This window comes from Thermobia domestica, chromosome 3 (assembly GCF_964235325.1).
Source record: "Thermobia domestica chromosome 3, izTheDome1.hap1.1, whole genome shotgun sequence".
Lineage (NCBI taxonomy): Eukaryota > Metazoa > Arthropoda > Insecta > Zygentoma > Lepismatidae > Thermobia > Thermobia domestica.
Genome location: NC_137456.1, coordinates 201,602,695 through 201,891,052, shown reverse-complemented (window position 1 = coordinate 201,891,052; position 288,358 = coordinate 201,602,695). Strand labels below are relative to the sequence as shown.

The 288,358-nt window shown below is 36.0% G+C and overlaps 1 protein-coding gene across 1 annotated transcript; it reads right to left on the bottom strand.

Moving 5' to 3' along the window:
• Positions 1 to 54,348: 54,348 nt before the first annotated feature.
• Positions 54,349 to 277,131, bottom strand: LOC145681565 (uncharacterized). Its single transcript, XM_081753203.1, has 6 exons — positions 277,000 to 277,131; positions 272,642 to 272,752; positions 243,286 to 243,378; positions 237,280 to 237,393; positions 84,584 to 84,697; positions 54,349 to 55,200 (listed from the first exon to the last, which is right to left on the bottom strand). Exons 2-6 carry the CDS (start codon positions 272,747 to 272,749, stop codon positions 55,096 to 55,098), a joined length of 534 nt encoding a protein of 177 aa, XP_081609329.1. The 5' UTR covers positions 272,750 to 272,752; positions 277,000 to 277,131; the 3' UTR covers positions 54,349 to 55,095.
• Positions 277,132 to 288,358: the final 11,227 nt, after the last annotated feature.

Genomic DNA, 288,358 nt, shown 5'->3' with positions numbered 1-288,358 from the left:
TCTAGTTGTGTTCGCTGTAACTCAGTGCCTGAGCGATACTTACCGAAATTTTCCAGTGTTGCCAACACTATCAGAATGAATCGATTCATTTAGTCGGAGCAGTTTCGTGACGAAAACTGATTTTTGTTTTGCACACAAAATTTTTTCTGAAACAGAATTTTGTTTGTACATAAAAATTTTTTCTGAAACAGAATTTTATTTGTACATAAATTTTTTTCTGAAAGTTTTTGTTTTGTACACACAAAAAAAATTTCTGAAACAGAATTTTGTTTTCGTACACAAAATTTTTTTCTGAAAACATTTTTTTTTTCGTACACAAAAATTTTCTGAATCAGTTTTTTTTTCGTACATAAATTTTTTTTCTGAAACAGAATTTTATTTTGTACACAATTTTTTTTATTTCGTACATGAAAAAAAGTTCTGAAACAAAAATTTAGTTTGATTTTTTTCCGTTAAACATTGATTTATTTTACCGGTAAACTGATTGAGAAAAAAGAAATTGAAATCGCAGTACAGGAAAAGAATTTGATTTTAGGATGTGAAATAAAACACAAAATCATGTTTCTGTACATTTATTTTAGCATGTGAAATAGAATACAGAATTTCTTTTTCTTCAAAGGAAGACGTGTTCGTGACGGGTACAAATTCTGTAAAGAGAAAATAAAACATATGAATATACATGGTAATATTTATTTTGTTTCCTGTGAAAGAAGAAAAAACAGATTATTAACATAAACTAACTGATCAAGAGAGTAATGTGAGAAAAAGAAAAGCAAATGTGACGTACCTGAATTCCTTTTTTTTCTCCACTGGTATCTGCAAGGTGATGTCATCTGAGTTTGTCTCCTCTCGTGCATCGTTGAAGCATGTCCCGGTCCCGTGTTGCGGTTGATTCTTTGCCCCGTCTTTGGGAAGTGATGTTGGTGGAATTAGGGAAAAATATGGCTGTTATTCTGTTCTGGCTTTTTTATACCCATAGGGCAATGTCTCGTATGTGTCTGGTATTAATCGGCGTTTTTTTATAGTTGAAACTGTACTTCTTTTCTTCAGGTTTTGTGACAAGATGATGATCGTGGGTTCTGTAAATTTTGTGCGGCGTGCTAATGGAGATTTTTTCACTCGATTGATTTATGATCATTTGCTCCAGACTATTGAAATTTAACTTTTGACTTGCAGTATAATTGAGTGTAAACCCACGAATTTTGCATACATAACTGGTTGATTTCGTGTCGGGGTTGTAGATTTCCAAGGCGTACTGTTTTGGGCCACCAGAGACGAATTTTTTAATGTATGCTTTTGGTCCAATTGATTCCAGTTCATTTGACATTGAACCAAGAAATACTTCTGGTTCTATTGTGGGCTGTGATGGTCGTTGCGTGAATATCACTGAATCTGTATCGAAATATAGTACTCTTTCTTGCAGCAATTCTAAATATTTGTAGAGTTCCAGACGAGCTTGACACGTTGTAAATGCTCCAAGGACAACATTAGCATTGTTATTTTGTACTGGAACATCGTCTTCATACTGCCAATAAAGGTATAACAACGAATCATTAACAGGTAAAATTTGGTCGACTTTTAAATCTGGAGCAGTTAATTTCTGATACAGTTCTTTGGGGTCGTTAATGATGGTCGTTTGGCTGAAATTCTCTTATAGCGAGTCGTCCCCAGAAGGCATTCAAACAGAGTTTTGCAAGACTACGACGTGCTGAATTTGAAATTATATTTGCTGCATCCAAAGTTATGCCCTCACGTTGTTGTACCACTTGAATATACTGCTGCTTTTCTTCTTCGGTGACGCAATTGGCAGGCCAACCAGAAGCTTCCAGCTTAGATTTCAAAAATGTGTTAATGTATTCGCTGAATAATCCGCCAGTCTTGGTTTCTGGATCATATACGGTGATGTCGTAATCCCAAATTTCGTAAATTTCAATGACTTGATACCCAAGTTCAATGGCTTTTTGAATTTCATAGGACCCCACGTTCCTGTTAGACTTCGTTCAGTGTCGGTATGTCTACATTCAGAATCTTGATTCAATGCTGTGGCACAGGCAGCACAAAGTGGAAACAACAACTTCTTATTTGAGCGAAATGGCAGCACTGGATGAAACACATTTCTGCTAGGCAAAATCTTCAACTTGACCAATCCGTTGACATCTTGAATGTCGGGCATTTCTGGATCTCCCTGTAGATATATTCGTGGATGTCCTATTGGATACCGTCCACATTTATTCACATAAGGATACAGGGAAACGATATCCAAGAATTTTATTTCTTCGCCTTCATTTTCATTTGCGACGTGGTACAATTTAATGGCATTAACACGGCCACCATAGAAACTGTCTCTTGGATTTAATGGTGTCTTATTCATATAAGGATGTGTGCTTAAAGAAGAGGCCAATGCTGGATTGGATTTTAACACTTGACGAAATTCACATTCCCACATTTCATGTACTTCATATCCCATGGATCGTAATAATTTGATTTTACGCTGTGTTCTCTCGTAGCGATAGTTCATCGTTTCTTCGGAGTTCTCATAAATGGGCTGATTACGGCCTGTACGGACACATAGAGTACAGCCATGAATTCTGCAACCTTGAAACTCATACGCGTGTTCCTCTTTAGTGTCAGGATCTTTGTAGTAGCCGTCCAGATGAAAACCAGCAACATAAACTTCTTTTCCTCTCGCAGCATGCAGAATTGAATGACCCTCTTTTTCCTCCATGTAGGCAAGCCGCTGCAAAGCAATCCGTGACTGATTGTTTGTGTGACGGTATCCTCGTGCAGGAAGAATGCTAATAGTATGGGGTTTTAAGAAATTTCGTCGAAATACTAAATTGCACGCACTCGCCAAAGTAATAGTCTCCAGGAAAGGATTGACGTGAGTTTCTTGTTCAAAAGTGGTCATGAAAGATATACAAGCCATTCGAAGTACATTGACGTCCTGGACACAATAGTTCACCAATTCTTCTTGGAAAATAAACGTATCGTTCTGGTGTTCGTTGTACCATGTCATGAATTTTTCTCGTTCATCCACTTTCATTTCATCTGCACCATAATAATGGATGTCCGGTAATTTTCCCACATACGCTTGATTTGCAGCAGTATTAAAAAAGTGTGGAAAATATCCTTTGGTCGCTGGTAAATGAAATGCCTTGGATAATTTACTTAAAGCAATTGGCATGAAATTTAAGGAATCAATAAACGATAAGTGATTCACTTTCATGCTTAAAATTTTTGCTCCATTCAAGATCAAAGTAGGTTTCAATTCATGTTTTTCCACTAAAGATTTAAGAATAAAATGACCATCATATCCCTTAGAGTTATGTGCCAAAGATACAATAAGTTTGATGTTGGGTCGTGGTTGACGTAAATACGCAAGAAAGGCATTGATCGGATCATCTTGAAAAATAGGTTCCCGCTGTCCACAAACTTCACACGGATGATGTATATCTTCATCTTGCACACAGTTGTAACATACTTGTTGGGCCACCAGTAAATTGGGATTATGAATGAATGTTTCTTCATCAAAGAAAGTATCCTGTGTGGCTTCGATATCATAGAAGACAATCATAGCCTTCTTGGCATGTAACACTGATGGAACTCCAGGTTTTAATTGAATCGTATCAGGCTTCATGTAGCATTGGTGAGTAGACGTAACGTGTTTATGGCACACATTACAAAAATAATCTGTACAATCATGTTTTCTTTCCCCTGTATGGACAAACGAATAAATGCGTAGACATTTGGCACACTGTTTCACCATCTTGCATATTGGTTGGCCCTTATGATATGGTACAGTCAGATGATTTGTATAGCATGTTTCACCATAAAATTCACGACTGCATTCTGAACACTGCTTCTCCGTATTGGTCTTACTGCATGGCGGTTTCTGCAAACATTTCTCACACATGGCCGAACAGTTCTTAACGTGTCTATTAAGATGATCATATTTTTTGCGGCATGCAGCACAATAGTATTTAGTAGAAAAAACAGACGTTAATGATGTGATGATGTCATAATGAGAATTGATGCACATTAAATTGATTGGAATTTTGTCTTCGCCACCTGCCCTTCATACAGAATATCTTCTCCGGAAAAGCTGGTGTATATGGTAAGTTTATAATCGGTCAAGTAGCGTTGCAATTGTCGCAATTCTTCCACGGATCCCCCATGGTCTAAATTCACTGATGATCGAGACAAAAGTTCATGTACGGCTGGGAGAACGACACACTTGCTCTGGTTGTGATATTGTCTGTACAGTTTCTTGTTCGTATCCTTATATTTCTTTAGGCCAATAGCAATCACAATTGCATAAGCCAAACATTTCTTGTCGGTGTGTTTCACTCGTAAAATGCCAGTCTTGCGTTTTAGTAACTCGTCGTTTAATAAAAGACCTCGACTCATTCTCCCAAATCCACGGGGCACATCCACATGATGAAAATGGACAATGAACGGTTCGTTCATGAGAAAACTATCGTTACTTTGAAGGATGCGATCAAAGGAAGCCCATAAAGTTTCCAGTGTCAGATTACTTGCACGCCGAAAAGATAAATAAAACGGTTTGTTCTTCTCATCGTGAGATAAAATCGATAATCCAACCATCGATAATTCGTCGACATTTTCCAATAAGTAATCCAACATCTGTTGAAAGGAGGCCTGAACCCACTCAACAATATCGGTGTCACTGGTCGGAGCATTAATTTGAATTTCCAGCATTCGTCCTTCAAGATTAAAACGCCGATAATGTCTATTGATTTCTCGCAAGACAGTAAAGCCAGAAGTAGCCATATTCAAATAGGAAAAAGGTAAGGTAAGCAAAAAAGGAATAGGCAAAGAAAACAAGTATCTAAAACGAGAAGAAGAAAAAACACGAATTAAAATTGAATTCAGAAAATCGCTAACACGTTTAACTGTATCAAAATGACTACACGATCAATCCTAAAAGAATTATCATATCTCAAACAGTTCTACTGTTAAAAATTTTTATTGTCGTCATACTGGAAATCAAACCTGGGACCAATATGTAACTGACCTAACTTTCTGTAGTGATAAAAAGAATGAATGAAATTGTTTTTTCTAACTATGCTGAGAGAATCATTGTAGTAAGCATTTTCCTCTGACACTGAATTTTAAACGTATAACGAATATGAAACGAAAACAAAATCTCATGCGCTTGCTTTTCTCGAGCTAAGGCAAGAAAGACTCGAATTCGTTTCTCGGCGGGAGATAAACTGTAGGTCCACGTCTCACATTGTAGGGAACAAATTCGTGCGTAGTTTCTTTGTTTACGTTCATGGTAACTTTCAGAAACTGAGCTAAGTGGTTAGCGTTACGCACCTCTGGCCCGGGTTCAACACCCAGTATGCACTCAGATTCAACATTATGCTGTATTCCTAGCCCCCCACTACTGAAGGGACGCTAAACCAAAATCAACAAATTTCTCGTGCTTACTTCTAATGTGTGGGATTTCCGGTCAAGTAAGTGAGGGTTATTCTTCCATTTGCTAAATATTTCATGCTAAATAAAACAGTGATAACAATGTTATCCTCATGCAAAAGCACTCCATTGATATTAAGAAACGCGGTTGATACTTACCTCAAATTCAAGGAACGGAGTCAAGTCACGCTGTCACTAGAGGTACACCTTCGTTCATTCAAGATCTTCGTGGAAGTAGGACTTGAAAATGAAATTAAGAATTTTATTTAGGTCTGAAACGGATTCAACTATAAAGTGACAACACTATCAGCCAATCAGAAACGAGGAAAATAATAAATGACATCACGGAAAACCAATGAAAACACAGCTTTCATCATGTATCATGAGCCGAAACGTGATGTAAGAAACAATCTGATTGGTTGTGACATTATTCACGTTTTTCTCCTTACACATCAATCGTTACGACATCTAGTATCGCAATTTTGATCATGACATCATACCGTTGACTCGTTAGTTTCTTACGACATTTCAAATTACCACATCTAAAATGTGATTCATTTTCCTCAAACTTGATTGAAAATGTAACACTCATCGATATGTTACGAAACTGTCTTTGACATGAATCTAAAGTTGAGCTTTAAAAGTCCGTCAGCTGAGAAAAAAAATGCTGATGTAGTATAAGCAGATTCTGCAATTTCACAATAACAAACTTCTATGTTTAACAACGAGCAGAAATGTGTAGTAATGTAACATAATCTGTTCATGTTCTTTTTCATACGTGAAATTGCTCGCACCAAAAGTGCATGGTGACTCAGCTCTTATTTCTGATGTGTGAGGTCTCTGCTTCAATCCGCAAGCAAGTAAGTTTATGGTGTTTTCTCATTTCATCATTTCTCATCATCGGCGGGGACATTAAATTCAACATTTCCTAAACTAGCACCAAGAATTGAACTCGGGACGATTGCAAGGTATCCATGTTCACACCTGAAGCGGAACAAAATGGATCACAAAGTACTTATCAAATTTAATGGAATAATTTTAAATATGCCTCCATATAACGTAATAAGGCTCCAAAGGGAACGATAACTCCCAAAAAGTAAACCATTGCACTCTATTATATAACAAAAATGTCTCGTGAAAGATAATAGGATAAGTTAAAACGTCCAAATTTTAATATTTTTTATACTCATCAAAGAGTACAAGGTCCTATATGCCCACCCCCTTCCCCAACTCCTGATGTAAATCAATGTGATCTTATGTGTCCTGAGTAATCCCTGCCATTCATTCCTTTCTCATCGTCACCGTCTCCTTTAGCATAATCGTGGGACGTAAAACTAAAGATTTCATTTGCACCAGTGTTAGCCCATCTCATCAAAGGGATAACAATCCGAACCACATGAGCTCCTGCCGGAAATCGAACCCTGGTCTCCCACGTTAAAGACGCATACGCTAACCGGTTAGCCACGGAGGAACTCCAAAGTTTTCGAGTTTCATATTAATACTAATACTAATTTATACTATTACTGAGGTCTACTAATTCATAATGTAATAGGTCATCAAGAAAGAGATCAAACCTTGTTTTGGTAATTTTATACCCATAAAAGGGAACGAAACAAGCCATCATAAGTTCCAAGCTAAAAATCCCAGTTCAGTGACGTCAAACAAACATATTAGCTCGAACCAACCACCTCTAATTCATTCATACCAGTAGAGGTGCGGTGGCTCAGTGGTAGAGCGTTCACCTCTGCTGTATGGAGTCCCTAGTTCAAACATCACGAAAATAGTTTTGTGGTGAGCAACATTATGCTCCAATTTTCTCCCACAGTTTCATTCCTTTCTTATCGTCACCGTCTCCTTTAGCTTAAACGGCATAAGCGTGGGACGTAAAACTAAAAGATTTCATTTGCATCCGTGTTAGTCCATGGATAACAATCTCCAAATTTTATCCCATAAAAGGGAGCGAAAGCATTCGTAAACCTGTACTATTTCATAACGTAATGAATCATCAAGACCATATTTTTAGTAATTTTAAAGAATCATCATGACCACTGATCCAATACTCCCAATTCTATTACGTCATAGCATGGCCAAGGTACCTCTGACTCATTCGTACCATCGTGCGGCCCCTGAATAAGCATAAGCAAAATTTCAATAGGTGACGCAATGCCGGGCCAAAGCATCCCTGGTTCATTCACTATGGTCCATGGGAACCCAAATTGGATAATCGAGAGTTAGGCAGAGTGGGGCCATTACTACTTGCGCGAGGGCGAGAAAAAGTTTTGAGCACGAAGGCGAGGGCGAGCCAGGATAATGGACAACTCCTATCGCGAGGGCGAGGGTGCGCGAGGATGAGGACGCTTCGATGGCGAGGGTGAGGGTGCGTGAGAGCGAGGAAAAGCTTCGACGAAAAGGGCGAGGGTGTGCGAGGGCGAGGAGAAGCTTCGACAGCGAGGGTGAGGGTGCGCGAGGGCGAGGACAAGCTTCGATGGCGAGGGTGAGTGTGCGAGAGGGTGAGGAAAAGCTTCGACGGCGAGGGCGAGGGTGCGCGAGGGCGAGGACAAGTTTCGGCAGCGACGGCGAGGGTGCGCCAGGACGAGGACAAGCTTCGATGGCGAGGGTGAGGGTGCGCGAGGGCGAGGACAAGTTTTTGCCGCGAGGGCAAGGGTGCGCGAGGGCGAGGACAAGCTTCGACGGCGAGGGCGAGGGTGCGCGAGGGCGAGGACAAGTTTCGACAGCGAGGGTGAGGGCGCGCGAGGGCGATGGACGATTCCATTCGCGAGGGCGAGGGTGAACGAGGGCGAGGGTCAACTGCTACTGCGAGGGCGAGGGTGAGTGTGGTCGAAGTAAAATGAACATCTATGGGTAGGACTAGCACAGATTGAGATAGGAAACGAAAGATAGGGAAGATCTTTCGATCTTTCCATATGATCTCTGATGTCAGCAGACTTGAGTTCTTTAAAATGTACAGTTCTTGCATTATTTGAAATAGAGCGCCTACATCCCATTTCTCGCATCAGAGTTACAGACGAAAAATTTGTTTTACGATTGTTAAAGTAAATACACCTTTCTTTAACTAAAAATAAAGGGTGAGATTCAGAGGACGTTATTTAGAGGGATCAGGGAGGAACAGTTATCCCTCCTGGGTTAGAGATTTATATAGAATTTATCAATATAATAGTAGTAGGCCTATATAAGTGAAAGATTGCTATTGAAGGTGACGAAGATCCTGCTCAGTGCCGTGCCATGGGGGAGGAGCAAGCGGGGCAACGACCCCGGACGCCGAAGAAAGGGGCGATAAATTCGGGAGGGAAAAAGAAAAGAAAAAAAGAGAGGAATGAAACACATGTGCACATGTGGGCATGTGCACATATATAAAATGAAAGGAAAAAAAGTAATAAAAAGTGCTCAAAATCAAGGAAAAGTAGGATTTACTTTTTAAAATTTTCTCACCTTTCGCGGCTGGTCTGTCGACCTCACTCATATGTATGGGGGTGCCGTAGTATACTCTCGCCCCAAGCGCTGATTTTCCACGACACGGCACTAATCCTACTCAAGATTTCGTAAACTAAACTATTGATGTGTATGCAGTAAAGAAACAAGGCTTAATATGCTTGATTTAGAATCAGAAGTGTGAGAAAGAATGATAACTTTTTGTTAAGATATTCCTATGTATGTTTGTTTTAGGACAAAAAATATTTGAGCTAATTTAATCTTTTTAAAAACTTCTACATTAGTAATAAACAGTATCTACTGAATATAGGAAATAATAACAAAAATAAAAATGTTAGCTACTGTAAATAGCAGTTTAGTCTAAAATATTTTTGCCAGTCTTTATTTAATTTTTTGATAAAATTAAACGATTGTTTTTTTTTAAAATTATAATCTCACATTGAATATTTATCAGCAATTAGTCTTAATATTAGGTAAGATGTGCATGTGAATGGAATTGTTAAATATGCTGCTTTCTTGCAAAAATACAGAAAAACAACCCTCCCTCCGAGGAGTTCACATTCCCCCTAGGTGAAAATGTCTGAATTCAACACTGCTGGGGGACAGAACTTACAAAATACCTGCTTGGGAATACAAGTTACAAAACACCATGCTTGAAGGAACTAAGCCTGTCTGGTTGAAAACATCGGATTTGTGTTAATGGTTTTGTATTTGTATACTTATTCCTAATCTGCATCGTAGAGGTATCTAGTTATAAATAAAGTATAAAGTTTCACTGATATTTTCTGAGGAACTATTGCCATAAAAATTATGTAATTTTACCGTAAATGCAAATTGAGTTGCATTTTGACCAGAAAATGCTGGAATTTTAACCATGATAATTAAGCCTCTAAAGTAAAGCTACACCAAGGATTGCAACTACGCTTATAAAATATCATTTTTGAGCGTACTGAGAGTCTGTTTTGTCCAAAAGGTTAAATTTATGTAATGATTTTGTATTAGTATACCTATTCTTAACTGTGGCGGCCGGTGGGTTGTGGTTTCGGGTGTTGCAGTACGAACGATCGGAGACAGAAGATATAAAATGGACTCATTGACTAATAAGCATAACTTTAGATGCAAATCCTATGTGACATGTTAAATTAAATAAAATTCTGTTTTTAAAAAATAAAAAATGCATAACGTTTAATCAGATTAATCACCTTAATTAATTAGTAAGTTCATTCTTCTCTCTTTGATTGGAGCAAATCTGCCTAATACATGCTGGTTGAACTCTAGTATTCTTATTGTCAGGTCTTTTTCGATGGAAAGCATAACCAATGGTAATAACCTTTCTTGGGACATTCAATTTCTTGAAAGTGTCAATTCTTCTTGGTGCGAGAAAATTTTTTTTTCTTTTACTGACGCCATAGGTACAGGTAATATTAATTTCAGAAGCTTTGTAGATTCACTAAATATTTTTCCTAGATTATTGTGAACAATTCATTCTAGCAAACTCAGTCCCTGATAGTGATCCGAATTCCTCTTCAGTGTAGACTGAAGAGAGTTCGTAGCAGAGATTAATGTTATAAAAATCTGTACATTGAACACGCTTTATTCACAATTTATCTAGGAAAATTTAAAATAAATTGTGGAAATGTATTTAGTGCATACAACATTACTGCCATAAGATGTCCTGTAAATTTAAACCTTTTTTTTTTTTCGAACACTCTCCTGAATTGCACTTTGCTTGGTTTGTCTAAGCCTTAGTTGTAAGTTTTTCCTCGGTTGAAAGCTGGGCAATTTTTTTGTAAGTTATTTACAGAAGTCATGGTATACAATTCATTCAGAATTTGTAGGTTATGTACAGAATTAAAGCACACACAATAAAATTAAACCTAATAACTAATAACCAAAACAGCTGATACAAAAGAGATACTGGTATATGAATTGCGAATGTTACATATTCATACATAGGGCTGTCAACTGGCCGGCTTTTCATTGGCCTGGCCGGAAAAATTGCTGTTATTTTGATTAATGCCGGTGACGGGTACAAACTTCTCACCAGTCTCTTTATAACCGTTTTTTTTCAAATTTGTATCTAGTTCGAATTATAGATAATGAAAAGTAGCTGTCATTCTGTAAACTCAAAACTATTACCTTTCACCATCTATCAACGATTAATATATTTTGTTCACCTGTTTAGAAAATTTTAGAGAGATGACAGGAACTGTATCAGGGAAAATTTGAAATTTACTTTCAAGGAATTTTATACATTTATTAAGAGTGGAAAAGGACTTCTTAAAGCAAATTCCCATAGTTGAAGTAGAGACTATATGTTTAAAGAGTGAATTTCATTTTCCAAATCCAAAATTGTCACTTAAAGATTATTATACTTTTGTTCATCTGCTTCGAAAATTTTAAAGAAATGGTAGTTACTGGTAAATACAATAAATTGATCAATGCCAATTGATCAATTTCAGTTTCTCATAGCACAATGTATCTATTAAGCTTATTAGTGAATGTTCTAAGGACATACAGAATATAAGTGTTAATGCACTTTTGTTCACGATAGTACATTTCCTTTCAATGGATAGGTCCGAACAGAGATACTTCACGCTGAGACCTATATCATATAGAATTTTGAGGAAGTACCGTTTTCTTTTTATTTTACAGAGTTGGCAACCCTATTCATATATCAACACACACACACACACACACACACACACACACACACACACACACACACACACACACACACACACACACACATGTGCGTAAAAGAAAAAAACTACATTCCAAATCACCCGTCTTGGTTGTAACGCAATGCACGATGAACACAATATACTTCCACATGAGACGAAATAATGTTTATAAATGTCATACGTTCTGGAAAGCAACCTTGAAACCCGCCAGATATAGGAACAACATGTTAGCTGGGAGGGGTTCAAAGTATTTGAGGAAGCTCCAATACGTCTACGTAATAACGAACCTGTCTTATACTGTACCCGAAAAGATAAGTAATTCTTAATTACTGTCACCTATATTTTTAGAAAAAATGATAGAACGATTATTTCTACAAGAAAAGAAAGAGTATATGATGAAGCGTAAAATAAAATATTTAGCGTACATCAATCATTTCTCTGTTAAACAAGTATAGTTCGTTAGGAAAGTCTACAAATGTTAATCAAGTTTCGAAATTTTTGGGAGGTCCGGACCCTGTGGACCCCCTCGTGCATTGCTGACTAGTCCCAAATTCAATGTGGTGTTCCCCACCATAAAGTTTTATCAAGAATACCGTATAAAATATACTTATTTTATAAAAGAAATATGTATATACTAAAATACTATCCACAGAGGGGGGGAGAGGGATTCTGCATGTTGACTTATTAATATTTGGTTTACAAATTACTGTAGAAGAAACCTTCATTATCTATATAAGCTAAGAATTAACTTGTAAATGGGGATCTACTTTCATTTGATTTCTGCTTTACTACATATTTTCTTTCTTATTTTCTAATTCTGCTATCACTTTTTTTTGTCATTATAATCATTTGCTTCAGTATAAGTACCGTAATTTAAAAATATGAATGCATAAAAACAAATTCCATTTGTTAATTGCTAGTGAAATAAAATTCAGAAAACTTATTTAGCGCGAAAAACCTTCTCATTCACTGGAAACCATGCTGTGTTGCAGAAGCACTGCAACGACCAGACCCTTTAACTTCTGAGATAGGGGAAAGAGACTTAACATTCGCTCCAATTCCCGCGCTGAAGGAATCTGGTCGTTGTATGCTTGCTGCAACACAATATAAATTAGAGACTCTCTGACGGATTATTTTTCACTTTTTAAAACGGATTAACGAAACGAACAGTTACAGAAGTAAAAAAAAATGTTATTTAAAGTATATATGGGAGTATTAGAAAGTATTTTTTCTGTTCTTTATTACTATTGCTAGTAATATTTTTTTTCTAGAAATACTTTGGTTGTTGCGCAACGCTTCAACACTAACATTAGCCGCCACTGATTCTTAATCTGCACAGTAAAGACATCTAGTTTGAGAGAAATATACGCATAACGTTTCGAGAGTTGAAAAAATCACTTTTGATCAAAGAATATAGTTAACTCATATTTTAAAGAGACAGTATTGAGTAAAATGGAAATAAAACTCTCATTTCTCTTCGTTGTAAATCATGTATAAAATGTGATCGTGTCTAACAACTTTTCTATCCGTAACTCATGTGGCAACATCGTATGTGTCGCAATGTGCTCTGCCATCTAGTGAGAAAGTTTTATCCTAAAGGTGGATAGCGATCCAGCTTAATACATAAATATATAAAAATGTAAATACGCTTAAATATAATATTAAACTAAGATAGAAATAAATAATATTAACCAGATCTGACCAATTTTCCCCACATATATATAAATTTTACATACTAATACAGTTATACAATTCTATCATTTTACACAATATAATCCATCAAGTGACCCAAAGTGAAACTTGCATATCCGGCATCTTTGAAAAAAAAAAGTGTGAAAGGGCACACTTTTCATATTAAGTTCAATCGTCTCTCTCTATCTTTTCCTTAACTATACAAGAAAGGAAACTACATACCCTTCCCACCACATAAAGACAATTCACATAAACTTCCTGTAAACACGAAATTCACTTTTTAAAAATATTTTTTTATTATTTTAGGCAATCAGATGCTTCACTTTAAGCGTCTAAAGTCCTGATAAGTTCAGATATTCCAATAACTTCTACCACATAACACTATATATTTTCACACTTAATTAACACAATACTTTAATGTGGATAAGAAAAGAAAATTAATACAATGTAATTATGGGTGGGTCGAGTTTTGTGAGTTCATTGTCTTTTAGGGCGGCTATACACTATAAGATAGATCCTAGGAGATCTCTATACGATTTGTCCTAGATTCAAAATCTCAACGTGTATGGTATCAGATCGCATGTCACTTAATGTGTCTGAACGATCTTATGAGATTTCTCTTGTTTAGAGCACGCTCTATTTAGGAAAGAAAATTCGTAAGATTTCGATTTAAGCGACATCAGGTGAGAGAAAGTGAAAACAAAACAAGTAAAAACACAACTGATGAGGTATCTTCTGATCATGCAGGTTTACTTTAGGTGTACCACTCGAAATAATTGTTGAAAAATTATAATTTGTCACTGTTTCTTAAATGATTTGCGTTGACCGACATGAAAATATCTAACATAGCATAGATAAAATCCCTCAAGGGGACTATCAAAAGCAATTGTTGATAAACTACAATTCTTTTACGATTTGCGTACAAATACGGGGTCCAGATATATAGTATAAAAACTATAGTGCAAAAAACGCAAACCAAGTTGCGCTAGGTGGTTTTTAGAAAGTACGAATGCTATCGAGTCAGAGCAGGACGAAGCGGGGGCCGAGCGTCAGCTAGGGGTTGCGAGCGAAGGAAAGTGCGTGCGAGCAGGCGCGTCAGTGAATGTAGTGTAAACGACCCCCGTGAAGTTAGCGACCAAAAGTTTAATAAATCGATATTTTTTTAGAGTTCTGAGTAGCACTCAAAGAGTTCTAGAGTTCTTGCTAGGTTAGACCAATAGTTCTGGGTAAATAAATATTTTATAGCGATTTTAAAGTTTTGGTGCTAACTTCACGCAACACCAAAAATCTTAAAATGTCTATATTTTTTAGACTTCTGAGTAACACTCAAAGAGTTCTAGAGTTCCTGCTAGGTTACACCAATAGTTCTGGGTAAATAAAGATTTTATAGCGATTTTAAAGTTTCGCTGCTAACTTCACGGAAAACCGAAAATCTTAAAATGTCTATATATGAGAGTTTAATGAGTTAACTTACTGATTTCATTTTGTTCGAATAAAAAATAATTAAATTTTCATTTGGCTTAATTGAACCATTCTTCAGTGTACTATGTAAAAATATTATTTTTTAGATAACACTACTTGCATTTAATATGCGATAATTTTGTATAAAAATAATAATTGTACCTTTTACTAGAATGAGATAATTTCTAAGGCGGAACTATGTGGACTACTCGATGGTCTCCTTAAGCTACTACTTCCGCTACGTATACAATTTCAGCTGAAAACAATTTATTTTATTATATTGTCAATACAAATTTCATTTTGTTTTTTTCTTTATACAAGGAATAAACAATAAACGGAAACAATATATATAGTATTTTTATGGTATTTGCTGCAGAGTTCTTGTTGACATTGTTAAACTCAAGGATTGTTGTTCACATTGTTAACAAAAAAGTCGGGCGACAAAATTACTTTCTTAAAATTATAAACAGGTCACAAAATATACGATAATGCCCATTAGTCAATACATGAAGGTTATGCTGTTTCCTATCCGATAATGGTTAACTTTTTATTTTATAGCAACTTAAATCAACAACTGAGGAGCTTGTTTCCAAAATGTACTATATCACAGTTAGGAATTTTTAAAGGAAATAGAAAAAACAAATATTATCATTAAATTTTGCTGTAGAATGGTGATTCAGTTTCATGTAGGTAGAATATTTTACAATTTATTTTTATGATGCATAATTCTTTGAATACATGTAATTAGTAATTTTTAATAAAATATTTAAAATTTTAGAAATTATGGATATGGTACCTTCTGGTTTTATATGTGGATGTAGTACATTTTGGTATTTTACATTTTGGTGCTGGTTAAGAGTTCCGAGTAGCACTGGTAATGTTCTACAGGGTTCTGTTGGTACAATGGTTAAATATTTATTTCTAACAATTTATGCGCCACTCGCGAACAGATTCTGAACAAGGTGATAGAACTCTTTTATTTCGCAATGAAATAGAGTTCTGAGTAGCGCTATAAAAATTTAGATTAACAATTTATGGGACGCTCGCAAGCCGACTATGAGCAAGGTGTTAGAACTCTTTTATTTCGCAATGAAATAGAGTTCTGATGAGAGTCTTGAGTAGCACTTGTCGATTTCTATGTTTTGGGTAACATTGTTTGAATTTTATTAGGCACGTGTTATATACTTGTTAATGATTTGCACCTATTGCATGTGTGGTCAGTACATTATGACGAAACATTTATTTCCCATTTATTCCCTTATTTTGCGAGAATTGTTCTAAATTTTAATGAGAAACTTTAGAACTCTTCAAGTGCTACTGACAATTGTAAATACATAAAGACTTTTAAGATTTTTGGTTTTGAATGAAGTTAGCAGCGACAATTTGAAATCGCTATACAATCTTTATTTACCCAGAACTATTGGTCTAACCTAGCAAGAACTCTAGAACTCTTTGAGTGCTACTCAGAACTCTAAAAAACACAGACATTTTAAGATTTTTAGTTTTGCGAGGTTAGCAGCGAAACTTTAAAATCGCTATAAAATCTTTATTTACCAAGAACTATTGGTCTAACCTAGCAAGAACTCTAGAACTCTTTGAGCGCTACTCAGAACTCAAAGAAATATAGACATTTTATGATTTTTGGTTTTGCGTGAAGGTAGCACCAAAACTTTAAAATCGCTATAAAATCTTTATTTACCCAGAACTATTGGTGTAACCTAGCAAGAACTCTAGAACTCTTTGAGTGCTACTCAGAACTGTAAAAGAATATAGACATTTTAAGATTTTTGGTGTTGCGTGAAGTTAGCACCGAACTTTTAAAATCGCTATAAAATATTTATTTACCCCCAACTATTCGTCTAACCTAGCAAGAACTCTAGAACTCTTTGAGTGCTACTCAGAACTCTAAAAAATATAGAGATTTTAAGATTTTTAGTGTTGCGTGAAGTTAGCACCAAAACTTTAAAATTGCTATAAAATCTTTATTTACCCAGAACTATTGATCTAACCTAGCAAGAACTCTAGAACTCTTTGAGTGCTACTCAGAACTCTAAAAAAAAAATGTAGAGATGTTAAGATTTTCGGTTTTCAGTGAAGTTATTAGCGAAACTTTAAAATCGCTATAAAATCTTCATTTACCCAGAACTATTGGTCTAACCTAGCAAGAACTCTAGAACTCTTTGAGTGCTACTCAGAACTCTAAAAAATATGGACGTTTTAAGATTTTTGGTGTTGCGTGAAGTTAGCAGCGAAAGTTTAAAATCAATATAAAATCTTTATTTACCCAGAACTATTGGTCTAACCTAGCAAGAACTCTAGAACCATTTGAGTGCTACTCAGAAGTCTAAAAAAATATAGAGATTTTAAGATTTTTGGTGTTGCGTGAAGTTAGCACCAAAACTTTAAAATCGCTATAAAATCTTTATTTACCCAGAACTATTGGTCTAACCTAGCAAGAACTCTAGAACTCTTTGAGTGCTACTTAGAACTCTAAAAAAATATAGAGATTTTAAGATTTTTGGTTTTCCGTGAAGTTAGCAGCGAAACTTTAAAATCGGTATAAAATCTTTATTTACCTAGAACTATTGGTCTAACCTAGCAAGAACTCTAGAACTCTTTGAGTGCTACTCAGAACTCTAAAAAAATATAGAGATTTTAAGATTTTTGGTTTTCCGTGATATTAGTAGCGAAACTTTAAAATCGCTATAAAATCTTTATTTACCCAGAACTATTGGTCTAACCTAGCAAGAACTCTAGAACTCTTTGAGTGCTACTCAGAACTCTAAAAGAATATCGATTTATTAAACTTTTGGTCGCTAACTTCACGGAGGTGTGAAAACGAGTGGGTTTTGGCAATGATACGAGTTTGAATAGCACATGTCATGGTATCGTGGTAGTAGCGCTCCACTTGTAAACATAAATTATAGCTTCTGTAAACTATGCAGAAATACACCGGTGGTGGAAAATACTCCACCGGTCATCTTTCATATACACTCACTTAGGTAAATGTTTCGCAGAAGGGGTCCAGAAGTAAGCAGAACATACAAAATTTACAGGAGAAATGGAAGATGGAAGTACTTAGACCTAACACAACCTAACCAAACCTAACCTAATGAAATTAACTAACTTAAACTAACCTAATATTAATAGAAGTAAGCGAAATTCTATCACTTTTTGAAAATTGTGTTAGACCCAACGTAACATAACCATAACTAACCTGAACCAACCTAAACTAAACTAATGTGAATAGAAACTACCGAAATTGTAACATTTCTTAGAAAAAAATAGCTACACCCTTTCTGCTAAACATTGTCTCTCAAATGATTTTACAGTAGTAACCCTGCAGTTGTAAACATAAAATACAGGTGTACTACTTTGTATTTAATTATGTTGCTTGCAAAAAAATAAATAAATAAATAAATAAATAAATAAAATAAAGTTCCTTATAAATGTCTTTTCATGCAAAGCATTAAATTTTACTTGTAAATCTTCTGAAATGTGGTTTGCGAAAAGTGTACTAGCACCCTTCTAACTTTTATGTTTTGTTTCCTTTCTTTTTTTTTTTTTTTGAGGTATCCAATTTAACAATATAGCGCCTGATATTATCAGTGGGATGTGCAGTGTAATTAGCATAGTAATTCTTCAACTTTGTACTTTTATTAAATAGAACTATTTCACAATGTTGATAAACGTCATTCGGTCAGGCAGGAAAACTCTTCACGTGTATGGCACAAAAAGGGTAAGATTTCCTACAAGATATATCATAACATTTTTCCGAAGATAAATCCTAAGATATTTCCTAGGATTGATCTCGTAGTGTATAGCCCGCCTTACAGTCTTTTCCCTTAACTGTTAGAGCAAGGGAAAAATCTGACCACATTCCTCTTTTGCAATACACTATAATAATATGTACACCATTCAAGACACTGATTAAATCACTTTCACATACAAAACAATAAATAAAAGCATTCCCTGGGCAAGCTTCACACTTTCCGAATTTCAGTTTAATGTCTCGATCAGTATTTTAATGATAATTTAATTAATTAATAACACTAGTCGACAAAAGAGAATACTTTTTCTCTGGCACACAGAAGAAAATACCTGATTCTAATACTTTTCACGTAGAATTCGCATCTGCAATCAGTTTTTCTCCATCACCCTCAGTTTCCCCGTGACAGAGAAATTTTCGGGAAATTTCCCTCAAATTTCCTTTTTAAAACAATTTTTATACCTGTAGCTCGGGTACCCTTAGTCTGTGTAAGAAAAGGAGATCGTTCAACGTCCGTCTTTGTTCAAGTGTCTGAAGTGTAAAGTTATCAAGTAAATTATCGTACGGTTCGTATTTTGGGTAAAGTCCTGTCCTCTTGTACCTGAGAAAACGCATGAATTTGCTTTGTATCTGCTCTACTTTTTGGCTACGTGTTTTCACAGAAGTGTTCCAATTAACCATAGGGATGGTACCGAGACCGAGACGGACTTTTATATACCGAGACGAGACCGAGATCGAGACGGACTTTTACATACCGAGACGAGACCGAGACAGACCTCTATAAATCGAGACGAGACCGAGACGACACCATGGTCAGTCTCGAAAGTCTCGGTCTCGTCTCGAATATTGATAGTTATTTTGCCTTTACTCAAAATTTGTTTCGTTGCTGTATAAGATGATATGGGAACGGTTGACTGATGTACCTGCAAGTGGCGTATTTAGGGGGTAGGTATCGGGCTCAAGCCCCTCCCGAAACAAAATTCCTCTCTATCTATCTATCTATCTATCTATCTATCTATCTATCTATCTATCTATCTATCTATCTATCTATCTATATATATATATATATATATATATATATATATATATATATATATATATATATATAGGGTAGGCCATTTTAATCAATCCACGGAAATATCTGAAAAATGATAAAACATAGAAGAAATTTTTGAAGTACACGTTATACTATATTACTAAGGGGGAAAACCAGTTCCGCCAAAGTACCCCTCTCCGCCCCCCATAAATGGGGGTAACGGGGGGTAACTTTGAAATGTCAAATGGGAACATGGGTCGAGTAATACCTCGTTCGAAAGGTCTTGGAAAACTAGGTAACGCTGTACCAAAAGATGTTTCATATGGAGCACCAGTTTCAAAATGACCGCCATGATATAGTTCAGAAACTCCAGTAACCGCAGTATGAAAACCATGGAAGGTAAATGAATGGAACAAAATTGAAATACGTAAATATCATAGGGCATATCGAATGATGTAATCCCTGTGATCCCAGTGGCCTCTCTGAAGGGGTCTTGGGGGCTAACTTCAAAATTTCAATGTCCGACCGGACAACGGTTCGGGCGTACGCTTGACCTACCCAATGTTGTTTGGAAGGCAGACTTCATGGATAGAGAATTGGTGCACTGAGTTAATGCGGATGGCCACAGTTACATTTTGATTAACTATTAGCACTCATGTCATATTGTGAGCTTGAGGGATGAAACGGTGTGTACGTATATCCCAGAAATGCTTTCTGAATAACCAGCACGCATTGCATAAAAGTTTCTGTGGCGACGGAGATTAGCAAATTCACACGTTTGTAAGTTCCAGCAACTGCATTATTCGACAACTTCTTTCGTATAACGTTCGTTCTGTTTTCGCATCAAATCATACTCAGCCACACAGATATGCGTTACCATTCAAATAAAATTTCACCTTTTTTAAGTCACTACAGCGTCATCCTTACAAACAAATGTTTCAACCACACCATACCTATTTGTAAGGTAACCTTAATTTGCGAATTAAAGTAGAGTTCTCATTTGAGCTTTCACTGTTACTTTCCACCCTACTCACAAACAGAGCGCAGGGAGAGATTATTTTGCAGGATTTGGATTTCTCTCTATACATTATGGCAATTTTACTGTAATATTTTTATCTCTGTTGTATTATTCTCGAGCCTTGGAACGCCTCCGTGGTTTTCCTATTTAATTTTCGTTATTTTCATTTATGTCTAACCGTATTCATACTATGGGCACTAGATGTTTTCTTAGACACAGTCACCATGTCTTGGTGATCATTTTGAAAACGGTGTCTCATGTCGAAAATTTTCTTACAGAAGCTGTTTGATATTAATTTGTCTATGTAACGTGATGTTACTCGCTTCAAGTTGCTATTTGAAATTTTCAAGTTGGCCTCGGATACTTTTCAGTTGGCCCTAGGAGCCACCCCGACAACACCTCTCGATGTACCTTACATCAGTTAGTTACTCCAGTTTTTCTTCTGTTGATTTATCTCCAATCGCTTTCATACTACGGGTACTAAACCTTTTCTCTGACACGGATACTATGTTTCGGCGGCCTTTTGAGAACACTGCCATTTCACCTCAATCGTCTTCTCCTGCAATATCTTTGATTTTGCAAGATTTATCGAACGAGGTACCACTCGACTCATGTTACTATTAGAAATTTTGAACTTAGTCCCCAAGACCCCTTCAGGGAGGCCACTGGGATAACAGGGATCACACCATTCGATATGTCCTATGATATTTACGTATTTCAATTTTGTTCCATTCATTTACCTTCCATGGTTTTCATACTACGGGTACTGGAGTTTCCGAACCATATCATGGCGGCCATTTTGAAACTGGTGCACAATATGAAACATCTTTTGGTACAGCGTTACTTAGTTTTCCAAGACCTCTCGAACGAGGTATTACTCGACCCATGTTCCCATTTGATATTTCAAAGTTACCCCCCGTTACCCCCATTTACGGGGGGCGAGGAGGGGCACTTTTGTCGGAGTTGGTTTTGCCTCTTAGTAATATATAACGTGTACTTCAAAAATTTCTTCTATGTTTTATCATTTTTCAGATATTTCCGTGGATTGATTAAAATGGCCCACCCTGTATATATATAGGGTGGCCCATTTTAATCTTTCAACGGAAATATCTCGAAAACGGTTGAACATAAATGAACTGAACAAAAACTAAAATAAGAAATACCAAGAGGCAGATCGAACGGCGATGTCATGGTGCCCCCCAGGGCCGTCCTTCAAGGGAGACCGGGGCGCAACTTTAAAATCTTAAACGGAAACGTGGGTCGAGTGACACCTCGTTCGATAAATCTTTAAAAACTAAAAAGCTATGTGGCAAAAGATTTTTCATATCGGTCACCGTATTCAAAATAGCCCCCAAACCTGCATCAGATGAATTTCCAGTAGCACTAATATGAAAACGGTTGAACATTAATGAACCAAACAAAAATTCAAATATTATAAATCCACGAGGAAAATCGAATGATGTTGTCCTGGTGCCCCCCAGGGCCGGCTTTCATGGGAGCCCAGGCCCAACTTAGAAATTTTAAACGAAAATATGGGTGGAGTGATACCTCGTTCGATAGATCTTCATACACTAATCAGCGATTTGGCAAAAGATTGTTCATATGGGTCACCATTTTCAAAATGGCCGCCAAGACATGGACCATGTCTTGGCGGCCATTTGAAAACGGTGACCCATATGAACAATCTTTTGCCAAATCGCTGATTAGTGTATGAAGATCTATCGAACGAGGTATGCCTGTATCAGATAAAACGTCCAGTACCACTAATATGAAAACTTTTGCAGATAATAACGGATGAACTGAATAAAACTCCTATAGAAATAACAGAGTGTATTTATCATTCAAGGACTCGAAAATGTTGCAACGGAGAAGATTCCTAGAGTAAAAGTGCCATAATGCAAAGGAGGAAATCTAATTCCTAGAAAATCATAGTTCCAACGTCCTCTGTAAGTGGGTGAAGCGGGACAGGGAGAAACGGTGAAATTGCAAATGAGAACCTTAGTTTTTGCAAATTATATCTATACAACAAAATTATCTGAAATGTGATTTTATAACAGATAGGTCTTTTTTTTAAAAAAAAAAAAAGTGGTAAAATTCTTGTTAAATATTACTTTCCATTTTGATTGCAGGCAATGATTTGTGCAAAAATGAATCAACTGAAATGCGAAACCAATTTGTCGAACAATGCAATTTTAGAACAACGTGTACAAATGTTGGTTTTGCTCAAAAGTCGTCTGCACAATATTGGTTCATTACTTCATTACAGTACCAGTCACTTGTACACCCATGTGTTTCAGACAAACCATAGTATACCTATTGCAAGTAAAAGTGGGGTTCTCATTTGAGATTTTACAATTCATTTCCGCTTCACCCACTTACGGAGGGAGATCGGAAAGATAAATTTCTAAGAATTAGATTTCCTCTTTAGCATTATCTCACTTATACTTTAACCCTTTCACAGAGGAAGTCGACTTTTGTCGACAGAAACAAAATTTCCTTAACATGCGAATGTCGACTATAGTCGACGTGTTAAAATTTGTTTGTCCGTATCTTGGCTTTGTCGAGAGTAGTCGCCAAAGTTGTACCGTTCATTTTTTTTTGTGTGTTCTATTGTTTTCGATAAACAATAGAAATCTCACAGAAAACCTTTGGCGACTACAATCGACAAAACCAAGATACAGACAAATTTTAACACGTCGACTATAATCGACATTCGCAGGTTAGGGAACTTTTTTTCCGTCGCCTTCCACAGTGAAAGGGTTAATAATCTTTTTCTTCGTTGGAATGATAAATACTTTCTGTGATTTCCTATACGAGTTTTATCCTGTTCATTTGTCTCCAACCGTTTTCATATTAGTGGTACTGGACGTTTTATCTAATACAGGCACCACGTCTTGGCTACCATTTTGAACACGGTAACCGATATGAAAAATCTTTTACCACAACACTTTTTTAGCTTTTGAAGATCTATCGAACGAGATATCACTTGACCTATGTTTTTCCCATGGACAATTTTGAAGTTGGGCCCTGGGCCCCCATGAAAGGCGGCCCTGTGGTCACCACGACACCATCTGATGTGTTTTATGTAATTTCCCTGTTTCACGTTTTGTTCTGTTCATTGTCACAACTCTGTTTTGGTATTTGAAGGTCTATCGAACGAGGTATCACTTGCCCCATGTTTCCATTTAAAATTTTAAAGTTGGCCCCTGGGCCCCCATGAAGGGCGGACCTTGGGGACACCACGACAACACCATTCGATGTGCCCCCATGGCTTTCCTATTTGAACTTTTGTTTGATTCATTTATGTTCAACCGTTTTCGAGATATATATAGGCGCGGATCCAGGGTATGATCAAGGGAGGGGCTAAACCATACTTTGCCTCTTTATCCAGTGTAAAGCAGGATTGAAGCTCATTTTATTCAGTGTATACCTGAACGTTAAGGGGGGATATAGCTCCTATAGCCCTTCCCTTGGATCCACGCCTATATATAAACAAGCAGTGTTGCCAACTCAAAATAAAGTTATATTTTCTCAAATTGCACTATGTAAGGTATTACCTATTTCTAATTTAGATATTAAATAAAACCACAATACCACATATATTATGCAGTGTAACAAAGGACAATACAGTATCACTAACATCGACATTTTGGAGATCTCTGATAACTCAAATAGCATACACGGTGCAATGCGCATCATTTGTATCTTAGCGTCAAATACTATGATCATGGTATAATATATTTCGAATGAATGAAGAAACAAAGTTACAAGAAATGAAAAATTTAACTTTTTCTAAAGACTTTACTTCGAAAACATGCTAACATATCGCGTCTCATCATGTAGATGCTTCCAAAAGATTTTGATCTTAATATCATTAAAAGAATTGTTATTTCAAACCGTTTCAGAGATACCAAACACATGGATAGTGATTGTTTTATTGCTTAAAATAACGCATTTTGGTAAGTTTTTATAATGATTATTGTTTTAGTTTGCTTCTATAACATTGCAACAATAGTTTTTCGTTGTTTCAATTGAAACAAGTTGCAGTTCCATTATTTTAAACAGTGTTGCCACTTAAATTGCTAAATATTATTCTAAATATAGTGCAAACAACGTAACTAAGCTGCAAAATATTTTAATAACACGTAATTTGCTTTATGGTGCAAGAATGGTTTCAAAAGACGACGTTTTTCATAGTCTTTGGGCTATTTAGTTTTCGTTCCAGTAATACATGTAAATGCAAATTGTAACTGAAATTAAATGTAACTGATAACTTTTCAGTAACACTAGTTGTTGTTCTAAGCCTTAGACCTGATGTACACAAAACCATGCGTAATTAAAAGTTCTAAATACACCCTAGTTACATTTCACTTGTTTTAGTTTGACCACCGATCACCTCAAACTCGATCCATACCATTAGCAATATGCAATTATTCAAGGACTTACAGTTAGTAACACACATTGTGTTGATTTTTGGTTTGTTTTGTTTTAGTTTAACGTCCCATGATTATGCTAGGGCGTCTAAAAAAGACGTGGAGCTAATGATTATAGTGGAAACCGAACCACTTCGGTCGTTCAACTGTACTCCCACCGGAAATCGAATTCGGGACTACGCGAAACGAAGTCAAGCGTGCTAGCCACTAGACCAAATGGAGGTCCTCACATTGTGCTGATTTAGATCATTGAGTCAGTGTTGCCAGTTGCCTAGATAAAAATTACCGTATCTGTGCTCCAAAAGTAGCGGATTTGAACTATTTGTAGGCCAAATATATACAGTAGAAATAAATTATTTGGCAACTAATGACTGGTACTAATTGAATAATTTTTAACATGGGCTGGAAAATGTGCTGGACATATTGCAAGAAATTATTATCGATGAACAAAAACAATTCTACACAGGATACCATGAGATAAAAACAGCCTAGGAAACGTCCTTATACAAGAAGGTTTGACAAGATCAAGAACAACTGGGGAGTAACCTGAAAAAGAATTGCTCAAGATAGATAGTTGTGGAGAAGACCTGGAATGACCTTCATCCAGCAGTGGATTGACAATGGTTGATTATGATTTATTATATCTGGACCTCAGAGGTAAACTAAACCAAGTCGTAATTTCGTAATTTTACAAGAGAAGCGAAAAACCAGTTCCCTAAGTAAGACCTATAGTACTGTTTTCAAACTATACTAACTAGTTACAAAGTAATAGGATGTTTTTAGACTTACATTTTTACACCACTAGAAAGAACATAGTCTATTTTTTAAAAAAAAGTATTCTTAACTCAATTTCGACCGAAAAATGACTTAGCATAGTCTACCTCTAAAGTTCATGTATATATATAACTTTTACTAGGTAAGGTAGGGTAAAAACAGATCCAAAATTTAACGAAATTCGTACAGCGAAAAACAAATTTGATCCTTCATATTGCAGCAAAACTACGAAAATTAATACTAAAGAAAACTAGAAATTTAAGAATCACTTGTTTTGCCGGGACAGAGAAAATAGATACATATAGCTCGAATTACCTATATACATACATTATATGTATGTCTATGTTTCGCAGATTTCACCGTAATGAACGCATGATGAGTTTTCTCGAATCAAGATCACATGCACCGCTGAGAAAAATGAAATGAAATCTTTGAGTTTTACGTCCCACGGTTATGCCGGTTAGGCTAAAGGATACGGTGATGATGAGTAATGAATGAAATAGTGGAATGAAGAAAGTGGGAGGAAACGGGAGAACCCCGAGGAAACCCACGCACACGGTGTTTGTCCGTGGTGAACGCTCTACTACTGAGCCACCGCGGCCCCATGCACCGCTGAGAACTCAGGAATAAGCTCAGGGGAACTCAGGAATATGTTACGGCACTGGATACATGCTTCTATAATACATTACGACCTTATAAACTTGTACAAGAAACATAATGTACTTAAAGTGAGATGCGAACTATATGAAACATAAAACTTTGAATCTAACTTGTTTGGTGATCCAACCCGAGACCACACATAGCAAAGATGAGTGCCGTAGCTCCCACTATAAGATTAAGGAAGCGCCTGTTTTAAAGTGTCAATTAAACACTGAGATGTGAAACGGTAATAAAGCAATTGATCAATTTGAAACAAAATATTTGGTAGTAATTATTTATTCTATTTGTTAAGATAATGAACGTTATATTCTGCTTTTAAAATGACGATCAAAGCAGAGTGTTTTGGATAATAACTGAGAAATTGTAAAATTTCAATTTCGGTACGATTAAATACATTTGTGCTGCTATGTGTTGCGTTATCCGTTAGGAGGTATCGAACAATTCTGATTCAAAGGAAGTAAATAAACTATTGTATAGTACTGATAGGCAGTACTGAGACTATTTGAGACAAAGTCTATTGCTGAAAGTGAAATATGGGTTACTATTAGTGTTTTATAACAGGTATGTTATACCCACTGATGATTGATCCCGGAACACACACATGGAAAGCATTAGCGCTAGCAAATTAGCTACGAAGAAGTACATCATGTCATAATTCTGTCAAAAATGAAGGCAAAAAGTAAGAACCGGAAACGACAGACTGTACGATAATAATACTTTCACAATTTTAATTTCATACTATTTATTTCGAGACTTTCGAGAGGAGACCCGAGACGAGACCGAGACTTGGCCTTCGATACCGAGACCGAGATCGAGACAAGCATCTGTTGACCGAGACGAGACCGAGACTGCGATTTTTGACTCGAGACGAGATCGAGACCGAGACCGCTAATTATCAACCGAGACTGTACAAAGTCTCGTCTCGTCTCGTCTCGATACCATCCCTAATTAACCATTATGTCAGCAACTATGAGCTTTATGTGAGCAACTATGAAACATACGTCGGATACAGTGAACACTCTAACGGTAATTGTGATCACCGATCGCGGCTAGTAGCCTTTAGACGTCAAGTGTGAAACATTTTCCCCAATGAACACATGTCCGCTCACATGTCAACAATCTCATAGCTGCTGTGAAAATATTCATAACTGCCGTCAGGAGGTTCACAGTTGCCTTCAAAACGTTCATAGATGCCATCAATAGAATCAAAGTTGCCGTCAATTCTCGCAGTTGCCGTCAACATGTTTATATGTGTCATCAATGCATTTGAAGTTGCCGCCAACTTATTTATAACGGCCATTAATCCCCACACCTACCGTTAATATGTTGGGAGCGAAAGACCACAGTCGCCACAATAACTTTCACACTTTCCGTAAAAAGGTTAATAGATGCCGTAAAACGTTTCACACTGGCTATAAAGAGGTTCATAGTTGCGGTCAGTGCTCAACATGGCCATCTGTGTTTTCATTGTTGCCGACGTACACTCTTTAAAATTCAGGTGGTTTCATATAAAATTCTCCCTAAAGTTTACAGATCCTTTACTAGAATGTATTTTTCAGGTGAAATTTCGGTATTTTAGCGCAGTGTATGCAGCATTTGGCAAACGATCTTTTGTGCTGTTTAAAGTTGTTACCATATTTTGAAAAATAGAATGGATATAAAGCTACGCAAAAGAAAATAACTTAAAAAATGTGTTTTTATTATTTCTTCTGGTTTAGTCGAAAATAATTTGAGGAATTATTAAATATTTTTAGTCTTACATTTCGTGGTTGTAGGCACTGTCAAGATACTGTTATTAGATATGACAAATAAAGGCGTTTCCGCAAATGAAAGCGTGTTGCTGATTTGGTCAAAGAAAAATATTTGTCAAGCACGTCATGCGATTGTAGTCTGTTTTTATAAGAAGAAATACGAGACTACGTGAACATTATAGGTAAGTACATTTCTTATTATAATTTTAAGTAAACTTATAAGGTGCGTATTGCTTATAATTGTGGATTGAAGTTTCTTTATTATTTCATTATCATCTTTTGTGTAAAACGTTAGCCGGCGAAACACCTCGATTTCCGCATCAGAAGTTTGATCCCCTGTTCCGTGTACAAATAATGCAGAGATGTTCAAGTCATATGTTACGCAACACCACATAAGAAAAGTATGTTCGGAAAATATTCTAGTGCAAGTAGTAGTGTTTATTGTCAATTTTTGGGCAAGGAAGACAATTGTGCTTTTGTGACGTAGAGTCAGGGGTGTAGCCAAGGGTGGGGCCATCGGGGCCAGGCTCCCCAAATGGTTTCCTGGCCCCCCAAATGACCAGCTTTTAAAACATCATAGTAAAATTATCTCGCTTCATTCATTTAAAAGTAACAAAGTTTATTGACAATTAATAATTTACGGTAAAATAGTATGGAGAAATATTGTTTTTCCATACCGATCGAAAAATAGTATAGTATCTCTTCCTTATACCGATCGAAAAATAAGATACATTTTTGTGACAGCAGATTACACAATTTACTGCGATTTATATTTGACTGTTTGAAGACAAAGGTACAGCCATAAAACAAAGGTACTAAACTGATTTGTAAGTACAGTATATTTTTATATGCTTTAACAAGTGTTTTAAAAGACATAGAGGATGGAAAATTTGTTGAGAAACAATGTTTTTATTCAATTTGGATTTCATTCGCTCTCTCTTTTATTTCTACGCAGTGTAACAAAATAATAATTTTTTAAAGTCACGAATAATAAATAAATATTTTGTCAGGAAACCGTAAAGAAATTAAGTGAAATTTCAAAGAAAATCAATCTTGTGTAGATAGGTTCTGTATAGAAGGTCTTAAATTTAAATATAAAGTTAACCAAGAAAAGTTTTGTTGATTTTTCACTCACCACCTTCGAACATCGATATGTCGCCTAACCTGTAAGATCAAAAATAGTCCCCATCAGCATCGACGATCTCCTGAAAACATTCTAGAAGGCCATGGAATCCATCGTGGTAGAGCTTGGAGGGCCGTGAAACGAAGAAGGTATCAGGTGCATTTTGGACTTTCACTAGGGATTTGAACTGACCGTCTCTAAGGTGATTGTTCGAAGAATGGAACAGGTGATAATCGGACGGTGCAATTCCCGGGGAATATAGCGGTTGCAATATTGTTTCCCATCCAAGGCGGAGAATGGTGTCCTGAGTCATCCTAGCCACGTGGGATTTTGCGTTGTCCCGTAAACGAGGACCCATTTGCAATTCAGAAGTGATGACTCCAGAGTTTTGAGTGATGACTCCAGAGTTTTTGTTGAGCACAGCTCAACTGCTGACACTACACAGTTGCATTGATACTCTGACCAGCTGGTAGCAGTTCCCGATGCACGATGCACCAAACACACAGAAGGACCTTCTTCTGGTACAGTGCTGGTTTCGGCTGTTTTGAAATCGGTTCATGGGATGCTAACCAATGATGACGGCGCCGTGGAGCTTCGTATAGAACCCAGTTTATATCACACATCAACGCCCTGTCCAGAAATGGCTCCGAAACAGTAAATAAACACAGGCGACTGCCGCGTTGCCTTCTGACCCGGAGTCAAAACATGAGACCCATCGACCCAACTTATAGTGTTTCCCAAGTTGATGGGTGTGCTGCCGAATGGTTTCTCCACATACTAAATTGTAGTTCCAATTCCTCTTTGTACATGTGTTGGTGTTTGGCACGTGGTGTTTTCGAGTGTTTCGTCATCGTCCTTAAACTTGTTAAACCAACGCCGTGTCGTCACGACACCCTCACCAAAGGCCTGGCATATCTTCTGTCCCGCTACAGCGGCGTTTGACCTCCATTTGAACTCGTTCAGCATACATGCTCTTATAACACTCTGTGGATTTCCCATGTTCCCTCTGTCTTTACGCAAGTTCACGGTGTATCTGAATTGCCACAACCAGGTAGTATGTTGGATATAGTCATACCAACAACTGACGTTCGCCTATCTCCACTCGCATTCAACTCACGGTGTGAGGTCCAATTGAACACAGACCTCCACGAAAAGGGACAGAGCTTCCTTGGTTATCTTTATAGTTATACACAAAAGTATAGCGTTTGGTTCCGGGCAGAAGTTCTTGACTAAGCGTAATAAAAACTATCTTGAATATAATTTATGGATAATAATAATAACAACAATAATAATAATAATAAGAAGAAGAAGAAGCTAAAATAGTGTTTTTAGTTTTCCAGAAGGAAACCAAAATTTTCCTTTCTTTCAGGCCTCAAAAACACTAGCAGCAACATATTTTTTGTCTTTGTACATTGTAGCTGCCCCCCCTAAAAAACGACGGGCCCCTCCTACACAAACCTGCTGGCTAAACCCCTGCGTAGAGTAAGTGTTAAAATGTTGCCATTTACTACGAAATTCTCTGTCACTACCATAGAAATTGTTTCTTAACAATTCCTAGGTGCACTCACCGTTCTTTGTGTAAATACTGCGTCGGGAAATATGCCACAAAACACAAACCAACCTGTATTACGTTCCCACAAAAACACGAATGCTATTTAGGCGTGTCAGGATAGAAGAGCCTGAACGATAGCGAGTGGTGCGTCCGTAGGGAGCAGGCGCGTCAGCGATGATAGGTATGAGCGAAAACGAGGATGTTGCTGAAAACACTACGTTAAATTACATTAATTTCTTTACATCATTCACTGCGATGACTTAGGTTTACGGTTTGTACAATTCAGACACTGCATTTAGGAAACTATAAACAACAAACTGGTTTGGGTTAGCTTATAGTTTCTCTTCCAGTCTTGCACATATAAGATCCTCAGTGTTACTTAATTCACAAAATATAGCCGAGTGAGCGAAGGTGCTTAGAAGCTCAGCAAGGCTCGTTGTTTTCTACCTTTATCACAATTTAGACCAAAACAAGGTACTCAATTCTGAATTAAAACACTTCATTACAGTCTGTACGCTGTAAGTTGAAATCATTCCTAATTGAGAGCTGTAGTGACACTTTTTAATTTTTTTTTTAAATTTTGCTCACTAAACTTTACATACCATCTACCATATGTTAATGATTTACTTATTTATGCACTTCGTCAACTTAAGTTGAATAAACTTATTTTTGCTTTCGTTTTTAATGCATTTTTGTTATAGATTTTGACGACGTATATGAGCATTTTGAGAGCATCTGTGAACACTTTGACGGCAACTATGAGCATTGTAACCATAACTATGAACCATTATGTCGGCAACTATGATCGATGTGTCGGTAATTATGAACCATATGTCAGCAACGGTGAACACTCTGATGGTAATTTTGAGCAGTGACAGCAACCATGAGCTTTTTAATGCAAGTGTGAAAGTTTTGACGGGAACTGTGAAGTTTTGACGAGAAGTGTGAGCTTTCCGGATCCTGGCTTTTTGGGCTATTTTTTAGACTTTCAGTCAAGCAGCTACTGTATGGTCACTATTTATCCTAGGATCATGGTTCATACCTCATTCTCTTCAGAATAGAGCTGGCTTTCAAATGATACCACTTGCATGCTTATACCATATACCAGAATCGGTAAAAAAATGTCAAAGTGAAAGTTTCGGAGGGAATTTTTTTCTCGGACTTTGGCTCCCCCTGCCCCCCCCTGTGTGAACGTAGCCATCTAAAAAAATCTTAGAAATAATACTTGGTATACTGAATGTTAGTGCCAAATTTCAAGTTTCTATCTTGAATAGTAAGGGAGGGAGAAATTTTATCAAAATTTCCCACCATGCCCCAAATTACCACAAAACACTATGATCTCAGGGAAAAAATTCCTGAGACATCCCTAATTACCCTAGGGTCATGTGTCGCCCATATTCTCTTCTGAATACAACTGCCTTTCAGGCGGCACCATTCACATGTCTCCATCGTGTATCTAAGGCGGGAAATTGCAAAAAAAAAAAAGGATTTTTTGGTCTAAATTTCCCTTTTTTCAAATTTAGCCCCTCTGGACCCCCCTGTTTTAACGCAGAAATCTGAAAGAAAATCTGTTAAATACTACTCGGTGGACTGAATGTTTGTGCACAATTTCAATCTTCTAGGTGCAAAAATAAGCCCGCCAGAAAAAATTCAGAAATTTCCCCATGTTACCCTATACAGAAGTATATTTTGAAAAAAAATCACTGAGACGTCCCTAATTACCCTAGAATAATAATTCGACCGTCATTTTCTTCAGAATGGAACTGCCTTTCAGACGGTATGACTCACGTGTCTCCATCATGTATGTGAGGCGGGAAAATCCTGAAAAACGGGATTTTTTGGTCTAAAAATCCCTTTTTTCAGTTTTTTCCCCCTCTGGACCCTCCTGTTTTAACGCAGAGATCTGAAAAAATCTGATAAATACTACTAGCTAGGCTGAATGTTTGCCGTGTAACGTGGGTTCCTGTCACCACGTCATGGCGCGTCCTCAGGTTGCGGATCGAGGAGAAGGCCTCTAGATATAGAGGTTAGCTGCGAATATACTGAATAAGCAGTCGCGGACAGCCGACTAGGAGTGGTCCTCCAGCTTGGGGGTTTGGGTAAGGCTAACACCCTCATCCTGTAAAAAAAGGTATTTGTTCAGAAACATTCACAAAAGCCTCGGACAAGGACTGATAACTTGGCACGACCTCGGCAAAAGAAAATGGACATGAGATTTGGAACATGGAATATTAGAAGTCTTTATAGGGCAGGCGCGTTAAAATCTGTTACGAGTGAGTTAGAGAAATACAGGATGGACTTAGTAGGAGTTCAGGAAGTTAGGTGGGAAGGAAATGGATCTGAGAATTCCGGAAATTTTACGTTCTTTTACGGGGAAGGAAATAAAAATCACCAGTTAGGAACAGGGTTTTTCGTTCACAAACGAATATTACCAGCAATTAAACGGGTTGAATTTGTTACTGACAGGCTTTCTTTTATTACTCTCAAGGGACGGTGGTGTGATATTATTGTTTTAAATGTACATGCTCCAACTGAAGATAAGGGTGACGATATAAAGGATAGTTTTTACGAAGAAGTGGAACGGATATTTGACCAACTCCCGCGATACCATATGAAGATTCTATTAGGGGATTTCAATGCGAAGGTAGGACGAGAGGATATTTTCAAACCGATTATAGGGAACGAAAGTTTGCATAAGGAAAGTAATGACAACGGTGTTAGACTCGTGAACTTTGCAACATCCAAAAACCTAATCGTGAAGAGTACAAAATTCCCACATCGCGACGTTCATAAATACACTTGGACATCACCAGACGGAAAAACGCATAATCAAATTGATCACGTTTTAGTAGATAGAAGAAGACAATCTAGCATAATTGACGTCCAGTCGTTTAGAGGGGCTGATTGTGACACTGATCACTACCTGGTAGTAGCGATAATACGGGAGAGATTATCGCTCAATAATATCGTTCAATATTCAATGTCCGAAAACGAAGAGATTTAATTTAAAGAAATTAGAAGAGAGCCATGTAAGAAAGGAATACCAGATTGAAGTTTCGAATAGATTCTCGGTTTTAGAAGACTCGGAAAGCACTAGTGTTGAGGATACTTGGATTGAAATTAGAGATAGCATTAAAAGTTCAGCAATAGAAAAATTGGGACACGCGGAAATACGTAGGAACAAACCATGGTTCGACCAAGAATGCATTAAACTAGCAGAGAAGAGAAAACAGGCAAAATTACGGTGGCTACAAAATCCGAATGAAATAACTACACAAAATTTCGCAGATATCAGGCGGGAAACTTCCAAAACTTTTAGAACAAAGAAACGCGATTTTTTGAAAGCTAAAATTAAGGAACTTGAAGATAATAGTAAAAATAAAAATATTCGGGACATGTATAAGGGGATCAGCGAATTTAAGAAAGGCTATCAACCTCGTGCTTATATATTAAAGAAAGCTGACGGAACAGTTCTCACTGATACGGATAGCCTCTTAAATAGATGGAAAGATTTCTTTGACGATTTGCTGAACACGCAGCCAAAAACTAATACGCGTGGAGAAAAGGAGATACACACCGCAGAACCGTATATTCCAGAACCCAATCGAATAGAAGTAGAAGCCGCTATAAAGAAATTAAAGAAACACAAATCTCCGGGTGTGGATGAAATTCCGGCTGAGTTAATTTTAGCTGGAGGCGAAAAATTGTGGAACAAGATACACAAACTCATTCTCCTTATCTGGAACAAGGAAGAATTGCCACAAGAGTGGAAAGAATCAATCATTGTTCCAATTCACAAGAAAGGCGACAAAACTGACTGTAATAATTATCGAGGCATTTCTCTTCTGTCAACATCCTATAAAATCCTTTCAAATATTCTATTAGCAAGACTGACCCCATACGCAGATGAAATTATTGGAGATTATCAGTGCGGATTTAGACGAAATCGATCAACTATCGACCAAATATTTACCATTCGCCAAATACTCGAAAAAAAGTGGGAATACAATATCCCGGTACATCAACTATTTATTGATTTTAGAAAGGCTTACGACTCGGTTAGAAGAGAAACATTGTACAACGTTCTCACAGAACTTTGAATACCGAGAAAGCTAATTAGATTAATTAAGATATGCTTAAGTGAATCCCAAAGTAAAGTCCGGGTAGGAAAATTTTTGTCCACGAGCTTTCACGTCCAAAATGGCCTGAAACAAGGAGATGCGTTGTCGCCATTGTTATTTAACTTTGTTCTGGAGTACGCTATAAGGAAAATCAAAGATAGCAACCAGGGCCTACAGTTGAACGGTATTCACCAGGTGATGGCATATGCTGATGATGTAAATTTAATAGGGGATGATAGGAGAACAGTAGAAATAAATGCAGAGATCTTATTAAATGCTTGCAGGGACATGGGTTTAGAAGTAAATGCAGAGAAAACTAAATACATGGAAGTGCGTCGGGACCGTAATACGGCAAATTGTGGGGGCGTTAAAATATTAAATAATACTTTTGATAAAGTGGATACTTTCAAATATTTAGGATCAATATTAACAGATGAAAATCATATTCACGAAGAAATTAAATGTCGACTAAAAGCAGGGAATTCGTGTTACTATTCGGTTCAAAATCTCTTGTCGTCGCGAATTCTGTCGAAGAATTTGAAGCTTAAAATATATAAAACGATAATCATGCCTGTTGTTCTGTATGGTTGCGAAACATGGTCACTTACTCTGAGGGAAGAACATAGACTGAAAGTATTTGAGAACAGGATCCTGAGAAAAATATTCGGACCCAAGAGGAACGAGAATGGGGAATGGCGGAAACTTCATAACGAGGAACTACATAGTTTATACGGCTTACCCAACATTGTTAGGGTCGTCAAGTCTAGGAGGCTTAGGTGGGCAGGTCATGTAGCTAGAATGGAAGAAAGTAGAAACGCTTTCAAAGTCTTGACTGGAAGACCCATAGGAAAACGACCATTAGGAAGACCTAGGCGCAGATGGGAGGATAATATTAAGATGGATCTCGCAGAGATAGGAATACAAAGTAGAAACTGGATGCAATTAGCTAAGGATAGAAGTCAGTGGAGAGCTTTTGTGAACGCGGCACTGAACCTGCGGGTTCCATAGGCCATAGAGTTAGTTTTAGTTTTTTTTAGGCTGAATGTTTGTGCACAATTTCAATCTTCTAGGTGCAAAAGTAAGCCCGCCAAAAAAAATATATATATATATACCCACCATGTCCCATTTTTCCGTATATAGAAGTATATTTTTCAAAAAATCCCTGAGACGTCCCTAATTACCCTAGGACAATGATTTTACCGTCATTCTCTTCAGAATGGAACTGCCTTTCAGACGGTATGACTCACGTGTCCCCATCATTTATGTGAGGCGGGAAAATGACGAGAAGCGGGATTTTGGGGGTAAAAATATCCCTTTTTTCACCCCTTTACCCCTCTGGTTCCCCCCATGTTTTAGCACTGACATCGGAACAAAAATCTGGTAAATACTACTCGGTGGATTGAATGTTTGTGCAAAATTTCAATCTTCTACGTGGAAAAATAAGCCCGCCAAAAAATATTGAACCTAGGCTTAGTAAATGAGAAAATAAATTTTTGACTTATGACGTTATCACCTCCTATGTCTGGACGCAGGAAGGTCTGAAACCATACGTAATGTCTTCTACAAGGCCTCTGGATTTGGAAAACAAACAAACAAACAAAAAAAGAACGGACGAAAAAGCTCAAATAGAAGAGAAATAACACAATGTACCATGAAAAATGCGTATGGTACAAATTGTACCATAGGATCCCCAAAGGGATATGAGCATTTTTAGAGCAACTGTGAACACTTTGACGGCAACTATGAGCATTGTAACCATAACTATGAACCATTATGTCGGCAACTATGATCGATGTGTCGGTAATTATGAACCATATGTCAGCAACGGTGAACACTCTGACGGTAATTTTGAGCAGTGACAGCAACCATGAGCTTTTTAATGCATGTGTGAAAGTTTTGACGGGAAGTGTGAGCAGTCTAGCGACAATTATGTGCATTGTGACGGCCACAATGAACGGCCACGGACACTATGAACCTTATGGTGGCAACTATGAACAATATGTTCGCAACTATGAACCAGATGTCGCCGCATTGACATTTTGCCGCCATCAATGGCGGACCGCCTCCTAGTTGAGCGGCCAGGCCGCCAACACAGGCGGTGCCAAGGCGGGATGTGGGCGTTGTCACATATGCCGTTTAGCAGCTCTTTCTGCTGGCGGCCAGCCAGCTACAACATCTTTGCCACTAAAAAACCTGATTGGAGAAATCGTCGTCTGGTCGCCCTGCCTGTATGTTCGGTTTGCGTTCTTCATTTGTTACATGGTGATGTAATGTGAGTGGACTCCTTCGAAGGTTTATAAAGAGAGCTTACACATACAAGTGAGAAAAGACGTTTTGTGAGCGATAGAAATGTGCATACATTATACCGTGGTGGTTTTCCAAGTGAACAATAGTCTGACAACTGTAGCAAGTTGCTGGTTAAGCGAAAATGACAAAAGCATGATGTGTAAGTGGCCTCTGGTGGGGAAGACGACGAATAAAGCAATTGTTAAATTGTATCCCTTCACTGGTATCTTCCCAATGACTATAGTTAGCGTAATACATGTGTTGTTGTGTGTTAGGAGCCTCATAAATCAAATTGAAGTACCGCTAATTTTATCATTTTTCTGTAATCAAACTAAAAAAATTGAAACATTGTTTTGTAGGAATAGCAGTGTGCATGAGATACAGTTATCACGAGTCGGCTAACTGCTTTCGTTAAACAGAAATGTGTGGAATACGCATTAACGAAATCAGCTAGCCAACTCGTGATAACTGTCTCATGGTCACTACTATTCGTACTGTAATGATAACCTAGAATCAGGACAATATACACTGGAAGAATGAAAAAGGACATTCTGTGCCATTTATCATCAAAATTGGCCAAAGTAGTATTGTTTGGAAGAGGAATGCAATGATTACCTAGGATCAGGACAATATACACTGGAAGAATGAAAAAAATATAAAAAACTTTACTTCTAATATTAAACAAAATAAACCTGTGTTTTCCTACAAGTCAACAAGAAACCGTTGGAAAAGTTTCAGTGGCTGCATTAAGACACGGAACACAAGCTAAAGATTAACTTCCTAAGTAAAATTTAGTTACAGAACGTATTTATAGCTCGTGACCTGAAAACCAAGAACAGCAAGCAGTATTTAAATTTCGGGTTTTGAGGTCACAGAGGTCGTTCTCGAATGATAGGCAAAAGTGCTGCACGTTCGCCGACGAGTTCTTGATTGACAGGCTGCCTCGATTTCGGAAAAGAGAGGACCTGAGTTCAATCCAGTTCCATCCAGCTCCATAAGCCACGCAAAGAGGTTTGCTGTGGGCTACCACTGATGCTATCCTTGGAGGTCCAAAGTTCGATCTCGACTCCGTAGCTACACAAAGAAGATTGTTGTGGGCTTACAATCTGATCGCTGCTCTAGGCTTGGAAGAGGAAGAAGTGATGCATCTAGTGATCTATAGTGCCCATAATTAGTAAGTGATTATCGTGTAGTATGAATGTAAGACCAGAAGCTGACTTCCAAGACAAGGGCGAAATATGTAAGTAGCCAGTAATGAAATTCAATACATAAATGATAGATTCACTCTTAAGACAGTTCTACGCGATATAGCCCAAGGCTTATCTTATGCCTGACGTATTATTTCAAATCATTTTGCTGATATAATGATTTTCTTTATAGGTCAGACAGAATCTATATTCTTTAATTAAACTCTATTAAACTAACTTTTATGACACACAGAGTTTGACCCTGGTTTAGCAGATAAGCAGTAGTGATCAACAGATTCCCTTTTGTTGTATGTATAGCTTATGTAAATAAATGATCATCATCATTATATGTTTTCTCTCTTATTCCATTTTGTAATTCTTAAATAAGATTAACGAAAGGTTGTAAGAACTAGTAGCATTATATTAGCGAAGGTTCCCCAAGTAGTTTGTAAAATAATTACGTCCTTGTTTATGATGGAGTTGCAGGGGCTTATCGCCCAGCCTTGTTAGGAAGAAGCATATACGGTTTATTGCATTGCAGATAGCATACCCTACAGGGGAATCGATTATAGGTCACACTCTATCACTGTACTACCACACCGACACAAATAAGAATAGTAATATTCTAAGACAAGAGCCCTTATCTTGTTCTAGTACAAAACAATTTTTCGGCTTTTTTTTTCAGTTTTCACAATGGTCATAGTTACCATCAGAATATTCAGACTTGCAGTCAAAAGGTTCACATTTGCCGTCAAAAGCTTCACACTTACAGTGAAAGAGCTCATGATTTTTGTCAGTGTTCAATATTGCCGTTAAAGTGTTCATAGCTGATTAAGTATGGTTCATAGTTACCGACATATCGTTCATAATTGCCGCCGTAATGGTTCAGAGTTGTGGTCAGAATGCTAATAGATGCCCTCAGAGTGACCACTTTTTCAAACATGGTTCATAATTGCTGACATTATATTCATTGTGGTATCAGACATAATGGTTCATAGTTGCCACCGTAATGCCCATAGTTGCTGACAAAATGTTTACAGTTGCCGTCAAAATGCTCACTCATGCCCTCATAATTTATAATAACAAAAAATGTATTAAAAACGTAAGCAATATTAAGTTTACTTAACAATTTATATTCCTTACACTCAGTCAGGGGAACTCAAAAATCACGGCAAACGCTGCCCTTATAACAGCTAAAAAGAGTATTTCCCTCAGCCAACGAAACTATCAGTCGTGCGTGTGAAACTTCAATACACCTTATACCGCAGCAGTCGCAAGTATACTAACATAGCTTTTCACATATAAATAACTTGAACGTCGAAAACACATCCAATATTTTTAACAAAAGCTTAAAGATGAAGTAAATGCTCGCATGTCAACAAGTTCAGACTTAGCGTAAAAATATTGCTGCATTTGCAAAGTTCACAGTTGACTTTAAAATGCTCAGAGATGCCGTCTATAGATTCACACTTGCCGTCAATGCTCACAGTTGCCATGAAATTAGCCAGCATAACTTTCACACTTGCAGTCAAAATGTTCACAGTTGCCCTCAAAAGTTTCACCTTTGATGTCAAAAGTTCATAGTTGCGATCAGCGCTTACAGTTGCCGACATAGTAGCCGATATATCATAGCTGGCGTCACAATACTCATAATTGACGTCAGTATGTTCCAAGTTGTCGGCATATGGTTCATATTGATCGACATAAGATTCATAGTTGCCGACATAATGGTTCATATTTGCGGTCACAATGCTCTTAGTTGACGTCAGAGTGTTCACAGGTGCCGACATATTGTTCATATTTGCAAACACTACGTTCAAAAATCCCCACATTAGTTGCCGTCAATATGTCCATACTTGACGACAAAATGCCCAAGGTTGCTGTCAAAATCCTCAAGCTTTCCGTTGAAATGTTCTACGTGCCGTTACAATTTATAACATCAAAAAATGTAGCGAAAACGAAAACAAACTTAAGTTTACTCAACAATGTATCGTCGGCGGCAATTCAAAACCTGCTATGTGCATTTTGCAGGAGAAGCGAAAAACAGTATCCTGGTTAGCTTTTTGGCTTTATAAAAGTGATGTTATAAGTAATATTTGATGCTGCACGTAACTTGATACCTTTTCAAGTAACTTGAGAAGGTACCAGTTACGTGCAGCATCAAATATTACTTATAACATCACTTTTATAAAGCCAAAAAGCTAACCAGGATACTGTTTTTCGCTTCTCCTGCAAAATGCACATAGCAGGTTTTGAATTGCCGCCGACGGTATATTTCTCAGTCTCAGTCATGGTTAACTTAAAAATCACGGAAAACGCTGCCCTGATAACAGCCAAAAGCAGTATCTTTTTCCTACAAAGCTATCAGCCGTGCGTGCGGAATGTCAACACGGGCAATAGCACAGCAGGCGCAAATATATTGTTCATAGTTACCGACATTAGGGTAGGGTAAAGTTGTCGATATTAGTTCATAGTTCATATTAGGTTCATAGCACAGCAGCCACAAGTACACTGACATAGCCATTCATATTTAAACAACTTGCACATCAAAAACACACTTATATTTTTTTTAAACAAAAACTGAAACATACCGTAAGTGCTCACAAGTCTGTTCAGAGTTGCTGTAAAAATATTCATAACTGCCGTCACAACGTTCAGAATTGCTTTCAAAATGTTCATCGATGCCGTCATATATACACAGTTGCATCAGTCCTCATAGTAGAAGTGATGTTTGAGTTCCTTGGGACTGAGACTGAGAAATATACATTGTTGAGTGAACTTTATGTCACCTTTGTTTTCACTACATTTTGTGATGTTATAAATTGTCACGGCATATATCAGCATATTGACAGCAAGTGTAAATATTTTGACAGCAACTATAAACCTAATATGAGCACTATGAACCTAATGCTGGAAACTATGAACAATATATCGGCAATGTGACGGGAAGTATGTGCATTGTGACTGCAAACATGAACAATTATGTCGGCAGCTATGGTTCTTACTTTGGCAACTATGAAACACATGCCGACAACTGTGAGCACAGAGACGGCAAGTACGAGCATTGTAACGGTAACTATAAACCATTATGTCCCCTCCTGTGAACCTTATATCGGCAACTGTGAAAAGTGATGATGGCAATTGTTACCACTGATCGCAACGATGAACCTTTTATGGAAAGTGTGAAACTTTATACTGTATCTGTGAACATTTTAACGCCAAATATGAAAGTTATTATGATGACTTTGAACTCTTTGATAGCAAGTTTGAACATTCTGACGGCAAGTGTGAGGATTAATTTGCGTTTAAATGTTGGCTTCAAATGTGAATGCATTGGTGACACCTATAAACGTGTCGACGGGAACTGTGAGGATTGACTAACAATAATTTGACGGCTACTTTGAACATTGAAGGCAACTGTCAATATGTAGACGGCATCTATGAATATTTTAAAGGAACTGTGACAGCAGTTAGTAATATTTTTACAGCAACTGTAAACTCGTTGACCTGTGAGCATTTAGGACATGTTTCAACTTTTGTTAAACATTTTGGATGTGTTTATAATGTGAAAGTTATTTGTATATCAATGCCTAGGTTAGTATACTTGTATCTGCTGTGGTATTAACTGCATTTCTAATTCCATCCAAAAGACTGATAGTTTTGTAGGCTGAGGGGAGATACTCGTTTTGGCTGTTATCATGGCAGCATTTGCCGTGATTTTTGAGTTCCCCCTGAGTGAGACTAACCCTAGAACGCAGAACATGGGTCAAAAATGACCCGGTAGTAATTTATGTATATTTTTAGCCTGTAATATTTGTAATATTGAGTAGTTTTTCTCCGTGACATCTTCTGGTTTGTTTACTACATAAAAATAATGTATTTAAGTTTTTGGTTTCCATATTTATTTTTTTTTTACATTTTATTATATATATTTATATACGTTGTATACATATCATGGGTCATTTCTGACCCGTGGTATATTTTAGTATTAGATTGGTATTATATATTAGTATTAGTATATAATAGTGATACTAATCCTTATATTAGTATTAGATTAGTCCTTTACTATGACAAATTAGTGTTTGTTTTACTAAAATTTAATTATATTAGTAGTAGTATTACTACTACTAGCCTTGCATTTTGAATTGGATTTCTTTTTTAGAAATATGTATCCTGAACAGACTAATCTTTTTGATGCATTAGTTACAATTGCTTCCTGTGAGTTTTCTAAACTGTCTACAAAAAAGTCGTGTATTAAAATACAATGATTTGTTTGTATTTTAAATATTTCCCTACTTTTTATTCATTGCAAAATAAACTTTCAGCTATTTTACGCGATATTTACAATCTGTAATACATTCTCAATATGTTCTATGAAGTATTTTTTTTGGTATTTTTGTACTTTTTTCCTTGGCAACTATAAGCATCTCTCAACATGGACTAATTTAGACTGATGTATTGTGCAGTTCTTTTGCCGGCAACTGGTGGATAAACCTGAAACTTGTGTCGTGGTGGTGAAAAGAACAAGTTTGATGTTTTAATGCTGTAGGATTGAATAAAGTTGAAGTGTAAGACAATGGCTTATTTAGGAGAGAAAGAGATTCAAGCTGTTCTTGATGAATGTGATTGGGTTTTAGACAGTGATGAAGAAAGTTATGTGTCAGATGATGCAGGAGAAGACGAAAACCATAGTGACGAAAGTGTTGGAATATGTGGTAGTAGCGTGACGTCTGAAGAAACATTAGAAGATGAAGATTCTGGTATTGTTCACAACCGGAAAGACTGGACAGACAAAAGAGGAACTACATGCAGTAATGTGGAACAATTTTGTCAAAAAACGACCTCAACCAACAACGGGAAACAAGAAGAGGAAGGGCTGACATTGCATGAAGTGTGAAAACTGTGTGTGTGTTGAGCATTCAGTTAGATTTAGTGTTTGTGAAGACTGCAATGGCAAGTAAGAAGAGGAAGAGGTGCCAGAAATGTCACACAAAGACAGAAAATCTTCAAAAACAGAAAGCATGAAGTGTGAAAAGTGTGTGTGCGTGTAGTGAATATTCAGTTTCATTTGTTGCTTGTGTAGAATGGAATTTTTGTCCTGTAACTTAATACAATACTTGCTAGTGTATAGTCAACACAACGCATTTTCATTTTGTAATATATTATAATATAACTTGGAATAAAAGAATAAAATGTATTATGCACAAAGAACTCAATCAAAAAACATTGAATTAATGAGAAAATATGAGTAAAATGTCTTAAACATACCAAATACACCTATACCAATGAAATTGAGTATGGGTCAAGAAAGATCCATGTTATGGGAATTATGGTACAATTCATGTCATGCATTCAAGGGCTAAGAAATATACATTGTTTAGTAAACTTAATATTGCTTTCGTTTCTAATAATTTTTTGTTATAAATTGTGACGGCATGTATGAGCATTTTGACGTCAACTATAAACACTCCGACGACAGCTATGAGCATTGTGGTCGCAGCTATGAACCATTATCTCGGCAAATATGAACCTTATGTCGGTTACTATGAACCATATGTCGAAAACTGTGAGCACTGTGATGGTAACTATGGCCATTGTTACCGCAACTATGAACCATTGTGTCGGCAACTATGAACGATATGTTGGTAACTATGAACCATACGTCGGCAACTGTGAACACTCTGACGGCAATTGTTAGCATTGACCGCATCTGTGAACCTTTTGAAGACAAGTGTTAAGCATTTTACGCAACTGTGAAACATTTTACGACAAGTGTGAAAGTTATTCTTGCGACTGTAAACTCTTTGATGACAAGCTTAAACATTTTGATCGCAAATGTGATTCTTAATGGCCGTTGGAAATATATTAGTGGTAATTGTGAATGCATTGATTACACCCATAAGAGTGTCGAGGGCAATTGTGAAGATTGACTAACAAATATTTGACGCCCACTTTGAAAATTGAGCGCACCTGTCAATATATGGACTGCATGTTTGAACATTTTGAAGGCAACTGTGAACTTCGTGACGGCAGTTATTAATAGCGTCCGGAATTAATGGCGAAATAAAAGCCTGAAAATGACTGACAAATGTACAAAATAAACACCCAAAAATGGCAGGTAAAATGGCAAAATAAATTGAACAAGCAATTACGAACTTTGGGGAAATACGTAAAAGTTATAATAGGCTATAATTCGTTTACTAATCGAATAAAATGTTTTATTTTGCACTTTATACTTACTACTTAAAATTCTGAAAACTTGCGCAACCCGTGAAGGGACGACATCTAACAATTCATTCGCCATTCTTCAGTAGTAACAATGACACAACAACTTAAAAATATTATCACATTTTATTCATACGCGGTTACATTAGCAATCAACATTCAAAGCACAAGAAATACTAAAGCGAAGTCATTTTACACTACACTAACAGTTTATTTTCACTTACGAAAGGTTTTTCATATTTTTGATATTAACATCTTTTTAAGATTTTCAAAGGAAAACTCTGTCTCCTGTCAGAAAGAATTCGCTTTAGAATGAAAATGATCTTTCCACATGTACAGATGTCACTGGAGCAATCTTGAAGCATGTAATTTGGGTAGGATCCATGTCACTGTCAACAGTTGTATCAGCATCACCTTCCATAACACTACCGATGTCCTTCAATTTTCCAAAATCTGGATTAGCACTTACAACACGATCACACTTACGCCGAATGTACTCGCCCTTGTCACCAGGTACAACACTCAGATCGTTGAGAGTATCATTGAAGATTTTCAGAGAACCAGCGAGAGTCTGTTCTTTTCTTTTTCAAGCTTGGCAATAGCATCTGGTAACTTTGAAAATGTGTTGCAATGAAGACTAAGTCCTTTTTCAATGAATTCTTCTTAAGCAAACTTTGAGCAACCTTAATTGAAGACGCATCATCCTCATCAAAAGTATCAATGGTTCTTTTGATGGGTTCAAAGTTGTTAGCATAATAGAGAACAGCTGTAATCCATATACCCCATCTCGTTAAGACAGGTTGTGCTGGAAGCGGAAGTTCACGGGCTAATTCGCGAAACACACTTGTTCGCGAGGGAGCTTTCAGAAACACCTTTTTTCACATTTGATACAAGAATGTCAACGTCAGGAAAATAAGAACGAACTTCCTCTGCAATTCTATGTAGCGCGTATGCCAGACAGGTGACATGCAGCATATGTGGGAATAGAATCTTACGGGCTTTTGCTGCACTTTTAATGTATGCAGATCCGTCTGTGAGAAAAAGAAGGACCTTATCGTGTTTTACACTTTCTGGCCACAGAATATTCAGCAATTTTGTAAAAACCTGTGCAATTGCCGTGCCATTTACTTTTTCCAGAACTTCTGATGCAATCAAAAATGTTTGTGTGCCTTCTTCCCCTCCCAAAGTTCCAATTACAACGTTGGCAATTAAAGTCCTAGAATATCGCGTTTCATAAATTGAAATCCATATATTTTTGTCAGCAACACTTTTACGGATATCGTCAATAGTTCTGCTCTACGCGCTATCAACGTAAGTCTTTTTCAAAGATGAACTTTTTGTTTTGTGTATTTCTCGAGAAAGTTTCTAAAGGAAACATTTTCTAACTCCCATAAAAGAATGTCCGCGTTAATTAGAGCTTCATACAGATCATTCGCAAAACTCTTAGTACGCGAAGCGGGATTCATGACTGTTCCATGAAGATTTTGAACCTTTTCACCAGCTGATTTGCGTGTCCTTGCAGAATTGTGTTTTGCAGTACTTATATGGTGTGTTACAAAATAACGCTTTTAAGCGGAAACCACAGTTTCACATAACTTACAAAACAGTACAGAACCCTCTGTTGAAAACACAGTACGTCCGAACTCACTCACAAATTTTTCCAACTTCTGTTGCCTAGAAAGACCAACTTTCGGCATCTTGAAATACTGAAACGCACATAAATACCAGTTTTGTATCACGCACGCCTAAGTTTCACAATAACTGCCCTCCTGGTTACTTCTTGAAAGTAAGCATCTTCGTTTGTCATTCCAAGAACCGAACACTGCTTCAAAATTCCAAGAACTGAATACGCACTAGCATTCCCGCCGCTCCACTTATCACATTCCAACGGGAATAGACCAGTTATTATCAGAACCGAGATCACTTGGCCAGATAAGAGTGACTCAGATCTGTGGTATGCTGTCATTCATGAGTAAATAAAGAGTAGTGGAAGAGAAAACCTGTGACAATGGCAACAAATTGCTTCTAAATTGTGAAATTGCACTTTTCCTGAAAATATCATGAAAATTGCAATAATGGCACTTATGGTATTTTGCCATTAATTCCGGGCTTTAGTTATTAATGTTCTTACAGCAACTCTGTACTTGCTGACGTGTGAGCACTTACGGCATGTTTCAGCTTTTGTTAAAAATTTTAATGTGTTTGTGACGTATAAGTTATTTATATATGAATGGTTATTTTAGTATAGTTGTGGCTGCTGTGGTATAGCCTGTATTGAAATTTCAGTCCCACGAGAGATAGTTGTTTTAGGCTGAAGGAGATACTGTTCTTGGCTGTTATCGGGGCAGCGTTTGCCCTGATTTTTGAGTTTCCCCTGACTGAGCAATATTGAGTAAACTTTCGGTTTTAATGCATTTTTTGTTATAAATTATGACGGCGTGTATGAGTATTTTGAGAGCAACTGTGAACACTATGGCGGCAACTATGAGCATTTTGAAGGCAAACGTGAACTTTGTGATGGCAGTTATTAATAGTTTTACAGCAAGTTTGAACTTGTTGACGTGGGAGCACTTACAACACGTTTCAGCTTTTGTTAGAAAATTTGGATGTGTTTTTGACGTGCAAGTTATTTGTATATGTTTGGAGATGTTAGTATACTTGTGGCTCCTGCGGTATAACCTGTATCGAAATTTCACACTAAAGACTGATAATTTTGTAGGCTGAAGGAGATACTCTCTTTGGCTGCTGTCAGGATAGCATTTGAGGTGATTTTTGAATTCGCCCTGACTGAGACTGAGAATTATACATTGTTGAGTAAACTTAATATTGCTTTCCTTTTTAATACATTTTATGTTGTTATTAAGTCTGGCAGCATGTATGAGCATTTTGACGGCAACTGTAAACACTCTGACGGCAACCATGAGCGTTCTGACACCAACTACAGTAGAGCGTCGATTATCCGAAGTAATTGAGGGACATGGGTGTTCGGAAAACTGGTTTGTTCGGATAATCGAACTGTACATGTATATTTGCCAAAAAGAAGTACTGTACAGTAAATTTATTCATAAAAAGAAGTGTGCTGATTGTTGAAACACAGCGACTGGCGGCTTGGCCGGTCAGCAGCGCCTTATGAAGGCCCCATTAGAAGCAATGTTCCGCCAGCGGTGGCTCAGTGCGGCGACTACTGTGGGAAACTTGGTTTGGGAGTGAGGGGGATGATGGACGGTAGGGTGGGAGAGTAACAGGTGCGAGCGAGTACACAGTTCGGTTAAGCGGTCGTTCGGTTGACCGACGTTCGGATAATCGACGCTCTACTGTATAGACATTATGTCGACAAATATGAACTTTATGTAGGTTACTACTATGAACCATTTGTTGGCAACTGTGAACGTCCTGACGGCAACTATGAGCATTTTGACGCCAACTATGAACAATTATGACGGCCATATGAACCTTTTGTGGGCAACAATGAACCATACATCGGCAACTGTGAACACTCTTGATAGTAATTGTGAGCACTGACCGAAACTATGAAATTCTTGACGGTAAGTGTGAAACTTTTGACGGAAACTGTAAACATTTTGAATGTAGGTGTGAACTATGGGCGTTGTAATGGCAACTACGAAACATATCTGCATCTATAAAGTATTTGATGGCAACTCTGAATCAGATGTCGGCAGCTATGAACGCTCTGACGAGAATTCTGAGTACTTACCGCAACTATTCTGACTTTGCTCTGAAACCTGATTCCCATTGTTCTGACTTCCATTGCTATTTGCTTATGAAGCTTGTAACTCGTTTAGCTTGTTTTCTAATTTTGCTACTTGTGACATACTGGTTCTTGCTTAATTTCTTTTTCTTCTTTCTGCTTACTATCTTTCTTACATAACAATTTCTCTAGTTCTAGTTCACTATCTTCAATATCTCGATCCTTTAATTTCTTTATCCAGTCTCCAACTGTAACCTTCTGTTTTACTACTTCTTGTTTCTGTATTTTCTCTATTTTGCGTTTGTTTTTCTCTATTTTCTGTAAATCTTCTAGAAAATAATCTAATTAGCGTACGTTTGTGTACTTCCTTTTCCCATATAGTAAGGCAATAAACCTGACGCAATCAAACCTATTTTCTTCTCTTACATCTTGTCATCCAACCTTTCTGCTAGTGAAAATAGTATAGGCAAAATTAATATAGGTTTGTCTTTTTTCTGTAATCTGTCACGAATCCTATAATCTAAATCCAAATTAAAATTTGAGTTTGTAAACTCATCAATCAGCTACTCAATTTAAGGAGGTTTTTCTAATTCATCCATGTTGTGTTCTAATGATTTACTAATTTCGTCTATTTGGCTATTCGATCTTTCCATTTTCTTCTGTTTTCTTACCAAATTTCAAAATTTCTTAACAAATTTGAATTATCTTTCAAAAATTTGAACTTTTGCTTTTATAAATACAATATTTACTATGTATGTAGTAAGCTTTACTGTAGGCGTAAGCCACATTTAACATCTCCACCATGTGAACCTGGGTTGTTATTCTTTTACAATTTAATTTGGAATGTAGCATTCTCTAAACTAGAGCACTTGAAATAGACCCACATTGGTAGCATTAGCTCAAGGCACATCCTACATTACCTGTATTGCTAATGTTCAAAGAACGCACCTATATCGTGGTATGAGGTACTGTGGTGATGTCCATCACTGGTTTGAGATGACAAAATATAACCGATTTAACACAATTTAACCTAGTATTTAACATGTGTTTTGTCTCATTCTTAATGTCTGTATCTAAGTGCGTGTTCGTATAGCGAATGTCTGTTATGATACTCAAAAGTATTTGACAATTCTTAGGCCAGAAAGAGGAGAACTTAACTACATCATACCTGACGTAGTTGATGATGTCGATCAAAATCGGAAAGTCCGCTAAATGAGTGCAATTGCCTTTGTTGCACACACTGTCAAACTATCAGATTAACTAACGTTGTTAAATATTTAATTCTCAACTTGAGGATTTAACTATGAGATACTAGCCCAATTACTCTCCAATTACTTCAATTCTTATTTACCTGACCGACCACGACTGCTACCAAGACCAATCCAAACTGACTCTGACGAAATAAACTGAAGCATTTATACAACAAAAGATGCTTACACTGCAGCTCGTGGCTCCCAAAATTCAGGCTGAAATCATTATACAGTACATAAGTGTGAGATTTCTCTGAAGAAATCTTAGTTAACCAATACTTTTTAAATATTGAGAATCATGTCAACACTTGGAATTTTACATAACTTACAACACGTTGTCCAATGCAATGTGTTTTTGTTAACAACAAAACACAATTATAAAATGCTTACATTAACAGAAAACTTGATACGGCTTACAACATTAATAACATTCCCAGACTGCTTTTTATGAAACCGAAATATCGAAACCAAAACCAAAACAAACTTTGATAATCTTCCAATACTTAGAATTAACATACACAATATTTTCAATATTAAGTTTCTCAGATATTAAATTATGAAGACTGTTTGGCACTATATATGCTTGTTTGTATGTATGTATGCATGAAAATGTAATTCCTTATGTACTACAAATAAATAAAGTTTGATTTGAGTTTTTAAGATTTAATTATATCTACTTGCTGATCATTTAGCACAAAGAAGCTTTCAGTGAAACATATTTGTAAACAGTGGTGGCGGAGATATAGGGGGCTAGGCCACTCTGTTTGAAAATTTGTCTTCCTCGTGACAATTTCAGTCTCACTAGTGACCATGTTGTTACTAACTAAAATATCAGAAACCTAGTTCTTGACGATAAATACTTTGTCCTATCAAACGTTTAAAACTATCCAATAACATACACTGATAATTCGTAAGATACCACAAAACTTTAAGTTGTCCACCAGAAAAAATCGTTCACTATAGTGAATCTGGAGTGCAATTTTTGTTATGAAACTACATTGTGATTCTTTTGTGTATACATTTTTTCTTCGGTGTTGAAAATATGTGTTTACTTCGTAAGAGGAAGCAAAGGTAACGATCGTTTTAGATTTTACATTTCAAGAAAGCAAAATAACTCACTATATATTTAATATATTGATAAACTTCCACACTTAAATATAAAATCCTAATCTAAATTAACGCTGTACCAACATCAGATGATTCTCCCCCTCTCTCTTTATATATATATATATATATATATATATATATATATATATATATATATATATATATATATATATATATATATATATATATATATATATATATACATGCAACACATGTAACTGCAGTTTTCTTTTGACCTGCAGACCCTTATGGGTTCCTGAGATTCTTCACATCTCAGAATCTATAAGCGATGTATATATTTATTCTATATTTATTGAATGTTGTATATACTACTCAGATACCAACATTTTAATGTATAGTACCTTGCATTAAAAGCAAAATTGGTTCCACAACTCTGAAGTTTTGGGAATCATTGGTTTGGCCTATAGAACATAATCTTTGGGGCGTGTAACGCAAAACTATATAAAGAAGTTAAATACCTAAGAACATGTATACCTACATCCAGTGAAAGAAAATGGTATGTCTACCAGGTCTTATCTTTATGTCTGTTATTTCTCTAACAATTTTCATGAAGAGATAAAAACTGAATATCAATATAAAGATTAAAACAGAAATGCATCAAATTTTTTACGCATTTCAGTGGGTTAATATTCAATACCTAAAGAGAATGTCCATGAGTGCTTTTAGCGTACATTTCTCTTCGTATCTTTGTGTCCATTCATTACAAATGGTAAATTAGTAATATATTTAGTTCCGAAGGAGTTAATTTTCTGTCACACGTTGTTAAAATTTATTTAATGCATTTCTTGTTATGAGCACATAAACTAAAAAAATATTATTGTGAAGTATCTGTCTATTGGAAATGAAGTGACTGTGTATTTGATATAAAGAAGCATGAACTTTTGAAAACTTATGAAAGAAAACTTTGACTAGAAGTGTACATTCTCAGACACTTGTTGTAAATGCACATTTGTTAAATAAACTCGACTAGCTTCCTTCTTTCCTTTCCGCATACCTTCGAGCACAGCCTGATACTTCCCGATTAGGTCATCATTCTTGAATTGATCAAAACCACGAAGAACAGAACAACAAGGGGTATTCGACACGCGATCTAGAGAGGTGCAGGATCATCGGAGAGAAGCGGATCCCACCATTGGAGGACCACCGACTCCACAAGACAAAGAGTACCATTCTGACGGTTCATCGCCGCAGACACCTTTAAGTTTGTCACCAGAGTAGTAGAATGAAGATGTAGAAGGACATTATCGTAAGACGCTTATCGACGCCCCTTGCAGACCAAAAGGATTAAGATTCAGATGTTGACTGTCTTCAGCTAATCCAGACTTCTCCAGATATTCATCATTCCAGATGACCAGGACGACGCCAGTCTCGATGGATCTATCAGGCTAGTGCTCATTCCTATTCTTTAATTACAACCTTTCTCTTTCTCACCCTTTTCCCCAACTAGTCATTTTCTAAATTAAAAACATTTGAATTTTATTTAAATTCAACCACAATTTTACAGTTAAGTACCGTGTTGTGCATCAGTTCCATCCCCATTTGATTGCATTTATTTATTTCATATTCTGAGCCATAACTGATGACACAGCACCGGCACATGATGGAGATGCTGTGAGGCTTACGCCTTTGTTACGATCCTAAAATTTCGATAAATTACGATTCTAAATATTCGGTAGATGCTTTAAGATCCCAAATTTTGAGTAATTTGTACTGTGTAATTTTAGTTTGTCGAGAGAAATTAAGTAGATTTATTTTTAACCCACCCGCCCACCCTCGCTACTTTATTCATTTGCTCTGTTAGAGTAATTTTTTGTTTTTGTTGTATTTTAATTGAATGATAAGTGGGTGAGAAGAGAAAATTTTGCTAAGTTATTATATTTTGTTTTTCTTTGTGTTATTTATATTTTGGTGTTGGATATATATACATAGTAGTGTAAGATATTTATCTCAAGTGTGATTTTGAAAATAGATATAATGGAGAATACTAGTGTTATGTCTTCTGCTATAGATCGTTTAGTAGAACCCCCCAAATTTTCCGGCAAATTGAACGAGTCAGTTCAATCATTTTTTAGTCATTTTGAGGATTTTTCTGTCCTTCATAACCTACGTGATGTACAGAAACGTCATTTGTTGCCGTATTGTTTAGAAAATGGGGCTCGTGCTTATCTGCTAGCTTTACAATCAACCGCAGAATATAATAATCTCATGTATGTACAGATTAAGAAGAAACTAATAGAGGCTTATGAAGATAATATAGTTTTGCAAGTTTTAGAGCAAGACATGAGAAATAGAGAGCAGTTAGATTCTGAATCTGTTTTAGATTACAATTTTCATAAATGGAAATTAATACTTGAGTACGATCCGAAGATGCCAGTGACCGAACAAATTAACTTGATAATCGATGGGTTATTGCCTTCATTTTATTCTGTAGTTGTAAGAAAATCGTATAAGACTGTTATTGAGTTAGCAAAGTCCTTAGGTCTAGAGGAAAGAGTTAATTTTCTTGTCAGCATGCGTAGTTAGCAATCGAAGTCCTTGGCAATAACAAACGAATACAATATACATCCTGTTAGTAAGAATGCTATACAGCAAAAAGAAAATACTTTAGATGTTAATATTCAGAACGAAAATGAAATTGTAAGTCAGCCTGAAGAAAAAAATACATTGATAGCTCAGTTAGACGGTATCAAAGTCCAGTTAGAAGATCTTGTGCAACGAACTGCGCTCGCAAAAGTTTCTCACGCACACAAAGGGAAATCTGTGTGTATACAATCTTATGAGCATTCGCGTTTGGAGCGAAGAAATCCCATTCATGCATCAAACGCATCCTTTTTTCATTCGTTGCCTCCTGCTTCTGTCGATGTAGTCAATGTAAATGAGAATGTTAAATCGAATAATAGGAATAAAGTAGACAATAATATGTGTAATAATGTTAGAAATAGTAAGCGATATTATGTTCCTATTCAATATGAAGCTGATTTGCCTCATGTTAAAGCATATATTGATAATAAGCCGCATTTATTTCTATTGGATTCAGGCGGCACTGTTAGCTTAATTTCTGGTAATAGTTTAAGTAAGAAGCACAAAATACTTAAAGGAACGACTTTTATTCGTGGTATCACTGGATGTTAGTGACCATGTTGTTACTAACTAAAATATCAGAAACCTAGTTCTTGACGATAAATACTTTGTCCTATCAAACGTTTAAAACTATCCAATAACATACACTGATAATTCGTAAGATACCACAAAACTTTAAGTTGTCCACCAGAAAAAATCGTTCACTATAGTGAATCTGGAGTGCAATTTTTGTTATGAAACTACATTGTGATTCTTTTGTGTATACATTTTTTCTTCGGTGTTGAAAATATGTGTTTACTTCGTAAGAGGAAGCAAAGGTAACGATCGTTTTAGATTTTACATTTCAAGAAAGCAAAATAACTCACTATATATTTAATATATTGATAAACTTCCACACTTAAATATAAAATCCTAATCTAAATTAACGCTGTACCAACATCAGATGATTCTCCCTCTCTCTCTTTATATATATATATATATATATATATATATATATATATATATATATATATATATATATATATATATGCAACACATGTAACTGCAGTTTTCTTTTGACCTGCAGACCCTTATGGGTTCCTGAGATTCTTCACATCTCAGAATCTATAAGCGATGTATATATTTATTCTATATTTATTGAATGTTGTATATACTACTCAGATACCAACATTTTAATGTGGTTAGGGTCCGTACCTTGCATTAAAAGCAAAATTGGTTCCACAACTCTGAAGTTTTGGGAATCATTGGTTTGGCCTATAGAACATAATCTTTGGGGCGTGTAACGCAAAACTATATAAAGAAGTTAAATACCTAAGAACATGTATACCTACATCCAGTGAAAGAAAATGGTATGTCTACCAGGTCTTATCTTTATGTCTGTTATTTCTCTAACAATTTTCATGAAGAGATAAAAACTGAATATCAATATAAAGATTAAAACAGAAATGCATCAAATTTTTTACGCATTTCAGTGGGTTAATATTCAATACCTAAAGAGAATGTCCATGAGTGCTTTTAGCGTACATTTCTCTTCGTATCTTTGTGTCCATTCATTACAAATGGTAAATTAGTAATATATTTAGTTCCGAAGGAGTTAATTTTCTGTCACACGTTGTTAAAATTTATTTAATGCATTTCTTGTTATGAGCACATAAACTAAAAAAATATTATTTATCTCGTATCTTCATAATTTATTTTGTGTCTTTGCATTAGGAAGTTGAATTTTACAGTTATTAAGCTATAGGTTTATTGAGCTTTGATCGATGTTCAAGGATGTTGCCCATTTGCCCGTTGCATTAGATTGAGGCCACCAAATTTTGCGAAATAGCTAGCAAACTCTGTCATGAATGATCCAACCGACGATAATGGTATCTGAAATGAAACAAAGAAAATTTAATTTGTTACTGCATTTTTCTTTCAGTTATGAAAGGTATATTATGTTCCATACAATGAATATTTTACAGATCTTGATGTTATTTCAAAAATACAAACTTTGTATTTTAATAGAAACAACGTCTCCCAGAAGTCATGACGAAACTTTCTTATGCAACACAACAAAATAGAAAATGTACTTCTTTGGTAGGCGATGGAGCCTGTGAAGATAGTTCTGTCTTAAATAAATGGAGATTTATTACATTGAGTTTCCAGAGGGGATAATTTACTAAGCTCGTATGGTAAGGAACATATGAACTTCAGTTATCTTGATATGTGATGAAATATTTTTTTTTCGGTGTTTAAGAATTCTTACACTGCAGGGGTTGTGAGAGATATGTGAGAGATATTCGAACTCCAAGAGAGCTCTCACCTCGACCCAATCTAAGTTTTTCATACTAACCATTTATTCAGAAGGAAATGTTGAAATGTAAGAAGTTCAAAAAGATGTGTATGCGAAAGCTAAGAAATAGAAGAGAATACGCCTAAGAAGTGTATGCGAAAGCTAAGAAAAATAAGAGAATACGCCTCTCTTCCATACGTCAATAGGTGATCCCTTTTCAGTTTCTTCTAAGAGTTATGAATTTCTCTTATATCCATATCGTTCAAGTTACTATCAAGTTGGAAATTGTGGAAATTTACGCGTAGATGTACCATTATGACAATTTTTTCATAGCTAGAAACTACTTAGTGGAAGAAAGTATGTTACATTACGCTTATATGAACATAGTTAACTAATAACTACAAAACGAGATCTAATATCTATTGCAACATTTTAAAGCATTATTTTATTTAAACACTTAATTACTATTAATAATGGCATACGAAAGGAAGGGTTTCGTTCGGGGTTTAAACACTTTCTTGAACTAAGCAGGCACGTAGCCAAGGGTGGGTCCGGGGAGGGGTGGACCCCTTCGGAACCATAAATGAAAAAAATAAAGGAAGGATAGAACAAAAAGAGACGAGAAAAAGAAGAATTAGCGTTCAAAATATAAAGCTACAGCAAGCATTTGGTTACTTTTTCTTGCGACTATCTCTTGTGGAGGAACCGGGTGTGGGTGGGGTGGGAACGGTCAAGTTGAAAATGGATATTATTGTAACGGAGCATTCCGAAGTCCATCTAGCTCCATGCTAATCCTATGGACTACAAATGATCGATAAACCGATTCGATCAGAGAAACTCTCAGGTTGAACTTAAGAAATGCCCATGATCACCAATATGAGCTTGGCAACATAGATTCTAGTTACACTTAGTAAGGAGATTTTCAATTTCGCGGCAATACTAATCATTTTTACAGGATATCTTTACTGCCAAAAGAGATTTCGTTATTATCCTTGACGGCATTAAACGAAAATAAGAGAAAGAAGAAGAAAGAAGAAGAAAGAAGACAAGAAGAACCGAGTTCGAATGACCTCGGAACACTATATCTTTTCAATACTTTTCTTTTTTTATATTCTTCTACTCGAGATTTCTTCATAGCTTATTAAAATACTAACATATCCTCATTTTCTTGTCCTAACAAATCAATATGGGTATGTTGTCAGTAAAATATTTAGATTGATCGAGTCCCTGGTGTGTAACCACAGTATTTCATATCATGCCCCCCCCCCCATTAGAAATCTTGGTTAAACAAACCAATATATGTTGCCAGTAAAATAGTTTAGAATGATCGAGCCCCTGGTATAATAACCACAGTAATTTGTCATAGATCCCCCTATTACCAAATTCTGGCTAGTACCTGAACTAAGTACATATATAAAATCAAGTTTGTTCTGAAAGAAAACGACATTGAATGTTTGAACCCCACTTTATGAAATTCTGCGTACGCCACTGACCATCAAGCTCTTATTTTTAACCTTACACATTAGTAACTTACTAATGTATAAATTAGTAAGCTCATAAAAGTAAGTAACAAGACTGTACAACGTTAAATGCGTTGTATATTATGAATACACGGTACGAGAAAATTAACCAAATGCTGCAACTTGTATACAAGGAAATAATGTTGATAAGTATAGTATCTGCACGGATAACTAGATTTGAGCAAAAAATTTGCTATACGCATTATTAACGGCAAAATAGGCCATAGTTCTATGAGTGAGGCCATAGAACATGTGTAAAATACGAGGAGAAGTCAAAAAGTAAAGGGACGTGAAAAGGCACATTTGTTCTAATGATAGAAAACTGAAACGTACATTATTTTTCTACATAATCTCCCTCTACTTCAACGCACTTTTCCCAACGTTTCACAAGTTTTTTGATTCCGTCGAAAAACAATCGGTTGTACCTGTAACCAATTTTGCACAGCATCAATGACTTCTGCATCGGTTGCAAATCTTCTTCCCCTGAGCGCTTCCTTCAATGGTCTAAACATGTGAAAACGCTTGGAGCCAGATCTGGACTCTATGGTGGATGTTCCAGCAATTCGAATCCCAACTCCTTTATTGTTTCGACCATCCATTTGGCAGAATGTGGCTGAGCATTATCTTGCTGCAGGATGACGTCTTTTTACAGTTTCCCACGACATTTGGATCTGATTACAGGTTTTAGGTTAGCTCGCAACACATTACAATCAAATATAAACTAATTATTTGCTGAGCAAAACTATATATTTTAGTTAAAATTCAACACGTGTTACAGTTTCTCCAACTAACTCTTTGGCTTCATCAGATACTATGTGATACAGGATAACTGTACAAACGTACATATATAGTTTTGCTCAGCAAATAATTAGTTTATATTTAATTATAACAAAGCAAAGCTTCTACTTATGGAAAACATTACAATCGTTATCACTGTTCACAGTTTCGCCAGTCGGGTGAAATGAACAACTACCACACCTTCCATGTCCCAGAATAGTGTTAGTATAATGTTACCAGCTGATGGTTGGCGTTTAAATTTCTTAACTTCTTGTGATGATAAGTGTTTTCAAACCATGCTCGCATCCTTACTTTCCGCTTCGTGATGACGTACCTAAGTTTCATCTACAGTAACGATTTGCTGTACAAATCCATCTCCCTCGTTACGATAACGAGCGAAATTTTTACGAGAGATGTCCAACATTTGTGCCTTACGCTGTGCTCACAAGTTTTCGGGACCCACCTTGCACACACTTTCCGAAATTTTAGCCTGTCGTGTAAGATGGAATACATTGAACCATGACTGATGTGTGAAGTATTGACAATTTCGTCCATTGTGATTCATCTGTTTTCCATCAACATAACCGCAACGACTATCGATTTGTCCGCAGTCGTTGACTTCGATGGCCTGCCCGATCTTTCCTCGTTGCATAAAGAAGTGCCTCCCTGATTGAAACGCTCTATTCATTCGTAGATCTTGCTTCGCGATAAACAGCTGTCATCATACTGCGCTTGCATTCGACGAAAACTTCAGCAGGTTTAACACCTTCCGCAAACAAACAGCGAATCACTACCCTCATTTCCTCCTTGGTGCATATCGATAATAGAGTTGCTATGTTTAACGGTCTGTTACACTCCAACGACTAATACGGGAATAAGAGAGACACATTGCATAGAAGTGTTGCAGACGATACGAATTCAGCGTTGGATACTAGCAGTGTTACCATACCCTAGTGCGGGAAATTGCGTCCTTTTACTTTTTGACTTCCCCTCTTAATTCGATTCATTTGTCAACCATTAAGAAAATAGACGCTAAATCATGAAGATTGCCTAGATAACATAATTTGAGCTTATAAATACACAACATACGTTAAGTAGTATTCAATAATAATTTTTCTTTTTAATAGTAAACTTTACGATCATGTGATATTTACGATAATTGAATAAAATCATGGGGGCATGGTGGCTAAGTGGTAGAACCCAGCTGCGTGAATTCACGCGCAAATGAGCATTGTGGTGGACGAATAACATGTTCGTGGGTTTTCTCAAGAGTTTCTTGTTTTCTTCCATTTCTTTCATTCCATCTTTCATTCATTTCTCATCATCATCGTTTCCTTTACCCTAGCCGGCTTAATTGTGGTATATAAAACTAACAGACTGTTTCTGAATTACACTAAGAATAGAAAATTTTAAAAAATGACAGGCTTAAGATAAAATTAATAATTTTAGGCGAGCATTTGAATTGTTACATAATAATATTTACACATATAAATGTTTTTATTGTCTAGTTATTATGTAGCAGATTTAGTAGTATCGGAAAAGCTTTATAAAGTAATACAAATTTAAGAAAACTACACAATATGATTACTACTGCTTTTTCATTATTCGTCTGGAGTTTAGAATCTTTGAGAAGTGGACCTACAGTTTAACCTGGAATGTAAACCACATGAACTCCCACCGGTTATCGATATCAGGTCTCCCTGCAAATTTCTTATCATTATTATTACATTTCTCGACATTAGTAATACAACATTAAGATGCAGACAAGATAGCCGCGCCAAAATTGACAGGCAGAGAACTGATGATACACTTCTGTCCACCAAAACCTTGATTGGCTTCCAGAGACTAGATCCAAAAAATGAACCTATATTCTTACGTCTCTCAGGTCTGTGCTTACAGGGAAATCTATTTTCCTCCATTCTGTCACAGAGTAACATGCATAAATACCTAGAAGACTTTACAACATAACAAACCTTGTGGACATTGCCACCAAATAAACGTGTAGCTCGGGTGAACATAATGGCGTGCCAAATTTTCTAACTTTCGAGTAAACTGAAAAAAAAAATACCATTTGCATGCAATTGAATGCAATGACATGTAAGCTTTCTCTGCCTTGTACAGGTATACTTTCGAAAATAAAACTATCTACATACTCTTCCCCAAATTTGATTACAACCAATGCTGCCTAATAATTAAACCAGTGATTTATCTACACCTCCCTAACACCCCTCAACACCCCCTAAAATTTTCGGACACCCCCGAAAATAAATTCCTACACCCTCCCAATTAGGGGGATCCAATATTAAAAAGATCCATTCTCGTTCTGCTTAAAGGCACTCCAGGACTTTGTAGAAAATATTTTAAATGATCTTATCTTTAGGCAGAATGGGAATTCCCGTTCTGCCTAATCTTTGGAGACAGGGAATTCTACGCGAGGAGGAAATATTTAGGGAAATGCAGCACCGAAAAGCTTGACTCCTAGCATGTTTGTATGCAGATCGGAACTCATGTATAAAATGGCTGTAGTAAGGAGGGCGGGAACTAAATCCAAGCGGTCAAAATGCAAGGAAAATTCTGACGAGGACAAAATCCATGGAACAAAATCACAGGAGTATATATTGAATGTGGCAGTGCACATCCTCTATGATTATTTCTTCAACTGAAATAACTTTTTCTTTCTTTTAAAATGCTGAAAACTGAATAACACGTAAAAATGTTATAATAAAAGGGCAGATTAGCTTTAATTACTTTCACACACACCCATATGAATAGTTCTGGGTATTCCTGTTTATTATACCTTTAATACATTTGAAATACGTTTAGCATATTACAGTAAGACTATTCATTTTAATTGTGAAAAGTAACTGTGATGCTATTTGACTTTAAAAAAAAGTCGTCCTTGTGTGGTAGCATATAGTTAGCAGTCTTTCATTCTGAGTAATGTAAGACTTTTTTTTCAAAGATCAAAATATGAAATATATACATACTATAAAAGTCTTACGTCTTTTATTGGGTTTCCAGCACTTTAAAAAATGTTATTTCCGTAAAATGAAGAATTTCATGTAACATATTACATGCATAACAGTTGAAGAAAAAATATTTTATTAATCTGCGCCTATGATTCTGCCGCTTGTATTTAGTCCGTTTTGTCTGAATTTTCCTTGGGGTTTGTCTTCTTGAATTTTGTCCTGCATTCGTAATAATCTGTTTGGTAATTCTAACAGAGGCTGTAAGAACAATAACTATTTCTTCAAGTTTCATAGTAAATTTTAGATGTTATTCTTGTTCTTTTTGGAAAAATGACGAGGATACAATTCTTTATCAGCAGTGTTATTCACATTTACTTTGGTAAAGATGAATGTGATTTCTTTATCATAAAATAATAACTTCGGGAAAATGGAAAATTGATTGACTCAGTTGCAAGAAAAACGTTTGACATTGTAACTGAAACGAACATAAAATACACTTAATTCGGTATAATATCAAATTATTTCACATCAAGATTTTATTCACTTTTCAGTAGTTCATCTCTAACATGCTAAGAGTCGCAATACATAAAAGGTGCCACAGTTTACATCCTCAAGATATGTTTGGTCATATATAAAGTAAACAATGCAAGAGGATGCATCATAAGGCGACTCTTAACCCTTTTAGGATTTCCACTTTTTGAGGTAAATTTTAGACTCACTCAAACACCTACTGCTTCCTTACTATTTATCGTAGGATCATGGCTCGTACCTCATTTTTTTCAGAATAGAGCATACTTTCCAACGGTACCTCTAGCTTGTCCGTATTATGTACCAGAAATGGGAAAATCGGGAAAAACCGGGAGATTTTTCGAAATTTTTCGCCCCTCTGGCCCGGGCCTGAGTTCACGTAGGAATGTGAATTTTAAAAAAACATATGTTATTATGTACGTAAGACGTGGGCAAAATTTCAATCTTGTATTTTGAAAACTAAGTTCGAGGGAAATTATTGAAAGTCTGAAGGTGATCAATTTTTTCGTGTATTATTGAACCACCCTCGAACACGAGGGTGGTTCAATAATTATTGTCCCTGACCTATAAGGAGTATTACTTTTCTAAAAAGTCTCCTTTCATAGTAATGCACTTCTTCCACCTATGCTGTAAAGCCACTATGCCAGCTTCAAAGAAAGTCTCTGGCTGAGCCGTGCACCATTCCTCCACAGCTTCAATAACAGGTGCATTTGAGTGACACTTCTTCCCCTTGAGGTGCTCCTTCAACTTTGGGAACAAATGAAAGTCACTAGGGGCGAGGTCGAGTGAGTAGGGAGGATGTTCCAACACATCAAAACCAGCAGCATGGATTGCGGCACCAGTAAGATGGCTTTTGTGGGCCGGAGCATTATCTTGGTGGAACAGCACTGTTCGCTGCAACATCCCTCGCCGTTTTTCCTTGATTGCTTCGTGTAACTTAGGGATTAGGGCTGCATAATAAGCCCCCGTGATAGTGTGTCCAACCTTCAGGTAGTCAATAAGGAGCACACCCTTCGCATCCAAAAAAATTGTGGCCATAACCTTGTGTGCTGATACTTGCAACTTGAACTTGCGTGGGAGAGGTGAACTGCTGTGCCGCCACTCCATGCTCTGTTGTTTGGACTCGGAATCATAGCGGTGGAGCCACGTCTCATCCACTGTCCCAAATCTATCACAGAACTGTTTCAGGTCTGCCCCCATAACCTCCAAACAATCCCTTGAACATCGAACTCTGTCTTTCTGACTTTCACGAGATAACATTTTGGGTACCCATCGTGCTGACACATTTCTGAATCCCAAGGGTTCATGCACAATGGTTTCCACTGAGCCTACAAAGATGTGCATGATGTCTGCTAACTGTTACATCGTGATTCATCTGTCTGTTATAATCGTATCATGCACAGCATCAATGTTTTCTGGGGTGCATGCTGTTATTGGAAGACCAGCACCAGGGGCCTGTTGACAAGTTTTCCTGCCGCAACGGAAGTCGCGGCACCAGTTCTTTACCACCTGGAACGAAGGAGCCCCATCGCCCAACACACTGATCATATCCTCATGAATCTCCTTTAGGCTTAACCCCTTTTTCTGGAAGTACTTGATAACAGCTCGTTGTTCGGTTTTCTCCATTTTTTAAGCTCTCACACCTGAAACGACAAAAAAAAAAAAAAAGAATATTAATATAGCAGCTATGGTTCTGAAATTTAGCATATAGACATCTAAGACATTAGGCTACAATATTCCCCATCAGCCATCCCAACTCAAGTATTTTAAATATGCCGGGGACAATAATTATTGAACCTCCTTCGTATATATATATACACTTCAAAAATGTACTGCGTCATTTCTATAGAGTCATGGTTCAAACGCCATTTTCTTCAGTATAACAAGTTCTTTACAACGGTACCACTCACATGTCCATATCATACACCTGAACCGCACAGAGAAAAATCTATTCTCCGGACAGCGGTATATTGTACAAATATACGGTATCCTCTTGCTTACTATAGAAATCAGTACGGAGCATACGTTATCCGTATGCTACATAGGCATTGCCCTTAGATGTTACATCATGCCCTTGCAGGATGTCTGATATCTAACAGTTTTCCGTATATCACATGCATATACTTATGTTACCTTCGTCAACTATATGTTATATACGTCCATTTGTATCTGAGATCCTGGCCGCCTACATTGTTTCATTCAGAAAGTACGTATAGATGGAACACTTCTACAAAAAGTATTATAAAATTTGCGTTTTCATTTATACGTCTGCTGTACGTTAAGTCCAAAAACTATAGGAATTACGTATGTAACCTATCTTTTTAAGTACGCCACCTACAATTTTTTCTCAGTGCGGATAATTCGGGAAAAACCAGGATTTTTTGAAAAATCTCGTCAAAACACTATGCCCCTCGGGCCCGGTCCTGGTTTCACGTAGGAATCTGATTTTTAAAAAAAATCGCTGTTATGTACATAATACGTGTGCAAAATTTCAATCTTGCATCTTGAAAACAAAGGGTGGAAAAAATTATTGAAAGTCTGAATTTAGGCCCTACACACACACACACACACACACACACACATATATATATATATATATATATATATATATATTACAAAAATGTACTGCGTCATTACTAGGATCATGTTTCAAACGCCGTTTTCTTCAGTATAACGAGCCCTTTCCAACGGTATCACTCAAATGTCCATATCATCCACCTGTATTGGAAAAATCGAAGAAAAAACGAAAATATTTCTGAAAAACCACCCCCTCGGAACATTTGCGCCCCTCGGCCCCGGCCCCGGTTTCACGTAAGAACCCCAATAATTTGAGAAGTACCCAAAGGTACCCACAATCCGTATGCAAAGTTTCAACTTGATATCTTGAAAACTAAAGGCATGAAAAATTGTTGAAATTTGCCTTAAGAAAAGCAAGTCACGCCCCTCCGCTCCCAACTTAGCGCCCCAAGTTGAATATCCGGTTTTAAAACTCATCTAGGGTGTTCTTTGGTCCATCCCTGACTTGACCAATAAAAAGAACCATGCTTAAATGTTTTTTATAGAACCTGCATAAGCGATCAAAGACGATACTACGCCATGGTATAAAAATATACCATAGATCCTAAAAAGGGTTAAGAAAGAATGTTAGTGTTCTATACCACAACTCCTTTTTCGATATCACCTTATCAGCTGGTTTGTCTTATATACATAATTCTATACTATATGCAATAGTCTTTTCTATATACTTTAATTTTCACATTTATATTGTCAATGTAAATAGTAGCAATACAAAATATCAATATCAACATTAAAATACGTGCATGTTTTTCGTAGATACTTTCAATCAAATCAGAAGGTCAGATAATCGGGGATAAGGGCCGTCTTACGCATCCGTTTGTATTGTTTGCTTAATATATGACCAAACGTCTTGAGGATGTGAACTGTGGCACCTTTTACGTACTGCGAGCAGTGGCGGTTTTAGCAGGTAGGCCGGATAGGCAGGGGCCTACCCAAAAAATTTGAATAATATATAAATACTAAAAGATACAATAAAGAATAAATATATTTTCCACTATTTATAGTAATGGTAGATAATTATTTAATAAATAACATCAACCACTACTGTAAAAGTAATTTCTTATTGTCATTAATCAATCAAATGTTCATATGTACACTGAGAAAAAATTTTAGGTAACGTACTTAAAAAGATAAGTTACATGCGTAATTCCTGTAGTTTTTGGACTTAACGTACAGCAGACGTATAACTGAAAACGCATGTTTTATAATACTTACTGTATAATTGTTCTATCTATACTTACTTTCCGTATGAAACAATGTAGGCGGTCAGGATCTCAGATACAAATGGACGTATATAACATAAAGCCGACGAAGGTAACATAAGCATATGCATGTGAAATACGGAAAACTGTTAGATGTCAGACATCCTGCAACGGCATTATGTAACACTTAAGGGCAGTGCCTATGTAGCATACGGATAACGTATGCTCCGTACTGATTTCTATAGCAAGCAAGAGGATACCGTATATTTGTACAATATACCGCTGTCCGGAGAACGGATTTTTCTTTGTGTATCCATACATGAAGGAGCGGGCCTACCCAAAATTAAAATCATAAAGCCGCCCTTGACTACGAGCCTTAGCATGTTGGAGGCGAACTACTGGAAAACTGAATAAAATTTTGTTGTGAAATGACTTGATACTAGACCGAAATAAGTTTGTTTTATCTTCGTTTCAGCTACAATATCAAACGGTTTTCTTACAACTGAGTCAATCAATTTTCCATTTCTCTGCAGCAGGCCCGTATCCAGGGGGGTCTAGGGGGAGGCCCCCTAAATTTTGGCTGCCCCCCTAAAATTTTCACGGTAGACTGGCAAATGAACTATAATATGGTTGCATGGGGCCCCCCTAACTTCTTCCGGGTCCCCTCTACATTTTTGAGCTGGCTACAGGCCTGCTCTGCAGGTAGCTTTTTTTTTTTTTTTAAATCACATTCATCTTTACTGAATAGATGTGAATAACACTGTTAATAACAGAACTGTGTCTAGTCATTTTTCTGAGAAGAACAAGTAGAATACATCTAAAATTTATAATAAAACTTAAATAAATGGTTATTCTACTTACAGAATCTGTTACAATTACTAAAGAAAAATTCTCTTGAAGAAATCACTCCCTGGACAGAATTCCTCGTCTCGAAAGATTAGGTTGAACGGGAATTCCCGTTCTGCCTGAAAATAAGATCATTTAAAATATTTTCTACAAAGTTCTGGAGGGCCTTTAGGCAGAACGGGAAGACACCATTATAAATGTTACTATTTTGGTTTCTAAAATATTTTGAATTCTTGCTTTCAAGTGCCAATAGAGTAAAACAACTTACTTTCGACAAGATAAATTTTCAAGCAAAGCATCCAACGCATGATTGAATGAAAATCAACCTTTATACGGTTGTGATCGTCACAACAATGTTTGATCAATCGATTGCCAACGATTTCATCTCGACGTCACACCAAGCATGAGAAAGTCGACGCTAATTGGCTTTGGCTGAGGAAGGAAATCCAATGCAATCGTTCGTTGCATCAACGAATTTTAAAGTTTGAAAAAAAAAAAAGCTAATTAAAAAGACGATAATAGTATGCGACCTTAATGCAAGAATGCACCCCCCCAGATTTTTTGAACACCCCCCTAAGTTCAAAATTCTGGACAAATCACTGAATTCAACCTCAGCGGAAGTGGCGCTTACAATTATGTTCGTCCGAGTTAGTCAAATGGTTGGCATATAGAAATAGGCCATAATTATGTCAATAAAAGATAAAGTTAAAAGCTGCTATAGTGGTAATACATTATTCAAGCTTGTTGTGAAGACAGGATCTCACCATAAGTTACTAAGATATACTGGTGGAACCCTATCGTGCCTTTGTGGTTTATTAGCTAGTGTTACGAATCTGTGTGTAAGTCTTCATGGTTTCTAATATGACTACCATATGTTTTTTTTTTAAATAGAACTCCTTTCTATTGTAAAGAATAGTCTGGTATAGATGTAAAAAATCATATATATTGTAAGGATCCCCAACTTACAGCGTGAGGATATGTTATTCAAACAATACATGCTATTAATCCAATGTTCTCGGGATTGCTGCCAGAGTAAGTGTTGCTGTGCTGAGCTTTCGTTACCATACAGCGGCAACATCTTCAGAGCTATGTCTCTGAAGCTCTGAAGATGTTGCCGCTCTTCACATAGCTCTGAAGATGTTGCCGCTGTATGCTAACGAAAGCTCAGCACAGCAACACTTACTCTGGCAGCAATCCCGAGAACATTGGATTAATAGTAGACGCCAGCAAAGCTTCAAGATCATAATACATGCTATTGTTTGTAAGCAGCAGACGATACACAAAACCAGGAAGACACGAAGAACAGCACGACGGGAACCGAAGAGGAACGCGCCAGCCAGAAATGGCCTATAAAAGTGGACCCAAAGAAGACGGAGGCATCAGTTGACCACTGATCACTTAACTTACACCTGCACTAGAGGTCTCCTTGGACGAAGGAGTACTACCCTGCATAAAATCCCTGAAGGCTGCCTTGAGCGAAGAGGTTTCCGTATATAGCATTTCCTTCCTTCACCTCTCTGGTCATAAGGAAGATCTAAGATATCAACTTTGTAGACATAAAGACTATTTTGTAATATTTTGTAAAATAAATTAGTGAAGGGCTAGAATTCAGGACTGACATTGTCTCTACGGTCATAAAATATTACTATATATATATATATATATATAGGTACACAGACTTGATTCGTCAAGTCCTAAGGCCGGACTCAAGACGTGGGGTGAGTCGCCCTGTGCTTTTCTGTTCATGTGGGAGTGGAGAGAAGGAACCGGGTCAAGAGAGGCATTAATTGTGTTAATAATCGAATGTCTCCCTGACGCCGAACCACACGCATGTATTAATGGCATGACCCTAGCTTTGATTTACCCAAATCACAGAGCTGGGCTAGTGCTTTTATACTACTAGGCATCACTTAGGTCACATAAGCTGCTTGAATGAATAAAAACATTATTTATTTGAACAAAAACTTAAAATAAAACTGTATTGATCACAATAAAGAAAACGCATCCTCACCAGCGTGATGGGGAAATTCATAGAAAACTGGAAGTCTAGGCCACTATTGGGCATGCGCATCGAAAACCTTCTAAGGTTCGTGCAAGCTCGTTACGTCAGCTCTAGAGCTGTGACAGAAAGTAGAAGAAATGCGTGGGACGAACTCGGTATATAAGCGACGAATCTTCCTGAGCTCGGGTCTTTCTACGTCATCCATCGGAGTGTCTAGTGAACTCTCTGTCACCTGTGGCTGTAAGCTTAAGGTATGTAACTTAAACTTCTGCACTTCGATTTGCAAGAATGATCGAAGCAGGTAGGAGTTTGATTCACACGAGGGATTCAGCCGTAATATCGATATGGAAGTAGACACACTAATTGGGATAGTCCTTCCCTCTCCCCCAATGCAAGTTATTGGACCAAAGATTGGAAGCTATTGGGTTTTCTTAAGTATGGGATAACTTTCGCGTTCTTCTAGCAGCACATAGACTGAATGCGGGTTATAGCTCACAAGCTAACAGTTAAGTTGTAACATCCTGAATTCGTACGATTTGTAATGGATCAATGTATATTTCCTTTGGTATTCTTGTTTTTACTTCATTTTTAATAAAACTGAAAATGAAAATGGATTCTTTAATTTAGCAATGCAATCCCTCTGTATTTTAACTCAGATTGCAGTATTACCTGGTATTTAATTATCGGTACATGCTCTTTCTCTGAGATACAACGTTTCCCCATTACCGAGACTATTTGTGTAATTTCTCATCATCTTCCAACCAGTAAAGCTAAAGACGTATTCAATACCGAGGCTTAGATGAAGCTGGTCCATTAGTACCAGCTTTGACATACTGGGTAAACGAGAAAGGCAATAGTCACAAAAACACGAAACCAAAATCACACATTTATGCACACATGTCTATCAATATATATATATATCACAGATTTGTAATATAGTATCGATATATTAAATCACGCATATTACATTAAATTATCCTCTTGTCTCTAATATTCATCTTAGTTCAATATAAAAAGATGTCCATCGTAGGACAGTATTTTGCGCAAGGAGAATAAGAACATATGAGGTGTGATTGGAAAGTTTTAAGATAGTTGGCAACCTGCACAGGAGGAGAATATATAATCGCCCGTTAGCATGGAAGCGGTGGCTTGATGTGTCCTTGAGAACATGTTGAAACATGCACCGAGATACATTTATTCAGTATGGCGTAGCAACCAGTTGAGAGCGGGCGTGTATGTATGTCTTGGCGGATTTTTAAGTACGCAGAATGGATGAAAAATTGGAACAACACGTTTGTATGAAATTTTGTTTTAAAACTGGGACATCTGCTTCGGAGACTTACGGACTCTTAGAAACAGCTTTTGGAGACAAATGTCTGAGCCGGTCAAACGTGTTTACCTGGTTTCACAGATTGAAAGATGACCGCAAGTCAGTAGAGGATGATCCCCGGTCTGGCCGGCCTTCAATATGAAAAACTAACTCAAACATTGCGAAAGTTGGCGATTTAGAACCTTAGACTTACAATTAGGGAGATGGCTGAAGACCTGAATTTAAGTTTCTATACGGTTCAGTCAATTTTAACTGATGATTTGAACATGCGTCGAGTGTCCGCGATATTCATTCAAAAAGTGTTGTCTCACGAGTGAAACAACACAGACTTGAAGTGTCCCAAGAACTGTTTAATCGAACTGAAATGGACTCAGATTTCTTGAATAGGGTAATAACAGGTGATGAATCATGGGTTTATGGGTGTGACTCAAAAAGAAGAGCCCAATCGTCTCAGTGGAAGAGCCCAGATTCACCAAGACCAAAGAAAGCGAGACAAAGTCGGTCGAATGTGAAGACAATGTTGGTGTTTGTTTCGATTCTAAGGGTATCGTGCATCATGAATTTGCCCTTAGGGGGCAGATAGTCAACCAGGAATACTACAAAAGTGTCCTTCAGAGACTGCGCGAAAATATGCGGCGGAAAAGGCCTGTCCTCTTGAAAGAAAAGAATTGGATTCTCCACCATGACAATGCACCAGCACATTGTGAGTTCTAGGAATTTTTAGCCAAATTCAACATTCTTGTGCTTCCGCAACCCCTGTATTCCCCAGATTTAGTCCCGGCCGACTTCTACCTCTTTCCTAAGTTAAAATTGTCATTGAAAGGGAAGAGATTTTACTCAATTGAGGACATTCAAGCAAGGAAAATGATTTTCAGGAATGCTTGCAGAAGTGGAAACACCGTTGTAATCGGTGTGTTCATTCAGCAGGGGACTACTTTGCAGGGTGATCCATCACAGTGGCCTGTAACTACTGACATTTTTAAATTACAAGCTCAGTCTTAAAACTTTGCAATCACTCCACGTAAATGATCACTAAATTAAATCTACAATTTTTCAATTTGCAGAAGCTGCATTTCTTGCACTTGGCAAAATCATACAGCAAATAAACAGAAATCTTCAGGCACCTATCGATCTATTCTCGTCCTGGTGCCTCAAATGGCGGTTTAAGATCAACGCCGAAATAACTCAAGTAGTTGTTTTTTGCCTCCTGGTGAACTATAGGAGTTCACCGCATTCATCTTACATCTCACCTGGATACCCCATTTAAAATCTCTTTTGATCAAAGCCCATAATCGAATAAACTTATTCCTTAGCTTGACTGACACCAACTGGGTCTCAAACCCTCTACAGTTGTCAGTACATATAAAGTATTTCTTCAACTAGAGGTGAAATGATCTATGGATTCATTGCGTAGATATCTACAGCGCATTACACGTGGGTCGTTCGATATATAAATTTCCCTAGGCCATAAAAAGTATTTCTAAGATACATTTGTAAATTATATATACACATCTGTAGGTGGTACCTTCCTCTTCTCCACATAATCCCCATTGATATTCAGGCATTTCTCTCACAGTTGCACCGATTTGTCCAATCCCTTTGCAAAACATTAACGCTCTGGTTATTTAGCACTCCCGTCACATTCCGTTTCACTTCTTCATCACCAGTTGACAGCACACTAGGTCATTTATGTCGAACCTGAACCCTTCTTCAGAAAAAAACGCAATTCGACATAAGCGATCTGGTGTCTTCTTCTTCCTAATATCTTCTTGACCTATCTCCACTCAGCACGCAAACAAGATACAAAATTGATGAATTAGGGTGGGAATGGCTACTCTACTCTCCATACAATTTCAATTTAGCACCGAGTTTTCCATTTTATTCCGGTGTTAAAGTCTACATTGCAAAGTGAGCATTTCAAACATAAAGTGAAGAGGAATGTGAGAAGAGTGCTAAACAGCCAGATCCTTGATTTTTGCAAAGGGTCTGGACAAATTGGTGCAATGGTGAAACTAACGCCTGAATCTTAATGAAGATTTATGTGGAGAGGTGAGGGAGGACTCACCTACACATATATGTATAGTTTATAAATGTATCTTTAAAAAATAAATATTTTACAGCTTAGGGAAACAGAACGACCCACGTACAAAAAACTACAAATTGTAGAACATCATGCCTTCAGAATCGCTTATCGCATATCCTTGCCCACCCCCACTGCCAATCTCTATAGTCCCATTACTTTTCCTACACCTATTTCCCACATAGAATCTCTTCGTCTGAAATATATCACTCAGCGCCTGACAGTGAACAACTCTTTACTCATAGATTCAGTACATACTTCAGCCGACTTTGTGTCTCTCTCACCATTATGGCATACTTCTCTCTCTGTGCTCTTTACTTTACACGTATATCGCTATGTAATACTCCCTGACTACCGACATCCCACTTCTCGATGTATTCCATCTCGAGATCCATTCATATTTCATACTTCCATTATATCATCCACAGTAACCTAACGTACTTACAGGGCTTCCACTCTCTTACATCAACGCTCCGCGTTACCCCGGGACGCGAAGATCATCTCACTCGTCATTCTAACATTACATACATGTTGTAACGTGTGTTGCACATATTCATTACTTTCATACTTCATATACAGTCCGCCCCTACTTTATGTTTATAACCTGAAGATTACAAAATCCAGTTATAAATAATTTTAAAAAATTGAAAAATATATAAGTAATACTTATTCCAACAAAAGTACCTCACAATTTATTTCCCTTGCAACCTCTTCTCGAATCAAGGACGTAACTCTTGGGCTAACAAAACATCTATAGGCATACTGAAATTATAGCTAGCCTATCTTCTATTTAGTTATTAAATATCTAAGGTCAATCGTAGCATACACACTTGTGAGAACAGTGTAAATACACCAGTAAAGGGTCTGACGAACTATTTTCATCTTCTAGAATGCTATATGTAAGTTATTGTTTGTTAAAGTGATATTGCTTGCATCTTGTAACTCTGGTCATGGTATACTCCATCTACTAATTTGGGTTGTCATTGTAGTCAAAGTGGCAAAGAAACAGCACTTTGGTGCTTAGCACTATCCAAAACAGTAATTAACATAAATAGCAAACAACAGTATTTTAGTATCTAGCGCGCTAGCGAAGACAGTAACTAACGTAATCTAAATGGCCAAACAGCAACACTTCTGTGTTTAGAGTGTAAAGCTGTCCTTCTACGCTATATGTTGTAGGTACGAAGACAAATCGGTATTTTGTACTCAGGTTAATAATTAGACGTACAAGTCAGAAAAAATATCAGTTTTGTTTTGTGAGGCTGCTAGTGGGTCCCAGGGACCTGGCATCACTTGTTGCCAGCGTGCAATTGAGGAGTATTAGACCTGGCATCAAGTGATGCCAATCCCTGGAAAAACTGAAATAATGTTTAATGTTCCTCAGAAATGATGATGATGATGTGATGTTCTGGCCTACGGCCAGTCTTAGATCCGGTGGTCCTTGAGCAAGGTGAATCCATAATGGTTTGTCATTTCCTTCCATGGGATGAAGATGATAAAGTCCTTAGGATGTGACCACATAAGGAATAAAGTTATTTACATTGACAAAAACAATACATTTACTAGGGGTATTACATTTACATTTTTTTAAAAATCTTTGCTACATAACGTTAATGCAGAACACAATACATTTCTATAGAAAATTGACTTCACTGAGAAGGAACACAAGACTACTACATAACCGATACTCATGCATAGTCTTTTTTCACTGTGAGAATAATGCGCAATCATTCTGTACATTAGATCTACGACCCCCGTAAATCTGTTGTACTCAGCAAGAGCGAATGATCTAGGTATTTGTATTAGAGACTTTTTCTTCCGGCCCCTCTTTGTACCTCATCTTCTGGCTGGGCACCAGCGTAAGACGATAGGGTATGCACTTCTCTCTTGTCCTTGGTCGATCTAGGAGTCACTCACTTCAGAGACATTAGGGTCGCTGTCATCTTCACGTGAATGAAAAAACCTTCCTCTCAAGTGGGATGAGTCTCATCGTTGGGCGGATAGTCATCTTCATCATTACTGCAGAAGCTGGAATCGGAGTCTGGTGGAAATTCTGAATACAGAAGGCTGTTAATTTCATCCTGCCTAAAAACTTGAGCCATGGAGATGCTGTAATAAATAATAAATATTCAAGTACAAGTAGGAAAACATACGATTATTTCATCTACTAATACATGTGTAGCAAATTTCATTGGCGGATCTAGAAGCCCAAAACTTGGAGGGAGGGGGTTATTGCAAACGATTCGAGAATATAACGCATCATCACCTATATCCTATTTTCTAATATAGTATTTCAAAACATATATGGATAATAATGTGATTTAATTTTTAGCTCAGAAAAGAGAGGAAGCTAGATCCGCCACTGAGCAATTTACTACCAAAACTTGTGTAGAATTTAACATGTCAAAAATAAATATTTTATTTCTTGTAATCTGTGCTATGATGATCTAATTTTGCAGTGTGATGAACTACCGTGAACCAAGTACTGCATCCGCAAAGTAATTTCAATATGAGGGTAAAGTACGGTATATATAAAATTATCCCTAAAATCAGACTTTCAAATAAAGTTTAGGTTTCAGGAGTTTGAACCCACGGAACATCCCTCCCATCCGTATTTCCCTCATTCTCATGTTTCAATGTGATTATTGTGAAGAAATATCGTCAGCACATATGACTAATGCTTATTGTGATTCATAGGCGACCACCGTGTTACAAGCTCAGAACACGACGTTTTTTGTAGGTGCATTTCGCCAGCCTCCCATCTTGGAGTTTCGAAACAAAACCTATGCCAATCGTTTGTGGTACGCTTGTGCCGGAATGTACCATAAAAATTTTTGTTTGTACCACTTCCGGTACGAAGATATAACCGTTTTAAAGTGGGGGATGGGGAAACGGCAGCCCCCCACCTTGTAATTGTCGAAACAAAACCTATGCCAGTCGTTTGTGCTACGTTTGTGCTGGAATATACCGTAAAATGTTTCGTTTGTACCCCTTCCGGTACGAAGTTATAAGAGTTTTAAAGTGGGGGGCCTGGGGAAACGGCAGCCTCCAACCTTGGAATTTCGAAACAAAACCTATGCCAATCGCTTGTGCTACGTTTGTGCCGGAATGTACCGCAAAAAATTTCGTTTGTACCACTTTCGGCACGAAGTTATAAGAGTTTTAAAATGGGGGGCCTGGGGAAACGGCAGCCTCCAACCTTGGAATTTCGAAACAAAACCTATGCCAATCGTTTGTGCTACGTTTGTGCCGGAATGTACCGCAAAACGTTTCGTTTGTACCAATTTCGGTACGAAGTTATAAGAGTTTTAAATTGGGGGGGGCTGGGGAAACGGCAGCCCCCACCTTGGAATTTCGAAACAAAACCTATGCCAATCGTTTGAGCTACGTTTGTGCCGGAATGTACCGCAAAAAGTTTCGATTGTACCACCTTCGGTACAAGGATAAAAGGGTTTAAAAATGGAGGGCTGTGGAAAAGGCAGCATCCCCACCTTGGAATATCGAAAAGAAACCTATGCAAATCGTTTGTGCTACGTTTGTGCAGGAATGTAAAGGAAAAATTTTCGTTTGTACCACTTCCGGTATAAAGTTATATGAGTTTTCAAGAGGGGCTGTGGGAACGGCAGCCCCGCACCCAGTAATTTTGAAATGAAACCTATGCCAACTGTTTGCACTACTTTTGAACAGGAACGTAGCGCAAAACTTTTTTTGTACCACTTCCGGTGCAAAGATACGAGAGTTTCAAACTACGGGGCTGCCGTTTTCACAGCCCCCTCGGAATTTCGAAACAAAATCTATGCCAATCGTTTGCACAACGTTTGTATCGGAATGTATCGCAAACATTTTTGTATGTATCACTTCCAGTACAAAAGTATGACAATTTTAACTAGGAGGCCGTTTCCAGAACCCCCCACCTTGGAATTTCGAGATAAGACTATGTCAATCGTTTGTGCTACGTTTTTACCGGAATGTACCGCAAAAAAAAAAAAAAAAAAATGTTTGCACCAGCTCCGTTACACAAGTATAAGAGTTTAAAAGTCTGGGCTGTAGAAACGGAAACTCCCCCTTCCAATTTCCAAAATTGTAAATTTTCCCAATCGTTTGTATTACCCTTGTAACGGAATGTACTGCAAAACCTTTGCTTGTTGCTTGCAAAAGCTTTGCCACTTCTGTTAAAAAGACATAGAAGTTTTAACTAGGGAGCTGTCGTTTCCACAGTCCGCCATCTTGGAATTTTGAAACAAACCTATGACAATCGTTTGTACTGCGTTATTTCTGGAATGTACCGTAAAAATCTTCGTTTGTACCACTTCCGGTACAAAGATATAAAAGTTTTAAACTAGGAAGCTGCCGTTTCCACAGCCCTCCCCCCATTAAGTTTCCAAACAAAACTTATGTCAATCCCATTTACTATGTTAGTACCGGAACGTACAGCAAAAAAATTCGTTTGTGTCCCTTCCGGTGCAAAGATAAGGGAGTTTTAATCTATGGGGCTGGCGATTTCACAGGCTCCCACCATTGAATTTCGAAATAAAACATATGCCATAACTAGAAGGATGAAGTTTCCACAGCTCGATACTTTAAAACATCTATACCTTTTTAACGGAAGTGGTACAAACGAAAATTTTTGCGGTACTTTCCGGCACAAACGTAGCACAAACGATTGGCATAGGTTTTGTTTCGAAATTCCAAGGTGGGGGACAGCCGTTTCCCCAGCCCCCCACTTATAAACTCTTACATCTTCGTACCGGAAGTGGCACAAACGAATATTTTTGCGGTACATTCCGGCACAAATGTAGCACAAACGATTGGAATAGGTTTTGTTTCGAAATTCCAAGGTTGGAGGATGCCGTTTTCCCAGGCCCCCACTTTAAAACTTCTATAACTTAATACCGGAAGTGGTACAAACGAAAATTTTTGCGGTAAATTTCGGCACAAACGTAGCACTAATGATTAGCATAGGTTTTCTTTAGAAATTCCAAAGTTGGGAGATGCCGTATCCCCAGCCTAACAATTTAAAATTCTTATAACGTTGTACCGGAAGTGATACAAACGAAAACTTTTGCGGTACATTCCGGGTCAAACGTAGCACAAACGATTGGCATAGGTTTTGTTTCGAAATTCCAAGGTTGGAGGCTGCCGTTTCCCCAGCCCCCACTTTAAAACTTATAACTTCGTACCGGAAGTGGTACAAACGAAAATTTTCGCTGTACGTTCCGGCACAAACGATTGGCATAGGTTTTGTTTCGAAATTCTAAGGTGGGAGGCTGCCGTTTCCCGGAACCACCCCACTTTAAAACTCTCATAACTTTGTACCGGAAGTGGTACAAACGAAAATTTTTGCTGTACATTCCGGCACAAACGTAGCACTAATGATTAGCATAGATTTTGTTTCGAAATTCCAAAGTTGGGAGATGCCGTATCCCCAGCCTAACACTTTAAAATTCATATAACGTTGCATCGGAAGTGGTACAAACGAAAATTTTTGTGGTACATTCCGGGTCAAACGTAGCACAAAAGATTGACATAAGATTTGTTCCGAAATTCCACGGTGGGGAGCTGCCGTTTCTCCAGCTCCCACTTTAAAAATGTTATAACTCCGTACCGGAAGTTGTAGAAACGAAAATTTTTACGGTACATACCGGCACAAACGTAGCACAAACAATTGGCATAGGATTTGTTTCAAAATTCCACGGTGGGGAGCTGTAGTTTCCCCAGCCCCCACTTTAAAACTCTTATAACTCCGTACCGGAAGTGGTATAATCGAAAATTTTTGCCGTACGTTCCGACACAAAGAATTGGCATAGGTTTTGTTTCGAAATTACAAGGTTGGAGGCTGCCGTTTCTCCAGCCCTTCCAATTTAAAACTCTTATAACTTCGTGCCGGAAGTGGTACAAACGAAAATTTTTGCGGTACATTGCGGCACAAACGTACCATAAACGATTGGCATAGGTTTTGTTTCAAAATTCCAAGGTTGGAGGCTGCCGTTTCTCCAAAGCCCCCCCACTTTAAAACCGTTATAACTTCGTACCGGAAGTGGTACAATCGAAAATTTTTGCGGTACCTTCCGGCACAAACGTAGCACAAACAATTGGCATAGGTTATGTTTCGAAACTGCAAGGTGGGGGGCTGGCGAAATGCACCTGTTTTTTGTACCTCTGCGATTGCTTCAAATATATATTGTTACATAAACTGCGCAAGAAATTATTGTTAGATATTATTTTCAGTTTCAAAATAATTATTATGTAAATGCGATTAGTTACAACCATATCTGCACAGAGGCATCATTTGATGCCATCATTTAATAGGCTCATAATTTTCGAAAGGATCGACATAACGACATACATGCACAATAATTTGAAAATGAAGATACCAATACTTCAGAACATAATTTTTACTTACCTTCAGTTCTCATTCTTCGTAAAAAAAAAAAAAAAAAAAAAAAAAATCGTTGTGACACACAGCGTGATTAAACAAACAGCTCTGTAAACCGCGCCAAAATTTTATACACGTTGTGATTGCTCCAGGCATCAAGTGGGGCGTCAAGAATTCACTCTGGCAACAAGCACTGTCAGCGTGTACTAAAGTACATTATTTTCCCGATAAATATGTGGCATCATTGGATGCCATATCCGTGAAGTGGCTAACCAAAAGAGTAACTAACATAATTTAAGTTGCTAAGCAACAGTATTTCGTTGTTTACCGCGCTAGCCAAGACAATAAAAACACTCTAAGTGGCAAAGAAGCAACACTTCGTTGCTGAGTGAGCTTGCAGAACAATCACTAACTTTTTAGAACTATAAGATAACCAGTATCATCGACGTTACTATCTAAACAGTCACGCCAATATCGTGTCGTCCCGATGCCATAGAGCACTCAATTGAACGGCATAAACTTCCGCCAACTATTATGCCTCCGCCCACTCCGAACTGATCATCACTCATAGGCGTGTCCTCATTCATTTTGTAACGCATCATCTAACTCTAGACTCTTATTACCTTGAGAAGCAAATAGAGACAGCTCATGCTCACCTAAATAAATATATATATATATATATATATATATATATATATATATATATATATATATATATATATATATATATATATATATATGAAGTATACTGATGCTTGGGTAAGTCCTAGAAATCGTACGGCCAGTATCCAATCTCAATTTAAACCATTTGTTTTTGGAAATGCTATGGACATTACTCATACTCTTGCTATTTTTGTTATTTTCTTTATCAATCTTCCTGATGCGCTTATGGACATTAAAAAATTTCATCTAAAACTAATCCAATACTACTCCAGCCTAGATCTCCCTCAATTAACTCAGACTTCTAATGGGCTCATTTAAAAATATAAGAATCCTAGTCTTTACAAACATGTTGTCTCAATGATGGCCGGTGAATTGCAGTTTCAGGTGTTGCAGTACGAACGATCGGAGACAGAAGATATAAACTGAACTCATTGACTAATCAGCATAACTGTAGGTGCAAATGCTATGTGACATGTGAAATGAAATACAATTCTATTTTTTTTAACGTAAAAAAATATGCAGAACATTTTATCCTAATAGTCACCTTATTTAATTAGTAAGTCCATTCTAGTCTCTTTCATTGGAATAAATCTGTCTAATACATGCTGGTTGAACTCTGATATTCTTATTATTAGGTCTATTTCGATGGAAAGCAAAATCAATGGTGATAACCTTTCTTGGGACATTTAAATTCCTTGAAAGTGACTATTATTTTCGATGTGGAAAAGCGCCTTTCTCCTTCTGCTGACATCATAAGTACAGTTAATATTAATTTCAGAAGCTTTGTAGATTCACTAAATATTTTCTCTAGATTATTGCGAACAATTCATTCTAGCAAACCCAGTCCCTGAAAGTGATCCAAATTCCTCTGCAGCGTAGACTGAAGACAGTGGTAGAAATTAGTGTTATAAAAATGTAAATTGAACACACTTTTATTAACAGTTTATCTGGGAAAATTTAAAACAAATTGTGGAACTATATCTAGTGCAAACAACACTGCTGCCATAGGATATCCTGTGAATTTAAATAGGATTTTTTCGAACACTTTCCTGAATTGCCCTTTGCTAATTTTGTCTAAGTCTTAATTGCAAGGTTTTCCTCAGTGGAGAGCTAGGCAAATTGGTTCTTTTTGTAAGTTATTTACGGAAGTTATGGTATGGAATTCATTAAGAATTTGTAGGTTATTTACAGAATTACAGCACACACAATAAAAGTATATCTAATAGCTAAAAATCAAAACAGCTGACTAAGAAAACACAGCTAATACAAAAGAGGTATATGAAGCACGAATGACATAATACACCAGCACCAACATACGCTCACGTGCGTAAAAGAATAACTGCATTCCAAATCATCTGTCTTGGGTGTAAGCAATGCACGTTGAACACAATATATTTCCACATGAGACAAAACAATGCTTATCAATGTCATAGTTCTGAAAAGCAAACTTTGAAACCCGCCAGATGTAGGATCAGCATGTAACAGAGGCCAAAAGCAAAATGAAAACAAACAGCATTACTAATTCTACACCCAGAATTGTTTGCTGGAAGGGGTCCAGAGGATTTGAGGGAGTCCAATAAGTCTATGTAATATCGAACCTGTCTTATTCTGCACCAGAAAAGACGATAAATAATTGAAGGGGTTAGCGCAACAGTGGTCTATCCAACATTTTTAAAAATTGATAAAAATCAAGTTCAACACATGCGGTCTTTTGTACAATATATGTATGTAGTACAATGTATGACACATTCAACCACTTGTACTTGTTTTTGGTATATTGCACTAAAAACCACATGTGTTTAAGTTTAGCTTCATTTCCCTCCGTTTTTAAAAATGTGGGTTAGACCACTGTTGCGCTAACTCCCTTAATTCTTAATTACTGTCACCTATATTTTAGAAAAAAATGATAGAACGATTTATTTTTATAAGAAAAGAAAGAGTACATGATGATGCGTAAAATAAAATATTTAGCCTACATCAATCATTTCTCTGCTAAACAAGTATAGTTCATTAAGCAAGTCTATCAATGTTAGCCGAATTTCGAAATTTTGGGGAATTCCGGACTCGGTGCATCCCCCTCGTGGGTGCGCCCCTGAGCATTGCTAACTAGTCCCAAAGTCAATATGGCGTTTCCCATCATACAGTTTTATGTGGAAAGTTGTGAAGAGTATAAAACACATTCATTTTATAAAAGAAATATGCATATACTAAGAAATATGCATACACTATACACAGAGGGAGGATTCTATATATTGACTTATTTAATATTTGATTCAGAAATCACTGTACATGAAGCCTTGTAAATGCGTGTTTACTTTCATTTATTTTCTGCTCTACTACATATTTTCTTTCTTAATTTGTAATTCTGCAATTATTGTTTAAAAAATATTCATTATATTGATTTACTTCAGTATAGTCATGTAATCTAAAAATATGAATGCAAAAAATGAATTCCATTTGATAACTGATACTGAAATAAAATTCAGAAATCTTATTTACCACGAAAAAGTTCGTTCACTGGAAACCGTGCCGCGTTGCAGAAACACTGCAACGACCGGAGCCTTTAACTTCTGAGATAGGGAAAAGGAAACTTAACATTCTTTCCAATTTCCGCGCTGTAGAAATCTGGTCGTTGTATGCTGGCTGCAACGCGATATAAATTAGAGACTCTGTGACGGATTGTTTTTCGCATTTTTAAAACGGATTAATGTATTGTACAAGAATAGAAGTAAAAAAAGTTATTTAAAAAATATATGGTAGTATTAGAAGGTAGTTTTCTTCTATTCTTTACTATTATTGCTAATAATATTTTTTTCTTGTAATACTTTGATCGTTGTACAACGCTGCAATACTACATTAGCCGCCACTGTCTTGTTTATAAAGCCGAACCAGCAATGCTTGGTGTTAAAAGAAAACACAGCTCCTTTGAGCTCCAAGTGATTTGAAATGAAATTTCCTTTTCTTACAAAATTCTTGATGATTGTAACGTTTTTTAAAACACGTAATTCCGAATTATTTGGAAATATTCGAATAAACTAGATCGAAGAGGATAATACTAGAAAACATTATTGGAACAAAACATTATTGTTTAACGAATTGACAGAATCACTATCTCTTAAAAAGTTACTGCAGGGTATGGGATTTAAACTGGTGATCGTGTAAAAAAATAAAATACTTAATGAGCCTATGCTAACCAACTACTCTACGAACGTAATTTAAAACTCGGCGATTTAGTAGACGTATATAAGGAAATCACTAACAAAAATGCCTGATTGCGTCTCATATTTAATGGGCTAATTTCTACTTAATTCTTTGTTTACGTGTAAAATGCTTACTACCTATGATTGTTAGAGACGTGTAATATGTATAGTAACTAAGACTGTGATAGATTTATGATATTAATAAAGGATAAAATTCCCTTTCCCTTTGTAAATTTCACTGCACGTTTGCCACGTTTCTGAAAATGGAACTTACAATTTGGCGATGAAAGTTTCGGAGATTTATTTCCTTAATTACAACTTGCTTATTATTTAATTTTTATTGAAATATATATATATTTTTTGAAAATACGTGTTTTCTTTTTCTGCATATATCTAAAAAAGCTTTTGATGTTTTCTATTACCTTTGGTGTTTGGGATTCTTGGTTAGACTTCGCGCCAAGTGAGCTTTGTAGTGGACAAACACCGTGCGCGTAGGTTTTCTCGGGGTTTTTCCGTTTCCTCCCACTTTCTTTACTCCACCATTTCATTCCTTATTTCATCATCACCGTCTCCTTTAGCCTAACCGACATAACCGAGGGACGTAAAACTTAATGATTACATTTTCTATCATAATAAAGAATTATTTATATTTATGTAATTTCTAAAGACATGCGACAAAAATTTTGGACAGAGGTGTACGGGTAGTTGGAAATATATCATGTACTTTTCCGATAAACGTACTAGCATTATTAATTTTATGAACTAATATTAGTTTTACTTACATATTTTTTTAAAATCAAAGTATTTATTTTAAACCAGGGTGGAAAAAATCATGATTTTTTAAATAAAAATCATTTTTGTTGATTTTTTTATTTAAATCGATTTTTTTGATTTAAATCAAATCTTTCTCCTTGTATAATACAAGTCGGGAACTGGAGAAAAAACATTAGGAATTAATATTAAATAACAATTATGCCTTTTAAGTGAAGGTATTTTGGTTTAATTTCGAATTAATCCTCAATTGTTAATCTATTTCAATCCGAAACAATATTTCTTAAGCATTAAGGAAAAAACGTACAGCAACGTTTATCAACATGACACTTTTCTTTTCACGAAAGTTCCTGATATTTGGCAGGAGTATAATTTTTTTAAAACAATCGAAACTAGCCAGCGGCACGAAATACATGTAAAGTACATAAATTTCGCCCAAAATTAACTAATTAACTTTATGGCCTATGGAACCCGGAGGTTCAATGCCGCGTTCACCTAGATCTTCCTAATGGTCGTTTTCCGATTGGACTTCCAGTTAAGAATTTGAAAGTGTTCCTATTTTTTTCCATTCTGGCATCCTGCCCACCTGAGTCTCCTAAACTTGATGACCCTAGCAATGTTTGGTAAACCGTATAAATTATGTAGTTCCTCGTTATGAAGTTTTCGCCATTTCCCATTCCGGTTCTTCTTGGGTCCGAATATTCGTCTCAGGATCTTGTTCTCGAATACTTTCAGTCTACGTTCTTCCCTCAGAGTAAGCGACCATGTTTCGCAACCATATAGAAGCAGGGTGTCTACCAGTCAGGGAAAGTCAGGGAATTTGCAGGGTCAGGGAAAATGTCAGGGAATTTCATTGTGTGTCAGGGAAAAATCTTTCCCAGGCTGTGAGGGGTAAAGGAATGCTACTAAAATAGTCATAAATTACAGGTAAATGAATTGGTTCGTTTGTACGTTTGTAGAATATTTTATAAGCATATAAACAATGGTGAAAACTTACAGTTCACTTTAAATATAAGTTGGGGGCACGGTGGCTCACTGGTAGAGCGTTCACCTCCGGTGCTTGGGTCCCCTGGTTCGATCCCAGCTCGCGCCGTGTGGACTTTGTGGTGGACAAAGGCCGTGGTCGTGGGTTTTCTCGGGGTTCTCCCGTTTCCTCCCACTTTCTTCATTTCATTCATTACTCATCATCACCGTCTCCAATAGCCTAACCGGCATAACGGTGGGACGTAAAACTGAAAGATTTCATTTTCATGATTTAAATATAAATTACTTTTCACGAGTTACTAAGAAAAAAAGAATGACAGAGTCAGAGAAAATTATAATTTTGTCAGGGAAAGTCAGAAAATTTGATTATGCTTGTTTGCTAGACACCCTGAGAACAACAGGCATATATATTTTAATCTTCAAATTCTAAACAGAATTCGTGACGACAAGAGATTTTGAACTGAATAATAACACGAATTCCCTGCTTTTAGTCGACATTTAATTTCTTCGTAAATATCGTTTTCGTCTGTTAATATTGATCCTAGATATTTGAAAGAATCCACTTTATCAAAAGTATTATTCGATATTTTAACCCATCCAAAATTTGCCGTATTACGATCCCGAAGAACTTCTATGTATTTAGTATATAAATTTCGCCTAAGTTTTATTATTATTATTATTATTATTATTTTGTTTCGGAAAGGGGATTGGGCCCCTCTAAATACGCCCGTATTATCTGGAAACAAATAGACATGGACATAAAATAATTTTTGTCTTAAATGTCGATGGTGATTTCTCCGTTGGAATAGTTAACGATTTAAAAACCCTATGTTACGAAGAGAAGAAAGCAGGATTCTCCCGTTACCCGTTCAAAATGGGATTTTCCCTAATCATCCTCTGCATGATACTCGTTTTCATACTGTGCTGTACATACATTTGAGTCTCATTGTATTATGATTATTATCTTCCATAATCGAAATAACAGAACAGAAACGGGATTTTACTTATTTTCACTTTAAATTAATTTATTTAGGAATTTGATTTAAATCAACGATTTTTATTTAAAAAATCAAGTGATTTAAATCTTGATTAAAATCGTGATTTAAATCAGACTGATTTAAATCAATCCACCCTGTTTTAAACTAAATTACTTACGTCCAAGATTGCTTTGACAAGTTTCATCAGTGCTCTGCCAATCTCTGCGGCTGTAGTTTGCAAATCTCCTAAAACATTTACAATAGGTTCCTTTGGTTTGATCCCTGACATATACTGAAAAGAAAGCAAAATTACATATGTTAGTTTTTGTTTCGTCATATGATTATTATTGTTCATGTTTCATTTACGAACTAGATCACAAGGATTGTGTAGTGTTACAGAAAATTAGAAGTAATCATTGAAGTAGTAAGATGTAGTCAGTTAATATTGCCTTAATGCATTAAACATAATTATTTAATGTTTCTAATCTTCTGTACGTTTTCATACAACACCACGAAGACAAAGCCAACCATTATACGAGTGGATCCAAACACAGCTCGTGAACACGTATTCGACAATTTATGGATACCGATAGAGGATGCTAACTGCAATGGATGTAAAGTCTTCCTAGATTAGTATTTGATGCACTTCATTTGATGACAGGTTTTATGTAGAAAGTTGAAATGTAGGATATTTATAACACTATTTATTAAGAGTTTCCGACGGAAACAGACAAGGGACACACAATCTTACTGAAGTTAACTTCGAATATTGGAGGTGTCGCTTTTTACACTGAAAGCAGCAATTTCCTGTTGCTATACATGCACAGACATGTTAGATCTACGTGAACGTGAATCAAATTACTATTAAGTTTACGATAAACAAATTTCTAGCCTAATTAATACTAATATTATATTATGATTACTGACCTACACACACACATACACACACACACACATATATATATATATATATATATATATATATAGTAACAAAAGAAACACTGACCAAAGCTTCAACACACTGTATTTTAAACTATAATGTGCTACGGTTTCGGATATCTAACATATCCTTCATCAGACACTATAGAACATAAATGAAGATACAGACATATACAAAGTGTTAATGAACTAGACCGGTTGTAGGTAGTAATAAGAAATAGGACACATGGTATTTCCAGGCAGTCACAATGATGAAAGTGTCACTGAATGGATCAGGAGCACACGGACATGTCTGGGAACAATGTAGAATAAAAGTAATCCCTTCACTTCTCCTCCCCTTTCCTCTTTGATGTATGAATGAATGATATTATCTCAGGGACAGCGAAAACAAATTGCAAGTTAATTGAAAATCAGTCTTTTTAAAAATAAGTTACCTTGGGGTATCATCCAGGTGAAGATATCGACATCCGACGTTTCGAGTGCAGATGTCGCATTCACCTTCAGGGATTGTAATGTTACGGGTAACGACGGATGCCAATATCTTCACTTGGCCGATAGCCCGAGAGGACTTACAAAAAAAAAAAAAAAAAAAAAAAAAAAAAAAAAAAAAAAAAACACTGTGACTGCGTGGCCATGTGTTCTATTTCTTATTACTACCTACAACCTGACTCACGTGGCCAAGAAATTTCCCGTATTAGTTATCGCAATGATCAGGCGTCTTTGCAGAAGTGTCCATGGGTTTCCTCGCCGTTCTCCAATGGTATAGCATATTTTTGTTCCCTTAACTCTTTCCATATTTCTTTAATTATACGCCTCGTTGAGCCTAAGAGGCATCACTTTGGAATGTTAATTTCTTTCAAACAAATCTGAAAGGATAAGTTCTAACTCTTCTCGATATATCTTCCTTCTTAACAGGGCTTTTACCTCTTTTTATTTACATAACCAGTATTGTTCCTTTTGTACTTCATTAGCTCCCATACGTTGCAAACAAACTTGTGTTCGCTACGTAGGAGAGCAAAGGGGTACAAGGTAACTCAGTGTTAGGTGCACCTATATGGCAAGGGGTTTCACTTTAGATCTACGGCCAAGCGAGTTTGTAGTGAAGAACATTGTATATATTGTTCTTATTTTCGTTTTTTTCGAGGGATACTTCCATTTTCTCGGAAATCCTCATAGGATCAATTCTTCCAAAATGAATACGTATTATTAATGTCTGTATCCTTTAGCATATAGATGATGACTGTGGGTCATGAACCTGCAGATGTAATGATTTTATTTAATTTTCTTTTAACAACTACATTCAAGAATTATAGTTATGCAAACACGCACAACACATAAGAAACCCTTCGCCATCTTGATTTTGTTCAAAATATTGATGGTCTTTCAAGGACTTTTTGTTACCTGGTGATACGTTGTTGTATCTGTCATGAATCGGACCCATTTGTTCTAACAGAGAATCCGGGACCCCCATTTCCTGTGGGGACTCCCTTGCGCCACCACTGAACAATTCAGAATCATACATTTTCGGATAGAGTAGATTACAAGTCTAAGACAATAACATGCCGCCTCAGCTCAATAGCTAATAGTTTTGGGGATATTCACCCCCAAAGTTCATTTTCCCACGGTTTTGGACAGTCCTAGCTGTGAAACTATGCACTTTTGACCACGGGACAAGATGAACTTTTTCCCTGATTTTGATGTCAGGAATGGCCTGTTTCAGTTTGTCGGTCTAGTTCATTGACACCCTGTATATAGTCATTCTTATAAAGAAGTCTAAATTCTGTTCGCTGAAACGTTCAGCCAATCCCGTAGGTTCCCATGTCCATTTTCCAACCAATCACGTTTTGCCATTTTTGGTCCTTATAAGGGACTTTTTCAATTGAAAATTGAATAATCGAAATTATAAATTGCTAGTATGTCTACATGAAATATCTTAAGATACACGTTAGGAACTTAACATTAACTATGGTAAACTTGTCAATAATTGGTTGCCACAATTATGGTAATGAAAAAAAAGTTAAGGTAAGATATCGTAGATTTAAATAAATACGATAGTTTATGATACATTTTCCTTTAACAGTCTATTTTTAAATAATATTGCAAAATCAAAAGTGACTACAAAAAATGGGATATTTAAACCCTTACTATTACACAAGTAAAAACCTTGACTTCAAGCTAAATTTGCGAATGTAAGAGAAACCATATTTTTTCGATGATGACTGAAAAAGAATATTTTTGTAAATACGGTATATTTGTGTAGTAACCGCTCAAGCCCTCAAGGGGAACTGGGCCCGGAGTGGTACCACCAGAAGGAATTCTTATTGTTGATATTAATAACACTACTTCTGTCACTTGCTGGAAGGTAAAAGCTCGTCGAATAGTCGCTTTCTCAATTACACAATTGTCTGCGAAATTCATAAGTGAACACAAATATGGCAAACACATTAAAAATGATTTAGATGTTTTCTCTAAGAGTCACAACGATAGCATTGGCCTGAACAAAGAGTGGTGTGATTTATGATTCTAAGGTTAGAGGCTAAGACCTAAACAATAAGTCAGTCGTTCAATCTGAGAGTGGCGCAAAAAAGCATCGAACCCCGGCGGAAGTTATAACACAAGATGACGAAAAGGATACTTAGATATTGCTCGTCATATTATCACATTATATACATTTATAGTAAATTAAACACATAATAAATTTACAGAAATAAATTGGGCCACTCAGGTGTCGATAGGAGACACATCCAGGTCTCGTACAACAAAGGAAGGGAGTTGAAACACATCCCAATATCACCAGTTACAACAAAAGGAAGCGGACGAAACAACAATGTATGAGTCCGCATTCGCCATAAGTGAGAGGGTTCAAGCAAATGGGCAATTAAGGATGTAAGATAATTAAACGACCAAACAGTTAGGACAAAAGAGCATTATTGGGAGCTCCTCCGTGGCTAAGCGGTTAGCGTACGCGCCTTTGGCGCGGGAGACCCGGGTTCGATTCCCGGCGGGAGCTCATGTGGTTCGGATCCCACGTTAATCAGTAGGTCCACGTCTCATATAGCCTCGCTGCTGAACGGGACGATAAACTCAAAAAATCAATCAATCAATCAAAAGAGCATTATCAATGTAATTAAGTAAATTAAAAGGCTTGAGAATTATTCATTCACACATCAAATAATAGGCCAATTGAGGAAGCGACTCCTCTTAATCATTTGCAAAAATTAGATCACAACCGCAAGATTGATGAACGCAAGGATAGGAAGACGGTAACGTTGAGATAAAAATCAGTATTACGAACACATAATCTACATTAAGAGGCACTTCCCTACCAAAGCCCTCCTAAACTATTCACTGGTGACACTACACAAACTGCAAATCGAATCACAACACTTTATCATCGTAGACGAAATTACCTCACATACTAACAGTCGATTCTTGAAGAAGGAGTCTGGCAGTGATTATTAGTAGCACGAGCGTTTTGGCTAAAGGATGTTTAGTTCTTACCTGTAGGTAGATGCGGAGGAGACATCAACTTCATGCGTCTTAGTTGAGACAGAATATCGGTGTTACGTCCCTCGACGACGAAGGATTCCCGGAAGTCAACCGGACTCTGAAACACCAGACAACTTGCAGAAACAACTCGCATGGCGGCCCACCAGGAGATGGCTTATCACTTAATTCGCAGCGTGCAACACCAGGTGGAGGCGTTACCCATTTAAGTAATTACGTTGAGGTTTGGGATTTTGACATCGGTCTGTCGAATCAATGAAGATATTAACAACAGAGCGGATGTGTTGCAGATTTATTAAAGAGTCCAATTTCTTTACAGACCGTAGTTACAGGAGTGTTTTAAAATAGCTATTAAATCACAGAATAAAGGTCACAGTTCATAGGTTTCCAAAGATCAGTTAATTTAGGCGTAGGTGTGATATTCTGGTAGAAATCAAAGTCTACATAGAGAAGATTGTTAGATGTGCACAAAGAATCGGTGCGGAGATAACTCACTTAATTTGCGAAATAGTTCAGAACAGTGGCGGCTAATGTTAGTGTTGCAGCGTTGCGCAACGACCAAAGTATTTCAAGAAAAAAAATATTATTAGCAATAGTAGTAAAGAACAGAAAAAATACTTTCTAACACTCCCATATATACTTTAAATAACATATTTTTTTTACTTCTCTAACTGTCCGTTTCGTTAATCCGTTTTAAAAAGCGGAAAATAATCCGTCGCAGAGTCTCTAATTTATATTGTGTTGCAGCGAGCATGCAACGACCAGATTCCTTCAGCGCGGCAATTGGAGCAAATGTTAAATCTCCTTTCCCCTATCTCAGAAGTTAAAGGGACTGGTCGTTGCAGTGCTTCTGCAACACAGCACGGTTTCCAGTAAACGAGAAGTTTTTTCACGCTAAATAAGATTTCTGAATTTTCTTTCACTAGCAATTAACAGATCGAATTTCTCTTTATGCATTCATATTTTTAAATTACGGGACCATACTGAAGCAAATCAATATAATGACAATTAAAAAAAGTGATTGCAGAATTACAAAATAAGAAAGAAAATATCTAGTAGAGGAGAAAACAAATGAAAGTAGATCCGCATTTACAAGTTAATTCTTAGCTTATATAGATAATGAAGGTTTCTTCTACAGTAATTTGTGAACCAAATATTAATAATTTAATATGCAGAATCCCCCCCTCTGTGGATAGTACTTTAGTATATTCATTTTTCTTTTATAAAATAAGTATATTTTATACTCTTGATAGAACTGTATGGTGGGGAACGCCACATTGAATTTGGGACTAGTTAGCAATGCTCAGAGGCGTAGCCACGAGGGGGGCCACCGGGTCCGGACCTACCCAAAATTTCGAAACTCGACTAGCATTTGTAGACTTTCTTAACGAACTATGCTTGTTTAACAGAGAAATGATTGATGTAAGCTAAATATTTTATTTTACGCCTCATCATGTACTCTTTCTTTTCTTATAGAAATAATCGTTCTATCATTTTTTCTAAAAATATAGGTGACAGTAATTAAGAATTACTTATCTTTCCGGGTACAGTAAAAGACAGTTCGTTATTACGTAGACGTATTGGACCTTCCTCAAATACTTTGGACCCCTCCCAGCTAACATGTTGTTCCTATATCTGGCGGGTTTCAAGGTTGCTTTCCAGAACGTTGATAAACATTGTTTCGCCTCATGTGGAAGTATATTGTGTTCATCGTGCATTGCGTAACAACCAAGACGGATGATTTGGAATGTAGTTCTTTTTTTCTTTTACGCACAAGTATGTGGGGGTGTGTGTGTGTGTTGATATATGAATAGGGTTGCCAACTCTGTAAAATATAAAGAACCGACACTGACTCAAAATTCTCTGTGATTTAGGTCTCAGCGTGAAGTATCTCTGTACGGACCTATCCATGGAAAGGAAATGTACTATCGTGAACGAAAGTGCATTAACACATATATTCTGTATGTCCTTAGAACATTCACTAATAACCTTAATAGATACATTGTGCTATAAATGAGAAACTGAAATTGATCAATCGGCATTGATGAATTTATTGTATTTACCATTAACTACCATTCCTTTAAAATTATCGAAACAGATGAACAAAAGTATAATAATCTTTACGTGACAATTTTGGATTTGGAAAATAAAATTCACTCTTTAAACATATAGTCTCTATTTCAACTATAGGAAATTGCTTTAAGAAGTCCTTTTCTACTCTTAATAAATGTATAAAATTGTCCTTGAAAGTAAATTTCAAATTTTCCCTGATACAGTCCCTGTCATCTCTCTAAAATTTTCTAAGCAGGTGAACAAAATATATTAATCGTTGATACATGGTGAAAGGTAACAGTTTTGAGTTTACAGAATGACAGCTACTTTTCAATATCTATACTTCGAACTAGATACAAATTTGAAAAAAAAACGGTTATAAAGGGGCTGGTGAGAATGTTCTGCATTTTTTATTTTTTAAAAACAGATTTTTATTTAATTTAATATGTCACATAGCATTTGCATCTAAATTTATGCTGATTAGTCAATGAGTCCACTTTATATCTTCTGTCTCCGATCGTTCGTACTGCAACACCCGAAACCACAAACCACCGTTCGCCACTGGTTCAGAATGCTTAGGGCGATAGTTAACAAAAACGGTCGTCTGAGTGGAACAGAAGGAATTCAGTACTTACGGCCCAAACGAAGACAAACGTCCACTTCTCAGAGATGGACATGGTAGCTGCCATCTCACACTTATAGAGTTGACACAATACAATTTACAGTTTTACGTATTTAACTAAACAAAGCCGTAGATGTTTAGGACTTTAAACAAACACACAATTACAAACTTCTTGTATAAATAAAAGTACAAAGTATCTTAATTCTGCAAGAATAGCAGACCTGCGTCCCATGAAGGGAGGGACTAGAGCACGAGTTACATGGTCGTAACGGATTTCGTTGGTAATGAGCTGGAGAGATTTTAGTGCCTAGATTTTATGTGGATTGAATTTAGGTGTGTCAGTATTGCATCAGATGGTGCAATAGTTAGGGATGATTCTATACAATTTGGTTGGCTACCGATGACGTAATGGTTTGGACTACTTGGTGAATTTAATTGGCTGGGGATGATCTCATAAGACTTAGGATAGGCTCGCGTGTTTTCTAGTGACTTTGATGATTTTTCCAATGCTCACGCCCTTACAAAGATAACGCATAGAAAAATAAAGGAAAGAATACAGACATGGGTTCCAACTACAACCAGTTAATATTGCACAACATTATACCAGAAGGGATGACGCATATTCACCACCAGTGTTTAGTTCAAGGGTCAGTTTAGCATCTATAAAAGCGTATTAAGTCAGCGCTAAATATATAGTCTTATTTAATACTTGGAGTAATATTCTAAGAGGGATTTGTAACATTAGTATCAGATATGGTGAATAATAGCGACACATAGGGGATGAACTAACCCAAGTCTTAAGGTCAGGAGGTCGGACCTACTGTTGTACATGGCAAGATGATTCACAGTAAACAGGGGAGTTATTTTAAAAGAGAAAAAAGAATTTTATCATGTCATAGTTGGTTGTAAGGGTTGGAAAGAATGTTTGAAACGGAAGGGAACTAGACACTCTTAACATCTTTCTTCTTTCTAAGTCTTTTTGAGAAATAGAATTATTCCACAGAATTCGTAAAAGGAGAGAAATTAGGAATAAGTCTTGGTGAAATTCGTATAACAACTGATTTATTTACATTTTAGAACCGTATGCAGGTGAGGACTTGTCGTGAATATACAGGGTGTTTGCAAAAATACCGCAAAAACCTGGTCGAAAATTTAGGCCACGACACTAGTATATACCTTTTTACGTAACTCTGCAAATTAGACCAGGTGCATTTAATTTTTCGTTTGCATTGCGTTTGTTTTGTATCGTAAGCTGCGATGCAATACCGCTTTTCTCAAAAACGCTGATATATATACTATCGGCAGGGAGGTAGTGATCTCATGATCAATAGGCTCGCATAATCGTGGTCTCGTTTTCTTTAGCAGATATCCAGCTTTCTGAGGATATGTTGCTTCAAAGATGTTTCTAGTGGTTTTCTAAAGATAAAATGTTTCGTTACTTTTCCGGCATACTGTGTATGTATTTGCATTTGTTCAGGACGACACTGGCATTTTAATCTGGTGCGAGAGTTGAATTGAAAGACAACAGTGAGAAGTACATCGCATAGAAGAGCGTTTCTCCAATTTACACTAATTTGTATCCAAGGGAACTGGATTACAGGACCACTTAAAGGCCTTGGATAACGATGAGAGTCGTTTTCAATAGTACGTTTCTTAAGGCAACTGTCCCACTTGCCAAAGCATACACATATTTCACCCCAGCATGTATTGCAAAAATCCTGGTCCTCCAACAAACAACAGTGCCTCCATTTCCGGCTTCTCAATCAATTAGGTCACACAAATTAAGAATAATATGGCTAGAAGTGGTATCGCTTATCAAGAATGAAGCTCTCATCATTTGGACTGCACACCAGGCAGCGCAGAAAAGAAGTTAGTCATTTAAAGTAAGCGTTACTTCATTGATGCCGTTAATTCGAGATCACGCATACTCTATTGCAACCATAAAACATGTCATGGAGAAAGTTCGAGATTCAGTGAGTTTTCTAAATTCAGGTCAGATTCTAGCCGTAGCTGCTGACCAATCGTTCTGTGCTCTGGCAAAATAGATTCAGTGGAAATGGCCGAAACTTGGAGAGAATAAGTATGTGAGTATATTTGGGGGAACTCATATAGAAATGGTTGCGCTGAGGTCTGTTGGAACACCACTAAATGGCAGTTGGACCGCAACATGCAAAGTGTTTCAGCAACAAAAAAAAAAAAAAAAAAGGAAGATTCAAGTGCTTCAGCACAAGGCTTCCCTGTGCAATACTCTGTAGTTTTGTGTCTGACTACCATTATTTTCTCTGAAAGCTCACAGAGACAAAATTGTTCTTATAATATATTCCTTACGTGAATATTATTTCGCCCAATTACATACGGACTAGTTGTAGATTATTGTTTCATGTAAGATTACTTGTATAATGTAAGATTTGTAAGACTTCTACTTACTACTGTAAGAATGTAAGATTGTTTACTTTTTATTAAATTTGTATATAGTTGGCTATTTTACCAACATGGAACTGAAGAATGAAATAAAAACAATATTTTAATGTCCCATGTGGTATACAAACAACTTCACGCTTATGTTTACAAACACCACTCCATGATTTTACAAGAGGATTCTACACACCAGATGGATCCACTATCAACTGCAGATGACGGACTTCTTTCTTCCCACGAAGCAGAAGACGACAACGGAGCAGCAACGCCACCGTCGTCCAAGGACCCCTATGTTTGATGGCCAACAGTGGACCTGTACCAGTTCTCTGGTGCCCCATCTTGTGTTTACAACGGAACATTAGGAGTAGTCTAACCCCAGGCCTCTAGTCTCCAACGGGACTCTGGACTTTTCCTGTCTCCTGTTCTAGCCTGCCTAAGGGACCCTGTCGGGAATCCTAACCTCCGGCGTTTAGCCTGCTACGGGGCTCTGTGGTCATCTAACCAACCCTCTGCATTGGGATCCCTAACGTCACGCTGCTTAGCCTGCTTCGGGGCTCTGTGGAGATCCTGTCTGCGACCTTGCGATCAAAGACTACCTATATCTAACCTTTGCAAACTTAGAGAAATTATCTTTATAGTACTTTTGTAAAATACTGTTTATAATGGAATTTTATAATAAAAGCCGGTAGTGGGAGTCGATTCCGGACGCTCGTTTAATTAACGCTCTACCTACAACCTGCATGGGACAGAGTTTTACAATATAAATTGCCTGAATATTTTAATTAGTATAGAAATAGGCATTAAGACGGAAGGAATCAAGCATATAGTTCAAATTTTACTATGACACAAATTAACTTTTTCAGGTCAATTTGGCAGCCATCTTGAAAAATAGACGCCATCTTTAATTTTTAGGTGACCAATCTGACAGATGTGACCAATAACCTTAAGAGAATTAGCACATCCAATTTTATGCTTGTTATCAGCATTTGTACGTTTCTGCTAAAAATTGCTTTTTAACTGCTACACTACTGGAACATCAACTGATTTTCACACAAGGTAAATTTAAACCCTTGTGAACCTGGCCCGCCCGCCTCTCGGTACAAACTATTTCCGCATATCAATAAAAAGTACTTCGTTTGTACCGGTTTGTACCGCAAATATTTTTGTTTGTACTGTACTGCAGTATGAGAAATTAAGAAAACAAAGTGGGGGGGCCAAGTTCACGCAGCCCCCCCACATTGTCCTAGGATCGATTTAATTGGCTCATTTGAAAGATTTTCGTTTGTACCAGATTGTACCGTAGTTTGTTTCGTTTGTACCGTTCTGGATTATGACAAATTAACGAAAGAAAATGGGGGCCCAGATCAAACAGGCCCCCAAATCACGACTTAATACACCGGGTACACATGATTTTTGTATGTCATATGAAAATACTTGGTTAGTACCGGATTGTACCACAAAGGGTTTTATTTTAGCCATAATAGATTATGAAAAAATTAAGAAAACAAAATTGGGGGGACTATGTGAACCTAGCCCCCCCACGTTGTACAAACGATTTAGTTGGCTCATTTGAAAGATTTTCGTTTGTACCGGATTGTACCGTAGTTTGTTTCGTTTGTACCGTTCTGAATTATGAAAAATTAACGAAACAAAATGGGGAACCAGATCAAACAGGCCCCCAAATTACGACTTAATACACCGGGTACACATGATTTTTGTATGCCATGTGAAGGTACTTGGTTAGTACCAGATTGTACCACCAAGAGTTTTATTTTAGCCATAATAGATTGTGAAAAATTAAGAAAACAAAATTGAGGGGGCTGTGTGAACCTGGCCCCCCCACCACGTTGTACAAACGATTTAGTTGGCTCATTTGAAAGATTTTCGTTTGTACCGGATTGTACTGTAGTTTGTTTCGTTTTTACCGCCCTAGATTATGTTAAATTAACGGAACAAACTGGGGTCCCAATTCAAGCAAAACATTCTAATCAAGTTTTAAAACACAGGATACATATGATTTTTGTATGTCATATGAAAGTACTTGGTTAGTACCGGATTGTACCACAAAGCGTTTTATTTTAGCCATAATAGATTATGAAAAATTAAGAAAACAAAATTGGGGGCTGTGTTAACCTGGCCACCCAACCACGTTGTATACACGACTCCAAAAGTGCATTACCACCTGCAATTCTGGTTTTCCTGCAATAGCAGGCAACCCAAAAAGCTCGGCGGTTGGGTTGGTTCCGAATTCGAAAGGCGTTGGACCAAACCTTAATTTTGTTAAAAATATATCAGTGTGGCAAACTGAAAAATAAGAAAATAAAACCAATTGTTAAGAATGACAATTTTATTATCGTGACGGAGTTGGATGACATCAAAAGTTACAAAATGATCTTACTTAAGCAGTTCAAGAAAGATGAATGGCAAAAGACACATATCAGAAAAAACATTTCTCTCCTTCTCCCCCCCAAAAAAAGAATTTTAAAAAAGAAAAAGTTACATAAAGTAAAGGTTTAATATAAAAGACTCACCCAAAATTTTGAAAATTGACACGCGAAAGACAAGAATAACTGAGCCCAAGTGAATAAAATTGTGCACAGATATTGCAGACGTAAAAAGTGGGAATACGAGTTTCGTATTTTCCTGGAAAAAACGGTTGGGTGGGGCACGGACCCCTCCAAATCCTTGATCACGAGATATCAAAAATGCTTGTAACAGTATGTCAGATGTGTGTAAAGGACATGAAGAATTGTAACGAAACTTTTTCTATGGACAACACGTAAAAAATAAAGGAATACGAGGTTTTAATGTTCTGCGGAAAACAGTTTTAGGGGGCAAAAGCCCCCACGAAAAATTTTGAAATTTGACGTCCGAAAGGTAAGAAGAAGTGAACCGAACTGAATGAAATTCTGCACAGATATTATAAACATAAAATGAGGGAATACGGGTTTCTTATTTTCCTTTAAAAAAGGCTGGGTAGGGCGCGGACTCCTCCAAACATTTGATCATGAAATATCAAAAGTACTAGTAACAAATGTCCGATGGGTGTAAAGGACATGAAGAATTACAACGAAACTTTTTGTATGGACAATACGCAGAAAATAAACGAATACGTTTTTTTATTATTATTTTCTGCTGAAAGACAGTTTTATAGGGTAAAAGAACCCACCCCAAAATTTTAAAGTTGACGCGAGAAAGAGAAGAAGAAGTGAACCGAAGTGAGTGAAATATTGCAAAGATGTCGTAGGTTTAAAATGAGGAAATACGGGTTTCGTATTTTCCTGCAAAAAAAGGTTCGGTGAGGCACGGACCCCTCCAAACATTTGATCACGAAATATCAAAAGTGCTAGTAACAGTATGTAAGATGTGTCTAAAGAACATGAAGAATTGCAACGAAAGTTAATGTATGGATAATATGCGAAAAACATACGAATACTGCTTTTTTATTTTCTGCGTAAAAATGGTTTTACGGGGAAAAGCACCCACCCAAAATTTTGAAAGTTGACGAACGAAAAGCAAGGACAAGTGAATCGAAATGAATGAACTTGTGCACACATATTGTAGACGTAAAATGAGTGAATACGGGTTTCGTATTTTCCTGGAAAAAACTGTTGGAAAGGGCACGAATCCTTCCAAAGTTTTGATCACGAAATATCAAAAGTACTAGTAACAGTGAGGTGTGTGTAAAGGAAATGAAGAATTGCAACGAAACATTTTGTATGGAAAATAACCATAAAATAAATCAATACGAGTTTCTTATTTCCTGCGGAAAAACTGTTTTAGGAGTCGAAGGCTCCCATCCAAAATTTTGAAAGTTGACACCCGAAAGACAAGAAGAAATGAGCCGAAGTGAATGAAATTTGCACAAGTACTGCAGACGTAAAATGAGGATAAGGGTTTTATATTTTCTTAGAGAAAACAGTTAGGTGGGGCGCCGACCCTCCCAAACGTTTGATAACGAAAAATCAAAAATAATATTAATAGTATGTGAGATGTGTGTAAAGGAAATGAAGACCTTCAACGAAACTTTTTGTGTGGGAAATGTGCTGAAAACAAAAAAATACGGGTTTTTCATTTTTGCGGAAAAATGGTTTTATGGGGCAAAAGGCCCCACCCCAAAATTTTGAAATTTGGCACCGAAAGGGAAGAAAAAGTGAACCGAAGTGAATAAAATTTTGCGCAGATATTGTAGACATAAAATGAGGGTATACGGGTTTCGCATTTACCTAAAAAAAACGGTTAAGTGTGGCACGGACTCCTCCGAATCTTTGATCACGAAATTTCATAAGCGCTAGTAACAGTATGTCAGATGTCTGTAAAGGACATGAAGAATTGCAACGAAACTGTGTATGGAGAATACGCAAAAAGAAAATGAATACTTGTTTCTTATTTTATGCGGAAAAATTATTTTGTGGGCAAAAGAACCCATCCCAAAATTTTGAAAGTTGATGCCCGAAAGATAAGAAGAATTGAGCCGAAGTGAACGAAATTGTGCACAGATATTGTAGACATAAAATGGGGGAGTATTGGTTTCGTATTTACCTTGAGAAAACGGAAGCGTGGTGTGCCGACCCCTCCAAACCTTTGATCACGAAATATCGAAAGTACTATTAATAGTATGTCAGATGTGTGTAAAGGACATGAAGAATTCCAAAGAAACATTTCGTATCGACAATACGCAAAAAATAAAGGAATACGGTTTTTTTATGTTCTGCGGGAAAACGGTTTTAAAGGCTATAGCCCCACCCAAACTTTTGAAAGTTGAAGCCCGAAAGGCAAGAAGAAGTGAGCCGAAGTGAATTAAATTGTGCACAGATACTGCAGACGTAAAATGAGGATACGGGTTTCGTATTGTCCTCGGGAAAACGGTTCCGTAGTGCGCCAACCTCTCCAAACCTTTGATCACCAAATATCAAAAGTACTAGTAACAGTATCTGAGATGTGTGTAAAGGACATGAAGAATTGCAACATATCTTTTTGTATGGACAATACGCAAAAAATAAAGGAATACGGGTTTATTATTTTCTGCGGAAAGACTGTTTTATGAGGCAAAACAACCCACCTGAAAATTTTAAATTTGAAGCTGGAAAGGTCAGAACAAGTGAACCGAAATGAGTGAAATATTGCACAGATATTGAAGGCTTAAAACGAGGAAATACGGGTTTCGTATTTTCCTGGAAAAAAAGGTTGGGTGAGGCACGGACTCCTTCAAACATTTTGATCACGAAATATCAAAAGTACTAGTAACAGTATTTGAGATATGTGTAAAGGACACGAAGAATTGCAACATAACTTTTTGTATGGACAATACGCAAAAAATAAAGGAATATGAGTTTCTAATGTTCTGCGAGAAACGGTTTTAGGGGGCAAAAGACCCCATCCAAAATTTTAAAAGTTGACGCCCGAAAGGTAAAAAGACATTAGCCGAGGTAAATGAAATTCTGCACAGATATTACAGACGTAAAATGAGGATATGAGTTTCGTATTTTGCTGAAGAAAAAGGTTGGGTGAGGCACCGACCCCTCCAAACCTTTGATCACGAAATATCAAAAGCGCTAGTAACAGTATGTCAGATGTGTGTAAAGAACATGAAGAATTGCGACGAAACATTGTGTATGCAAAATAACCAAAAAAATAAATGAATACTGGTTTCTTATTTTCTGCGGAAAACTGTTTTAGGGGTCAAAATCTCTCACCCAAAATTTTGAAGTTGACACCCGAAAGAAAAGAAGAAATGAGCCGAAGTAAATGTAATTTGCACAGATATTGCAGACAGAAAATGAGGTTACGGGTTTCGTATTTTTCTAGAGAAAACAGTCGGGTGGAGCGCCGACCCCTCCAAACGTTTGATAACGAAAAATCAAAAGAGCTAACAGTATGTCAAATGTGTGTATAGGACATGAAGAATTGCACCGAAACTTTTGTATGGACAATGCACTGAAAACAAAGGAATACGGGTTTTTTATTTTTGCGGAAAAACGGTTTTATGGCGCAAAAGACCCCATCCCAAAATTTTGAAATTTGACGCCAAAAAGTAAGAAAAAGTAAACGGAAGTGAATGAAATTTTGCACAAATATTGTAGACATAAAACGAGGGAATACGAGTTTCGTATTTACCTAAAAAAACGGTTAGTTGGGGCCCGGACTCTTCTGAACCTTTGATCACGAAATATCAAAAGTGCTAGTAACAGATTGTCAGGTGTGTGTGAAGCCCACCAAGAATTCCAAAGAAACTTTCTGTATGGACAATACGCAAAAAATAAAGGAATACGTTTTTTTTATTTTCTACGGAGAAACAGTTGTAGGGGGCAAAAGAACCCACCCAAAGTTTTGAAAGTTGATGCCCGAAAGGCAAGAAGAAGTGAGGCGAAGTGAATTAAATTGTGCACAGATATTGTAGACAAAATGAGGGAATACGAGTTTCGTATTTTCCTGGGGAAAACGGAAGCGTGGGGTGCCGACCCCTCCAAACCTTTGATCACGAAATATGAAAAGTGCTAGTATGTCAGATGTGTGTAAAGGACATGAAGAATTGCAACACAACCTTTTGTATGGACAATACGCAAAAATTAAAGGAATACGGGTTTTTTATGATCTGCGGGAAAACGGTTTTAGGCGGCAAGAGACCTACCCAAAATTTTAAAAGTTGACGCCCGAAAGACGCGAAGAAGTGAACCAAATTGAATCAAATATTGCACAGATATTGTAGGTTTAAATTGAGGGCAAACGGGTTTCGTATTTTCCTGAGGAAAACGGTTAGGGGGCTCGGATCCTTCCAAACCTTTGATCACGAAATATAAAAAATGCTGGTAACAGTATGTCATATGTGTGTAAAGGCCACGAAGAATTCCAACGAAACTTTTTGTATGGACAAATACGCAAAAAAATAAAGGAATGCTTTTTTTATTTTCTGCAGAAAAACAGTTTTATGGGGCAAAATAACCCAAACCAAACTTTTGAAAGTTGACTCCCGAAAGGTACATGTTGTCTCAAAGGTCGAGGGCATTCTTTATTGCTATTTTAAGGAAAAAATTTTCTAAGTCTAGCTTCGGGTATCTTCGGGAAAAAGTAAACCAGGTTCGAACCTCGAAGTCAACCTTTGCAATCGGGAGTAATTTTGCAGATGTGTTTTTCTTCTTTTAAATATAATAAGACTTGTTAATAATTGTATAAAAAAGCAACATTGATTGAAATACTTAATAATTCAATATTTCGTATTGAATTTAATATTCAGTATTAATATAAGCACATGCCTGTTTGTCATTGAGCTCTCCATACGTAATGAAACATTTAGATACGTAAACGAATCTTTCCATATGTGAAAGAATGCAGAAAATTAAGACATAGAACACAATTCTCGTCTGAATACTAAAATAAAAGTCAAAATGGAACAAAAACAGCGTTTGCAGTGGATATGAATCAGAGCCCTGCACGGGCTGGGCGTGTCCTGTTCGGCCCGGACACAAATGCTATAGGGCCGAACCGGGCGCACGTATTTCCGGGTTGGAACCGGGCACTCAAGGACGGATTGGAAACTAATGTTGTCTTTTTTTCCCTTAAATGTCCTCCACTACCCCTGCCTTTGCCGTGTTCGTACGGTCTTACTGTCAGTCTATGTTAATCGTAGTGTGTTTGGGAAACTGACTCTTTATTCAAGACTGCAAAGTACTGTAATACTACTAATATTACTACTACTTCTATTATTACTACTAGTACCACAGTTAATACTACTATAACTGCTACGATTTCGCGTCAGAGTTGACATGTCTGGTGGTGCAGAATTTACCTTCTAAGTACAGTATTTTATAACAAGACTTGTCAAACAGGGTGAAATATCCCTATTTTCATTTTCCAACCATTTTTGACCATAAATCGACTTTTGCGAGGTGAGAAAGGAAGATATGACAGAAGGAAAACAAAGTTATTGTGACGCATTATCATCAATATTTTGCATTCCAAAATACGGAATGTTACTTAAAAAACATAACTTTAAAAGAAATATCTACTAAAATGAAAGAACAATCATGGCATTTTAGGCGTGTGTGCGTAACAGTAATATACAAAATAAATAAATAAATATTACAATACTTTTGAGGGTCTAGATCATTTAGATTAGATATTGATATTCCAAAGGTAAACAAATGAAATGTTTTTTTTCTTTTGACTGAAAACGTGATTTTGAATTATATATATATATATATATATATATATATATATATATATATATATATATATATAGACTGTTATACAATTCGTGTAATTTTCTACAGCACTGGAAGAAGATGAAGTTTTCACACCATTAATATAAAATTTGGCACTCTTATTGAGAAATATCTGAATTTTGAAATTTTTAAAGGAAATAGAAGAAAATTAATGTTTAGCCACCCTTTTGGAAGTGTAAACTCAGAAGTTCATTTTCCTTATGGGAGGTTCAATGTTAAATTTTGGAAGCAGTTTTCTCCAATAATTATTCGTAAAGATTTTGGGGCAAATGAGTTGTATTTGTTACGAAATGCAAAAACACTCATTCACAAAGCTAGTAAAGCCGTCTCAAACATTATTTTGGGAAGGCCCCCCTTCGGGGGGCAAGGGCCGTAAAATGCTGGTGGGTGATGTGTTACCAAATCCCAAAATTTATTTTCGGAGTGCCAGTAAACGTCAGATTAATCACGAATGTCACATAATTAATGCTCCAATGCTCCTTACATGTAAGAGTGACTGATAATGGGGCTACAGCCCCCTTTCAAAAGTAAGAAAATCACCAGAAATGTCCTTAGTAGGGACATACGAGAAGAAGGTGTTTTTGTTAATTAGTGTGAAATTTGGCGTCATTGTAGCAAAAGAGTATGCATTTTTGAAATATGGAATGCTATTTTGCTATTTGGTTACGGCTGTTTTGGGCATTTTTCGGACTGGTTTTTGGCTGGTCATAGCGCCAAAAGGAAGCATTGTGCACCCAGGTTGTCTTATCATGGTGTCAGGAATGAGCTCTCAAACGTTGTAAGTGTTGTTTTGAAACACGCTCTATATTTCTATCCTGTTTCTGATTAGCTTCTCTTTGCCAATCACTCTATATTTCTATCCTGTTTCTGATTAGCTTCTCTTTGCCAATCAATTTCCAGTATTCCCAAAATAAACCAAAAGTGAACTAAATTCACTAAATCGCCTTCCCCCTATGCTTTCTTCTTGTATAGTACTTATTATATATTTATATTGTAATTGACAGGGATTGCCAATATTGATTGAAATATCTGGTTAAAATTCTATTAGAGGAATTCCCTCTTCAGTACAGAAATTCCCTCCTTGCATCCTACCGCCATTTTAGGCGAGATGGGATTAAGTAAGATGGAAATTCCCATCTCGCCTAAAATGGTAGACTTTCTTATTTCGGAGATATAAGTGGCTGATAAATCGTTAGGTGAGGTGGGATTAGGCTAAATAGGATGGAATCATCTGAAAATGTAGGGGTACGGTAGGTAGCGGCATGACGTCACGCCGTCCCCCATGCCTATCTTTGCCCATTGTAATTGCTTAGACGTGGGAGGACGCCGTACACAGTTTTTTGGAAGTGGGGATAGGGTCCCCCGCGTTCCCACGCACTTTAATCCCTGCTGCTAAGTATTAATTGCTGTGAGGACTAACGAAAAATATTATGTGATAATAATAATAATAATAATAATAATAATAATAATAATAATAATAATAATAATAATAATAATAATAAAGTATCTGAATGATACAGATATTTTTTTCAACTTTTATTACAATTGCTGTGGGTTCCCATGAATCTGGTTATATTGTTTTTGTAAGGAATAAAGATGCTTCAAACAACAATATGATTTGTGTAAAAGAAAAAAAGCCTTATCAGTTGCAAGAACTGACAAGTGGCCTTGTGTCTGTTTTTTTTAAACACAATGTTACGAGGCACAGAAGCCACCACGCTTGCGGTGTGCTTGCTTTTTTGCCTCAGGCAGCTTCAGTACTAAAGTTAAGACTTTGCTTCAGGCAGACAGTACTAAAATTCTGTCAATTTATGTGTAGCTCAGTGAAGCCATATCTAGCATCTTGGGGCTAGATCTAGCATAATTCACATGCATTTAGCATCTAGCATCTTGACTTTAGCATCTTGGCCATATCTAGCATAATTTCATTCTTAACCTCTGATGACTAGAAAAAGTACGAAAATTTAGATGGTTCAAGGACCGTCGAGAATTATTCTTCTTAGTTGAAGCGATGGTTGGAACAATGAGACCAGTCAGTATTTCCGCGGTTGTAATTTATTGTTGAATTCAGAGAGATGTTCAAAAACAGCAAAACGTTACTACAAATCATATTTACTTACCCATAGCTTTATTACTGTCAATTGAAACCTGAATGTTTGGTTATCTGGAATGTTTCTGTCCCTTTCAATTTACAACTTGAGAGGGGAGGGATATGAACATCGGGGGATAGCTAGTAATACACTAAAAGAAATGCTTCAGGCCTGTGTCGGAAGCGGCATGTTGTGTATATATTTCTTAAAATGTTATCCATTCATAAAAAATAAATTCGACCTTCCTCTCCTATAATGTGCCATTTACCAATTTATTTCATTATGATTCCTGACAGCGTCATATTAGCTTTGTACATGAATACGGTTGAAACACTTCATTGAAATAATGAAGATAAGTACGGGCGGGTCTTTAAAATTAGTTAGGAAAGATAATTTGAAAATCTGGGATAATTTACAAAAATCTAGCATAATTCAGACCCGTGTTTGGCATCATCGCGAGTCTCGAGTATGGCAACCCTGGTGTAGCTATCAGCAACCACATAGGTTCTTTGAAATGCTGAATTTTACAAGAAAGGTTTTGTCCATCGGATAGGAAGCGAACGAACCCCATCGTACGTTGTAATCCCTTCCCCTCTTTTGCACACTGTGTGAAATTTAACTTGTATACTGTAGTAAGTTACAGAAAAGAGAATCCTATTTTTTAAAAAATGACATTATCGAATAAGATTGACCATTATTACAATATATTCAAGATGAAAAATATTCTTTTAACAGTCGTCGTACTTAGTTGTCTGCACTGAAATTCCCATAATGTACTTTTTTCTTTTCTAATATGAGCTCCGAGCTTCTTCGTGGCTAAGTGGTTAGCGTACGTGCCTTTGGCGTGAGAGACCCGGGTTCGATTCCGGTGAGAGCTCATTTAGTTCGGGTTTGTCAATTAATCAGTAGGTCCCGTCTTATATAGCCTCGCTGCTGAAAGGGACGACAAAATCAACTCAACTCATATTGAGCACCATAGGAGATATAACTCCGAGGTGAATTTTGTCCCTGGAAAACCTCCCAAAATCATCAACGATACGAAATATGTCTGCAATGCAACATGTCCATCATTTCCAACTCTATGGTCTGTGATCTAGTTTGCTTTTCATGTTTTCAGTAAACTAGAGAGACAAAAGGAAGAATAGAGGCTTTCTTCCAGAAAATTGTGTTCGAGGGTGGGGGGTCACACAGGCTCGTATCCACGGGGAGTCTAGGGGGCCGGGCTCACCAAAATTTTTTACATTAGAATAATTTATGAGCATTAAAGTAGTCAGCCATTAGGATTTTTTTGTTTTAGGATGATACCAGATTCGACTCCTGGTGTAGGCTCAACTTTCAGTATTGTGTCATTTGCAGGTCTCGTCTCATACAGATTCGTTGAAAAACCTCTAAACATGTGCTATGACTAGTATGCGAACTAAAGTTTTTTTTAGCAAAAGAGAGAGAAATTTCTTGCTTTAGACTCTGCCCTGTAATCCAGTTTTTCTGGAGGCGAGATAGTATGGTTGGGAACGACCTATCAGATTCAAGTTCCGAACCCACATATAAAAGACCTTCCTTTATAACCTTGGTGTACTATAAAGACGAAAAACAAAAATATACTGATAGCTCCAGTAATAGATATTATAGCAAAGAGATTTAAAAAATAGGTGGTTTTGAAATAGAGAAAGGACAGTACCTGAGCTTTATTAGTATTACTAGCATATATTACCCGCTTTGCTAAGTTAAAATGAAAATTTTAAAGCACATCTCCGTATTTCATGTGTTTAGTACCCGTGAAATATGCTGTTTTCGTTTTTAATGGCATCGATTTAAACAGCATCGGAAAGATCATTGATCGTCTCGGCGACCCCAAAAATCATGGATTCGACACCAATAATGGTCATTTTCGGTCATTTATATATATATTTCCTCCTCCCCTATGTTGCGGGCCATGGCAACGAAAGTGTCACTGTTCATCTCAGCGACCCCCCACAAATGTGGATTCAGCACTAATTAACGGTCATTTTCCATTATCTTTAAATATCTCTTCCCCCCTTTCCCCCAAGTTGTGGGGTTGAATTTGAATTTAAACATGATCGAAAGTACCACTGCTCATCTAAGCGACCCAGAAAACTATAAATTTGACACTGATAGTGGCCATTATCGATCATTTTATATATCACTTTCTCCCCTTCCCGCAAGTGGCGGAGCTGATTTTGCATTTAAACCGGATCGAAGATGTCACAGTTCATCAGAATGATCCCGAAACCTATGGATTAGGCACTAATATTGGTTATTTTCGATTATTATTATTATATATAGCTCCCCCGCCCCCGTGCTGCGGCACACGAAATCAGAATTGTCACTGTTAATCTCAGCTACTCCTAAAACTATTGATTCGACACTAATATTACTCAGTTTTGATCATTTTTAAACGTTTATCCCCCTCTTCTCCATTGTACCCTCCACCTTCCCAACTATCAGGGCTGAACTTGGATTGAAACAGCATCAGAAGTGTTACTGTTTGTCTCATCGGGCCCGAAAACTATGGATTCAACATTAATATCGGTCATTTTTGATCATTTTTAAATTTCTCTCCCTCTCGCCCTCCCCTACGTTGTTTCGTCAAAGTAAATAGCCTAAAGTAATCCCTGCCTCTATACTCATGTATATTGAAAATTTGATTTAGATCGGTCGGGTGGTTCAAGAGTGATGAAGTCACAGAGACAGACATTTTTATTTTTATTTTTTTTACATATATCTGCCCCCTCTCCCTCCCCTACGTTGGCTCGTCAAAGTGAAATGATAAAAAAACACCCAAGGCCCGACCCTCATATTTGTTGAAAATTAGATCGAGATTGGTTGGGTGGTTCAAAAGTTATTAGGTTTTATTAGTTTCTATTTATACGTTCCCCCCTCCCCCCCTAGGATGTACCGTTAAAGTAAAATTACAAAAATGTTTCCAGATCCAAACCTCATATATCTTGAAAATTTGATTGCGATCGGTCGGATATTCAAGATATAGTTCAAGAGTTATTAAGTTACAAAAATAGTGGCTTTCAGTCTTATATAAATTGATTTTTATATATATCTCTCCTCCTTCTCCACCCCCAAGTTACTTCGTCAAATTTAAATAACACGATCCCAAGCCTGAGCCTCATCTATGTTGAAAATTTGATCAAGATTGGCCGAGTGGTTCAGGAATTATTAAATTTTATTTATTTTTACACCCCCCCCCAAAGTTGTACCATCAAAGTGAATAGCCTAAAACCAGCCCAGCCGTAAAACTCATCCATGTTTCAAATTTGATTAAGATCAGTGGGGCGGTTCGGGAGATTTATAGTCACAAACATAGTGTTTCTAAATTATATATATATTGTGGCAGGACTCGATTTTCGAGGAAAATAATTTGTATATTTTGATTTTATTTTTATGTTTATGTCACGAAATCATTAATTAAGGTTATGGGATTAAATGTAGTATATGTGAGTAAATGCAAGCTGCACAATCTTGCTAATGTTTGTGTCAGCAGTTTATTGTAAACACATGTGTATAAGAATGTCATCGTTGAGTGTCTGGCAATGTAGGAAGGAAATGTTGACAATGTGTCTTTCCTCACATTAGCCAGATTCTAGAAATTGTATAAAGTGAATCTGTAAGATTTCACGAATTTCATGAGATTACGGATGTACGGAGAATTGCTTAGAATCGGGAAATCAGAACGTGTCGAGGATTGCAATTTTGAGTTTTGACACATGGAAGGAATTTGTCTCTCCATGTGAAAACGGTGTTACACGTGCCGCAGCAGACGAAAAAGCAGACGATGGTAGTTGGACAACGCCAAACAAAACCGGAGGACGATAAGGTTTTAGGACAGTTCTCAGAGAGTTCAAGGAGAGTTCTCAGAGAGTTCTAAGACAGTTCACCGAGATTCTACGGTGTACAATTCTTCGAGAATCTATGATCAAGTTACTGTGATCAGACTTGGGTTCGAGGTTGGAGAACCAAGTTCTATTGGAGACTTAGCCAGATGATAGGAGGAGACAATACTTTGTATTCCAAAACATCATAACGACGCAGAACTTCGGCAGAGTGTTGCATTGAGAGGAGCCATACCTCAATGCTCATTTTCGTCTTCCACCAACAAGGAGTTTCAGCTTAAAAGGAGCAGAGTTCGACGCCAGAACGACGTGGGAGTACACCAGTTTTATCCAGGTATGTGTGGCACCGAGTCAGAATTCAAAAGCTCAATACTTGATCGTTCTGTACCTGTCTGGCAAATGAATCTTAATATCCGTTATAACTAATACTCTGAGATCTTACAGTTCACTCATAAGCTTAACGAAATACAGTGTTTTATTTTAAATGAAGTGGACGTATCGTTATTTAACTAATCCCCAAATGAGAAACCTCTCGCAAGTTAATCTTATGGTTTGTCCCACTCATTCTAGATGGTGAGTGGAAGGCGCCTAGTAGCACTCATCTTTGCATCCCCAATTAGGCACAGAGTGGCTAGGTTGTCATGGTCGAGATGCTTTGGGTTTCAATCTCAGTAGTAATTCACTCAGTAATAATACAGTATTATATTTTAATGAAGTGTACGGTTTCTTATATTTAAATTATCCCCATGTTGAGGTTCCCATGGTGGAGTATGCTTAGGGTTCGATGCCTAGCGGAGGTTATTTGTAAAGATCTTAGTAAATTTAATTCCCTCCCATCCCTCCCATGGTGGTGAGATGCTGGTCTTAAGATCTTTTAGATCAAAGGTACGATTCCAGTAGTTATTTAGAACATGGTGTAGAGCTGGGATCAGATCTCAGTAAGTAAAATTTAATTCCCTCCCATCCCACCCATGGCAGAAATGATCTGGGTATTTTTCAGAAAATAAGTTTAAGCAGTCGTAAATTTAAACAATAGTAAATTTAAAAACCCTCCCTACCCACCCATTCATGGTGAAATATGTAAAATTAGTATCTTATATAGTTGTAAATGAAACCCACCCATCCCACCCTCGCTTCGATTCAGTATAAGAGTATAACAAGTGCGACGACTGAGTTCGATTCTCGTCTATATAACAGAAATGTGCATTAGTGATATTTTTATATTTAATAACGTATTACGTTCACCAAATATAGTAATTTAATGGTAGTTTGTGTTATAATCTTGAGGTTAATAATAATAACACATGTAGTGATAATATATTACAAGTTTACAATAAGAATAATAAGAGAAAAGAAAAATAGTAAAATAATTTTGTTGTTATGTGTATTCAGAACGTATAGAACGTACATAGCACACAGAACGGGATGCATGTATCAGACAGGATCTGATGAGCGGACGATGATTGTCGCTCAAGCGATCAACACGAGTGTAGGCGAGTAGACACGACGGCACACGATTACGTCAAGAGCCGCACGAATTATTCGCTCCGTTTCGAAGTTACGAGCAGAGCAGGCAGAATAACAAAGACAAAACAGTTGTTGTATAATAGATTAAATATAACCTACATTAATCTTAGAAGTAAACTATTTAGTATTTAATTAGTAGTAAATAGTAATAGGTTATTGCAATGTTGTCCTTAAAGAACAATCACAGGGTGCATTATCCTGTTCTTAAAGACAATGGAAAACCTGCGACGATGTTCAGTAAGTCAAGGTACTATTCCTTAGATTTAGGAGTTTTAAAATACTTTGCGGAATATTATCCGACATACGACGAAACGAAGGAACAGACGTTTAGAGATAACGTTCTGGGTAGAAGATATAAGAATTATTATATGATTGAATTCTCAGAGAAGAATTTCAGCGTTGATGATTTGGTAGAATTAGGATTCAGGAGACACTTTTTGTCTATAATTACTGGTATTTCAGAGACAAATACGTTGATACGCAACGCTATATTTTTCGCGATCAAAGAAGATCAACTAAAATACAAAGTATGTGCGTTATTCACTAGTGGTGCTAGTCAAGAACTAGTGAATCAATGGCTTGATCGTTTTAGGAATAGATTTGTCTGCACTCAGGCAGTAAAAATCTCAGATTTTATTAGTACCATAGCGTTATATGAGAAACAAGCAAAAATCGTAGTGGCGAGCGATAAATCGTTGCTAGATTTAGTAGCTTTTGCGTTGTTCTTTAAACAACGGACACCTTGGTTATTAGCCTAGAGATGACCAAGAAAGTAGAAGAGTTTTGTGTATTATTATTATTATTATTAGTTAGATATATGTATAGGATAAGGATATATTATTAGTAATTATTAATGTTTTAAATATTTAGCAAGGATAATAATTTGATTATAAGATATTTTGTTTTAGTAATATAGGACAGAAATATATGGTTAGTTATAGTAGTATTATTAATATTGGAAGAGGAAAATCTGAATATCAATTGGTTTTATTGCAGTATGTCTTTATGGCATATAGTTTTAATGTAATTTTAATAGTGACGTAATAAAGAGAATAATAGTAGGGAAGACTATGGAGAAAAGAAAAGCAAAACTAAGGAAATGAAATATGAATGTTTTTGTGATTAGTTTTTGCATTAGGATTTTAGATGTAAGAAAAGGCAAGAATGAAAAAAAAATGAATGATGCAATTGAAGTAGATTTAGTCTAGACATAAGTTAAAATTAAGAAACCCTGATAATTAGGCAAACCTTTCATTAGGGGAAACTCTAATCAGGAAGGAAATCCCATTCTCTTCGAGTTAAAATTGGGCGATTACCGAACGTCGATGAGAATATTTTATTTATTATGCAACATAAGTCTTCCGTGATTGTTGAAAAGAGACACAGGAGTTGACTCGTACATCACGTGAAAGCCGTGCAAATTTTTTTTTGGTGGAGATATCCTTCATTTTTAGCTAGTCCCTTAGCGTAAGATTAAAATTAAGATAGAAATAATTAGTGAGTAAATCATTTGATATTCTAGGGAATACTAGGATAGTCAGAACAGAGAGAGATGTTAGTGGTACATCTAAATGTAGTAGAAATAGAAGATAGTTATATTCTTCTTGTTATAATATAAAATAGTCTAGATTAATCGGTTCATTTGTGTTAGTAGGAAAGAAAGAGGAAAAGAGTTGGATTTAGGAATGTGAGTATTGAGAAGAAGGAAATTTTAGTGAAGATAGATTTAGAATGTAAACAATCATAGACGGTAGACGTAAAGAAATAACCACCAGTAGATCTATAACATAGACTATAATTAATAATAAATGTGGATAGAGAGAAGAAGAGAGAAATAATAAATAATAAATAATGTTTAATAAGTAAATAATAGTAATAAGATAGAAGTAAATAATGAGTTTATAGATTTAAGCATGCATCGACGAATAGATATATAGATGAATACGTATGCATATATTAGCGCTAGGAGTACTCCATGAGAATATAAGAAGTAGATATAGATATATATATGAATAAAGCGCAAGAAAAGAAGAAAATGGAGAAATGTTATCGGGGACATGCAGAGGATTTTTCCTGCAGACGAGAAGCCCTGAACAGATTTAGTACTGATTCGAGTTGGAAATATGAAGTAGTTTTAGACTTTCTTCGAAAGTAGTCCTTCTCACACGCTATAGGCCCTGTCGGCAAATGTTAAAATAAGGTAATAATTTAATATGTTAATGTAGAGATAAGTATAGTATAATAAGTTAAGAAGATTAATAGTAAATAATAATAAGATGAAGTGTTAACCTAGTGTATTTGTTATGGAATGGCCATCCTAGACAATGCAAGTAGGCAAATAAGTAAATGAGTAAATAATAAATAAATAAATAGTCTATGGTTATGATCTAAGAGAATAAATAGTCACGTCTTCGATATTGATGGAAAAAAAAAGAGGAATCATGTCACGATAATTCTATTAAAGTTAGGTATGGAGAAGAATTAAGTTTTAAAATTTTTGAAAACCGGTCAGATTTTGTAAAACCATGTATATAGATAGTTATAAATATGCTAACTGTAGCCAATTGTTGATTGAGATGATACGGCAAGTCAGGCTGCCGTATTTAACAACCAAAGCCTTCAGGATTTTTAGGAAATGGAAAATCCATCATTTCTCTGAATCACAATCAATTTTTGTATGCAGTTAACAAGTGTTAGGGATAATAATAATTATAGGTTAAGAACAAATAAATAGTCATAGTATTTAAATAAATATATATATTCGCGAGTAAAAATTTTTTTTGGTACTTACCCATATAGATAATCCAGTAAATAGTTCATTGTGTAATCCTGTGTAATGTCCATTTAAGTATATCACATATTAATCAATAACATTTTCACTTTTAAACATTTTATCACTTTATAATATTTTTAATTTTTAATATATCACATTTTGAATATTTTAATCACCAACGGATATGCCAGATTGGTAGAGTAATGATCGAGTACTAATATGAATTTTGAATATCGGTAACACTACTACAGTGCAAGAGATCCCGCACGCAATCCCACGAATAGATGTTAAAGAATTGGAACATTTTAGTGAATCCCAATAAACATTCGACGTAGATAAGAACATTCACGTACATCATGTGAAATAGTGGTTTTGTAAAATAAAGTGTTTTAAAACGAATAATGTAATAATTGCGACGGAATATTAGCACTTGATGTTATCCAGTCAACGGTGACGCGTGAACAGAAGGCAGGAAGTTAAGTTAACCTTGACAAGCTTGATTGAAAACTGTTGATCTTGCAGTTACCATCCTGGAAATAGATTCAGGATATCCAATGCCCTGTGGCAGGATTTTCTTTCCGTTCATGTTAAAATGTCAGTGAATAAAATTTTCATGAAAATAAAACAATAATATTTTCAAGTTTTTACAGTGCAAATGTGAATAATTTAACTAACTATGTTCTAAAAACTATGTTACAAGTTTTTGTTTTAGATTTCCATTCACATAGCGGTGGAAGTTGAACCATTACTGATACGGCCAATAAATTCATTGGTTGGCACGTATGGACAGTCAGAGTAATGGAAGTTTTTGGTAATATGACACTCTAAAAGCGTTGTCGCTAAGAGGAGATAACTCAAGAGTACTTGCAAACTAACATATATGTATTTATGCACAATCACTCTTGACAAAATGTGATGTGCAAGTATTTCAGCAAAAACTCGCTAGATGTCGTGAGGATATACTTTGCTACATTACATTTGAAATATTGTATTTTATAATTTTAGGAATTAAGAGAAAGATTGAAAATTCAAATATATATATATTTTTGAATAATTTTAGGTGAAGGAATATTGATTACTATTTATATAATTATTTTGCATAATAATACATATTTTATTTCATTTCAAGTTTATATTTATTTTTCAATATGGTTTCAGTATGTATCATGTACAGGGTGTTTATAGAAAATCGCCCTCTTACGATGTCGAATTTGGTTTGCGGAGCAACCAAAGTTTTAAGGGGAGGCCATGTGGCAGGACTCGATTTTCGAGGAAAATAATTTGTATATTTTGATTTTATTTTTATGTTTATGTCACGAAATCATTAATTAAGGTTATGGGATTAAATGTAGTATATGTGAGTAAATGCAAGCTGCACAATCTTGCTAATGTTTGTGTCAGCAGTTTATTGTAAACACATGTGTATAAGAATGTCATCGTTGAGTGTCTGGCAATGTAGGAAGGAAATGTTGACAATGTGTCTTTCCTCACATTAGCCAGATTCTAGAAATTGTATAAAGTGAATCTGTAAGATTTCACGAATTTCATGAGATTACGGATGTACGGAGAATTGCTTAGAATCGGGAAATCAGAACGTGTCGAGGATTGCAATTTTGAGTTTTGACACATGGAAGGAATTTGTCTCTCCATGTGAAAACGGTGTTACACGTGCCGCAGCAGACGAAAAAGCAGACGATGGTAGTTGGACAACGCCAAACAAAACCGGAGGACGATAAGGTTTTAGGACAGTTCTCAGAGAGTTCAAGGAGAGTTCTCAGAGAGTTCTAAGACAGTTCACCGAGATTCTACGGTGTACAATTCTTCGAGAATCTATGATCAAGTTACTGTGATCAGACTTGGGTTCGAGGTTGGAGAACCAAGTTCTATTGGAGACTTAGCCAGATGATAGGAGGAGACAATACTTTGTATTCCAAAACATCATAACGACGCAGAACTTCGGCAGAGTGTTGCATTGAGAGGAGCCATACCTCAATGCTCATTTTCGTCTTCCACCAACAAGGAGTTTCAGCTTAAAAGGAGCAGAGTTCGACGCCAGAACGACGTGGGAGTACACCAGTTTTATCCAGGTATGTGTGGCACCGAGTCAGAATTCAAAAGCTCAATACTTGATCGTTCTGTACCTGTCTGGCAAATGAATCTTAATATCCGTTATAACTAATACTCTGAGATCTTACAGTTCACTCATAAGCTTAACGAAATACAGTGTTTTATTTTAAATGAAGTGGACGTATCGTTATTTAACTAATCCCCAAATGAGAAACCTCTCGCAAGTTAATCTTATGGTTTGTCCCACTCATTCTAGATGGTGAGTGGAAGGCGCCTAGTAGCACTCATCTTTGCATCCCCAATTAGGCACAGAGTGGCTAGGTTGTCAATATATATATATATATATATATATATATATATATATATATATATATATATATATTAGTAGTGTCGAATCCAGATTTTTCCTATGGGGGCAACGTAAAATTTTACGGCACATTCCACCAGCCCCCCTTCCAAAGAACGGCGAATATGCATAATTTTTACCACTACCACTCTACATTGAGACTTTTCCCAAATAGGCAATACTGGCTTCGATAGAAGGAAAAAAAAGTTTGAAGGGCCGGATCGGGACAGTGAAGAGAAGAGTGGCAGTGTTGGACAAATTTCAATTGAATTGACAATTAACAATTAATCTGTAAATTTAATTGTTAATTGCAATTGACAACGGAAGTAAGTAATGGTTAATTGTTAATTGCAGTTGCCCAGTAATAAAGGAGAATCAATTGCCCCAATTAATCAATCGACTGAAAGTAATTGCAGTGGCAAGTAATTGCAATTCAATTCAGTCATTCAATTGCAATTGAAATTAATTAGCAAATAATTCATTTGCAATTTTTGATTTCCACAGCAATTACTTTCAATTGATTGATCAATTGCAATTGATTTTCACTGATTAATTTTCAACACTGTAGTTCAGAGAGAGTGTGGGGCAATGAAAACTTTAGCCACGACCAACTGACCCACCACCCGTCGTGACCCATGACCCACCGTGACCCACTCTGTCCCACCACCCACCATGAACCACTGTCACACACTGTGACCCAAGACCCACCGAAACCCATTGTCATCAACTCTGACCCATGAATCATGCCCTCTTCTCTACTGACTAAAGAGTTTAAACTTGTAATAAAACAAGGCTATGAAATTATCACTCATTGGATTTTGAATTTCTACGATCAATCACTCAAGCACCGCTCTATTACAATAACGGTGGATCTGACCTTTCTAATATAAATAAAATAGAGTTTGCTTGAGTGTCTGTCTCTCTCTCTGTGTGTGGCCCGTGGACCAGACGAGTGGACAAAAGTTTTCAAAATTTTGTCGCGGGTAGCTTGGTCTAGGCCACAGATCAAGAGAGTTTTTTTTTCAACCGGGACCGGCCTGGGAACCAGACAAGTTGGCCGAGAGTTACCAAATTTTGGACACGGACACCTTGGTTCAGGTCCCAGACCAAGGTGAAGCGTTTTTGACTAATTTCGAACCAGCAGGGACTCAGGAGGGCGTTAACCCAGACATTTAAAAGTAGTAGAAAATGACCGATATTAGTGTCGATTTCATAGTTTTCGCGGTCGCTGAGATCAATGGTGATAATTTCATTAGCGATGATTTTCTAATTCAGCCACTATTGTATGTGGGCCGGGAGTCACCGGGGTGGAGAATTGCGAGACATGTAAAAATAATGGAAAATGACCGATATTAGTCTCAAATCAATAGTTTTCACTGTCGCTGAGATGAATGGTGATACTCACACAGGCGTTGACTTCCAAATACTGCCCCCATCGGCTGCTGGCCAGAGGCATGTTTTTTTTAATTGGAACCAGAGGATCATAGGGGCTTTTATCGGAATATGTAAAAGTAGTAGAAAATGGCAGATTTTAGTGTCACATTCATAGTTTTCGCGGTATCGGCTGGAGGCCAGAGGCGATTTTTTTTACAATTCGAACCAAGGGGGTCTCAGGGGGCGTTTACCGGGACATGTAAATGTAGTAGAAAATGACCAATATTTGTGTCGAATCCATATTTATCGGGATTGCTCAGATGTATAGTGACAACCCCGATAGTGTTTACGATCAAATTCAGCCCCCATCGGCCTTCCCAATGAAAACACATGTATATATATATTATTTTGTTTTCCATGTAGTTAACATTAATGTCATAGTAGATTAAATGATAAAATTCGAATTAGTAATTCTGTTTTCCATCGCTCCATACATACACTGGAGCAAATCCCGGGGGGATGAAGGGGACATGTCCCCTCCAATCTTGGAACTGGGGAGATTGTCCTCCCCAATAATCCGATTTGAAATGTGTTTTTTGGGAGAGAAATTTGATTATTTGTGTCCGATCGCTAGAAAGGAAAGTGAGATGAAATTAATGCCCACTCAGAATAAGCCTCAAATCTGCCCGCCTCCCAATGTTGAAGACAATTCTGCTCACCTGATCCTCTACAGCATTGTTTCTCGGCTACAGAAATATTTTGAACATCGCTATATATGTATATCCCGAGAAAGGTAAACTACGTAAATTTTACGTGTACGAGTTGGAAACAATGATGTAACGTACCAGGAACTGTGTGTAGAAATGCAAACCTCTAGATATGCTATCCCGGGTTAGTTGGCTTGAAGTTCCGATGTTAATTACTTCTGTAGGGATTATGCTCTCTGTGCCAAACGATTGAGTGTAGAACCTTATACGTAAATTTGGCGTATGTTTACCTTTTAACGTAAAATCTTGCATGTAAGCTTAGCGTGTGTTTACCTTTAGCGTTAGTTTTCTTACACACATTTTGTACGTATGTTTATCATCAATGGACCATCGGCATTCGTAAAGAATGAATTATTACTACAAAAATGGACGAGTGTGGTGCAATAAATAGCGAGGAAGCTATTTTAGGGATATTAGAGGAGACCTCAGACTCAGAAATGGAGGAAGATAACGTTGAATTTGATGTGAGATCAGAAGAAGTAGATGACCCCGACAAAGGTCCAGATTACTATCCCAGTGGAAGTTATATTGAACAACATTTCGTGTCAGCAATTTGAACTGTTGAATGTGAAACCACAAATCCAACCAAAGATGCGGAAAGTTTTCAAATGCAGTAAAAAGAAAAATAGCAGTCTCGCCACGCATTCAAGAGACGAATTTGGATAAAATTAGACAGAGAGGGCAGTAAATTTTAAAGATGAGAAGTCAAATGAACTTCCATTTGACGAATGGCAAGTGAGAGTTAGTGGTGCTACTGAATTTCTAGGAAAGAATGGTTTTCCCTGGAAGACAAATCCAATGACAGATTCAAGTTGGAAGGTCCCAAAAAGGAACACTGCCGTAATTGCAATAAGCTAGTATGTGGTAAACATCAGATAAAAATGTGTTATAACTGTGTGTGATTTACGAACCAATCTGACATGTAATCTGAATGAACTATTCAATATGAATTCAATATTTTCTAGTAACAAAAATAATGAGTGATATATCTAGACTTTCTCAGAGGTTTGTTCTTAAGTGTTAATAACGTTTATTTAGCTCTTCTATGTACTTCTAAAAGATTTAAGGTAATAGGAGCACCGTAACTTAGATTTTTTTTCTGGGAGGCAAGTATTCCGAAGAACGTAAATACAGAATTTGCAACACTACCAGTGGTTAACCAAACCCCGATTTCAGTGAGTGCATCCACCTGTGCAGAAATGCCATCGTCCGATAACAAAAGAGGAAGGAAGATCACCCGGGCGACGTTGCCACCCCCTCACAGAAGCAGAGTGTGACTAACAAAGGAATGCAATGAAACATGTGGTAAGTTATCTACATCTGATCTCGAAGAAATGTGTTTGTGTAGTTCAAAAATAGCAACTGGTCTTACAAATAATAAAGACTCTCTAAATATATTCTATCAAAATGCTCGTAGCTTACGTGGTCGAACATGTGATTTCTTTTGTAGTGTATTAAGTAACAATTACGATCTAATTGCAATCACTGAGACATGGATTAACGAATCTCATTATGATGCTGAGTTATTTGATAACAGATATACTGTGTTGAGACAAGACAGAAACTCTGTCAAAACCTGTAAAACAAGGGGTGGGGGTGTTCTTATTGCAGCCCTAAGTAAACACTGCATGTTCTTATTGGACAGGTGTGATGATAATTATGACTGCTTGATTGCCAAAATAAACAGTGAGGGGAAAACCATATATATTTGTGTCGTGTATTTCTCACCGGGATCTAATATTGAATTGTATAATGATTTATTTACTCGCCTTGAAATTAATTGTCCTCAAGGTTGTCCTGTTCTCCTGATTGGTGATTTCAATTTATCGGAAATAAACGGTACGGAATTTAATTTTGAAACAAGCTCTTCTAAATGTAAGAATTTATATGAATTTATGTCTTATTATAATTTGGAATCATTAAATAATGTGACGAACGAAAATAATCGTACATTAGATCTGGTTCTCTCTAATATAACGAATATAGAAGTCAGTAGGGAATATTGTCCACTAATTCCAGAAGATGTACACCATCCATCCTTAGTAATAAACGTGATGCAGCAGGGGACCGCGAAGATTAAAAAGAAAACTAATATATCAGGATATAATTTTAGGAAAGCTAATTTCTTAGAGTTGTATCTTGAATTCTCATCTATTGACTGGAACTGCCTAAAGAAATATGAAAACGCCAATGACCTAGTTGATAATCTCTATTATATTATTTATAGTGTATTTGACAAGTGCGTGCCAGTTAAAAACAACTCAAGAACAGCTTATCCGTGCTGGTTTACAAATGAAATTATCAAAAAAAATCAAAACTAAAGCAAGGTATCATAAAAAATACAAATGTAATAAAGAAGTAAATTATCTCAATAAATTCAATGAATTGCGTAGGGAAATAAAGAAGGAAATTAAGCTAGCATACAGAGCGTTCATACAAGATTCTGAAAATAACATTAATAACAATGCTAATGAATTGTGGAATTTTATAAAAAATAAGACTAAGCATCTTCTTGGGGGGAAATTAAATTATGAGGGACGCGAACTTTATCATAATGATGAAATAGCCAATGCTTTTGCACAGTATTTCTCGTCAGTATATGTGCCAGATACAGGCTTCACTGACATTCCTACGAACAATTTATTAACTTATGTAAGTAACAAACTAGAGTTACTTACCATTGAGGAAATCACTCAATCTGAAGTAGAAATGGCAATCAAAAAATTAAAGCCCAGAACTGCTGTTGGCCCTGATGGAATACCTCCATATATCGTAAAGGGTTGTATAGATGCGTTTACATATCCGCTAAGCATTGCATTCAATCTCGCTTTAAAAACATGCGTTTTTCCGGATAAATGGAAATCATCTATAGTTTGCCCAATACCAAAAACCAATGATAAACATGAAATAAATAACTACCGGCCTATATCAATTTTACCTACTTTTGCAAAGATATTTGAACAAATCCTATACCGACGGATAATTGACCACATCCAACCCGTAATCTCACCATATCAACATGGCTTTATCCCACACAAATCAACAACAACAAACCTTGCACTTATCACAGACTTTATAGCAAATTCGTTAGATGTAGGATGTCAGGTTGATGTAATATATATAGATTTTGAAAAGGCATTTGACAGAGTCAATCACAAGGTACTATTACATAAGCTAGGAGAATATAATTTCTCCTCTCCCTTGATCAAGTTCTTTTCATCATATTTAAATCATCGAAAACAAACTGTTATCTACAAGGAATATAAATCATCTGATTATATTGCATATTCTGGAATTCCCCAGGGCTCAAATCTAGGTCCGTTATTGTTCCTTTTATTCATTAACGATCTCCCTGATCATATATTATTAAGTAACAAATTGCTTTTTGCTGATGACCTCAAAATATATGGTAGGATAAAAACCATCCATGACTGTCTCGATTTACAACGTGACATGGAAAATATTGCTAATTGGTGTTCTCTTAACAAACTTAATGTAAACATAAACAAATGTAACATTTTATCGTTTACCAGAAACAAAAGTCAAATAGAGTTTGATTACTCAATGAATCAGATCTTACTAAATAGATTAAATTCAGTCAGAGATCTTGGAGTTATATTTGATACGAAACTGACATTTAATAACCATATAGAGAACATAGTTAACGAATCTTTCAAGATGTTAGGGTTCATAATTAGAATTGGAAAGGAATTTAACAATAGTACTACACTAACAAAAATGTATTATGCCTATGTGCGATCAAAACTGGAATATGCTGCTGTGATTTGGAACCCATCACAACAGCAATACAGACACCAACTGGAAAAGGTCCAATCTAAATTTATCAAATACTTGACGTACAAGACAACTGGAATCTATCCATATTATGAAAATTATCTAACATTAATAGACAACTTCTGTATCCCTACACTTGAACAAAGGCGGAATGTGACAGATTTGATTTTTCTCCATAAAATAGTACAAAACGAATTTAATTGTACAGATCTCATATCAACATTAAAATTTCATGTCCCAACACTTAAAACTCGTGCTAATAACTCTGGTCTGTTTTATTGCAAAAAAGCAAGGACCAACGTATTATTGAAATCACCAATTTGGAGAATGTGTTCTACTTATAACAAAATATGTATCAAACACAAAGAAATTGACATCTGCAATATAAACTCTATGTTTAAGAAAACTATTGTAAATGTATTATGTAATACACCAACACTATAATTGGGCTTATGCCTGTTGTGTTGATGGCAAATAAATAAATTAATACGCGTATTTTGGCCCCCTAGAATAAGTTCTTTTTCTAATTCTTGGGCCCCCTCTCTTTCCATTTTCTCTTACTCTTTCTAGAACCCCCAAAGCCTGTGGGCGCTCCCACAGGGCAAGGTCTGCGGGGCAGTTATTTATGCCCCTGGGCCCGTCCTATACATGACAAATTAATTTAGGGGACAATATTGACTAATCTCAAAGCCATACGAATAAATATTATTTCTAGAGCCCCTAATAGTAGACTTATTTTTTTTTCACTGAAATGGGCCCGCGACTCATTTCTATTTTATTTTCCTTTTGTATAGTGCTTTGTTTATGTAATGTAGCGACCCTGTTTGATACTTCATTTATAATTTCATGTTCGTATCGTATATGGAGTAAGATTTTTGTTCAAAATGGGACCCCTCAAAAGGCGAGGAGCTTTCCAAGGTTGCAGATGTCCCCCATGACCCCACAAACTAGGTCCCTGGATAATAGTTGTGCTGTAATACTATCTGAATAATAAAACTTCAATTTTGGAACCTTGAGCAAAGCAACAATAATAGTTTCTATATGAATCGTATATTTATTGATCATTATTTAGTGTGTACGTAAATATTACGTATGTTTACCTTTAATGGGTTGATAGTGAAGTTTGCCTTTCTAGGGATATATATATATATATATATATATATATATATATATATATATATATATATATATATATATATATATAATATGGGAACGATCTCACCCGTCCCCTTCCCTAATGTTGAAGACAGATTTGCGCTGTTGCATACATACCTGTCGTTTCTCGTTTCTTTTTGTCCATGAACTCAAAATCCTGGACAAGGCTTGCATAAATTTCTCGCCGTGCTTTTTGCTTTTCAATCCTGTCCTTGAAAGAGTCTGTTATCTTATCCCATATGCAAAGTCTACATTCCACAAGTTCAATAACGGTTAAAATATCGAATGGAAAAATTCCTGCCATCTCTAAAAATCTAAGGAAAACTAGAAAGGTAAGAATGCAATAATACACAACCTTTTGATCCAGTCACTGTAGCTAAAATGCAGAACTCTATCAGGGGGTCGATCCCGGTACAAAGGGGAGAGGGAAAACTTGGATACATAGCTTTGGTCTTTGTTTTCAATTGCCATTCTACACATTATTTTTTAAAATGGGAGATTTGGGATAGTTTTGGAAGTGAGAGAAAAAATCTGTAACAAGTGAAGCATGAAGTCACATCCCTATTGTTGAGATCAAGAAAATGCCAAGTGAGTAACTTGTCCTTGGAGCTTGGGAAAGAGTGTTTGATTGTGTTGGTTTCGTTTCAAAATAATAATTCTACTTTGACTTGTCAAAAAATATTGTATTCAATCACTGCTTATTGAGTGGAACCGGGAAAAGTGATCTGCACACAATTCTAATGAAAATAAAAGGAAGTAATAATAATAAGGATTTTTTCCATATGCTTATATTCACAGTCTATCAAAATTTGAAAATTACGCTTAAATTAATTTCCAGAATGTATTGAAATTTAAATGCATTAATAGATTAAAAAATATACCATCAAAGAGTGTGTGTGTGTAAGAGAGAGAGAGAGAGAGAGAACAGAGAGAGAAAGAACAAAAATTAAAAATTAGTGGAAAATAATCAAGAACTTGGTTATCTAAATTTTCTATATTCTATTTGGTAATAGCTATTTAGAGGGAAACCAGTACTCTTCAAACTTTCCACATTTTATACTTATTTAATAAAGGGAATTAGCTACTCCAAAACAGAGACTGTAAAAAAAATAATAAGCTGTTCCGAAGTTGTTTATAGGACAAGATAATAATAATATTATTATACAATTATAATAGAAAAAAATGGAAACAACAAAATTCCAAAGACAAGAAACGAAACAAAAATACACAGCGCCTTGTCACTCACTCTCTTCATCTAACCCACTGGCCGGCCGACATTATCGGCCACATGTGTATCCAATCATAAGAAAACATTGCCACCGACAAAATCGGTGTCGGCGATACCGCCGACATTATCTGGGGCTCGGCCGACATCACCTGCGTGTCGGAGGATCGGCCGATAATATCGGTGGCGTGTGTAAGCTACGATTTGAGTACATTGAAGTCGATTTCACCGCCGACATTATCGATGCTTCCACCGATATTATCGTTGCCGTGTGCAAACGCACTAAGACTTCTCTTTGATCTGTATGTAAACTTTTGTCAGTTGATGCAAAAAATAAGTGAGTTTGTTCTACGCTCTACATTTCGAAACTGATTTTATAAGATGAACAGACTCCCCACACTTGAAAACAACATAGACAGATTTTCTGAAACTTTCGTACGTTGTTAGCTGCAATATTCCTGTACAGGTAATTATTCGCGGAGATGTTTACATAGAATCAAGGAAATCTTTACGATCTATGAAGAGAAAGAAAACAGACTTTGTTCTTATTTGCTGTCAATCTGCATTCCATCGGTTTCTTTTTCTCCGCGGACAATCCTAAGTTCACGCACGTGACCTAGCGAGGGAAGAGAGAGAAAGAAATCTACTTGGTTAGATTCCTATCTGCTGTTCTGCACTGTTGCAAAATGCAGCCAATATCTTAAACAGCTTTTAAATGGAAGAAAATTAATTTTTAATTAGCGCGCTATAATATTACCTTAGCAAGAAAAAGTAAAAGTGAACATGCAATATTAATACTAATAAACATTTGGCCGAATTTTGAACTCTATAAAATAAATAGTTTTTATAAAATTTTGGAAAGAAATATCTATGTTATTATATATATTAGGGATGGCCAAAAATTTTCGGATCCGGATGTCCCGGATCCAGTGAGATCCGGATCGTGCCGGATCCGGACCTAGATCCGGATCTCGGATTCGAATCTCAGATCCGGATCTCGGATCTGGGTCCGGATATCGGATCTGGATCCGAAATTCGAATCTCAGATCTTGATTCGTATCCAAACCTACATCTGAAATTGTGATCTTATAAAATTGAATATCTAAAATTCGTTAAAACTTTTTTCGGATTCACTGATATAGTAGGTTGCTGTGCTTTTAAATGTTTCTGTAACACGTTTGTGCTACCTTTGTTTATTATTTTATTTTAACCTTGCAATATTTACATGTTGCACTTTCTGTCGAAGTCGCTTTAGTAAAATGTTTCCAAGTATGATTTCTTCCTATTTCAGAGTATAGTGAACTGTCTGAAAACTGATGTAAAGGGTAACAAATTCCTCTGTTTAGCTCCTCTTCGAAACTTAATGTTAGCTTCACATTGATAATATTTATTTTATTCTTAGAAAATAAACTTTCTCCTTTTCTCATATACAAATGAAATATCTTTTAGATAAGGCCCTTTTAATCGCAGGAATACTAGACAAAACAAACTCTTTATTAATAGTAGTTTCTGACTCACTAGAGTCCAACCATCAACAAATGTAATAATGAATATCTTTCACTTCGAAGGTATATACAACAAAAAATATAGACTGGTTGGCGTGAGAATTTCAGGAGAGCGATATGGTTGTGTTCGTTGTATGACTTTATTACCTAACTTATGGCTTGCCCTTCTGAGGTCGGTCGTTTGTTGAAGGAGTAAATATAAAAGAGATTTCTATTATTTTTTCTTCACCATCCATGTTTCTTTAAACATACATTGCAGGAGGTAACCAAAACATATCCATGCGTCGTATCATTGAAGCGTTTTGTGTTTTGTATATTAAAGTGTTCAAAAATATTTAACATATTCGCATTTGTTCATGTGATCTCAGGTTCAATTCTCGGTGGGAATATACATGAGAAAATTGAAAGTTGAAACAATATGAAAATAGTATTTAAAAGTCAGGAAATTGATATTAAAACTTTAGCTATATATTGGGACTGTAAGGCTGTAGTTAAATTAACCCACACGTTTCGTGAAGATATATTACGTCGTTATTGTTTTTTCACTATAAGCTACCAGATACATCCTCAGAGGCTACTTTACACTGTAGTAATCAACAGATGAAAACATAGGAAAAGGAATGGAAGGAAGGTCTCCAGAGCCTTAGATCAAGGTACTAACCTAGCATTTGCCCAGTATAACTGAGAAACAACCCTGGAAAATCCTCAGTCAGGATGGCTGGTCTCCGAATTCGAATACGGTATTATCCAATTGCGAAGCAAGAATCATAACAAGTAGCCTGAGCTCGCTCCGTATTATTATTATTATTATTTAATTAATGTAATGTTTTAAAATTAGTGCAAATTAAACCGTACTTTATTTATTGCTGATGTTATAGTTAATAAGTCTACATGAGACATCAGTCCGCTATCAAGTAAGAATACTAGAACTGGAATTCAGGAAGCGGGGGTAAAGAGATTAATGAGGATGAGGAAACTATGTACGATGCAAAAACTGAGTAATTATGACTTCGTCACAGATATATTCACTTACATACGTCAATTAATATTTCTCTGATACAGTGCACTCTTACTTTCTATAGCGGCAGGAAAATGGCCCGCTTTTGTAAACGAACACACTAAGCACGTGGGTATAGGCGCAATGTCCGTGCAAAGAAATATAGGTAAAACTAGAAAAAGAAAGGGGAAAGCGAGGGGAAATGATAAACCGCCCTTCAACTTAAAAAAAAAAAAACTAAAAATAACTAAACTTAGAGCTACGAAAGACGCGAGACGAATTTTATTGAAAAGATTGTTTTTCCTTAGTGATTAGTTCTTCTAACTATGAACATGAATTAAAAAGAAAACAAGTAGCTAGCTCCGAGTTTCGCAAACTAGTTGAAAAGAAAATATTGGATAAAATTTAATAATAAAGAAGGCATTTATGATAATTAAAACAAACTAAATTCTTGGCACGACAGTCCTTTGGTTTCTACCAGCGGCGTTACGTTCAAAGTGGGGATGTGTAGTCAACGCATCGACACCCGAAGTCCTTATGCCGGCTTTCTAGACTGGAGTCCGCTACCTCTTACTTAAGATAACTCCCCCACGATGCTGGGTCAACATCGAAATTATTGAGTGCCTCTCCGGAAATTGAACCCATGACCACGGGCACCGAAGGCAGGCTTTCAGTCTTCTATAGACGAAAAGCTATAGTTACCCACATTATCTAATACAGAAATAAGTTCTGATTCTCTAATAGCTGCTGATGGTGATAGTCAAGGTTCACCGAAGCATGAACCCAAACCCAAACTGAGATATTGATGTCACTGGAACGCCTGAAAAGTCATTGTGGGTAAGTGAATTGCTCCGGATGTCCGGAATTGTCAGGATGAAGGGCGATGGTGATGTGAAATGCGGGGTTGTCAGAGGTACTACTTATGATAATTGGATTTATAATCTATGTTGCCATAAACCCTCTTCAAGAACATAACCGTTAATCTTAACTTTGAAAATGTTACATAAGGAGTTTTATTGCTATTATTAGGTTGTATTAGGAATTATCGGATTTATTTTAACGCTTAATTTTTACATCTCTTCTAATTTACGAATATTTAAATCGCAATTATACCCTTAAGGTCAATTAGTGATATTTTAAATCATGAAATGAAATGAAATCTTTAAGTTTAACGTCCAGCGGTTATGCCGGTTAGGCTAAAGGAGACGGTGATAATGAGAAATGAGTGAAATGGTGGAATGAAGGAGGTGGGAGGAAACGGGAGAACCCCGAGAATACCCACGAGCACGATGTTTGTCCACCACAAAGTCCACACGGCGCGTGCTGTGATCGAACCAGGGACCCCAATCACCGGAGGTGAACGCTCTACCACGGAGCCACCGCACCCTTCATTTTAAATCATTTCGAACCAACTTTATATACGGTTAGTCTTACTATATTTGAATAATTGAGACCAGAAGCAGTCTACACGCTAAATCCAAAAGAATCTTGGCCGACCTCCTGATAAACCACGTCTTTCAGAAAGGTGAATTGTGGCAATCCGATACCCACATGAGGAAATCTTCGGTTCAGTGTGAAAGCTTCCATAAGAACCAGCACTCTAATCAGTGAAATATGCTTTGCTAATTTTTATTCAATGTAAAAGTGCCTAACTTAATTGCTAAAAAAAATTGCATTTATTTCAAACAAGTCGCCATTACAGTTTTCGTATTTAAACACAACACTCATGAAAAGTCATGTTAAAGCGCGACTTGCCCCTGAAAAAGAATATATATCTGTTTTTAGTTTCTCGTGTTCCCCAAAGTACACCTGGACTTAGTGCAAGTGCCTTCTGCTCGCACTACCTAGGTACAAACGGCTACGATCTTGGTACTAGCACTTGTTTCGGTTTCCAGATCTCAAATATTTATCTTTCAGCCTGATTCTATGTATGAATCCGAAATTTCAAATCTAGATAAGGGGCACCAAAATGTTCATAGTTTATTCTCGGTGCTCATATTGTGATTTATTAAATAATTATTAAATCTAATTGTAAGTTATACATTTGATATTTTGAGCAGACCGAGCAAGATAAATATACGTAAAAACTAGTCAATACTTATCTTAACTGTTTATGTTTTCTTAACTGTCAATGAAATAAGTGTATTGAGGAATTTTAAATATTCGTGTTTTGTACTCCGGTTTCAAATATAAATATGTATGTATTTCATCTCGGTCCTGCAACCGGGTGGACCTAGATTCGACATTCGAACTCTCATCCGGATCAAATCAGATTATTTTTTAGTTAGGCAAGCATTTATTCTTTAGTGTAGATTGAAGGAGACAAATAGACTTGCCAGTATTCTTCTTAATTTTCTGTTTTCTTCATCACTGTCAGGACTTCGTGAAATTTCTTTCGGCGAATTTTTGATATTCAAGTTTATCACAATTTGGGTGGGATGTGGGTTTGGATAAGAATCAAGATCTGAGATCCGGATTTCGAACCCAGATCCGAGATTCGAGATCCGGATCCAGATCCGAAATCCGAGATCCGGATCCAGATCCGAGATTCGAGATCCGGACCCAGATCCGAATCTTTGAATCCGACCAGATCCGGATCCGGCCATCCCTAATATATATAACGTTCCCCCTCACAACTCTTAAAATCGCAACTCTTAAAAAATGTAATAAATTTAGAAAACATGAGCCATGGAAACAATTGCAAAGTGCCAGTTGAAATCTTAAAACATGCGATGAAAATTAGGAGTTTTACCAATTTGAAAGATCAAATAATGGACGTTTCGTGCATATTAGAAGAGTCATAAATTCATATTGGTTAACTATAGAACAAAAGTAAGCATACCATTGGCTTTTGGGGAAAATTTACTATTAAAATGTGGTGATACATGCTATGGTTTTCAGTTTTCAAAACTTCACTTTAATTCAAAATGGCGTATTTCAAAATGGCTGCCGTCAATGATACCCTTATCGTATCCCTCCCCTCTAGGCATAATATGTATTACCGACACCTTTATCCACTTATTATCATTAATACGCGGGTTAGAAGCGGAGGTAAGGGACTTACGCACATAGTAAGTATAAACAATTAATATGCTTGTAACTTTTCACCAAATGGGCTCATCTTAAAACTAACTTCACCACTGTCTTCCTGATTAAATTCTAGCCCGAAATTATGTATCATATTATCCTATTTCTATTTAAAAAACTTGACCTTAATTCAAAATGGCGGATTTCAAGACGGCTGCCGTCAAGGCCATACGTACCATACGACTTTCCTCTAGGCCCTATACGTATCTACATGGTTGTTCTTTCATTAACACTCCGTTTACAAAGGGTAGTAAGGGACATCTGCAGTAATCTCTATTAACCACATCATAACCTTTAAAAATTATTTAAAAAAATAGAAAACATGCACCATGGCAAAAATTTCTGTCATCACAAGTAATGAATACATGTTCTCTATCAGAAACAAAAATTTCATTGAAATCGGAGCCGGACAATTGGGTGATGTCCCTTGTTAGCAGCAGAGGTAAAAGTGCTTGGGAATGCAGGGGACGCCGTCCCCCACCTCCAAAAAATGTGTACGGCGTCCCCCCAGTTCATAAGAAATTACAATGCGCAAAGATAGGCATGGGGGACGGCGTGATGTCATGCCGCTACCTACCGTTCCCCTACCTTTTCAGATTCACTTTATCTTTGCTTAGCAGGAAATCGATACAAGAGTTAGTAGGACAGCCACTCTTTATTGATAAAACTCGTAATTTGGCGTTATTAAAAACAATATTTCTGTGGCTAGAGGTAGAAGAGAGGGGACAATGGAAGTCACTATTGCCACGTACAAAAATGAAACCTGTATTCAACACTGACTACGTATAATTCAAGGATATTTTTTAAAAAAGCAAAATGCTTACACCTTTTCAAAAGTAAAATTAAAACAATTACTAAGAAATACATTCATTGAAAAACTCAGGGGTGGCAAGTCCACCGTTTTAAATCCGCTGCAGAGCGTTCGAGTCCAAATTCAAGTAAAGTTAACGCATGGAAGACCCAGGTTCGATTCCCGGTGGGAGTTCATTTGATTCGGATTCGACGTTAATTAGTAGGTCCACGTTTTATATAGCTTCGCTGCTGAAAGGGACGTTAAGCTCAAAATCAACTCAAGAAAAGTTAAAACAATGAGAATGTTTTCTACTGTTTTGTCGTATGCAATTCTATGTTAAATAAAACTACATACACTATTTGATAATGGAAGCATCGTCAGAAATACAGTATCCAATAAATAAAACTTTTCACGGAGGGTTTATCTGAAGATACATACAAATATTGAAAATAGTTTAAAAAGGTGCATAATGCGGAAATACTATTTTATCGCGTATGAACTTAAGGCTTCTAGAACAGCAAGTTCTGACCAGATATTAACACCGCAGAACCAGAATATGATCAAGGGATGAACTAAATCAGCGTTTCCCAACCGGCGTGCCGCGGCACAGTGGTGTGCCGCGAGGAAATCGGAACAAAATTATTAATTCTATAGCAATCAAATTGCAAGACATACAGAAAAAGGTATATTTGTATTTCAAATTACTACTATGAATCTAAAATTTAAAGTTTCATACTGTGTTACTTTTCTGTAGAACATTTTTCTGTACATTTCTAATTTTTAAAAAAAAGTATTTGTTATCATTCTTATGACCATTATTGCTTCTTTATTGTTGCAGACTATTTCGTAACTTGAAATTTTAAAATATTATTCAATCCTTCTGGCAAAGTAAACATGCATACGAATTACCTATATTTGTGTTTTAAATGTAAAAGAGATTCGTTTGTTCGTTCGTTACTTAGTGATCCTCCTTCTTAATGAAAGGTTGGATACAGTTTTCGAAAAAAAGTGTATTTTTAACAACTTGAGCCCTATATCTGATTGTAATTGTTTTCTATTTTTAAATTAAAATGAAAAATAAGCATAATGATTTACCACGGGGAAAAAACAGTGGTCTAGCTTTCTTCTCTGTGAGAAGGATGTCAGTAATCAGAAAAAAAATACTACAGTATTTTATATTTTCAAATAATAATAATAATAATAATAATAATAATAATAATAATAATAATAATAATAATAATAATAATAATAATATGTGTGCCGCGAGAATTCAAGTTACCCTGAAGTGTGCCGCAAGTTGAAAAAGGTTGGGAAACGCTGGACTAAACCATAGTTTCCAACTTTAAACAGTGTAAATAAAGTAGGATTGAAACCCACTCTATCTAGTGTACACCTGAGCGTCATGGGGGGGGGCTGTATCCCTATCCCCTATAAAATTCCTCTTGGATCCGCGCCTGTTGAAACCAATTCATATTTCATAACTTCATACACGGCACAATCAAGCACTGAATCTATTGAAATCTTACTACGTAAAATAATTATCGAGTGTCTACACTTTTTCTATTAAAGCTCATTGTATATTCTATCATAATATAAATTGTCACTCATGTAGTGTGTGCTAGTATAACTAGGGTTGCGCACGAGACAAGATTTGTGGCTGTCTCGTCTCAAAAATGTGCTGTAAAAGTGATGTCTCGACTCGAAAAATGTATATATCTCTATTGGAAGTGCCATGTCTCGACTCGAATTTTGTCAGGAAAATCCTGTCTTGATTCGTCGCGTGCGCATCCCTAAATGTAACTCATGACAAAAATGTTTTGTTTTAAAACAAAATTAAACGGTTGAAGTGGACTCTGCCGAGTAGAAGACATCCAATTTATTAAACCGCCTCGCAACTCACTTGGCAGCACACTTAGGTTACACTCTTCACCTTTTTCCCATGCTATCTAAAGTATCGGCTCATCTTAAATTCGCATTGCCGATTCGGGTTTTCTAACAAGAATTATTATGTTGCAACTTAATTTGGATGTGAAATCCTGACTTAATTAGCATTTAAGAACTTCGAAGTCTGCATTAAAATCATGACAGAAATATAAATAGTTAAATCTCAGTTCTAAATTTTATGTCTACCTTGCATCTAAATACTTGCGCTGTCATTTCTTTCAATGTTGGTAGGAGCCGAAGTTCCAATTGATCCCAATTTTTCGCTTTAATTCCCTCTATTTGTTGATAAAATTTTAGAGAAATACTATTATTAACAAGCAACACTTCTGAAGTGTAACACTCCGATCTTGATAAAATTTGGAAGGTAGGTACTATACATGAAATAAACGAATACGTGTTTCTTATTTTCTGCGGAGAAAACGGTTTTAAGGGGCAAGAGACCCCACCCACAATTTTGAAAGTTGACGCCCCAAAGGCAAAAACCAAGGAAACCGAAGTAAACGAAATTTTACACACATATTGCAGACATAAAATGAGGGAACACGTGTTTCGTATTTTTCTGGAAAAAACGGTTAGGTAGGGACCGGATCCCTCCAAAACTTTCATCACGAAATATCGAAAGTGATAGTAGCAATATGACAAATGTGTGTAAAGGACACAAAGAATTGCAACGAAACTTTGTGTATGAACAACATACCAAAAAATAAAGGCACACGGTTTTTTTATTTTGTGCTGAGAAACGATTTCAGGGGGCAAAAGCTATCACCCAAAATTTTGAAAGCTAAGGCCCGGAAGGCCAGAGGAAGTGAACCGAACTGAATGAAATTGTGCACAGATATTGTCGACATAAAATGAGGGAATACGTTTTTCTCATTTTCCTGAGAAAAAGAACGTTTAGGTGGGACACACACACCTCCAGAACTTTGATCATGAAATATCGAAACTGCTAATAACAGAAGTGTTTGAAGGACATGACGAATTGGAACGACACATTCTGTAGGGGCAATACGCAAAAAATAAACGTATACGGTTTTTCTTTTATTTTCTGCGGAAAAACGGTTTTAGAGGGCAAAAGCCCCCATCCCAAATTTTGAAATTTGAGGCCCAAAATACAAGAAGAAGTGCACCGAATTAAATGAAATTGTGCGCAGATATTGTAGACGAAAAACGAGATCATTGGGTTTCGTATTTTCCTGGGAAAAGCGGTTGAGTGAGGCACGGACCTTCTAAACCGTTGATTGCGGAATATCAAAAGTGCAAATAAGCATACGCAAAAGTTCCTAAAGAATATGGAGAATTGGAACGAAACTTCGTAAAGGGACTATTTGCAAAACAGTATATGAAACGTGTTTTAATTTTTGCGGAAAAACAGTGTTGGGGCCTAGGTCCCATCCAAAAAAAAAAAAAGGAAATATTACCGTAATAGCTCAGAAAGAAGTGGACCCAAGCAAATCAAATTGTGTGTAGACATTATATGTAAAATAAGGACTCTCGTGTTTCTCAAGTGTTCCTATCCGTTTTGCTTCAAATTTGGCATACCAATAGCAAACTGGAAATAAATCGACACGTGTTTTTCTTTATACTGAAAAAATATTGCAAAGGTTAAAGGTGCCTCCTGAAATACTATAAAATACGCTATACTGTTTGTGTTTGCTGTTACTTGATCTGCCAAATTTGAAGAAATCGGATGGAGACACGACACTTGTGAAACACGAGAGGTCATATTTTACATATCCAATATCTACATACAATTGCTTTCGCTTCGGTCCACTTCTCCCGCAACTCAACGCCTCGGTTCACTCACAATTTTTTTTTCTTTCAGGAAAATACGAAACACGTATTCCCTCACTTTACCTCTACAATATTAGTGGACATTTCATTCACTTCGGTCCACTTCTTCTTGTCTTTTGGGGTCAAATTCCAAAATTGTAGACGGGGGCTTTTGCCAACCAAAACCGTTTTTAACCAAAATTAAAAAATGTATTCGTTTATTTTTTGCGTATTGCCCATACACGCAGAGCTCCTCCGTGGCTAAGCGGTTAGCGTACGCACCTTTGGCGTGGGAGACCCGGGTTCGATTCCCGGCGGGAGCTCATGTGGTTCGGATTCCACGTTAATCAGTAGGTCAACGTCTCATATAGCCTCGCTGCTGAAAGGGACGCTAAAATAAAATCAACTCAACTCAACCCATACACGCAGTTTGATGCAATTCTTCATGTCCGTTACACACATCTGATATACTGTTACTAGATATTTTGATATTTCGTGATGAAGGGTTTGGAGGGGTCCATACTTTACCTGGCCGTTTTTTCCAGGAAAATAAGGAAACTTATTCCCTAATTTTGTGTCTACAATATCTGTCCAAATTTCATTCACTTCAGTTCACTTCTTCTTACCTTTCGCGCGTCAACTTTCAAAATTTTGGTTTTGTGTTCTTTTGCCCCTAAAACCGTCTTTCCGCAAAAAAGAAAAACATATTCTTTATTTTTTTTGTCCACACAGAAAGTTTTGTTGCAATTCTTCATGTCTTTTACACACATCTAACATATTGTTACTAGCATTTTTCATTTTTTGTGATCAAAGCTTTGGAGGGGTCGGTGCCCCACCCAACGATTTCTAAAGGAAAATACGAAACCCGTATTCACTCACTTTATGTCTACAATATCTGTGCACAAATTCACTCCCTTCGGTACGCTTCTTTTTGCCTTTCGGGAGTCAACATTCAAAATTTTGTTTGGGAGGTTTTGCCCCCCAAAAACCGTTTTCCCGCAGAACAAAAAAACCCGTATTCATTTACTTTCTGCGTATTGTACATACACAAAGTTATGTTGCAATTCTTTATTTCCTTTACACACATCTGACATACTGTTATTATTACTTTTGATTTTTCGGGATCAAAGGTTTGGAGGGGTCTGTGCACCAACCTACTGTTTTTCCCAGGAAAGTACGAAACTCGTACCCTCATTTCACGTCTGCAATATCCGTGCACAATTTCATTCACTTCGGCTCACTTCTTCTTGCCTTTCGGACGTCAACTTTTAAAATTTCGGGTGGTGGCTTTTGCCCCTGAAACCGTTTTTCCGCAGAACAAAAAAAAAGTATTCATTTTTCTGCGTATTGTTAATACACAAAGTTATGTTGGAATTCTTCAAGTTGTTTGCACACATCTGACATACTGTTGGTAGCACTTTTAATATTTCGTGATCACAGGTTTGGAGGGGTCCATGCAGCACCTAACCCTGTTTTCCAGGAAAATAGAAAACCGTATTCCCTCATTTTACGTCTACAATATCTGTGTAGAAATTCATTCACTTCGGTTAACTTCTTTTTGCCTTTCGGGCATCAATTTTCAAAATTTTGTGTGGAAGATTTTGCCCCCTAATACCATTTTTCAACAGAACATAAAAGAACCCGTATTGCTTTATTTCTGGCATATTATCCATACAAAAAGTTTCATTGTAATTCTTCATGTCCCTTATACACTTTCTACATACTGTTATTAGAATTTTAATTTTTTGTGATCAAAGGTTTGGAGGGGTCCGTGCCCCACACGACTATTTTCTCCAGGAAAATATGAAACCCGTATCCTTATTTTATGTCTACAATATATGTTCACATTTGCACTCACTTCGATTCACTTCTGTTTGCCTTTCGAGTTCAACTTTCAAAATTTATGGTGGGAGCTTTTGCTCCCTAAAACCGTTTTCCCGCAGAACTTAGAAAAACCCGTATTCGTTTACTTTTTGCGTATTGTCCATACACAAAGTTATGTTGCAATTTTTCATGTCCTTGACACACATCTGACATATTAGCACTTTTGATATTTTGTGATCAAACGTTAGGGAGGGTCCGTGCCGCACCCACTCCTTTTTTCCAGGAAAATAGCAAACCCATATTCCCTCATTTTATGTCTACAATGTCCGTGCACAATTTGATTCACTGCGGTTCACTTTTTTTTGCCTTCCCGGCGTCAACTTCCATAATTTTGTGTGAGAGCTTTTGCCCCTAAAACCGTTTTTCCGCAGAAAAACCCTTCTTCATTTTTTTTGCGTATTGCCCGTACATAAAGTTTCATTGGAATTCTTCATGTCCTTTACACAAATCTGATATACTGTTACTAGCACTTTTGATATTTCCTGAGCAAATGTTTGGAGTGGTCCGTGCCCCACATAACAGTTTTTTCAGGAAATACGGAACTAGAATTTCCACATTTTATTTTCACAATATTGTTAGGATATAAAAAGGGCAAAAAGTACTCACAAATAAGACACAAACTGTTGCGTTGGATTGAGAGAGATTCTGTGCAAATATGGATGATGATTAGGATAGAGAGTTTGATGAGATAGAATATAAAAGTGAGATTATGAAGATACAGTTTGAAAGATAAGTTGATTTTGTGATTTATGATTATGTGGAAGATTATAAATGTAAGAAATACGATTAAGATTATGAGATATGTAAAGATTGGAAGTTCATGAATGATATTGATGTATGAGATACATAAGATAGACAAGGTGCAGATTAAGAATAAAAGTTAAGAGAAGATTTCAGTTGTGTATTAGTAAGTTTTTACAAATATGTGTGCAAACTTTCATTCACTTCGGTTCACTTCTTGCTTTTTCGGCGTCAAATTTCAAACTTTTGGGGTGGGTTCATTTTCCCCCCTAAAACCGTTTTCCTGCAGAACATTAAGAAAACCTATTCTTTCATTTTTTGCGTATTGTTCATACACAAAGTTTCGTTGCAATTCTTCATGTCCTATACACACATTTGACATATTGTTACAAGACCTTTTATTTTTCGTGGTCAAATGTTTTGAGGGGTCCGTGCCCCACGCGGCCGTTTTTTCCAGGGAAATACGACATTCGTATCCTCATTTTACGTATTCAATATCTGTGAAAATTTTTATTAACTTCGGTTTACTTCTGCTTTTCAGGGGCCGCCGTGGCTCAGTGGTAGAGCAATCGCCTCTGGTGCTTGGGGTCCCGGGTTCGATCCCAGCCCCCGCCAAGTGAACTTTGTGGTGGACAAACACCGTGTGCGTGGGTTTTCTAGGGGTTCTCCGTTTCCTCCCACTTTCTTCATTCCACCATTTCATTCATTACTCATCATCAACGTCTGTCTCCTTTAGCCTAACCGGCATAACCGTGAGAATAAAACTCAAAGATTTCATTTTTCTTCTGCCTTTCGGGCGTCAACTTCCAAAATTTTGTGTGGGAATTTTTCCCTCTAAAACCGTTTTTCCGCGGAAAATAAAAAAACAATATTCATTTATTTTTTTGTCCACACATAAAGTTTCGTTGCAATTCTTCATGTCCTTTACACACATCTCAGATACGGTTACTAGCACTTTTGATATTTCGTGATCAAAGGTTTGGAGGGGTTAGTGCCCCACCGAACCGTTACTTCCAGAAAAATACTAAAACCGTATTCCCCCATTTTATATCTACAATATCTGTACACAATTTCATTCACTTCGGTTCACTTCCTTTTGCCTTTCGGGGATCAACTTTCAAAATTTTGGGTTTGAGCTTTTTTCCCGTAAAACTGTTTTTTTCACAGAAATTTTAAATAAATGTTTTCCTTTATTTTTTGCGTATTGTCCATAGACGCAGTTTGATTAAATTCTTCATGTCCTTTACACACATCTGACATGCTGTTACCAGCACATTTGATTTTCCGTGCCACGTTCCGTGCCCCACCTAACCGTTTTTTTCGAATAAAAATACGAAACTCGTATCCTCATGTTACGTTTGCAATATCTGCGCATAATTTCGTTCACTTCGGTTCACTTCTTGCCTTTCGGACATCAAGTTTCAAAATTTTGGGTGGGAGCTTTTGCCCCTAAATCCATTTTTCCGCAGAAAATTTAAAAAGGCCGTATTATTTTAGTTTTTGCGTATTTTCAATACAAAATGTTCCGTTGCAATTATTCATGTCTTTTACACACTTCTGACATACTGTTACTAGCAGTTTTGATATTTCGTGATAAAAGGTTTGGAGGGGTCCGTGCCCTACCCAACCGTTTTTTCCAGGAAAATACGAAACTCGTATTCCCTCCTTTTACGTCTACAATATCTGTGCACAATTTTATTGACTTTGGTTCAGTTGTTCTTGCCTTTCGGGTGTCAACTTTCACAATATAGAGTGGGGCTTTTATATTAAAACTTACGTAACTTTATGTAAGTTTTTCTTTTTTATGAGATTCTTTTTTGGGAGTTGAGGAGAGAAATGTTTTCCTCTGATATGTGTCTTCTGCCATGTGATCTTTTTTGAACTGCTTAACTAAGATCATTTTGTAACTTTTGATGTCATCCATCTCCGTCATGATAATATTATTGTCATTTTTAACAATTTGTTTTATTCCCTTATTTGCAGTCTGCCACACTGATATATTTATTACAAAATTGAAGTTTGGTCCAGCGCCTTTCGAATTCACAACCAACCCAACCGCCGAGCTTTTTGGGTTGCCTGCTATTGCAGGAAAACCAGAATTGCAGGTGGTAATGCACTTTTCGAGTCGTGTATACAAACGATTTAGTTGACTCACCTGAAAGATTTTCGTTTGTACCGGATTGTACCGTAGTTTGTTTCGTTTGTACCGTTCTGGATTATGAAAAATTAACGAAACAAAATGGGGGCCCAGATCAAACAGGCCCCCAAATCACGACTTAATACACCGGGTACACATGATTTTTGTATGTCATATGAAAGTACTTGGTTACTACCGGATTGTACCACAAAGAGTTTTATTTTAGCCATAATAGATTATGAAAAATTAAGAAAACAAAATTGGGGGGCTGTGTTAATCTGGCCCTCCCAACCACGTTGTACAAAGGATTTAGTTGGCTAATTTGAAAGATTTTCGTTTGTACCGGATTGTACCGTAGTTTGTTTCGTTTGTACCGTTCTGGATTATGAAAAATTAACGAAACAAAATGGGGGCCCAGATCAAACAGGCCTCCAAATCACGACTTAATACACCGGGTACTAATGATTTTTGTATGTCATATGAAAGTACTTGGTTACTACCGGATTGTACCACAAAGAGTTTTATTTTAGCCATAATAGATTATGAAAAATTAAGAAAACAAAATTTGGTGGCTGTGTTAATCTGGCCCCCCCAACCACGTTGTACAAAGGATTTAGTTGGCTCATTTGAAAGATTTTCGTTTGTACCGGATTGTACCGTAGTTTGTTTCGTTTGTACCGTTCTGGATTATGAAAAATTAACGAAACAAAATGGGGGCCCAGATGAAAACAGGCCCCCAAATCACGACTTAATACACCGGGTAGACATGATTTTTGTATGTCATGTGAAAGAACTTGGTTAGTACCGGATTGTACCATCAAGAGTTTTATTTTAGCCATAATAGATTATGAAAAATTAAGAAATCAAAATTGAGGGGGCTGTGTGAACCTGGCCCCCCCACCACGTTGTACAAACGATTTAGTTGGCTCATTTGAAAGATTTTCGTTTGTACCAGATTGTACCGTAGTTTGTTTCTTTTGTACCGTTCTGGATTATGAAAAATTAACGATACAAAATGGGTCTCAGATCAAGCGGGCTCTCAAATCACGAATTAATACACCGGGTACACATGAGTTTTTATGTCATGTGAAAGTACTTGGTTAGTACCGGTTTGTACCACCAAGAGTTTTATTTTAGCCATAACAGATTATGAAAAATTAAGATAACAAAATTGGGGGGCTGTGTTAATCTGGCCCCCCCAACCACGTTGTACAAAGGATTTTGTTGGCTCATTTGAAAGATTTTCGTTTGTACCGGATTGTACCGTAGTTTGTTTCGTTTGTGCCGTTCTGGATTATGAAAAATTAACGAAGCAAAATGGGGGCCCAGATCAAACAGGGCCCCAAATCACGACTTAATACACCGGGTAGACATGATTTTTGTATGTCATGTGAAAGAACTTGGTTAGTACCGGATTGTACCACCAAGAGTTTTATTTTAGCCATAATAGATTATGAAAAGTTAAGAAAACAAAATTGAGGGGGCTGTGTTAATCCCCAACCACGTTGTACAAAGGATTTAGTTGGCTCATTTGAAAGATTTTCGTTTGTACCGGATTGTACCGTAGTTTGTTTCGTTTGTACCGTTCTGCATTATGAAAAATTAACGAAACAAAATGGTGGCCCAGATCAAACAGGCCCCCAAATCACGACTTAATACACCGGGTAGACATGATTTTTGTATGTCATGTGAAAGTACTTGGTTAGTACCGGTTTGTACCACCAAGAGTTTTATTTTAGCCATAACAGATTATGAAAAATTAAGATAACAAAATTGGGGGGCTGTGTTAATCTGGCCCCCCCAACCACGTTGTACAAAGGATTTAGTTGGCTCATTTGAAAGATTTTCGTTTGTACCGGATTGTACCGTAGTTTGTTTCGTTTGTACCGTTCTGCATTATGAAAAATTAACGAAACAAAATGGTGGCCCAGATCAAACAGGCCCCCAAATCACGACTTAATACACCGGGTAGACATGATTTTTGTATGTCATATGAAAGTACTTGGTTAGTACCGGATTGTACCACAAAGAGTTTTATTTTAGCCATAATAGATTATGAAAAATTAAGAAAACAAAATTGGGGGACTATGTGAACCTGGCCCCCCACCACGTTCTACAAACGATTTAGTTGGCTCATTTGAAAGATTTTCGTTTGTACCAGATTGTACCGTAGTTTGTTTCGTTTGTACCGTTCTGGATTATGAAAAATTAACGAAACAAAATGGGGACCCAGATCAAACAGGCCCCCAAATTACGACTTAATACACCGGGTAGACATGATTTTTGTATGTCATGTGAAAGTACTTGGTCAGTACCGGTTTGTACCACCAAGAGTTTTATTTTAGCCATAATAGATTATGAAAAATTAAGAAAACAAAATTTGGTGGCTCTGTTAATCTGGCCCCCCCTACCACGTTGTACAAAGGATTTAGTTGACTCATTTGAAAGATTTTCGTTTGTACCGGATTGTACCGTAGTTTGTTTCGTTTGTACCGTTCTGGATTATGAAAAATTAACGAAACAAAATGGGGGCCCAGATCAAACAGGCCCCCAAATCACGACTTAATACACCGGGTAGACATGATTTTTGTATGTCATGTGAAAGAACTTGGTTAGTACCGGATTGTACCACCAAGAGTTTTATTTTAGCCATAATAGATTATGAAAAATTAAGAAAACAAAATTGAGGGGGCTGTGTTAATCTGCCCCCCCCAATCACGTTGTACAAAGGATTTAGTTGGCTCATTTGAAAGATTTTCGTTTGTACCGGATTGTACTGTAGTTTGTTTCGTTTGTACCGTTCTGGATTATGAAAAATTAACGAAACAAAATGGTGGCCCAGATCAAACAGGCCCCCAAGTCACGACTTAATACACCGGGTAGACATGATTTTTGTATGTCATATGAAAGTACTTGGTTACTACCGGATTGTACCACAAAGAGTTTTATTTTAGCCATAATAGATTATGAAATAATTAAGAAATAAAAATTGGGGGACTATGTGAACCTGGCCCCCCACCACGTTGTACAAACGATTTAGTTGGCTCATTTGAAAGATTTTCGTTTGTACCGGATTGTACCGTAGTTTGTTTCGTTTGTACCGTTCTGGATTATGAAAAATTAACGAAACAAAATAGGGACCCAGATCAAACAGGCCCCCAAATCACGACTTAATACACCGGGTAGACATGATTTTTGTATGTCATGTGAAAGAACTTGGTTAGTACCGGATTGTACCACCAAGAGTTTTATTTTAGCCATAATAGATTATGAAAAGTTAAGAAAACAAAATTGAGGGGGCTGTGTTAATCTGCCACCCCCCCAAACCACGTTGTACAAAGGATTTAGTTTGCTCATTTGAAAGATTTTCGTTTGTACCGGATTGTACCGTAGTTTGTTTCGTTTGTACCGTTCTGGATTATGAAAAAATAACGAAACACAATGGGGGCCCAGATCAAACAGGCCCCCAAATCACGACTTAATACACCGGGTACACATGATTTTTGTATTTCATATGAAAGTACTTGGTTAGTACCGGATTATACCACAAAGCGTTTTATTTTAGCCATAATAGATTATGAAAAATTAAGAGAACAAAATTGAGGGGGCTGTGTGAACCTGGCCCCCCCACCACGTTGTACAAACGATTTAGTTGGCTCATTTGAAAGATTTTCGTTTGTACCGGATTGTACCGTAGTTTGTTTTGTTTGTACCGTTCTGGATTATGAAAAATTAACGATACAAAATGGGGGCTCAGATCAAACGGGCTCTCAAATCACGAATTAATACACCGGGTACACATGAGTTTTGTATGTCATATAAAAGTACTTGGTTAGTAGCGGATTGTAAGACAATGAGTTTTAGTTTGATTTAGATTTAGGTTTGTGGGTTAAACTGACCTGCACAACTTATTTTTCATTAAAATTCATATCAAAACGGTATCAAATATTTTTACCTGATATGTACAAATTTGTAACGCCAAAATTAAAGTTTGTACCCTCATCAATTTAGAAAAAGATTTGATTTTTGATAACGGGTGGAGCAGAGCCCCACAACTCTTTTTCTTCCCAATTCAAATCAAAATGCACCATAAATTGGTACCTCATACTTACCAATTTGACCACCAAATTAAAACTTGTACTTCCACCAATTTCGAGAAATTTTAGTTTTGGTGGCGGGTCAAACTAGACTGCACAACTTATTTTTCTTTCAAATTCGAATTACAACGGTACCAGAAAATTGTACCCACTATGCGCCCACTTGTACCACGAAAATTAGAATTTGTACACACTACTTATTTCGACAAAATTGGGATGTAATGGAGGATCAGTATGACGTCAACTGGCCTACACAACACATTTTATTTCAATTCGAATGAAAACGGTACTAAAACTTTATAAACAATATGTACCAATTTGTACCTCCAAAACTATTATTTGCACCCTCACCAATTTCGCGAGAATTGAATTTTTAATGGCGAGTCAAGTAGGCTTGCAAATTTTTCTTCCCAATTCAAATCAAAACGGTACCAGAATTCTGTACTTAATGTGTACCAATTTGTAACACGAAAATTAGAATTTATATCCCAAGAAATTTCGTGGAACGTGGCAAGTCACGTCAGACAGAATTTTGTTGGCAGGTCAAACTTGCACACACATCTTATTTTTCTTTCCAATTTTAATCAAAATTGTTCAAAAATTTTTACCCGATATGTACAACTTTTTCAACAAAAATTAGAATTTCCAGCCCCACCAATTTCGAGGAACTTGAATTTTTGATGGCGGTTCAAATTGACCCACAAACACTTTCTTTCCAATTTGAATCAAAACCTTACAAAAATTTGTACCCATTATGTACCAATTTGAACTACCAAAATAAGAATTTGTACCTTCAACAATTTCGAGAAATTTGAATTTTTTTTAGGAGGTCAAGCTGGCGAGCACAAAACTTTTTTCTTCCCAATTCGAATCAAAACTGTACCAAAAATTTGTAGCCAATATGTAACAACTTGTATCACCAAAACTAGAATTTGCACAGCAACCAATTTTAAGAAATATGAATTTAATTGCAGGTCAAACTGGCCGGCCATCTTATTTTTGTTTCAAATTTGAATCAAAACCTCACCGAAAATTTGAACCCCCACTAATTTGAGAAATTATAATTTTTGGTAGCGGGTGAAACTGGCCCGCATAACTTATTTTTTTTTGCAATTCGAATGAAAACGGTACCAGTAATGTGTACTCTATATGAATCAATTTCTACCAATAAAATTAGAATTTGTACCCTCACCGATTTGGGGAAATTTGAATTTTCAATGCTGGAGTGAACTTAACGTCGAAACTTGCCTGGCGCAACACATTTGGTTTAAGAATTCGAATTAAAATGTTACCAAAAGTTTGTGCCAAGTAAGTACCAGTTTCTACTTTCAAAATTAGAATTTCCAACCTTACCAATTTCTAGAAATTTAAATTTTCATTGCAGTCTTCCTGGGCATGGCAATCCTTTTTTTTTTTTTTTTTTGTATTCAATCCAAATAGTATTTGATTCGAACGAGAACCAACAACCAAATTTCCCCGCAATTCATAAAAGCGGAACGGAAAATTTGCTTATGATTTGCATGAGCAAAATCATGTACGAATAAAGATTAGAAATTGTTATTCAACGAACGGCCAATTTATTACCAAGTCAGCTCTTCCATGCCAAAGGCTTATTCAGAATTCATATGAAAATTGTCCAATTTTTTTTAGACAATTTGTAACAAAAAAATATTACATTGTACCTGCACCAATTCAATAAATCTGAAATGCTTACTCAAATATGTGTATCTATTTCAGCTCAAATCTATTTAATCTAGAGAAACGCATTTTTTTAAATTCGACATCACTACTTCGCAAATGAATTTGTTACTATTTCCATTAAACATTTTAACTCTGGAGTGTATTATTGATGGTATCTGAATTTGTAAAAATTTGTATAAGCAAAATTAGAACTTGGACTCCGTTTTCGAAACGGAGATATGAGTGGATAGAGATGACTTCACAGAACTGATCCTCTGAATGAGTTCTATAATAAAAATTAATATTGTCCATGTTCACAAATGGTTGGGGAAAAATCACCCATTCATAAATATTTTGGAGTCCTCAGCATATGTAGATGTTTGACTCTCTCTCCCCCAACCAAGTTGTACAAATGCCAATGCTATCCATTTAATCTGCCGCCTACCCAACAACTTGTGTTGTGATAATGCTTTCCTTTCATCTTTCTAACATTTGGTACACCGTAGAAAAATATTAAAATAATTTTGTCTTCGGTGTTTATAGATGGCACAAACTGATATCTATTTGGCACAAAATTTTGCTAACATTTTGATTCGAATTAATAAAAGAAATGTGTTGGGCGAGCCAGGTTTCGACGTCAAGTTGGATCGAGCATTGAGAATTCAAATTTCTCAAAATTCGTAGTTGCACAAATTCTAATTTTTGTGGTACAAATTGGTACATATTTTCGATACCATTTCGATCCGAATTGGAAAGAAAATAAGTTGTTGGGGCCAGCTTGACGTTGCCACCAAAAATTCAAATTTCTCGAAATTACTGGGGATAAAAATTTAATTTTGGTGGTACAAATTGGTACATATTGAGTACAAATTTTTGATACTGTACTGATTCGAATTGGAAAGATAAACAAGTTGTGCAGGCCAGCTTTAACCGCCAACATAAATTCAAATTTCTCGATATTGGTGGAGGTACAAATTCTAATTTTGGTGGTACAAATTGGTACATATTGGGTATAAATATTTTGTACCGTTTTGATTCTAATTGTAATGAAAATGTGTTGTCCGGGCCAGCTTGTCATCAACCTGGCCCGCCATCAAAAATTCTAATTTCTCGAAATTAGCGGGGGTAGAAATTCTAATTTTGTTGATACAAATTTCTACATATAGGGTACAAATTTTTGGTACCGTTTCGATTCGAATTGTAAAGAAAAATAAGTTATGAGGATAACTTCGATCTGCCATCAAAAATTCACAATTCTCGAAATTGGTGGGAGTACAAATCTAAATTTTGTGGTACATATTGCGTACAAATTTTTGGTAACGCTTTGATTGGAATTGGAAAGAAAAACAAGTTGTGCGGGCCAGCGTGACACATCAAAAATTTAAATTTGTAGAAATTTGTGAGAGTAAAAATTCTTACAAATTTTTGATATTGTTTTCATTCGAATTGAACAGAAAAATTTGTTGTGTGGGCCTGTTTGACTCGCCATCAAAAATTACAATTTGATCCCCCATGAATTTCGAGAAATTTTAATTTTCGTAATACAAATTAGTACATATTGGGTACAAATTTTTGGTGCCGTTTCGATTCAAATTCGAAGGAAAAAAAGTTGTGCGGGCCAGTTTGATCCGCCAATAAAGTTGCAATTGTTTGTCAAAATTGGTGGTAGTACAGATTCTAATTTTGGTGCTACAAATTGGTATATATTGGGTACAAATTTTGGTACCGGTTTAGTTGGAATTGAGACGAAAAATGACTTGTGCTGTCCCGATTGACTTCCCAACAAAAGTTCAATTTTCTCAAAAAATATTCGGGGTACAATTTCTAATTTTTGTGGTAAAGATTGGTGCATATTGGATACAAGTTTTGGTAGTTTTTTACTTCGAATTGAAAAGGAAAATAAGTTCTCCAGCCCAGCCTGACGCGCCATTAAAAATTCATACTTCTCAGAATTTGTGGGGGTAGAAATTTTAATTTTGGTGGTAAAAATTGGTATATATTGGGTACAAATTTTTGGTTCGAATTAGAAAAAAAATGACGTGCGTTCCAGCTTGACCCACCAACAAAAATTCAAACGTCTACAACCTGGTAATAGTACAAATTCTTATTTTGCTGGTACAAATTGGCATATATTGGGTGCATATTTTTGGTACCGTTTTCATTCGAATTGAAAAAGAAAATATATGTTTTGTGGACCAGTTTGACCTGCCATCAAAAATTCAAATTTCTCGAAATTGATGGCGGTACAAATTATAACTTTGATGCTATAAATTGATACATACTGGTTACAAATTTTTGGTGACGTTTTGATTCGAATTGAAAGAAAACAAATATGTGCGGTCCAAGTTGACCTGCCATGACAAATTCAAGTTTCTCGAAAGTCATATGTATCCTGTGTTTTAAAACTTGATTAGAATGTTTGCTTGAATTGGGACCCCAGTTTGTTTCGTTAATTTAACATAATCTAGGGCGGTAAAAACGAAACAAACTACAGTACAATCCGGTACAAACTAAAATCTTTCAAATGAGCCAACTAAATCGTTTGTACAACGTGGTGGGGGGGCAGGTTCACATAGCCCCCCAATTTTGTTCTCTTAATTTTTCATAATCTCTTATGGCTAAAATAAAACTCTTTGCGGTACAATCCGGTACTAACCAAGTACTTTCACATGACATACAAAAATCATGTCTACCCGGTGTATTAAGTCGTGATTTGGGGGTCTGTTTGATCTGGGCCCCCATTTTGTTTCGTTAATTTTTCATAATCTAGAACGGTACAAACGAAACAAAATACGGTACAATCCGGTACAAACTAAAATCTTTCAAATGAGCCAACTATATCGTTTGTACAACGTGGTGGGGGGGCCAGGTTCACACAGCCCCCAAAATTTTGTTTTCTTAATTTTTCATAATCTATTTTGGCTGAAATAAAAATCTTTGTGGTACAATCCGGTACTAACCAAGTACTTTCATATGACATACAAAAATCATGTGTACCCGGTGTATTAAGTCGTGATTTGGGGGCCTGTTTGATCTGGGCCCCCATTTTCTTTCGTTAATTTGTCATAATCCAGAACGGTACAAACGAAACAAACTACGGTACAATCCGGTACAAACTAAAATCTTTCAAATGAGCCAACTATATCGTTTGTACAACGTGGTGGGGGGGCCAGGTTCACACAGCCCCCAAAATTTTGTTTTCTTAATTTTTCATAATCTATTTTGGCTGAAATAAAAATCTTTGTGGTACAATCCGGTACTAACCAAGTACTTTCATATGACATACAAAAATCATGTGTACCCGGTGTATTAAGTCGTGATTTGGGGGCCTGTTTGATCTGGGCCCCCATTTTCTTTCGTTAATTTGTCATAATCCAGAACGGTACAAACGAAACAAACTACGGTACAATCCGGTACAAACGAAAATCTTTCAAATGAGCCAATTAAATCGATCCTAGGACAATGTGGGGGGGGACTGCGTGAACTTGGCCCCCAACTTTGTTTTCTTAATTTTTCATACAGCAGTACAGTACAAAGAAAAATATTTGCGGTACAAACCGGTACAAACGAAATACTTTTTATTGATATGCGGAAATCGTTTGTACCGAGAGGTGGGGGGGGGGCAGGTTCACAAGGGTCAGGGATTTAAATGCTGGGATGTGTGTAATAATGGATGTTATTCTTATTCTATATTATATAATGTTATCAAACTATATGTTACTATAGAAAGTTATCTTCTTCCTCCTCCCAGGAAACTCAGATGGAGCTTCATAGATTCCCTTGTGCGACAAGCAAATTGTATACTTTTATTTATATATTAGAACATAAATGCTTAAATTACATTGGCTTTAAATTAAATTTTTCTAATAAAATTCAATCTTGTCAACTAAAAACTTATTTTTACCCACAAAGCGACTGCGATGTTTTTAAAAAACAAAACCTGCGTTTTTCACTAACCTACCTTTCATGAGGGTTTAATTAACCCTCCATAATTCCTTATACTTTCGTAAAAACCATTCAATTTTATACAATGTGTTGTACTACCATGAGCAAAATAAATGACGCGTCTCTTTATTTTGAAGTTTTTTGAAAATATCTCCGTTTTCTTTATATGTTCGAAATTTCGGAAGGTTTCCCCAGCAGGAGAGGTTAATAACAAACCCGTTTTTAATATTTGTGTTAGATATTAGCTTAAAATAAATAAATTAGAAGCAAAAAACATTAAATCGACAGAAATCTCGAGAATTACCAACTCTGCAAAAGTGGGAAATTTTCAAGAACACGAGGGAATTCTGCATTTCAACACGAAGCAGCGACATCTATGTCATTGAGAGAAATGTGGATTAAATCTACAAACTAAACTTTTAACGAATATTTCTAGTATGTCTTATTATATGCATTATCTGCAAACTCCAAATATATGAATATATGCTAAGTATTAACATAAAGATAGAGCAAATAGTGGAAATTATCTATGGAAAAGGACGAATTGGTAGGACGATCGTAATGAAATATCGTCTTTACCGGAACAGGCTTAGTTCACGTAAAAAGCAAATAGCTCAGTTAGTTAAAGCAACGAGTCTGTATGCTGAAGGTAGAGGGTTCGATCTCATGGAAATGCCGTTGTCATTTTTATCACTACACTACGGTTATTTTATTAATTTTTTTATGTGGGAAAGAATCAAATTGTAACGTTTGTGTAAAACTCATGACGATACCAAAGAAAGAAAAAATGCCGTTGTCGCACTTGCATTAGCGTCCCTAATTTTGTTTGCAAACAGTTTCGTAATTATTTCCCCTGTGCTCACTGCTCACCATATGCTCGCTGGCGCATAACGAATGTTTCCCAGTAAATGTTATTCTAATTTGGAGAATTTTATAAAGTTTCACAATATTTCTCACTAGATAGTCTTCTATCTACGTGTTTGGATATTTTGATAACAGATGTCCCTATTAAATGTTTAATTTTCCCTATGTTTAATTACGGAAAAGTTTTACAATGTATTTGTATTGAATTGAAATTGTTTTGAATTTACTACATAAGGTAAGTAGACCCAAGGAGGAGAACTCAAGTAATTGATATTCTACGTAAAAGCAACCTATTGTAGAATGATGATGCTTCTTACCTTCAGCACATAATCTTTACGTTAGAGAGTCAGAGAGAGAAAAATCCTGTTTTTCCTCCTCTATGACCACCCATCTTAAACCTCTACATATCATTGTTCGTCTCACAAAATTTCGGTGCTCCAAAAACATTCAAATAATAATAATAATAATAATAATAATAATAATAATAATAATAATAATAATAATAATAATAATAATAATAATAATAATCCTGAATATGCCATCCTTACATAATGTAAGGATATCTTAGTTTCCTAGTTTAAATCTTAAATATCTTAGTTTAAAATGCTTTCTTTAGTACTTATTTGAGCAACCATGTAGGAGGGGGTACGACTTTTTATTTTGCCCCTCTCATTTCAGTACCCTTCCAACAGAAAGTAATTTTTGATAAGCAGGACAGACAAAATGAATAAGAAATATATTTACAGCATCTTCTCCCCTTTCATGATTGGAATATCACGTAATATTTTTTATTCTACGAAAGATGGCCCTTTGCGGTTAGGGGTAGGTAACTAAAAAAATACCTAATATATAGCGCCCCCTGATTGTAATATTACCGCTTCTTTATTTGTACGAGGGAGCCCCTACACAATCAAGGGTGACAAAAAGAATAGGAAGAGTGTCTATTGATTCCAGTGGTGGATCCAGCACGAACTCCTGGGAGAGGGGAGGGGAAGTGAAACATTCTTTTGATGATGTGAAGCTGTCACAAATTACCACTTAACTAAACTAAACAATAGTGGGGGGAACCGGAACCCAGTCAGTTTAAATTGATGTAAAAGTTTAATTTTTGGCTTCATATTAAAGTTTTGGTTTCAAATGAGAATTTCAGTCCAAGTGGTCAATGATCAAATCTCGTGGGGCTCTTCAGTGCAGGCTAATACGGCCCCCTTATGAGAAAAGGCAAAATTATTAACATGTTTATAACTTTCGAATTTTTCGTCTATTTTAAAGAAATGTTTTGCTTCGTATTAAAGTGTTGGTTCCAAATGACAAATTCAGTCCGAGTGGACAATGATCAAATCTCCGGGGGGGGGGCTCTTCAGTATAGGGGGCTACGGCTCCCTTATGGGAAAAGGCAAAAATATGAAAATGCTTATAACTTCCGAATTTTCCGTCTATTTCAAAGAAATTATTGGCTTCATATTAAAGTCTTGGCTTCAAATGACAATTTCAGTCCGTGTGGACAATGATCAAATCTCGGAGGGCTCTTCGGTGTAGGGGTTTCGGCTTTTTTATGGGACAAGATTCACGTAGTTGATATTGCAAAATTGTTTTATATATATAAGTGGAAACTTGCACCATTTGGTTAATTTTACCTCTTATGTTTTGCAGATTCATATTCCAAGCAATAGTTACTCCGCAGAGCTAAAAGAAGGCACTTACTAGTTTCATTAAAATGAAATGTCTTTTATGAGAGGAGCAGACGAACGAACAGGCACCCAAACGTTGGTTGAGTCGTACGGTTGAAACTCGTTAAGCTCGCTTCAATTATTATTATTATTATTATTATTATTATTATTATTATTATTATTATTATTATTATTATTATTATTATTATTATTAAAGCTTTTTGCTCCTAATTTAGTTATTTTACTTGATTATTTAACGAATATATTGAAAATTGTCAGAGACGCGTATGCAGTAATTTATTTCGGGAGGGGTCCGACTTCAATATGAGGATAAATTATAATAAAATTTTAAAAGATAATCCCCAAAATTAGGCTAAATTTACAGAAAAGTTGGGGTTTCAGAGGGGGTCCGGACCCCCTGGACCCACCCCTAGATGCGTCCTTGTTTGTCAGTAACATTTCCTCATTTTGAAACCCTCAAAAACTTCGGATAGACTATATAAAGGAAAACGAGTTATTTTCGATAAAATATCACTTCAAGGAGACGCGACAGTTTTATTGCACATGGTGGTATCCAACGTTCACAAGGGCAAGAATTCCTTCCCTTTTATTCTTTTGCTATTGTGCTGTATCGAAAGGTCAGGTTTGTAACATATTACTCCTACGAACAAGCATGACTGGCAGATAGGAATACTGAACACAACTCCAGAGAAATGCATGCTGAACTTACGTTTATAGCTACGCTTTGGTGATTTGCCCTCAAGGTCAATCGAGTGGTAATTCAGTTCCGTCTCTGTTCTTAAGCCATGTTCGTATTACTTCGAAGAGTTTTGATAATGAAAAGCATGCCTCTTAATATAACAGACTTCTTTCGCGTAAGAAATCGAAACTCAGTTGGTCAGAGCAACTAGTCTGTAAGAATTAGGTTGTTAATTAGGAGCCCAGTACGAGTAAGGGTTTTTATTACTATTGTTTTTATCTTTTTTGTGTGAGGAAAAATCAAATTGTGACATCCCGATATCAAATGTATTTGATTAGGTAGCTTTGTCTTAGCTAAACTTTAAACATCAGTAACCGTCGAAATTATTTCACTAACCGATCACTTACTGAACATTTCAAACACGTCAAACCAGTGGCATAACATGAAGGTTAACCTCTCCTCCGCAGTCCTTAGTTATGCGTCCGTACTTTCAAGGGCGGACTAAGGGCCGGGCGACTGCCCGGGGCGCCAGAGAAAGAGGGGCACCAAAACGAGCCTCAAAAAGTAAATTTTATAATGTGCTTTCTACTGACGTTTTTGGTTTATATTCTTGTAAAGTAGTGGCAATTATATGATCTTTTTCCATTTCACTATGGAAGAAGAGAGTTTCATAGTACTAAGGGGGCTGTATCGAAAAATTGAGAGATGGCATGTAGAATAAAGAGTGCCGGAAATTAAGTATTGTTTGTTTGTTTGCTTGAGTTTAGCATTCCACGGTTATGCCTTAATGGGCAAGGAAGATGTGGATACTAATTATAGTGGAATCCGAACCACTTTTATCGTTCAACAGTAATCCACCGGGAAATGGACCCGGTACCACAGAAGGCAGGCGTGCTAGCCACTAGACCAGGGGGGGGGGTGGAGTTGGTATTGTTTATAGCGGGCCATATTCTTTGTGAAGTTTTCCTAGGTAAGGATTTCTTTTTGAAAATGGGTTTATAACAGGGGCGTCATTTAGGGAGGGCAGGGAGGGGCATTTGCCCCCCCCCTGAGTTTGAGATGTATATAGATTTTATCATTAGAATAGTAGTAAATCAGTGAAAAACGCGAAATTTTACTTATATCAAGAGGTCTTGCCGTCACCCAAAGCAAAATCTGAAATGACGCTCCTGGTTTAAACTATTAAAAACACTATGATAAAATGTAAAATATAGGCTACTACTAGGGGAAGGGCGCCAAAAAGTCACTTTGCCCGTGTGAAAATTTGGCCTGCTCGGCCCATGCGTACTTTCTGTATACTTTTTGGCCTTGCAGCTTGTGCGGTCCCCACGCCACATTGTTGCGGGGGCGCTATTTACGCTTACCCTTCGAAAGTAATTCAATAACGGTTTAAGAAATTCTACCATCAGCGTGGAAACGGGAATATATTTTTCTAATAGTCCCATAGAACTTTCACTCAGAACGCCAGTTGCAATTTTTCAGAGTGAGCTCTGGCTAAGTAGAAGGAAGATCTGTTTCCTAAGTAAGTTCCTTTCAGGAAGTTTGCTATTTCTTTAACAGTGCTGTAAATAAACATACTCATCGTTATTAGCTCGACAACAAACCATCCTGGACAAATCCCTCTAGAACAATGATCGGCAAAAGTTATTCTGCCTAATTTTATAAGCGACTCAAGGGTGAAACACTTGTTAACGAAAGCAATGTTGTGTATATACTGCCTTGTTTCTGACAAACTATAAAGTCTTTTGTAATCTTTAGACACTTTTCTTATTCTTTTTGTCACCCTTGGTTGTGTAGGGAAGCCTCGAACAAATAAAGAAGAGGTAATATTACAGTTAAGGGGCGCTATAAATATATTAGGTATTTCTTTTGTTACCTAACCATAACGGCCTAGGGTCGTCTTCAGTAGAATAAAAAATGCTACGTGATATTACATTCACGAAGGAGGAAAGGATGCTCTAAATATATTTCTTATTCATTTTGTCTGCCCTGTTTCTCAGAAATTATATACCTTGTGTTGAAGGGTGCTGAAAAGAGAGGAGGGGAAATAAAACGTCGTGCCCCCTCCTACATTTTAAATTTTGTGACGTGGTTGCTCAAATTATTACTAAAGAAAGCACTATAAACTAAGATGTCTAAAGTTACAACATTATGTAATGGTGGCATATTCAGGAATAATAATAATAATAATAATAATAATAATAATAATAATAATAATAATAATAATAATAATAATAATAATAATAATAATAATAAATATGAATGTCTTTGGAGAGCCGAAATTATGTGACACGAATCATTATAGGTAGAGCTTTAAGATGAGTGGTCATAGGGGAGGAAAAACAGGATTTTTCTCTCTCTGACTCTCTAACGTTAAGATTATGTGCTGAAGGTAAGAAGCATCATCATTATACAATAGGTTGCTTTTACGTAGAATATCTATTACTTGAGCTCTCCTCCTTCGGGCAACTTTGCTTACGTAGTAAATTCAAAACAATTTCAATTTAAGACAAATATTTATAGAGAAAATTAAACATTTAATAGGGAAATCTGTTATCAAAATATCCAAACACGTAGATAGAAGACTACGTAGTGAGAAATTGTGAAACTATAAAATTCTCCAAATTAGAATTAACATTTACTGGAAAACATTCGTTATGCATCAGTGAGCACAGGGGAAATAATTACGAATCTATTTGCAAACAAAAATTAGAGACACTAATGCAAATGCGACGATATTTTCTCTCTCTCTTTTTTTTTTTGGTATCGTCATGAGTTTTACACATATGTTACAATTTGATTCTTTCCCAAATAATAAATAAATAAAATAACCTTAGTGATAAAAATGACAACAGTCCTTCACGGGATTCGAACCGTCTACCTTCGGTATACAAACTCTTTGGTTTATCTAACTCAGCTAGTTGCTTTCTTACGTAAGCTGAACCTGTTCTACAGTAAAGACGATTTTTCATTACGATTGGGCTAACAATTCGTCTTTTTCCATAGGTAATTTTCACTATTTGCACTATCTATACGTTAATACTTAGCATAGATTCATATATTTGGAGTTCGCTGATAATGCATATAATAAGACATACTAGAAATATTTCGTTAAAATTTTCGTTTGTAGATCTAATCCACGCTTCTCTCACTGACATAGATGTCGCTGCTTCGTGTTGAACTGCAGAATTCCCTCGCGTTCTTGAAAATTTCCCACTTTAGCAGAGTTGGTAATTCTCGAGATTTCTGTCGATTTAATGTTTTTTGCTTCTAATTTATTTATTTTAAGCTAATATCTAACACAAATATTAAAAACGGGTTTGTTCTTAACCTGTCCTGCTGGGGAAACCTTCCGAGATTTCGAACATATAAAGAAAACGGAGATATTTTCAAAAAACTTCGAAATAAAGAGACGCGTCATTTATTTTGCTCATGGTAGTACGTACACGATGTTTCAGGATTTTCCACAATTCCCTAGCATGGAATTAAAATTAGTCGATTATGAGGAAGTGATTTAACCCCCTCCCCTCGATTTATTTTTGATAATTTTTGTTGTATTGGATTTCACTGCAGTATGGCATACATTTTTTTCTTAAAGACTTACCAAATAATCAACTTGAAATTGATCAATAATGAGGAAGTGAATTTGACACTATCTTTACTGACGTTGAAATATATGTTCCGGGAAAGGTTTGCAAAAGTAAAACTTTATAAAACATCGAGTATGTTTCCTTTGAGATTATTGAGTTATTGCTGCGTTTTATTCAGAGTTGAAGTTAGAGGAAAAAAAAAACTGATTCACACGATGTCATGAAGCAGGTTAACAATGACATTATAAAACATTGCATATGTTTAATTGAGCAACATCACTTAACAGCAACATGCAAATTCACCACCCCAACTTTTAGAATATATTTCACGCTAACTTTCGTTAATAATAAAATACATACACAATTATAGGGACTAATTCAAGAAACAAAGTATATGTTTTCTACTGGTTGGGATTCAAGGCGGTTAAACGTCTTTCGAAACTTAAAATCACGTACACTTAATTTACTAGAATTCGACTCTGGTCTACTTTCCTATGCTACAAATCAGGGGTTATCGACCTCTTTGGTATTGTTGCACCCCCTAAATTTACCTCTCACCTTCCGCTAATATAGCGGCTTTGGCCGGTGTCATTGTCTTATAATCCAACGTTCTAGATGGAGAGATAATGTGACCAAAGGTGAGATAAGGTAGTGCAAAACGGACTATACTGTGATTTTTTATCTTGCAAATGGTGTATATATTAGCATTGTCTCACTTTGTTGCTTTTTTGCGTATAGTGCACCATTTTTACTGTATATGTATTTTCCATAACTTTCCCCATTAAAAATCAAGTTTGGCGACTTTCATGCCCTTGGAAGACATTCCTACTTATTTTTGGTCATAAAGTAACCAGATTCTGGTTACTTTTACTATAATGCACCCCGCGGGGACAATAATATTTATAAAACACATAATTGTTTATATCAAGTGTTAAAACACAAACTTCCTTTTTATTAACGTTCAAAACATTTCTTATCACTTCTGGCGTAGGAGACCTGATTTTGATTACCGGCGGGAGTTTAGGTGCTTCGTATTCCACATTAAGCTATAGGTCCACATCTCATATAACCTCGCTACTCAAAGGGATGCTAAACTCAGAAATCAAACCAAATCAAATCAGTCTTATTAGCTGTTAAAAACAATCATCTTTTCTATTTATGAGGATGATGTATCCAAGAAAAAATGAGAAGTTTTACTAACCATTGCGCCATCGTGGCTAGCGGTTTCTTTATAGGTGCACCGCCAAATGATATTGGTTCGTTCTATCGCTATGTTAAATCTAATTTGTAATGGAACATTACAATTTAATGTAATGATATTTTTGATGGGAGGGTCCCAGAAATTTTTGCACCGACTGTACTTCCTATTTAGAAAATATTTCTTTCGATCCATATAAATTATTTATTTGTTCGTTATTTTATTCCAAATTAACATGGAGGACGGTAAAAATTGTTTAGGAATCATATTTTGGGGGATTCATATCTTTATTTATATATTAATTAATTATAAATCTTATATATGCATATTTTAAATGGACGATTACAAATCTCACGGTGTCAGTGCTATTCGGAAATATAGTCCCACCATTGGATGGAAGTTTAGAATAATTAACCAATCTAAATTTTGGCACAATATTTTGGACTCTCCTCACCCCTCTTTTGGTACCAATGTTCATCTAAAGATCCGGTTCAATCCAGATTTTACCATTTTTTATTCGTTTTAAATACTCCACCGCCAAAAAAGCTTTACTTTGATTGGTGCAGTTACCCACGCTACATATTAAGGCGCGATCATCTTGACTCTACATCGTCGATCGAAAAAGAAAGCAGTGTGTTTGATCAGCTAGCGAAGATGAAGGAATTTTAACAGTAAAACCGAGTCAGACAGGTAAATTGTATATCCAGGTCAAAACTACTCTACCAGGAAGCACAGGAGCTAAAATTTAGACAATTTTAATAGTTAAAACAGACTAAAATCTCAGTGAAAAGAATCCGGATACATAGGACGCCATGCCGGATGTAAATATTTAGTGTGGACAGGTTCGACGTTACGTGCATTTAATTTGGTGTGCTAAACTTTTCATTTGCTTCGATTCAGAAATTTCAGAACAGTGATTATCCTTTTCACCCCTCCCAATATTTTATACAGCTAAGACCTGTCCGAGTAGTAATTTATTAATATAGATAGTAAGTGATTTTCTTACTAATCCACATGGTGGTATTCTGAGTTTCGTAATCTTTATAACATGAGAATGATCGCTTAGGTTAACTTCAAGGGCTCCTGTTTTCATCCCGAATTGGGATAGCTTCCAGTAGGGATGGGTTAAATATTTAATTATCTAGGTTTCCTTCCTTTTTAGGGAGGGGAACCTCAAAATTAATAGCTTTAGTATGTTCCCCTTGAACACGTTTTGACCAGTATCTGATAAAATATCATGAGTTAATCAGGACTAATTGGTTCAGTTTTCATCGCCCATTTCCTTCCCCTACATCAGCTAGAGCCGATTTGAACCAAAAAATGGTAAACTCTGATGAGTTCTATGTGTGTTAAATGGATAATAAGATTGATGGTAGTGATGATTGGTGTGTATTGGCATGATGTGTCTTGTAGCTTAAGTAGTATGTGTATTTGTAATGTAGTAAACATTTTCTTGTAGTAGTAATTGTGGTAGTTAAGTGATGAAAGAGTGCGTGAGATAATTAAATATGGACAGTGTAGTATTTACTATGCGATATTTTCTTTATCCCGTCATTAAATGAACTTATAAACAATATTTGAAAGTGAACGTAATATAGTACAATAATCCTGAGTACAAGGTCACATTTCGTGGTTTACAGTTCGAACAAATAGTTACTAGCGCCCTTGTGTCGAAATTCTGTACTATCAGTCGTGCATATTTTACCATTGAACCCAGTTAGTGATTTAGGTTTTACAAAATTGACCTTTATTTTCGAATTAAAACCGAGTAAACACGATTTCCGGCCCATATGAACAGATAGTTGGATAATGTGATTTGACACTTTGATATTCTGAAAACTACAACATTCTGTGTAGTCCAGTAATGAAAATATTTAAGTAAATAAACTATGCATAGATTCTTAACCGAAGTCAGCCAATGTGATGCTATTTCCGTTCTGAAATTGAGATATTGAATTCCAATTCTTTTCTTGTAGTTGCAAAATAATTTTCATTGTTGCTGTCAGAATGCTATCACATTCAGCAATATTATCGCACATACTTTATTTTTTGTGAATATTTGTATATAGAGATTTGTTTTAAAAGAGCTGCGAAGTAAGATATAGGATGGTTTGTGTGGCAAAGAAGTCTTGGGTTCGAGTAATGTTTCTTGCGTGTTGGTCGGGACGCGATTTTTAGATTTTTTTTTTAAAAATATATGATGAAATGTGTATGTAGGCTGGGCGTAGATAGAGGAGACAGGGTGTTTTTTAAAATATAGCGTCGTAGTAAATGGAAAAAGATGATGATATGAATATATGAATATTTATTTGAATATGAATATGAATATGGTAGTAAAAGTGAATAGATGATAGGACACCCGTATAGTGTATACATGGGCCCAGTGTATTTTAGCCATATGTTGATATATAGATGAAACGTATATGTGCGGTGAGAATCGTTTCGAGTTCTGACCTCCACGCCGAGACATCACTCGACAAGGTAGGCGAGTTATATATCAGCATGTATTATTACTTCGCAGTGGAGTATACCATAACAGTAGTATTTATTTATTTCAATCTTTCTGACAGCAGGGTAGGGATAGCATCATGTAATGGCTAACTAAATGTAATTGTTCATCGATTATGATACCAAGTAGTTGGCGTTTTGGGCTGTTGTGAATTGTGTTTACAGTCGGTTATGAAAGAGAAGACCCTATAACTCTGAGATTTTTTTTCCACGTTACCTACCCGGGCTAGCTTACAATGTTCATTGAGGCGACAGCTCTGACAGGGTTACAGAATCGAAACAGTTAGTTATTGAAATTTATTCTACCGTACCCGGGCATCGACCCCTCCCCCCTTGAATATTTTCGTTTTCTTTTCTCAGTTTCCAAACTACATAGTGATGGAAATTAATCGATGCCTCAGAATTTAGCGCATTCTGCGAAGGGGAGCTATCGGTGAAGTTTGGCAATAGAAATCACCGATCCAAAATCCAGTTTATTTAATTTTTTTTTATTTTGGCAAATCGCTAATTAGGGATATCTTAGCTATTACTCTAGTTTCATTACTATTCTGGAATCTTTTAGTTTCTGAGAGGTCGGATGATTTTTTTCCTTTTTGAAATTCTAAATTAACGCCTTCTCTAACCTTCCGGAGGATTCCGGGATCTGCAAAAGTGTTGACCGGATACGGCGAGTGGTGGGATTTCCCTAAAGCCTTTGTCTTTCCGAAAATCCCATCGGGGACACAGACTTGTCTCATCTTCGCAGACATCTTTTTCGGCTATTTATTTGGTAAGCCGAACCCCTTTTGGCATAAAAGAGAATATTTGGTTATATTATATTATATTATACGCAAATTCGACCACTTATCTTTCGTAGTTGTAGTGTTCTGTCTCCTCTCTCTTTACCTATACTTCTTCTACTTCTCCTCTAGAGTTTTTTTTAATTTTCAACCTTCCCCGCCCCCGATTTTAAAGTATAATATATCAATGAATTAATGTATAATATATTTTTTTAACCGAAATGACCAGCTGAGACATCTCAAGACACGATTCGTTTGATGAAATAGTTAGGGACTGGGTTTACATTATATGTGACCCATCGACGGGGTGAGTAACGATTCGGTACACCGTAATTTTCCACTTTCATTCCTTCACCATTGTCCGTCTGGGATTATTTTTTTTATCCAGTGGTCACTTTCCATTTAGTTTATTTCCGTGAATGTTGTTGTAATATTGGGCCCAAAGTTAAGATAAAAATTGTTTGGTTTCTATATGTTTATGTATCTAAGAATGTTTTGTGTTACGTGCCTGCCTCACAAGTTTTTTTCCTCTTTGATCTACTCTCCAATTGAATATGTGAAAATTTAAAATTAATAGACGCGCGGTATAAATGAAAATAATATTTTATGATGATATGTCGGAAGTTTTGTTCTTTGGTGTAATGTTGCAACCTTCTTGGACAAATTAGTGTTGGGGTTATGTAATTAAATGTGTGCGCGTGTTTTGAAAATATATAGATATATATAGAGAGAGACGTCGAAATGTAAATATGTATGAAATATAGAATATTAAAGTGAAATGTAAAATGTTAAATTTAGAATATGGATATATGTAAGAGCACCGCATCTGCCCCATACGTTTATTGGTTGCCATGGGTTTTAAGTAATGTTTTCCGACGAATGGAATGATGTAGTCTAATTTTCTTTTTAAGGAATACCGCCGCGAACTTAAATAATTTCTTTGTTCTGCATAAATGTAATTAGTAATCAATAATGTAAACAGTTTCAATGGCATGCATTTCAAAATAACGGCAGGTCTAAAACGTAATCCAATCCCTCGACAAATATTATCCTTTAGTGATTAACCAGAAATTTTTCTTTGGAAAGTGTACCTAGAATCCCCCCTGTTTTCCAATGTGTATCCTATGACTTAACCAGTGTTTACCACGATATAAATCATCATAATCCTCCCAACTAGTGAAGATCTTCTCAAATATAAATACTATGAGTAAAGGTTATAAGTAATTCACAAATAAAGTGTTATGATGCATCCAAGTGATGAATGACTAACTAGTGACCTGGAGTTGCTAAATAATGAATCCAAAAATGGACTGAACCGAGAGGAGAATTCTCCTCTGACCAAATATCGTCGTTGAAATCCCTAGATGGGTAGAATTTTCAATATGCAAATACAGCTACAAACTGGTTGTTCGTATATACTGGACAAATGGTTATTATAAAGCAAAATATATGTGTATAAACATAAACTGAATTTAAATCGAGTGAAATGGGTTGGACACTACCTTTAGTGCATTAACAGTGATCTCGAATGCTCGAGTTTGATATACGCTACAGGACGTACAAAGAATACTTTTTTTTTAATGTCTCGACGTGAGGTAGAGACTCATAAGTTCTAGTACACCTAAAAGTTTTTTTCTTTTCTTTCCTCTTTGTCCATTTTTTTAAAGTGAAATAAGTGTCTGCTTTGCGTATGTCGCAAATCATAATTTGCTTTAGCATGCCTAAGATATAATATACGTAATTATTTTTTTTTATTTGTCGAGATGATTGAATATAAAAATAGCCGTCATAGAGTTATAAAAATTTACTAAAATATAACTCTATGTATTCGATTAATATATAACCAAGAACTTGTGCTTTTAAGATTTTCTTTGTAATTATTTTTCCTTTTCACTATGAATGTAATAAACTATTTGTACCCTTGTAGCTAGTTGGTTTCCTTTAAACATACATACACTGTCCTGAGTAAGTGAGTGAGTGAATGCATGATAGATTTAATTTAAGTAATTTTAGTAATATCATTTGTCATATTAACATCTATAATATATGTGTCATGATTTAATGTGTGTGTTAAGGTAAATAACCGAGGTCATGAAAGACCGCTACTAACAAATTTAAAGTCGGCTCTAGGAGTGAGACAAAAATAACAGGATGACCCTAAATACGACATCCTTCTTCCAGGAAGTTGAAACTCTTATTGAGACGATACATAAATTTTATATTGAGTTTATAAGTTTATATATATTTTTTTCTTGACTAATTCATATGTGTGGTCGATCTCAGATCATAGAGTTCAGATATTGGATAGTTATCAATTATTGTTTGAGATTAAATTACAAAGAATTAAATTCCATTTTTCTCCACACCTGGACTGGGTTTGGGCAACCGATTGGAGCGGTTGCTTGGATCCAGGTCGGGGTTGTATGTATGAACATGTGTCTCTTCCAAATCACTTCAAAATTGATTCTCCACTAATAGTATTTGTAATGATTTACCGGATAATAACCATTCGAATTCATTACTATATCTCCTAAATCATCCAGTAGTCCATTCTCCTTTAAAATCCTCAATCTTTCCTTTTCCTTTTCTTTTCTTTTCTTCTTCTTCCTACTTCTCTCCCCTCCTTTCCCTTCTCACTCTTTCTTTTCTTATTTCTAACAAAACTGAAAAACTAATTAGGTCGTGACTGGGAGTAGTCGCTATCAGCACGGTCAATAAATTCGATTCGATAAGTTTCTTCGGAAGTCCGATTTGGGATAATTACCTCTAAAATGAACATATACAGAAACTAAGAATAATAATATAATTTATTCAAAATTTACCTTACTAGAAAATATTTACAGTTTCAATTAGTAGTAGATATTTCATTATCACTCTTTTGCTAAGTTCAGGCGACTCCTCCTTCAACCACGATGTTAGTTGTCACACGCTCTAAAATAAATTTACGTTTTCAGAAGTGGCGAATCGTGACAACAAGGTTAGTTATCACGCCCTAATTGTTAGTAATTCGTTTTTCAAATTTAAGAGAGAATAGAAATTTTTACTTACCCTCACATCACCACGGCTAATATGGCTCCTTTATTACTGGGCGCCAAAGCGAAAGTAGTTTATGGATTTGAAAGCCTTTCCATCGTGCTGCCACAGGTCAAAGGTTTCTCCATGTTTGGATTTCGAAATTAATCATCATGGTTCACATTGCCAGTTTTTTCTTTGTTAAGCCGGTCAGAGGGTTACGCCCTTTCTTCGGGACGAGTATGGAAAATTTTCTTTATTTGTAAGGGGATATTGGGGGTTTGGAACATTATTTTATTTTATTTTATTTTTAGTTGTGGGCATCACTTTTTTAAAAATATTTCCTTGGAGACATCAATTTGCAGTAGGTAGGTGGCATTTATTTGTAACTGGAGTAATGGCTATTGGTATGCTATGAGAGATTAGACAAAGTGCAGGTGGACGTCACAAACACAAGGGTAATATTAGTATGGACGAGTGAATGGTTATCTTCTCCCCCGGTGCGTCACAGGGCGGATGAAAACAGATGAAGCCCGCTGCTAGCAACATTGATGGAACACTAGTTCAGAGATGGATAAATGCGTGGACTAAGAGGAGGTGGATGGTAAATGGCAAAATCGGCCTTTTGAGGATCATTGTCGTCTAAAGTGAGAAGATGTTGAAGAGGAGTGGCTTGGTGATGTGGGGACGTATCATGTCCTGTTGAAAGGTGTCTATGAATATCGGATTTTCTTCTGCAATGGCATTTTTTAAATATATTTAGTACGAAGTATTTCTAAGTGTGGTAATATTGTTAGGAATTTGATTCGGCAATAGAGGTCGGCAGTCGGTACTGGTAGTTTGATACAATAAGCAAGTCGGAGAGCACGTCTTTCGGGGATGGTAAGTCTTTTATGTAGTTCATCAGGGTCAGAGATCCAGCAGATATGGCCATGTGTGAGTGCAGGTCGGAGGAATACTTTATAGGTTGTAATGACAGTGTCGGTATGTAAGCCCCAGGTTGTGCCCACTAGCCGTCGGAGGAGGTTTAAGCGGTTCTTTGTCTGTGATCGAATCTTCTGGAGGTGGAATTTCCAACTGAGTTTAGAATCAAAGATGATCCCAATGTAGGTAACTTGTGTTGATGGACGGATGAAAGTACCATTTACATAAATGCGAAGAAGTGAAGGATTGCCGTGAATTCGTAAGCGGCAACCAGGTGGGAGCAAAATAAGAGCTTATGTTTTGAAAGAATTTATAGTGAGGCGCTACTTTGAACACCATAATTTAAAGGCGTCTATTGCCAGTTGAAATGTTCTATTTATGTTTTGAATAGTATTAGAGGTGGCAAGAAAAGCGGTATCATCTTCATATTGATATACAGAGACATTTGGTGGAAGAGGAGGCATGTCGGCGACATATAAAATATATAGGAAAGGTGATAGGACAGATTCCTGAGGGACGCCACAGTGACGAAAGATCGGATAGGAAAGGGATTGGTTGATATTAATATAAGCCATACGATTGGAAAGGAAAGAATGTATATATCGGATGTATGAGATAGGAAGACGGAAAGAGTGAAGTTTTGCGATGGGACCGGCATGCCAAACTTTGTCAAAAGCCTTCTACAGATCGAACAGTAACAGACAAGATGGTTTTGAGGTATTATAGTGATTTTTTATAGCGACGGTGAGGCGCAGAAGCTGGACGGAAATAATAATATGTGGGCAAAAGCCGGCTTGATGTAGAGGGATGAGATTATGGTCAGAAAGATGGATATGCAGACGGCTGACTAGAATGCGTTCAAAGATTTTGCTAAGGACTGATGTTAGTTGGATGGGTCGATATTATGAGAGTGCAGTAGGAGGTTTGTTTGGTTTGATGAAAATGAGTTTTTGAGATTTTCCGTTGGGGAGGATAAAATCCGGTGCGGAGAATAAAGTTGTAGATGGTTGCGAGAAATGAAAAGAGGAAGGGACGAGATGATTTAATGAGTTTATATGTAATGTGATCAAAGCCGGGGGCCGCTTTTCGTTTTGATCGGATGACGGAAGAGATATCTTCAGGAGTTATGAAATCGTTAAGAGGGGAAGCGGTAAGTTGGTGGTGAAAATAGAGTTGGGTTTGTAAGATGTTCCACACGGCGGGTGAGAGTTTGATGAAGTGGTTGTACATTTGGGGTAAGTATGTCTTGAAAGAAAGAGGCGAAAGCATTTGCTTTGTCAGCATCGGTTTGAGGAGGGTTGTTATTTGAGATGATAAGGTATGAAGTATGACGGTTTTTCCAGTTAACTGATCGAATTTTTGCCAGAATTTGGTAGGGTGTGAGGTAGTGGATAGGGCGTTGCAGCGTGAGATCCAGCGTTTTCGTTTATAGGCATCTAGGTAATTGTAGAGCATGCGATTCCAGCGACGATGTTGTTCTATGATGTAGGATTACGTGTACGTTGGAAATCACGGAAAGAGCGTCTAGAAGCAGCAATGATAGACTGATATTACTGAGGTATTTGAGGTTTGTGCGGATGACGTGTAGGAAGAGGGATGTTGTTTCGAGTGGCTGTGTCGAGGGATGTTGTGATTTGGTCTACAAGATTCACAGTGGGCTCCTGTAGATTTTGTAATGAAGTGGTGAGGTGGGTTTGAAAATTAGAGTGTAATCAAAAAAGTGAAAAGGCGGGGATTTTGTTTTTCGGTGTGTGGTGATAATAATTTAATATGACTAAAGCATTTTGGTGAAGGGCGATTAATATTTTATTGATTTTGGCTTCAATATTTTGTAAACCTTGTTATATTAAATGCAAATAAAATTCAATCCCCAGTCTGGTGCTGAAGGTCATTCACACATGCAAAGAAATCAAGGAAGTCTCATAATAATTTAAAACTATGTCTAGTTAAAACATTCTTTTAAATAGGAATTATAAAAATATGTTACGTTGCAATGTATCAAGGAAATAATAACACTTCCTACTTCACGTTATGAAGTAAGTCTAAAAATGTAATGGTAAGCGGAAGAAATGACGCTACCAAAACTAGGAAGAAAAGGTAGGTGGACGAAAAAGAGTAGGGAACTAGAGAGAGTTCTGAAGTCACCGTCTGACAGGAAGGAACGACATCTCAAAATTTTCACTCGTCAAAGTCTGGGTGAGTACAATGCTGGTCATTAATTGATATCACACTTTATTATTCGACCTTGTCTCAAAATTCGTTTAATTCTATCCTATCTTCAAAATTCATTATGACAGTTATTATAAATTTTAACGTAAGGCCTTAGCACCAGATTTGGATAATATTCTGATCTGATATCTCCCCTTTATTTTTACAATCTAATTCATCCATCTTAACTAATTATTTGCTCTACCTAAAATTTAATGGTTAAGTTTATTATATGAAAACTCGTCAAATTGCCCCAATGCTATTATGGTTATTAATACATTGAGTTATGTGTGGATAAAATTGTATATGACAACGTCCAGATTTTCGGTCCGATATGTTGGCATATGTTATGGTGGAATAAGCGCCGAATTTTGTGGCTAGCGCCCGTGTTAGAAAAATGATAGAACAATTTTCCGTTTAAAATATAGATATCGATCCCGAAGCCACACATATATGAGTAAGGAATTAAATCATGCAGACGAAAATTACATGGGATATCAGATTTCTTATTTATCCAGGATGGTGCTGATATATGTGTTTGAATATGTGCATACCATTTCCTATAGAGAATTTTGTGGTAACTTACAACAAAGAAATATTACATATAAATATAGATACGTTTTGCGTGCATGTTTGAGTTGCTTTTCATATGTCAGGCATTCTTAGGATATCGTATTGCAGTGCATTGAAACAGGAAATGCTTATGTAGACAATAGCGTGTGCGAAGGTTATCTTTAAAAACGAAGTTAGTTTCAGTACAGAAATCGCGTTCAAGAATTAAATATTATTTTTATAAAACTTATGAACAGACGTAGGGTGAAGTTAAGATCAGACATGGTGACCCCTCCATCTCCCTCCCATAATGTTTCTCAATCTAATTCTCAGTCAGGAACACCCAACCAAAATTCACGACCTATTGTAAATGTGTATAGCAATGCCTTTCCTTTTCCCAAATATGATCCGAAAGAAATGACTATTCAGCAATTCTTTTCTGCATTTGACGATACTATAAAGCTAAACAAATTATCCCCGGATGAGGCTAAAGATTTAGTAATAACGTGTTTTTCAGGAAAAGATAAAGAAAGATTACGTGTTTTTATAAATAGGAAGCAGTTAAATTCTAAGTCATATGACACATTTAAGAAAGAAGTAAAAAGTGTTTTAAAACACCTAAAGAGAATGTAGTTATCTTTGCTAAAATTCAAAACAGAGTTCAAAAGAAACATGAGTCGGTACAGAGTTACATATACGATGTATTAGGACTAATAGATAAAGGAGCACCTACATTAACGGAAGCTCAGATTATTTCTATTTTGACAAACGATTTGAGGCCATACTTTTTAGAAAGAGTAGGTGTGCAGCAATTTAATTCTTTGGATGAGTTTATTCAAGCCTTGAATAATCTCGAAACGAATAGGTATAGGGTGAAAAATAGGAAGAAACACGAGCTTCATTCTAGACTAAATTCATCAATGAAAAAGGAGTTGCGTAAATTGGGAAAATTGCGTAAATATATGTCGTCGGATTCTGAAACATCATCAGAATCAAGTGAGGCCGAATTATCCGAGTCAGATGAAGATGAATATAATATAGTTTTGCGTCAAAATAGAAGATCGCGTACTAATATAAGATCTAGTTCGCAGATTGCGAAAGTGACTAAACAGGACGATAATAAATTTGAAACTAGTGGGTCGGAACGGAATAACAAAGAACATGACAAAATATCACAGGCAATGGAGAATGTCCAGAAACAACTAGAACAATTAACGTTCAAAATGTAAAATTTTGAGGATACACAAAAACAATGTGAGGAAACTAATGTCCAGATAACACAGGGAAATAATTCTGCGAAACAAAATTTTAATCAGAACAACAGAGGTTTCCATAGAGGAAATTTTCGTGGAAATTTCAGAGGAAATTCGAGAAATTATAGACAAAATAATTATCAGTCACAGAATAGTCTTGGAACAGGTTCATATAGAGGCAAAGCTTTTAGGGGTAAAAATAATTTTAAAAGTAAAGGTCGAAATAATTACTACCCACAACGGTCATTTGCAACCCAGATGTATCAAACTTGGCAATTACCAGTAGTTAATGACCCAAATTGTATGTCACAGGGAAATCTGTCCATTCCACAAATGGTACCAGTACAACAAAGCTTTCCCCAATATGTAGTTCCTACTTATCAAAATATGCAGGGTTCAAACGCAAATGCATCTCAAACGCAAAGTTTAAACTGAGTTCATTCGTGCATGACGGCGGTGCATGTTCGGAAAATAACAAAGTACAGCCTAATAATCAAAACCGTCAACAGAAAGATAATCTAGTCACATATAACGAATGGCGTAAAAATGCTAGAAAATCGAAAAAGGAATTCATTCAAGTCCCTTTAAATATAGAAAACGAAATAGCTAAGTTTCCTATAGACGTAAATTCTAAGACAGTTAATGCTATTGCTGATTCTGCTTCTACTATCAGCATCATAGAAAAATCATTGTTGCCCAGAAATGTAACACTTATTGAAACACAGACTAAAGTGTCGGGTGTATCTCAGAACCCCGTAATTATAAAATATATGGCAATTGTTAGATTTTGCATCAATGGAAGGACTTTTCACCACAAGTTTCGTGTCTTGGAACATTTTAAACCGAAAGTGTTAATAGGAAACGATTTCTTAATATTTCACCAAGCTAACTTGTGTCTAGGAAAGAATCTTTTAACGTTAAGGTTTGGGTTACCGCCCAAGAGTGCAGAAATTGATGTAAATAAGGAGCATAATGTGTCGAATTTCGTATTCTTTTTGATTGAGGAAGCTCTTGCACCTAAATTTGTTGTAAAGAAAAGATCTATGCTACCAGCGAGATCTAAGGTTATCGTTCCACTCACTTTAAAACAATCCAGGGCACATAAAGAAATTGTTCTTGAACCGAATCAAGAATTACCGGAAAGGTTAGGAATTTTAATTCCGAGAGCTCTTTTGTCAGATAAGTCTCCAGTTATTGAAATAATAAATCCATTAGCACATAAGGTAGTATTAAATACTAATCTTGTAGTTGGTAAGGCAGAAGACGTATATATTCAACCGACAGATGTTATTACCGCATTAGAAGATGACGATTACATAAATTACGAATTTTTGAAAGAAGGTCAAAGGTTATTTGATGCTTCAAAATTGAAAATAGGAGAAAAAGCTTGTCCGGAATATAAACAAAAAGTAATAGATCTATGTCGGAAATTTGCCGATATTTTTACCTGGAATCCAAATAAATTAGGCCGTGCGAGAGGATATCAATACAGGGTGCAACTAAAGTCAGAGTTACCTACCTCTCGTAAACAATATCAAATACCGAAAGCCTTGCAATCGGAAGTGCGTGAATACATGAATACTTTAATTCAGCAAAGTGTTGTGGAAAGGTCTAATTCTCCTTTTAATTCGCCAGTGTTATTTTTGAGAAAACCATCGGGAAAGTTGAGAAAAATAGCTGATATGCGACTGTTGAATTCAAAAGTGGTTCATGATTCCTTGGCTTTACCACCTATACATGATATAATTTCTTCCATGGCTGGACATGTTTGGTATGTAAATTTGGACGTCTCTTCAGCATATTTTAATATAGAATTAACACCAGATTCTCGTCCATATTTTGCCTTTTCTCTACCGTCACTTGGGACATTTCAGTATTGTATTTGTAAATAGTGGTGCTGTGTACAATAGATTCATGTCTATGGTGTTGGCCAACCTCCATCCAGAAAACATAGCCTGTTATGTAGACGATTTATACATTTTTGCCAACTCACAGGAACAAATTATTGAGATTTTAAGAGAACTCTTTAAACGTCTTAGAAAATCAGGACTTAGAATTTCAGTAGAAAAATCTCAATTTTTATTTCAAGAAATTTTAGCGCTCGGACACAAAGTGTCGCGTTATGGCTACCAAATCTCAGATCGGCTGTTAAAAGCAATCGAAACTTATCCTGTCCCGAAATCGACGAAGAACGTTAGATCGTTTCTCGGTTTATGCAATTTTCTAAGGAAATTTTTACCTAATTACGCGGAAGTAGTATAAAATTTACAAAAGTTATTAAAAAAGGGCGTAAAATTTAGTTGGGACTCTACTCACCAACAGGCATTTGAGACATTAATGAAGAAACTTTTGGAAGCACCAATACTAGCTCCTTATCGGCCAGACAAACCTTTGTGTTTATGGACAGATGCATCCAAAATCGGAATTTCTGCAATGTGTACGCAGTGTACGGACGAAAAATTACAAGATTGGATTCCCATTGGTTATTACTCGAGGCTTTTGACACCAGCAGAGCAGAAACTTTGAACAATAGAACAGGAATTGCTAGCCGTATTAGCCGCAGTAAAGGTATTTAAATATTATTTAATAGGAAGGCATTTTTATTTGAAAATAGACAACCGAGCATTAGTCTACCTCAAGACAGCAGCTAATCTACCACCCAAACTACTTCGTTGGAGTTAAATTTTGTCGGAGTATGATTTTACCCCTGTTCATTTTCGCAGTGAAAATAACCCTGTAGACTCGATGAGTCGCATTTCGGTAGTTCCCCCACAACCGGGAGACCTGTTATTAGAAGATTTGGACCAAGAGAGATGTTTAGTAAATTTCCAAGCACCCGAAAACATTGAAAAGATGAAGAAGACGGACCCTTATTTTGGACCCATATACAGAGGCTTACAGGAAAATAAGCAAGGAGAAGACTACAGGCTCGAACGGCAAGCTAGAGCATTTCAATTAATTGATGGAAAGTTATACCGTGCACATAGATTTGGAAATATCACGAAGCATTTATTGTGTATTCCATTCAAAATGAGAGATGAAAATTTTAACTTATTGCACGCTCATCCGTCAGCCGCAACGCATGCAGGCCAGAATCGTACATATCAATTGGCGCTACAAAAGGTGTATTTTCCACACATGCGCAATTACTTTTGTCAGAAAATTAGACAATGCGTTTCTTGTCAAGTAAATAAAAGAGGAAGCCAAGTAGCTACTATTAAACCTCAAATATTTCCAAAAGCGGCCCCATTTTCAGTAGTCACAATTGACCAATGTGGTCCGTTTCCAACATCTACATATCGTCACAAGTATATTTTAATTATGTGTGATGCGTGTACATGATATGTCATAGCTGAAAGCATACCGGATTTAACGGGAGACACTATTGCGACTGCTATTTACAATAAACTCATCTTCAACTACAGGGCACCATCATCTTTAATACTAGACCGTCTTCTATCTCACAGAAGTAAGATCATGTCAGAGTTAGCAAAATTATTGGGAATTGAATTGAAATTCATTCCAGTTAATTCACATTATTCTCTCAATTTGGCTAGAAAACAAGTGACACAATTCAAAGAGCGTTACGTCACTGCATCAAATCAACTGGAAATAATTGGGACATTATGTTACCGCAAATTGTGTATGAATTAAATAATTTGAAGAATCAAACTACTAAATATTCAAGTTTCTACTTGCTCCATGGATTTAAAGCAAAGATTGTTTTTGATCTCAAATTTAATACTCCAATTCAAGAGGAAGAAAATGTCGAACGGATGGAAACGATGCGTCTCGCGAGAGATGATGCCTATCAGAATATGTATAAAAGTTATCTCAAGCAATTGGACAAATACGAAGACCATCATGCGCAAACATAATTTCACCCTGGACAAAAGGTCCTCATTCAAAATGTGACAAGACATAAAGGAATACCAGCAGCATTTGATTTCCGTTATGACAAGCAAGGTGTGATACTATTTGCCCAGCTCAAACAAATACCTTGTTTCTTTTAAAAATGCAAAAGGAGATGATGTCCAAAATGTGATAGAAGTACGTCGATTAAAGCCGCTGCAATCTTCAACAGCAAATGAAAATGCTAACAAAGGACAAGAAGAGACAAACGTCATCCTTGGAAATATGCAACCAGTGAAACACAGCATAATTGTGCAAGAAGAAGTCTATATCCAAATTATCAAAATAACTTAAATAACATAATTAGTGAAATTCATGAAACAAAAGAGTAAATAGAATATTAGAATATTTTTATTTCATCCCCTTTTCCCCTCCGTAAATACGGTTTAAGTTAGATTATATGTTGGTGTGGTCTATTTGTACTAAATAGTATTCTTTGTGGGTGAGCGAGTATAAGGCGCTCTCCTAAAACTCAACCAAACCTTAAGCTAAAAGCTGCAAAATCGAGCTGCAGAAATGTAGTTCAAACCTTCATTTTTCGAACATTGAATACGATTTAGTACTCTTGTAACATTGTGTTGTCTCTTTCATCTATCTTTGGGGTAGAATAGGACGTCATTTCGATTTCGGAATCCCCTCCCATTCCCCCCCAGAATAAAAATTTTCGTTAGAGACATTAGCTGACAAAGTACACAACCAATTATTTCGTTTTTCTCCTATTATTTCAGGCAACATGAACGAAATCATTAGGAAATTGATCATAGCTTCAATTATTATTTTCGCCAGTGTCGATACATACGCAAGTGTGCACGATTTAATTGAACATTCACAGCTAACCTTGCAGAAGTTCGGCGTTGCTATTCATAAAATTGGACTTTCGATTCAACATAATGACCAAATTTTCGTTCCTTTAAGGATACATTTTGATTTGAAATTTGAAACAATACGAATTAACCATTGTTCTAATTCACATTTATTTGCGAAATCTTGGATTCAAGACGACACGACATTTTACGACCAATTAGCGAATCTCATTCCATTTCATTTCATGTTTTCGGAACAAAACAACACGTTAGCATGTGAGTCTAAGAAGAAACGTTTCTTATTCTTCTCAGCTTTATCTGGACTTTTAAGTCTTGGCTTTTCATCTTACAATTATTACGAAACACAAAAGTTAAAGCACGTAGTTAACAATCTTAAAAATCACGATCAAATTCTCACCACTGAAATTTCAAAATTGAAGGCAGATTTTAAGAATCAAATGTCTATACAACATGACACTATTTTGGTAATACAATCGGCTCTTCATGAATTAAGGAAAGACATGTTTGAACAATAGTGTAACCATCTGTCATCTGATGCTTGGTTATTAGCTAAACAAGCTTACGAAGCTTCAAAAGATGAAACCTTACGTACTTTTAGAGATGTGCTATTAAATAAATTAACTTTTCGAATCCTAAATTCTATTCATGCTAAAGAACTTATTGCTAATCATTCTTTACTCAAGTATAGTGTGTTTCAAAAAGACTTAGGTTTATTTATGCTATTAGAAAACGCTTCTTTTAGAGTATAATCCCAACATTCATACGGTATCTGTTTTATTAGACATTCGTTTAATTCTTCCACAAAACATAAATCCTTTATACCAAGTAACCAATTTGGGTTATTTATCACAAAATCGTATTGTTTCCTTCAAGCTTCCAGAACATGTATACTTATACCAAGATTCTCTTCACTTAATAGAAAAAGATCAGTGCCATTGGATTTCTTTCTTGTTTCTTTGCTACACTAATCAAATGTCGATCTTACCTAAAGCGAAATGTTTATCAAACTTATTGTTTCATAATTCTACAGAATTTTGTGAAATGCAAACCAGAGAAACAAATGCTAAGATTATTTTCAAGCATACTCCTTTGGGAATAATTCTCTCCACAAATGTAAATGGTCACCTAATTAAAAGGATACACGGAAAACCAGCATATAGCAGTGTCAACGTTAATCATGAAAATGCTTCAATTTTCGTGTACGAAGATTTTGAATCCATAACAATAGCCGATCAAATTCTTGATTCACGATGCACCTTAAATTTAACTCACAAAATTTTAATGCCTAACATCACTTATCCTCCATTTTCTCCTCATATGCATACAATTGCGAATAAGTTAGAATCTTTAGAGCAGCAAATAGAAAATATAACTGTAAATGCCTACACTCCATCTTTACAAATTTCTAATGAACCAATGTCGTTGCTATTAATAATATGTATTACAAGTGCTGTACTGTCACCTCTCATTATCATATTTTTATCTATAAAATTATTTAAAATTAATAGGGAGTTATCGAATATAATCACGAAATTACATTTACATAACGAAGAAACTTTAAATAATTCTAAGCACGTGCTAACGAATAGTGTATGAAAAATTTCCTTATACGAAAAATATTATTGCAAAATGATGATAGAAACCTAGGTTATATATTACTGAAGTAATCAAATAATAGTCATAACATGATTTGCAAAGCAAATCCAAAGACAGACTATTATTTTCTTTGAAAGAAAAATTCCAGTTTTGAATATCAATTTCTTGCAAAGCGAGACGAAGACATCAAACTGGACAAAAAAAAAGGTACAAAAAAGGTATTCGCAAAGCGAATTTTTGGAAGTGTGTATGCGCATATGAAACAAATATATATTGTGTCTTATGTAATTATAAATCAATTCATTAAACTCCCATACTAAAATTATATAGTATTTTCTTCTGTTTTCCTTTATTGGCAAATAATCAACTTGAACTTCGCCATATTCTATATAATTATATTCACTGTCATTTCTATCTTAATTCTCCTTATGTTAGCCATTTTTATTTACTTTCAATGCAGAAAATCTTCAGAAAATGTAATTCAACAGCCACAACAGAAAATTTGTTCTATTCAAATCCCATCTTTACCTCAACTAGACCCTATATATGATAATATTTACTTCGAAAATGAACAAAATCAAAACATTCCTAATTTCTCTTCAGATGATATCTCTCTGCGCGTTCATGGTTTAAATTACATAGTTACTTATTCCAACTATACTTCAAATATTTCTCCTTAAGTCGAATTTGTGTCGTGTCAATCAAACCAGCATGCATGTACTCTAAGACATCCCCACAGTTTTGAAATTACAAATCACCAATCATTGACTTTTAAGAATATATTCAAGACGGCTATGTCGACATACCATATGCTAATAAATAATCATGTCTTTACATCAAGACGATAACTAACTAACTAACTAACTCTATGGCCTATGGAACCCGGAGGTTCAATGCCGCGTTCACAAAAGCTCTCCACTGACTTCTATCCTTAGCTAACTGCATCCAGTTTCTACTCTGTATTCCAATCTCTGCGAGATCCATCTTAATATTGTCCTCCCATCTGCGCCTAGGTCTTCCTAATGGTCGTTTTCCGATTGGTCTTCCAATCAAAACTTTGAAAGCGTCTCTACTTTCTTCCATTCTAGCTACATGACCCGCCCATCTAAGCCTCCTAGACTTGACGATCCTAACAATGTTGGGTAAACCATATAAATTATGTAGTTCCTCGTTATGAAGTTTCCGCCATTCCCCATTCCCGTTCCTCTTGAGTCCGAATATTCGTCTCAGGATCTTGTTCTCAAATACTTTCAGTCTATGTTCTTCCCTCAGAGTAAGTGACCATGTTTCGCAGCCATACAGAACAACAGGCATGATTATCGTTTTGTATATTTTAAGTTTCAAATTCCTCGACAGAATTCGCGACGACAAGAGATTTTGAACCGAATAGTAACACGAATTCCCTGCTTTTAGTCGACATTTAATTTCTCCGTGAATATGATTTTCCTCTGTTAATATTGATCCTAGATATTTGAAAGTATCCACTTTATCAAAAGTATTATTTAGTATTTTAACGCATCCATAATTTGCTGTATTCCGGTCCCGACGCACTTCCATGTATTTAGTTTTCTCTGCATTTACTTCTAAACCCATGTCCCTGCAAGCGTTTAATAAGATCTCTGCATTTCTTTCTATTGTTCTCATATCATCTCCTATTAAATTTACATCATCAGCATATGCCATAACCTGGTGAATACCGTTCAACTGTAAGCCCTGGTTGCTATCTTTGATTTTCCTTATAGCGTATTCCAAAACGAAGTTAAATAATAATGGCGACAACGCATCTCCTTGTTTCAGGCCATTTTCGACGTGAAAGCTCGTGGACAAAAGATTTCCTACCCGGACTTTACTTTGGGATTCATTTAAACATATCTTAATTAATCTAATTAGCTTTCTCGGTATTCCAAGTTCTGCAAGAACGTTGTATAATGTTTCTCTCCTAACCGAGTCGTACGCCTTTCTAAAATCAATAAATAGTTGATGTACCGGGGTATTGTATTCCCACTTTTTTTCGAGTATTTGGCGAATGGTAAATATTTGGTCGATAGTTGATCGATTTCGTCTAAATCCGCACTGATAATCTCCAATAATTTCATCTGCATATGGGGTCAGTCTTGCTAACAGAATATTTGAAAGGATTTTATAGGATGTTGACAGAAGAGAAGTGCCTCGATAATTATTACAGTCAGTTTTGTCGCCTTTCTTGTGGATTGGAACAATGATTGATTCTTTCCACTCTTGTGGCAATTCTTCCTTGTTCCAGATAAGGAGAATGAGTTTGTGTATCTTGTTCCACAATTTTTCGCCTCCAGCTAAAATTAACTCAGCCGGAATTTCATCTACACCCGGAGATTTGTGTTTCTTTAATTTCTTTATAGCGGTTTCTACTTCTATTCGGTTGGGTTCTGGAATATACGGTTCTGCGGTGTGTATCTCCTTTTCTCCACGAACACTAGTTTTTGGTTGCGTGTTAAGCAAATCGTCAAAGAAATCTTTCCATCTATTTAAGATGCTATCCGTGTCAGTGAGAACTGTACCGTCAGATTTCTTTAATATATAAGCACGAGGTTGATAGTCTTTCTTAAATTCGTTGATTCCCTTATACATGTCCCGTATGTTTTAATTTTTACTATTATCTTCAAGTTCCTTAATTTTAGCTTTCAGAAAATCGCGTTTCTTTGTTCTAAAAGTTTTGGAAGTTTCCCGCCTGATATCTGCGAAATTTTGTGTAGTCATTTCATTCGGATTTGGTAGCCAGCGTAATTTTGCCTGTTTTCTCTTCTCTGCTAGATTTATGCATTCCTGGTCGAACCATGGTTTGTTCCTACGTATTTCCGCGTGTCCCAATTTTTCTTTTGCTGAAATTTTAATGCTATCTCTAATTTCAATCCAGTTATCCTCAACACTAGTGCACTCCGAATCTTCTAAAGCCGAAAATCTATTCGAAACTTCAATCTGATATTCCTCTCTTACCTGGCTCTCTTCTAATTACTTTAAATTGAATCTCTCCGTTTTCGGACAATGAATATTACCTTTATTCAACGATAACCTCTCTCGTATTATTGCTGCTACCAGGTAGTGGTCAGTGTCACAATCAGCCCCTGTAATTTTGCCTGTTTTCTCTTCTCTGCTAGATTTATGCATTCCTGGTCGAACCATGGTTTGTTCCTACGTATTTCCGCGTGTCCCAATTTTTCTTTTGCTGAAATTTTAATGTTATCTCTAATTTCAATCCAGTTATCCTCAACACTAGTGCACTCCGAATCTTCTAAAGCCGAAAATCTATTCGAAACTTCAATCTGATATTCCTCTCTTACCTGGCTCTCTTCTAATTTCTTTAAATTGAATCTCTCCGTTTTCGGACAATGAATATTACCTTTATTCAACGATAACCTCTTAACTACTAAATTCCATCAATATATTTTCCATGGATACTAAAATTTCAACAAGTGCAACGGAAGAGGACACTTCTGGATTCCCGCCATATCCACTGGAAATAGGATGAACCAGGAAATACTCGTCTGAACCCCCCTAGTGTGATTTCCCCTCCCTCCAAGTCTATATGTGTAAGTGAACTGTGATAAGTGATTGTGTGAAATAATGTCGTATCAATAGTGAAAATGTTATATATATAATTATTTAAAAATAGTGTGGTGATTTTAGTGCATATTTAATTTTTAGTAAAAAGAAAGGTGAGAGTGAATTCACGAATAATTTTGGTGATGGATATAATTATGATTATCTTCATGTTACTTATACACATATATACATATATTCACAATTATTTAGTGTAGTGCAGTTGCTAACATTAGTGCAAATTCACATAACATACAATCAGTGTTTATATAAAAAAAACGAGTGAATTTTGTTTTTATATAATGATATAGTAGATAGGATAGGTTACTACAAGCGCAATTTTGGCCCTTTTTTGTAACCAGATTATTTAGACATAAAATGAATGAAGTAGCGTTATGCGCAAAAGTTAAGAACAAGTATCTATTTTATATTTCATAAATGAAGAAGTGCATTAATTGTAACGAATTAAAACAATACCAAGAGTTTTCTAGAAATGGTAACACAAGACGTAATGAGTGCAAAGCATGTTGTAATAAAAAGAAAAGAGAAATATATAACAATAGTGAAGTTGAAGAAGTAGATGATGATTTTGAGTTTAGAGCATTTGAAACATATATTCTCACGAAGAAAGAACTTAACTTATTACAGAAATACCCAAATATTCCTAAGAAGAAACCAGATGGTGTATCTCTGTTTTGGTGGAAGACCGTTAAGGATGACATAAGATTAAAATGTATAAAGGAGTTCGAAATCGAAACATCTCCAGAACCTCTTCCACAACATTTTAGAGAATGGTTTCCTTTTCCTCAGTATAGAAGTAGTATTGGCCCCACTTGGCCTAACTTTGGACTTTGACCCCGACTTTTGTGACGTCATAGATCAAAGGTCAATGACCTAGGGGTACTTAGGACTACCCCCTCTAAATTTTGGCAGCGGTACCTTGGCCCACCCCCTAAATTTTGGCAGGGGTACATAGGACCACCCCCCTTAAATTTTGGAAATTGCCAAATCTAAAAATTTGGTGTGGTAGCCTAGGACCATAGTATGTACCTCTATCAGTATTGGGTGTCTATGTCGTTCCCTTTTATGGGTAAAAAATTGCCAAAACTTCAAATTTCGGGGGTTTTTGACCTAATTTATCCCCTTTGATGAGGTATTATTACCCTACATGGTTATATGGACGTATATAGGGGTCCATTACCTTTCATAAGATATGGGTATATTAATGCACCCCTTGAAAAATTTGGGAGGGGTACCTTTGTCCACCACTTAAATTTTGGAAATTGACCAATTTAAACATTGGGTATTATAGTACAGGACCCTAATATGTATTATGATAAATTTGGGTGGTCCACCTCATTCCCTTCTAGGGGTACAAAATTGCCAAAAATATAAACGTAAGTAATACATTATACCACGTGTTTGGTTTTTGGTCGATTTTATCCCCGTTGATGAGGTGTTATTATCCTATATAGTTGTATGGTCATGTAAAGGGGTCTATTACCTATCATAAGATATGGGTATATTTGTGCACCCCTTTAAAATTTTGGGAGGGGTACCTTGGCCCACCCCCTTAAATTTTAGAAATTGCCGAATTTAAACATTTGGTATTATAGTACAGGACCTCAATATGTATCATGATAAATTTGGATGGTCCACATCATTCCCTTTTAGGGGTACAAAATTGCCAAAATATAAACGTAAGAAATATGTTGTACCACGTGTTTGGTTTTTGGTCCATTTTATGCCTTTGATGTGATTCTATTACCTTATATGATTACAGGGGTCCATTTCCTATCATAAGACATGGGTATATTGTTGCACCCTTCTTAAATTTTGGCAATGGGGGTCCACTGAAATTGTCCAATTTAAGCATAGTACAGGACCTCAATATATTTCGGTGTTCTTATTGTCAAAATTTTAAGTACAACCACGTGTTCGGTTACTGACTCAATTTATTCTATTTGATAAGGTTATAAGGTATGGACGGGTATCCCCTTTCAATTTGGTAGGACCCTTCAGGTGTAGTACAGTCACGTGATCGATGATTTGGTTTTGATGCGCGACGAGGTCCCTGGTCAATGTTCTCTAGGAATTAGGTGGAAACTTTGCCCAGGGTTCTCGTCTTATATCGCACAGTTCTTTAGGAGAATCTGATAACGTTGTATGTGGAATGGACAATAAAAACACATAAATAAGCATAAATTGTATTTTATTCATTTTTCTGGTTTCTTCTTTTTCTTTCTTATTGACAATGTTTGTATATTGAGCTGGGTTTCTTCATTAGACCGCCTCCTCTTCTTGATTGTAATGATTTGTTTCCATGTTTTGCAGCATAGCACCCGTTTGCAAAGCTTCGTATTGTGAATTCTGTAAAAAAGAACGAGGAAAAAGATGATTAGTATAGAAATAGATGATAAAAACAAATACACTTACAATGATAAATATGATAAAATTACCTGGAAGGTATATTGCAGCAGTCTACGATCATTAACCGTGGGTACTGTTGTGAACAAATATTGAATTTCAAGCAGAGATTTTCCTTGGGCTTTACAGCACAAATAAAAATAAGCATAAAAGCCACATACAGTTGAACCAAGACTTCGCATTTGGCTATTATTATATTTATAGTATATACAATGGAGTTTTAAGAATGCAACATGTTGTGGTACATAAGGAGGAAGACCATAGCTGTCAAAATATTTTCCAACACCGCGATTATCAATATAAATTGCAATCCAATGGCTTCCTAGTTTTGTAGATGGATCTGTATTTACAATGATTGCCAGAGGAAGAGAAATCCGTGAGGGCAACTCATCGTTTGCAAATATCCCGGTAAAATGATTTCTGAACAATGGACTACCGTTTAAAGCACTAGCTAATTGTAATGTATTCAACATCGTGAATGGAAATGATACATAACGTATACGTACCTTGTAATTTAAAAGTCTAGGTTAATTTTGCGCTGGTGGTCGATCTCTAGGAGTGAGGAAAACTCTCCATACACAATACAGTTTGCAGGTGCTGCTAATTTCTCTTGGAAATGAACTTCCAATCGGATGGCTCCATGTCGTTGTAAATTCCAATAGTGAAGAATCGGGAGTTAGGTCAAATACAAACAGTGTATATCCATTCTTGTAGTCGGATCTTGAAATTGTATTTCCAGTATTGGTAAAATGTATGCCAGAACCTGAGAACAATGTGTGGTAGGATGAAATGTAGAGATTTTCTTCAAAGTTGGGTTGCAATGGTTTTGAACGTACAGCTTTTCCATCCACGTACAATGTGAAGAAATTAATGTTTAGATGTTGAAATTCAAATGGATTGGTGGTAATAGTTCCACCGGATGCTTCATTCGATGTAAATCCTACAATAATACGATTTGGCAATGTTCCCATAAACAGGTTATCAAGTTTTGGATTGTATATCCTTCGGGATGGTAAATGATTTCATTTGAACCCTTGCCAGAGGATAATTTGCCGGTGTAGATTGTAAAATTTTATTTTGTGCCAATTTGACACTAAGGCTGATGCTGACTTTTTTCACCTGTAACGATGCATCTAGAATATTGATTTTTGCATTGACACCACTTTCACCGGCCATGAGACAAAAGTTTGGCTTTGCAGGAATAAGTTTCACACGTAATTCCACTCCATGAATTAAAAATTTATCTTGATTAAAAATGTCACAATGAAGATGTCCAATCATATCGAATTTCATACTTTGTTTTGTCAGTTCATAGCGTTGTTGAAATCCTTTGTTCTCACTTGTGGTTGCGTTCATATGACCAGCCGTATCTTGAAACCACATTGCTGTTTGTAAATGTGTATTTTTAGCTCCATCACTATAATTGAGCAGTTTTTCCAGGTACGAACGATATGGATGATTATGTGACGGAAATGATATCAGTTTATTGTTCAAGTAGATTTGTACTTCACTAAACATAGCATTTAGAAAATCATTGACAGGTGCAATTGCTTTATCCGTATTGATGAAGGAGGAACCATCTGGTTTCACAATTTGTGCTTGGATGTATAATAAGGTTTGTGGCAAATCAATATATTCATCACTGCTACCACTCACTACAAATTCTATTGGTGAATTTTCAGTTATTGAACTAATTGGTTTGTAGCCAATAATACGATTGTCCAGAACACTGGTTTGCGTGGGTAATGTTGAAAAAATGTCCAATTCACTTTTTACACATTCACAGGATTGATGATGTAAGAAAGCCATCGTTGAATTAATCAAAAATATCTGGTGACGATGCCAATGATCTCTTCTTCTTCCTATGTGATAATTTACGTCTCTTTGTAGGATTGATGATGTTGTTGATCGTTGGAAGGTCAACCTCAAACTGAGAGCAGTCATCCCATTTTCGTTTATGATATCCACTTCCCAGCATAGTTTTCAACTTCATTTTTAGCTTTTTCTTGTAAATTTGTTTTTGCCTCTTGCATACGTTGATGAAACGATTCTTCCAGCGGTTGATTCGAGATCACAACATCATTAATCATATTGGCACCTGATTTTAATAATTCTTTTCCCACAGTTTTAGCTCCTTGCTTCACAAGTGGTAACACTGAACGAAATAAGCCACCAAGGAAACTTCCAATGCCATGTCCTGCTTGATAGGGACTTCCCACATAGACGTTGCCGATACCGGATAACGCTTGTTTTTGGTAGTATTGCAAATACGGATCAGTCATGACGTCGACGAAGGAAATGTAGTTTTGTACACACCGTTCCAAACGTGAATGGCATACGATGACCTGTGCTATCCCTTATATCGATTTGTATTTGCTCAAAATTCATTTTTTCCACCGGAACATAATGTGCAGGATTAAAGATTTGTACTGCATGACTTCCAAAAGTATGATTCACAGGATCCATGTTGACAATTCGTAGCAAGGGTACCATTGTATCTCCAACAATGACCGATTCAATAATGTCACAGTAGACGTACATTTGTGATGGTAAACCTAATCGTACATCCGGCGTATATTGTCCCTTTTCCATATCTTTTAAATCACTTTTCGGTTCAAATCCAAGCATTAAACTAACACTTGGTGAGAATTGTACAGAAGTATGGATTTCCTTATTGGGATGTCTTATGAGGCATATATTATTAATTGCATCATGGGATATAAATAAATTGGTTTCTTTATGATGTATATTAATTGCATGAATAAGATCCCGTATATTGTTATAATAGCGTACAGGGATCGTTACAAACTTCCACGGTTTTTGATCATTATTACTTGATGATTTGTAATATATTTTATTGTTTTCACTGTTAATGTTCAGTAAAGAATGTGGATAATGAATCTATACAATTGCCACATCCCATTTCTGGCGAAACTCTACACGTCGTTGTAATTTGGTAATATATGAAGTCAATGTATTTTCTGGAAAATAATCCATGGAACTATTACTGGGAAGTGTAACGTAAAAATCTTGATCAGGTTCCATTCTTCTTCTTCTTCAATGAAGTTGCAGGGATCCACGAATTGAATGAGGAAGGATATCCTTTCCACTGGACGAGATACTCCTTTCTGCGACCTTTTGTTCTTGTACGTAATATTTTATCGATGAGGAACGTCGAAGGGAGCGGTACTGGTTGTAATTCTTCTCTGTAGAAAACACCATCGATGAGTTGATGATTTAAATCCTCTAGTCGATACACTGGTGGGTTTCTTGGTACAATGGCTTTTACTCTGAATATTTCCCAAGTCCAGTTCTTGAGGTAACCCTTGTCAAAGATACGTTTTGTTTTACTTATAAGAACAGTATCACCAACAGATAAATCCGTATCTTGTTTTGAACGTTGTAGCTTTTTGTCGTATAAGTTATGCCACACCTCCAGTAAATTGTCCTGAGAAACGTTTTCAGGTGCCATTTTAATACTGGAATGCCGACTTTCATTGTATGCTTTTACAAGTAAAGGCAATACTTTGATGTAATTGTATGTTTGATATTTGGTAAAGTATTTCCACATACGATGTTTCAATGTCTGATTAAATCATTCTGCGATGCTGGCTTTAATATCTGGATCCGTTGTTGTAACATGTTGCACGTTGTGTTTCCTGAGAAACTTTTGTACTGTCTTGTTGGTAAATTCAGTTCTTTGATCACTACGTAGCACAATTGGTTTCCTCTCCTGGAAAATCATTTCAAATGCATTCACTATATCCTCGGCACTTTTTGATTTTAGTGGTACAGCCCACCCGTACCGACTAAACACATCAATCACTGTAAGAATATAGCGGTAATTGTCATTATAGTTTTGAAGTGATTGTAAATCATTTAAATCACATTCCCATTGATCATCAATATTGTTGACAAGATAAAAATCTCTACGGAAACGACGACGTACAGGACGATGTAACGTGTAGGTAGGTTGTTTGTTTAACCAAAGTTGTATTTTGGCTAGAGGTATAGATTTTCCTGTGGCTTGCCATAATTTTTTTGCAGTAGAAAACGATGCAGGATGTGCTGGATTGTAATAAATGGACTTCAACTTTTTGTTCATGGTTTGTACGTTGACCATTGTGGAATGATACGTTTTCTTTTTGGTCGGACTTCTAAAACATCATCATCATCATCTTCTTCTTCTTCTTCTCCGGAAGAAAATAATTCAGGTGCCGGTTTTGGTGGTGCAGATCCTTCAGATGCTGTTGTACTATTATGCTTGACAATATAGTTTAATCTCCGTGGATTACCAATCAATTCTTGAGGTGTGTTTGACGATGCAAGGTAGTTGCAAAACAATTCCCAGCCTTGAGGATTAGAATGTTTCCTCGGTCGAGTCACATCGCACATTAAATCTACAATATTGGATCCATTTAGTTTATTATCGTTGATGTACACTGTTCCTTTATGATCCCACGTAATTGCGTCATCTTGTTTTGAACGACGGAATAGTAGTTCGGCTTTCTTACGATACATTTGTGGTATTGCGGCTAAAATTTCTTGTTTCGTGCTATCGTCAACATTTGGGACGTCACCATCAGGTTTCATTGATGTAATTGTAAGTGGTATTGGTTCTTCTTGTTTACGTATCACATAAAGATATTTCTGTAATATTCTATTGTACTGATTCCATTTTTCTTCATCACTTGGATACGATGTATTCAATATAGATTGCATTTCACGATCGAGATTAGATTCTCGATTTTCACTCACACGGGATGATGATACATGCATTCGTTGAAGCATTTCTGGTGGCACTAAAACCATCTTCTTGCTATGTTCCATGATGTTTATTGTTTAAACAAAATACTGGATAACACACTTCCTACAATAGGTGCAACTAATGCAGGTAAGAATCCTCCTTGTTGTACGGCTAAATGTTTCTTCTTTTTATCCAATGATTTTGTATTGTCTACGAGATAGCGGAGCGTGTTCTTGTAACGCTTTAACCTTGACTTCTGCGCACTTGTCAGTGGAACATTGCCTTTTAAGACATTATAACAACATTCACAAATACTATGAATTAATGAAGCGTCTGCATTGGCAATAATAGCTTTACGCAATCTTGGTTTAGCTTTGTGCAGAGCACGTAGCAGATCAGCGTGTTTCACTGTAGGAGACATCGTGACAGACTAAGTCATTCTTTTCACATGCACAATAATTTAAAGATGTTTTGTTGGTACGTAAACATAATGATGCAAGTCGTCGGGAAAAATATTCGTACGAAATCGCATTTCATCGGGTGTATCTTGTTTAAGATCCATCAGTAAATAACCATGTGGATTTCTTGTTGCGTCTGCATAACTTTCTTGTAGAAACAGTGGATGCTCAGGCATGATTTGATAACTCATATGCTTGATTTGTGACTTGTCACGTGGATTTTTAAACAACACCAAATACGAACAATTTAAACTCATATTTCTATTTGCTTTACTTTGATGAAATACATTTTGTATTATAAAAATCACACTAATATTTCGATGATGTGATCCTTTCGTGAACATATCAACAATATCACTATTCACTTCTCGCATATGGTCATCAATAATAATCAAATGTGGTCCATCTTGAGGCTGAAAATCTTTCATTCGTGGAAGTCCTTCGTGAAATTCTACTGGAACCGGCATTGTTGCATACACATCTTGCCATTCTGCATAATACCAATATATCTTACGAAATTTTGCATTGATCATGTTTGGGAGATGTGACAGTAATCGTTTCACAAAATACGTTTTTCCACACCCACTAGGCACTGCGAGAATACAGGTAAATGGATGTTTCCACTGTGTATCCATGATGAACACTAACACCTTGTTTCAAAAATGATGCGTATTTAAAGCGAGTACAATTTTTTTTGTTTTCGTTTGTAAATTCTTGCACTCACTGGTGTAAAAAGGAAAAAAACAGTTCATCTGTTTATCGAGTAGTTGAAAACCATTTATTTGTTAATCGAGTAGTTCAAAACCGTTTATTTGTTAATCGAATAGTTAAAAACCGGATAAAGTTTAACGGTTAACCGTGAAAGCTGATCACTGTTTGATTTAAATTCTATTTGAAAAATTTTTCGTTTCAAATTTGTTTTGAAATTTTTTTTCAAAAATTTTGTTTGAAAATTTTTTGATTCAAATTTTTTTTCAAATTTTTTGTTTGAAATTTTTGTTTGTAAATTTATTGTTTCAAAACTTTTTTGAAAATTTTTCATTTCAAATTTTTTTTGTTGAAAATTTTTCGTTTGAAAATTTTTGTTTCAAATTTTTTCGTTTCAAAATTTCTCGTTTCAAATTTTTTTGAAAAATTCTTAGTTTCAAGATTTTTGTTTAAAAGTTTTCGTTTCAATTTTTTTTATTTTTTTTAGTTTGAAAAGTTGAAAAAAATTTAAATGCCAAGAATCTTGTTCAAAGTTTCCACCTAATTCCTAGAGAACATTGACCAGGGACCTCGTCGCGCATCAAAACCAAATCATCGATCACGTGACTGTACTACACCTGAAGGGTCCTACCAAATTAAAAGGGGATACCCGTCCATACCTTATAACCTTATCAAATAGGATAAATTGAGTCAGTAACCGAACACGTGGTTGTACTTAAAATTTTGACAATAGGAACACCGAAACATATTGAGGTCCTGTACTATGCTTAAATTGGACAATTTCAGTGGACCCCCATTGCCAAAATTTAAGAAGGGTGCAACAATATACCCATGTCTTATGATAGGAAATGGACCCCTGTAATCATATAAGGTAATAGAATCACATCAAAGGGATAAAATGGACCAAAAACCAAACACGTGGTACAACATTTCTTACGTTTATATTTTGGCAATTTTGTACCCCTAAAAGGGAACGATGTGGACCATCCAAATTTATCATGATACATATTGAGGTCCTGTACTATAATACCAAATGTTTAAATTCGGCAATTTCTAAAATTTAAGGGGGTGGGCCAAGGTACCCCTCCCAGGGGTGCACAAATGTACCTATGTCTTAGGCAATAGACCCCTATACATGACCATATAACTATATAAGGTAATAGGACCTCATCCAAGGAGATAAATTAGGTCGAAAACCAAACACGTGGTATAACGTATTGCTTACGTTTATATTTTTGGCAATTTTGTACCCCTAAAAGGGAATGAGATGGACCACCCAAATTTATCATAATACATATTAGGGTCTTGTACTATAATACCCAATGTTTAAATTGGTCAATTTTCAAAATTTAAGTGGTGGGCCGAGGTACCCCTCCCAAATTTTTCAAGGTGTGCATTAATATACCCATGTCTTATGAAAGGTAATGGACCCCTGTATACGCCCATATAACTATATAGGGTAATAATACATCATCAAAGGGGATAAATAAGGTCAAAACCCCCCGAAATTTGAATTTTTGGCAATTTTTTTACCAATGAAAGGGAACGACATAACACCCAATCCGTACCGCATGAGCTCCTGCCGGGAATCGAACCCTGGTCTCCCACGTTAAAGGCGCATACGCTAACCGGTTAGCCACAAAGGAACTCCAAAGTTTTCGAGTTTCATATTAATACTAATTTATACTATTACTGAGGTCTACTAATTCATAATGTAATAGGTCATCAAGAAAGAGATCAAACCTTGTTTTGGTAATTTTATACCCATAAAAGGGAACGAAACAAGCCATCATAAGTTCCAAGCTAATAATCCCAGTTCAGTGACGTCAAATGAACATATTAGCTCGAACCAACTACCTCTAATTCATTCATACCAGTAGATGTGCGGTGACTCAGTGGTAGAGCGTTCACCTTTGCTGTATGGAGTCCCTAGTTCAAACATCACGAAAATAGTTTTGTGGTGGGCAACATTATGCTACATTTTTCCCCACACTTTCATTCCTTTCTCGTCGTCACCGTCTCCTTTAGCCTAAACGGCATAAGCGTGGGACGTAAAACTAAAGATTTCATTTGCACCCGTGTTAGTCCATCTCATCAAAGATATAACAATCTCCAAATTTATGCCATAAAAGGGAGCGAAAGCATTCGTAAACCTGTACTATTTCATAACGTACTGAATCATCAATACCATATTTTTAGTAATTTTAAAGAATCATCATGACCTCTGATCCAAAACTCCCAATTCAATGACGTCATAGCCTGGCCAAGGTACCTCTGACTCATTCGTGCCAGCGTGTATGGCTCCTGAATAAGCATAAGCAAAATTTCAATAGGTAACGCAATCCCGGCCAAAACATCCCTGATTCATTCACTATGGTCCATGGGGACCCAAAATTGGATTATTAAGAGTTCGGCCAAGTCAGGCCATTACTACTATAGACATTTGATTAAGAGAGTGATAAGTCTTACCAAAGTTGTTGCTAATAAAGGTTTTACAGTTACTGACAATGAGATTTTTATTAATGATACAGTGTTCGGGATAAAATATATTGTAGATGATAAGAGTATTTTCTTTCAATAGTTCTTGGTTTTACTACGAGCGCAATTTTCCCCTCTCCCAATATTTTTAACCAGCGGAGAAGGACCCAGCTAATTATACAAAGTTACACAGCGCAAAGTATTCCCATAACTACAATGTTAAAGTGAGATCGCATAGGCTTTTATGACATTTAAAATCATAAAAACTTACATCTAAAAACTTACAAACTAAGAACTTACATCTAAATCTACAACTCTTCTAACTTATAATGTCCCCATGGCAGGGTATTTATCCCATTCTTTAAAACCCATCTCTTATCATCCACACAACTTAAAGCTAACTTATTTGCTTCTATACTGTACAAATCGTGCTTATAACTTCTAATCAAATTCATCTTCTTATAATATTCTTTTTGGTTGAATAAACAGTTTTTATAATCGTTAAATGATAGTTCTTTACTTATAACATTTTTCTTAACTCCTTTTGGTTTTTTACAACATTTATCTTTTTCGAACCTGATTGAATACATTTTTGATCTTAAACCTACAAATTGTCCTATGATTGTTCCTTTAAGTTCATCTTTCATCTTACCAAGTATTTTCTTATTAACCTGTGGTATATTATATTTGTTAACTTTAGAGTAGTCACTCGTGTCGAAGTAATCAATATAATTTTTCATGTCCTCGTACACATCTTCTGTTTTAATATGGTATATATAGCTATCAGTATCTGTATAACATACTTCTATTTTGTCTTGGTATTTTGGCTTCATCACATTATAATGGAAGTCGTACATTAAATATTTCGATAAATCTAGAATTGACATACCAACATAAATCGGTTTGTTAAATAGCACTTTAACCTTGTTCATGTGAACTGCTACTAAATTTTCCGTAAAAACTGTAGTACTCTTATAATTTGGTTTTGCTACAAGCTTCTCGTATTTTTTCTCATCACTTACAAGTTTAATATTAACTCCCTTTCTAATATTCTCCATAGTCTTCCCAAATACTGAATTATTCATGAGCTTATAGAAGTGTTTTTCAAAATCATTTGTTGCTTTCGTTCTCATCTGTGTGTTTAAATCAATATATTTATTTAACCAATCTGATTGTTTGAACTCTATTACTCGATTTATCTTGTTAAGTTTTAATCCAAGTGAAAGACATTGTTTTAGGTTTCGATAGTGAATTACATATTTTTCTTTGTCATATAGGGTTGTTAATAGCTTTGATTGTTTTGAACCAGGCGGGCATATGTTTTGAGGAGCTAATGGATAGTCTTTATGATAGTCATGCATTTCTTTTGGATATTCAAGATCAACTTCTAATATGTAACTAGTATCAGAATTATCAGTTATACTTGTAAAATCTATTTCTTCAATCTCATCTTCACTTAACCATCTAAATCCCTTATAGGTAGATATTGGCTCATCGCCAACCCATACAAGTTATTGGCATCTAGATACATTAAGTAAGAATCTTCTTTATTCTTATCGTAATCTTCCATATACTTATTGTTTGCTTTTACATATCTTTTTGAGCATTGACTAATTCCACCTCTTATACCTTTCTCTACCATTAATACCATATCATAATCCCACAAAAATTCTAATTCTATATTTGTCGTCTTTAACATTGCATCCCAAGCTAAACCTGATGCCGTCATATACCAAGCAGGATCAAGGTCATAAGCTTTAAGACATGTCTCCGTAAAGTTCTCAAACACATCTGCTAACAATAATACATCCGTTTTTAAATATAAACCACGGTATTGCCCGAGATTCTTAGTGTTGAATGTTTCCCATACTTTCTTTGCATGTTCATAATCTGCATCACTTATATGTGTGTTCATAAGCTTGTTAAAGAATGCTTCCTTTAGCGTTAATTTTCTTTCTCTAAACCTATTCCAATCGTTAACATAATCATATGGGTAAACACCTTTTCTTATTACAAGTTGAAACTGTTCTTGATTAGGATAAAAGTGCTGGGTATTTATTATTTGTTCAGGTTTCAAGTTCGATGACAATTTGTCTAAACTAGAAGCCATAAATCTAAATGAATCTACAAATTTCAATTTAATAGTTCCAACCTTTTTACTGAATGATATGTATCTTTCTTCGTTATTGGGTATTAGATCTATTTCTTCTTTATTACACCCAAGGTCTTTTATCAACAAGTGAGAGTCATATCCTGTCAAGTTATGTATGATCACTGGTACAAACTTTGGTACTTTAACTTTTAAATTGCAGTTATTACATAGAGGTGCTACAAATTTTCCTGTTATATGATCATGATGCTTAACTTTATGATTTTCTTTAGTATACTTCTGCATACAGTAATAGCAACATTCAGATTCATTGAACTCGTTTCTCTGACTTTTTGTTAATGGTAATTCGTTATTTTGTTTGTATATGTTCGATATGTGTTTAGCTTCTTTTGTTAACAGTCTTATAAATTCATTAGCAGCGTTCTTACCTCTATACACAACAGGATTAGTTTTACTTCCATCGCTCTTTACTACATAATAACAAAGCCAGATGGTTTATGTTGGTGATATTTCTTCGTATATGGCTCGTTATCCGGATAACATTCTTCACAACCCATAACTTTATGTAACAAGCATTCAAAATCAGCATAAATCACAAAAGGCATTTTCATTGTGTATTGGTAGTTTTTAAATTCAACACATTTACCTTTTTCAGGCATTATTATTTTTACTGGCTCATTTAACGAACAATCTTGCTCATGTTTATTTAAAGCGTTTTGGGAGTAAAAGTATAACAAACATCTATCACATAAATATTTTCGAGCACTCCATTTAGTTAACTGTGCACATACTAGTCTGCTTAAATCCTTAATCCAACAATAGTGTGTTTTAACTTGATCTTCCTTTTGTTCTTTTATATATAATAAATTGACATGATTTTCTTGCTTGTTTTGTGTGTGATGTAGTATATAGATTGAATAGTCTTTATCATATGCATAGACATTTATACAAATATGAAGTAATTTTTCAGCTTTTGGAATATCGCTTAGTTTTATAGGAAAATGAATATTTTTTAATTTTTCTTCTAAGTATTTAACAGCTTGCTTGTACTTGGAAGGTCGTTATGGATCTTTATTAACTGGGTATAGTGCAGAACAAATTGAATATAAGAAACATTTTTCATCTTCATTCTTTACATTTATGACTGCTTGTTTATTTTTAATTTTATCAGGTAATTCTATGTATGTCGATCCTCTATATGGTGTATATTTGACGATTAGGGCGGAGCGAAAAATCACTTTTTTATATATCGAAAACGCAATAGTGCGGAAAAGTTGTCAATTGATGTTGATAAAATACTGTAGAAATTTCGTCGCTGAAATCGAATATCTTCGGGTGGCGAATCGCCAAAAAAATTTTGTGTCTTTATAGGGTATGCAAACCCGCCGTACACATCACTCTTTTGCGTTTCTACGGTAAATGAACAAAGGTATAACCTACATTTCTTAAGTTTACTAATATATAAACTTTAAGAAATGTTTTCTGCGTGATTTAGGCACATTTTGGATCACACACTAGTCAATTTGATCAAAATAACAATCTACTTAATACAAAATACATATTTTTTCTGCACTTCTCTGCTTGTTTCAGCGAAACGACCCAGGACCCACGACGAGGACGTAGGTACCAGTCAGGTCCCTCCCATGCCCACCCTACTATCCATACCGTATGTTCAAAATTAGATCTTTGGTTATTTGCAGAGCATAGTTTGCCTTTGTTTCTACCTTTGTGTTTACAAATCGGTATTTTAAGTTTAAGTCTGATAATACCATCTCTGCCACAAACTACTGCAAATGCTTCTGTTACAAGTTTCACGCAGCGTTCTGTACTCGTAATGTGACAGAAATATTTTAAAGCTCTTTTTATGATTGGATGTTCACGGTTATTATTGTAGAGTTCAAGTTTTTTGTTGGAAAACAAGACAACGCTGGAGCATGCCCCACTTCAACTGATTCCCAATTAATAAGGTCTGTGTAATCGTTTGCATTGAAATTAAGCTTTGGTAGCACACACACACACACACACACACACACACACACACACATATATATATATATATATATATATATATATATATATATATATATATATATATATATATATATATTACATGACTCATTGTCTTCTTTAGCTGGTCTTCCTCGTTTCGTCTTCCTACTGATACTACTGTCATAATATCTGCTCTTCTCATTCCTAGCTTTTCCCATTACGTTGGCTATCTTTCTCTATGCCTCTTTTCTGACGTAAAGTCTTTCATCGTCAACCATAGAAAGTAATATATTCTCCGGGTGTGCGAAATAACAGTTATTTTGGATTACGCACTTCTTGAACCAATTGCCGCTCCTTTTGTGGTATGTACCTTGAAGAAGTTCTCATTAACCACAAGTGTTGGGCTCCATCTTTACAAGTAGCGTATCTCTTTGCTGAAAACCAGCGACCTCCAGTCTCTTTCCTGCATAGAGTTTGATCTTTAAGACCATCAAAGTACAAGCCTCTAAGATCCTTTCCTTTGGCCATTAGCACTTCCTTTTGTCCTATATTTTCCCTTTCTCGACGGACTTTTGGGAAATCTATCTTCTAGCCAGCATTTTGTGGATCAATTATTCCAAAATATTGCGATGTAACTGTTGCTATCAAAGCAGTTGCACGATCAGATGTTCGAAATCGGTCTGCCAGCATACCGAGAAGTCTAAGGACATGTCGTTGCTGCTTGCCTCTTTTTTCTCTAATATTCTGTTGTTTTGCAAAGTAATCATGAACACCTGACTTATCGCTATCATAAGATGATGTCTGGAGTTCATTAGAAGTACTCGTTTGTGATGTATAAGAAGACTGTTGGCGGGGTGTCTCTCGTGATTTACTTTTAGTGCGTATGATTAGTTTTAAAGTCTCCTCGTAGTCAACTCACTCTATTCTGGCTACTCGTGTTGTTCTCTGTTCTTGCAGAAATGTCCACTCCTTCCTAGGTATTTTCTTTCTTAATTCACATGAGCACATGGGAAGTTCATAACATTTACAGGAACGTATATCAACCGACTTCGTGTAAACTTGTTTAAATATATCCATTTTTTCTGGAAACTAGCAGAAGCTTTCCTTTTCTTCTCAGATTTAACAAACTTCTTATATACATTCCGTGCAAAGCAAGTAGAAACTGAACTACACGTTCTAACGACAAAGTAGGGATGGAAGCTTTTCCCTAAACAGATTTCACACATTAAGCAATGTCTCTCGCCAACTTCTTTACAGATCGATCATACCCTTTCTCACACTTTTCCAGCTCTAAAAATTGAAAATAATGCTTCATTAAATCTAATTTTGTGGGCAACTACACACCTGAAAGTTCAGCTGAATGTCCAAGCACGGGGTGAGTCGTTCTTAATCTTGTTCTTATCTTCGGCATGGTTAGAGTTTCAATATTGATATAAAATACAGATCTCACACACATTACATAAAGTTTAATTTACAGTACAAAAACAAACTGTTTATACACGTACCAACTACGCACAACGAAGTAAACATTAAAACGCAATGTTAACACCGCAAAATTACCTTGAAAAGATCGTCTTCCACACTCGAACAAAGTTATCGAATACTAACTTTTTTTAAAATACTGCTACTATCAATTGGACTAGTCCAAATTGAATTCTTATTCAGGGGAGGAAGTTAAACTCTATAAAGCAGTACGAGAATTTTTAAAAGGAAAAAGAGTGTTGAAGGAAAAATTATAATGAACAATGAACACATTTATCGGCATATTAATTTAATGCTAGAACTTTATAAGAAACTACAAGTACAGTATATGATATGCAACATTTTGTTTTGCTAAAATGGGCTATTTTATGGTTCGAAATCTGCCTAAATCATCTAGAAATTATTTCTTCAATTTTGTAGACTGCTTACGTTAAGAAATATAGGTAATAATTTGTCCATTTATCGTAGAAACACAAAATAGTGGTGTGTACGGCGGGTTTGCATACCCTACAAAGACAAAATCTTTTTTGGCGATTCGCCACCCGAAGATATTCGATTTCAGCGACGAAATTTTTACAGTATTTTATCAACATCAATTGACAACTTTTCCGCACTATTGCGTTTTCGATATATACAAAAGTCATTTTTCGCTCCGCCCTATTGACGATTGCTAGTTGTAAGAAGTTAATGTTTATAAGAGCCCAGCCAGAACCTCTAGCTTGGAACTCATCCATTCTTGTTCTTAATCTTTGTTTCATTTTAGTTATTTCTTCTTTCAAATTACTCGATTGATATATTTCTTGGTTTTCAGTGCTAAAATAGAAGTTTTGAGTTTCTTTACCTTTCTTATATTCACAACTTATATAAGGATTAGCTTTCAATGAACTATGTTTACTTGAGCTAATTTGTAATCTGTTTAATATAGCTTTAGATGTTGCAGTAATATATTGTTCAAGTGGATCTTGTGGTTTGTAATCTGTTGTAAATTTCCATGTTTCTAATCTTGATTTCATTGTCGTTTCTTTGAGCTTTACATCAATTGGTACTGATTCAACTTTGATTCTTGGTTCTTCAAATATCTCTTGTTTAAATGGGAATATATTTCTAATCTGTCTTCTGCTTTGTTCATCATCATATTGTTTAAGAAGTTTTATTAGTTATGCTTTTCTTAATTGGGAATATCTTTTGATTCCCTTTTCTTTACATTGTCGTCTTAACTCTATTACAGTAAATTTACTATAATTACTCATCTTATTTACTATATAGAAAATCTTAATATTACTCAATTTTTTATCTTTGCCGGATTATTTTTAATCATTTTTGTACTATTTTTACTTCCATATATCCTAATACAACACTTAACATTGTACACTCCTGCCATTGTCTACATATTACGCGTTGTATTAGAACATGACTTTCATGGAAATAACCCATCAAAGTTACATATACACATATTAAATATTAAATCATTTTTGTAAACTTACTCATCATCGTCATAATCATCACTACCATATTTATATTCATCATCACTACTCAAATCAGATCTTTTTTGTTGTATTATTAATAATTCTTTTTCCTTTAACAGTATTTGCTTCTCTAGTAGTGCTGCTAAGAGTTTAATATCATGATGAATTAGTTTAAGTCTATCATGTAATAAATCAAAATGTGCTTCCATATTTATTATATAGAAAACCAACAAAAATGAGATAAATTTAAAACATCTAAGAATAAAAACGAACAGGTGAATATGACCAGTGCTAAGGAAATATTATCTTACAAACCTATATTTGATTGTGTATGTAAACATTTAGATACTGGTGGTTATAATGATGAAGACAAAATAAATTTTAGCGTGTCCATAGGTATGTTAGATCATTTGTTCAAGAAGGCCACTAAAGAAAAGAACTCGTTTCTTATGCTAAACATTCTCTATGCAAACGTTATGAACTTGTCCGATGAGATGTTAGATTCACTGACTGATGAACAATGGTTATCTATAGGTTATGATGATTATGAGGAGGAATATAACTATGATCACATCACAGAAGACTTTATACATAAATATCAGTAGAAAGTTAATATGAGTAAAATATGTTCATGGAAAAAGTTATCAGAAGAGTTTATAAGAGAATTAGCTGATAAAGTTGATTGGGAGGTTATTTCGGAAAGCCAAGACTTATCAGAAGACTTTATAAGAGAATTTGCAGATAGAGTTAATTGGAAAGAAGTATCGTTAAATCAAAACCTATCTGAAGAATTTATTAATGAGTTTATAGACAAAGTTGATTTTGATGCTATATCTTATGGAAGCAAAACTCTCTGAAGCCTTTATACGAAAACATGCAGATAAACTTTCTTGGTTGCGCTTATGTGGGAACCAGCAATTATCAGAAAACCTTATAAGAGATTACGCTGACAAAGTAGATTGGAGAACGATTTCAATATTTCAAAATTTAACAGAAGAATTTATTGCAGAGTTCAAAGACCGCGTTTATTGGGATAACATTTCAATTTATCAAGACCTCTCTGTAGAGTTTATATATTTATTTAGACATTTCGTGGATTGGAGAGTTATAATAAGAAAATACCACAATAATTCCGATTTAGGTAGTATATTGAAGTTAGCATTCGATGTTACAACAGATGGTTTGTTTAATGCTTAACTAATCACCTTTTATAGCTATTATACCATAAAAGTCGTAACCTTAATTATAAGATAATAACTGATAATACAAACAGTCTATATTGTTAATCAATTCTTCTTCTGATAGTGATGTCCAAAACTCATTGCCTTTACCTTTTTACACCTATTCATCTTTTAACTCCAATCCTTTTAATTTTTCGATTACTTCATCATCTTGTATTTTTTCTATAACTTCTTTGATCGTGTTGAGTTCACACTTGAAAAATTCACCTTTATATTTAAATTCATCTAATTGTTTATGCACAAGTGACTCAAACTTTTTAGCATCATTTGTCTTATAGGTTTCTTCATAATAAAATAGTTCGAAGTCAAGTCTAAACTCATTAAACTGACCTAGACGTTGTTCAAGGTTTTTTGTATAACCCACTTTATATATATTCTTCTCTTGGTGCTGTTTGGTAGTTGCTATATAAACAAAACCTGATGTATCTTTTTCTCTCTTTATAAATGTCCATCTCTTTATTTCTTGAAATAAACATGTGTGAATATAAGAACCAGATATTATTTTCTTTATTTTACCACCTCCTCGGTTTATTAGATATATTATTTCTTTCGGCCTTAATTTCTCCTTATAATATTCTTTCAGTTCTTTTATTTCTTAACCATTTATCAAATCTTTTACCTCCAACATGACACAACTTAGTAGCATTAAAATATCCTGTGTTCTTATCTATAATCAATTTGAAATTACCAAAAACACCATACCACTAATTATCTTGAATCTGTTTATAGCAAATATTATTTAAACTAAACGAGTCATCCATAGTGCTCATATTTATTAAGAAAATGTTAATTTAATCATTTTCAGAATTTTTACTCACATAAATAGATTCTCACCACCATGATTTTGGTTATCGATAAAGTTTTAACCTATTTACTTTTTATGGATCAGTCCATTAAAGACGAATATACTAAAATTACATTACAACATTATCTTTATCTACCCAACTATTATATGAATCATCAAACCCTAACCATTTAACATATACCTTATCACCTTTCTTTCTTAAAATCTTTTCTACCAAATACTCATCCTTATAAGTAGTCTTTAATAACTCCTGCTCATAAACCTTCCTTTAACTTCTTCGTTCTTTAAATCTTTTATTCTATATGTTAGAGGATTGGATGGAATAACTTCGCTAATAACAAATACTTCTGTTGACCAATTAGGTGTATATCCTTTCTCAAATAATCCTTTCGATTTACTTATACGAACATGATCACCTAACTTGTATTTGGGTTTAACACGCTTATATTCTTTCTTATACACTTTCTCCAATATTGTTCGCTCATTCTTCTTAATAACTTCTATAGGCTTTAAACCAATTGTTCTATGTACTCTATTATCATACTCACTAACCAATATTGGTAATATCTCTATCCATTTGTAATTCCCTTGTGTTGTGAACCTTTTCCACGTGTTTTGTTTAAGTGTTCTATTAAACCTCTCAACAACAGAAGCTTTCGTACCACTATAGGTTGAGTAATGATTAATCTTATTTTCATCCATTAACTTCTTAAACTCTTTATTGTAAAACTCGTTACCTTGATCAGTTTGTAAGTTACTAGGTTTTCTCGTTCTTAATATGGATTCGAATGCTTCTGTAACATTTTTACCACTCTTGTCTTTAACAGGAACAGCAAACGCATATTTCGAAAACACATCTATAATCGTTAGCAGATACTTATAGCCTTTATTTAATATGGAAACACCTTTTAATACTCCACTATCCATTTCTACAAGATCAGCTTGCCAAAGATCACCGATACCTTTTATAACCACACTTAGTCTGTCAAAGTTTTTTCTAGATGGTTTGTGAATTTCTTCTATAATGTCTTCTCTAACACCTTTACCATCATATAGTCAATCATGAGTTTTAGTAACACCGCATACAGAACAAATACCTTTCTTTAGATATCTTCCATTCTTTGTTTGTTCAATTCTAATGGTAACTTTCTTCGTATCTGTTGATTTCTTACATTTAATACAATATATCATCATTATTAATTGTATAGAAAATCAACAAAATAATTAAAATTTATCACTACCTAATACAATACTTTTAACATTATCGACATCATCACTTGATTCGTTTTCACCTTCATCTTCTATTTCTATATACATAATAAGCAACAATAATTTACCTTCTTTCAATTCAGAATCTTTAGATGGTCTAATTGTTAACTGATCATATATATTAAAGTGTAATGGAAAACTTTCAACTAGTGTCTCATTTAAAAATAGATCTATAAGATGTTTATTAAGGCTTGGTTCTATATGCATTAACCTACCTCTATAAAGAAATTTGTAAGCAGCAGCTAAATTATATACAAAAAGGCTGGTTTCCCAAGATCATCTTCTGTCAATCGACATGGAAATTCAACAATTTCTTTTCGTGTAAGTAAATTAAACTCTTCTTTCACTGATTCAAGCTGTTCTAATGTTACAACATCTTGTTTATCGATAGCATTAGATACATTAACCAATCTTTTGTTGTTAAAATCAACCCAGGATGTAAAAACTTCTCTAGATTCTTTTTTTATACTTTTAATGTTACCAAAAATATCCATATTTATTATCTATGAAACGTCCTTAGGAAAGTTCTCTTTCTATGTACATTACAACAAACAATAATTGTCCTTCTTCCATAGCTGAATTTTTATTTGGTTTAATTGTAATTATATCGTTCTTGTTAAAGTTAAAAGGTAAATTTTTAATCAAAGTATCACCTTAATATATCACCTAGAAAGTATCACCTAGAAAGTATTTATCCAAACTTAGTTCCATGTGCATTATTTTTCCATTATAGAGAAATTTGTAACCATTAGAGAGATTAAATATTCTAAAGATTGGGTCTTTAACATTCTTAGTTCTCAATCGATATAATAGAGGTATAGTTTCTTTTTGCATAATCAATTTAGTTATATCCGCCCTAATCTTTTGAAAATCTTCTTTCTTTATATATGTCTTGTAACGTTTCTAATGCATCTTCAAATCGTTTTCTATCGTTCTCTAATTGAGCTTCTATTGATCTAAGTTGACTTACGCTAGCAACATCATTTAAATTCTCCAACAATTTTAATTTTTCTTCACTAATATCAATATTACCTTTTCTATCTTTAACATTACCAAATATATCCATGCTCATTTATTATAAAGAAAATGTCCATCCAAATTTTTCAAAACATTTCTTTAACATCTCTATTTGTCTAAGTGAATGTTTAAAATCTATATCAACATGAACATCACGGTTTTTCAACAGAGAGTACAATACACATTTTAAGTTAATAAACAATACTCTTTTTGGATACAGTTCTATAAAGGTCTCGTGTAAGTTTTCAAACTTGTTTATAAGTGTTTCTTCCATATGTTGTAATTTTAATGGTTTTTGATCAGTAACGTGATAGTGTATTAAATAGACATCATCATAATATTTTGTGTATTTGTTTTTCTTTAGTACTTCTAGAACATCTTTTGTTGATATTAAATCTTTTGGTATATCCCTAAATTCATCATTTAACACCTTGAACACATCTTGGGGAATAATTCTATCCTGTAAAGCTTGCAAACGAGATAACTGTAACTTAAATCTTTTTGTAGTATCATACCATGGTTTTCTTGCACAACCAGCTTTCATTTCTTCATTAGTACTGTAGACCCAACCACTCTCTACATATCAATCATCACAAATGAAATGAAATGAAAATGTCTTTATTGAAGCGGGCGAGGTTCAGCCATGGCTGCTCTACCACCTAACAAATGTACCTACTCATACCTTTTGTTAATGACTTACTACCACAATTACTGCATTGTAATGGTCTAGAACTATAATTTGACAACAACTGCTTTAAGATAATTATTGGACGTAACTTTTCCAACTCTTCATTCGTGTACAAAAATTTAGGTATTAACATTCTCCATAAATCAATAAGATTATATACGTTGTTTTTATCTTTTAAGTCTATCTTACTAACATCCTGAAAATACTGATAAAAATTATAACTATCTAATGGATCTAGTTCATCCTGATGCTTCTCAAAATAATCTAAAAATCTATTGTGTATAGCTTCCATATTTATCTTAAAACAAAACTTTTATGGATACAAACCATAAAAGCACTTAAACTTAATCATTTTTAATCATATACATAACCACTAAAAGAATACCCTTGATTTAGAAGATTTAAAACCTTAACACAAAGATGACCACATATAACTGAATTAAAGTCTTGTATTCGTTCGTCATTGTAAAATAAGTTTTCGGTACCAAGATATTGTACTAGTTGTTTAGGAGGAACACCACCATAAGAATCGAATACGTACTTTGTGTTGTTATCTTTCCAATAGCATATCCAATGAGTACCAATGTTTTCTGATTTATCGAGGTTAACTATACCACACTCATTTACATAAGGTTTTTGTGGAAGTTCGTCATTCATAAATACACCTCTAAATCGTTTTATCTTTAATTTTTTAACCAACCTCTCTATATCGAACTTGATCAATGGTTTTAGTTTTTTGACTTCTTTGGTTTACCTGCTCCATGTTTTTCTTCTATAGCCATATTGTGTATTTTTTGTTTTTGAAGTTCTGGTTTATTCTTCTTAGCATCAAGTACAGTTTTAGTAATCGCTGTTGCACAACCTGCTAATGAGCCAACTGCTCCTAAAGCTGCTAGAATGGCCGGAATTGTAAAAATAGAACCACCCATATGCTCTTTCTTAATCTTTTTCATTTGTGCTGTAGTTAGAGTTAAATCCATTCATTTACCTTCTTTAATTTTCTTAGATTTATCACTAAGTTGTTTCATTGTTAATACATGATCAATATTTAAATCTTTTTGTTCACCGTAAGGAACACTAAACATACAACCTTTAATAGAACACATCTTCCTATTTATTTAAGAGAAAATCTTGGTTTGTAAAAGTACAGTTGTATATCTCCACCAAAACCAATTAAGGAATCATTCTCATCTGTTATCCTTATCTCAAAATTATCTACCGTCTTTAGATATAGGGAAAAATAATGGATAAGTAGGCTCGTAAATAATACTATGTTTAAACTCGGCATCTGTTTTAAATGATGCTATAATTCCTGTTTCTCTATGTGTATTCTGTATCTTTAACAAACATACCATCTGCTATATTACAGTGAACATTAATTGTATCGAACGGATGAAACTTTGGTATCTTATCTCCAACATGTTCTATGTTTCTGGTTAAGTTTTTCTCACTAAAACCTAATACAGTATTAATGGTATCTAAGGTTATATGACAATGCTCGCTAAATATTTTAACTCTATTTTTCTCTCTGTCCTCAGTAAATTTAATATTTTCAAAGCATCGGTGGAGTATGGAAGATTTGATTTAATATATTCTAAGTCTTTTAAACTATATTGACCAGGTTGAACTATCAGCTGCTTTGAAAGTTGTTCATCACTACAAATTGTTAACTTATTATTTCTTTCTGTAATGTTTGGAGTTAAGTATGTTGTGTAAAACCCAACTAGTCCAATACTTAAATATTTGCTACTGCTGTCTAATTCGTAATGGAGTTTCTTCTTTAAAACAGAAGTATCACTCGTTAACTTAAATACCTTAGCCATTTATTATATAATAAATGAATGAGTTTGATTTACCTACATATATTCCAAGAGAGAAAGTAATCAAGTTAATAGAAGATATCATTCGAAAGTTCGAATACAGCTTAAAGAAGAAAAAGAGAAAACTACGAATTGTTAGATATGCATACTACACTTTGATTACATTATCAGTTATACTTTCTGCAACAACTGGGTTTATTAATATTTGTATACCTGTAACAATTTACTCAATATTAACAACATCTCTTGCAACTGGAGTGCTATTATAACAGGTTTGTCTTCTAAGTTAAACATAAGCAAAAGAAAAGATGAATATAAAACCATTGTCACTTGTATTATTTCATTTAAAGAACAGTTAGAGATGATAATAACATTAAATGGTGAAATGGATAACGAATATATAAAAGATACATTGCATAAGATCACAGAACAACTTAAAGATATAAGATCATAAAAGATGTTAGCAAATAGAGACTGGACGATTTTTTCTATAATAAATGAGTAAGAAAACTATGAATTGGGATGTAAAAGAGATGATAAAAGAACCAACAGCTAAGAAAAGAAATGGAGAACTTATACCTGATGATATTCAATGTGTTATTGTGGGTCCATCTGGGTGTGGTAAAAACTTTTTTGTTATTTAACTTCTTATTACAGCCAGGTTGGTTAAACAATAATTACTTCTACATATATCCTAAAAGAATGAATCAACCAAAGTACGAGCAATTAAAAGATCGATTTGAAAAAGCAGAACTAAAGTTTAATAAACAAATACCAACGTTCTTACAAATAGCAAAGCAATGATTGTATTGTACTTATTGATGAATGTGAAAAATACTCTGTCGTTGTGTTTGATGATTACATTTTGGAGAATCAAGATACTGTTAGAAATTACTTTACAAGAGGTAGACATAGACATTTAGACTGTTTCTATCTTGCACAGACGTGTTCAAAAGTACCTAAACAGCTTATAAGAGATAACGTTAACTTCCTATGTGTATTTAGACAAGATGATACTAATCTTAAACATGTGTATAACGAGTTTGTTGGAGGAGATATGTCTTATGATAAATTTAAAGAGATATGTTCAAAATGTTGGCAAGAAGATTATGGTTTTGTAGTAATTGATATGACAAGGAAGGTAAACAGTGGTAAGTATAGGAACAAGATGAAACACCTCTTAAACGTTTGATGTTTTTCAACGTTTTTTCGTTTTAACGGTTTACGTTTTTGGACGTTAATTGACGTTTGTTCGTTTTCTATATAATAAATGGATGAGAAAGAAATTAATAAGAATATTAAGTTAAAGGAGTTCTTGATAAAGGGCTTCAAATCTTGGAAGAAAGAAAGAGCAGGTATATACGATAAATTTAAGACACAAGAACAACCTGTAGTTGATGCTATTCAAAATTTGGGAAGTGAGATCAAAGAAGTAGCAGAACAAAATAAAAATCTAATAACTGAACTTGTTCCAGCTGTACATAAGACGGCTTCAATAGATCCTAGTCTACTAGAAACAGCTAAAAAGATAACTTATGATAGTCCTCCAAGTAGTTGTGATACACCTATAACAGGAGAAATAAAACAAATGGGAAAGCAAATTAAAGACAAAGTTGAAAGAGTAGAACCTTTAACAACAGTGCAATCATTTGGTAAGATTGCAACAAAATATTATAGTAGAAGAAATGATAGTGTATTTGGAATAAGAGCTGTAGAAGAAGATGGAAAAATAATAAATAAGATAGGAAATTCTGAAGTTAAAGTGAATGGTGATGATTTGATAATTAATGGTAAAACTTATAAAGAAACAGAAGGTCTATGGGAATTGTTAACGATGAATACTAATAAAACCATTGAAGATTATGATGATGACGATTTTGAACAGTACAAGGAGGTAATAATAGAATTAGATGCTGCCTTCCAAAAATATAATCGAGATATAAAAAGTAGCATCTAATAGAGGTTCTAAGTACATTAATATTATCAAGCCTATTTGGGATGATTATATTAAGCCATATTTACCTCCAACACCACCACGAAAGAAAACAGCAAAGTCTGGGGAAGGAATACAAATATACAACGAATTACCTAAAGAATATATATGGATGGACGATGTGAGAAAGTTAATTGATCGGTTAATTGTTATAGATGGAGAAGAAAAGGCTGGTAATAATAACTTTTATAATGAGAAAGTAGGTATAGTGAGCATGATTAATAATAAGCTTTCACAATTTATTCCTAATGATCCGAAAGGTATAGGTTATTTGATTAGCATCTTAAATACATTACCACCACGATTCTGGAATGATGAGAAGCTTGGAAAAGGATTAGTAAATGATTTGATTAATAAGCTCCCATTTGAATTACATATTCCAGGATTTTCGTACTGTGGTCCGGGAACTAAGCTACAATAGAGATTAGAAAGAGGTGATAAAGGTATTAACCTATTAGATGAGGCTTGTAAAGAACACGATATATACTACAGAGACAATAATGATATAGAGTCAAGACATATTGCAGATAAGGAACTAGAAACTAAAGCATGGAAAAGAGCATTTAGTAGTGATGCATCAATTGGCAAACGATTAGCTGCTTTTGGAGTTGGTAGTGCTATGAATGCTAAGGTTAAGTTAGGATGGGGATTATAAGTTTTTTAATGTTATTACGTATGATTCTTTTATGGATACATTCCATAAAAGCGTTGTTTAAAGATTTTCTTTATAATAAATGGATAGTATTGAGAGTTACGAGTTACAGAGTTTTAAACCTAACACAAGAACATTTAATAATTTGAATGAAGCTAACAAAGATATTGAGTTTGATTTCGATGTGGGGAATGGGTTCATACATCCACACAAAGCAGATTGTCATATGACTTCTGAAGTTGTTGGTGCATCAGTTGGAGGAACATTTTGTGCAAATAATACTCTAAACGTGTAGATAACTTCTTACCATTCTTCTTTTCTCAAATTGAGGTTAGAAAGCATGGAGTTGTTATAGATAAGATTGAACTACCTGGAATAATATTTACAGCTATTGCAACATTAAAGATTTCCAAACCAGAAGTTGAATATCTAAAACAAGCAGGATTTGAAACGGATGATAAACTTGGTCTACGAAAGGACTTTAGCGTTTTGTATCCATTAAGATTAATTCCAGGCTTTTTAAGTGATTATAAAGAGGTTATGAGGAAAGGTGGATTGAGAATAGCATTTACAAAAGCTAACAACAATAACGATGTCTTGTACAAATGAACTGGAACAGGAGCAATTGCAACAGTTCCTCATGATGGAAAAATAACAATAAAAAGTATGAAGATAAGAATGCCTATTGTTGAATACGAATCTAATTATGAAAACAAGTTAAAGTTGAATATTCTTAAAGAACCTAAAATCATGTTTTCATTCCATACTTATCAATGTGTTCAAAAGGCTGTTGTAGGTTCTTTCTTGGAGTTCGATGTTACTACTCAATTTAATTCTAGACAATTTGATATGCCTGATTTCGTAGTTGTAATGTTCCAAACTGATAGAAGTGGTAAACAAACAGCAGATGCAAGTAAGTTCGATCATTGTAAGGTAAAGAATATATATTTTGTAGAATGGAAAGAATGAGGTATCTCCAAAAGAATCAAGAAACTTAGATATTGCTAACAGGGATTATTTTAAGATGTACGAAGATTATACTGCATTTAAGAGAGTAACATGTGGCAATACCGAAATGTACTATGATCCTAAAGAGTTTATAGATAAAAGGCCAATGTATTTGATTAATTGTAGTAAGAGGAAGAATGTATCGGTAAATGAGAGAACAAACATAAAGATTGTAGTAGACTTTGCAGAAGCTGTTGCTGACAATACTATATGCTATGCGATTTTAATTGGACAAAAAAACTTTACATATGTTCCTAAGAATGAGAAAGTAGTAGAATAGTTTTAGATAGTTAAATGTATTCTTTTCTAATGTTTAAGGAAGTTTTCCATAAACAAAATTGACAAAAATGATTAAAATATTTTTGGTAAAGATAAAAATTGAAGAGTGATCGTTGATTTTCTATATAATAAATACAATGGCAAGTCATATTGATGTTTTAAATAAACTTGGAAGTGTTGAGTAAAAACAAGTTATTGGATTAAGAGAATTAGAATTAGATACAGAATATAAGATTGTGAAAATGGAAAGGATGAAAACTAAGTTTGGAAAGAGCATTTTAGTTGAGTGCGAGGAGTTTAAGATCTTTCTTCCACCTAGATTTACAAAACGTTTAACAGATAAAATGATTGATGAGATCGTTAAAGATGGAATAAAAATCAAATACACCGGTCTAAAAGATAATTATCCAACTGTCGAGTTCTGTATGTAAATTTTAAATGGGAAGCGGTTTTATGAAATTTTCATAAAACGAACATTTTCCTTATAACAAATAAGGTATGGCTAACTATTTGAACAAGAGAAACGACGTTAAAGCATTGAGATTCCTTAGCATAAATGAGTTAGAAAAAAGTAAACGGTACGAGATAACATTATGGAAATTGATTCAAACACAGCGTTATGGTCAAAGAGTTTTAGTACATTTAGATGAGAAATATAAGACGTTATTACCACAAAGATATAATGATGATACTGAGCAAGTGTTGAAAGGTATGAAAAAGATGTTTGTTAAGTATGAGCGTTTAAAAGATTTAGATAATAGTTATAAAATACATCAGTTTTACTTTAGAAATGAATCCAAAAAATAATAAAAATGATTAGAATATGTCTTCAGAAGTAAAAAATGGAGCTGTTAGAATGAATCCTCAAAAGAAGTTTATACTTACTAATAATTTCAATGTAATTGTAAAAAATGTGCAAACCGAAGTGCAAGTTGTTTTTGATATTAACGGCTGTCTATTCAGCTTGAATTATGATCAGTGGACAGAGTTTAAGAAACCATTGTTTCCTATAGAGAACAAAGTTAGCAGAAGATTCCATTATCAGTATCCGAAATTGTAATTTTAAGTATGTTCTAAGTGTTATAAGTGTTATAAGTGTTATAAGTGTTTTTATGGTTTCATTACTATAAAAGCTAAGACCTTTGGGTATACAGAACACAATGCCGTTTGAATTTTAAAGATACATGTATAAATAAGAGATTAATTTGAGATTTTTATAATTATATCCTTAGAGTTGTGCAACCTACAAGACATTCAATAGATAGTAAATTTATTTCTCTATTGATTGTCGTTTGAATTTTGAAAATCGATTAATAAACAACAGAGGCATAACAAATTCAAAATTTCGGACATTTTTACGGGTTTTATTTTGGGTTTTCGGGAAAATATTATTCTTTCAAAAAGTTTTAGAATTTTATCTAGATTACGCTAGTATTTTTTATTTTTCGAATATCTGAATTTTTTATTTTTTGCAGTGTGCAAACTCATTTTTTTCTGAAATTTGCCAACTTTTTTATTTAATGAGTTAGCACATTACAACTATGGAGGGGTAAAGCTATCCTTTTAAAATATTTTGGGTAAACACTATAATATTTGATAAGTGGGTTGGCAACACTGACTTTTTTCTTTTTTTGTCTTGCAACTTAGGATTTAGTTCTAATATTCTGGTATCACTGAGTGTTGATGGGAAGGAAAGAGGGACAGCAGTAATCCTACACGCTTTCCTGACTACTATAAATGATTGACTTTGACTGTCATCTGGCGGAAGTTTCTATAACCAGTTTCTCTCTCATGCAACTAACAGTAACGAGACATTTGCATAGTTAAAGTTGTCCGTTCAGAAATTTACATAAGAAATAAACTTGAAACAAGATTCACAAGACAGACACTCCGCCACAAGAACTGTCTGGGATAAGTCTTTCTCAAACTGAGCAGGAAGAAAAGCGTGAGATACATTTGGCTGAAGTCCAAACAGCTGCTAAAAAAGAAAGATAACATGTTGCAACTGCTGTAAGACTCTATGTGTATATGTATGTTGACGTGAGGAGAAGGAAAAGAAAAGAGAGAGGTTATAAATCTAATGCATATATGTATACTCTTTGCTTCTCTCAACTGAAACTGGCTTGTAAACTGAATATATATGTATGTGCTTCTGGCGTAAGTGTATATATGTATGTATGTAACAGCAAATCAACATACTTAACTTTAAGTTCGCATTACTCAGGTATTAGTAAACCGATTTCGATCAAACAAAAACTATTTTTTTCAATCAAAGACAACACTATAAGTTGTTAGTTTTAGATGTAAGTTTTTATGATTTTAAGTGTCATAAAAGCCTATGCGATCTCACTTTAACATTGTAGTTATGGGAATACTTTGCGCTGTGTAACTTTGTATAATTAGCTGGGTCCTTCTCCGCTGGTCAAAGATATTGGGAGAGGGGAAAATTGCGCTCGTAGTAAAAGCAAGAACTATTGAAAGAAAATACTCTTATCATCCACAATATATTTAATCCCGAACACTGTATCATTAATAAAAATCTCATTGTCAGTAACTGTAAAACCTTTATTAGCAACAACTTTCGTAAGACTTATCACTCTCTTAATCAAATGTCTATACTGAGGAAAAGGAAACCATTGTCTAAAATGTTGTGGAAGAGGTTCTGGAGATGTTTCGATTTCGAACTCGTTTATACATTTTAATCTTATGCCATCCTTAACGGTCTTCCACCAAAACAGAGATACACCATCTGGTTTCTTCTTAGGAATATTTGGGTATTTCTGTAATAAGTTCTTTCTTCGTGAGAATATATGTTTCAAATGCTCTAAACTCAAAATCATCATCTACTTCTTCAACTTCACTATTGTTATATTTCTCTCTTTTCTTTTTTATTACAACATGCTTTGCACTCATTACTCTTGTGTTACCATTTCTAGAAAACTCTTGTTATTGTTTTAATTCGTTACAATTAATGCACTTCTTCATTTATTAAATATAAAATAGATACTTGTTCTTAACTTTTGCGCATAACGCTACTTCATTCATTTTATGTCTAAATAATCTGGTTACAAAAAAGGGCCAAAATTGCGCTCGTAGTAACCCATCCTATCTACTTGATATAAATAATTACTTATCAATATATCAGCGAACAAATCTTAAAAACAAATACAATTCACTCCATCACAGAACACAAACAATGTAAAACTGACCTATATTCTGTTTTGCCGTGTGGAGATTTTTTTTACATGTGACATTGCAAGGACGCATGCATATTCATGAGACTGTATTACTGACCTTGTAATATGCAAACGTAATCATAACGTCTTCCTTTCTATGTTTGATATGATTATCTTGGACTAAGCAGTGTTTTATAATTAATTCATTTCAGCTTACCACAAACTGATTTTTATTTTAACAAAACGTTTGATACATATATTCAATTTATTTGTGGTTTGGTGTTACTTTGATTTTAAATATTTATATCGACATCGGAGATGCCGAATATCCAAGCGGGGAGGAATGTGATATGACTAAAGCATTTTGGTGAAGGGCGGTTAATATTTTATTGATTTTGGCTTCAATATTTTGTAAACCTTGTTATATTAAATGCAAATAAAATTCAATCCCCAGTCTGGTGTTGAAGGTCATTCACACATGCAAAGAAATCAAGGAAGTCTCATAATAATTTAAAACTATGTCTAGTTAAAACATTCTTTTAAATAGGAAATATAAAAATATGTTACGTTGCAATGTATCAAGGAAATAATAACACTTCCTACTTCACGTTATGAAGTAAGTCTAAAAATGTAATGGTAAGCGGAAGAAATGACGCTACCAAAACTAGGAAGAAAAGGTAGGTGGACGAAAAAGAGTAGGGAACTAGAGAGAGTTCTGAAGTCACCGTCTGACAGGAAGGAACGACATCTCAAAATTTTCACTCGTCAAAGTCTGGGTGAGTACAATGCTGGTTATTAATTGATATCACACTTTATTATTCGACCTTGTCACAAAATTCGTTTAATTCTATCCTATCTTCAAAATTCATTATGACAGTTATTATAAATTTTAACGTAAGGCCTTAGCACCAGTTTTGGATAATATTCTGATCTGATATCTCCCCTTTTATTTTTACAATCTAATTCATCCATCTTAACTAATTATTTGCTCTACCTAAAATTTAATGGTTAAGTTTATTATATGAAAACTCGTCAAATTGCCCCAATGCTATTATGGTTATTAATACATTGAATTATGTGTGGATAAAATTGTATATGTCAACGTCCAGATTTTCGGTCCGATGTGTTGGCGTATATTAATAAGATCAAGGAGTATCGGAGCATGATTGCTGCCGAAAGGTGGAAGAACTCGGAAATTATGAATAGTCAGAGAAGGAGTACTGGTAACTATGTCGGGTGAAGTATTGCTTATGAGGCGGGATGGCGATGGTAGACGATGGTACACTGTTATGATTTATTCAAAAATGAATACATTTTACTACTAAAAAAAATGAGTAAATTTGTCTCAATTTTGAGAAAATAACTCAAAAAATGAGAATGAGGAAATTTAGTTGCATATTTGAGTCAGAGACTGGTTCTCAAAAACGAGTAATAATGTAGTCTTAAAAAATATTGTTTTATGACATAGATATATCATTGAATATCGTGAGATATAAAAGACAGTTTGCAAATGCAAGACTATGGGAAACAAGTACGAACAAGCTAACATAAGAGCACAAAAGTCCTTTATAATCCTGAACTATATGTTCTCATTCTGGCTGATGGAGGAACTACTTAGCGGATGGATAAAGAGAAAGTAAGAAGGCAACATGGTCGCAAGCGTTGTTTACTAATATCATAGAGGATTTCGCAGGTAAGTACTGCTACAACATGAATTTAGTTTTAAGTGTGAATGCAACATTGCTTGTGTGCGATCATTGTAATCGATTGACGGTTAATCACGAAAATACATTATTTTCCTTCGAAAATCATCAGTAATACTTGTAGGTACTGGTTCCCAGATAGAATGCCCAGAAGCCTCACTCTATGCTTCTGGGCATTCTATATCTTAGACAAAAATGTTGTGTTAATGAAATGCGACTTTCCAAGATATTCAGTAAATTGTTTACTTTTTTTAAAGGTGAATTGGGGCGTGCAGGTTTACTTTTGGCGCAGCACTCTAAATAACTGTTAGAAAAATACAATTATTTTAATAATTTCCTTCTTATTGTCCCCTAAAAGATTTGTTGTGGGTGACATGAAAATAACTTACTTGCAGTCCCGTATCCACGCCGGGGGTCTAGGGGGTCGGGCTCCTAAATTTTTACAGCCTGCCTAAAATGTTCACGGTAGGCTTGCAAATGAACTATAATATGGTTGGATTTCTCCCCCTTCTACATTTTTGGGCTGGCTACCGGGCTGGCTACCGGGTTAGAGCCCCGCAGGGCACGTTGTTTTCTGTCTTTATTACTGCTCAATGGGAAGGGGGACCAGTAATCTAGAACCTTGCCGCAGGGAGGGGCAATTGCACCCCCTGAGATTGAGATTTATATAGATTTTTTGAATAGATTAGTAGTCAGTGAAAAACGCAAAATTTTACTTATATCAAGGGGTTTTGCCCTCCCACAAGCAAAATCTGAAATGACGCTTCTGCTACCAACCACATTTGTTTTATTCGTTTTCTTTTTCCTTCTATTTTTACGTTTACTTTTTTTTTTTTTTACAAAAGTATACACTCAGCCAACAAAATGAAATATAGTGAAATCTTTCAGTTTAACATCCCATGATTATTACATTTACCAATGAAATTTCCCTAGATCAGGGAAGTTTCCCTCAAACTACGAACACTACGGTGGCTGTTTCAGCTGAATTACTTATTGTTTAACACGGGTGTTGGTTACGTTACTCATCGGGAAGTGTGGGAGCCTGAAAAGTTAAGGTAGGCGAGTTGCACAGAAGGTTAGTTTTTTCGAGTTTCATGTCAATTCCTTCATTGTACCTATTTTTGTATTATTATTCATACGTCTCATCCATCACTGTCTACCTTTACCGTCTGGTTAGATTCTTTGGATTGGTGTAGTTCAACCTGGTTAATGTCTTGTCCGTACAATGCTGGGACCTTTTACTGGTACATTTCAGTCAGGATATGAATCTGACAGTACAGTGTTTTTGATTCCGTATTACCAAGGGCCAAGGTGGTGCATAGTGTCCTTCGTTCGATCCCAACTTCCGCCAAGTGAACTTTGTAGTAGACAAACACCGTGTGCGTGGGTTTTCTCGGAGTTCTCCCTTTCCTCCCACTTCTTCATTCCCCCATTTCCTTTATTTCTCAAGTGACAAATTCATCTCTCAAAATATGTGCTATTACCCCTGCGTACACATGAAAGAAAAGCACCTTGTTTAAGGGATACAGCTTTTTTATATATATTCAACTACTACCTTCGTTTTCCCTGTAATGGAATCTACAATTATAAATCTGCCTTGATAAGATTCAATACTTATGACTACTATGTACTATTCTACTCCTCCCCCCCCCGCAATTAACTTGTACACGCCCCTGGATGGAAAAGGACTAGTCCCCAAAATCCAATTCTATCAATCAGTATCATATTTAGTTATTACTTCAATTAAACAAAAGTAGGCTTCGGAAGAAACCAATAAACTTCTGATTTTCTTTCCCTTCAAAATAAGAAATAACCATTCTCATATACAGCTTTACAAAACACACGACCTCGTTGTTTCAGGACTTCGGCCTTCAAGACTTCAATCTCTGTAACATACAGAGTATAAATGTAAGGCATTATACTGAAAGTTTGATTTCATTTGTTTCACATGAATGTTTGCAATGATATGATTTGGCAGGGTTTTTAATAGTAACGAAATACTTCTGGCATTTATCTTTTATTCTGTCTTTTATAGTAGTCAGTATTCTAATCCAAACAATTTCAGTAGCCCCTACTACCTTCCTCATTAGAGTTGGGAATTTTACAAGCAAAACATACATACAAAACTCTACGATGACATCGTGAGAGGTGTAATATTTTCCGTGTGAGCTATTCGTGCAGCTGAGAAGGTAGCAAGCGCTACCGAAATGTCACGAATATAATATTCAATACTAAAGAACACGAAGTAAACTGAAAATATTTCGAGGTTTTGAAGAACAGGTTTACACGTTTAGCTCGAAAGTTTATAGTCTTATTTCAGTGTTTTATCAGATACCAAATTAATATAAAACTAAATATTATTAGGTAAAAATTTATCATACTAATTTCGGGAATATCTGACTTATTAGTTGTACGTACAGCCAGTAACAGCACGATCTGCCTGGTTTTATCATAGTTTACTTTGCGTGAACAAGAGTCTAATTGCTACTTCACATTATTCAGGTATGCGCGTTTCTAACATTGCAGTAAAACATTATGACAATGAACTACTTTGGAACTTCATAACTAGAAAAATGTAAAATATATTATTTAATAGAATATATTTGTATAACAATTAAATCTTTATATTTCAGATCGATGCTGAATTTAAAAATTTGTTCGGCGTGACAGAGTCTGTTTTCAATGTCATCTGTTTGGTAGTGATAATTTTCTTTAAGGTTTCGCTAGAGAAAGTTCTTGGTGAGCAAGATCAACTTTTCGTGTATATTTATCATATTTCAGGTTGCATGTATAAATATGTACACAAGACTCTATTTGTCATCAACACAACCCTACTTCTGGCAAAGCACCCATTTGTTTTTTTCTTTACATTATCTTTTTATAGTGTCCTTTCACAAACATTGTTTTATTGTTATAACAACCGCAGCAAATAGTAGCTTTTATATGCTTTACTTTGAGAAGTAAAAATAAGTCATTATTTTGAAACACGTAATACCTTTTAAATAAACGTACATGGACTGAAAATTGCACATCTTTGGCTTATTATCTTCACGTCTTAAGACAGTGATGGGCAAAGCATGGCCCGCGGATTAGATGTAGCTCCTTAAACGTTTTCACCCAGCCCACGACGTGACTCATTACCTGACGAATATAACTTCACTTCTGAGAATCAGTGGCTTATACTTCCAGCCAAATTATGAGAAATGTTTAGAAAATGCATTCACAATACCATTTATCACATTCCCTTTCATGATCTTTCGAGTATTAATAGAGCTTGGTTTTACAAGTGATACAATCACTGTTGTTCTTTTTTAAAATTATATTGGTCCACCTATAATTTTTTATTTTTTCGTTTTTCTTTGGCCTGCGGCCCAAAATGTTTCCCCATCATTGTGCTAAGGAATATAACAATTGTCTAGGGCTTTAGAAAGCAGTACACTTTAAGTAAAACCTTATTTCAATTCATGGAAGTAGTTTTTCAATAATTTAATGTGATTGTGATTTTCATTGTACTTCAAAAACTATTTTGGTAGACAATAGCAATATTTACTAATTCCAAACATTAGATACTGACTTAGTCATATTTTCTCTCTATAGCAATCAATTGCGCACTACATTTGCTTCCATTTCTACTACCACAAGGTGTAATCACACGTAAGAAAGGAGCTAAAAGAGTAAGGAGAAGGCCGGCACCTTACAGGAGCCACGAATATGTCATTGCAGAGCTACAGGTAAGTCGTGTCAGGCGTTTCAGTGGACACATAATTTTTGTATACCTTCCTGATTAGGAATATGTCCATTATCGTTCAATTGTAGTCATAGTTTCGTAATTACAGAGTTAATACATTTACTTTCCAGGTTATACGTTTTGGAACTATCTTAATAAAAGGATGGTTTTATAAATAATATGGTTTGCATACTAATGGATGGTTCTAACGTCATCTGTATATGTAGTCATTAAGTTTCTTTTCTATGAATAAAGAATCTGTATTCTCAAGCAGTGGCGTAACTAACAGGCTCCCGGTGAAGGGGTATTTAAGTTTCGGAGTAACACTTGTTAAAAAGCACTGGATGTTAAAAGCACTTTGCAGAGTTCCTCCGTGGCTAAGCGGTTAGCGTACGCGCCCTTGGCGCGGGGGAGCCGGGTTTGATTCCCGGCGGGAGCTCATGTGGTTCGGATTCCACGTTAATCAGTAGGTCCACCGTCCACGTCTCACATAGCCTCGCTGCTGATAGGGACGCTAAACTGAAATTCAACTCAATTCAAAAGCACTTTGCAGGTTTCATATTACTGCAAGCGTACTCTGTACTTTAGAGGAAAAAGAAATAATGGAACCAGCTATAATATATTTAGTGAATTCTATTCGGAAAATGTATCGCCCTTTGTTGCAACAACTTACAAGTTTCCGATGAGTAGTGAAGAAACAATTTAGTGAAATTTTAACTTGGAATTAATTAGCCAATTATTTAGTAGTAGATAACTTCCAATGTTAGTAGTGTTCTGGATTTGTGTACTTCTTTGCAACTGTATCTCACTTTGCCTGTGACGAAGGCAATCCTGAGCGATCATTCAGTAAACTAAAAGCCATCAAACTTTATATTCGTAGAACAAGGTCGAAGATGAAATTGAACTCAGCCTCGTAACTTGGGCTTTTTCTTGGAAGACCAAACATTAATTAGACCTCCTAAAATATGTTGAGGCTCCCTAGAATAATGATGGCATTTGAAGTGAAATCCTTACTAAACGTGTTCGATACTTCTTGGGGCGCCAGTTGATGGTTTACTAAAGTAAGATCCAGATTACATATATGCTTCATCTTAAAGGAATGTATTTCGTTCAGATAGTGGGGCAGCAGAAACACCTTAAATTATTTGCAATGCTTTTGAAAATAGTACGGTGCTTCACAAGTTAACTAAATGAGACAATATTTCACCCAGTTGAAAGCCTTACTAAATATATAATTTGTCTGGGGCTCTAATAGGACACATTTTACTGAATGAGGCTCGGAACACATTTTCGTTTCAATTTTTTTTTCCTGTTATGTGGTAAACCTATTCCAAGCTTTATTTATAAGTTCCTGTTCACATCACATCATACAAAGCAACAAAGTTTTAACTCAAATCAATCCTATCAAACAACTGGAAGCTTAATTGGGAGGGCAGTTTCCCCATTCCCCCGCAAAAGTTACGGCATTGTTTGAGCCCTTTGCCAATCCTGAGCACTAAAAGCGAAGAATGGCACCACGTTGATATTGTAGTCAGCGAATTACTCTCCGAAAAAAAAATACGCCGGTTTAGAAATATGTGAGCAAGTTCCACAAGTTTTGACGAGTTTTCATATGTTAGTTGTAATGTGAACGTTAGAAAGAAATTATTTCTGCTCTTGCCTTTGAGGTGAGCGGTCCCAGGTTCGACTGCTGGTGGGGACACTCGGCCGAAAGAGTGTAACAGCTTTTTCAGACCTGCCATCTTGAGTGAAGTCTTTCTTGGGTTTCCTTCATTCATACCATTCAGATGCCGGGATGGAGGTACCTAATATAATGGTCCCAGGCTGCTTCCTTCCTTTCTCAATCCTTTCTTCCTTCCCTTTCATAATATAGTGGGCTCGCTGAGGGACGTCATCCTTCATACGGGATGGGCTAACATGGCCTGAGATGCCGACAGCCCAGAAATCTAATTCCTAATTCCTAGAAATTATTTCTTTTAAGAAACTTTTTAGTCCGATGTAATTGCTTAATAATAATAATAATAATAATAATAATAATAATAATAATAATAATAATAATAATAATAATAATAATGTGCAATTTTTGTATATTAGCAAGTAGTGTCTGACTAAATGGAAAAATAACTACTATTGTATAAATTTTACGTGTGCCATGAACGTAGAAACAGTAAGAGCCCTTTTGACATTTTCGCGGGTGGAGGGGGCATGAATTCTTAGTTACGCTACTGTTCTGAAAGCATTTTAGTAATTCGTTTAACAATTGCTGAAAAAAAGTAGAAATCGAATAACGGTGAAATTTTATATAAATTAGAATTTGTGGTATGATTCATTGTTTCTTTCTTTTTTTTCCTGGAAGGGAAACAGTGAAGGAAACTGATGAGAGGATTTTACTTATGTTGGTGACTCATAGCCTTTCTTAAAACTGTTCGACTTTGAGTAAATGTATTAAGTGTGGCAGAACAAGCATTGATTCAGGAAGCTCCGCTAAAAGACGCCACTTACGTTTTTTTTTCGTCACACATAAGCAGAAATGACTAATTTTCAGGTTTATTGTTTCCTTGTCTTGCATAGATGAAACAGGTCGAAATGTTTTTGGTTACCTTTCAATTTCCTTATTTTTATAATCTTATTTCAATTGATATTAATCCTTCCAGAACGTGACAACCCTACTATTATTATAAAGATCGTCATAGACGAGTCAGGTCTTAAGTCTTTCATTTGATGTTTATTAGGATCACGCAAGTGGGATATATATAATATTGTAATGTTACTACCATAGGTGTTCATTTTACTCCGACCTCACTCACCTTCATTCTCACAGTGAATTGGCCCTCGCCCTCACCTTCAAAGAGAGTTGGCCGTCGGTCTCGCCTTCGTGTTGGGAATTTGTCCTTGCTCTAGCCCTGACAGTGACAGTTGGCCCTCGCCCTCGCTGTCCAAGCTTGTCATCGCCCTCGCGTCATTATGGTTGAGAATTTGAGGGTGAGGATGCCCTCGAGAAGGCCATCCTCGCGAGGGTAAACACCTCTGGCTTAGTACGTCCGTTACACCGCTCGATAACTCTTCAACAAAAGATAATTTTAAAATTGTTTTCTGCAATCAACAGCTACTTGTAGTGATAGATTTAAACCATTTCCGATTTTAACGTTAATCACTATAGAGTATAGACAGTAATCTCACATTGTATATTTTTTAATCGATTCATAGAATATATTCCATTTCCACTCTAATCACTCTGCTAAAACACTAAATGGTAGATCTACTACAACTTCTGGTTTCAATATTAATTGAAGAAATATTTCGTGGTTCTCTTTACTGTCTTTACTAGAGTCTATATTATCGTATTTCAATTGATACTAATTCAAATTAGAACGTAGCAGCACTAATATTATTCGAGATATCGCCATACACGAATAAGACTTATAAATATTTCATTTTATTTTTATTTCTATTGTCACTAATTACATAATCTTTTTGTTGTCAGGGAGATGAAGGCATAGACACATTTATAGCAAATGAAAAACTTCTGGGAGGATCTCGAACACAGCCGTTTATATTGTCCATTGGCAGTGGATAAACACTGTTTTCCAACGAATGCATACATCTGTCATAGTACTTTGTAGGCATATTCAGATGGTTCATGTACCCTCATTGTCTCATGTAAGTTGTTATAAAAATTGTGCTCAAGTATTTAGCAAATTATTTACTTATCAAAGACATTTGTTACGAAGTCAGAGTAACATTATAACTGAATACTGGATAAGAGATAGGAATTTGTCCAAAGAATGTACATATTCGAGTGTATGTGAAGTATATAATATATAGACTTAGTTTATTTGACAAATAAAAAATACAATGTACAAACATATTTTCCTTTAATCAAAATGAAACATATATATATATATATATATATATATATACATTTTTTTGTGTGTGTAACGTCGCATGATTATGTTTCAAGGCGCTTGTGTGTTGATTAAATTAAAATTCTCATCTATGCTATTTATGGAAACAACAGGTCTCAGCATAAAAATGTAACCTTGCAGATTCAAAATTACTATTTTAACAATTAGATTATATTAGTATTCAAAAATAGGAAAGGGAGTATTTATTCTGCTGCCTTGCTGGCACAGGGAAAAATTCCCCAAAATTGCAAAGGTAAATGAATTTCACACTGCACTAAAAAATCTATAGTAAGTACGCCTTCTACACATTAATATTGATGTTAGACATTTTCATCTTCAAAGCTGGGAAATAGAAGTAATTTTTGAAGTACTCGTATTTTTTCAAAAACTTATTTCTATTTTCTAACTTTTAAGAGGAAAATGTTTTAACTTCAATGTTAATGTGTAGAAGGCGTACTTACTATAAATTGTCCAGTGCACTGTGAGAGTAATCTACCTTTATAGTTCCAGAAAACTTTCCCTGTGCCAGCAAGGCAGCAGAATAAGTACTTTTTCTCACTTTTGAATACTAATAAAATCTCATTTTTGAGTGCTTTTTTAACTCATTTTTTTAAAAAAACCCTTCTCATTATTGAGAAGAGTTTTTCTTAAATTTGAGAGGAAATATTCTCAATTTTTGAGAACGTGTGTTTCTCAATTTTGCGGCTATTTGAGCATTTCGAATACTTTTCTACTCACTTTTGAGTATCCATGTTCTCAATTGTGAGGAGAGCATTACTAGTTTTTGAACAAAGAGTTTCCCAATGTTGATTACATTCATGTCATTTTACGGTTAACTTTCTCATTTTTGAGAACATTTGTTCTCGTTATTTTTGAGAAATAGCAGTTTCTCATTTTATTTAAGAATATTTTATCTCACTTTTAAGAGAATGTTTACTCAAAACTGAGTAAAACTTACTCAAATTTGAGTCCATATTGTTCTTATATTTTGAACACCCACACATTCTCACTTTTGAGAACAATGTATTCGGAGCTATTCTGAGAACACAATGTTCTCAAATTTGGGTCAATTTTACTCATTTTTGAGTAAGTATTTTTAACAGTGTAGTCAACGGCTAGAATATTAGAAATATAGTTTTGAAAATCTTGTTTGTCTGCTTGTGGGCGACTATGAATATTGATGTCAGCCATGATTATATAATGTCTGAACGTATTGTCGATGTATTGAAAAAAATCGTAAGGAATAGGGTGGGCTGGTCTGACATATATGGTACAGAGAGTAACGATTTTTGTGCGAAGATACAGTGTGACTATAGAATATGCTGGTAGATCATGTGGCTTTGGGAAAATATGAGGGTGAATAGGAATAGTGTGATATGTTCCAATTGCTGTGCCACCATCTGCTCGTTGATAAGGTCTAGGATAGTTATGACGTTGTAACTGGAACTGAGGAAGGCGGATGTGATTGGTAGATGTGAGGCAAGTTTCATTTAGGGCAAATGCCTGTACTTTTTCGTCTCGGAGAAGTTGTTCAAAAACTGCTTGGTGAGTGACAAGAGATCGAATGTTAAGAAACAGGAAGGTGACTGCCATAGTGATTAATATCATGAGAAAAGTTATGATAGGTTGTATATTTATAGAGATGGCCATTCTGGATCTGTCTTGGTAGATATTATGGAAAAGTGAGCATGTGGACCTGGATAAGTGACAGAAAGTTGGAGGCCAAGAGCGATTTGAACGACTTGCATAAGAATGTATGGGCGTAAGAAGGGGTGGATATTTTGTAGAATGAGCGTCGTGAAGTGAAGCAAGTTTTCTACTGTTACTGGTTATTGTAAGGAGTTAGCAGGAGTTGTAGTGGAATCGGTAGTGCGGATTGGAAGTGATAGTTCAGGTTTGTCAGGTGGTGATGCAGGTTTTCCGTGGCATCTGTAACTGTACGTTGGATGTTGTTGATGGCAGGTATTACATAGGTTGGGTGCTTTTTAAGGTTGAGGCAGTTGCTGATTTTATGGTCTTCATTGAAATGGCCAAAGCGGGGTGAGTCAGGAAGTTTTCAGTTAGGTGTGAGGCATATGTTGGACAGCGTTTGCAGCGTATAGGAAGTGAGGGGATGTGCGGGATGGTTCTACCCTGTGGCGTCTGCGATAAATATAGGCACCGTTTTGAAGCAGATCGTCTCTGTTTCCTTGGATGCTGTAAGAATTCGTACAAGATAGGTGGAGCTTGATTGACACTTGATGCGAATGCATTTATGAACTTCCTAACATTCGAGTCATAATTCGTCAAGGATTTCCTCGTCTGAATAGGTTGGTGGAACGCCTTTTATCACTACTGAGTACATGGGCTGATGTCTAGGTGGTGGTGTTTTTTTCTTCTGGATTGCGGGAGAGCTTGAATGTTGACTTTGTCGCCAAAAATCTGAAACCCTCCTGTTTTGTTCCGGATTATAGTGGCGAAGTTTTTGCCTGGAGATTTGATGATGATTCCGTTTCTAGTGAATATAATTTCTGATACATTGGCTGTTGGATAGTATTACATACGTTGGATTAGGATATGTTTAGGATTAGAGTATGTGGTGTCAGCATTGGTGAGAAGATAACTGAAGATTGGAAGATGTTGGTTTAAAGCAATATCCATAGTTTGATCGTCTATATCACTTTCGGATACTTGACTAAAAGGAGATAGTGATCGAGTTTCTTTCTTCTTACTTTGTGATTGTAATGCTTCACCTGATCGCTTTTGAGGATTTGGACCCGTTTTCGGTTTGGTCCCCTTGGACTCCATCGATCTCACGGATCTTGAAGACTGCGATATGGCCGAAGCCAGTATAATGTGTGAGATGTAATCAGGATAAAAAGACAATAAGATCGATCAAACTGATAGATGTCCAGTGAGGTGAGATGATCAGATAGGGTGCAATGATGATGATAGGTTTCACCCTCCAGCACTGAAAAGTACTGTCAATCCCAGTGAGAGCGTATGCGTGCTGGTTTCGATTGTGCGTATACTACACAATGTCCTTGAAGGCACGTTAATACTTCCCAGCTAGGCTAGACGACATTGCCAGGTTTTGTGACGAACTTAAATAAATTCAGTAGGATCGTGATTAATGTGAGTATCAGGTAATATAAGTAATAGTATTTAGATGAAACGAAGTTTTATTTTTTATAGTATTATATTTATAGCTTATTAATTGAAGATTTTTATAAGGAAAAAGTATATTGAATATATCACCTTATTGCTTTTACGTAGAGTACTATTATTACATGCTATATTCTCAGTACGTGAGAATGTATGATATTGACACTTGTTCATTGATATAATTAAGAATTGGATGTTTATTATTGGTAGGATGATTGGCGCTAGGCAGTACCGTGGATCAATAAATACACAATATTCATTGACGAACATGACGAATGTAGACTATTGTTCCGTAATGAATATGATTGAACTTTACAATTATAATTGGTGTATGATTCATTTACTTGGTCCGTCACGTATGATTTTGTATGTATATGGTCATTGTACGAATCGTATTACGTCCGCCCATTTAGTTTCTAGTTATTGTTTTATTAGTATTATTTTACAGCTTGCGAAGTAATGCATTACGAAAATAAAATTTTATTAACTCCATTGGGATTCAAACTCAGAACTTCCAACGTTGTAGTTAGTCACGTACATTAACCATTATTCTAGTGAAGCGCTTTTCTGGTGATGGACTTATGCGAGTGTGAATCATATACTTTCCCTTACATGGCGTAGCGAACTACTGTTGCCATCCATACGGAATAAATTGAGCAATCGAGTCAAAATCGCGCCTATACGTAACTAGACCCGTACTTGAATATAATATTTCTCATCAATATAAAATAAATAAAATAAAGAATTTGTTTGTGTCTGTCTGTCTGTGTGCGTCCTGGGGACCAGGCGAGTGGACCGAGAGTTACTAAATTTGGGTCACGGGTACCTTGGTCCAGGCCCCAGACCAAGACGAAGCGAGTTTTCACATTTCGAACCAGGGGCCTCAGGGGGACCTTTACCGGGACGTGTAAAAGTTGTAGAAAATGACAGGTATCAGAGTCAAATTCATAGTTTTCGCGGACACTGAGATCGTTTGTGACATTTCCATTAGCAATGACTCAAATTCAGCTACCATGGTATACGGGGTGAGAGGGTACCGAGACAGATAAAAATAATCCAAAATGACCGATATTAGTATAAAATCCACAGCTTTTGCGGTCGCTGAGATCAATTGTGACAGTATCATTAGCAATGCTAGTGTCAAATCCATAGTTTTCACGGTCGGTGAGGTCAATGGTGACACTTCCATTAGCGATGAGTATCAAATTCAGCTACCATTGCATGCGGGTCGGAGCTCACGGTGGGGGGTATCGAGATATGTAAAACAAAATCCAAAATGACCGATATTAGTGTCAAATATATAGTTTTCTCGATCGATGAAATCAATGGTGATACTTCCATTAGCGATCACTCTCAAATTCAGCTACCATTGTATGCGGGGGGTATCGAGACGTACAAAAATAATCGAAAATGACCGATATCAGTGTCAAATCCATAGTTTTTGCGGTCGCTGAGATCAATGGTGATACTTCCATTAGCAATGATGTTCAAATTCAGCTACCATTAGATACTGGTCGGGGGCACCCCTGGGGGGCTATCGAAACACGTAAAAATAATCGAGAATAACCGATATTAGTGTCAAATCCATAGTTTTACGGGGCGCTGAGATCTATGGAGAAACTCAAGAAATGTTTACTTTTAAATTAAGCCCCCAGCAGCTAAGGAACAGGGCCCACAATAAAGGAGGCTACCGAGATATGAAAAAATAATTCAAAATGGCCGATATTAGTATCAAATCCGTAGTTTTCGTGGTTGCTAAGATCAATGATGACACTTCCATTAGCGACGACTTTCAATCTCAGGCATCATTGTATGTGGGCAGGGTTACCTGTGAGAGGGTCCCGAGACATATAAAAATAACCGAAAATGACCGATATTAGCGTAAAAATTCATAGTTTTGTCTACATTCATGTTGTTTTTCTTCTGTTTAGTAGTAGATGGTTTTATTGTGGTTAAGTTAGGTTAGTTAATGGTTGAATTAAGTATAAACCGTGTTTAGTATTAAAGTCATCCCAATACATCTACATTTACGTTGTCGGATATGCAGTCACAAAAAATAGATCCAATTTTAAACATGTTTAATTGTTCTTTCGTTGTTCAGTTTGTTAACATAGATATTTTTCTGACCCGTGCGAAGAACGGGCATAACAGCTAGTAATTTAGTAAAGTTTTGTATTCAACATAATGGCCACATTAAGAATTGCGCCAACTTGGACGTGAATATTGTTGAATAGAGTTTGTAATTATTATTCAGATTTATCTTGTATTACACACGAGGGGTACGACCTTCGTTTACTAGCTTAAAGGATGCATACGTAATATCTTACATAAGCTCACAGTAGTTCAAATCTGTATTTATTTGCGATATATTATTGAGCGTTAAACGTGTTAGGGCTTGCTTAGACGCAATATGTTGTCATTTATTTATTATTAGTTAGGGGGTTTGAAACCAGAGCCTTTTTATTTATAGCAAAGAAACATGAAACTTATAAATGAATTGAATAAACTATTATTATCGAACTAGAGGTATTGTCATCACTCCTACTGGGAATCGAACTATGAACTCATTGCAGCAGAGGTTAATACTTTACCACTGAACTCCTAAAGATTTCTTTCTACTTTAATGGTGCACACTTATGCCTTATAGGGCAGTGTTGGGTAAGTTACTTGTAAAAGTGTAACGCGTTACAAGTTACTTTACTTTCTCTTAAAATGTAACGCGTTAGTAACGCTTTACTTGCCTCAAAAAGTAACTGTTACTTTACTTCGAAAGTAACGCGTTACTAACGCGTTACTTTTAGGTCCGAAACTTTGAATATGTGGAAAAAATCTTATTACTTCAGTTTTCCGTACTGCTATTAGTACCGCTATTATTATTATTATTATTATTATTATTATTATTATTATTATTATTATTATTATTATTATTATTACGCTGTGTATAAACATGAAAGATAGGCGGTTTATATATGAATACTAAAAAAGTAGTTGATTGCCAACCTCGGTAGTCGTGAAGTCTAGGAGTAAAGGACATTGTTCACGAGCTTCTGAATTTGGGTGAGGGTCTAGGTTGAGTATTAGGGCTCGAGCCAAACGTTGTTAAAAGTTATAGGGCACTGGCCAAATATCTTCAAAACTTCTCGGCCCGGGTTTAGAATTGTCAACGACTCGAGCAGATCGGCTCACAGCTCACTCACTACCGACTCAAACCAAGAAGTGAGCTGAGCCAACAACTCACCCAACCGAGTCGGCTAGAGCCCTTCGCTCAGTTGAGTCGAACCGAGCAGATGGCTTATCCCAACCAAGCCAGCTCGAGTCGATGGTTCACCCCAAGCGAGGCGGCTCGAGCCATCGGCTTAGTTAAGCCGAGCCGAGCTAAGCTTGTTATAAAAAAATCTCTTGTAGTCTCGCTATCGAGATGAAACGAGATGCGAGCAGTGTCCCCTCTCGTGAGCAACACTAAAAGTATTCCATATTACTGCTTAGCTTACATTTCTCATGGCTTTCGCTTTCCAGTGTAATCAGCCCATGATTTCAAAACAAGTTAAAACGAACGAGCCGCTTATCAAACTCGACTCGACTCGAAACTCGACGCCAAACACAGTGTATCGGTTCGAACTCGACTCGAGAATATTACTTTTGACTCGACTCGAAACTCGACTTGGATTCGAGTCGAGTTTTAGCTTGACTCATGCCCAACCCTATGCGTTAGAAAAAATGGTTGTTTATTATTATTCTGCTAAACTAATTATATAATAATAACAATGTTGCTATGTAAAATTAAAAATATAGAATATAGAGAAACATTACACTACAACTGACGAAATGAGAACACATGAACTGGGGGTGAATCAAAATTGCCAATAACTCTAAAATCGATACATGCTTTTTAAAGCTGTTTGTTCCAAACTCTATAATCAACAGGACTTTAGGATATGCAAACTGATCTAAAAGAACCCTAATATTACATACCATCAACATTACATCAATAAAGTAGGCCTGCTCATCAGAAAACCGTTTATTCATATTAAACCCTTACTGAATGTCGTTAATTATGGCACCCTAATTGTTGATAAATATTTCCCGCCGGGGCACCACTTTACTTTTAAATTCTGTTCAGCAGTGGCGTACTTACGATTTTGTTTCGGTGGGGCTTTGCCTGAAAATGTGAAAATTCTGCAAGATATTTTATATACTTTACTATAGTAAATGTGCCACTGTGTTCACCATCATCTTCAGCTTTTAAGAAAAAGTATTCTTTCAAATGTTCGAACGATAAAATATTTTCGTTCTCCATCTTTATAAAAACAACACCATTCAAAGTAAAATAGACTACCAGTACCATTGCACTCGTAGTTCACTCACTGAATGTATTGATTTGGAGCTGTCAAAATCTAAGACAAAATCTTCCAGGTGCTTGCAATCAGTACACGTGATTTTCCTGAGATTGTTCTCATCTTCCAAAAGCAGCAAGTGGCACTATATTTTATGTAAATAAACAAATCAAATTGTATTTGCAAGCCTACCAACGTAAAGTTCGTAAGGCGAAACGGGAAAATGCACATCAAGATTTCCCGTTCCGCCTTGCATTAATATGAAAAGTGATAACGGGTTTTACATGGTCATTTCATTGCTAGAGGTCATAAGGCGAAACGGGAAAAGGCGAACGGTGCAGGAATTGTCGGTCACTGACATCGTTCATGCTCTATTGTTCCATTCTGAGAAATTCACTTACAGGAAAGAAACATTTGTTTCCGAAAAAAATATACATATATTGTAGTTACTCATCCGAAATGTAACGCGAAAAAGTAACGCAAACTAGGTACGTTACTTAAAAATTTGTAACGCGTTACCGTTACAGTTACTTTGGAAAAAATGTAACACGTTACTAGGAAACGTTACTGAAACAGTAACGCGTTACAAGTAACGCGTTACTTGCGTTACGTTACTTCCCAAGACTGTTATAGGGTAATTCCTAAAACTAGGAAGCAGTTCCTTTGAAAGAAATTTGAATAAGTTCGAATGTTTAAAGAATGATAATGTGCGAAGAAACGGGAATGCACCGAGAAAATCCACGTACAAGGTGCTGTCTACTATAAACTTACTTGTTCGGGATGAATCTAGACATTTTCTGCGCCAGAGATTGTCACTGAAACCATATTGATTTTTTCTAGTTTACTCCATTATTTATGTGATACACTATAACTGAGAATCAACAATATAGAACGAAATGGCGAAATAAGAATGAAAGGGATGCATGAATAAAATGAACTATACGTGAAGATTGTCACGTCTACTATTTTTAAAAAAGTACTATTTGTCTCGAAAAGATACCTTGAAAATAGGGTATAATCAAGTACCGTGGGACGAAAACTACTTTCTCATCACATGGAAACCCTTGCATACAGTGTTTGACAGCGCAAAGGCTACTTAGCGGGAGCTGATGGATCCAATTTGGGAACCTTTGCATCAGAGGCGAGCGAGCTACTGTTGAGCTTTATTTAAGATAATAATTAATAATTTACGAATTATGCTTTGTTATATTAGCTTAAATTATTAATTTATATGAAGTACACATTTATTTTGCAGACCTGTTTAAAAGAATTCGCTAAGTTTGGAATTCTAACTCAGGTACTTTCACAAAGAGAATATGAAAATACAGTACTAAACTTATTTTTGTATTTTCTGTTTTTTAAACACAATGCTTTTCTTTAGCCATTTACGGAGTATTTAAGGTAAGTTTATTTTGTTAGCTATATAAAAGTTTAGAGAAAATATTGACTAGTTTGTACAGTATTTTACTAGACCAGGAAAGAACTAATGTTTGCTTAATGTTTTTCAATGTAGAATTAAGTATTATTTTTATATATACCTCTGAATAGTAGTATCAGTTGATACAATTTCGAGGACATGGAGTAACCCTTTTATATAATATGTATATACAGAGAATTGTGTATACTAATAGTATCTATACTCTAGTTTGATTTATGAAGATAGGATTTACAAATTTTACGTGATATTATAGAATGATCGTATTTATTATATGATCATTATTTGTGTTTATTAAAGTCTATTTGTTAACGTGGTTTCCTTTGATGTGTTTGATGATGAACATTTTTAAACACTTATTGAAACACATTTACAGTAATTAGTGTAGGTGATCATGTTATAATTTCATATTAATTTATCATATGATTATGTATTTATTTACCGCTTTAAATAATTTAGCTCCTGGATACAAATAAATTCCGTTTAATATTTCCTTGGATGTTTAAAATTCGATTATGCAGTTACGCGGAACAAATTTTATTTCCCATTTGTTCCTTTCACTCGTCATTTGATTTAATATAACCAATTTGCTCATTGAGAGTTTAGAACTAGTTTACAGATTTATTCACTAATTAATATTGAAAGGTAAGAATTAAAATTTATTTTGTTAAATATAATATTCGATTCTAAAAGCGTTATCAAATAAATCGGAGTGGTGCATACGTGTTTCAAGCGTTGATTATATTGAAACATGAAGTATTTTTATTAACAATTTTACCTATGGATGATGATTAAAGTTGTTGAATCATAAATGTTGTATTCAAGTTAGAAAATTGGTTTGTGTATTATACTAACACGAGAGTATCTGGAACAACTCTACAGATTTTCTTTATTATACTGCGCGTCTGTTATCAGAAATATTTATCAAGAAAGTTGACTATACAGGTTTTGTTTTAAAATGAGAATGTAGGCAGTGAATTTTATATGATTTTAGACATGATTAATATTTGCTTAGTGTATTGATTTGAGTTTTATAATATCGTCTTATTGTACCATAGTGGATTCAAAACTACTTATTAGCAACTTATGTTATATATATATTACAAGTTTCAAATGTTAGTCAACATCAGATAAGAAGTATTGATAAGTTATACTTTGACTATGAACTTTTAGGATCAAAAGTTTCACAGTCGATTTTGTTGAATCCAAAAAAATAGATGTTTTTCATTAAGAAATAGTTGTTTAACAAGTCTCAGGGTTCCAAATAATACACTAGCACACTAGTGACATCTACTGCAACAGATCAGAGAAAAAGCAGCTATTGCTATGAAGCTCTTTATGATTTTTTGAATCGTGACTAACAGAGTGAGGGGGCTTTTTTTTAAAAAAAATGTTCATAACGCGTCTTTCCGTCATCTACAATCAGAGATGTGCGTCTACGCGTAAAAAACGATAGTTTACGTTTACGTGTCAACTATGCGTAGACAATATAAACAACGTAGACTATGTAGAATATGTCAACACACGTAATTTAATACGGCATCGTGGACAATAAAGGAGCTTTATTTTGTCGTTACCTTGCGAAATTGCGTACAAAATAAAATGCCTAGACCAGCGGATAGTAACTTTCGAATACTTAGTTTCGTCTTGATGAAGGAAAATGAAAAATATTATGCATTTTGTAAAATATGCAAGAAAAAATTGGCAAATACAGCATATTCAAGACTGAAAGCTCACAGGTGAGAATTAGTTTTGTAAATTTCATTATAAAAGCAGCGCTCGAAGTGGAAAATCTAAGGAAGTGGTATGTGCAGAGCAGAGTAAACATACAGATTAGATAATTCCCTCTACTTTTTATATGTTACTCGTTTCCCTAATCTTTCGCTGCACGCATATTTGCGGATCCCAAACGTTTCAGATATCCTCTGATCTGATTGGTCGACACAGATACGATATCACAAGACATGATCTACATATAGCACAAAGTAAACGGAAAATGTTGTCGGCTCTGGTAGGCGAGTGGGGTAGCGCAACATGCTACTAAAAAAAATGTGTCTGGCGTGGGTTCAAATCCTGCCTACGAACGGTTTTTTTTACTACTTTTAAAAATTTTTATAACACTTCTTTCGTTAAAATAAGATTAAAAATAATATTCAAAAAGTGATTTAACGATCATTTTAAAAAAAAATTCATTAAACTTCTTTCATTAAAATAAGTTTGCCCTTGTACTATATAGATCCACAGCAAATGTAGTAGTAGTACGTTGCCCTTGTACTATATAGATCCACAGCTAATGTAGTAGTAGTAGGAACGGGTTGGAAGCCCCGCAGGGGTTGTTTGGCTTCTGTTCTCGACATCAAATTGGCAAGAATGCTGAAATGTTTGGGATCGGCAAAAATGCTCGCTGCACCGAAGCGAAACAACTGAATGAGGAAATATGAACAAACGAGCAACAAAATTGTCCCTTACATTTGATAGTGGTTGTCTACATAGTCTACGTGGGAAAAGGTGTAATGTCGATTACGTATAGATTACAGTAGACAATCGCGTAGACGTAAAATTATAGATTACGGCACATCACTGTCTACAATGGCTTTACCCGTTACTGACATCTAAGTTATTAGGACGGAGATAACGTTGTGGCCGGTAAGTTTTGTTTTGTAATTGTCTTGGAGTTTTCTAAGCTTGTGGGCTGGTACCAACGGGATTGCATGCTAGCGAATTTTATTAGAGTTTGGTAGGAGATAGCATAGCTAGAATCAATTATTAGCATGATTATGAAGCATTAGGATCGCGTGTGTTGCGTCTTTCTTTTAATGATAACTAGTTGCTTTACAAACGTTCAGATCGTCAATTGACTGTGAAACCTATTGTCGTTAGATAGGAGGCTAATGACGACTATTATCGTTTTCGTACTATTAGAATCGTAAGAATGAAACATTTTGCTTTTTAATAACTAATAGTTATTTAAAAAAGCTCAGTAATCTTCAAACTGGTGTGTGCCAGCAAGACAAATATAGACACCAAATAAGAGGACAAATAGCTAACAACATCTAGTAATTTGTGAGTGAATATTAGAATCACGAAGACGTTTGGTTTAATAGTAAAAATTAACTTACGCCGGTATAATTAACTAATTAACAATAATTATGTGCATTTACAATATGTTTTCTTTTGTAACTTTATATTTCATTTTACTTTTCGGTTTATATCAACATTTTGCTGCTATCAAGTCGAGGTAAAAAAGTACGATTAACTAAAAAGAAATATGATAAATAAAATTCAATATATCTGCAGGCAAATTGAAATTATATATTTGTTGTTTACACAATGATTTAGTATTGGATGATGCAATGAGCAGATACTCATGATAATATTATATTCTTATAGCATTAAAAACTATAGATTTACACATACAGGGAAGTTTCAAAACAACACCGACAACGTTTGGGAGGTGATTCCTGAAACCAAGATAAGACAAAAGTATCGACCAACCTGGGTGCACAAATGCTGCCGAAAACGTGAAAAAATAACTTTCAAGTTCCATGGCTCCTAAACTATGAGACTTATCGTAGTCGGGTCAAAACTTTACTAAGAAACTAATAAATGTTCTATCCAAAAATACATGCTTCAGAATCCTGCAGTACTTCCGCAACATTTTTTATAGAGGTAGTTAGTGAGTACTTCAGATTATATACCCGTAACCAAACTGCCTCCACGAAAATTGTTGCGTGAGTACCTTAGGATTCTGAAACATGTATTTTTGGATATAACACATATTAGTTCCTAAGTAAAGTCTTGACCCAACTACGTTAGGTCCCATAGTTTTTGAGCTATGGACCTTTAAAGTTCATTTTTTCATGTTTTCGGCATCCTATAACTCCGAAAGGAAGCATTTGTGCACCCAGATTGGTCTATACTTTTCGTCTTATTTTGGTGCCAGGAATCACCTCCCAAAAGTTGTCGGTGTTGTTTTGAAACACCCTATATAAGCGTAAAGTAGTGTTAAACAGCCATATCGTTTTAGAAATAAGGACTAATTTTTCGTATATTTAAAATAATTTCTCATTCTTAAACGATATAACAAAACATAATTCATAAATTACACAGGTCGACAAATCTTCACTTTTTTCTAGGCATTGCATAAAAATTTGATATTCTGAATAAATCGAGTACGCTGATCACGCAAATGAAGCCTATTTTCCTACACCATGTTAGGTTTTTTCACAATCATCATCATCATTATAATCTGTAACCAGTGGAATCGGAAAGCTATTGCATGACGATGGAGGCAGTATGAAAAAGTTACATAGTTATAAATACAACATGTGATGCATATAATATTCCAACAACGATATTTATATACAGAATAGTGAGTATACTATGCATAGGCGGATTTACGGGGACATGGGGGGCATTGCCCCCCAGCCATTTCGAAATGACATAATAGTATTAATGCTAAACAAGTACTTGCTAGCAGCAGGGAAAATTGTAGGGAAAGCTACTTTCCCTGCCACCCTTCAAGGAATTGCCCCCATGCTCTCTCATGCCCCCAGGGTGTTTCTCCAGAATCCAGCCATGATGCTATGCAATATACACAGTAAAAAGTTTCAAACTTACCAGACGGAGGTATTACTTCCGTTGACGTTTGCCTCTTAATGAACGCTTGATACTCTTCCTCTTGTGTGTGACTTCTCCTTCACGTGTGATGCACCAGCAGTAGTCAGACATCATGTTGATTCTCCAATGACCTTGATAACGACGTTCCAAAGTTTTAAGTTCCTGATGGAACCGTTCACCATGTTCCTCAGATGTGTCAGCCAAATTGTCCGGAAAATGGTCTACATGTGACATTAGAAAATGTAGTTTCAGGCTCACTTTGCATCCTAATTGTTTAAATTTCTGTAACATATCTTCCACTATCTCCTTATATTCAAGGTGCTTATTCTGACCAAGAAAATGTCGCACAACATTTTTGAAACTTTCCCGAAGCTTGCTTTTCTATTTCTTACAATGTACTTTCGAAGCGTTCGTCAGACATCAGCTTATGTATATCGGGTCCACTAAAGATGCTTTCCTTCAATTTGCAGCTGACAGATTTGAGAATTGACTACACAGATATTGGAAGCACTCCCCTGTTTTATCAATACTTTCACAAACTGTTTCATGAGTCCTAGTTTTATTTGTAGTGGAGGCAATAAAATGCGTTTTGGGTCCACCAAATGCTCATTCACGATGTTCTTTGATCCCACTAGCAGATTTTTCCTGTTAGGCCACTCCCTTCTACTACAATGTTCATCATACGCTCTACTGTTCCACTCACACAGATAGCACGGCATCCTTGTGTACCCTGTTTGCTGGCCGAGAAGTATTCCGATCATCTTGGAGTCACCACATACAAGCCAAAGGTGTTCTTCAAACTTCACATTTTCAAGAAGTAGTTTCATGGTACTGTATGACTCTTTTAAATGTACGGAATACGCAATTGGAATTGATGCTAGTTCGTTCCCAATATGTAGGAATACCGCCTTCAAACTCTTCTTCGAGGAATCTATAAATAACCTCTATCATACGTATGAACACCCATTTTGTTCAACAGTCCGACGATGTCTTTGCAGAACACCATTGAATCTCTTTCAGCAAAAAGGTCTCTGAAGTCTTTATCACGATTTCGGTACAATGAATAAGATGTGCCGGGTGAAAGTAAGTTGTTTTCGCTGAGACGTGAGCCTAGAAGTTGTGCTGCGTCTTTCGAGAGTCCCAAGTCTTTTCACCAAACTATTTAATTCTGCTTGATTAAGAGGTTTCGGGTTGCTATCACTACCACCTACTGAAACGTCAGAATCACGACTTTCAAAACTTATATCCGGTTCAGAGACTTCACATCTATCCGTTGACGTTGGTGGAGAGGGGATTGGAAGTCCTGGACCATGAGGCACAGGTCTAATCGCCGATTCTAAGTTCGGATAAACGATTTTGTTCATGTTTTTCTTGTTGAATCCCGTTACGTTGGTTATACAGTAGTAACAGTCATCCACATGGTTTTTCTGCACACGCCATACCATGTGAATAGCAAAATTCAAAATTTTCAATATACCTGCATTCCACTTCCGTAATTGCTCCACGCATGTATGACAGACGATGTGTGGAGCAAACGACTTGTCCTGGTCTCCGAACTTCATTCCAAAACAAGCAAAATATGCTTTTCAAACAAATGCCGATATTTGTCGGAGTTTTGAACTTATCACGTAAACTCCACATATGTAACAAAATGTATCAGGGCTATTACGACACTGTCATCCTGATATTTTACAAACAGCACTTCGAAACAAAAACAATTTCTAGATAAACGAAAAACACCGCTTGAAATCAGTAACGCAAGCACCTTCTTGCCGCCCTCATACAAACTACATTGTTTATTTCCGAGTCGATAACGCAGCAATGACAGTGTTCAGTGGTAGTTTCCCACTTTCCTTCCCCTCCCTACATATAAGCGATATTGTCACATTTAAAAAATGAAACTCTATAAAGGCGATTTCACACTGTTTTTGTGGTAATAACCTTGAATAGGTTGGAGAGGGGGTAGGTGTGCAGAGAAAACCGAGAGTGATGGAAAAAAAACTAATGTCATTCTTGTGTTCAGGGGTGCCAAATTAGAAAAGAAAACCCCTTACTTTCCAAACCACATAACCCATGTCGACCTGTGTTATTAAATAATTATGTTAAATAAACCTGCCTCTGATGCAAAGGGTCCCAAATGTAATCCATTAGCTCCAGCCAAGTAGGTTTTGCGCTCACAAACATGTATACAAGGTTTTCTATGTGATGAAAACAGTAATTTTCATCCCATGGAACGGGTTAAACGAACAGTTTTTCACGTTACTTTTCTCGACAAATAGTACTTTTTAAAAATTAAAAATGTGACAAGTTTACTCACACGCATATAGTCCATCTTATTGCGTATCCTCATTCTAATCTCGCTATTTCATTCGTTATTTTTGATTCAGATATAATTTATCGTATAAATAATGGGGCAAACAAAAATAGTTAATATGATTTGTGTGGGAAAGTGCACTTATTCGATGAAATGATTTCTAATTTGATCCCAGGGAAGTTTGAAGTAAAGAACACGTTGTACATGGATTTTTTAGAGGTGCTCTCGTTTCCTCACATTGTCGTCCTTTAAAATTTCGTATCTATTCAAATTCCTTTCTAAGGAACTGTATTTTTTGGAATTATTCTATAAGACATAAGTATGCAATGCTAAAATAAAAACCGATCTTTAGGAGTTCAGTGACAAAGTGTTAACCTATGTTGTGATAGGTCCATAGTTTTATTCCCGGTGTTATGACAATACGTTTAGTTCGGTAATCATACTTTATTCCATGCAAACATATATAAAGTAGCCTACAATCACATTAACTATTCAATAGCAAATGCATAAACCAACTCAAATGCAGTAATATGACCTTCAAGTAATCACAAATATATATAAAGTTTCATGTTTTTCTGCTATAAATAAAAACGTTTGGTTTCAAAACGCGTCACTAGTAATAGATGAATGTTAACAGTTTGCGTCTAAGCAAGCCCTAACACGCTTAACGCAAAATAATATATCGCAAACAAATGCAGATTTTGAATTATCATAAGCCTAAGTGAAAATATTGGCATGTATCTTACCAAGCTAATGAATCAAGGTCGTATTCTTTGCGTGTGGTATAACATAATGTCCAAAATAGTTACAAACTCTATTCAACAATATTCACATCCGAGTTGGCACAATTCTTAATGTAGCCATTACTTTGAATAGAAAACTATATTGTTGATGAAAAATATTAAACAGATTCAAATATAATTCAGTATACGATAAATGTACGTAATTTAATGTAAAAACAGGTCTGAATTAAATATGTAATAAATGACAACGTATCTTCTGTCTCCTCTATCGGAAGACCAATGTTAATGCAAATGTGCATTTCGTTTCGTTACGTTGATGCATCGTTATGAGTCGCCGTATTGATGGCAGTTCAGTTTGTTCTGTATTGATGGCAGGATTAGTCCGCTGTGTATAACAGAAAGTGTGTGATTTATACAGGTACAAGACCATCGCCAGAAAAGCGCTTCACTGGAGTAATGAATAAGGCGCGTAACTACGACGTGGAAGGCTTCGAGTTTGAATCCCAACTAAATGCATAAAAGTGTGTTTTTGTATACTGTACTTGCATAATACAAAATAATGACAATAATAATTTAAGTAACTATTAACGAAATTGACGGACGTGATAAGTAGACTGATCACATATAAACAAAATCACATATGATGCACCGAGTAATCGACAAGTACAATAAATAAAGCTGCAAAATAGTTTAAAATTTAATGGTCCCCAACTAATGTTCTATCAAAAGGACAATTGGGAAAAATAGGCACTTCATGTTTATTTGCCTATTCGCAATACTGCGAAGCACCAATTATTCTACAAATAATGTTTGTTATTATATAATGAAAAAGTTTAAATATCATACATTCAGACTTATTGAGAATACAGCATGTAATGGTATTCCTCCATGTAATAGCAATAAGTTGATACATTCAATATATTTCTCCTTACAAAAATCTTCAATTAATAAACCATAAACATCACATTATTTTTTCCATTGTTAATAATAGTATAACAAATTATAATTTTGTCTCATCTAATAAATATTGCCTATAATAACTGATACACACATTAATCACGAGCCTACCGAAATTATTTAAGGCCGTCACAAAACCTATCAATGTGAATCATGTTGATTAATTTCGAAATCTTAGAATGGAGAAACCTCTGATCTGTTGCAGCATGACGAAAAGTCATTGAAATCTAGGTAGTGCTCTCAGTTTGGCGGCCGGCGATAAAGAAACCATTTGCCATGGTGGCGCGAAGCTAAGTAAAACCTTCTATTCTCTCCTTAATTAGGTTTAATATAGCGATAGCTCGAACCAATATTGTTTGACGGTGCACCAATAAAGAAACGGCTAGTCACAGTTTCGCGACGACAAGTGAAACTTACTATTTCTTCTTGGATATGTCACACTCATAAATAGAAAAGACACGAACCGTGTTTTAAGAATGAATAGGAAAATTAGTTTATTTTCAACGACCGATAAAAACGAAGTGTTGTTTTATAAATATGAGAGCACTGTTTATTATGGGAAAACTAGCCAGAATCGTGTTAATTTCTGACCAGAAATAAGTAGAAATGACCTTTAATTGAATGAAAATCAGAAAATTTGCCTGTTTAAGGCGAAAATTATTAAAAATATAGTCATTAAAAAGGCGACAATATAGACGAAAAAGGCGATAAAGTGGGACAATGCTACTCTATACACTCCAACTGCACTGGGTTAAATATGATGTAGTGGTTTGTAGTCTACGTTAATAGTAGTTTCTGTCTTTTGTCGTCACGCTGTTGGATAAAGACTTAAAACATAGGAAGTTGAAAACTCGACTCAGCTATTGATTCTAAACCGATTTAATGGTTCGTACTCCAGTGTACACCTCCCAAGCCTTGGTGTGGCCTTGAATAAATTTTCATGTATTGTGATACTGATTTTAAATATATTTTTAAAGATTCTTATAAATTTAAATTGCTTTTGAAAGATCCTGCAAAATTTCAACGATGCATACTGGGTTATAACCTATTCACCTCTGTGCGTATCCCTGCTACAAACTTAAATAAAATATGGCGGTATTCGATACTCATACGTACTGCTTCTACGATATTCTTGGCATGGATGTGATGGTAGCTCCAGAAGAAATTTTATTTCTTAAGCTATTTAGGATTGTGCCTTTAGGGCTTGTGCAACTATTTCATTTATTGGTCGTGTGTTACTTAGGGCTAGTGTGCCGCATTTCCATGAAACATGTACAAGTTCAACATGGTAGAAATCCCAAACGACAAAAGTCCTATGAATCAGCTACCTGCACAAGTTTTAAACAGCAATAAGTTTTCGGACCTGTGCCTATTTTTTCAGAACTTACTAACATTATCGAAAGAACTCGTATAAAGTGCCGCTGATATGGTAGTAAGCTGTTCTGATTTATAATTCCTAATAGTACATTTTACCGAAAACTTAACTTTTTATTTAATCAAATGAAGTTCAATTATTTATCACCTTTCTCGTTAATTCTTCCCATTATTTTCGTTCTTGTAACTAATTATTTGCAATATATACGCATAACGATAATTTGTAATGTATGAAAATGTAGTAGGCTGTTCGCCGTGTTTAGAACTTAGAAGTAAAACATTAGCTAAAAAAATATTTAGTTATCCAAAACACATACCTCTGCTACTCCATGCTTTCCCATTTCAACATCAAACACAGTTCTAGAGGCTCTAAATGCAACTATAATCGTTTTACCAATGGCCATCATAATATCAACAATAGCTTCAGCAACCTTGAACGAAAAATAATTTCCTGTTATTAGTTCAGCTTCCTCAATGAACATAAATTAATTCCAACATTATTGAAAACAAACTTTCGCTAAATATCCATACCTTACTTTCCGTTTCCCAGTGCAGAAACAATACATAATTCCACAAATATATCCAACACACAGACTGACAGATGTAACTTTGTCGTGGGAGACCAGGGTTCGATTCCCAGTGGGAGCTCATGTGGTTTACATTCCACGTTAATTAGTAGGTCCACGTCTCATATACCTTCGCTGCTGAACGGGGCGTTAAACTCGATATCAAGTCAACTCAACACACACACACACACACACACACGTTTCATGGGTCACTTCTTTTGCCTTGGTGTCCATCAAGATTTTTTTGTCAGTCATTAATCACATCTTACAATATGTCCAGTACTGCACCTCAGTGTATTTGTTTTCCTGATAATATGTCACTCCTGTCATTATTCTGAGTGATGTAATACTTTTTCTATCTTTGTGAGAGATTCCTAACGTATATCTGCACATGCTTCGTAATGCACATGCTAGTCTGTAGATAGTGAATGATTTTTTAGTGTCCGCATTTCCCATCCATATGTCAAAACAGGCTGAATACGTTCCTTGAAAATCCCACTCTTTTAGCTTTTGGCTTTTAAATTTGAAGCTGTACCTTCGAGTCGAATGCACTCCAGCCTAACATAATATGTCGGATAATTTCTTCTTTAATGTTGCTATCAGTAGATGGATTTTATTCTAGATGGATTTAGGTATTCATTTCTTCTAATGCCTCGTTTTCATATTCAATGCTTGACTTCCTTGTGAAGGTGTTGAACTTTACTTTAACCTTTTCCATATTAATTTTCAACCCGATATCCTTGCTCTCGGTATTAAGTTGTTCTGTCATATCGTACAGATAACATTTACAAAAGAAACGATGTTATCGGCGAAAGTTAGATGAGACAGGTTTTCTCCATTTATATTTTCCTTTTCTTTCAATAGAATGATCGAAGGACATATTTACTGAATTATCTTAAAAAGTTTGGGAGAAATAGTAATACCCTGTCTTACGCATTTACTTTTTCTTACGATCTTTGTATATACATATAAATATGTGGATATTTGCATTGGCTTGTATGCAGATGTTATGTTGTAAGCATCTTTGACTCCACTTGATTTAAGCGCGTTAATAACTGCCAATGTCAAACAGAATCGAATGCTTTCTCATAGTTTATGACCGTAGTACATATATATAGTACAGTCAACGAACACCGAATTTTGATTTGATTCGGAACTAGTTGCAACATAAATGATTTTGGTGCTAAATGGTGCACTTTGATGTCAAGAATAAAATGTCTAAAACATGCTTCTCACATGTCTGGGCAAAACCCACCATCTTGTCGCAAGCCGTCATTTTCGGTAGAAACTTTCTGTTGCAACGGGTATTTCAAATATTATTTTACTTTCAGCTTCTAATCAACTTATGTTGTACCTCATTTGAAAGCTTATGAACCATACATTTACAATATATATAACACATGAACCAAGGTTTTCAATTGTAGAAGAAAAATATTACGATAGTGAACATTTTTAAATACAGAAAACATTTTTTTCAATATTTAGCTCTGGTAACATGATCATAACAGCTTCAAATCAATTGAAAGTAATTTGTCATGCACTTCTTTGAAACAGAAAAACGTAGAAAAAAAAAGCTGATCTACGGTAAATATATCTCAAGAGTTCTGTTAATTTCATTTTGTTTTTCGGGTTTTATGTGTGATTTGAATCTTGACAGCACCGAGTTTCGCTCATAATTTTTATACTATTACAACATAAATGGTTTAAACACCAAACTGTAAGTACAGAATGTTATTATATCGGGTAACCGATCAAAAGTCTCTTGCGAAATTTTTGGTAAAAATACGCCATCTTGAATTCTTATCAGGGATCATCAGACGCACGGAAAATTTTAAAAATTTCGTTTCATGCTTCTAATCATCATACTCTAGATTTTACTCATTTAAAAGCATACGAACCATAAAATAAGTATGTATGTAACACGCGTATCCAATTCGACAAGTAGACAAAGAAACAAAAAGGAAACTAAAAAAGTCTGAATCAAATTTTTGACTAATCAGCTCTGATAACTTCAATTTTCTCTCCAGTTCTTTAGAGAGACTGGTCCAGAGTCTGCAAGAGACTGAAACAGAAAAACTAGCAATTTTGGATATCTATTATTCGGTAAGTGCATCTGTGTCACTATCAGAATACAAAACATATAAGATCCAGCTGAAGTAAATTACAATTCTAAATCTTTAATGAAGCTTCCGTCTTTTCAGCTATCACACAGACTTTTCCTCTGCCCTTATTTGATAAGTTGCTCAACCCCATCTTATAGCTTATGCACTGAATTAGGATGTTATACTTATCGTTGATAATTTTGAAAACCATTTTAATTTGCGTAATTATTTAGTTTCCAATAAAGTAGAAATCTGCAATAGGAATAGGAAAGACAAAATATCAAACATATAGCGTTTTGAAGTTTGCTACAGCTAAAGTATAAATGCTTATTTCAAGTTGTGAAAGTAGTGGAACACTATTTAGATGGAGCGGATATGTTGTAACAGTATTCTTTCCCGTTAATTGATGAAATTTCTTCCAGTAGCGGGTAGGATGTGCTTCGTCTCTCAACTTATTGCAAGCACTAATCCAATGTCTCCGTTTATATGCAATAAGATCGTTTTTTACTGCTCGTTGCCATTGTCTATAGCAATGAAGATGTGCCTCGTTTCCAGTACGATAGTGTTCTCGAATGTGCTGCCGTGCACGTTTTACAATGGCCAGATAGTGAGGCGGTAACTTTGGTTTAGAGGGACAGATTTTGTCCGTAGGAATAGATGCTTCAGCATTAGAGACTAAGGTATCTGTGAGTCGTGAGATAGTGTTATACAATTCAGATTCAGTAGTTGGTGCTGTAAGATCAGTAATATCTTTTTCAATGGTTGTCCTATACGTATTCGAATCTGCTTTATCGTAACGTTTGGCGGTACGGAACACCGGAGTGTTGTTGCAGTAACGGCCATTATTGATCGTTAGTTTTACTGGGCAGTGGTCGCTGCCTATTGTGTCAAGTACCTGGATATTACAATCGCCGACCAGATTAAGTGACGTAATTACAACATTTGGCGTTGTTTGACTGCTTGGTCTGGTATGACTAGGTAAGTCATAGATATGTAAATGTAGTTGTTGCGTTACGTAGTCGATAAATTGCTGCTTTTCTCGGTCGTTGCGACTGTGAATATTGATATCAGCCATAATGATATTCCGAAAATTCTGGGCAATGTAATTGAAAAAATCAAATGGTATTTGGTGTCTCGGCCGGATATAGATTGTAGCAACGTTGATAACAATGGGTGGATAGTAAACGGACAACAGAAGATGTTCTGGATGTTTGCCAAAAGCCTGTGGATGATATTGTCGGAATGGTAATTTTGGTGAAAAACCTACTGCAACTCCACCTTGAGCTCTGGCGGCTGGTCTCATGTAATCATGTCGGTGAAGGTGATAACCCTTGATGCGAGCTGTGACATTAGGTTTGAGTGCAGTTTCATTGAGACCAAAAATATCAATTTGTTCTTCCAGTAAGAGATGTTCTAAGAGAAGTTTGTGTTGCTGGAAAGATCGAATATTAATAAATAACAAATTCATAATTAGGATCAGAAGGGACATGGCTTTAAACAACGGTTTTAAGAGGCGCGATTTCAAAGTGAGCATACTGTCTTGAATATGTTCCATGCATATTGATGTTAAAGAAAGATTTTGCAGTGGCAGTTATGGTGCGAAGTATGTGATCGCGTTGAAATGGCAGCACGTTCTGAAGCACTATAGTGAAGTAACGGAGAAAATCTTCGATACTGAGTGGATGCAGAATAGATTGAGCTGGAGGTGTAGTTTTATCAGAACTTCGAATGGGTGCAGTAAACTCCGGACGAGTGGGTTCTGCCGGCGGCTTTGCCTTGCAGCGGTAGCTGTAAGTGTGGTGCATTTCACCACATGTGGAACATTTTGAAGGTTGTTGTTGATTTTGCCACAACCTGGTTTCATGTTGGTTCCCACAATATCCGCATCGCGGTTGATTTGGACAGCTGTTTGTGAAACGAGAGTTGTAGGTCTGACATCTCTCGCACCGAAGATGCACTGACCGAGGAGTTTTAGAAGGCTCTACCCTATGAATTTTCTTATAAATTGGTGCACTGTGTGCCAGAAGATGATCGATAGTCTGCTGGTTTTGGGACAAAACACGAATCATATATGTTGGCCCATTATTCTTTTTAATGCGTATGCATTTGTCAATGTTAATGCCCTCTTGAATAAGCTCTTCGCACACTTCGTCGTCCGTAAATTCTGGAAGAACACCACGAATGACAACAGACAACATCGGCAATTTCTTGGGTGGTGGTGGTTGTTTAGGCCTAGAATCAGACTTTTTTGCTAATTTTGCGTTTTTCCCGAAGATTTCATAAGATGCCTTGTTACGTAAATAGGTTCCTAAATTTGGATCGTTTGATTTTATAATGTATCCATTTCTAGTGTGGACTATTTGTTCTACATTCGGACGTGGAACGTATTTAATGATCTGGAGAAAGATCATCTTTGGATGTGTGTACTTCGGGTCAGAGTCAGTTAATAGAAAATTGTAAACGTAATCTGGAGTCATGTTGGAGGTTCGGATAATGATTCTGAAGGTGGCGACCCAGTGTCCATTGGTTGGACGTTTGAAGATTGTGATCCACCGCGAAATCTCTTTGCAGACTGGACTGATTCAGTTGATGGATCTCTCTCTTTAGATGTGCTCGCTACTGATTGACTTCCCCAGGAAAAGTGTCGAGTGCGACTGGTAGTTCCAGTGGATGTAGTTTGAACGCGCGAAGTGTTTGAATTGGTAGAAAGAAAAGCTGGTAATCCTGTATGTCGACGGTAAATCGATTGTCCGTTAGTATTGCCAGAGTCCGCCATCGCAATGAAGTATCCTAGGGCCGAAGCCCAAATGAATGTGAAAATGAAAGAAAACAATGGGCCGCGGTGGCTCAGTGGTCGAGCGTTCAACTCTGGTGCTTGGGGTCTCGGGTTCGATTCCAGCCCCCGCCAAGTGAACTTTGTGGTGGACAAACACCGTGTGCGTGGGTTTTCTTTGGGTTCTCCCATTTTCTTCATTCCACCATTTCATTCCTTTCTTATCTTCACCGTCTCCTTTAGCCTAACCGGCATAACCGTGGAACGTAAAACTCAAAGATTTCGTTTCTTTTTTTCACATCAGTACAGAATATGTTTTCCTAATCTCAATTGAAGAATAGTTTCCTCGAGTGCAGCCTTAGGCTCTACTCACCTATATCACTGAGCTAAATAATTGTTTCGTAATGTGCTTATTTGAATGTATAAATTGATGAACGATGGTCAATAAATTTACTAAGACAACTGCTTCATCACCAAACAACAAAGTCACCAACCTCATGCTACAAAGTCACTAAACATCGAATCTAATCGCTTTCTAGACACGTATATAGAATACAACATCATTATATTTTCATCTTGGAACAGTTTGAGTAGCTAACCTGAAACTTTATCAAGAATAAACTTATAATAACTAGATATTCAAATATAGGAAGAATTAAGCGCCGAAATATCTCTAATATTCCTTTTTTACAATAAGAAAACAAACAAACAAAAAAACTATTTACGTCTACATATTATGTTATTTCTAGTGTAAGAGCAAAATGGAAAATCCGCATATTCTGCTCTGGTAATTTATAGATTATGTTTCTCTCTAAAGAAAATGATAAGTCATTTTAAACAATTATTCAGTATTAAGATGTTTAAATGTATGATTACACTTACCTTGAATCCTGTACTGTATAGAATTCGAAGAACTTCTGTTGTTCTTTTGGGACGTTCGTGGAGAAATCCATTATTCATTATGGCGTGGTTGATCTAATAAGAAAGACGACAACCAGTTAATTGCAGAAATTCTCAGTTATTTTAGAGGTATTCAGTACAATTAAATATGTTAGAGCATAAAATATTAAATTAAAAATTAAAATTAGTTAACAATGATATTAAAGCTGTATCAATTAGGGATGGAATTAAGCGTTTAAACATTCTTGGTCTCGTCTAAGTCCACAAATAGCAGTCTCGATCTCGTCTTAAGTGGAAAATCATCGTCTAAGGTGTAACCAAGGGGCTAAATTGGAACCCCGCACGACTTCTTGCCTCCTCATTCGAATTCATGAGTTAAGAGTTTGTTTAAACATATTTACTACAGCAAATTAAGAATGTTTGTTAACAAGTTTAAGTATCCGTTCTTAGCAAGGAGCAAGGAGGTTTAAGTAATATTACACAGGAAATTTGAATTTTGGAAAAATTGCCCTCTTTTCACATTTAGAGTAGAATTTTCACATTAGAGCTACACATGTTCATCTATTTTTGATTATAACTTCATGCATCTAATTTCATACCTCTAACTCAAGCGAATCTTCATATTAAATATATTTGAATAAAGAACCGAAAATTATATTAGTAGCATTTGTCTACTTGAGGAGCCGATTTTTTTAAACAAGCCGACACGGCTTCAACTAGTTTAATCAAAAGTCTATATTATACTTCCAATTTAAATGAATACTTGTATTGAGTTCTTCCGCATAAAAATAATCGAGAACAACAGATATTAGTGTCGAATTCAGTTTCTAAAATCACTGAGGTAAAAAGTGACACTCACAATGCCTTTAAGTCCCATGTGCCCATCTGCATGGGGGTTGAGAAAGAGTGAAAATCTTCAAACTGACCGAGAATAATTCCGAATAGATAGTAATTTGTGACAGGTGCGATTAAATTTATGGTTAACTTTAGCAAAGAATGTGTCAGCTGGCCCCGACACTGACAGGAACAATTTTTCAGTTTCAAATATTGTGTATCGTAATGATCCCCATCCCCACATCACAAGAAAAGCACATGTCAACACAACACTTGCTATTGATTGTAAACAGCGTAGCAGAAGAGAAGCCGACACGAAAGACACAGAGGAACGCCGAAAGATAGGCCTCACGGAAGGAACCGAAGAGGACAGATAAAAGCCCGACCACCGAGGGACCCAACATCAGTCGACCAACTGATCGTAGCATATCCTAAACCCTGGAGGCTGCTATGAAGCTAAGGGTTCATCCTAACCACAGTTAATCCCTGGAGGCTGCTATGAAGCTAAGGGGATCACCTTAAATACCACATCTCGTGAGGGCTGCTATGAGCAGAGGTTACCTAAACCAAATCCTTGAAAATCCCGGAGACTGCTATGAAGCTAAGGGGTTACCCGAACAGAAAGCTGTAACATGTATCCCTAGGTCATTAAAGAGACGCTTTATTGTTAGAACCTTTGTTTGTAAACACAAAAGACTCAATTTTATAATAAAATTGGTGAAGGGAAAAATCACGGTCCATTATTGACTCCACCAAAGTCATTACAGTGTAAACATTATGCATCCGTGTGCAGCTAGGCACTTCTGCTAGTGTAGGCTATATTAAAGTACTTAGCAATTATATTAGAAATATTCTACTGTTGGAAAATAGCTATAAGTATCTACAGAAGAGCTAAATGTTACGAATTATAATATTTATAGTGTTTGAACCCTCATGTGAATCTACCTCAGTACTCTACACCCGCAGCAGTATAAGAAAGAGTAAATAATAATAATAATAATAATAATAATAATAATAATAATAGTAATAATAATAATAATAATAATAATAATAATAATAATAATAATAATAATAATAATAATAATAATATCAAATGTTGCAAATTTACCACATCATTTACTCAAAACTGATTGATTCTACGAAAAAATGCACAAGTACTTTTTACGCACAAGAACTTTTCGAAAACAATTTTTCTCAAAAAATGTTAATTTTCTTAAGTAAGTAGAAAATAACGGCTGATAGCAAGACTGCAGACAAGTTTTAAAAAATCTACATTGAAATAATAAGATTTCAATAAGATTAAAATAATAAGACTTCATGCATACCAAGAAACATTTTATTTCATGCGAAAATATCTTTTGTGTGAAACAAAACTGTCATCGTTTGTCAGTAGTTGAAGTAGATAATTCTACGTTAAGGACTGTAAACCATTCAATGCATTTATATTTTATTGTTCAATGTTCTTCACTGGTGTGCATTGTGAAAGCCTTTAATTGGAGGTCAAACATAGTTTTACACAAGTCAATAAAACTTCAAACTAATAAATAATGCCTTTTTGTATAGATAACTGTTGAAATTTTTCCAAATATATTAATTATGTGGAATTAATCATAGAATTTAAATCATGAGGGACATATTAAAGTGTATAGTCTAATGAAAAATGGAGGTGACGTATTTGAACTCAAAAATCGTACGTGAACATGAAGAGATTAGCTGAAAACCGTGGTACATGAAAGCTTCTCGGCTGCGGCAAGTGACCTGAAACTAATGACAGAATATCTACCTATGAAAATGTTATTTTTGGATCTAGAAGGATAGTTTTCATAGAAACAAAAACTCCTGAGTGAGATTTATTACACATAAAGTCAACATATGTGATAATGATTATAATCTGTTCCATTGTGATATCTACATACTTGACTCTTTGCCTATTAATCCGTGAGCCGAAGTTCTATTTCTCTCTCTGAAAGTTTTCTCAATTAAAACTATACATATCCTTTTCTTACGAATAACTCGGCGATATTAGTTACCTCACACCAAAACCATATTAACAAAGTGCAGTGTGAAATAATTTGGGACTAGTATATTACAAAATAAGTGCTTCAAAGGAGCTTTGTTACATAAAAATAACAAAATAATTGGCAAGTGTGGAAATCTTCAAGAAACTGAACAACAGGAGATGGGACTTAATGGTTTCTCATCTCGTCTAATGAAAAATTGTGTTTCGTCTCGAAAATATATCTCTATCTCCTCGTCTTGAATTTCCAGGCGAGACAAAAATGATAGGAATTAGAATACCTAATAAAAATTTAAAATGTTAGAAAAATGCAACATTTTGATTTACATACAGCAAATCTCATAAGTTATGACGGAAGGAATGGACAATCGTACAAGATGGATGTTGAACCTACTTTCATAAGACAATATTTTCCTGTCTTTTTGACCTGCCAACTTTGAGGTCAATAATTTATTTTATGTTATACAGTAAAAGGAAGTTAGCCCATATCTGTGTCTTCTATTTGTAATTTAATTATTTTACTCTATTATCTATCAAACATATTGAAAATAAATGTGTCAGAATGTAAGCAATATATTTATCTTTTATAATTTTAGAGTTACACTTTAGCCCATAGTCCGAATATTTATAATAGAGTGTTTAAGCTTTCTGAAAAGAAAGTTCAAACCAATTCTAAGGGAACAATCCGTGTCAATTTTGGATATTGTGACGTAAGAGCATTCCTCGGACTAGAAGCAGGCAAAGACAAAGTTGAAATCCGGTTAAATAAAGACGATGAAATTTACATATACATCATACTGAACCAAGGAGCCTAACCTCTCTTGTGTCTGTTAATGTGCTAGCTAGGACCAAGTGTTGAATACGCATTTGTGAGCACAGCACACATACAACACTTAGAGGGTTGACGGAAGTACTCACTTTCGAAGGGCAAACTTGCTTTTTGAATCTCAATCGTCATCTTTTCTTTCATTTTCACATTCATTTGGGCTTCGGCCCTAGGATACTTCATTGCGATGGCGGACTCTGGCAATACTAACGGACAATCGGTTCACAGTCGACATACAGGATTACCAGCTTTTCTTTTTACCAATTCAAACACTTCGCGCGTTCAAACTACATCCACTGGAACTACCAGTCGCACTCGACACTTTTCCTGGGGAAGTCAATCAGTAGCGAGCACATCTAAAGAGAGAGATCCATCAACTGAATCAGTCCAGTCTGCAAAGAGATTTCGCGGTGGATCACAATCTTCAAACGTCCAACCAATGGACACTGGGTCGCCACCTTCAGAATCATTATCCTAACCTCTCAACATGACTCCAGATTACGTTTACAATTTTCTATTAACTGACTCTGACCCGAAGTACACACATCCAAAGATGATCTTTCTCCAGATCATTAAATACGTTCCACGTCCGAATGTAGAGCAAATAGTCCACACTAGAAATGGATACATTATAAAATCAAACGATCCAAATTTTGGAACCTATTTACGTAACAAGGCATCTTATGAAATCTTCGGGAAAAACACAAAATTAGCAAAAAAGTCTGATTCTAGGCCTAAACAACCACCACCACCCAAGAAATTGCCGATGTTGTCTGTTGTCATTCGTGGTGTTCTTCCAGAATTTACGGACGACGAAGTGCGCGAAGAGCTTATTCAAGAGGGCATTAACATTGGCAAATGCATACGCATTAAAAAGAATAATGGGCCAACATATATAATTCGTGTTTTGTCCCAAAACCAGCAGGCTATCGATCATCTTCTGGCACACGGTGCACCAATTTATAAGAAAATTCATAGGGTAGAGCCTTCTAAAACTCCTCGGTCAGTGCATCTTCGGTGCGAGAGATGTCAGACCTACAACTCTCATTTCACAAACAGCTGTCCAAATCAACCGCGATGCGGATATTGTGGGAACCAACATGAAACCAGGTTGTGGCAAAATCAACAACAACCTTCAAAATGTTCCACATGTGGTGAAATGCACCACACTTACAGCTACCGCTGCAAGGCAAAGCCGCCGGCAGAACCCACTCGTCCGGAGTTTACTGCACCCATTCGAAGTTCTGATAAAACTACACCTCCAGCTCAATCTATTCTGCATCCACTCAGTATCGAAGATTTTCTCCGTTACTTCACTATAGTGCTTCAGAACGTGCTGCCATTTCAACGCGATCATATACTTCGCACCATAACTGCCACTGCAAAATCTTTCTTTAACATCAATATGCATGGAACATATTCAAGACAGTATGCTCACTTTGAAATCGCGCCTCTTAAAACCGTTGTTTAAAGCCATGTCCCTTCTGATCCTAATTATGAATTTGTTATTTATTAATATTCGATCTTTCCAGCAACACAAACTTCTCTTAGAACATCTCTTACTGGAAGAACAAATTGATATTTTTGGTCTCAATGAAACTGCACTCAAACCTAATGTCACAGCTCGCATCAAGGGTTATCACCTTCACCGACATGATTACATGAGACCAGCCGCCAGAGCTCAAGGTGGAGTTGCAGTAGGTTTTTCACCAAAATTACCATTCCGACAATATCATCCACAGGCTTTTGGCAAACATCCAGAACATCTTCTGTTGTCCGTTTACTATCCATCCATTGTTATCAACGTTGCTACAATCTATATCCGGCCGAGACACCAAATACCATTTGATTTTTTCAATTACATTGCCCAGAATTTTCGGAATATCATCATTATGGCTGATATCAATATTCACAGTCGCAACGACCGAGAAAAACAGCAATTTATTGACTACGTAACGCAACAACTACATTTACATATCTATGACTTACCTAGTCATACCAGACCAAGCAGTCAAACAACGCCAGATGTTGTAATTAGGTCACTTAATCTGGTCGGCGATTGTAATATCCAGGTACTTGACACAATAGGCAGCGACCACTGCCCAGTAAAACTAACGATCAATAATGGCCGTTACTGCAACAACACTCCGGTGTTCCGTACCGCCAAACGTTACGATAAAGCAGATTCGAATACGTATAGGACAACCATTGAAAAAGATATTACTGATCTTACAGCACCAACTACTGAATCTGAATTGTATAACACTATCTCACGACTCACAGATACTTTAGCCTCTAATGCTGAAGCATCTATTCCTACGGACAAAATCTGTCCCTCTAAACCAAAGTTACCGCCTCAGTATCTGGCCATTGTAAAACGTGCACGGCAGCACATTCGAGAACACTATCGTACTGGAAACGAGGCACATCTTCATTGCTATAGACAATGGCAACGAGCAGTAAAAAAACATCTTATTGCATATAAACGGACACATTGGATTAGTGCTTGCAATAAGTTGAGAGACGAAGCACATCCTACCCGCTACTGGAAGAAATTTCATCAATTAACGGGAAAGAATACTCTTACAACATATCCGCTCCATCTAAATAGTGTTCCATTACTTTCAGACACAGACAAAGCAAATGCTTTTGCAGATCAACTACAAGCAGTATTCACTCCAACTGAGTCTCCATGCCAGAGCGAACGTGTTGATATTTCCAGTGTACCTTCTCTACAACCCTCTGCAACTTATCAAATCGACTTCAATCATCCACTTACCAGACCAGTTCCTGCTCCCGAATTACACTGCGCTCTCCGAGGAAAACGAAACACAGCTCCAGGAATAGATGGCATCTCTTAGGATGCTGAAAGAATCCCCGACTCTATTTATTTCTTTATTAATTTCTATTTATAATTTCATTCTCAGTACTGGATATTATCCGTTACATTGGAAAGTCTCAAAAGTATGCATGTTTCATAAACCGCACAAGCCCATTCATGATGTTAGTTCTTAGAGGCCCATTCAGTTAACTTCTGTCTTCAGGAAGCTATTTGAGAAGATTCTCGTCAACAGACTACATATTCATCTTAAAGAACACGATCTGTTACCGACACATCAAGCAGGTTTTAGGCCTGCCTTTTCTATTACCGACCAACTGCTACGTCTCACGACTGTTCTCACCAATCAATACAATAAAGCCTTTCCATCATATTTAGTCCTTATGGACTTAGAAAAAACTTTTGATAAAGTATGGCACTATGGCTTGCTGCGGAAACTACAGTCACTCCGATTACCCACTTGCTACATTCGTCTCATTTACTCTTTTTTAAGTAATCGAATAACATATGTTTCAATAGGAAATGTCCTATCTAGACCTACTTTTCCGCACACAGGCGTACCTCAGGGATCTGCACTTAGTCCATTATTATGTAACTTATATGCCTCAGATATGCCTCGACCACCGCCTAATGTCTACATTTTCCAATATGCTGACGACACAGCATTTTTATCACTTGGGAAAACTATATATCAGATCAGTAGAAGCCTACAGCCATTTTTAATTGGCAAGCATTGATAGCATTACTATTAAAATATTTAGCTTGCTTTCATGGTTGAACCAAGTGTTCCTGATCATAATTTCGTAATTTTTAAAGTATTTTTGTACTTTGGTTACACAATACAGGGTGTTTATTTCAAAGCAACATTGCCATGAAATAGGATATGTACATAAAATAAGTTTGTCTTCCTGGTATACCTCCTCTCCTACTCCTCCTCCTTGTGGTGCTGACGCCACTGTCGTGGGCCGTGCAAATAGTTCTGCTCTTTTGTTCTTTAATTTGCTCCCCTTTCTATTCTGTTTGGCTCAGGGTACTTCACGCTCAAGATTATTTCATTCCATCTTGTCCTCCACTAACGTCTCAATGTTGCATTTTTCTTTATTATTGGGTGCTATACCAACGTAGAGCTTTAACGGTTGGTCCGATTACGAAAATTTCACCATTTTAGACTGACAACTTACACTTGGCAATCAAAATGCTCTCTTATCATTTTTTCATATCTTCAATAGTTACCGAGTTGGCCTATGGCAAAGGACTTTTGACTCGCTGGTATATATATTCTATAAGAATCGTGGTGATTCAACATGAAAGTACCAGGCCTATATCGCAGCTAATAGTGCACGTAGAGCCTTGAAACAAAAAATTGCATTACCAAATCGTATGTGTAGAATTCAATAAAAATAGTAGCGCGACCAGTGGCGTGGATACCTCGAACGTGAGGTAACTTCAAAATTCGAAATGGACTGTTGGAACCGTTTGAAAGGACATTAAATATCATGCAAGTTTTAGAGGACAAATTTTGTCACATCCTTTTTCTTTAGTCGCTGGAGGCGTTGTTGCGTACTTGTTTCTGACTACCAGTAGCAGGCCTTTATCTCAGCTAATAATGCACATAGAGCCGTCAAACAAGCAATTGAACTACCAAATCGTATGTGTAGACGTAAATAAAAATACTAGCGACACCAGAGGTGTATCGTGAATATCAAACGGGAGTCATCTAAAAAATTTGACATGGAACCAGGTGTTGGTTGTATCTACATTAAAACAAGCACACAATGGGAGAAATGTCGAGAGGAAACACGTTGTCATATTTCTTCATCTGTGACACCAACAGGTTCGCATTACTAGGTGAAAGGCAGATAATACGAGGGTTTCTGCATGCGGAACCAAAGGGAAAAGTAAATACTGGTCTGAAACGAACGGGACGTACAATTGTACATACGCGGAATCACACCGTGTAAGTGGCGACAACAGTGGCGTCAGCAAGAGACCAGGACGGGGGGATCTTATATACTGTAACAGTAAGCAGAGGAACATTTGCTGCTGTTGAATGAAGCTCTGAATAGGGAACCAATTACATACGCAATATTTGAAGAGAGTGGTTTCCGTATGGCTGCGACAGAAGCGCAGTAGATGGGGAGAACTATAATGAGGGCCAATGTACGATGCTATAACAAACCGGAAGAAGAAACTATTGGTTGCAACGAAGAAAGACGAACCGAATGTGCTGTTACCAAAGCATGGAACAAAACATGCGGACAGAAATATGAGGCGTTGCAATCAAGCCATTGGAGAAAGATGAGTAAAGAGCTAAGGAATTAGCTTACCTTCTGCAGAGTGTACTCGACACCCCCTGGCTTTCACAAATATTCAAAGTGATGTTATTGAACAGCAATACAACGATTTATTCGCTGTACGTAATTGTGAGCAAGAGCTTCCAACTCGGCCACGTTGATGGTTCGGAATACGGTTGTAATGCGGTCTTGTATGTTGCGAATTGTAGTTGGTCGGTTGACATACACAATATCCTTAATTCGACCCCAGAAGAAATAGTCCATAGAAGTGAGGTCGGGCGACCGCGGAGGAAACGTGGATTGAAACGTCTTCCGATCCAGCGTTGCGGAAATAGAACATTTAGCTCTTTCCTACACATGGCAGCATTATGGGCTGGACAGCCATCTAATTGAAACCACAGCGTTTGACGTATATCAAGCGGAACGTTTTCCAATAGCGGCTGTAGATGGTGTCGCATGAAATCACGAAACATTGCACCTGTTAAATGACCAGCAAAATACCATGGCCCAATGACCTGAGTTCCTACAATGCCACCGCACACATTAATGCACCATCGGTGTTGCCGATCAACTTCTCTCATCGAGTGAGGCTTCTCCGCTGCCCAGTAATGTGCATTGTGGATATTCACGTTGCCATCACTGCAGAATGTCGCTTCATCAGTCCATAAAATGTAAATGAAATTCGGATGTTCTCTCACGCGATTGAGCACCCAGTTACAGAACAGAAGCCGTAAATTACAGTCCGCATCACTTAGTTCTTGATGCAGAGAGAGGTGCTACGGGTGAAAATGTGATTTCCGCAGAATACGCAGGACACCACCTTGACTGATACCACGATCTTGTGCGATCTGCCGCAAAGATACATGAGGATTTACTGCAATAGCGGCAAGTACATCTTCATTTTGTACGACTCTTCTCTGGACACCATAACGTCCACGCATGTTGCCTGTCTGCCGCAATCGTGCTGCTAATCTCCGCAGCAGTTTTGTGGGAAATAGCTTGTCGCTGTGGATAGCGTTCAGCGTATAATCGAGCTGCAGCGCTATAATTTTCCCGGCATTCCCCTAAAATCATGAGCATTTGGAATGCCTTCAACTTCGTATACCGCATGAATGTTATTTACTACCGACACTTCTACTACAATCACTCAAACATCAACACAATCAAAGAGGTTTTATTGCATGTGAAAGTTTCGTATTCGTCCCGCCACGAGTTTGTAATGCACAGAGATAGTAGAGCTCAATGCACGACACCTTGTCCAGTACACAGACCACTCTAACCCTCTGCAGAGTTTTATCACTCTCGGACTCTACAAGCTTGTGTTACCTGTTTTGGCTACAACATCGCTTCTTCTGGCCTCTGTCTGACATAGCAGCAATCGCCGCATGGACTATGTCTTGAGCAAGGTCATGTACGTGTTAGCTAATGGATCTACAAGAGTACCACCACACAATCACTGGCATCGATAAATAAGCGTGCTGTTCGAAACAACGACAAACAAGCCCACAACGCATGCTCCCGGATTTGGGAGATATTTCATATTGTACGTACGCACACAAGATACATCGCGCGTCCACGTCATTGTGGGGCTGGGCTACCCTTGACTTAGGCCCCGAGTTAATCCTGCAAAGGCGTCGACGGCTGTTTGCCAGGGCATGGTTTGCACCTACCCTCCCGGCATTCGCCTGGTGTGACTGGGGACACCCTCGCACCATCTGAGTTTCACCTAGTAATGAGACCGTATTGCTGCAATCGAGGAACAAATATAACAACGTGTTTCCTCTCGACGTTTCTCCAATTGTGCGCTTGTTTCAATGGAGGCACAACCAACCCCTGGTTCCATGTCAAATTTTGCAGATGACCCCCTTTGGAGATATTCACGATACGCCTCTGGTGCCGCTAGTATTTTTATTTACGTCTACACATACAATTTGGTAATCCAATAGTTTGTTTGAAGGCTCTATGTGCATTATTAGCTGAGATAAAGGCCTGCTACAGGTAGTCACGTACAAGTCTACAACAACGCCTTCAGCGGCTAAATGGGAAAGGATATGACAAAGTTTGTCCTCTAAAACTTGCATGATATTTAATGTCCTTTCGAACGATTCCCATGGTTATACCACTTTCCATTTTAAATTTTGAAGTTCATTCCCTTTGGAGGTATTCATGAGACGCCACTGGTCGCGCTACTATTTTTATTGCATTCTACACATACGATTTGGCACTGCAATTTTCTGTTTACGAATATCTCATCGAGAAAGTTCCAGCACGCAAGGTTTTCTTTTGGCGGGGTGCTGTTTCCATAATTGACAGAAAAATTGTATTTAATATGTGTTTTCCGTGTTTGGAGTGCATAATTCTGAATTTTTATCTTAATCCAAGAACTGTTACTAGGCTATATCCCAGGAACATTCTTTTCTTTAGATCAGGAAACTCCGGAAACGCATCCCCTCCCCTTGGGTTGCAAAGATTTATTGTCGTTCCACACTTCATACACTAAAACCTAGGCGTTATTGACGGAGAAAGATAGGGATGCACGCGAGACGAGACAAGACGAGAAATGGAAAAGTCTCGTCTCGTCTCGCAGCCTCAATTGTTGGTCTCGTCTCGCGTCTCGCATAAAATTTTGAGTCTCATCTCGCGTCTCGCACGAGACTTTCTCGCATGGTCTCGCAGTCTCGCATATGTTCTGGTACAAATTTTGCAATGTGTTACTCTATGGCTGTTAATAGAAGAAAGGGGTTAAAGGAAGGATGGGGGAAATTTCTTTTACTTTTTCTTAACATTCAATCTGACATGGTAGCTTTCATCATCATTGAAATATATTTGAACTTCTTAATAGATTATTGAACATGGCATTATATTATAATCTGGTTTCTACCAAGACACTCTCATTAGAATGTGAATTGTAAAAGGCGGAACGCGTTTAAAATATTTGCCAAAAATAAACTCTCTGATGAGGCTCTTATGATAAGGAGATGAAACTTAATTTATATAAACTCTTATTAAGAGCAAATGAACACGTGACCCATGACCAGTGTTGAATTCAGACATTTTCGCCCGGGGGGGAATATCAACTTCTCGGGGGGAGGGTTGCTTTTCTGTGTTTTTTGCAAGAAAGCAGCATATTTAACAATTCCATTCACATGCACATCTTACCTAATATTGAGACTAATTGCTGATAAATATTCAATGTGAGATTATAATTTAAAAAAACAATAATTTAATTTTATCTAGAACATTAAATAAAGACTGGCAAAAATATTTTAGACTAAACTTTAACTGCTATTTACAGTACCTATTTTTGTTATTATTTCCTATAATCAGAAGTTACTGATTGTGACTAATGTAGAAGTTTTTAAAAATATTTAAATTAACTCAAATATTTTTTGCCCTAAAACAAACATAGATAGGAAAACCTTAACAAAAAGTTATCATTCTTTCTCACACTTCTGATTCTAAATCAAGCATATTAGCCTTGGTTTCTGCACTGCAATAATTTAGTTTACGAAATCTTCAGTAGGATTAGTGCCGTGTCGTGGAAAATCAGCGCTTGGTGCGAGAGTATACGAGGGCACTCCCGTATATATGAGTGAGATAGACAGAACAGGCGCGAAAGGTGAGAAAATTTTAAAAAGTAAGCCCTACTTTTCCGTGATTTTGAGCACTTTTTATTATTTTTTTCCTTTCATTTTATATGGTAAAGACGGGGCAAACGGACATGCTAAGCAGTTATCTGTTGCTTGTATGAATACGAATGACCGAAGAGAACTCAAGATGTTCCTTACAAACCAGTAAGCTTTATACAAAGTAAAAGTATAATAAAGAAATCAGTTTGTCAGTTAGTCAAGGATATATTGAACAATTAGTATATAAGGGTGCAAGATGTCCATATGCTCGATGGGGTGAGGCAGAAGGACAAAAAAGTGGGGCAAACGGACAGTTGCAGCTAGAGTTTACAAACCACTAACACTCTTACAATGAATACATAGAAAGTAAGCATCACGGCCGTTTGGATCGCATTCTACATGGAACCAGAAAAAACAATGCTTAACATTTTCATGAGTTAAACTTCTAGCTCCAGCATAGGACAATGATTGCGCTGCACACACACTAAGTGTTTTGTGACGCTGTAGGAAACCACGCACTCAAACTTTACCAGCCATTTTTACATCATTATTGAAGGTGTGTTTGTATTTGCTTGCAACAGCAAAGTTGTACGCCAACTTTCGAAATTCGTAATTCGTAAAGTTAACCCAAATGCCATTGCATCCAAGGCGAGAATGTTCTATGATTTCCAACTTTCGGATTATGTGCGATGACATAACGCATCGTCACAGTTTATTACAAGGGACATTGAAAGTTGTCGCTGCAGTTGACAGACTGTCTCCTTTAGCCTAGCCGGAATAATCATGGGATGTAAAACTTAAAGATTTCATTTCATTTTCATTTCATTTGCAGTTGACAGAGCCATCTTGTCTTCGCGTATCGCTCTAAGAGCAGCGGCCATGGACGCATCTTCCCATTTGCATCTGTCTGTTGTGTGAGATTGATGACGTACCATCTCTGAAAAAAATGGTAGTATAATAAGAAACCCGCCTCTTAAGTAATATCACACACAGAAATATTGATTTCCTACTTCATATTAACCATTTAGGTCACTGTCCATTTGCCCCGCTAATTGCGTGTCCGTCTGCCCGCATACACATTGGTTTCAAATATTTCTGACCCTACTCAATAGAGGGTACGTAACGTTCATTTACTCTAGTGGCGCGTGTGCCTATCCATGCTATTGTCTGCTGCTCTTGCCGCGAATTTTTAGCAACTTTCCTTCCTTGTCAAATACCTAATTTCTGAAGTCGAGTTTTTAGAAATCACGTTTTGGGATACTTACTTCTGTGTAATTGTTGCCGATTTCCTCACAATAGTGCTGTAAACACACGATATTCAGTGAATTCCACTCCTGCGATGTAAAGCACGAACTATAACCATACAGCACACACGTCTCAAATCACTGTTACCAGGTTAGTATATTTCCTATTACTATATTTCTTAACTCCTGTCGGTCTGCCCCCACCGTCCCTCTGCTCCGTCCTTACCATATATGTGCACATGCCCACATGTGCACATGTGTTTCATTCCTCTTTTTTTCTTTCCTTCTTTTCTTTTCTTTTTCCCTCCCGAATTTTGGGGCCCGCGGTGGCTCAGTGGTAGAGCGTTCACCTCTGGTGTTAGGGGTCTCGGGTTCAAACCCAAGTGAACTATAACCATACCATAACCACAAAGGTGGACAAACACCGTGTGCGTGGGTTTTCTCGGGGTTCTCCCGTTTCCTCCCACTTTCTTCATTCCACCATTTCATTCATCTCTCATCATCACCGTCTCCTTTAGCCTAACCGGCATAATCGTGGGACGTAAAACTCAAAAATTTAATTTCATTTTTTTCCCTCCCGAATTTTGCGCCCCTTACTTCGGCGTCCGGGGCCATCGCCCCGCTTGCCCCTCCCACATGACACGGCACTGAGCAGGATCTTCATCACCTTCAATAGCAATCTTTCACTTATATACTACTATTATATTGATAAATTCTACATAAATCTCTAACCCAGGAGGGATAACTGTTCCTTCCTGATCCCTCTAAATGACGCCCTCTGAATCTCACCCTCTGAATCTCGCCCTCTGACTTATTTTTAATTGAAGAAAGGTGTGTTTACTCTAACAATCGTAAAACACAATTACGTCTGTTACTTCCGATGCGAGAAATGGGATCTAGGCGCTCTATTTCAAATAATGCAAGAACTGTACATTTTCAAGAACTGAAGTCTGCTGACATCAGAGATCATATGAAATGATCGAAAGATCTTCCCTATCTTTCGTTTCCTATCTCAATCTGTGCTAGTGCTACCTAATAATATGTAATATAGGGCGAGAGTATAGTACTTACTAAAATACAAACCTTTCTTCAACAGTTAACAATTTCATTTTCTGCCAAACTCGGTCATAGAGTTAAAAATACAAGTTTTATTGACTATTTGGTATTCTATCTTAGATGTTACATGTTTAATATTTATATAGAATGGGTTTGCGTCATTTATATGTATATTGAGAGATCGGATTTCGTCTGCACGTGCACGGAAACAAAAGTAAATAATTGGGTGAAGTAATTTCTACATTTTGTGACTGAATTTTTTTGAATTTCTCCGGGGGGGAATGCATTTTCTTCGGAGGGAATGAATTTCCTTCGGGGGGGGAAATTCCTTCCCGGCTACCCCCTGAATTCATCCCTGCCCATGACTGTAGAGGGACAATTTCTATAATTTTTTGTCAATATATAAAAATTATACCACCTTTCTCTGTTCATCATCGCGAGGAAACTACTGAATTGTTTAAAATAAAGTTTCGTATGTTAATGAAAAAGCGTTTTGGTCATCACTTTTATTAAAATGCGTATCCTAACAGGGCAGAGTTGACATATACGCCTAAAATTAAATATAGTTTAGTAGCTTCTCATGTTGGCGAAATGAAACTCTTACATCAACTCCTTATTTTAAAAAGTGAGAACGTTCTTCAGCAGTTTCGAAAATTCTGCTTCTAAAGAGCGGTAGGGAGCAATTTCTAAAATACTTTAATTTCCCATTATGTATTTGTAAAATGACTGAAGTGTGTAAACGTTTGCAATGTTTTCAATTAGTTTTTGTATATAATTAGCTTTTGGGTCCATTTATATTTTAATCAACTCATTTTGATTGAAAAAGAAAAAAACTATCTTAAGGGGAAAAGGAAATTTAAATTTCTTGCACAGAGTAACAGCTACACTCTAAGAAATGCACTTCTGAACATAGGTATACTTGGTTGGAATCAGGGGTGCCCATCCACCCCAAAGCTGATGGCGCACTCCCCCCCAAAACTAATATTCTCTTCCCTCTTCAAAACTCAAGCCCTCTAAAAACAATTGCCCAGTGTAGCAGTAGTTTTTATAGTACTAGTAACTGTTATTTTTGTTGTTGTTTTTATTTTCTGTAGTAGTATTATAGAATGCTTGTAGTAGTAGTAGGGGTAGTAGTAATTATAAAAATGGCATTACTTTTATTAGTAGTCTTGGTAGTGTACTGTGTGTGTGAATTTGTGATTACATTTTCCAGGATCTGCGAAAACCGAACAACTGCCTAGCTGGCTTCACTCTGTACAACACATGGAGCTGAATATATAGAATACTACTGTAGCGACCTCTCACGGAAAGTCTCTATTGTACACAGTGATGCGACTTTTGAGCTGGTTTTCAGTTTACTGCAGGCCCTGGAAAATGTAATCGCACAAACAGAAAACTATACAAAATATTATCATTAATTTATTTATTATACATCATGTAGCAATTGAACAGCATTACTTATTAAGTGTCGTACATGGTATAAATAAGAAATAAATAAATGCTCCCAGCAGAAAATGGGTAAATTACCTATACAAAGCGATAAATCGACCAGCCCATCCTTTCATATAGCAACTTGCACGGTACTTCATTCATAGAGTTTCTAAGCAGGGAGTAGGGGGATTCATTCTCGAGATTTAAAAAAAAATCGCATCGTGTTCCAATGTTGTTCTGACGACAGCAAAATTACTTATTCGACATTAGAGTCAAATTCTTCCCCCATTTTTTTTTATTCCTCCCAATTTTTTCCTCGATGGCACAACTTGTGCCGTTCATCCCTCCTGTGGGCGGCCCTTCTCTCTTAAAACAAACCAACTTTTCCTTTCATACGGCTACTTGCGCGGTACTTCATTCATCGAGTATCGAAGCAGGGGGTACGGGGGTTCACCCCGGAACATTTTTGAAAATTAGCTTCTCAAAATCGTGTTTTAATGCTATTCCGACAGTAAAATTGCTAGTTCGAAAGTAGAGTAAAATCCCCCCCAAAATTTTTCTCAATGGCGCAGCTTGCGCCATACATCCCCCCTGTGGGCGGCCCTGGTTGGAATCAAGGTTTATTTATTTTACTTTTATTCAAATAAACATTGTAAGCGGAAAGGGTTACCAAATTTTGCTTACCATATTTCCCTTAATTTTTTTCCGTGGGAAGTATGGCATTTCACTTATATATATATATATATATATATATATATATATATATATATATAACACTCTACTTCTAATTATACTTATCAATGCCTTACGATCTCTTCTTTAAGTTACTTAGAAATATGTGAAATCTCTTCTATATCAAGATAACAATGTGGATTTTTATGGACATAAAATGAAATGAAATTTATAGTTTTACTTCTTAGGGTTATGTCCTTTAGGCTAAAGAAGACAGATGAGTAATGAAGGAAAGGGACAATTAAAGAAATGGGGAAATAAGAATATGGGAGGAAACGGAAGAACTTCGAGAAAGCCCAGGAATATGAACATTTAGCTTTATATATGAAATATTATAATATAAACTATTTTAATTATGTTTCGATATTAATAGTTAAAAGCGCGCTGTGTAACCCAAAGCAAAACAGGTTCATTATCCTCAAAATTGTGCCACAAGACTTGCAAGAGAAAGATTTCCAAATCACTTTTGATCATATTTGACAATCTACTTGCACATATTTTCACATTAAGGCCTATGCTCCCAGCGGCCATGTTCACTGGAAAGTGACCATTTGACCCACAAACAAGAACACGCATGTGCAGAAGTAGTGTCCCGTCCACTCCAATAACCAGCATAATCAAATATCAAAGCATGGTGGCGACGATTGAACCCATGGCAGCAAAAGTCGTCTTGCTGCCCTTAATAGCAACAGTTCTGGCAGAACGTAACTATCAAATCTAAACTAATCTACATCAATGACCTGCTCTAGAGTCAACTCACACTTTGTAATAAAAGACTTGATTCCAGTAGCAAAGTTGTTCGAACAGCTGAAACAACAACGTCGACTCCCGTACTAACTTACAATTCAAAAATTTGATCCTCTTTGTGTTCAAATTATAGGTGTAATATTGTACGAAACTATTTTGTGTTTTCGTTTGTAGCCTTTGACCCATTATTTGAAATCCGCGTATGATAATGTGTTGTTTGGATCAAGTTCTTTTTTAATATTCACAACAGATAGGCATTGTACGGTAGTGAATATTTGCATGGTGTTATCTCATTGCAATGAAATGCTCACGTACAGCAGCATTAAGTCATACTTAAAAGGAATATCAGGGTCTGTAATATGTTCTGAGTGTCTGTAATATGTTCTGAGTGTATATGTAATATGTAAGACTGTCTTATTTTTTATTTTGCATTTTGTGCCATAGCAGTAGTGATTTTCACTGATATATCAATCACTGCTCCAAGAGAACATAGCTTTTGAGCAGTGGCGTAGCACACTTTTGCGGGCCCCCCCGCAAAGTATAGAGAAGGGGCCCTAGTTGTAAAGCCGATAGAAGTAAGGTTGAAGTTCTACTTTTTTAAATCTTTATTCATCGCAAGATTTCGGGGCCCCTATACCTCGGGGCCCCCCCGCACTGCGGGGGTTGCGGGGGCAGCTGCTACGCCACTGCTTTTGAGGCTTCGGGCTTCTAGATTACTTGGTCCAGATTTTGTATACATGGGCCAAGTATTTGTTCGGAAATTTTCTGCATTTTTTCTTTGCCGGTAACGGAGCATATAACGAACTGCTGCTTTCGTGGTGCTCTACGATTTGTGGACTTCGTTCTGGCAGCAGCGTCATTCTTCCTCCTGGTAACACTGGATCATTGTCGAAATCCATTTCAATGCCGTCATCTTCTATGCTATCGTCGTTCACCATTACTCTCTGTAACTCATTCACAACAACACCTTCCTCATACAGCTGCGTTGTAATAATTTCTGCAACTAGACGTTTCTCCCGCATTGGGATTTCCCAGGAAATACGGACCACAACAGTTAACAGCTTTACTACTGCAGCTTGTTGCAATTTGTATACAGTACATATGGTGTAAGTTTACATATTATCCTCCGAAGTACAGCCACACTCTTGCTTCCTTTCATACTAACATTCATCATCGATTGTTCCCTCAGGAACACCAGTATTCGTTCGCACTCGCTCCTACGACCACAACTACCAGCACTAATTTCGTCCCGCAGTTTTACGTCACACGCCCTCTGCGAACTTAATACGTACGCACGTCTTGTGGTCCATAGCATGGCCCATACACGTTCGCTGCGTTACGAGTCACTGGTGCCTCGTGTGATATATCATTTCTGTGCGGTGCCGTTTTATGCATTGTATTACCTCTGTGTGTTTGCGTATTTTCGTTTGTACAGATTTTTAACACTACTAACATCTTCGTGCTACACGGTGACGCGTCCTGATTTGGCGTCATGTAGCTTCAGATTCTGTCAACAGATGGCTGAAGTGTGAATTTGAAATACCGTGTTGTCATCTGCGGAGAGAAACTCGAAGTAAGATATGTGCACGGGTGTCACGTCAGAAGGGCCCGGACAAAAGGGCGAGGACAAAAAGGCCCGAGTCAAAACGGCCCCGCGTCAAAAGGGCCCCACGTCAAAAGGGCCCCGGTCATAAGGGCCCCACGTCAAAAGGGCCCAGCGACAAAAGGGCCCGAGTCAAAAGGGCCCCGGTCATAAGAGCCCGAGTCAAAAGAGCCCCAGGTCAAAAGGGCCCCGCGACAAAAGGGCCCGAGTCAAAAGGGCCCCACGTCAAAAGGGCCCCGGTCATAAGGGCCCGAGTCAAAAGGGCCCTGCGTCCAAAGATGCCGGGTCAAAAGGGTCCCCGGCAAAAGCGCGCGAGTCAAAAAGGCCCTGAGCCAAAATAGGCCCCGAGTCAAAAGGACCCCGCGATCAAAGGGCCTCACAACAAAAAAGCCTGAGATATAGCGTGAAAGGCATGAGAAATAAAAAATGCTTATTAGATTAAAAGTATGCAGTGGACACCACCTGCTTTCTGTTGAAAGGACGTACATGTGGATCTGTATACAGTGTTAGTCAAAGTTATTAGGACAGCCCAGTTACGATTCATGTGAACAGAGAAAAGTGTTGCATGTAGGTATTGACCAGTGCCGTGTCATGGTGCGGGTGAGCGGGGCAACGACCCTGGCTGCCGAAGTAAGGTGGCGCAAAATTCGGGAGTAAGAAATAAAAGAAAGAAGAAAGAGAAAGAGGAAAAATTACTTGGAATATTTTAGATCAATAGCAGATAGTGTTACTCGTGTTAGGAAAATCTAAGTACACCCAACAACAAAAGTTTCTCCACCCTAAGTGGTCTAATTCCATAACTTGGGGTCCAGGTAATTTGCAGTTGTGAGAACGCCTGGACAGATGCAACCCAATTTACACGTAACTTTTCTCGGCACTGACAACAGTTGGTAGCACTGAATACAGTCTTTATGCAAGTAAAATTGTGAGTAGATGATGCACGAAACATTTCTCCATTCTGAGATGAACCTCTCTGGTTTAGAGCGTGTTGTCCAATGAACATCATATGTTAATCTCAATATTGTTGTGTATGTAATGTATTTCACTATATACCGTATATTCAAAGAAATAAAAACACTGATCACACATAAATCAGAAAATGCTTGAAAGTAGACGAAAATATCAAATCTAGAACAACTGCTGGAAATAAGTTAGTAAATGGTTGCCTTCATTGAGAGACCTTCTCCAATTCTCCTCATTCCAATATTTTTTTTCTTTCTGGAGGAGAGAATATCTTGGTTGTCACACTGAGTATGTATTGAAATTGAAACTGAAACATTTGAAAAAGTTAGAAAATGACCGGGATTTGAACGCGGGTCCGCCGAATATAAGTTCAATGCGCTAAAAACTTACCCACCTCGTCACTTCATCCTCCGCCTAAACTATTAGCTAGTTAAAAGCGTTGCATGTAAGACTATACACAAAATACCCGTACTAATACTCGTATAAGGAGATGTTCCTTATGAGTGTCACAATGACTTACTCGAGGTTTCCTTCTTTAACTCAAAAACAAGTGATATGGACCTTCGTCAATGAGGAAAATATCGCGAAGCGTTCTTCAAGATGAGGCTACCTCATTGTTTTTAACTGGTCCCGATTTATATTACTGCAATTCTTCCTCACCGTGACTTCTAATTTCTAAAGAAGAAAAGCCGGCAGACATTATTTTCGCATTCTTTGAATTGCATCAACACGTGTAGAAATAGTGTGTGCTATGTTTATGTAACATAGCTACTAGTTTATTTTCTTATCTTTGTATCAAGTATGAAAGCAGAGAACTGCCATTTCAGTGATTCGATTTCGAATCCCAGCGTGACAGTTATTTTTTCTTTATTCGAAGGTATTGTTTATGTAATTGATATTGTAATTCTGTTATTATTATTGTTATTATTTTTATTATTATTATTATTATTATTATTATTATTATTATTATTTTGCGTATAACTATGAATTTCGATGGCAACTGTCGCCGAATATTAAAAAGTAAATATGGTAGAACTATGAAATAAAGTAAAGAGATGCGCGTAATTTTATCATAAAATTATATGGCGCAACGAATTTTATCTTATCGTAAACGGTTATCGTCGAATATACACGGTTAAAGGAGCACTCTGTTGATCAAATTAATAGAAGTTGCTAGACAAGTATTGACCACCGGCAGAAAAAAATACAGAGTAACTGCAAGTCGAGTACGTACTATTGTACAGGAGTATACTCAAAGACCTTTAGAGAACTATCTTCGAGGCTTGGTTCACAATTTTAATTTGCAATCCACGCAAGCAGTTTGAGACAAATGTCAATTGTATTTGGCATTTGGAAAGTTAAGCAAAAATGATAATAAACTTATGTCCAATATAAGTTGGAAGAATTTCAAAACAGATTAAAGTAGCCAGAATTTTTCAATGTAAGTTCACATACTTTATATATCTGCGACTTGGGACTAAAAGGGCTAATGTCAACACGAAGTAGTTTGGAGTATATATACTATTCATATTAACATTTTCTTTTCTTGCAAAAGAAAATATCCATTTATAGGCGTTAAAATTTGACGAACATCTCATTTTTTCCCAAAAAGTGACATTGGCCCTTTTAGACCCAATTTAATCGACAAGATATGAAGATTTTTCTTTCTAAGGATTCGTGTTAAGCAAGTACTTTTCAAATATAAATGTAATATGTTTATCTCAAAAATACTTTTTGTTAGTAATGCTCTTTTTTCACTCTTTTTATCTTACTGTAAGGCTTTATGCAAGATTGGTACTTATAAAATATAATGATCATAGTGTAATGTTAATCAAAGTCAAGTTGTTCAAAAATATACTGTAATGTAAAATAATTATATACGTATAAAATCTGATCAGATGCAGCAGAAAATACAAACAAATGCTATTTGTTTGTAATGTTTGTCATTTGTCTTTCAGCTGTTTTTAAATCCTTATTATAAGGCTTCGTGTTAGGTTAGCACCGTTATTATATAATAAGAATAATGTAATGTTTACCGAAGTCAAGTTGTTAATATTACATATATCTATATATATAATTTGATGAGATTTAGTGGAGAAAATATATATAATAGTTTTCAGTAAGGATTTTTTGTTTATAATATACTTCTTGTTTCATTATTTTTTATTTGATTCCATGTCAGTAAGGCCTAGACAAAGAACGACGTGTACAGAAGGGGTCGTCCTCAATGCAATATCGTATATCAGTGGCTCCCAATCATGTTTACCTGGCACCCTCAATGCAAGCCCTTAATACTTCACACATTTCTTACCGCTTGTTGGCTACACGTACTTTTTCTGATCTTTTACCTGATTTTAGATACACCATTGAATTTTCAATTCGATAATAATAATAATAATAATAATAATAATAATCTCAATATATTTATATTTCCTCTAGCAAGACTTCTGAATACCTTTGTAGTCCAATAGTATTATTTACCAGCTGTATTCCTAATTAAACCACAGCTCGTATTCAAAAAATATTTTGCATTCCTACTTTTAATTTAACATATATCTCTTATATCATTCGTAATATTTCTAATTAAGAATGTAGTTTATTTCTGTCAGTAGCTTCTGCACTTCTGTTCTTCGAAATAACATCCCATCAATGTGGGTTTTCATCGCTCCAATAGTGATAATTTTTTCGGTTCACCAGACCATATAAGATAAATATCACTTCATCAAAGAATACCGGAGGGAGGGGCACGGTTGTTCAGTGGTAGAACGCTTATCTCTGGTGTGTAGGACTACTGATTCGATTCCCGGCCAAGTAAGGTTGTGGTGGTCAATATTGTATAGGTGAGTTTTCCCGGGGTACCCTCGTTTTCTTTTGATTTCACCCGTTCTTTCATCATCATTCACTTGCTTTATCATCGTCATCCTAAAGGGCATAATGTGGAACGTTAAACTGACAGTCTGAAAGTTACCAGAGAATACCATGTCATTTACGACAATATTGCTGTCATCGATATTTCATATCATTACTTCGCAAAACTCAATGCGGTGATCAAAGTCGTCTTCCGTTATTTCATGCACTAAACGCATTCTCCTAGGGTTTCAACTTATACCGCCTTATGCAGAGTCGTTTTGACGTATGATTAGCGTCATACTAAAGGTTTGACTACTGCAATTAACATATGTTAATCGAACTTTTTAGTATGGTAATAATCATACTTCAGAATGACTTTACATAAAGAGCATAGTGTACAAAAATTCATTGCGCTGAACTCTGGGAAACACCTAGCTTGTTAGCAACTCTGGTTATCAATGAATGCGGAATTTCCACAAAAGATTGTAAATTAAAAGAAACTGCCAAATTGCTACATTGTTTCGGCCTTCCTGATTGCATGCGGTACCTTTCTGCAAAACATTCAATGGTCTCTTAGGCAGTTGACTTCGAAATTGGGTTATGGTCGGAAAATGTAGCATTAAATAACTGTTGTACCTCTGTATATGATCTCTTCCTATCCTATAACCGGTGTCACGTCAGAAGGGCCCGAACAAAAGGGCGAGGACAGAAAGGCCTTAGTCAAAAGGGCTCCAGTCATAAGGGCCTGAGTCAAAAGGACCCTGGTCAGAAGGGCCCCGGTCAAAAGGGCCCCCTAACAAAAAGGCCCCATGTCAAGAAATCTGAGATATAGCCTGCAAAACTTCAGACGTATAAAAATACTTATTAGGTGAAAAATATTACGTGGACATACCTGTTTATTTGTGTTGAAAGAACATACCTGTGGAAAAATATAGGGTTAGTAAAAATGTTACGACAGACCAGTAATAACGATACGTGTGGACGGAGGTAAAGTAAATATTGCATATGGTGGATTCTGCGATATTTGATATCACACAATATCTTTTGAATGGAAAGAGGTGGGTTTGACACATCAATTTAGGTAGAATGTTCCCACAGATGAGAAGAAGAACTCATTTTTTAAAATCTATCTTCATTCGTTTGCGAGATAGGGTGCTACGTTTGGCATTTGTATCTAGTAGACCAAAGTATCTGGACAGCCAAAGAGACACGTAGACGTAGAAAAGTAAAAGGTTGCAGGTTGATGCGAAAACTACACTGAGTGAGGGCGTGGACAAAATGACAGCCATCCTAGATTCGCCATATTGGATATCACATAATATTTTTAAATGGAAAGGAGTATGTTTAGCACATCAATTTAGGATTGAATTTTCCTACAAACGAGAATATGGTTCATTCTCTACCAATCCTCATTCTTTACCAATCCTCATTCTTTTACGAGGAAAGTGTGCTATGTTTGACATTAGTGTGTAGTAGACAAAAGTATCAGGACAATAAAATAATAATGTGGTGGAGGAAAAGCAAATGTTGCATGTGTGTGTTGTTGCAAAAACTACATTGAATGGGGATGTGGACACTGTTGATCACATAAATATTCAGATATTATTAAAAAACTACTATAAAATGTCCTCTAAAATTATTTTATTCCTCCAAGTTAATACAGTTAGTATTTAATAGCAAACACACAATGATTTATAACTTTCTTTAAGCATTTCGGCATCGTTGTTACAATTTTCCTGGTATAGTGTGGGGAAATATTGTTCCAATCTGTATGTAATGCTTTTCTCAAACCTTCTTTCACCGTAACTCGTATATATTGACCTTACGTTGCAATTCGCTCCAAAGATTCTCAATGGGATTAAAGCCGGTACTGTGTGGTGGGGTTTAGCGAACTTTTGGGCAGTTTTAAAGCAATCTTTTCTTTACAACATATACTTTGCTTGGTATCAATATCTTGATAAATTTAGAAGTCCTTCTAAGAACGTTAAGATATATTTCTTCTGTATTTTAAAGCAGCCTGAAAGTTCTTGACATTTATTTCTGTATTTATTTGTCGAAACACTATTATTCTACCATCATATTCATGCAGGTTTAACTTAAATCCGTCGATAAAAACATTCCCACCAGTTTTTGGGTTTATTTTCAAAAGCTCTAGAAAATTTAAGTATCTTATATTTTTTAATTTGGGTAATACATGGTTTCTTTCTAGCAATTCTACCATTATATCCTTCCCGTATTAACTCTACATGGTACAATACACTGACCAGAAGAAACATCGTTATCACCCACTACTATTTGAACGACGTTGTTGAGCTCTACCAAATATTCGAAACTGCACATTAAAAGCATTCTATTGCTTTATAGTCGTAAAGTAACAATTAATCGCAAATATACTTACTATTAAAATATGTTATACATACGTGGTAACTTCTCAATATTTTACAAACGTAAGCAAACGAACAGAAACGTTAAGAACACAATGAAGTACTATTTATTAGTTACCTGTCTAAATACTTTCTTCTACTAGAAACAAATGTCAAACTTAGCACGCACTATCGCGTAAATGAATAGAGATCGGTCAAAAGTCGACTCAGTAAGGGATGCGCACGAGACGAGTCGGGACAGAATTTTCCTGAGAATATCCGAGTCGAGACAGCTCTTCCAATAGAAAAATGCACATTTTTCGAGCCGAGACATCACATTTACAGTACATTTTTGAGACGAGACAGCCTCAAATCTTGTCTCTTGCGCATCCCTAATTCAGATTATCGTTTGTAGCAAGATTCTAGCCTAAATTTATGTGACACAAGTACCTTTGTCTATTTGAAAATATTTTATGGTATATAATATGCGGAATTCAAGTTGGGTGCCATGATCATTTAACGCAGTTTAACACCAATACCAACCTGTAACATTTACTTTTCCTTTGTCCATTTGTCTCTTTGTTACTGCCCTGTCATGATACTTTTTTTTCTATTAGATACATATGTCAAACACCCTGTCTCATAAACAAATGGTAATGTGTCAAAAATGAGTTTCACATTTGTGGAAATATAAAGCCTAAACTGAAGTGTAAGATCATAGCCTTTTTCATTAAAAAATGTACGATCCGCAATATAGTGTAATTCAAAATGGCTTCCACGGTGACCACACTCCAAGCCAATGCAGTTTTTGCAATAACACCAATTGCAACATTTGATTTTCCCCCGTCCACGCGTGTCGTTATTATTGTTCTGTCCCAATACTTTTGACTAACCCTGTATGGAGATCCACATATATGTTCTTACACCAAAATTAAAGAAACGTTTTCAAGATAGTATTATTCATATAATACGTATTTTTCTACTTTGATTCAGGGGCAGAAATTGAATTTTAGAACTAACGGAACAATCATTAATAGATAGTCTGATTGGGCTAGGACTCGAGAATACAAACTTAGAGATATGATATGATATGATTTTCACTTTAGCATCCCTTTCAGCAGCGAGGCTGTATGAGATGTAGACCTACAGATTAACGTGGAATTCGAACCACATGAGATCCTGCCGGGAATCGAACCCGGGTCTTCCACGTCTACAAACTCAGAGAGACGCGGTTGAAAGCAAACTTTCATCGAGAAACGACTTAAGCAATAGGGATTGTTGCAGAACAAACAGTAACCAAACAAAATTAAGATCACCATTCAAGTTTCCTTTTTGTCTCTAATAACCACTGATATTCTTCCTTCTATTAGACAATCACTTCTACTTACTAAGGTGGCACTATCCACTAGTGCATCTTTGATTTCCACTTCTGTTTTGATTTCAGGCTTTCTGGCCGTGGGACTATTTCTACCCGGGCTCTTTCCACTCAAGCCCTTTTTCGCGGGACCCATTTGACATGAGGCTCTTTTGACTCGGGTTCTTTTTTCGCGGGGCCGTTTTGAGGGAGAGGACCTTTAGACTCAGGCCCTTTTGTTGCGGTGTCCTTTTGACCCGGGCCCTTTTGTCGAAGGGCCCTTTTGACCGGGGCCCTTTTGACGCAAGGCCCTTTTGACGCGGGGCTTTTTTGAGCAGGGCCCTTTTGACGCGGGGCCCTTTTGACCGGGGCCCTTTAGACCCGGGCCCTTTTGACGCAGGGCCCTTTTGACCGGGGCCCTTTTGACGCGGGGCCCTTTTGACCCGGGCTCTTTTGACGCGGGGCCCTTTTGACGCGGGGCCGTTTTGACTCGGGCCTTTCTGTCCTCGCCCTTTTGTCCGGGCCCTTCTGACATGGAATCGTGCACGAGTCACTGGTGACTCGTAACGCACCGACGAAAAAACCTTCAACGAGACACACGGTGACTCGAATAGCAGTGAGATCCATACTCCGTTTATACTGCCGCAACATACGTGTTAAACCACACTTCTGTTTATTTGTAGGATATACATCTACTGTTTTGTTACGTTTCCCACCAATTTTGCGGATTCTTTCTTCAATTCATATATGCTGTACATAGTGTAAACTTGATCAAGAAATTTCATTGCTCCGGTTTCATACATTATTTTCATTTAGGCCAGCTTTCCGTTGCATTCAGATTATATTGAATTGCTTGTCCTTCTTATGATTGGTGGGTTAATTTTAGTTTGCTTACTTTCTCTCATTACAAGATATTCTGTTTCACTATCATTACTTTTCCCCCTTCTCTCATATCTGTGAAATGAAAAGTTTTCTCTTTCCTAGCTCTGCTGACTATAGTCTACAGTAGATTAAATTTTGATGATCTCAGTTTCTTTACATACTCAATCAGACACCGTTTGTTTGCATTGGATTTGCAGATCTTTCGTTCCCTAGTCACTGGTCACGAAATTTTGGATTTGAACATAATTTATGATAAAGTTATAATCCTAAAGATTATGGACAATAACTTGGAAATCAAATTAATGTACATGATAATGTTTACTGCGCTTCTTATGGTCTACCATTATGCTAAATTTTGTCAAGAGGGAACCTTCAATTCTCGAGTGAATAAGTAATGAAAATTTTGTTTTAGACTTTCATTACTGTTAATTTTTATAACTGTACATAAATGTACTAGATATCAATGAAGGGCGCATTTTTACCACTTATAAGGATACTTATTATTTGGTTGATTAATTCATTTATGATAGTCAATTTTAAATTTTTCTTGCCCGATGTCAGTGATGATGGCAGTGCTGTTGAACATAACAATTTGTAGCTATGGCATCAAAAATGTCCTGAAAGAACCACTGGGAAATTGTTTGACAGGTTCCGATCTGGAAAGTTTGACCTGGGCGATGTCCCGTGTTCTCGTCGATCACCCCAGTTTGATTAGTACCATTTGAACGACTTGATCCCACGGTGATTCACGTGAAAACATCCACGAATTAGCAGAGATAAGCAGAGAACAGGCAACTGTCGTGCAACATCTTCAATGTAGGACAAATGTTCAAAACCTGATTTTGTGGCTACCTCGTTCACTCAGCGCAGACAAGAACCAGCACGATACCATTGTGGTTGCTTATTCGCTATCATGAATGCTGTTGTTAACGTGAGACATTTCTCTTATATACCGCTACTAAAAAATACAAATGCTGTCCGTACATATATTTTAAACAGAGGAAGGAACGAATCAGCCGAAAAGCAACACCACATTTCAAATTAGATTTCCATCCCAAGAAGACAGTGTCGTGTGTCTAGTGGGACATGAAAGGGATTCCTCACAGTGAAGTTCTACCCTGTAATCTTATCATCACTGTTACTGTATTCTGTGATCAATTTTAATGTGTTTATGCAGCACTTCAAGAAAAAAAAAACGAATAAACGACATGGCATCACCATTCACATGAACAACCTAGAACATAAACTGTGGCCATATGACAACCGCTGCTATTCAAGAGATTCAATGGGAAGTTATTCCTTATCAGGCGAATTTCTAAGATTTGACTGCTTCTGATTACCATCTTTTCAGTTCTCTGTCGAATGCACTCTGTAGCACATTGTTTGAAAACAATGAGCAGCTTCAAAATTCCATTGATGATTTCTATGCATCCAAACTATCGAGTTTTTCCACAAAGGCATCAACAATTTCCTGAACGTTGGAAACAGATTGTAAGCAACTTAGGGAATACATCATTGATCCATTGTCCATTAATTCTAAACGGCACGAACGAATGATTCAACATAATAGTTTATTTTCGGGTTGAGGAATATGCATTGCCAACGACAAACTCATTCTCAAGATAAAATAATGTAAAATAAAATAAGCAAATAATTAAAACAAAGAATACTCACCTCTGAGGTATTTTCGAAATCCATAATATCTTTGTTCATGGGAGACTCACATGATGTTTGTATTGCAAGTACACATAATAGAAAAAGAAGTGAAGAAAACGTAGACATTATCTACAATAAAAGCGAGAAGAAACAGAGATTATATCAACTAATAAAAGATAATAAAATAAATGATTTTACTCAATTTGATATATAGAACGGAGTAAAAGTGCAAAAATGAGAGAAACTTAAGTGTTACGAAATTCAAAAGTGGTATTTATACTACTTGCGAATTTTCCGAAAACTCATATTTAATTAGCCAATTGCCAAAAGCTTCAAGTTGTTTGTTAGGAGCGTTAATATTAAGTTAATGTAGTTAATACCATTTATTTCAAACAGTAAGCAATTACCAAATTAAATGTTTCACTGAAAGACATTTTAGTCATTTTAGTGAAGATTAATTCTGAATCATACAGTAATGAGAAAACGAAGAAATACAATGACAGCATTTAGTAAAGTTTAATTGTAAGAAGCGAAGAATAGCTATCTATGTTTTATTAATGCACGTCATATAATAATATGTTCTGTGCCAATCTAACTTGTTTTCAATTCAACTTTGATTTTCAAGGAGTAACTCGTGGAAGAGTCTATTTTACTCGTCGGACAATCTCCCCCATCATAACTGTCGTTAAAGCCTACATTAATGCAATAAGTAGTAACTAGTAAAAGAGAGAGAACATCTATATGTCGTGTCAAATAAAAGATCATTTTTACATTTGTTCATTGAATAGTAAATTTAAAATTCAAGAAGATATACAAATTGAAATGTAAGAGATGTTATTATGATTAGAGCTGCTTGAACACTTCACAAAATAATGGTTAAATAAATATTTTCTTCCTTCAGAAGCCAGTATATATATATATATATATATATATATATATATATATATATATATATATATATCGGGTGTTGCAAAATAAGTATTACAACTCTTGGGAGGTGACTCCTGCCACTGAGACAAGAAGAAAAGTTCTCTTCAATTTTCGGCTATCGGACATAGTTTCAGATCTACAAGGTGCCGAAAGCGTGGGAAAATGACTTTCGGACGCCAATAGTTTGGAAACTATCCAACATAAAGAGGGCGGGTAAAAAATTCACTGAAGAACTCATACCTGCTCTATTGAATTTTGCATGTTTCACAATCCTACAGTGCACGCGCAAGGGATTCCCCAAAGGAACGTAGGGAGTCAAGGATAATCTGCCAAATGAAACTTGGTCTAAATGGATATGAATTGATAGGCTTTCTACCAGGTAACAATAATTCGTTTGTCTTAAGTCGATATCTGGAACAAATACAAAATGGCGGACACCTTTACGCCCGTTGTGTGTGGTTGCATAATCGCCAGGAACGGATGCTGGCCAACAGTGACGTTCTGAGTATTAATTGTAGCGAATTTGTACTCAAATGCTCTTAAAAGACATCTGGAGTGTCGGTAGAGCATAACAGATGAAGCAGGGTGATTCACATGTGTGGAAACACTTAACGAAAAATGCGAAGAAATGCACTCATACTCACTAAACGTGAGATCAAAGCGTCGGAAATGTAAGGATTAGCGTCAAGAACATGAAAGCCATTGCCAATTCACCAATAATATTCCTTCAAACCGATGCAATATGATGTGCACGGTTGCATACCAATAAGGATGCAACAACTAAGGCCAAGTTCAAATTATGCAATGGATTCACAAAGAAACTTGGTAAACTAAAGGAATGTCACTAGTGGGATCAGATGATCGATATTGAAATGTGGTCAATGTGTGTGTTGATATCAACATGTAGCTAATGGACAAATGTCAACATGTCGCACTACTGCTGGGACACCATCTCACGTACGAAAACTAGGAAAATAACGTTGTACATTCTGCTATTACATCTGGTGCACCTTTTGGTAGAACGTAACTAGTACACGATTGTATCAATGTCCCTCTTTGTTTGGGACATTGTCCCACAGTCGACACATATGAAAAGAAATCTCTTAATGCATGGTTCAAATTCTGATAGAGCGTGAAAATAACAAACTTGTATCATGTCCCACGTCTTCTGAGACATACGACGTACTCGAAATATAGGAAAATGCCTCCAGAAATTCGTATCTTACACACAGTGCACATGCCAAGACAAAGAAGAAAATGAACTGATTAGGCACATTTAACACTACAGCTGGAACACCATACATATCGAAAATAAAACGACATGAGAAACAGGAAGAAACGTCTTAAAGCTCTGATTGTTTACAACTGTGCAGTAGGAGTAACAAAATGAAAGACACAAGTATGTCGGGAGGCTGTACAAGAGGGCTTGCCAAACAAAGTGGGTACTCATCAAAGAAATGAATACAGACAAAGTGAGGCTCCTTCGAACCTCAAGGCTAGAGCGCTCGCTTTTGCCCGCGTGGTCGCAGTTTCCAATCCTACTGGGAGCCCACGGCCTCAGATTCAAGACCCGAGGAGTTATTTTCCTATTTTTCGCACGTGGGACGATGTCCCGGCAGTAGTGGGAGATGTTTACATTTGTTCATTAGCTACATGTTGATATCAACACACACATTGGTCACATTTCAATATCGATCATGCAATCCCACTAGTGACATTCATTTAGTTTACCCAGTTTCTTACTGAGTCCATTGCACAATTTGAACTTGGCCTCAGTTGTTGCATCCTTATTGGTATGCAACCGTGCACATCATATTGCATCGATTTGAAGGAATATTATTGGTGAATTGGCAATGGCTTTCATGTTCTTGACGCTAATCCTTACATCTCCGACGCTTTGAACTCACGTTTATTGAGTATGAGTGCATTTCTTCGCATTTTTCGTTTAGTGTTTCCACACATGTGAATCTCCCTGCTTCATCTGTTTTGCTCTACCGACACTCCAGATGTCTTTTAAGAGCATTTGAGTACAAATTCGCTACAATTAATACTCAGAACGTCACTGTTGGCCAGCATCCGTTCCTGGCGATTATGCAACCACACACAACGGGCATAAAGGTGTCCGCCATTTTGTATTTGTTCCAGATATCGACTTAAGACAAACGAATTATTGTTACCTGGTAGAAAGCCTATCAATTCATATCCATTTAGACCAAGTTTCATTTGGCAGATTATCCGGGACTCCCTACGTTCCTTTGGGGAATCCCTTGCGCGTGCACTGTAGGATTGTGAAACATGCAAAATTCAATAGAGCAGGTATGAGTTCTTCAGTGAATTTTTACCCGCCCTCTTTATGTTGGATAGTTTCCGAATTATTGGCGTCCGAAAGTCATTTTCCCACGCTTTCGGCACCTTGTAGATCTGAAACTATGTCCGATGGCCGAAAATTGAAGAGAACTTTTCTTCTTGTCTCAGTGGCAGGAGTCACCTCCCAAGAGTTGTAACACTTATTTTGCAACACCCGATATATATATATATATATATATATATATATATATATATATATATATATATATATATATATATATATATATATATATATATTTGTGTATGTGTGTGTTTGTAGTTATGATAAAAGTTAATATTTTGTATTATTTTATAAATGTAATGTTCGAAGTAGTAGTAGTAGTAGTATTTCTTTAGATTGAAATATTACGAGTGCAATCACCTAACTGCAACTTCCTTATCATTATTTACTTTTGCCTCATTTCCCATCATTATTTTGTTTAAAGAGTGCGGTATATTCATATTTACGCTAGTAATAGAATGACTTATTGCTAGTATAGTATTGTGAATTTGCTTATTCATCCCTACCGGACGTGCTGGAATAACAGTGCATGCAGAAGATTTTCCCAGCAATCGTCTTGCATTCATTGAGTACAAGTTTGATTAGTGATTAGACTGCCAGCGAGAAGAAATTAATTAATTGTCTTTTATCTGTTCGTTGAATAAACCATTTCCAGAGTAAGCATAGAAATGTTACATTTATTAGGCAGTTATTAAAGGCAACTAATCGACTGTACCAATGTCTTCCACAAAATCTAGAATTACTCTAATGCTATTGTATATTTAAATTAATCAAAAATGTATAAATGTATAGTAACGCATTCTTTTTATGTATAGGAAGTATCTGACTTAGTTTGGTATTGTCCTTTAACTATTACACTAAATTTATTCGTACTCTGTAGTAAACAATGTTCAATACTTAGTTTTTAGTCACTAAATAATGCGAAAATTTAGCAGAAAGTTCAAATTTTGCCAATTAAGCACAGAGTTTTCCCTTAAAACAGTTTCTTTATATCTCTGTTACATTGTAGGAACAAGAAGAATATTAAAATGTAAGAAGTGAATGCCTGTTAGAAGTGAATGTAATGAATCATACTTACGTGGACTATAGTCGTTCAAAAGAAAGTCATTAAGAGTTCACTGCCAAGTTAGATTGTGGTTTCTCTTCTTCATAAAATATGAAAATACATTCATTGTTCCATCCTTTGTTCTTGACTCGCATAAATTAATATATTTATCAGTGTCAGTATGAAGAGTTCAGTAAAATGACGCTGGTCATATGTCACGCTACGAGAAAGAAAACTGAATATATTAACACTTTAATTAACAAATCAAACAAATTGACCTTTCTCTTCCATTTCAGATTTTTATGTAGTTATATTGTTTCATCTGCCTTTACCATATGTATTTTATTTTTTACTTCAGGTACCACATAAGTTATTTATTAAATTTTACTTCACTAAAATACCTCCCCGATATACAGCACCTTAGGAAGACACTTTTATGTGCCTGGTGTACAATGAAATGTAAGGTATATCAACACAGCAATGGTTCACCGCCAGAAGAAATATTCTTGCCAAATTGATATAATCGGAATGGCCACACGAATAATGCCCTATTAGAAGTTAACAATTCTTCCGGCGGTTAAGTTGTCGCGGATCACAGTGATAGATACGGCAATTTAATGTTGGTTCCATACATGATCAGATCGGCTTTAATGGTATGAGTACTTGAACGCCGAAAACGATGTGAAACTACAGACTATTTGCCTGAGTTCACCAAATGGAAAAGTGGAATAGTAGTTGTTAGAGTCACACTTTTTTTGTAATATCTTCCTTTCGGGCCTTCGTGAGGGAAGTGTCATAACAAAATTCAATGTAACGATAAGCGTAAGGCAAAAATGGGTAAATTATTGATAGTAGGAATATTTGAGTAAATTTGACGCTTATAAGGAGTGAAACTAGGAACACTGAAAGAGATTAACCGAAGTAGAACAACATAGATTTACGAAAATACAAGAAGTTAAATAGATAGACAATGGTAAAGTTCGAATGGTCATATAACGCTTATTCGGATATTAGGAACGTAATAGTTTAGAGATATTTCTTGAAGAGCGATTAAAAACATAATAACGAAAGTAGCATTATAAATATTAGGACTATGATGGTTGAACTTTAAGGAAAGGAGAAATGTATAGTGATAATACAAATATATATGTACCGACCAACGCGTATACAAGGGAAAAGAGAGTAGAATGTAACGGTAATGAATAAATCATAGGAAGAGATAATCGAAGATTGTGATTGTAATCGGATATTTTAATTCTTTTGAAGGACTATATGGAAGTAGTATACTATGTAGTCAAAATGAATGAGAGAAAAGAAGGATTGGTACAATATTAAGTTGATTAAAAAGTATTGAGTCATTTGTACACAAGGGAGGGTTAGTGTTCCAAATCTCAGTATATAATAGTTGCAGCCGTTTGAGCCTAATGTCATTTTAAGCTGACAGTTGAAGCTAGTAGATGTAGAAAAATGTATAAGAATTCTTATAATCAGACGTAAGATATAGTGACTTGAAACTGAAAGAAAATATCGAGGAATTATATGATAAAAGATACAATCTGCATTAACAAACCAAATAAAAGGAAGGAACTACATATTGAGGTTGTAAAATAAATACAATAAGATAAGAAAAGTTTTGCAAGAAGCACTTACGTTAGAGAGTTGAGGAATGAGAAAGAAACTGTGATAACAAACTTGAAAGGGGGGAAGAAATGGGAGCTAAGGTTTGATGGTTTCTAGGAGATGAAATTATACTAGCAATGTCCTGGCAATTATATATAGGACAAGTATATATTGATATTTACTACTATGATCTTACAACAGGGTGACCCAATACAATCTCCCACATTTTAAAGGCTAATAAAACAGCAAAAAGTACAGCAGGTAGAAATGTTTTTACTCAAATATATAAAATAGTATTGAAAACAGTTTATAATTACTTTATTTTGATTTGAATTACTCAGTTTTGTTGTGTGTTGAAATGGAACAAGAATTAAACACAACAGTTGACAATATTATTATTATTGACAATAATAATAATAATAAAAAACTACATTGATACACTCACTCTCCTTCATATCTCCTTGTCTAAAGCAGTGTGTCACGTAATAAATGAAAAAAAAAAAAAAAAACAGGAACAAGGTTTACGAGATTTAAGCCCGTCTCACACGAATCAGAATTAAGGCCGCAACTCAGGTTACAACTTGACAGTGTTGTTTAACTGAAACTTCCTTGCAATTTATCCTGAGGGCTCAGACGATCCATAAAACTAGGCAACTTTTACCAGCAGAGCCTCTCGTGGTCGCTGTATTAAACAGACTTAAAACATCTGAAGAATGTGTTACGCACAGGGCAATCAACTGTCGTAATTGTGGATATTATTGTTTTATATTTCACAATATGAATTCATCCGAAGAGGATGAAATAACCATAGCAGTAATATGTCTATGTTGTTGACACAAAATCCGCCCCCCCCAAAAAAAAAAACGAGAGAGAGAGGGAGAAAGAAAGAGTAAAGAGGAGCTGCTGGACCAGGGAGTGAATTCTTCGCCCCAAGACTTATTTCAATAGTGAATAATGAACAACTTACGGAAGATCCTCGTCCCCTCCCCCAAAAAAAAAGAACTACAGAATGGATTATTCAGAATTCCATGCGCTATTGAAATTAGTAAGTCTGAAAATTCGGCAGTGAGATACGAACATGAGGGAGTCTGTATCAGGTGGAAAAAGGTCTTTTGATCTTTGCATTTACCAGATTGTAGAACTGAAAATCAAATGACTTGTCCAAATATGTTAATGGGGGCAGTCATGAGGCGCGAAAAGCTAAAATAAAGAAGAAAGAGCAATTTTCTAGTATAGGTACTGAGTGTATCCGGTCAGCTCACTACCCACAAAAATGCCGACAAAGCCCATAAAGTAAACTCACCACGCTAGGAACCCCTCTCATGCACTACACTCAAACTTTTTGTGTTGTGCCAGCATTGTAGAACTGTTCCCTAAAATTGAAAGAAGACTACACAACACTGATGACAATTAACTCTTGTTGTTTCTGTTTTTTGAGCTGGTATACTTTTGGTGCCCTACATCTGAATTTTACATTTACAAGAGTAGGTTTACTAGTGTAAAATTATTACAAGTGCTTTACAATGGATAAAATAAGTGAATTCATGTTAAAGATGCCTGTATAGAAATTATTTTCCACAGGCGGTAAATTTCTGCAGTGTACAGAAGTTGTATTTTGTTTACAAGTGGAACGCTACTGGTATGAAACCATCAAAAATGCTATTGAAACCTACCTTCGCTGAAGCGCCTACTTCCTTCAGACGCAACCTCTCGCTAACGCTCCGGTACTCCAGCTTCGCTCTGCAATCACTCGGTTAGATAGCATTCGTGCTTTTTAGTGGCGACCTAGTGCAGGTTGTTTTGTTTTTGGGGCTGTAGTTTTTATGTATGCATCCGGACGCTGTATTTATACGCAAATCGTAAAAGAATTAGAATTTTTTAACAATTGCTTATGATAACCCCTTGAACTTTAACTATGCGATGTGGATATTTTAATGTCGCCCAGCACAAATCATTTAGAAAACAATAAGGAGGAAATTAGTGAAGGAATTCCAATTTATGAACAATTATTCGAGTGGTGCGCCAAAAGTAAACCTGCATGCTTTTTTAACATGTTACATTTTTGGTATACAAATTGCACAATATACTTAAATCACCTATTTTTATTCTTTTAAAAGATGTAATTACATTTGATCACGCCTGTAGTGTACGGGCGGACAATACTTATTTCACTGCGTACCATCCCTGAGGTCCGTATTCTTGCATATTTTTAAATAATATAAATTGTGCTTCACGATATAAGAAAATAATATTTTTCGTTTGACTCTATTGTCGAGGCAGCATTGTTTTGAAATTACAGCGAGAAATAAAGTTGAATGTAGTCATGCGCTACTCTTTTCCGATTAGTAGTCGTATGCAAATCCAGGAGAAAATAGAAACTGCATCTATAAATTGCAAGTCAGGATCCAAATAAGGACAGCAGAAAATTTTAACCTTGACTAAGGGCAAGTTACTTCTCACACGATCGTTAAGTAAGTTCGTGAGTTTTAGATCGTGAATCGCAGCCTTACTTCAGTCCCGTCTGAGACGGGTTTTATAGCTCTAAAACCATCTCTTTCATTCATTTGTTCTGAAATGCTTTTGTAGAGCACGCATAAAAAATGTCACAAAATGTTCCCATACCTTTACAAACGCCTTTATTAGCATTATTTCCCTTCTTCGAAGACTGCATATCACATCAAGCTAGGAAGATGCTCCTGCTGAAATCTATCTAAATTGTCAATCACGGCAGTAGGTTCATGCATTCCAAACTCTGTAATGAATAATGTCTGGATTTGTATGTAATTATACATTTTTTCCTTCATATGTATGTTCGTCAAATCCTTAAATGTTTGTAATTCACACTTGTAGGGTGCTTGAACTCAAGTTTCATATTACATATTTTTACATGTTCTGACCAATATTACATATTTCTATGGTTTCTACATATTTATTTTACATAAAACTATCTTAAAATTTTGCGTTTGCTGAAATTTTAATTTAAAATAAAAAAAAATAAATAAACTTTCCAACTGTGCAAGGCTTGCATCTAGATTCAATTTTGTCATGTCTATCTTTTCGTTTCTTTACCGAAAGAGATCTCTCTCTCTTTTTTTATTTGTTAAACCATGTTCCGCAGAATTTTCACCGATAAGAGATATAAGAAGGAAGAAGTAAAAATCCTCCCTCCGGGGTACATTAGCAGCGCCCTTTATTCTCAACTCTGGAGGAAGCCAGATCACGTGCCTGACAAACGACTGACCAGGAAATTCCTAAAATGAAGTTTATTTGATTGTTATCGGAAGTCGGACGGGAAAAAAGATGAAAGCAAACCTGCAATTCAAGTTAAAACTGTATGCTAGTGTGCTTCCGGGAATTTACTGCAAGAGTTCGTTCCAAGAAGCTGCCGACAATGGTAATATCATAGCAGGTAACCTAAACTTTAAAAGAACTTCGCTTGTTCAACTGAATGACAGGAGGACATTACTTTAGCATTGCAGTCACTGTAGCCACACTTGGTACAATTGTACCAAATTCAGCCGTTTTTGTCATTCGTCGGCCCGTTGGTACCACGCTGGCATTTTCAGCCCATTTTGTGAATAAGTTGGTACAATTATACCCAATTCAGCACCATTTAACAAATTCATGTCACATTTTCAAAAGTGTCAGTAAGACCTTCCTTACATCTCTTTCTTTTGATGTCTTTCATGGAAGGTTCTAGGACCCTCGAACGATTTTACATTTTTTACAAATGTCAGTTAACTTACCTTATATTCTTCTTACAGTCTATTATCCTTCTTTGGCCATGAAATAAGCGAGAATAAGGTGCAATAAATTTATATTTTAATATTTTATTATAACGTACTGTTTACACACGAACTCGGAGATGATTGATTTGTTTCTAGTTTTATATTTTTTCATATATGGCCATAATACTTTTTTGGTTCATTGGCCACTTTGAAATAGAGGAGCGTTTGGTTTCGTTACAATACGTACCGAAGATGATAACTATTCCCTTTTAATTTGCGGCCTCTGTTCAGGGGCGGATCTAGAGGGGGCGATCGGAGCGATTGCCCCCCCAGAAGAGGAAACTTTCTTATTTTATATATATAAATAAAACCCACCCCAAAGTTTGGAGCCCTTAAAAGTAACAGTATGACAACCCACCGCCCCCCAGAAGTTGGTCCTGGATCCGCCCCTGCCTGTGTTATAAACCCCTACTTTCTATGTGCGAGAAAAGATTTATCTACTTCCAAGGTTGTTCGGGTTTCTCGTATTTAGATGTTTTTAAAAAGTAATTTTTTAAAAAAACACTTTCTTCATTTGCTCTCTTGGAAGAGGGGGTAGGAGTGTTCTAGAACGTCTCCTCTTTTAGTTTTGTGTTATAGGGTCAGGGGCGGATCCAGGAAGGTGGCGATCGTCCCCCCATTAGAGGAAATTTTCTTATTTTATATATACAAATAAAACCCATCCCAAAATTTGGAGCCCTTAAAAGTATCAGTATGACAGCCCATCGCCCCCCCGGAAGTCGGTCCTGGATCCGCTCCTGTATAGGGTCATGTATTACACTGGTATAAAATAATGAATTCAGCCCTTTTTGTTTCAATTTGGTACTCTTTTTCAACCCACTCCAGAGATATGACTGTAGCAACACTGATTGCAGTTGCAAAACGCGCGGGTTCTGTATTGACCGTCGAAGTTAGAAGTGGCTCCGGTTACCTCAACTTTACGCGCGAAATCGCGACCATGGGTAAATATCGATGTTGCGTTTACTACTGATGGTAAAGTGGTGTTGTGCCAAGTGTGTGATAGAAGGAAAATGTAGTAGTGTACACATGTAGGTTCTGCAGATAACTTTCCCCCTCCCAACATTCTTCGACCAGCACACAGGAAAAACACAAAAGCATTTTACAGAAGGATCCAAGTAACTACACATAGCGCACAGGATTTATATAAGAAGCGTAAATAAGATAAAAAACTTTAAGACAGCACACATGACATTGAAAAGAAATAAACAATCTAGAACACTTTTTCCCCCAGTACTTTGATTATTAGCACAGTAGGAAAGCACAAAACATTTTACAGAAGGATCCAACTAACTACACATAGCGCAAAGTATTTCAATAACAATCCTAAAGTGAGATCGCATAGACTTTTATGACATCTAAAATCATAAAAACTTACACCTGAAAACTTATAACTTATAGTGCTGTCTTTGATTAAAAAAAAATAGCTTTTGTTTGATCCAAATCGGTCTACTAATAGCTGAGTAATGCGACTTAAAGTTTAGTATGTCGTATACAGCTGTTACATATATATACACTTGCTTTCATCGCACACACATGCATTCAGTTGAGAGAAGCAATAACATACATGTACACGAGATTTATGATCATTCTCCTTCTTTTTTTTTTTTTTTTTTTTGAAGCGTGACATGCAATTCGATTTTCTTTTCCTTTTCCTTACGCTAACATACATATACATTAGCCTCCTCCTTTAACACAACTTTTAGCTAGCAGCCGCGAGAGGGCACTGTACAATGACGTAGTCTCCATACCCGAGACAACGTAATAACATGACGTCATTGAATCCGTGACGAAATATCTCTTGGTTCTCTTTTCTCTCTTTCCTTCCCATTGGCACTCAGTGATACCAGAATATTAGAACTAAATCCTAAGTTGTAAGACAAAAATTCTAAAAACAGGGTTGGAAACTAATTCTTTTTAACATGTTTTTCCAGAATTGTTAAAATTACGAATTAAGCTTTGAAACTATTACCAATGAGCTAGCACTAAATAAGGTAAACATGATAATGTTTTGGAAACGATAACCAACCCTGTCATTAATGGCGTACTCGAGGGATACTATTTTTAAATCGCTATATTTCCGTTGTTTATTAACCGATTTTCAAAATTCAAACGACAATCAATAGAGAAATAAATTTACTAGTTTTTGAATGTATTGTGGGTTGCATAACTATAAATACTATTTTGAATTTTTTATATCTCCGTTGTTTATGAACCGATTTTCAAAATTCAAACCAAAATCAATAGAGAAATAAATTTGCTATCTATTGAATGTCTTGTAGGTTGCATAACTCTAAAGATATAATTACAAAAAACTCAAATAAATCTCTTATTTATACATGTATCTTTAAAATTCAAATGACATTGCGTTCTGTATCCCAAGGGTGGTAGTTTTTATAGTCTTGAAACCATAAAAACATTTATACACTTAAAACATACTTAAAATTACAAGTTTCATTTCTGTTATTTTTTGGATTCATTTCTAAAGTAAAACTGATGTTTTTTATAACCATTATCTATATCCTTGACCATAACGCTGTGTTTGAATCAATTTCCGTAATGTTATCTCGTACGGTTTACTTTTTTCTAACTCATCTATGCGAAGGAATATCAATCCTTAACATCATTTTTCTTATTCAAATAGTTAGTCATAGCTTATTTATTATGAGGAAAATGTTCGTTTTATGAAAAATCATAAAACCGCTTCCCCATTTAAAATTTATACACAGAACTCAACAGTTGAGTAATTATCTTTTAGACCAGTGTATTTGATTTTTAATCCGTCTTTAATGATCTCATCAATCATTTTATCTGTTAAGCGTTTTGTAAATCTTCGCATTCAACTAAAATGCTCTTTCCAAACTTAGCTTTAATCCTTTCCATTTTCACAATCTTATATTCTATATCTAATTCTAATTCTCTTAATCCAATAACTTGTTTTTCCTCGAGACTTCCAAGTTTATTTAAAAGCTCAATATGACTCGCCATCGTATTTATTATATAGAAAATCAATTATCACTCTTCAATTTTTTATCTTCGCCAAAAATTGTTTAATCATTTTTGCCCATTTTAGAATAACGTTTATGGAAAACCTCTACAAACATTACAAAAATTACATTTAGCTATCTAAAACTCTTCTACTACTTTCTCATTCTTAGGATGATATGTAAACTTCTTTTGTCCAATTAAAATCGCATAACATATAGTATTATCAGCCACAGCTTCTTCAAAGTCTACTACAATCTTTATGTTTGTTCTCTCATTTACTGATACATTCTTGCTCTTACTACAATTAATCACATACATTGGCCTGTTATCTATATACTCTTAAGGATCATAGTACATTTCGGTATTACCACATGTTATTCTCTTAAATGCAGTATAATCTTCATACATCTTAAAATAATCCTTGTTAGCAATATCTAAGTTTCTTGATTCTTTTGGAAATACCTCATTCCTTCCATTTTTAAGATAGATATTCTCTATCTTACAGTGATCAAACTTACTTGCATCTGCTGTTTGTTTACCACTTCTATCAGTTTGGAACATTACAACAACGAAATCAGGCATATCAAATTGTCTAGAATTAAATTGAGTAGTAACATCGAACTACAAGAAAGAACCTACAACAGTCTTCTGAACACACTGATAAGTATGGAATGAAAACATGATTTTAGGTTCTTTAAGAATATTCAACTTTAACTGACTTTTGTAATTAGATTCGTATTCGATAATAGGCATTCTTACCTCCATATTCATTGTTATTTTCCCATCATGAGTAGCTGTTGCACCTGCTCCTGTTCCAGTCCATTTATACAAGACATCGTTATTGTTGTTAGCTTTTGTAAAGGTTATTCTCAATCCACTTTTCCACATAACCTCTTTATAATCACTTAAAAAGCCTGGAATTAACCTTAATGGGTACAAAACGCTAAAGTCCTATCGTAGACCAAGTTTATCATCTGTTTCAAATCCTGCTTGATTTAGATATTCAACTTCTGGTTTGGAAATCTTTAATGTTCCAATAGCTGTAGATGTTATTCCAGGTAGTTCAATTTTATCTATAACAACTTCATGCTTTCTAACCTCAATTTGAGAAAAGGAGAATGGTAAGAAGTTATCTACAACTTTTATAGTGTCATTTCCACCAAATGTTCCTCCACCTAATGCACCAACAACTTCAAAACTCATATGACAATCTGCTTTGTGTGGATGTATGAATCCATTCCCCACATCGAAATCAAACTTAATATCTTTGTTAGCTTCATTCAAATTATTAAATGTTCTTGTGTTAGGTTTAAAACTCTGTAACTCGTAACTCTCAATACTATCCATTTATTATAAAGAAAATATTGAAACAACGCTTTTATGGAATGTACCCATAAAAGAATTATACATGATAACATTTAAAAACTTATATTCCCCATCCTAACTTAACATTAGCATTCATAGCAGTACCAACTTCAAAAGCAGTTAATCGTTCACCAATTGATGCATCACTACTAAATGCTCTTTTCCATGCTTTAGCTTCTAGTTCCTTATCTGCAATATGTCTTGACTCTGTATCTTTATTGTCTCGTAGTATATATAGTGTTCTTTACAAGCCTCATCTAATGGGTTAATACCTTTATCACCTCTTTCTAATCTTTCTTGCAGCTTAGTACCCGGACCACACTACGACATTCCAGGAATATGTAATTCAAATGGGAGTTTATTAATCAAATCATTTACTAATCCTTTTCCAAGCTTCTCATCATTCCAGAATCGTGGTGGTAATGTATTTAAGATGCTAATCAAATAACCTATACCTTTCGGATCATTAGGAATAAATTGTGAAAGCTTATTATTAATCATGCTCACTATACCTACTTTCTCATTATAAAAGTTATTATTACCAGCCTTTTCTTCTCCATCTATAACAATTAACCGATCAATTAACTTTCTCACATCGTCCATCCATATATATTCTTTAGGTAATTCGTTGTATATTTGTATTCCTTTCCCAGACTTTGCTGTTTTCTTTCGTGGTGGTGTTAGAGGTAAATATGGCTTAATATAATCATCCCAAATAGGCTTGATAATATTAATGTACTTAGAACCTCTATTAGATGCTACTTTTTATCTCGATTATATTTTTGGAAGGCAGCATCTGATTCTATTATTATTTCCTTGTACTGTTCAAAATCGTCATCATCATAATCTTCAATGGTTTTATTAGTATTCATCGTTAACAATTCCCATAGACATTCTGTTCCTTTATAAGTTTTACCATTAAATATCAAATCATCACCAGTCATTTTAACTTCAGAATTTCCTATCTTATTGATTATTTTTCCATCTTCTACAGATCTTATTCCAAATGCGCTATCATTTCTCCTACTATAATATTTCTTTGCAATCTTACCAAATGATTGTGCTGTTGTTAAAGGCTCTACTCCTTCGACTTTGTATTTAATTTGTTTTTTCATTTGTTTTATTTCTCCTGTTATAGGTGTATCACTACTACTTGGGGGACTATCATAAGTTATCTTTTTAGGTGTTTCTAGAAGACACCTATTGATCTATTGAAGCCGTCTTATGTACAGCTGTAATAAGTTCAGTTATTAGATTTTTATTTTGTTTTGCTACTTCTTTGATCTTACTTCCTAAATTTTGGATTGCATCAATTACAGGTTGTTCTTGTGTCTTAAATTTATCGTATATACCTGCTCTTTCTTTCTTCCAAGATTTGAAGCCTTTTATCAAGAACTCCTTTAACTTAATATTCTTATTAATATCTTTCTCATCCATTTATTATATAGAAAACAAACAAACGTCAAGAAACGTCAAGAAACGTCAAAAAACGTAAACCGTTAAAACGTCAAACGTATAAGAAGTGTTTTATCTTGTTCCTATACTTACCATTGTTTATTTTCCTTGTCATATCAATTATTATAAAACCATAATCTTCTTGCCAACATTTTGAACATATCTCTTTAAATTTATCA

Coding starts and splice junctions, on each gene's coding strand:
- LOC145681565 (XM_081753203.1), bottom strand. CDS start 272,749: ATGTCTACGTTTTCTTCACTTCTTTTTCTATTATGTGTACTTGCAATA. Junction 237,394..243,285: donor TATACAGTACAGGATTCAAG/GTAAGTGTAATC, acceptor TTTTCGTTCAAG/GTTGCTGAAGCTATTGTTGA. Junction 84,698..237,279: donor GAAAGCATGGAGTAGCAGAG/GTATGTGTTTTG, acceptor CTTTCTTTTCAG/TATATGTCAGGGATCAAACC.